The 288,358-nt window shown below is 44.7% G+C and overlaps 1 protein-coding gene and 1 non-coding gene across 2 annotated transcripts; both read right to left on the reverse strand.

The window, feature by feature from the left end:
* Positions 1-39,794: 39,794 nt before the first annotated feature.
* Positions 39,795-173,812, reverse strand: FAM171A1 (family with sequence similarity 171 member A1). The gene is given in 10 exon segments (XM_030322201.1): positions 39,795-41,774; positions 42,397-42,511; positions 45,734-45,850; positions 72,222-72,398; positions 76,908-77,066; positions 92,687-92,779; positions 102,048-102,216; positions 102,218-102,238; positions 102,240-102,277; positions 173,700-173,812. Coding segments are annotated over 10 exon segments (2,688 nt in total). The 5' UTR covers positions 173,797-173,812; the 3' UTR covers positions 39,795-40,072.
* On the reverse strand, positions 147,414-147,520 carry LOC115519523. The gene has a single exon (XR_003970533.1). It is a non-coding gene; the product is annotated as a U6 spliceosomal RNA (small nuclear RNA).
* Positions 173,813-288,358: the final 114,546 nt, after the last annotated feature.

Genomic DNA, 288,358 nt, shown 5'->3' on the forward strand with positions numbered 1-288,358 from the left:
GCAAGAGAGTACCACAGAGTAGCTACTAGTGTTAGAGGCCCTGGAGAATTTCCTATCCTGCTAACTCATCTCCTATTATAGATGCAAGACCATAGCTGTATAATTGGTCTTGTTTTATTTAAACGATTATAACTTTTTGGTTTTTAAAAAATTGGGATCAGATACACATAATAAAAAATATACCATCTTAGCCATTTCTAAGTGTGTAGTTTGGTAGTATTATGTATAATCATGTTGTGCGACCAATCCCTGGAGCTCTTTCATCCTGAGAAACTGAAGCTGTGCCACTAAACAACTCCCCATTTCCTCTCTGACAGCCAGCATTCTGCCCTCTGTCCCTATGAATGTCGCTACTCTCGCTACCTCCTGTACACGGAATCATGGGGGATTTGTCTGCTGGGGGTGGCTTCACTTAACATGATATCCTCAGGGTTCATCTGTGTTGGAGCCTGGGTCAGAATTTCCTTCTTTCTAAAGCTTTCGAATACCCATTGTATGGATATAAACGTTTGTTTCTCCAGGTCTCCTTTCATAGACATTTGGGGTCTTTCTGCTTCTTGCTCTTGTGACTAATGGTGCAATAAAAGCGGATGAGAAACATCATTTTGAATCCCTGCTTTCAGGTTTTTTTGGCTATATATCCAAAAGGGGAATTACTGAATCATCTGGTAATTCCATTTTTCGTGTTTTTTGAGGAACTGACACAGTGTATTCCATAGTGGCTGCAACCATTTTATGTTCCTACCAACAGTGAACATGGGTTGTGATTCTCTACATCCTCACCAACACTTGTTATTTTCTATTTTTTGTAATGCTAGTAATCCTATGGGTGTGAGGTGATATAACCAGAGATTTATATAGAACCCTTGTTTTTGCTTGTAAAGTGCATTTTTTTAGACCAAAACAATAATAAAAAAAAATTGTAAAGCCACATCTACTACAAGGATAAAACGAACATAGTTACTGTGGTCCGTTAAATAATACGAGATGACTAACTTAGTAATTTTTAATTACAATGAAAAAATTCTTACATAAGTCAGTCTATCATTAGAAGGAGATTACACATTAGCTGTAAAGTAATACCACATAATACTTAACCTCAAGGTATATTTGAATATTGTCTCTTATTTTCATCTCTGGATACTATAATGTAGTATACTATAGGATACTGTAGGATACCTACAGTATCCTGTAGGATACTATAATAAGATTATGGAAAGAGGCAATTAAGAGAATTTGACAACAGGACTAAAGGAAAAGCCCAAGAAGTTCATGTTATTTGCGCTCGAAATCTAAAGGTTCATTTTGGAAGGGTAGTAAGTGGAGGACCCAACCTACCCCATTTTTTCAGAGGAGAGGAAACTATTGATATAGTTGAAAAGAGATTTAATGAATCAGAAGATAGACCTGAGAAATAACCCAGAATGCAGTTCAGAGAAATACAAAGATGGAAAATTTAAAGTTAAGAAACGAACTTGATAGAACAAAAAGATTTAGCATTCATTTCACAAAAGTTCCAGAAGGAAAGAATGAGTTCCAGAGGGAGAAGATAGTGGAGAAAAAAGGAGTTCCAGAAGCAAAGAATGGGGGAAGATAGTACACTAAAACCTTGGATTGTGAGTAACTTGTTCGGCAAGTGTTCCACAAGATGAGCAAACATTTCTAACAAACTTTAACTTAAAAAAATTTTTTTTAATGTTTACTTATTTTTGACAGAGAGACAGAGCATGAGTGGGCGAGAGAGAGAGAAGGAGACAGAATCTGAACCACGCTCCAGGCTCTGAGCTGTCAGCACAGAGCCCGATGCAGGCTCAAACTCATGGACCCTGAGATCATGACCTGAGCCGAAGTCGACTGCTCAACCGACTGAGCCACCCAGGCGCCCCTAAAAACTTTTAACTTGATAAACGAACGATGTCTTGCAATATGAGTAGTATGTGATGCCAAACATCACATGATCACAACTGAGCCAATGGTTTTTCTGTCTCTCTCTATGGGATTGTGGGTGATCATCTCCCAGGCTCCAAGGCTCTGTCTCAGGCCACGGTGTTTAGCAGAATTCAGTGATTTTTCAGAGTGTTGGAAGGTGCCCAGAACTGGCACTAGTGTATTTTTTGTCACTTTAAAGTGGACAGTCCTTTGCTTCTCCATACAAGAGTAAACTTAGGAATGCTTGGCTTCATTCTAGGTCATTGAATAGCTTCCTTGTTAAAGTTGCACAAAAAGAAAAAGATTCCATCGAGCCAATAGATAGCAGTGATTCTGTTAGTGATTGTGACATAACCTTCTCTCGTCTCCCTCATACCAGCCACAAAGGTTTTCAAGGGTAAGTGCAGGTTAATTTGTTTATTTTTCTCTATATTTTGTATTTTCTTTATTATTTTGTATTAAATTACAGTATTATAATGATTTTTATATGGATGTTTTTGGGTTGTGGAACTGATCATCTGAGTTTCCATTATTTCTTATGGGGAAATTTGCTTTGATATACAAGTGCTTTGGATCATAAGCATGTTTCTGGAACGAATTATGCTCACAAACCAAGGTTCTACTGTATTTGAGGAAGTAATGGAAGTGTATTTTCCATTGATTAAAAAAAAACCAAAAAACCATGAACCTTTGGATTTATGTATTATCAAGTTACCAGCAAGATTTTTTTCTTTTTTTTTTAATGTTTTTTTTATTTATTGGGTGGGGGGCGGCGGGCAGATAGAGAAGGAGAGAGAGAATCCCAAGCAGACTTCGGATGTTAGCTCAGGTCCTGATGTGGGGCTCAATCCCACAAACTGTGAGATCATGACCTGAGCTGAAATCAAGAGTCAGACACTTAACCGACTGAGCCCCCCAGGCGCCCTAGAAATGAACCCAATTCTTAACCTCTCCCTGTATTTATACCCTTTGCAGTATGACTTTGGCTCTCTTTCCAGGAAAAGCCCTTGAATTTGGGCTGGCTTTTTAACCTGCTTCGGCCATCTGAATGTGACGGAAATGATGGTGTGCCAGATCCAAGATTAGGCTCAAGAGGCCTTGTGTGATTCCTCAATCCCTCTCACAATCTTTCTCCCAAAATCCTGCCGCTGCAACAAAGACAAGCCTAGATAGCCTCCCAGAAGGATAAGAGACTCCATGGATAGGGATCTTCCAGATAAGACCATCCTAGCATGAACCAACCATTAGCTCACCTGCCCTCTGTAGATACACTCATGATCTCAGCAAAGATCAGCTGAGCTCAGCCTAGATGAGCAGAATCGTCCAGCAGACCTGTAGATTTGTGAGAAATAAGTGGTGTTTTCTCAAGACACTAAATTTTATGGTGTTTTGTTACGTGACAATTGGTAACTGACACAGAAATTGGGATGTATGGGATGCCTGGGTGGCTCAGTCAGGTAAGCATCCAACTCTTGACTTCAGCTCAAGTCGTGGGATCAAGCCCTTCATCAAGCTCTGTGCTGGGTGTGGAGCCTGCTTAAGATTCTCTCTCTCCTTCTGCCCCTCCCCCCCAAGCCCCCCCTCTCTCTCTCTCAAAAAAAAAAAAATTGTAAACATAGGATGTTGCCACACTAAATGTGTGCTATTGGCTTTACAATTAAGAAGGAAGCAAAGATTGGAAAAGTGGTAAGGAAACCATAAAAGGCTAAAAACAATACGGTGTCCCATGTTGTGTATTTTCAAAACATTTGGGTAAAATTCTTGTGTTTAGTAACTTACAAGATAGAAAATATGTCTAATATACGTTAGACTCAAGAAAGATCATTTCGAGGCCGAATATTCAAAGTGTCAGTTGGTTACCCTTAACTGCATGTGACAGGGTTCAGCAAGAAAGAGATGAGCTAAGGAAAGAAGCCGCCAGTTTGCAAGCAGCATTGGAAGGAATCTAGAAGGACCAGAACTTGCAGTCTTAAAGACAGACTCAGTCCTGCTTCCCAGCTGTGATTGCTGTCTGTATAACAGGGGATGTTTGGAAAATGCTGCCAGATCCCTAGTTCGCGCTTTCCGGTCGATGCCCCCCAAGCCCTGCCCATTTCCTGAGAGCTGCTCCCTTCAGGCTCCTGTTTCACTTCTTTTTTTTTTTTAAGTGACTCCCTTTCTAATTGTTAAGTAACTTATGACTACATGCATTTGAGAAGCACTTTTGATGAGCACTCAGTGTAATTTTCACCTCTGACTGCTCAGCGTTCTGCTGAAAAGTTTTCATACTTGCTCAAACCAGTAGGGTGGGACCACAGTGAACCCAGCAGACCAGCTGCATTATGCAACTTCACGCCTTTCCTCCCGGAGGACAAGGTGGGACTTGAGGGCGATGTGAATGAAGGTGCCAGGGGATGCAGAGATGATGCCATGCCATGAACTACAGGGTGCCCTTACCTCTGTAAACAAGAACGTCTTTGAAACCACACTGTTTGCCCAATCCCTTGAATATATCCAAGCTTTTGTCCACCGGGGCATCACCAGATAGTGTATTGCCAAAGTTCCTCTTTCGTTTATCAATAAAGATGATACATTTTTGTGTTCATATTTTAGCAATCATATGTCAATATAAACAATGCCTGTCTCAGGAAACATAACGTAGTGAATGAGAGCATGAGTCTGCAGTTGATTCTGGCCCGCAGTTGCCACCCTCTAACACGCTGACTCTGGACTTGGTGATTATCACACTTTAGTATTGTCCTGTGTTTGCATTTCTCCTGGACACTGAGCTCCTTCAGAATGAGATCCGTTGTCGGTCATCTTTTCAGTGTCTTAGAGGGGGCCTGGCATATAGCAGGCACATAATGACATTTTGTTGAGTCAAATTTAATTTTAGCCTCCTTCCATCACTGTGGTCTTCCCCAGGAATCACAGGCACAATTTTCTGAGAGCTATGTGCAAGGGCTGGTGAGCAGAATTTTCCAAGGCTGGAGCACGGGCTCTGTGGCTCAGCACACACAGTTTTATTTCCACTTGGTAAGAGCGAAATGCGGTAGTATGTGTCAAGAACTGCAAGCGGTCCGAGATGTTACCTGGCTCACAAGCTAACAAGTGGGCTTGTTACGGTGTTATTGCTGCTAGAAGACACGAGCTTCCTAGTTCGGAGACAAAGGACTTTGTCTCACGGCACAGTAAGATGCAGGAGTCGAGTGTATTTGTGTCAGTTCTTCTTGTCCCCAAGTCCCACAGGGGCGATGCAAGTGAATGGCTGCACTCTCAGGAGTATAATTTTTAGGAGAAGAAGCTTGACCTTAGGGAAACAATTGTTTTTTTTTCTTGTTATTATTTAACAAAATATTTTATTATTTTTTTTATTAAAAAATTGTAGGGCACCTGGGTGGCTCAGCATTAAGCATCTGACTTTAGCTCAGGTCATGATCTCACGGTTCTTGAGTTCGAGTCCCACATCAGACGAGCCCAAGCCCTGCATCGGGTGAGCCCCGCTTCTCTCTCTCTCTCTCTCTCTCTCTCTCTCTCTCTCTCTCTCTGCCATCATTCACTTGCACCCTATTCACTCTCTCTCTCTCAAAAAATAAAAAATAAAATAAAAAATTGTAATCGTGGTAAAATGTATGTAATGTAAAATTTGCCCCTGAACATTTGTGCCCTTTTTTGGAAAAAGGGTCTTTGCAGATAAAATTAACTTAGGGAGCTCAAGACGAGATCATCCTGGATTACCCAGGTGGGTCCTAAATCCCGTGACACGTCCTTCTAAGCGTGAAGCAGAGGGAGATTAGACAGAAGAGGAAGACACGGGCAACCAGGAGAGAAGGCCATGTGAAGACGGGGGCAGAGATGGGGATTATACAGTCCCATGCCTAAGAATGCTATGCCATGGGAATACCAGAAGCTGGAAGAGGCTAGGAAGGATTCTCCCCCAGAGCCTTCAGAAGGAGTTTGGCTCTGGTGACACATGAAGTTTGGACTTCTGCCCTCTAGAACCAGGAGAGAATAAACTTGTGTTGTTTTAGGCCACCAAATAAGTTTGTAGTAATTTGTTATGGCATCCCCGGGAAACAAATACAACATCACACTTAGCAGGTATGAGTTTCCTGGAGGAGATGGGCTTTGAGATGAATTTTGAATAAAAGGAAGAATTCTTGAATCTCGGGTAGACAGCAGGAGCCTCTGATGACATATTGAAGGGGAAAGACGGAAACCACATGCCTTGTGCATAATTGGCAGGGAAAGGATCTGGGAAGTGATATAATTAGGATAATTTGATAAAGAGTCTTGAAATCAAATGTGAATAAATTGAATCCACCGCAGAAGCACCCACCGATTATGTTGTCAAAGATACAGGTGGGGGAAATGGATGTAACTACAATGTCTTGAACTTCTTATGAGGAACAGCATCTGGAGGCGAAACTGCCAGTTACTCTGACTTGTTTCAGATAAGAAACGACCCCAGTCTGTCCCAGAGACTCTGCAATAGATGAAAAAACAAAAACAAAACAAAACATAAAAACCAAACACACACTTTTAAATAAACAACAACAAAAATCCCCCAACATTTCAATTTCAGCGATGAGCCGGTGGCAGGAACGAATTCAAGATTGTTCCGAGGTGCCGTGCCTGAGGGAGAGTGACAATGGACAATCAGATGATCCAGGGGAAAATGTGTTGGATGCTTAAATGTAGTTACCCAGCTTTCTTATAAATACAGTGAGGCACAATTGCATTTTATTTTTTTTTTAATATTTTTTTTCAACGTTTATTTATTTTTGGGACAGAGAGAGACAGAGCATGAACGGGGGAGGTGCAGAGACAGAGAGAGACACAGAATCGGAAACAAGCTCCAGGCTCTGAGCCATCAGCCTAGAGCCCGATGCGGGGCTCGAACCCACGGACCGCGAGATCGTGACCTGGCTGAAGTCGGATGCTTAACCGACTGCGCCACCCAGGCGCCCCCACAATTGCATTTTAAATTAATTCCTAGCATGCCAGCCTTTGCATTTTTTAATGTTTACTTTTACTTGGCACGTCAAATTGATTTTTTCACAACAAATATCCCAAAACTTTCGAGGATAAAATCCCAGGTAAGCAGTGTTTTCTGTGGTTAACGAGTATTTATGGAGTTATTTCCTCCGTGGGTGACGGGGAGGGTGAAACAAATGTGTGTTTGCTGGACGCCAGGGCTAGAGGCAGAGACTTTCTTAGATATTATTTCACATTATCTCTATAACAGCTCTGTCATGTAGGGATGATTCCTATTTTCCATTTAGGAATCTGAGCCTCACAGAGGTTATGTAACTTATCCAAAATAGCGTCTTAGCAAATTCTTCTAGCATTCACAGCACTGGTGCGGTTGTCTGCTAGTGAGAGCAGATACTTGCGTCCACAATGCACCACCCTCTACCTGTCATCAGCATCCACTTGCTCCTGTGACACTGTAAATGGCAACTACTCACCCTTGCCAGAAGCGGCACTATGACAACTTTTATCAGTGAGACATCAAGATGCCCCCTGCGGGCCCAGGGGACACCTGAACGAGTGACATATTCATGGAGCTGATTCAACTACCGTGAAGCCACTTGACAGAGGGGAAGGATGGGAAGAGCTTGGTCTTCGTGGGGTCACAGACCCTCTGAGCTCCAGGACCTCCACCTGCCAGCCTCTTGTCAGGGAAGAAAAAGAATCTCTTAGGGTTTCAGTTTCCTTGTATTGGGATATCCTGTTACTTGCAGCTGAAAGCATTCCATCCCATATGGGCAGGCCAGGCTTGTCCCCGGATGCCTGTGATGGGGTTTTGGAGGGATGGGGGTTCAGAGCTGATGGCCAAGAAAGAATTCTTGAAGACGTCTTTGGTGCAAAAAGTGTGATTTTTATTCCAGCATCGGGACAGGACCCGGAGGCAGGAAAGGGTGTACTGGGGGTGCAAGAGTGACTGGTTATATACTAATGGAGTTGGGGGAGAGAGAGGCAAAAGACAGGCCTCCAGAAGGACGTTGATATGCTAAAGAGGACTCTTAAGATACCTGAGGCCTTGCTATTGTCAAGCTAAGGTTGTTCTTCCACTAGTAAGGCATTAACATCAGGACAGTAGGGGGTTCCTGGAGAAATGTTCTCTGAACTTCCCTCAAGTATTTGTCAGTGGGCTGCTGGTTATAAGGAAATTTAATTTTACCTGCTTTTTCCTTCTTGCCTCTGTTCTCACATCACTATGGAGGGGAAGGTGATATTAGGGGCTCCAGGAAACAGTCTTCTAGGTTTCTGGAGATTAGGCTATTGATAAGATTGCCTTTTTCTTTTCTTCTTCTTTTTCTTTTTAAATATTTATTTATTTGGGGGAGAATGCAAGCAGGGGAGGGGTAGAGAGAGAGGGAGACGGAGAATCCCAAGCAGGCTCCGCGCCGACCACAGTGAGTCTGATGCGGGGCTTGAGCTCACAAACTGTGAGATCATGCAGGACCTGGGCTGAGGTCAGACGCTCAACCGACTGAGCCACCCAGGGGCCCCAGACTGGCTTTTTCTTGTAATTGGCTAAGATGTCTGTAAACTGTTGGAGACTCCTGGACTGCACCACTGTGATCCCTATCAGTTAACCACTGGTTTTTTCTTTCCTTTGTTTTTGGGCAGCCAGGCGTGCCTGAGGACTGTCACGCCTATCCCACCAGTGGGGGGAGGTGCTAGCTTGTGCCCGGTCCTCAGCCAGGTTCATGGTCCCTCATCACCTGGATGCTCACCACCCACTGGGAGGGAGAGGGCCCCGCCCACAGCTCACTGCCAGGGAGACCAGGGCAGCTGCCTCCGGAGGGCAGGACCGTCAAGACACCTGCACGAACACATCCTTCAAAAGGGGGGTTGAAAATCAAATTAGATTCTCTTTTGGGAATTTGAACTGGAGATTTAGGAAGATTTTTTTTTTCTTCATTTAGCACAGGGTGGAAAAAAAAAAAAAAAAAAAAAAAAAAAAGAAAGAAAGAAAGAAAAGAAAAAAAACCCCGGAGCCTAAGAGAAAAGCTGAGTCATGTCAAGGTGGACTCCAGTGAATACCCACCCATCCGTAAATTTCCAACCCCTCTTGGAGGGTAGGATAAGCGGAGGTGAGAGGTGGTGGGGGGCCAGTTGTCCTAGGTTACTACGTGCTCTATAGAATAAGCTTGAGGCCTCAGCCCTGCCTCCACTGAAGGTATAATGATCCCCTGTTTTCAATTTCATTTATAGTTTCTGGGGAGAATTGGTGGAGGGGAGAGGAGGCTAAGCAAGCCCATGCTGAGAGTACTGTTTAAGGTAGGTTAGCGCTGCTGTTTGCTCCCTAAGCTTGAAAGGCTTAGGAAAGCAGACCTTGGATTCTTGAAAAACACCTGAGCTTTACTTGATGCTGAGGTTCGTGCGACCCCAGGCCAGGGACTCGGGGAACTCAGAGCAGCCTCAGCCTTCCCCTCCACTGACACGACCACGCCCTCTCCTTGCCCCACTCTCAGGACCTCATTTCACCCGGATCGCCTCCTCCGAGTCCCCATCTCCATATACAGCCATATGGGACGTTGAGGCTTCAATATATGAATATTGGCTTCACCATAGGAATGTATGGTGGCTATGGGGGGAGACACATCTCAGTCCTGAGGGCCTAGAAAGTGGTAGCTACGTCTGACTCAACTTCTAATCCCCCCCAGGAGAACACAGTGCTGACATAGCACAGTGTCAATAATTGCCAGTTCAGAGAAGTCATAAATGAGATGACAGAGCTAGGATTTTAACTCGGGCCTTCTAAGCACCAAAGCTGGGCTTCGCAGCTGGACACCATGGGGAGTTGGAGGAAGAATAAGACTTCGCTGGCCCTCTGGGAGCTTCATCTTATCATGGTAGCAAGCCATCCAACTGAAATAGACTATGCCATAAAGCATCATGCCATGGTGGGTGGGCTGGCTGGGAGGTACGGAAGAGGTTCCAGAAAGGGAGGAACATGAGTTGTCCTAAGAGGCTGGCTTGCTTCAGGACTTTGGGCAGTAGAGGGCAGGGAAAGGAAGGGCTCTCCAGTCAGAAAATCTTGGTATCTGAGACCTGAGATCAAGGTCTGAGAGTCCGCATGATGGTCCAGGAGGCAGTGAGGTGACCAGTTGGCCTAGAAGAGAAGTGTAGGAGGGAGAGGACAGCAGGATGAAACCTGAAGAGCTCTGGAGGATTCTGAATGAGAGGGTGACTTCTCAAAGTCTACTGTAACCTCTCAGGTCACCTGGTTGGCTCAGTCGGTAGCCCATGTAACTCTTGATCTCGGGGTTGTGAGCTCAAGCCCCACATTGGACATGAAGCTTACCTAAAATAAATAAATAAACAAACAAATAAATAAAATCAAATAAACTCTCCACTCAGGACATTGGGTCTGACATTTTAACCAACCATATAAAAGTTACTAGAAAGGGTGCCTGGCTGGCTCAGTTGGTGGAGCATGTAACTCTTGATCTTGGAGTTGTGAGTTCAAGCCCCATGTTAGGTAAAGAGATTACTTAAAAATAAAATCTTTTTTTTTTTTTTTAAAGAAAGTTACTAGCAAATGTAATCCTTTCCTCAGTAACAGAAATTATTTCATGGCTATAATAATTAATGGTGAAGAGTTTAGGAAATACATTTTTTTTCATGGATTATTGATGTTTGCAGAAGATGCTACCATTAAAATTTTTTTTAATGTTTATTTTTGAGAGAGAGAGAGAGAATGAGTGGGGGAGGGACAGAGAGAGGGGCAGACACAGAATCCGAAGCAGGCTCCAGGCTCTGAGCTGTCAGCACAGAGCCCGACACTGGGCTCAAACCCATGCACTGTGAGATCATGACCTGAGCCGAAGTCAGATGCTTAACTGACTGAGCCACCCAGGTGCCCCAAGATGCTACCATTTTAAAGTCAGAAGTGCATCCAATATTCATGATGAAATTTTAAGTGAATTCTTTATATGACTAGGTATATCTTTTCATATATTTTCCAACCAGTGTATCAGATTGTATAACACTTGCAGTCATGCTTCATGCTTTAATTTGTACTTCATTTTTCTAAAATTATTTATTGTCTGGTACAAGGAAACTCAAGGAAATCTTTTAGAGATCAAACCCAACACCAAAACTTTTGTATATTTACTTTTCAGAGCTTTGGGGAGAAAACTCTAAAAATACTATATTTTTCAAAACAGAATAACATGGCAGGTCGCACGTAGTTGAACATAGCAACTGAAAACCACATCAACTCTTGGGAAAATATTCAGATGGCGTGATAACAAGAACTATTCTCTAAATGTTAAGAAATTCAAAGCTTGAAGGCCATTATGCTCCCACCCTCCACTATCTCCAATGGGTCATCATATCTGTCCCCAGACACCACTCCTTGGGTCAGCCTATGCAGACAGTGATGTTTGAAAATTATTGCAGAAACATTTAGAGTCTTTAATACAAATTTAAGTAAGCCAGAAGCTCTTGGGAAGTGTGGCCATTTGAGAAAGCTCCTTCTTATATGGTTATGTGTATGTCTGTGACTCCTTTTAGTGGTGAAACATGAAGAGAAGTCAGCTTTTTAATTTTACATTGCTTTCAGATCATCCTTTTGGATGACGTCACACAACTTTCCACGTTTAGTGAATTGGTTGGTACATTTGTTGTATTTAGTCTTTCAATCTTTGTATGCATACCATCACCCCAACTGTGTCTGAGCATATTTGGGGCTTAGGAGAATAATTATTGAGACCATAAGAGTCAAGCTACATTTCCTTCAATGTGAAGTTTAACAGTGGATTTTGGACCGAATGTTCTACATCCCACTATTTTACATCAAGCCTTTTCTTGCTGTCATTCTTCAAGTCACCATATAGTTGCCCTGCCAGCCTCTGCCCTTAGCTTCTTCCTTGGATAATGTACAAAGAAATGACGACAGGTGTCACTTTTTAGAGATTTTTCAGGGACCAGATCTCCCTGGAGGGCAAATACAGTGTGAAAAGTAAGGGAAATATTTCATTTTCAGAAACACCAAATAAAAGCTGTGCTGTCTAGTTAACAAAAGGTTTACAACCTATTGGAAATATGTAGGAACCCCTCCCTCACCAAATGGAGTCCCAAACCCTTAGACACTTTACTTCCTGGCTCTTCCCCTCTCCATTTTGCCAGCTTACTTTTCACGGGCTTTGCAATGAGCACGTGCCAAAGAACTGAAAGTCTGCATCACCTCAGGGAATGCACATTTGTTCCAATCAGGCTTACACGGCCTTACATGGGCATAGGCGACTTCCTGGTAAGGCCGGAACCTCTGTACTGCGCAGCCAATGAGGAATCAGAGGAGGGACTTCACGCTAGGAGATTAATTGCCTGCTGTAACCGCTCTGAATGTGTCTGTCCACCAGACACCCCCTCTTGCAAGAACATTCATTAAAGCCTCTCTTCACTGTGCTCAGAGTCTCTGCGTCCCTCCTTTGATGGGTCAAGTGGGTTTATTTCTCACATATAGTATAACAGAAAGTAAAGAAAGGTGAAATTGACTGTGGAGGGGCGCCTGGGTTACTCAGTTGGTTGAATGCCTGGCTCTCGATTTCAGCTCAGGTCATGATCCCAGGGTCATGGGATGGAGCCCTGCATCAAGCTCCTTGCTGGGTGTCGAGCCTGCTTGAGGATCTCCTTCTCCCTCTCCTCCTGCCCCTCCCCACTGCTCATGCCCACTCTCTCTCTATCAAAAAAAATAATAATAATGAATAAAATAAATTAAAAAAATTTTTATAATTAAAAAAAAAAAAAGATGTTGACCATGGTGAAGCTCAGGTTTTGTTTGGCTCTCCTGTGGGTTCTTCCACTGTGGCCTAGAGCCTTTGATTGTTCAGGCTTTTAGCAGAGGAGGAACAGGCTGGTACTTCCAGATTCCTGCTTTTGCTTTCAGCACAGACGAGCCTGACCGAAGGGATGAAGGAAAGCTGAATTTCTAGTTCCCTTTCAACTTCTGGCTAAGCCATCCTTCATTCTTGGGTAAGGGTAAGGATCCTGAGTGGATGAGTGGAGACGAAAGTGTGGGCTCCGTTTACTGCCTGCCTCCTGCCTGAGCATTCATGCTTCCTCACCAGGGCCTGCCTCTGACTTGACACCTTGATCTGGACTGTGGAGTCAGGTTCATTTAATTCCTGGCTCTGAACTCCTGGCTTCTTGGTGTATCCTCGTCTGGCATCTTGCATCTGGCTTCAATCCTGGGTTTCGGAACCTGACGCCGCGTCCTTGCTTCTGCTCTTCTAGCCTAGATGCATCCCCCCTGCTGTTCTGCATTCTCCAGCTTGCTTTCTGACAGGACAGGCCGGGGAACATCGCTGGGTCCTCAGCTGGCCGTGCAACTGGCTACTGGACATGTCCCAGCAAATACAGTTCTCTCTTAGGTGCAGGCTCCTCAGGTCCTCCCTGTGAGTCACCGTGCAAGTGACTGTACTTGGTCACGGGCTGTATGTACAAGGTCTCAAATGAGCCCTTGGTGGGGATTTATTACTTAAAAAAAAATTTTTTTTTTTGACATTTACAAAATTTCATTAAATTGTTTGTTAATGTTTATTTATTTTTGAGAGAGAGAACAGAACCTGAGCAGGGGGGGAGCAGAGAGAGAGGGAGACACAGAATCCGAAGCAGGCTCCAGGCCCTGAGCCGTCAGCACAGAGCCCGACGTGGGGCTCGAACCCACGAGCCATGAGATCATGACCTGAGCCGAAGTCAGTTGCTTAACCAACTGAGCCACCCAGGTGTCCCTGCGGCCCATCTCTGAGGGGATTTAAAGGCCCGGCATTATCGGCAGAAGCCTGGGCAGAGAGCAGGTGTCCAGGAAGTGGTAGAACGCCTGCAGCTCGCCTGGTGGCAACACCTGTGAAGGCCGTGTTCTGTTTCCAGGTCGGCATGAAGCGTTATAAACGACGGCTCTCCTTGTTTGCGCCCCCTGGTCTATGTTGATGTGAAGAAGGGACCCCCTTGAGCCTGCCTTGGCCCCTTCCCACCCCTGGCATCCTAGATTTCCATCTTTGGATTCCATCAGAGACAGTATACCACTCGCCCCAACCCCCAAATCTCAAGGGTCCCCGAAGATGTTTATTTCCACTCAGATTTACAAAATAATGCCCTCCACCTGCCTAGGGTCCCCATGCTCCCTCTCCACCCCATGTGACGCGACAAGCAGGACAAGATCTAACCTGTCCTGATCTCTAAGTCTTTCTATGTGACTCACCGTAGCTGGGAATCTCAGGGCCTGACTTGCCTGCCCCACCCCATCATGCCCGAGGGGCGGCGTTCAAACAGGGAGCTGGGGAATGTTTCAATACCTCTTGGAAGTTGGTTACTTTAAAATGCACCTCTCTGCTCCCACGGGTGCCCTGAGGGAATTCTGTTCCCTGCTGCTGCTGACAGGATGGGTCTACACACGGGGTTGTCTCCGTCAACCCCTCCCCTGGAATGTCAGCCTGCCCCCAGAAGAAGTTCTGCCACCTCATGGACAGAAGTGCTCCTTCCTTGATTTCCCCCTCCTGACCCAAAGCGGTAGCCTACCCACTGTGGTCTTGTTTCTCTCAATCCTCACGGTCATTTTATTTCAGAGATCTTACAGACCTTTATTACCTTTATTCCTATGTGTTGTTGTTGCTGCTGCTGTTTTCACAGCTAACAGACCCATCTGCCGGGTCTGTTTAAATACCACAGAGAAGGGATTGGGGTGTGAGTTTTCTCATATGGCCTTAGCACCTGATGTAGATGGGACCATTCCCCAGAAAGGCAATTTTGCCAAGCCGAAGATACAGGGTCCTACTAGACCTTTCTCTTAAGTCAGTGGATGCTGCTTGTCTTACATTGATTCAACTGAAGTGATCCTTCTAAGAACTGAGAGCATCTAACTGGGTCTCTAACTTTAATCGTTGCAAGTAAGTAGGATATCTAAGGGGCAGTTTCTGCATCTACAAACCTTTGGCTCTAATGCCTTTCCTTCTGCTGATTACCAGGAAAGGACTGTCAGTGTCATCTTTTGTGTCCACGAGCTCTGTGTTCCTACATCTTATTTTCAGTTCCTCTTTCTTTTACAAGCTAGTGGGTGATCTTCATGTCTGCCTATGAACATAAACCCTTGGCGCAGTGCATAGAGAGGCTGGAAGAAGGTTTACTTATGTCAGAATTTTCTGAATTACCTGTTGTACTGATAGCCTAAATCACAGCCCATTTTCTTTTGCAGTAGCTGTGACAGTGTGACCCGTCACCCAGCACATTCTGCACTCCCCTACTGTGGCGTCTCTCAGACTTGCGACGCATCGGGGTGACTTCTGGGGGGGCTCCCGTGAATAATTTACAGGCCTCCAATCACTTGTCCCTCATACACCAACCGACTGAATCAAACGAAGCGTTCTTCAGCACCAGGCTTTAGAAAAAGAAAAAGCCTATTTAAGCGTATATGAACAAAAAGAAAAGATACAAATTGCAAATGAAAACATAGGCACTTTTCATTTCATAACCCTTGGTCCCACAGTAGGATGTCCTCAAAGGCTGGACATTTTCCCTCAGGAGGGATTTGGTGAGAAAAATGCTACAGAAATACCAATGACTGTCTTAAGCCAGGACTTGGCTGACCCTGAGCCTCCACTCAGTGGTGTTTTTGGTTCTTACAGAAGGTCAAAATTTCATCTGAATAAGCCAGACATCGCTGCAGGCAGCCCTGCATGGGCTCAGCCCTCCTACAGAACTCTTCTCACGTCCTAGGTCCTCCAGCCCATCTTTTTGGTCCTTCATCCCCAAGGCTATTACAGCAGACAGGAATGGCCTGTCTTTTATTGCCCCATATCATTTTTACATAGGAGCGCAATGCCGGTGGATACCAGACCTCGGTCCATTTCTCTGTTCATGTTGGGCTGACTGGTTTGCTCTATGGAATGCCTTAAAACGTCTGTCTCTGAGCTCTGTGCCTCAGCACGGCTGTAACAACGTACAACAGGGAAAGCCCCAACCCACAGGAAAACTGCTTCACCTTTCATGGTCCTAACAAGGTGAAAGGATCACCAACATAACTGCAAGTTATGCTTTGACACTATGACTGCTGGTGTCAGGGAGCGTTGTGGACAGAAACCTGTTGTGATTATTCTGTTACCACAGGCCTTTCTTCGCTGCCGGCTGAGAGATGACGCTAAAGATTGAATGATATCACATGAACTAAAACGTGATACACAATTATTAGAGGGTCTCTCCTCCGGTACTTCAGCCCCTAAGGATGTAGACATATGTGAGAGGAATCATTAGAAAATCTGGAAAGTTAAAGATGGGCTACATCGAACTCTTATTCAACAGCAAAATATTGCTTAACGGAACTCACCCGCCTTCTCCAATAAAGAAGCGGACGGAGACTAGTTAATGCAAATTCACTTTAAAAATAGCAACATATAATTTATGCATAGATATTTTCAGCCATCACTCCCCCAAATATCTTTGCTGCTGAATGCTACCGCTAGGTTGTGCCAGGGAATCCATATGTCGGGCAAAGAGCAGGGGAAGAAATTCACCAGGTAGATCAAGTTCCTGATGTGTTATCTCTGAAGGCCCCCAAATGATTCTATCTTTAAAGGACAGCCGTTTGTAGAGGGTTGGCCGGCCATCACCGCCTGTTACAGCTGCAGACCGCCTCTACGCGGACAGCGAAACCTCCCTCAGTCCAGTCTTTCATTAAGTCTGCCAGTGAGGAGACTGAACCACGTGACCTCCGAGGGGCTTCTGCTCCTTGTTCTGTGATGACAGTAAACCATCCGATGAGCTCTAGAAATGGCGACCCTCTCTCTCTGCATGTTTTTCTCCCGTTCCTGAGTTACAGCGTTCAGGTCCTCGCGAGGTCAATTTTTTAAATCCCTTAAATGGCTCAGTATTAGCACCTCCTGTTCTCCCTGATCCTTACCTCGAGAGCCAACGTACACGTCTTGCTGCTACCCCAAAAGACACAGAGTCCAGGCGGGCTACTTCTGTTCTGGGTATGAGCCCCTCTCTGCATACAGGGCCACACCCTCCTCTGGTTTCGTTTTTGTTAAAATTTTTTTTTTCTATATTTACTTATTTTTGAGAAAGAGAACGTGAGTTGATGGGGGGCAGAGAGAGAAGCAGACACAGAATCAGAAGCAGGCTCCAGGCTCTGAGCTGTCAGCACAGAGCCCGATGCAGGGCTTGAACCCACCAACTGTGAGATCATGACCTGGGCCAAAGTCAAACACCTAACCCACTGAGCCACCCCGGCGTCCCCGTTTTTTTTTTTTTTTTTTAATGTTTATTTATTTTTGAGAGATAGTGTGACTGGGGGAGGGGCAGAGAGAGAGGGGTACAGAGGATCCAAAGCAGGCTCTGTGCTGACAGCAGAGAGCCCGATGCGAGGCTTTAACTCACAAACCACGAGATCATGACCTGAGCCAAAGTAGAACGCTCAACCGACTAAGTCACCCAGGTGCCCCCACCCTCCTCTGTTTTGATGCCCCCGCTTCCTCCTTCTACCCAGTTCTCTCCTTCTGGTACTATTAGTATTATTATTTTTCATTTTCATTTTTATTTTTAACTATAACAACACAACTACTAGCTAAGAACAGATCCTTGTGGCCAGTGCCTAGGACAACAGTTTTCAAACATTATTACTGGTTTTTAAAAGGGAAATCATTTTAGACAAAGTAATTACATGAGTCCCATAATACATAAATCAGCAAAGATCAGAAGATCCTATCTTGGCTTCCTACCTCACAGAACCCCAGAACACTTTAGAATTATCTAAAAACCAATTGCTTAGGACACTGAAGACACAGAAATTATGGGAAAAAGTAAGCATCAGCAAAAACATTCTACCTGCTTCCTTAGCTGTTACAAATGTACGACAACAGGAAATAAGACCAAATTAGGCACTTTTGAGACAGCTATTTTTTGGGGTACCTGGGTGGTTCCGTTGGTTGAGCATCTAACTCTAAAGAAAAATTTCTTTAATGTTTATTTATTTTAGAGACAGAGCACGAGTGGGAGAGGGGCAGAGAGAGCCAGAGACAGAATCTTAAGCAGGCTGTCAGCACAGAGCCTGACACGGGACTCGAACCCATGAACCATGAGATCATGACTTGAGCTGAATTCGAACACTTAACCAACTGAGCCACCTGGGTACCCTGAGCATCTAACTCTTGATTTCAGCTCAGGTCATGATCCCACAGTTGTGAGCTTGAGCTCCGAATTGGACTCCAGGCTTAGCATGGAGCCTGCTTAAGATATTCTCTCTCTCTCTCTCTCTCTCTCTTCCCGCCCCTCCCCTCTCCTCCCCGCTCCCCTGCTTGTGCTTGTGTGCACTCTCTTTTTCTCTTAATAAAATAAAATAAAATAAAATAAAATAAAATAGGGGCGCCTGAATGGCTTAGATGGTTGAGCGACCAACTCTTGATCTCGGCTCAGGTCATGATCTCAGAGTTTGTGGGTTCGAAACCTGCATTTGTGCTGATGGCACAGAAGCTGGTTGGGATTCTGTTTCTCCTTCTCTCTGACCCTCATCTGCTTGTGCTTTCTCTCTCTCTCTCAAAATAAATAAACTTTAAAAATAAAATAAAATAAAATAAAATAAAATAAAATAAAATAAAATAAAAATAAAAAGAGAGCTTTGTTAGGGGGATCTTTCATTTTCCCATTCATATGAGGAGGCATTATGACCCAGGCCAACCAAATAAAGAAAAAACATACTGAGAGCAGGAAGCCAAAGACTGTGAGTCAAACAAAACTATCTCTTTACCAGAACTAGATCCAGTTAAAAGAAAGATGAACAGGAGATGTTCAACATCATAGCACGAGGTGGCAGTTACAGAAATTCTACTTAAAGTATAACAAGAATATAGTCAATGTCATGGGCTTATACCCAAAGCCCGATAGCCTTCAGATAGGGAACTGTCTTTCTTCTAGTTCCACTTCACCCATTCTTAGCCTTTGGTTAATGACCATGCTTCTGCCTAGGCTTCTGCCCCCAGGAAAATTCAGAATAATGAGTTAGGATGGGGAGGGACAGCTACTCTGTTCCCTGATGTTATGCTGCAACCATCCATGCAAGGAGAGTCATTGTCTATGTTTGGCAGACAGAATCATGCCTCCCTAAACCCTGCTTGTCTCTCCTGCAAGATTTTCCTCAGCTGACCTGAAGTAAAGAGTTTGGCTTTTTCAACCATATCAGACTCCGTATTTTGAAACCCGCCGATCTCTTGAATTTCAGGCTCTATTAAGACATTTACTAATATTATATTTTAGCAAAATAATATTTTCTTTCTCTAAAGCCTAAGCACATCTCTTTCTTGTGGAATCTTACGGAAGGCTACAATAAGCAATCAAGACACTCCAACATGTTGAATTTTTCTACCAAATCTCGTGTTAAGATCTTGGTAAGCACATCTTCTGAACTCTAATTTATGATTGCCATTACATAAAATAGCATTGTTCTCACTGTTTTCCACTCAACTTACTTCACTTAGTCAAGATCACATTTTAGGGTCTGTTACTTATAATTCCCCTCTTCATGGAACCAAATTTTACAGATCAGGATACAGCACAAAACACAATTCAAACAGACTTAAATAATGAAGTGAACTTATTAAACCACATTTCAAAAGTCCGATGGCATTGGAAGGCTTTGGGGTTGGTTTGATCCAGACTCCCATTCAGTTTCTCTGTGATGCTTTTGGCTTGCCCTCCGTCTTTCTGTCAGGTGCATTCCCTGCCTTTCTTCCTGATAGCAAAAGGACCCTAGCAGTTTCAGCCTTCACTGTACAGAAAGAGAATATTTATTTTTCCTCCAATGGGTGCACAAAAGCCTTTAATTTCACTTTAATTAGAACAACTTAGACCATGTGCTCATTCCTCAACCACTCACTGGGCAAGGAGGATGTGTTTATGCTCACTATCTTGGCCAGTCAGGGCCCACTTCTGCAGTCAGTCCTACCCAAGCTGCTCAGCTGCTACATCATAGTGTCAGGGACGGATGGAGGCTAAAAGGCCACCTGGACCACGGGCACCATACCCTTTGGAGAACCTGTGGATTAATCAACTGCAGGGATAGTGTGGTGTTCTGAAAACATGTCTGCCAGTAGCCCACTTCTGCAGCCTATGGATTGGGTGGAATGAGAGGGCTGTTTCTAGAAAGGGGGTCCTGGCAGACAAACCCAGGGCTGTCTACTACACCAAGAAAAAACCCCACAATTGTCTCACTTTTCTTAAAGAACACCTTAAATTGCCTTGTCTGCCAACTACTTAGGTACAGTAAAGCCTTGGATTGCAAGTAACTTGTTCTATGAGTGTTCTGCAAGACGAGCAAATATTTCTAATAAATTTTAACTTGATAAACGAGTGATATCTTGTAACACGAGGCGTACCTGATGCTGAATGTCACATGATCACAACTGAGCCAATGGTTCTTCTCTCTCTCTCACTGCGGGATTGTGGGTGATCATCTCCCAGGCTTGGATGCTCGGTCTCAGGTCTTGATGTTTGGCAGAAATCAGTGATTTTTCAGAATGTTAGAAGGTGCCCAGCATGAGCGTGTTTTTTTTTTTTTTTTTTTTTTGTCACTTCAAAGCACCTATGCACAGTCCTTTGCTTTTCCATACAAGATGAAACTTAGGAATGCTTTGCTTCATTCTAGGCAGTCTGCCTGTGGATATAGACCCTTCCCTCTGCTGCCTTATTGCCAGTTACATTAAATACAGTATATGACCAGAGTTTATTAATACTGTAATGTAGTCAACATCCGTGCAAGTGTATACAATGGCCCCCATGCAGAAAAAGGTTGAAAAGAAAGGTGCTAAGAAGAAGGAGATGATTATGGTGGAAGTTAAGGAAATCATTGAGAAGTACAAGTGAGGGATGCGAGTGGCCGAAATAGCAGGATTTTATAAGTCTATGTCTGCATCTCATCTGTAGAGCAGGAAGAGAAAAAGGCAAAGGAATCCCTCACTTCAAATGAGATTAGGGAGATGTGTAAAATGTGGGAAACAGTGCAAAATTTTGTAGAAAACACCACCACCGAATGAGGTGGTAGCAATGGGAGCAACGAATCTGTTTAAGGACAATAAGATGTCACATTTCTGCGAAATCCTCAAAAGGAGACAAAAGCAAGTGTCATTGGATAGGTTCCTTGTTACGAAAAGAAAAAGATTCCATTGAACCAATAGATAGCAGTGATTCTGTTAGTGATAGTGAAAATTGTCCTACACAATAACCCTCCTCTCATCTCCCTCACACCAGCCACGAAGGTTTTCAAAGGTAAGTGCAGGTTCATTTGTTTATTTCTCTTTATACTTTGTATTTTGTTCATGATTTTGTATTATATTACTGTATTGTAATCATTTTTATATGAATACTTTTGGGCTGTGGAAGGAAACATCCGAGTTTCTATTATTTCTTATGGAGAAATTCACTTTGATATCCAAGCACTTTGAATTACAAGCATGTTTCTGTAACAAATTACGCTCGCAAACCAAGGTTTTACTGTACTTATTATGACCATAGAAAAATACTTCCTGGGAAGAAAACAATCTGTTAAATAGCACAAAAAAACCCTTAAATCTTGGAATTTGAAAACTCATAAATTGGTGAAAATGTCAGTCTGTTGCCTGCTGGCTGATTATTTCTTTGGTTGCCCATCACATCTTAGTGCCAAATATTTCCTTGCTATTGTGATGGGTGTGGATCTCAGGCTACAAACTTACAGAAGGCACATCCAAATGGATTTCATTATTTTTGAGATGTGAGTCTGAGAACCCAGGCACCTGGATTAGCAGGCTATTCACTCTTAGGCATTATTGGACCATCTCCCCACCATGGGTCTTAATTGGCACCGGTGCACTTGGTAGTGTCTTTCCTCGAAGCTTGTGCTGGACAATTGTGATCCAGGTCTATATGGCTCCTCTCTGTCCAGTGGCTCTACAGTCCCCGAGTCTTGCTAGGGTAGGGGTATCTTGGGTGAGACTGGCCACTTGTTGCCCAGGGCCCAGCATCCTTCCACATACACGAGCCATCTCTGTCTCACTAAGCATTTTCGGTCTTCTTCGGCCCTTCTGTTTATTGTCAATCTTTTTGTCCCTAAAAACATAATTCTTCCTCCCTACAACTGCCAAGAGCACTCTTAATACAAACTCTTTAAATTATCAGATGTTTTTACACAGGATGGGAACCCCGGTGTTCCAAAGAAATGGAATAGATTCTACTACGTGCTTGGAGGAGAATGAAGGAGAAACTATGGGAGGGAACCAGGTTTAAGTTACTAAACTTGTTGCATAATCAGACGCAACTTAAACCTGGTTTTCTCTCCCGCTGTCCTTTGTTGGGGGCAGGGGGAAGTTCCCTCTGTCCATCCGTCAAAAACTGTCCAGTTGGTGACATTTCTGGTCACTCTCAAGGAGCAACAGTCAACAGTCTTGACAAGATGCATTTCAATTCATCAGTCAGAATGCTCAGCCCTGTAAATGAGCAAAACTTCTAGTTTTAGCCTTCAGTCTTTTCTCTTCTTCTCGATGGGGCTGGCCATAATGCAGAACATGTGGCCAGAGACAGGGGAGGGTTGTGGTCAGTGCCCCTCCTCTGTGACTCCAGCCTCTCTGCCCACAGTGGCCTTGGCCCTCACCCCAGGGTCTGGCCCTGTGCGTGGAGTTCACAGCACTGTTTTGTCCAAAGAAATCTTCCCAAATGCTCCCGCTGTCTCTCATGACCCTTTTGTAAGTGGGCTAAGTGTTGTGGGACCAGTTCCTGGACATTTCCTTTTTAAGTTTCTGCCCATGATGCTCTGTTACCCCAGCATCAGCTTCTGGGGACGTCCTTTCACTGATTCACCCGACGCATTCTTTACAAGACAACTCATTCTCAAGAGACCGAAGGCTGAACTTTGGGGAGTAGTAGCCCCTGCCCTCCCTGAAGCCTCGAACTCTGTCATGTGTGGCTGCAACACTGTTTAGCAAAAGGGGTCCCTGCCCTGTGCTATGTGGTCACTTCCACAGAGAGGCAGCCGATGTGCCACTTTAAATAAGCCCACAGTCTCATTTTCTCTAACAGTCAGAATTTGTCCTTCGAAGATGCTTGCTCTGATCACAACTTTAAGATCCCTGGTGGTTTTAAAGGAGAGGCATGTGACTGCACCTAGGAACGCATCAACTCTTCCCACAGTCTTCTGGGAAGGGCCTCAGACCTGCATGGAACCTATACTCTTTCCCTTTCATTTTTCTGGGGGGACTCAGCCTGACAGCCATTCTCCAGGTGGGAGAGTTGCATATATAGACGTCAAAGGCTGACATCCTTTCTTTCTACTTGCACCGTTAATTTCTCAAGTATGTGTATTTGTTTCCCCAGCAAAATTGTAAGTTTATCTGGAGACTCAAGGCTGAGAGCCCTCCATCCCATGGGGAAGGAACGGGCTCTTTCTGGATCACAGCGATGTTACAGATAGAGTGGTTGGAGGGCCTGCCATAGAAGCAAATGCTGTGGCTCAGGATGGGGGGTGGGGGCTATTGTCCCTGGACTGGTCAGGAGTTCCACAACCTGCAGTAAAAAATGTGAATTTCTCATTCATACTCCTTTTAAACAATTTAAAAACGTTCCTATTGGGGCTGCTTTCGCTTGGAAGGACTGAGTCATGTGGGACCACCACCCTGTCATTATCTCAGTGATCAGCACAGGAGGGTGTGAGTGGATGACAGACGTGTAATGGCTTCATCAGTAGATTCACACGTGGAAACAATTGGAGTGACTTTCTCAAAGGAAACAGATAAGGGGTAATCACACTTGTGAGCAATCTCAACGACAATGCGCTGACTTAATCCACCAAGGGTTTCTGGAATCCAGGATTCCTAGGGCAGGTCAGTGTTACAGGCCTCAGAGGACGGAGGGAGAAAAAACATTGAGTCATACAAAGGCATTTCTCTAATTATTGCAAAGGTTATTCTCAAATGGAAAAAAAAAAAAAAAAAAAGAACATTGTTACTATGGTATTCCTGAAAATTGAGAGCTTCTGACTCACAACTGATGTCATCATCTGACAGCTAATGTCCCGGAGGCTAGAGTTAAATAGAAACATTTTCGTGAAAGGATTCCTACCATTTACTTAATTAACACATCCACCACCTTACATATTCATCTTTTTGTGCATGTATGAGAACATTTAAGTTCTGCTCCGTTAGCCAATTGCAATTATGTAGCACACTATTATCCACTATAGTCAACCTGCGTTCCAGAAGATCCTCAGACCTTATGCGTCCTATAGCTAAAGTTTGTACCCTTTTCCAACCCTCTCACCTTTCCCCCCTCCCCAGTCCCAATCACTTTCTTCTTTTTTTTAATGTCTACTTATTTTTGAGAGGGAGAGACAGAGTGCAAGCGGAGGAAGGGCAGAGAGAGAGAGGGAAACACAGAATCCGAAGCAGGCTCCAGGCTCTGAGCTGTCAGCGCAGAGCCCCGATGCATGGCTCAAAGTCATGAACCGTGAGATCATTAACCTGAGCTGAAGTCAGATGCTTAACTGACCCAGGCGCTCCTACTCTCTGTTTGTATTAATCTGACTTTTTAAAACCAGATTCCACATATAAGTGATGCCAGCAGCATTTGCCTTTGTCTGGGTACTTCAGTTAGCATAATGCCCTCAAGGTCCATCTATATTGCTGCAAAGGGCAGGATTGAAGTTTTTTTTTTTTTTTTCATTCAAGCAAAATAAATAATTAAGCTATAGTTGAAAAATTCAAGATGTTATGGGGTAGTCAGTTTACCTCCACATCTAGTTGATGAGGGATTGTGGGGCAGGCTGAGGGCAAAGTACAAGCTGCACCCGCCCCGCCCCGTTCACCCCCCCCCCCCCCACTTCAGACATGTGTGATATTCCTCGGACACTCCAGGCTACCCCAAAACAGGAAAGGACAAAAGACTCTCCACCAGTTTACCAGAAAAAGGCAAATCCCATCAATGGACCAAGGGCCAGGAACTCCCTACTATCTTAATGCTTTGGTGAAGGCAGAACCACCTTAGCTTGACAATAGCTAGGCTTCCAGGAAGTCTTTAGCACGTGAGAGCCTCTTTGGAAACTCCCACTTGACTTTATCTCCCCCCCCCCCACCCCACTCCATCAAATGGTCACCCCCCACATCTGCAGCGCAGCTCGTCCTGCCCATGGGTCCTGTCCCCGAGCTTTAATATAACCTTTTTGCACCAAAGACGTCTTCAAGAATTCTTTCTTGCCCATCAGCTCCGAACCCCACGAACACCACCATCACCCTGAAACTTCATCATTGTGGGTACATCTGTTTGGAGTCTTGGTCACAGAGAATAAACACATAGAGAAACATAATTTGGGAGCTGGATAGCTGAGTCCTGGCAAATAAGCTGACCTCATCCTAACCTTGGCCTCTCTTCTCTGGTCTGGAAAAACTCTTTCACTTGACTTTCTAAACTGAGTGCAAGCCTCACCTCCTCCTTGGACCTTCCCAGGCCAACTCTTCAGGCTCTCTGTATCATCTCAACCCTGACCTATTTTACCTTTGAATTTTGGTTGTTATTCTGGGCTTGTCTCGGCCGAAGAGGCATCTATTTCTTTAATGTTTATTCATTTTTGAGAGAGAGAGAGAGAGAGAGACAGAGAGAGAGACAGAGTGAGAGTGGGGAAAGGACAGAGAGAGAGGGAGACACAGAATCTGAAGCAGGCTCCAGGCTCCGAGTTGTCAGCACAGAGCCTGACGAGGGGCTCGAACCCACGAACCATGAGATCAGGGCCTGAGCCGAAGTCAGACGCTTAACCGACTGAGCCACCCAGGCGCCCCAAGAGGCATTTATTTCTAAATTGACATTTGGTATAGGAGGGTCAGTCAGGTGAGTTGGTTGTCGGTTTATTTTATGTGCTCTGGGCTTACAGTATGGGTGCATGTTAAGGCAACGTGCAGTCGTAAAGTCACAAATGGATTTGTCCCTGAGCCTGCCAAGGTCTTAGAAGGTTTGATGTAGGGACTAAAAGTAAGATGCTGAGTTAGTGAGGAAATAAAAAAAGGAGGTGGGGAAGATTTTTTAAATGAATTAAAAAGTTATGTCAATGCAAAAACATGGGATATAAAAGACAAGTAAATTCATTTAAAACTCTATTCTGTCAGACAGTTCTGATCTCAGCTCTGATGACAAACTTGGCTCCCACCCCCTCCTTAAGATCAAAGGCAGAGATTGTGTCACCAGGATGATTTTGATTACCATTGACACAATTCATGATTCTTACATATTTTCCTATCTCCAATGGGAAAATGCTATAATACAGAGGCAGGGGGAGCTAGGAATGCTCTAGTTCTCATTTAAAGAATGAGCATCTAAAACGCAATAGAATGAGGAGTGCTTGGGTGGCTCATGATCTCACAGTCTTGGGTTTGAGTCCCACATCGGGCTCTGTGCCGACAGCTTGGAGCCTGGAGCCTGCTTCGGATTCTGCATCTCCCTCTCTCTGTCCCTGCTCCGCTCATGCTCTGTCTTCCTCTCTCAAAAATAAATAAACATTAAAATGCAGCAGAATGAGAATTTGTCTTGTCATGGTGCCTCATGATTGCTATCGTGGTGACTTATGAGTGTAATAATTGGGTAGGATTGTTGGAGAAGTGAATAAAGTAGGCCAAAGATGGCCGATGGGACTAAAACATGCTCTGGTCTCTAGCTTGGAGACCCCTTCTCCGGGTTCTTCTTCCTTTGTTTGCTGGGCATGCGAAAACCCCCACAGATATGGAAGCTGACGACTATAAGTTAGCCTCCCCACTTGCATTCAGGGCTCAGATCTTTGGAGAAAGGGTCTCCTCTGAGCCCGCCGGAGATCCACCAAGATCTCCGAGTGCCGCTTGGTTTTTCCGCCGGCGCTCCAGCCTAGTTCCGTAACAGAGCCACTCAGGTGCCCCTGGAATATTTTAAATAATGGAGGGAAGGGGTGAATAATAAAGTGAAAGGAATGAAAGTGATTCCAGTTGAGCCTTGGAAGCAACTGGAACCGCAGTCCTGAAGGTAGCAGAGCTCTTCTCTCAGCCCTTCTCTCTGCGTGTCAAGTTCACGTGATCTTATTGTGGCCTGGCTACCTTTGGCAAAGTGGGGATGTCACTGGAAAGTTAGTGGGGGGCTCAAGCAGTTAAAGGAATGTGACTATTAACAGCTTCAGCGGTTCATATATGTTGTTCTACCACTGGCCTTACCTTTTCTAGCCCTAGTGAAAAAAAAAAAAAAGGCAGAGGAGGATTCTGATTGGCTGCTACGTTGATCAATCACTGTGAATGTGGACCAATCACTATACTTCCCTAGTAGACACAGGGCGTTGGGTTCCACCCTGTATACTGGGCATCATTTGCAAAGAAGAAAGGGATTATTAACCAGAAAGAGGCAGAGAAAATACCTCTAAACACACAAGAGATGTCATTTTGGTACTACGTCTAAGAATGTAAAGAAAAAAGGATATCGAGAGAACTTAGCAAACAGCTTTTCATCTGCCAAATAATTTGTTTTATAAAGAGAGGAAACACCGAAAGTCACTACATGGTTCAGTAACATTGTTTTCATAATTTTAAAATAAATTCATCTGGTGGCTAGTGTTTCTTATCAGCTCTTATATGCACTGCCTCTCTTCTCCTTTACACACACACACGCACACACACCATTGTGCAAGTCTCTGCCTACAAAATAATTGAAAGATGACGTTTCTGTTTCTAGAAGCAATGACGTTTCCTCTTTGCGCCCTGACGTTCTACTTCAGTGAGCTAAAATTCTACTTGAATAGCCCATATTATTGATGCATCATGCACGTCTCTGTAAGTATACTTGCTTTTTCTAACCATAAGATTTTCCTGAAGGTCCAAGCGTTATTCTGTTGGCCCTGTGAAAAAGTGAAGTTCAGACAGCGCGCTGTATTGTTAACACAGAACAAGGAGTGAGGACAGCTCTCTGTACATTAAAGGACCGCAGAGGCTCGCACAAAACGTTTCACTGCCGTTCATGGAGACACTCTCGGCTGTTCATTTGTCGATACTGTCTCATTCCCATGCTGACTGGAAAGGAGCTAGCATCAGTTATTAGAGAACAGCAACCTTTTTCAAAAACAACCTCTGTAAGTGTCTCTGGCCAAGAATCCTCTCCGCTCTGTGGCACTCCTCTGAAGATGTCCCTCTCGAGCTTTTCTTTCACCCTCCAACCTGGACAAAAGGCAAACTTCCTCTACAATCCTCCGCTCTCACTCAAGAAAAGGAAAATCTGTCTTTCCGGCCTTGTTTAAAAAGGAAAAATGTAACTGATCTTCAGGGCAATTTGAGCTATTCTCTAATTCCAAGTGGTTGTATTATATTTGTCATCCTTTTGCCCCTTTTGTGTGTCTCCTGATAACAAACATGAAATTTTCGGGGCACCTGGGTGGCTCAGTGGTTAAGTGTCCGACTTTGGCTCAGGTCATGATTTCATGGTTTGTGAGTTTGAGGCCCGCTTCGGGTGAGACCCATTTCTCTCTCTCTCTCCCTTTCTCTCTCTCTGTCTCTGTCTCTCTCTCTGCCCCTTGTGGGATTCTCTCTCTCTCTCTCTCTCTCTGCCTCTTGCTCACTTGTGCCTTCTCTAAAAAAAAAAAAAAAAAAAAAACTTAAAAAATAAATTTAAAAAACATGAAAATTTCTACCACTGGGTAGTTGATCTCTCTTAACCAAATTTCCTTCCTTGCCTGGCCTTTAAGGAGCGACTAACACCACAGGACTCCAAAATTTCCCACCTTCGGGAGGAAGGATTGCGTTTTCTTTCTAAGGTGCACACAGGATCATTGAAGACCTCAGTAACCACCCCCACGCTTCTTAAAAGGATGTATATAGTTGTTTTAACTCTTTATCAAATTGCTAGCATGCTGGGAGACATAGTGTTTTGCTTTCCTAAGAAAGTAACACTTTGGGGGCACCTGGGTGGCTCAGTCAGTTAAGCATCTAACTTCGGCCCAGGTCATGACCTCTCAGTTGTGGGTTCGAGCCCCACGTCAGGTTCTGTGCTGACAGCTCAGAGCCTGGAGCCTGCTTTAGATTCTGTGTCTCCCTCCCTCTGCCCCTCACTGCTCACACTCTATCTCTCTCAAAAATAAATAAACATTAAAAAAAATTTTTTTAAAGAAAGTAACACTTTTCCATAAGCACTGCAGAATGGTTACATGAGATGATCCACGGTAAGTGCTTGGAACCTGCTTCTAAGCAGAGGAAGTACTAAGTGTCACCGCTGTTTATCCCTGGAATTAAGCTCTGTGAGGCAGCTGCATGTCATGGGGGGAATACCGCACTTCTGAGTAAAGCATCTGGGTGTCCGTTCAAATCCTGGGTCTTTACCACCGTTTGGGCAACCCACTCAATTTCGGTATCTTTGGATATCAAAGTGGGTTAATATCACCTGCTTTTGTCATGACAGGGGAGTTGTGAGAATCAAAAGAGAATGCATTAGGGACGTCATCTATAAACACGAAACCCTTGTTTTTACACCCTGTGTTCTGTGGTTCGGTTCCCTCGTACAATTCTAAAATTAGTATTATGTTTTCTTAATGTTTATTTTTGAGAGAGAGAGAAACAGCGTGTGAGCGGGGGAGGGGCAGAGAGAAAGAGGGAGAGACAGAACCCGAAGCAGGCTCCAGGCTCCAAGCTGTCAGTGCAGAGCCCGACGCGGGGCTCGAACTCAGGAGCCGTGAGATCATGGCCTGAGCCGAAGTCGGATGCCCGGCCGACTGAGCCCCCCGGGCGCCCCAACCCTTGTACAATTCTGACCCCAATTCTAGTGTGTTTGGGTTTCCAGTACCACAAAGAAATTCTCCACCACCAGCTGGGTGTCCTACAATTTGACTCAGTTCTGACACTATCTACCTGGAGACGGCATCAGGTTCTACAGGTTCAGGGCTCAGTCCCATGTGACTGTCACCCTACCCATCCCCCCCCCCCCCACTTCAGATTGCCAATCACAAGTCCCAAATTGTCCCCTGTGCTTCTGACCCACTGGCTATAGATCAGAGGTTTCCATGACCCCAACCTCACATGCCATTAATTTGCCAGAGAGGTTCAGAGACCTTGGAGAAACATTTTGCTTACTAGTTTAGTATAAAAGGATGTAACTCAGGAAGAACCAGATGTGTAGGACAAGGTATGGGGGCAGGGAAGGCGGTGGAGCTTCTATGCTCTCTGAGCGGACTGCTCTCCCCCAATCTCCACGGGTTTACCAACCCAGACACTCTCCGAATCCCATCCTTTTGGGTTTTTATGGAGGCTTCCTGACATAGATACAGTTGATTAAATCACTGACTGCTGGCAATCAATTCAACCTCCAGCCCCTCCCTCGTCCTCTGAGGCGGGAGGGGGGTTGGGGGGGAGATTGAAGCTCCTACTTTCTAGTCACATGGTTGGGTCTCCGTGCAATTAGCACCCATCCTTAGGAGCAGTCCAAGAGTCACTTCCTGAACAAACTCAGGCTGAAAGGATTTGTTATGAATACCAAGATACCTTAATCGCTCTTACCACTTAAGAAATAACAGGGGTTTTAGGAGCTCTGCCAGGAAGGACAAAGTCCACGTATATATTTCTTACTTTAAATGACAATATCACACCTTGTCATCTGGCTGGCAAATCTCCCTTAGTGATGAAGTCCCTTATTTGTGCTAGTTTGAGTTCGGTTTCTGTCATTTGCAACCCCAAGAACAGGTCTGGGACACACTTGGCATCTGAGAAGTCTTTATACCCGTAGTTATTTTATCCTGATAGCAAAAACAAGGTTTCTGGATCAGAGGCAGGCTATTTACTTTTAAAAATATCTTTACACGCTGCCCTATCTCACCCCTTGGGGCAATGCAGAGGGCAAGTGTCAGATTGCACATATACAGGGGATCCATGCTATAGAAGAGGACCCCCAAATTATAAATTTTGGTGCTTCATAGGATCTACTGCATAGCTGCCTCCTCCCTTTCAGTGAAGAGAAACCTTAACTTTTTTTTTTATTAAAAATATTTTTTTTAATATTTATTTTTGAGAGAGAGCATGTGCATGTGAGCAAGCAGGGTAGGGCAGAGAGAGAGAGGAAGACACAGAATCTGAAGCAGGCTCCAGGCTCCACACTGTCAGCACAGAACGCAACGTGGGGCTCAGACTCACAAACCGTAAGATAATGACCCGACGCTTAACCGACTGAGCCACCCAGGCGCCCCAGAAACCTTAACTTCTTAATGGAAACAAATCTTGGGACAGAAGGGGAAGAAGGTCCCTATGTGTTACAACACAGGTAAATGAACATAAATGAATGGCAAAGAAGTGGCTCGAGGGGAGATACACCCGTAAATCTCTCTGAAGTAATTCACTATCTCTGTCTTCCAAGGAATGGTTACACTCATCCTTAAACCTAGGACACCGGTAAATTTTACTCGGAAAGCCCTGGCCAGCTGGACACGTGAAATATTCATTGTTTTCTGATAGCAGGTGGAATTGATAGGACTTGGTGCCTGAATTTGGGTGGTGAGGTTGACCCTGAGGTTTCTGGCTGGGGAAACTGTACGGTAAAACCATGACAGTGGGGTAGCAGATTTGGAGGAAACTGGGAAAACTGGGCTGTTTTGAGGGGGGTAGGCAGAGAGGCTCACGGGGTGATGCATGGTGACTCCATCTTGGGACAAGTTGAGTCGGAGATGCTTGAGGGTCATCTGGATGGAGATGCCCCGTCAGCAGCCGGGCTGATCAACAGCAGGTTTGGGCTGCAGACACAGTGGTGGTCCAGTGATGGGAGTCCTTGGGTGTGGTAACAAGGGGAATGTGTAGTGTGTGAGCAGGACAGAGGACAGAACCCAGGGTTGGTCGACATCTGGGGTTTCTTTAATGTTTATTTCTGAGAGAGAGAGAGAGAGACAGAGAGAGAGAGAGAGAGAGACAGAGAGAGAGGAAGCAGACCCCAGGCTCTGCATTGTCAGCACAGAGCCCGACGCAGGGCTCAAACCTACGAACTGTAAGATCATGACCTGAACCAAGGTCGGACGCTTAACAGACTGAGCCCCCCGGGCGCCCCAGCATCTGGATTGTCAACAAACGGTGTGAAGAATGCAGAGCAGGGCCCTGGTCGCCATGTATGGGGCACATGCCGCTCAGCGTGGGGACTGTTATTGAACATGTCTGCCCTCCCCCACCGCGAATCTAGGGCAGAGCGGCTGACCTACCCTAGAAATGAAGGGGAGACCCGTCATTCCCTGAAGTACAGAACAGGAGCTGCTCTCACACTGTGAAGTATCTTCAGAATTTCTAAAGCAGTGGTTGGTAAGCCTATGTTATCAGCGTCAGCCGGGGGAAGCGTTTTCAAAGAAACACCAGCGCCAGGTGTTACCTGCAGAGATTCTAGTCCCATTCGGCTGCAGTGGGGCCTGAATATGTCAGTACTTTTTTCTGCTCTCAGCTGATCCCAATGTGCATCTGAATTGGATTTCCACTGTTCGGAAGTTCCAAGCACACGATCTTCCTACAAGAGCAACTTAATGAAGGAATGGAGAGGCTGCTGACATGCATCACAATGGAGTTCATCTTTGTGGCCAGTAGCGAATAAACTATGGTTACGGGGCACCTGTCCCAACCTTATTGCCTTGTAAGCAGTGTGCTCATACGTATTTCTAGACCAGTAGGTAAGGAGGTGGTATCTTCACTGAGCCCCCTGGGTAATGTCAGACACCTGGAAAACCATCCTCCTCGCACAAAAGGGAGAGATCACCCAGCTGAAACTTTCGGAAAGTGGAAAGCATGGCAAAGAAGAGATCGGGCTGTTTTGTCTACCACTGTCCTAAAAAGAGGCTGAGAAGCAGCTGATATAATTAAAAAAATGATCATTGTTCCACGTAGCCACTGGATTAGGGGACTATAAGACTCCCAGAATAATTATTTTACTGCAATTTACAGTTTATAAGGAACTTTAATATTTGTTGGCTCATTTCAATGCAACCCAGAGAGGTAAGCAGGGCAGATAACACTGTCCCCCTTCTACAGCTGTAGAAGTCAGTCGCCTGTCTGATCCCAGGGCCGGGTCTGACCCCCAGGTGCTCTGAGTCCAAGTCAGGATTCTTCCCACAGCCTTAAAGTTTTTTTTCTTTTTGATAATAATAATAATTAAAAAAAATTTATTCATTTTTGAGAGAGACAGAGAGAGAGACAGAGCGCAAGTGGGGAGGAGCAGAGAGAAAGGGAGACAGACCTGAAGCAGGCTCCAGGCTCTGAGCTGTCAGCACAGAGCCCGGCACGGGGCTCAAACTCACGGACCGCGAGACCATGACCCGAGCCGAAGTCGGATGCTCAAACAACTGAGCCACCCAAGTGCCCCCAGCCCTAAAGTTTTAATGATTAGCATGGCTGACAATGCCTTCTACTCTGATGATTAAATATTCATCATACACAGAAGGTGAACAGATGGCAGAGTGCAGAAGAGCTGGCCAGAAAGAGCAGGGGATCGAGAGGGGGCCTGATGAGGGGGGTGCACACAGGGACCAGGAGTCAGGAGATGGCACCCTGTCCCATGCTCTGGCCTGAATGTTTGTGTCCTCCCCCAAATTCACGTGTTGGAATCCTAACGCCCAAGGTAATGGCACCAGGAGGTAGAGCCTTGGGAGGTGGCTGGGTCATGAGAGGACAGCCCTCCCGAATGGGATTGGTGCCCTTATAACAGACCTCACAGAGCTCCCTCAAAGGGCCCTCACGTGACCGTGTTGGGGCCCTGATCTCAGACTTCCGGTTACCAACCTATGTGTTTTTGTCACAGCAACTAAGACGCCCCATGTGGTCACTCACGGTGTGGAGTGGTCATCTCATCACGGTTGGCTCCCATTTCCTCCCACGCGAGGTCATCAAGGCTCTCTCATGTTCCACGTCCTCCCGTGTGCTCCTTCCCGTTCATCCTGCAGGAGGGTAAAAGGTCTTACAGGAATTATTAGCCAGTTCTCAGGTTCCAGAACACCAGCACCAACGGGGTCGCAATCTCTGTTAAGAATGACAAAAACATCTACCAGGGGTTTTAGTGTTTATATCCACAGCTTTGAAAATACGGTTTTCAGGGGGGAAAAGAAGAGGCTGCGATTACTTTACCTAAAGAGCTCTGCTGAATCTCTCCCACATCTGCTACGTCAACCGTTCCTTCTCCTTTTCCATGGATGCTGAAAACCATCAAGTTCCCTTGGACGGGTCTTCCAGGATGTCAAGTGTTGTCATAAAAGTCCCAAAACATCACTGCGACTTGCTTTAATTATAGTGTCAAAATAGCCAACAAGAAATCATGGAAGATGCACAAACGTCCAGTTGAAAATTAAGTCCTGGGGATGTACTACCAGCATGGTGACCACAGTTAATACGGTATAGCATATCTGAAAGTTGCCGAGAGAGTAGATTCTAAAACTTCTCATCACAAGAAAAAGTATCCTGTAACTGTGTGTGGTGATGGATGTGAACTCGATTAATGTTGTGATCATTTCACAATATATACAGATATTGAATCATGCTGTGCAACGGGTATAATGTTCTATGTCAGTTATACCTCAAAAAAAAAACTAAAACAAAAAAATGCAATTTCAAAATAGTTGAAAACTCAATCACAAGTCCTATCTATAGCTATACTCATTTTTAATCCCCATGTCCCCCCAATACAGAGGTCAGCAAGAACAAAATTTATAAAAGGATAAACAGGTGCCTGGGTGGCTCAGTCGGTTAAGTACCCGACTTCAGCTCAGGTCACGATCTCACAGTTTGTGGGTTCAAGCCCCACGTCGGGCTCTGTGCTGACAGCTCGGAGCCTGGAGCCTGCTTCAGACTCTATGTCTCCCTCTCTCTCTCTCTCTCTCCTCCTCCCCCACTTGTGCGTGCTCTCTCTCAAAATAAATAAAGGTTAAAAAAACTTTTTAATAAAATAAACTCCACTAATCCCGGGTGCCTGGTTGGCTCAGTGGGTCAAGTGTGACTCTTGATTTCAGCTCAGGTCACTATCTCTGGTCATGAGATTAAGCCCCGTGTCAGGCTCTTCACTCTCCCTCTCTCTCTGCCCCTCCCCTGCTTGTGCTCTCTTTCTTTCTCTCAAAAACAAATAAACATTTAAAAAATAATAATAATAAAAAATAAAAAAATAAAAGCAAAAGAGGCTAACCGCAAGAAATCTTATACAGTTTATCACACTTGTTCGGCTGGTTACTTTTAGGTTTTATGGTCTATTTCCTTTTTGACTCTGGTCTATTTTCTGGGTGTTCTGCCTCACTGTTCTAGCATTTATCTGTGCTAGCTGACACGAAATAAAGTTCTGAGGCACAGGGTCTGTTACTTACGTGGTGTTGCGTATTCCCTTGCATGGGGTAGGGCATGCTCTTTCATAAATTCCTCCCAAGTTCTGCAGCCAGACCCGCCCCAGAAGGAACGTGGTCCTTTTTCCAGCAAACACTACCCACGTTGCACTAAGTTAGACCAGAGCCTGGAAAGCAATTGCACCTAGATTTTCTTTTGTCCTAAGTAGAGGTTTCCAGATGAACTTCAAAAAGCTAGGGACCAGGTGATGGCATCAGGCAGACCTTTGAGAGGTGCCTCGAAATGTCAGGAGTTTTGCGAGTCAGTTGTTAGAGCCGTTCTTAAAAAGCATATTCAAGTTTACAAATAATTTAATTAAAAAAATAAAATATGTACATAATTTAATTAAAAATAACTTAAAGAAAAAGGTACTAATTACTTAAAGTGCATCGTGTCCTGATTATTTACTGCAGTCCATTCCTGTTATCGGTGGTAGTCATGTTCTGTAAAGTTGCCTTGAACTCAGATTTTGTGAGTCCAGTGTCCTGTGTCAGAACCACTGTAATCAGGGGAAATACAGGGTTACGTTCCTGAAAGCGTCTGGTCACGTTTTCATCAGCCGATCAAAACATCACCTTCATGGGTGCTTCCGGTCAAAGACATCTTCTTTAATACATGTTGTTGACACATTAACATTGAACTCCCAGCCAACAGCCCTCTGACTAATGCCTGAACAACGCTTATCTGATATATGTATTCTCATGCTTCTCATTGCTCTGCGTGTCTGTGAATGACCACAAGAGCATATGAGGATTGATTTCAGGGTTACAAATAAGTTTTAGCAAGTGGGCAGATTTGCAAATATGGAATCCCCAAATGATGAGGATCAACTGTATATGTGACGATGCTCTTAGGGTCATTTCCCTGTATTGTACCTTTTTGGTGGAAATATAACTCTGCTACTGTGTACCCCTTCCCAAGTCCTGAGAGTGGTGATGTCACTCTATTGTTTGAAATTGGCCACATGGGAGCATTTACACCATGGGAACTGGCAAATGTTCCCAAGAGAGGGTTGACTTGCTGACTGTCTAGATTTAAAGAAAGACATGGGGAGGTGTTAATAATGCAGATTAAACTTAAAAAGGTACCATGTCTGGAACCATTACATTGAGAATAGCACAGAAAATTGAGGGAATACCTTCCCGGTAGTCAAACACTATTATGTGCTTCAGCCAAGAAGTCACTCGGTGATCGATGAAGTGATCGAGTGAAGTCCTGACATGTGTCTGACATGTGTCTTCCTCCTTTGTTTCATGTTAATCATTAATGTAAAAAAAAAAAAATCAACAGATGTTCACGTCAGAACTATACCCTTTTGTCAACTGCAACAGGCTGGCTATGACAAAAATCAACAAAAGCGTTCTGTGGCTATCAAGTGTCAAACAGAATTTACAATTACGTATTTTATTACGATGTGCGAGTTGTGTCCCATACATCCTTTATCAGAAACACTTATGACTTTAAATGCATTCATTTCCAGAGGGCTGGTTGTTTAAGCAGCATCCCACTGATTCTAGCTGAGTGGCCTCACTTACTTAACCCCCAAGCCTCAATTTATTTAGAGGTAAAACAAAGAAGGAACATCACTTCCTCCCAAGATTTTGAGAACTGAATGCACGATTGTTTCTGATATGGTTTCTAGCATAGAGACTCAACAAACGTCCGTCCCCATCTCCTCACCTTGTCTGGAGGGCAGAACCAGTGTCCGAACCATTCCTGTGGACACACACCGACGCCACGTTCCCAGAGCTGGCCCTGGACAGCGGTCTGTCTTGTCTCCTCAACAGGCAGATGAAAGCTCACCACTAGGTGGCATAAGCAAGGTGCCTTTGATGGCTTTACTTCTTCAGACAATACAATTGGTTCCTAATAATGAGATGTGTTTTATTACTCTTACCAGGCTAGAAAGAACATAAATGAAATGTTTAAATCCATAGTCACTGTGCTCTGTCTAGACACTTCCAGTCTGGTAATCAGTACGGGTGCCCTGAGCAAAAAACATTATCCTCTGAGCCTCTTTTCAGACAAGGGTAAAACGAGTTAAGAGTCACCTCCGGCAGAACCAGTTTTCTTCTGGCAAACCCACCCACTGCCTTGTCCTCCCAGGCACATAATGTGACCACTGCTGGCCGCTGCACACTTTCCACAACCAGGGCCAACCCAGGGATACCCTGCCTAATAAAGCGGCAGAAAAGCCCCTCTCCCTCCAAACGTGTTACCTACTTTTCACAGGTAATACGCATGGTAAATGAGGCTTTTCTGGAAACTGATGCTTCAAAAAGATGATTGCATTGGCAGCAACCTTCGGCAGGGCTGGAGAGGGCCGAGAGTCTCCCAGTCATCTATGTCTGCCCTGGGGTATTTCTTGGAGAGCCACTTACTTTTCCTTTGGGAGGCAATTGACAACTGGCCTTTATTAGTGAAGTCTGCATGGGCTCACCTGCCACCTACTGGTGAGAATGTTTACCGTCAACGTAACAGTCCCTCATTGTGAAACCACAGACTCCCTTTTATGTATTTATTATTATTTTATTATTACTTAAGTTTATCTATTTAAGAGGCAGAGGGGTGGAGAGAGAATCTCAAGCAGGCACCGCGCTATCAGCCCAGAGCCCGATGTGCGGTGTGATCTCACAAATCCGGAGATCAGGACCTGAGCCGAAATCGACAGTCTGGCGCTTAACCAACTGAGCCACCTAGGTGCCCCAGACTCCCATCCATTTAAATGCCCCAACGCTTCAGGGAATTTCAACTTTTTTTTCCCCTTGAAAAGCAAAATGTATCAGCATTTGAGAATTAAAGTGATAAAAATCAACTTGATTGGTTCTCTGTCCACATGGAATTCACAAATAAGATTTTGTAATGAAGCTGTTACTGAATACATAGCTAGCTTACTGTGTTCTCTGCTCTGCTCTGATGTCTCCAATACTGATTGTGACTAATAGTTTCACACAGCTGGGATGGTTCTAGTCATTTTATTATTTAAAAAAAAATTTTTTTTCAACGTTTATTTATTTTGGGACAGAGAGAGACAGAGCATGAACGGGGGAGGGGCAGAGAGAGAGGGAGACACAGAATCGGAAACAGGCTCCAGGCTCTGAGCCACCAGCCCAGAGCCTGACGCGGGGCTCGAACTCACGGACCGCGAGATCGTGACCTGGCTGAAGTCGGACGCTTAACCGACTGCGCCACCCAGGTTCTAGTCATTTTAATGAAACTTTTTGTAGCGATTCCAAGTGGATCAATGCTGAGCATCAAAGAACACACGAGTTTTTTGTAATGTGCAGACATTTCTCCCTATCTGAAACACAACAAAATGTCACCTTGTGTTCTTGAATAAACTAATAAACACAAGGTGGGATTTAACCTCGGTGTAAATTCCTAGGTGTCTACTCCGGAGTCTTTGAACAGAAGTCCAACAACCAGCATACCAGACTGCCGAGGAACAAAGAGCAAATACGTAATAGCGACTCCGAAACAAATAGTGGCTCAGAGTGAATGAAAAGGACCACAAGATAGTTTGTTTTTTTTTTCTTCAGCATTTATTTTGAATTTTCATTTTTGGATAACCAAGCAGCTCTTTAAGGAGAATGCACAGAAGAGTCATTCTGGCACTTTTGGATAGTACATACGATTTCTGTAATAGTCACATTCACTTGCTCAGTCCATACTCTGTGTCTGGTGAGCAAGGTCAGCCCATAGGATTCCCGAGTTAATACATAACCGTATATACAAACAGCCAATGAAACCATAATGGTGGCTAGTGGCCAAAGGGACGGAGGAGGGCAGGGGATCTCTAAAGTGTCCTCTAGTCTACCTTAGCTCAACAGAATTCACGTCACACATGGGCACTAGAGAGAACACTGCGTTGAAATGAGAATTCGGAGCAGAAACGGGCATTTGGCAGCATGCAGCTTAAAGAAAAGGGGTATCATTTAATAACTTTATAAAATCCAGGCAGTTCAATGAAAGGAGTTAAGGAAAAAAACAAAACAACAACAACAAGAAGAAAAGGTGAGGGGACTGCTGTTGTCACTGTAAAAAAGGCACTTGGAGTTAATGGGACCAGAATTGAAGGGCTCTCAGCTGATAAAAAACTTCAGTACGATTTCATTAAAAGGCTTGTTTAAGAGATGACACTCAGGAGTTCACGAAAAGAGACACCGAAATAAACCGTCGAGAAGCAGAACAGATGAAAACCAACAAATAAAATCTTTCACAACCAAGTTGTGTGTGTGTGTGTGTGTGTGTGTGTGTGTGTGTGTGTTTCCTAAAGCAAACCCGAAACGAAAGCTAACCAAAGCAAAAACACCTAAGCAAACCAAGAGCACGAAGCAGCGGTGCATAGCTTTCCTTTGAGATAACGCATACCTCGAGACACTAAGTGCTACGCTAATTTCCCAATGATAACGTCACAGGAGCATTATCGTGATAAAATGGATTCAAGCAATGTGAAAAGAGTCTCATCTGTTCCTAGAATCTGAGGGAGAACTGAGGTTATCAGCAGAGCTGAGCGACATCACTCGTGGTTTCTCAGTGTCCTGGGATGGGGGTGGGGGTGGGGGTGGGGCGGGGGGGAGGCGCGTCCCAGACGCAGGAGCCACATTCAGACACTCCTGTTCAGCCATCTCCCTGGCGGTGAGGCGTCCACGAACATCATCCGGTAACTTTAATTCCGTTCTAACATGTACACAGTGAAGCGTGATGCAGCTTAAGTCCGCTTCCACGGCTGCCGCTGCTCTACCTCCTCCACGAACGAGTAAACGCTTCCCTAAGGAAAGAATTTTTGGCAATTCTTATTATGTTCCGCCGACGGGTGGCGCTGTGACAGCTCACTTCATGTTAAACGCCATCAGGGGTCTCTCTTCCCGCTTCTGCCAGGGGCTCTTCTTGTCCTCTCCTTGGTCCTCCTCGTCTTCCTCTTCGTCGTCCTCCTGGGCCGATCTCCTCTGCTCCGGGCTGGCTAGCGGCTCCGGGGGGACGTCCGAAGTTCGTTTTGTCGTCTCCTCCTGCAGGCTGGGCAGCTGGCCGCCGCTTCTCCGGCCGGAGCCATCCAACAAGCAGCGCAGGGCACTGTCCTCGGGGGTACAGACGGTGGTGCCGCACTCGCTGCCGCTTTGGTCCATGTCGTCCAGGTACACGAGCTGCGTGTAGGAGGTGCTGTCTGCGGCCCGCGGCTCTTTCTGCGGATGCTCCTGGACGGCCGGGTGGTTCTGTGCGAGGGACAAGGGGTCTCCTCTTCCCTTCCGGGCAGATTTTGGTTCATTCATATCCACGCCAGAATCCAAACTGGCATCATTGCTTCCGTTCCTTCCGGCTCTTTGGAGATCAATGTAGGAATGTCTAACGTGCGCATTGGACCTGCCGTCCAGGGAGACGAACCACGCCCGGGGGTGTGGGAGCGGCTTCCCACCCCCAAGTTCCATCAGAGCCTTCTCGGTCAGGAGCTGGACCTCGCTGTTCATCTGAGCCAAGGCCGCATCGTTCAGGGAGGCCGGGATGGAGAGGGACTCTGACATGGACGCGCCTTGCGGGGTCCACTCCCGGGCGCCTGCATCCTGCAAGTGCTGCTGGGAGATGGCCTGGCAGGACAGGGGCTGCGCTTGGATCTGGGAGGAGGGGTGCGGGAAGATCCCCGCGTGAGGGCTGGAGAGCTCAGCCTGCAGTCTTTCGATCTCCAGCTGCTGGTCGGCTGGAACGACCAGGGGCTGGCCCACATAGGAGTGGTCCCCGGGGAGTTTCATATAGTGCGCGGGGATGACCAAGGCAGGTAATACCTTTCTGTAAACGCTGTCGTTGACCTGGTCAACGGAACTACAGCAGATCAACTGGCCGGGCCGCGGAAAGGACGTGGGTCTCTCCAGGTGGTCCACTGACCGGGACATCATACACTCAGTAGGCCTGCGGTCCAGCAGCTGTTCCTTTTCGGGAGATGAAGGCGTGGGGTACATGTGTTCCTGAATGGTGAGTTTGCTTCCCGTGGAAATATGGTTAGCGGAGGCCTGGCCGTCTCTGTCTTGCTTTTCAAACAGGGGCTGCGAGAGCATGGCATTGTAGCTCCTCCTGTACTCGCTGTTGCCAGGGGACTCACGGCCTTCTCTTTCCACAGATTTCCTGGACTTTAAGGGGAAAATCTCCACGGACTTACGATACTCTTTTCCCAACGTCCCACTTGGTGTCAGGTTATCGAAGGAGATTTGGCTTTTGTCCTCTTCCTTGTGGGAGAGAAGTTCCTCCCGCGAGCTGAACTCTTGCGAGGTGCTGTAGGAAAGCTTTAGCATGGGGGTGTGCATGTCTGCTTCTCCGTTGGAAGACATCATTTCTAAATGGACCCCGCTCATCAGCTCCTTTGGCCCAGGGGCGTCCGGGCGGCCGTGGCCGGTGACAGAGAGCGGGCCGGGGAATTCTGACTCCCGACGTGAAAACAGCAAGTTGATGTGAGACATGGAAGTTGACTGATCTCTTTTGGAGCTCTCGAGGGCCGTCGGAAGTTGGAGTTTTCTGTGGTGCTGACGAGGTTTCAAGCATTTCCGCCTGCGATCAAAGATAAAAATCCAAACCCAACGGTTAAAGATTCTCATAGTGGTAGAAGGTTCCAAGCAAGATCCTAATTCTCAATTTCCACAGGAAGAAACAAAACAACAACTACTCAGCAGCCAGAAGCCTTCTCACCCCACACCCGCAGCCTTATTTTGATTCAGAGCAGCGCAATCTGCAGATTTCACCTTCAGGGTTTTAGACGTACAGCCGAGTTATTCGTTCAAAAGCGGTTACCCAAGAGTCGACAGCAAACATTCTCACAAACCGAAAAGACGAGGCATCAAAATAAAGAATTTTAGTTCTGCTTTGTCCTTGAGAATATCGTCTCTTAATCAGTGTTTAGGAATATTCTGAACGAATCATGACAACCGTCAAACTTAAAAAAAAGGAAGAAATAAGAACTCCCCTTGTGAGCAACCTCATAAACAGCATGCCCCCCACATCCTGTTCATTTGTTTGCAACTTTAAGGACAAATGTTTTAGTTCTTAGAGATTTTTTTCATGAGAAAAAAAGGACCTTGATTCAGAAAAAGAAAAAAAAAAAAGACCTCAATATCAATGCCTGCGCAAGAAATTCCAAATTAAAAAAGATATTGCCAAAAAGGTAAAACTTTACCTGCAATAATATAAAAGGAGACACAGCAGAACCAAAAGTATGAAAGCCATCCCTCCTAAAATGGCCAAAAGAAACACCGTGTGATACGTGGTAATGTCCTGTGTGGCAACGGGACCTAGAAGGTCAGAAAAGGGCATTTTAGATTGCAGAAAACCTTGAAGGGATAAGAGGGATAATTAGCTGAGAGCGTATGTTCTTCCTCTTCCTGGCTGGGGTGCGGAGCAGGGGCCAGAGGCAAACACCCTTTGGATGATGTGCTTACAGATCACTGTAATTTCTCTCAATGACAAGGGATTACCACGACCGTCACCGTCACCGGAACAGCTGTGGCCGGGAGCAGCATGAACACCCAAACACTCCATGTGGTGCTAAGGGTCCCTCCTTAGCCCAGAAGAGAGCTGCACTTGCAGCAGGTTCAGCATTCTAAATACATGATCTTTTAATACAAGAAAATGGATGCATGATAACATAATGAGAGAGACTCTTAGACGAGAGATGGCTTGAATATCTGGGGATTTTATACTGCAGGAGAAAAAAAAAAAACCCACAAGATTTTATTCTCACTTTCCCTGGATAATTATTACTATGTGGAGAGCCCTTTGCTTAAATGAACAGTTAAAATGTATGATATAAAATCGGCTAGGACTTACAAAAAAAAAAAAGTCCACAGCTTATTATGGTCTTTCAAGTGTTTCTAAAACGCCTTCCATTTGTAAAAATAAAGTCTTCCTCTACAATGCCTCTTCAAAATTGCTAACCGTATGTGGCCACAGACCTCCTTCAGAATTTACAAAGTATCAGAGATAAATATATTTTCTTTTTAATTTAAAGAAATTAATATAATTTCTTTAATATTTCAATGTTAAGAATCCCAAGGCAAAGTTTATGTTCAATACTAATAAGAATCTATCTTAATGCACTGACAACAGATCGACAGCAACAACAAAAATCTCCCCTATTTATAACATTTGGGGACATACTGGTGTCCAAGCATCGAAGGAAGGGGTGTGGTTTTATGTTATGTCAGATTAGCATGGTTATAATTACTACATACCACAGGTACCCATTTACTTACTGATTCTCGATATCTTAAGGGACAGATTTCTTCAAAAATCTTTGGAAGCAGACCACTTAAGAGCTAGATAAACCCAAAGAGGTTTACTAATTTTTGAAAATTGTGACATGACTTAAGCTGAAAAAGCTAACACCATTCTCTGCCAAACATAATTCACTTCAGTGGGGGAGTGTGGAGTTAATATGCCCCAAAGTTGGAAAAACAATTGACAACTGTATACTCCATTCATCATTCAGAGAAACCTTTTTTTTTTTTTTTTTTTTTTTTTTTTTTTTTTTACCCAGAGACAACCCCCATGGACCTAGGCAATGCCTTGGCAGGAATCACCAAAAATCCAGGGTACACATAAAAATCATTTCCAAATAATTCAAGTTCTGTCCTTTAAGTACTTAAAATGTTATTATCTCAACTTCTGCCAATGGAACACTCTATAAAATTTACAGCTGTACTCAATTTCCTTCTTAACTGGAGAATGAAAGAAAAAACCCTAACTATTTTCTTGTTGGTTTTGGGCTCATGAAGGCACAGCATCTTTGTAATTTGTTTTAATAAAGGGGATGGCTGTGAGGTTACTAATATATGTGTCTGTACATTAAATGCCATCAGGGCTCTGTCATATACGCTCTTTATAGATTTTTGTCTCTTCCTTCACTGCTCGGAAGGGTTGGCAGACCTATACCAAGCCGTTCTTTCTCCCCTCTTTACAAAGCATCTATTAATCTGTGGCATGATGGGCAAACTGAGAATCACAGTTGTCTGAAAGATATCTAAATTTTTTGTAATGTTTATTAATTTTTGACAGAGACAGAATGCGAGAGGGGGAGGGGCAGAGAGAGAGGGAGACACAGAATCCGAAGCAGGCTCCAGGCTCTGAGCTGTCAGCACAGAACCTGACATGGGGCTTGAGCCCACGAACCGTGAGATCATGACCTGAGCCAAGTCGGTGCTCAACCGACTGAGCCACCCATGTGCCCCCAAAATATATCTAAAATGAGAGTTAACTGTAATGCATGGGCTTTATGGCCTCTACTTGGGTACTTGAGGAATTTCTTTTCTTTCCTTCTTTACTCTTACTCATAGTCTAGATATTTGTGATTTGGAGCCTGGGGCATTTTTGTACCTGGTTCGTGCCTATATTGCTACAAGAACGCTATCACAAAGGGAAACACAGAATTCCCTTTGTGAAATGGGAAATCAACATTTTCTCAGTCTGGGGCCAATTTCTCAGCACCTCCATCAAATCCGCTACTATGGGAATGTGAGTGTCATTCCAGTGACAATTCCACTGCTAAAATATCTTGGACTCCCATTTTGGAACTGCCTTCATGATGAGAGACAGCTTTTAATCATAGCATATTTCTGACCTGGCTCAATTACCTACTTTACTCACCAGACCAGGATGTGCATGACTTTTAGAAGCGTCTAACAAGAATCAAAGGGACCCTCGGAGCATAAAGATTTGCCAGCAATGAAAACGTTTCACTAATGAAGGCAGTCCCAGTGATACAGATTCTAAAGGCATTTTGAGTGACAGAAGCCATGACTGGAAAGAATTCTCTGAAGATGACTATTTTAAGAAACAATTCTAGAATGTTCCTTGGGATAAATTAGGGCATATAGGTTAAAACTTTTTTTTAAGTCATGCTTTAAAAAGTATGAGTTAATTCACGTATCCTAAGTAGAGATGATTATTGTTTTAGACACAAAGCAAACTGGTTTGTTTCTGAACCTTCAGGAAAGGCCAAAACAAGCTTTTTGCCCCAAGAAAGCTCCAGTGGTGACTGTGTTAGCCTGTCTAAGGAGTGCCCTTCCCCACATGTTCTCTTACAACAGCCCACAGCTGTTTCAGGAATTAGGGAGGAGGTCTAAACCGCCCCCATGGGCTTTAGATTAGGAATTCCCTATGGCAGCTGTCTGAACAAAACAGATACAAGACAGGAGTATGTTCTGTGCATTACTGTTATCCTAGACGGGAGAGTCGCAACCAGAACTCCCCCACCCCCACAAAATACCTTAGTTTCATCATTTGGACTTTTAACCATTTTTTTTTTTTTAAGTAATCTCTACACCCAACGTGGGGCTCGAACTCATGGCCCTCAGATCAAGAGTCACATGCTCTACCCATTGAGCTGGCCAGGCGCCCCTTTCTACCATTTTTGAGTAAGATGAGGTCTCGCTGCTGAAGTAATTTTCCAAAGCATACTTAGCCTGAACCCTCAAAGAACTCAACGCCCATCATCGCAGGTGCTGGCTTCGTGTTACCTGGGTTGGGAGGAGACATGGCTGCCACCCAGTACCCCAGCTGAGGGGCAATGTACGTCCACGTCCGCTGGCTACCTTCCTGGTGCACGAGGCCCAGACCACTCTTCAGCCACGTTCCTGTGGGGTGCAGAAAAAACTTGAGCTGGACACACACTACACCCCTATTTAGGGCTTACACATATTGTACCGTAAATGTCATCTTTGTAACACAGTAGGTAGCCAAGACAGTCCAGATGTCATCTAAGGACTGCATACACCTTTCCATAGATTCTTTTCAACTTCTTTCAGGGGTGAGGGAAAGTTTGATTTTTTTCTTGCTTTTCTGATTAATTTATTTTCAACAACTTTCTCAAACATCCCTGCTTCCAAGCTCAGATAATTCTACCCAAAAGCTTTGGAGTTTAGAAGTAGAAGAAAGGTAGCAAGGTAAGCGTTGGGGGGAGTAGAAAGAAGGCGGTGGGGAGAAATCCAGAACCGTTTCTACTCTTCTTTCTCAAGCCAATAAGCAAATTTCCTATCCCAGATTATACACTCGGTTACATCAGAATTACTTAGGAAAGTTTAAAAAAAATATATAGACTTCTTGGTCTTATTTTTGCAAATTCTAGCCTAGTAAACCTGGCTTAGGAGAGTATTTTAAAAAGTTTCCAGTTGCTTCTGATGCTGGGAAACACCAGATATGTCCAGGTCTGAACTTTCTTTCAGTTATTAATTGGTAGTTAACGTTAATGAGCACCTCTTACGTACAGGCTGGTCACAGCAGATGCGTCTTATACACATTATAATTCTCACAGCACCGCCACAGAGTAGGACTCGTTTTCTTTTTGGACAAGGACTGGGGAGACTGGGGAGGTATGGAACTCTTCTAAGGGCCCTCAGGGGTAGCGAGCAGAGCAGGAGCAGACCTATGCCTGTCTCTCTGTCCTCAGGGCAGGATCTGATCTACCCTGTTGCATTCTTCTATAAACTGTCCCAACAGTTCGTGACGTTTTCACTTTTTAAGTTTTCCAGACACAGACCTGTTGCCTGGCCCACCTGCCGAGCACCTTGCTTTGAGGCCCGTGATGGCGGCCGGCAGCAGAAGACAAATGGAGAGTGCTGGCCAGGCCCCCCAGCAGGACAGGCACCCGCCCAGCCCACCAGTGTAGACACCTCAGTCAAATTGCTTCGCAGGGCTCCTCCTGCCTCGAGGCCCACGCGCTCCACCGCTCGGCCTGCTCCCATAATCCCCACTACCTGAAATGGCCTTGTGTGTAACTGTGTCCACTCGAGGCCTAAATGCACCAACCGTGCACCAACCATTCTCCCCTCTGGTTCCCAAACCCTTGCCCTTCCCGTGCACACACGTCACTGAGGTGGCAACAGCGGATTGTTCTCCGTTGAAGAAGGAAACAATATTTGGCGGTGCTTCTACAGCCTACCAGTTGCCATAGCAACACTGAAATGCAGTGGGTGGAAAGGAGCCGGTGGCAAAGCCTCCAATCTTGCTCGCCTCCTCCACTGCTCAGACGTCAAACAAAGGAGGAAGAAGGGAGAGGCTAGGCGTCAGGAGGCGCCTTGCACTGTCTGACCTTCCCAAGCGACAGGCTGCATCACGGCTGGAGATGATTTCCATTCCCATTAGACAAGAGGAATACAAATGGGAAAGTTTCTAAAGTGAGTGTGAGGATAAGGATGCCCAGTTCAGATTCATTTGCTGAAGAACACCCAGCCCAGAGATGATTTAGTTACTTAGAGCATCGCTCCGTTCTACAGAGCGTTACAAACAGAACCAAAGGCCCAAAATGGTGTCACTTAGGGGAAGGCCCCCGGTCGGTACACCGAGACTGGATACCCAAACTAACTGCAGTTTCAATTGCACAGGCACGTAACCTTTAACCAGACAACATGAATTTCCTGGTCAGTACCAGGGAATTTACTAATTGACCCCTTCTGTTCCCCTTCAGAGGGCAACCTTGCCCAAACAATGTATTCCTTGCTAATGAAATCCATTCTTCTTTTATTAATGCCCCTCTCCCTGCTTTTAAAAAAGTTTTTTTTTAATGTTTATTATTTTTGAGAGAGCTAGAGAGAGAGAGACAGAGCATGAGTGGGGTAGGGGCAGAGAGAAAGGGAGACACAGAAACAGAAGCAGGCTCAGCTGTCAGCACAGAGCCTGACGCGGGGCTTGAACCCACAGACTGTGAGATCATGACCTGAGCTGAAGTCGGAGGCTTCACCGACTGAGCCGCCCAGGCGCCCCCGCCCCTCTCCCTGCTTTTAAAAACCTTTCTCTTGTTTAGCTCAGCAGACCTCCCCTCTACTTGCTAGATGGGATGCTGCCTGATTCATGAATCATTTAATAAAGTCAATTAGGTATTCAAATTTACTCTGCTGAATTTTGTTTTTTAACAAGAGCTGCTGAGGAAGTGGAAAACATAGGACATTTGACACATTCAGCTAAAGACTTTCCCTATTTGGTAAGAAAGCTTCTCTGAAGGTAGAGAGCCGGCTGTTGGTGACCGGTTCCGGTTTTCCGCTTGGGGATCCCACGCTGCTGGGCCCCTGCCCTGACTTCCACACCCCACCCCACTCCCCTGGCTGTCCCCACAACACGGCCCCGCCAGGATCTCCGCCTCAGCCAGGAGGTGGCGTGCACTCTTTGGTCTGCGGTTTTCCCCAGGTGGGGTTCTTGAGTCACTGCTGCTCTTCAGATGGAGTGGATACCATGTCAGGCTGAAGGGGACCCACGTGGAAGGACCTGAAGCTCACGGGTCCTGATTGCTGCTCCTTCAAACCGCCTAACTCGACTGCGAAGTTGCTTCTGCCTTCTCCGACACAAGCACATCAACTGCAGAAACGCTTCTAAAATCCCTCCGAGCTATACCCCACCTCTGGTCCAGCCCGGACGGCCCCCGCCTGGCAGCGGTGGTGGTGACGATGGCCACAGCCAGCAAGGCCGGTGACTGGAGAATATGCTTTGGGAGCACAGGGAGGGTAGAGAAGGCTTCCGGATGAGTCAAGTTTCGAAGAATTGGCACCTGGGGGTGGGGGTGAGGAGGGGAGGAGGAGGAGGAGAAAGAGGAGGAGGAGGAGGAGGAGGAGGAGGAGGAGGAGGAAACAGTGTGCAGGAAGGCACACAGGGTAGTGGGCTTGGAAGATGCTTTGGATGGGGTGCAGGTGGGGGTCGGGTTGGCGGGGCATAAGGGATGGGCTGGAAAGGAGTTTGCTGTCTGCCCGGGAAGGGCTGGGAAGGGCTTCTAGGGCCATTAAAAATGGTACGGAGGTTTCTCAAAAAGTTAACAATAGAACTACTCTAAGATCCAGTAATTGCACGACTGGGATATTTACTCCCCAAACAGAAAAACATTATTTCAAATGATACACACACCCCTGTTTATTGCAGCATTATTTACAACAGGCAAGATGTGGAAGCAGCCCAACTGTCCATCAACAGATGAATGGATAAAGAGGAAGTGATATATACACAATGGAATATTACTCAGCCATAAAAAAGACTGAAATCTTGCCATTTGCAACAACGTGGATGGAGCCAGACAGTATCATGCTAAGTGAAATAAGGCAGTCCGAAAAAGACAAATATCATATGATTTCACTCACATGTGGAATTGAAGAACCAAAACAAATGAACAAAGGGAAAAAGAGAGGAAGAGACAAACCACGAAACAGATTCTCTTTTTCTTCCTCATTTTATTTTAGAGAGAGAGAGAGGGAGAGAGCACATGAACAGGGGAGAGGGGCAGAGGGGGAGAGAGAGAGAGACTCTTAAGAGCCTCCACACGGAGCGCAGAGCCAGACAGCAGGCTCAATCTCATGACGCTGGGATCATGACCTGAGCAAAATCAAGAATCAGACGCTCAACAGACTGAGCCACCCAGGCGCCCCAAGAAACAGACTCTTCCATAGAGAATAAACTGCTGGTTACCAGAGGGGAGGTGGGTGGGGGGATGGGTTAAATAGGTAATGGGGATTAAGGAGTGCACTTGTCATGACGGGTGCTGGGTGACCTATGGAAGTGCTGAATCGCCACACTGTACACCAGAAACGAATGTGACACTGTGTGTTAACTAACTGGAATTAACATAAAGAACTTAATAAAGAAGAAGAAAGAAATGGAGGCCACTGGGCCCTGTAAATGGAGGCACGGTGTGGTCAGAACTCTCCTCCCCACCCGCCCCTCCCCCATCCCCACAGCCCCTGAGCTCCTCAAACACCAGCACGCAGTGTGCACTTCACCCAAGTCCGTGGCTTTGCTGGCAACTGCGGCTCTGATCTCACAAGGTCTTTCTTTCTTTCAACACTTATTTATATTTGAGAGGAGGGGGAGGGGCGGTGAGAGGAAGACAGAGGATCCAAGCAGACTCCTCCCTGTAAGCACGGAGCCCGAGGCGGGGCTCGAACTCATGAACCGTGAGATCATGAGCCGAAATCAGGAGTCGGACGCTTAACTGACTGAGCCACCCAGGCGCCCCTCACACGGTTTTTCTCTCTTCCAGAAATCTACCCATCTTTCAAGATTCAAGTCATGTCATGTGCTTATCCCGAGTCCTTCCGGAACTCAAGGATCTTCCTTGTCCTCGTCCTCCTGGGACACGTGTCACTGCATCTGTTTTCCAAATCACATGTTGCCTCAGTCGCCAACGTCTGGCCTCCTCTGTCAGACCGTAGCCTCCGTGAGTTTGGGCCTGGTCCTATATTCCTTTTGTCTTCTCAGCACCAAGAAATCTCCTTGGCGTACCAGCTGAACAGTACTCGAGAACGAGTGAAAAGCCCAGCAGGCAACCCAAAAAGTCGTGTCGGGTGACCTTCTGTGAAAAGCTGGGTGTGGTCATCAGGAAAGGGATCCTTACAGAAGTGTGCTGAAATTCAAACGTAAGGGAACAAAGCCAGCGGGGAAAGAGGCATTTATTTTGGCCTACGTTGCCTGCAAAACGTACATGTCTTCAGCGACTAAAGGGTGACACTATCTCAGGACTCAACAATCATGCTGTTATTGGCAAAAGCCATTTCCAAGCTTTCTGTGTTTGGTGGGAGGAAGTCAGCGGCGGGGAATAGAATTACCGAGCTGTGCACTGGAGCATATGCTTCTCGTTAGGGTGAGATCCTGGTGCTGCGGGATGAGGGCGACCTCCCCACCTGAGGAGCCAACACGCATGGGAAGAGATTCTTGTGCTCGCCGGCCGGGAGCCGGGGATACTGGACGGCAGAGCAGACAGACCTCTGTGAAGTCTCTTCTGTTCCATGAGGCCACGGGAGCTCGGCACCTGCGACCAGGGTGCCAAGGGTGGGGATACCGCCAGTCTGGGCGGGGGGGTCTCAGGCGCTGCTCAGACAGAACCGGGAGGGCCTGGGTTGCTCCTGCGGTGTGGACAGAGGAAAGCTCCAGCTGCCTGATCTCCAGCCTGCCCACCTGCCTCCTGGATGGGGCAGCGTCTGTGGTCCGGACACAGAGAAGCCTCTAATGTCCCAAAAGCAGCCCAGCACGGCTGCTTCCTTAGACCCACTTCACGCCTCTGCTTCTCTTTCTCCTATTCCTTCCAGCCCCTTCCCGCCACTTCCCGTGCAGGCCTTGCTAGACTCAGGGTCCTCTTCACAAGCGGGCAGTCGAGGCAGCCGCTGGGACATGCACCGGGTCAAGGCGGGTCACCTGGTGAAGGTGTGCAGGCGGGCACCTGGGATTTCTCCCGTCCCACCCCACTGGCCCAGCCAGGCGGCCACCTGCTCCACGCACAGCTGCTAATGCACCGAGCAGCTGGCCAGCTGTTAAGTGGGTCTGTTGGGAGCAGGCTGGCGGCTCTGGGCGCCTCTCTGCTGTGACTGAGGTCTGTGGCACGTCGATCACTGGGGACTCTGTGGGTGAAACTTATATAGTAACCCCTCTAGCATCACCAAGGAACGAAATTCTGCATTACTGAAACTTCTAGGTCGGTAGTTTTCAAATAGTTTTCTAAAGTATTTGAACTCTCTCCCTTTGATGAAATCTTATGTAGAAATTTATATATAAAAGATAGAAGATAAGCTTTCTGCATGAAGATGAAGAGAACACCACCTCTCCCCCTTCCCCCCCCCCCCCCCCCCCCCCGCCCGGACACTGCCCATCGTGGCAACCCCAGGACATCTCCTGAACAGGGCCTGGAAGTTCTTCTTCTATACAACTTGGGTTTCATTTCCCAAAATTTGAAATCGAAGTTTTACAAATAGTCTAAAAAAGTACCATTTACATGCCTTATAAAATTGAATATAAGGGGCACGTGGGTGGCTCAGTTGGTTAAGTGTCCGACCCTTAATTTCAGCTCAGGTTGGGATCTCACAGTTTGTGAGATCGAGCCCTGCATTGGGCTCTCGCTGACAATGCGGAGCCTGCCTAGGATTCTCTGTCTCCCCCTTTCTCTGCTCCTCCCCCCCAAATAAATAAATACATTTTAATTGCCAGCTTATACTATAATATGTATTCGTAGCTGAACATTAAATACATCAATCAATAGGCAATTTCAAAAAATAAAATAAAATTGAATACAATTTTGATTTTTCACAATAACTCAGGGCCATGATCACGATCAACTACAATGCTAGCTTCTCAAATATTGATGCCCCATCCGAATTTGGCTCAGGTCATGATCTCATGGTTTGTGAGTTCGAGTCCCGTGTCGGACACTGTGCTGACAGCTCAGAGCCTGGAGCCTGCTTTAGATTCTGTGTCTCCCTCTGCCCCTCCCCTGCTTGCACTCTGTCTCTCTCTCTCAAAAATAAACATTACATTAAAAAAAATATATCATGCCCTTAGGTCCCAGCTGAGGACTGTACTTGTTTGCTCCTACGTTAGATACACCCTCCCATGTTGTCTCTCCCTCCCTCCTGGTTCCTCCTTCCTTTCCTTCTTCCCTCCCTTCCTAAATGCTATCAGTGTTTCTGTTATCAGATCTTCTCCCTCACCATCAAGACCCCCAACATCTATACTGGGGCGGTCTCCTATCCAGAACTACACGACCCACCTTAGTCAAATTGTATCCGAGTAACGTCCACAGGTAGTTTGAGGGACTGGGGAACAGAACCAATTATCCAACATTGGTGTTCTAATCCAAGTTCAGTATTTCTTTCCTTCGACACTACACCCTCAGATCAGTTTTTGTCTGAATTATCATTTTCTAGAATTAAACCTTGCACAATAGAAAAGATTTAGAGATATTTTCAGGAATAAATACTTTGTTGAAAAGTCATTCTAATCTTTTTTTTTTTTTCCCCAACGTTTATTTATTTTTGGGACAGAGAGAGACAGAGCATGAACAGGGGAGGGGCAGAGAGAGAGGGAGACACAGAATCGGAAACAGACTCCAGGCTCCGAGCCATCAGCCCAGAGCCTGACGCGGGGCTCGAACTCACGGACCGCGAGATCGTGACCTGGCTGAAGTCGGACGCTTAACCGACTGCGCCACCCAGGCGCCCCGAAAAGTCATTCTAATCTTTAAAAAATGAGTTCGTTATGTATTCAGCTGGCAAGGTTCACCGCGCGTAAAGCACGGTGAGTTCTTAATTTGGAAGCTATGCTTAACCACAAAGATTATTACACACAGTTATTGACAGGCAGAAAAAGACATGCCTTCCGCTCGTCTGTAAGATCTGATGGGCTCTCTTAGCAATCACCCAGGGTGCCTTCTTGCTATGTTCCCAAGCAGTAATGAAATCAGTCTTTATTTGCAAAATATAAAGAAAAGGGAGTTAAAGGGTGCCTGGGTGGCTCAGTTGGTTGAACGTCTGACTCTTGATTTCGGCTCAGGTCATGATTTCACGAGCCCCCACGTCGCGAGGAGCCTGCTTGGGATTTTCTCCCTCTCTCTCTGCCCCTCCCTTATGCATACGTGTGCCTATGCTCGCTCTCTCTCTCTCAAAATAAATAATTATTAAAAAAAAGGCAAGTGAGTTAAAAAGTGTAACAAATGGCTATCAAAAGGGAAAAGAACCCTGAAACACGAGAAAAGGGCTCAAACCACGTCTTGTTTGAATACAACCCGTAGGGCTCAGACTTCCCTCTCTCCCCTTGCCTGCTATGTGTACTGTCCTCTGCCCGCAAGTCCCTATTCTAGCAGCCATGCCAACTCACCTCAGCGTTTGGAAACAAGCATCAAGGAGCGCTTGTTTTTATTAGGAGCGCTACTGATTTTGCAAAGGAAACTGCAAATGAAAGCCCACAACTTCACTAGTTACGAGTTGAAGCCGGCGCCTTGCGCATTAGGCAGTGCACAGGGACACAAGTCATTGCACTTACGGTGAGGTACTGTCACTGCGTCAGACCTCGGAACCCGGGGCAGAAGAAAAGCCAGGCATATGAAGGGCCAACTGATCACACGGATGGCTTCTCCAGCGTAACATAACCCTGAATGTGAATTCTAGCTCTGCCACCGCGTGAACTTGGGCATCTCGAGGCCGGCACAGCAGTGGGGCCTGAAGGGCGCTGGTGAGACCTTTCAGCCCTGAGAGCGATCCTGGGGCTGTTTCACGTGGCTTTCGTCGTGGAAACGAGAAACGGCTCATCAGTCACGTACTTGTAGTCGGGTGTTCTACTTCGTGCAATTGCACAAATATGTCAATTGACATATTCTAATTGATCTGTGTCTCTTGAAAGAGACCGGAGTGAATTCTATCGGGTCTGTAAGCTGGCACTCGTGAAGAAATCCCACAGTCCCTCCGAAAACCCACCTCAGAGAAGTTCTATTGGTCAAAAGGTGAGTATTGAATACCCACGCTGCCAAATAGCTATTTATACTCTTCCACCTACATTTTCACCATGAGATATCTGGGAACATTTATGGTGAGAGGTGAGACACACGTACGTGTGACACAAGCGTGAATTTCCTGGTAGGAACACATGGCCGTCTTGCCCCTCAGCTGCTGGCCGCGGCCAGTAATCCTCTCACTCGAGCTGTGGTAGCTCTTCCACAGCCTTCAGCATGGTGGGGGCACTGGCTCTTCTCAGAAGAATCTTCTTTTTCTTTCTTCCTTTTTTTTTTTTGAGAACAATTTCTTAAGAAGTAGGTACCTTTCAGATCCCTAGCAAGTGCCGCTGCTTATTGCTAGTTTGTTTGTTTTTTTTTTAATTTTTAGAGAGAGAGAACATGCAAGGGGCGGGGGGAAGAAGGGCAAAGGAAGAGGGAGAGAGAATCTTAAGCAGGCTCCGCATTCAGTGTGGAGCCCGATGTGGGGCTCGATTCCACAACCCTGGGATCATGACCTGAGCCGGAATCAAGAGTCAGATGCTCAACTGACTGAGCCACCCAGGCGCCCCTTTATTGCCAGTTTTGATCACAGGGTCTTTCCTGATCCCCGAATATGCTGGATTTCTCTAGAATCCAAATCCTTTACTTTTCAGGGCTTTAGTTTGCATTATCTAAGGCTATCACCTCTACTATACTTTTCTACATATAGCATAGAAGTATCAAGGTCAAAAATCTACTTTGCTGCATGCTTTTACAAACCTATGACAGGATCACTCACTAAAGTCAGAATGTGTAACTCCATCGGCCCTAAGTCACATTTACCAGTGGAGTAGAAACTTTGATGATATTGTGGAGTAGCCTTCTCATTTTTTCCCAAATTCAAGCCCATGCCTTTGAGTAGCTATGTTTCCTTCTTTGGGATTATTTTTCCATGAAGTTTGTGAGGGGGATACCGTCCTCATTAATTACACAGCAAAGTATTTACCTGGTGTCAATTATCCAACTGTTCTTGTCGAAAGCAATCAAACTGAAGAGCAAAAGTTATGTACAGATGGTTGGATTCTTACGGCTTCAGGCAAGTACATTTCAGGACTGATTTAAATAAGAATAAAATTAAAGGCAACTCACTATAACCAAAGACCTTCTGTTTGAAGCATAAAGACAGAGAGATATGCTGAATTATTAGAAATTAAAACAAGAAATGGGTCTGTATTCAGCTACAGCATGTTCCCTGGGTATTTTTAGGGTAATTTTTGAGAAGTAGATTCTTAAAAATAACTTTAAGCAACTGATTCTTCTTTTTCCCTTTAAGCTTTAGCTGGGCTATCAGAAGACTTACAGAACTGAGTTTTTAGAAAAGAGCAGTAATGGGAAGCCATAAAGATTCTGGCAAAGTTATAGAAAGTTCTATGCCTTAAATAGGTAGCCAGAAGTATTAGGATACATAATAGCATTAATAAAACTTAATGAGAGAATTTTGGATTTATAACAGGTATGTATAAATTCCTAGAAAGTAGCTATTTCTATTCTGATACTCTGTATCAGAGTATAGGCTAATTAGGCCCAGACGGAGAGAAATTTTGTTCATTATCCACTACATCCAACATCCATCTTGCAATTATATGTCAGAAGGGATTTGGTTGGGGGGAGCTGACCGGGACGTAGAAGGCACAGCCACTAATCCCCAGCATTAGAAAAGTCACTCAAAACGAACGAGAGCATAACAGAGAAGTTTACAAACATCTTCACAGATGCAGCAAGGTGTTCCCAAGCAGGGCTTGCTAAAGAGCCTGTTACATCGGAAGCCTTGTTAAAATGCAGGTTCTGACTCAGTGGGTCTGCGGTTCTAACATGCTCCCTGTCTGCAGACCACGCTTGGAGTAGCAAAGCTCTAAATCATGATTCTTTCAAGGAAACCCCCGATGGCGTTTCCCATGATGTTGCCATGGTGCGTCACCTGGGCAGCCCGTGTTTAAAGCCACTTCAGAAATATTTCTACACATTTAAAAAATAATCTAGTCACTTGTCAGACTACCGGCCAGACTGCCAGTTGGCAAATTCAAATGCCTACAGATGCTGTCTTGCCCTTGCCTGAAGAGGCAATGCCACTCACAGAACCGGCTGCTGATGTGGCCAAATTGATTCCGACCTGAAGACCTTTGCGTTTTTTCTGCCCAGAATGTCACCCCCCGCCCCAAGATATTTCCATTAGGCTCCTAGATGTCTACAGAATCTCAGCTCAAATGTCACTGCTCCAAAGGCTCTGACCAGCAATCATCCTCTCTGACATCACCCTACTGAACAGTCTTACGGTACTTAGGTCGTATGAAGCAAACTGGCTCACTGTCTCCATTTAGAACAAAAGCTTCATAACCATACAGACCTTCCCTTGCTTGGTACGTCATTGCCTTATTCCAAGGGCCTGGAGCAGAGTAAGTATGGCACAAAGAAGATGTTCAATAGATATTTGCTAAGATGAATGGACTGCTCGATCTTGAAAAAAAGAGAAGCCAAGGAAACAACTCCATGGGAAATCTTTCAGTTTTAAATGTTGGCAGTAAATTAAAACACAGCCAACAAACAACTGCCCCCAAACCGACCGTACGGGCCAAATCAAACACACCTGGGAACAGGGTGTTTTGCATTCCCAGATTTAGTCCGTTATTCTAGCAAGCCACATCAAGTCTTGGCACGGAAGCAGGATTGCACAAAAAGCTGCTACACTAGAAAAGCAAGGGATCTGAAGTCCGAAGGAAATCATGTTCTGCGTCTCTCCTTCTGCGCTCCCTGGGATGCTGTGCATGGGCTGAGTGTGCTGAGTTTTGGCTTCTTTCTTATTAAGAAAGCTGGTAGCTCCCCACCTCCCGGGCTGCTTTGAGAATAGCGATGCAAAACGTTGCCTCAGGGCAATACCTGCTTTGTTAATGGATACGCTCAGCTAAGAATGAGTGGGAGAAGAAAAGTCTTTCCCCAGATGATCCTATGTTTCTTCGCCTTCAATTGAGGCCCACTTCAAACTGCACACTTGAAATGACTGGGCCTGCCATGTACAACTCCATCTACACGTCGTACCACAGAGCGAGCAAGGTGCTCCTGCAGACACCTCTAATGACGCGCATCCTGTGTAGGCTGGGTTTGTTCTATGCGTGCGTTCTGTGTATGTGTGTGCACGTGTGTAAATACAAACAATTTTAAATATTAAAAAAATTTTTTTGATGTTTATTTATTTTTGAGAGAGTGAAAGAGACACAGCACAAACAGGGGAGGGGCAGAGAGAGAGGGAGACACAGAATCAGAAGCAGGTTCCAGGCTCTGAGCTGTCAGCACAGAGCCCGACATGGGGCTCGAACTCACGAGCTGTGAGATCATGACCTGAGCCACAGTCTGATGCTTAACCGACTGAGCCACTCAGGCGCCCCGATACAAACAATTTTAACAGGGTGATTCAAGATAAGGGACAAAAAGAATCAACATAGTAAGGACATCATCTATGCCTGGTGACGTGCTAGGTGCTTTATGGACATAACCGCTTTTCAGTCTTCTACAACCCTGAAAGGTGGGTATTCTAGAACTTATATCTGAGGCTGCAGACATTAGGCTCAGAGAAGCGAGTGATTTTCCCAAGGACAGGCTCACCCCTAACGTTTGCAGAACTCAAGACAGGAGTATAAATGGATGTCCATTACAACATATCTAAATATTTAAAAGTTACGGAGCAAGTGATTATGTGGTTAAATAAACGTGTCCTACCTCCCCAACTGTAACTTTATAGGACCTAAAGGCTAGGGCTGAAGGTAGAATTCTTCAGTGCTTTAAAGAGTACATGCTGGAACAAAGAGCACGAGGAGAGTTGGTCTGCGGCCTATACCCCTTCCCAACTCACACCCTGCCTCATGACCATGGATGTGGACTCCCAACTCCATGTCCAAGCTCATGCCCCAGCCAGAAGGCACTCCTTGGCCAACCCTCTGGCCTGAGGGTATGCACATGGCACGTGTAGATGGGCGGAGAGGTCTGTCCCTGGGAGAAGGGCATAGAGCAGAGTGCCTGGAAATCAGCTTAGGCTGTGTGGGCAGGGAACCCTGGGATCTAGGCTACCTGGAGGGTGTCCTAGAAAGAGGTCTCAGATTCCAGGTGGCCACATCCTTTTGGGTCAGTAGATACCTTATCCCATGGGGAGAGGGCACAGCTGGATGGGGGCCAGAGTGAGGTCCTCTAAAGTGGGCAGGGGGTTGCTTACAGCAGCCATCCCTCTTGCTCAGTCCAAGGGTGGTACTTCCCAAGGGGCAGAGCCACAAGAAGTAGAATTTTATTCTAAAAGGTAAAATGACCTAGCTAAAAGGTGTTCTCAGGAATGCATATATTTCCAAGATTAAATCTGTGGCATGCTGAGGAAGCTTTGCCTAGATACCAGGCCTGGACTATCTTTCCTTCTGATGACTTCCAGAGCTGACTGAGGTACAAAATTAATGTAGAAGGAGAAAAAAAATTCATATGCAATGTGTTCAACTTGTTTAAAAAGTCATTATGTGTTGGGGGGCACCTGGGTGGGCTCAGTTGGTTATGCATCCAACTCTTGATTTCGGCTCCGGTCATGATCTCACGGTTTGTGAGTTTGAGCCTTGCGTTGAGCTCTGTGCTGGCAGTGTGGAGCTTGCTTGGGATTCTCTCTCTCTCCTCTCTCTCTGGCTCTCACCAGCTTGTGCCTGAGCATGCTCTCTCTCTCTCTCTCTCTCTCTCAATCTCTCTCAAAATAAATAAATAAACTTAAAAAAATTATGTGTTAAACATATCCTAATATAACAGTATAGCTCATATAGAAGTATGAAACCAAAACAAGCTTATAAAACAAATAGAAGCAGGCTGTAAAATTTCAAAATAAAATTAAGATAAAAACAGCAATTTAATGTAGTACCTGATGACCGAAGGGCACTTATCACTTGCAACATGAACATGACAACGTAGGGTGAGGCTTCTTTTGAGCGTTGGTGTGCCTACAATTCGACTCTCCTGCCACCTTTTTCTAGCTGAACTTGCCAAGAAATTTTCTTCTTTCAACATACTTTGAAATTACTTTTCCTTAATATGGTGGGGTCCTTGATGTACGACAGCTGCCCCGGTTCAGTTTTCTCTCCATGATTCTATCCTACCCAACAGTCTATTCATAAGTGTGCATCTAGGCAATGAGAGTATCTGATGGCTTTAAATTCTGTACCGAATCCTGATGACACAGAGTATTTTTCATGTTATGTCGTATAAGATTATCATCAAAACCCAAGCCTCAGATTTTATTTTTTTTATTTTTTATTTTTTTAACGTTTTTATTTATTTTTGAGACAGAGACAGAGCATGAATGGGGGAGGGGCAGAGAGAGAGGGAGACACAGAATCGGAAACAGGCTCCAGGCTCTGAGCCATCAGCCCAGAGCCCGACGCGGGGCTCGAACTCACGGACCGTGAGATCGTGACCTGAGCCGAAGTCGGACGCTTAACCGACTGAGCCACCCAGGCGCCCCCCAAGCCTCAGATTTTAAAATCCTTGTGGACAATTCCCATTCCCTAAGAGAAGCTCTCTGGGCCAACAGGTTCTAGTTTGAAAAACCTGGAATCCTACTCAGGAAAGCCTGGACATTGGGATCTTCGTCCATCCCAAGCCCTCCTCCTCGGCGTCCTCACCTGTGAAGTGGGGACAACACGAGCTGCCGTCAAGACCCAGGGCATGGAGCTGCGAGAAGGAAGAGCAGGGCTGGGCTGAAGTTCAGGCACCAGGCAGCGGGCCGGACTTGCTCCCGGGCAAACACTTGCCCGGCACACCAGGGGACTTATTCTTGCTTTGCTCAAACTAAAGGCATTACCTATTCTGGACTGTAAGAGTTATTTGGAAATAGGAAAACAGCAATGCCCTTCAAAACATGGAACAACTGGTGGAAATGGGAAACGAGGTACCAGCCAATCAGGTTGGATACCTGCGGCCTACCAGCTACACGCTGCCTTGGCTGAGAGTGGATATTGAAGGTGCTAGGACTTCACTGTACCTGTCCTTCTTTCTTCTATCATGCTTCACCCAAGATGCACAAACTAAATATGGGCCCCATGATAGCAGTGATGATTATAATCATAATGGCGAAACTGCACAGAGCTCTTCACTGAGTACCAGTTGCTGTTTCCATTTCATGGGCTGTTAAAGGATTTGCTCAACATCACAGCTAGTAACTTAGTTGGTTACTAGGAGGAACCAGTGTCCAAGTCCAAGCTGTCTCAACTGCTGGGCTTCATGCTGCCTATATCCTGTCGACTCCTGATAGATGCCAGACTACCAGTGTAGTCTTCTATCAAAAATACCTTTCCCTTTGGGGTGCCTCGGTGGCTCAGTCGGTCAAGCATCCGACTCTTGGTTTTGGCTCAGGTCACGATCTCACGGTTCGTGGGACTGAGCCCCACATCAGGCTCTGTGCTGACAGTGTGGAGGCCGCTTCGGATTTGCTCTCTCTGCCCCGCCCCTGCTCATGCACACATTCTCTCAAAATAAATAAACTAAAAAAACACACACACACCTTTTCCTTTAATTATCCATTTCAGTGGAGATAACTGAAAACAGAAGACATTTTAAAATTATTCGGTTTGGGGGCGCCTGGGTGGCTCAGTCGGTTAGGCATCTGAATTCGACTCAGGTCATGATCTTGAGGTTCTCAAGTTCAAGCCCTGCATTGGGCTCTGTACTGACAGCTCAGAGCCTGGAACCTGCTTTGGATTCTCTGTCTCCCTCTCTCTGCCCCTCCCCTGCTTGTACTCTGTCTCTCTCTCAAAAATAAACATTACAATTAATTTTTATTATTATTTGGTTTTGAAGTAAATTATGGCAGCTCCACCTTCCTCTTCTTCACCTAGGCTGATCTTAGAATGAGCATGTTAGATGCCATGCTTAAAACTCAGGCCAAGAGGCAGCAAAGCACGGGGGCTCCGAGGTTTCTAGGTGTTCGGGAAGCCGGCAGGAGGATACAAATTTGCCCCAGATAATCCACAATGTGAATATTCCCTAAGTGGTAATGAGAAGTCGACGGTAAGACACATTTCCTTTCCAGGGGAACATACTGATCTATACCACACTCTAAGACCACAAAGTGGGCAACTGTTATTTGTAAAGCTTGCCAAAAACTGTTTCAGTTAAACGCAAGCATGGAAGGTTCTAGTTCTGTATATAAAATGACACTTTAGGGAGATTAAGTTTGTAAGAATAGTATTTTTTTTTTTATATATATGAAATTTATTGACAAATTGGTTTCCATACAACACCCAGTGCTCATCCCAAAAGGTGCCCTCCTCAATACCCATCACCCACCCTCCCCTGTAAGAATAGTATTTTAAAACAAATATGGTCCCCGAACCACAACTACAATATGGTTAATGTTAACGTGATGGCATTATTTTCTGAAAATTCTCATTTCGGGGCTAGAGGGTGGCGACAAACACAAAAGGCTTAATGATTCCTAGGAATGGACTGATATCACACGAATGTTTTTTTTTTTTTTTTTTAGTTGCTAGGCAACATTGAAAAACAAATGGCCATGTTCTGAGATCACTGTGTATCCGTTCTCCCCACGGGCAACTGTGCGCATGTTCCTCGGCCTGACGGCACTCCCCTCGGACGACAGGACCAGGGCATTGCTCCCATCCCTTCCTATTCCCCCAAAAACCGATGAAGTGGAAAAACATCCAGATCTATATTTTAAATCAAGTCCCGCCTTCAAGGGTGGGCTGGCTGTGACTTACCTAAATGGACTAGTTCAAAGGGCGCAGCATTAGCAGTAACGTTCGCCATCTGAAGCGGAGACAAATCCGCTATAGGCCAGTTGTGAGTGGGATCCTGAGTGCCTGATACATACACACCATACATGATCAGAGGCGGTTCGGTAACTGCCATTTCTATAGCAACCCACACACACTCTGCAGGCCGTGTTTTGGGAAGGCAGTTAAAACTGGATTCTACAACGTAGCTCCGCTTAGAAGATGCTTTTATTTCTGTCGTCTCATTAGAATGAGCGTATTCAAAGCCAGTAACCCAAGTTACCATTAAATAGCAGAAACTCATCACTTACAGGATCCGGAATGTTGATTTCTGTGCCAGTCAATGTCAGTCGGTCACTTGAAATCCAAACCACTGACCTGGTTTGCATGTTCAGAAGTGACCATTCCCCAGGGCAACGAGTCAGATCACGGTCTGACAACCCGGAACATGGGACAGCCATCTGCTGTCCCAGTTATAGGCGAGAGAGTAAATGCCTGCAAAAGCGAGCTGACATAATCATCTCCCATTGCCCAGAAAGCCTCCGCTAAGATGCATTCACCATGACCAATGACACTTCGTTTGCCAGACCGGCGAAGGAAAACTGCTTTCTTCCAAGGACAAAGTGCGCCCCAGCACATATGGATGAGAACGCGTGTCTGTCCACGTTAGCCCGTCCCCCTGACACCGGCATTGTTCTACTTTCCAACAGAAAGTCAGAAGATCATAAGCAAAGGAAATCCGCTAATTCCTCCAAAGAAAGACTTGGGCTCACTACACAGTCCTCCCTTGCAACACAATCAAGTGCATTTTAACACGACATGTTCAGTTGCTGCACGTAAATGCAGCCGAGGTATAATTCTAGCATATCGCAAGTTGCACTTCTAAAAAAGACCGTTTTTACGGAGAGCACATATAACAATGGCCCAGTTCATACTGCTCTGACTGACTAAACAAAATCCAACTTTACTTATGCTCTAAGAGAGTGCTGATCTATTAGGTCACCCTCTGATGAACTGTGTGGGTTGAAGCATGGAGATGCTAATGTTCATGGAAAAATTTTCGCCTGTTCCAAAAGGGAGGGGAAAAAAAAAGGCAATTGCAGCCATTAAAAAAATAAAAAGAAGGCCACAGTGATAAATGGTGGCACCAAACACTGACGGCACTCTAATAATGGTGTTTGAAAGGGAGCACGGATTGGTCTTTGTCCTAAGAGTAAACTAAGTTATCTGGCAGTCCTGGATTGGAGTATTTGAGTTAGTGTCAAAATGCAGATGTATTTTTCAAATAGAAGTCCCATGGGACTAAAAACAACTTCATCTTTCTTTACGGGGTTTGAAGTCTTGCCCTATAACGAGCTGTTACCACTCTGAGCATCCATACGCCCTCCTGGCAAAATGCTGGAGGGCTACCCGGACAGCAGCAAGTACTGTGGCCACACCGGTCACCCCACTTTGGCCCTGCAGAGCGTACAATCTACTTGCATTTTCTAAAAATTTTTTAACGTTTACTTATTTTTGAGAGAGAGAGAGTGAGCATGAACAGGGGAGGGGCAGAGGGAGAAAGGACACACAGAATCTGAAGCAGGCTTCAGGCTCTCAGCTGTCAGCACAGAGCCCGACGTGGGGCTCGAACTCACGAACTGTGAGATCATGACCTGAGCCGAAGTCAGACGCTTAACTGACCTAACCGCCCAGGCGCCCTGAATCTACTTGCATTCTAACACTAAAATGGTAAGAGCTTCCCTGTTAATGCCTTTTAGATCAAGGAATCACAACAGTCTTCTGTGTAAGTCAGACAAGTAAGTATTTTCAAGTTTGTGGGGACATCCAGTCTCTGTCACAACTACTCAACCCCCCAGTGTGATGAGATAGCACTCGTGCAGACCATACAGAAATGGGTATGCTTATTCTCCAGTACCTTAGTCTCTTTGGGCTGCTATAAAAAAATAACAAACTGAGTGGCTTATGAGTTAGAGATATTCATGGCTCACAGCTCTGGAGGCTGGGAAGTCCAAGATCAAGGTGCTGTAAGAATCAATGTCTCCTGAAACCCTGCTTCCTGGTTCAAAGATGGCGTCTTCTTGCTGTGTCCTTACAGGTTGGAAGGGATGAGGGAACTCTCTGGGGTCTCTTTTATAAGCACATTAGTCCCATTCATGAGGGTTCCACCCTCATGATCTAATCACCCCCTTTTAAAGGCTCCACTTCCAAACACACTGCAGTTTAGGATTTTGACATATGAATTTTGGGGAGGGGGAATACAAACATTCTGTCCATAGCATCCAATAAAACTTTATTGAGGGTTGTTTACAATTGAATTTCATGTAATTTTCATGTGTCATGAGATACTTTCCTTCTTTAGATTCTTTCTTCAATCATCTAAAAATGTAAAAACCATTCTTAGCTTTGCAACATGTTGTCTGCCGGCCCTGATTTGGGTGAACAATTCTTTTTTTTTTTTTAATTTTTTTTAATGTTTGTTTATTTTTGAGAGAGAGACAGAGTGCAAGCAAGGGAGGGGCAGAGAGAGAGGGAGACAGAGAATCCGAAGCAGGCTCCAGGCTCTGAGCTGTCAGCACAGAGCCCGACGCGGGCCTCGAACTCACAAACTGTGAGATCATGACCTGAGCTGAAGTCGGACGCTTAACTGACTCAGCCACCCAGGCGCCCCAATTATTTGTAATGGATTCACAGATTGCTGTATGTGGCTGTTTGACTGTTTGGAACTACAGTTACTTTGATTTACTTCAAAAGTAGATAATTTAAAGTGCTAAAATGGTTTGGAGTGATTCTTGTGTTTGAATTAATCATAAGTAGCTGCTAATTAGTAAGTAGTGTTAGATGCTTAAGATGTGTTCCTACTTTTTTCCTGATCTGGTAATACAGTCTTGGAACTTTTTATTTAACCAAGATAACTTAATTTCTTAAAAAAAATTTTTTTAACGTTTATTCATTTCTGAGAGACAGAGATAGACCGCTAGAGGGGGAGAGGCAGAGAGAGAGGGAGATACAGAACTCAAAGCAGGCTCCAGGCTCTGAGCTGTCAGCACAGAGCCCGATGTGGGGCTCGAACTCATAAGCCGTGAGATTGTGACCTGAGCCGAAGTTGGGTGCTTAACTGACTGAGCTACCCAGGCGTCCAGAGATAACTTAGTTTCTACTTAAAGAATGATATTATTGACTAAATATAACAAAATAAAAACCTTAATAGTAAAGGAAAAAACAGTAGAAAGAACAACCTTATGAAATATGTAGCTTCTCCTGAGTTGAGGAAGTTGAAGAAAACATGGTTTCTTTGAAATGTCCATCCAATCTTAAGGTTTTCAGAAAACGTATTTTAATTCATTTGATTATTTTTGAATGACTATCCAAACGTTGGCTTTTCTGTGTACACATACAATCTGTTATAACCAGGAATTTGGCAGTTATACTTTTTGCAGTAGATGCTGGTTAAAAAGATCATTTAGACATGAATAGACACTTCTCCAAGGAAGACATCCAGATGGCCAACCGACGCATGAAAAAATGCTCCACATCACTCATCATCGGGGAAATACAAATCAAAACCACGATGAGATACCACCTCACACCTGTCAGAATGGCTCACATTAACAACTCCGTCAACAACAGAGGTTGGCGAGGATGCGGAGAAGAGGAGCTCTTTTGCACTGCTGGTGGGAATGCAAGCTGGTGCAGCCACTCTGGAAAACAGTATGGAGGTTCCTCAAAAAACTAAAAATAGAACTACCTTATGACCCAGCAATTGCACTACTAGGCATTTATCCATGGGATACAGGTGTGCTGTTTCGAAGGGACACATGCACCCCCTTGTTTATAGCAGCACTATCAACAATAGCCAAAGTATGGAAAGAGCCCAAATGCCCATTGATGGATGAATGGATAAAGAAAATATGGTATATATATGTGTATATATATATATATATATATATGTATACATATATATACGTATATACATATATATACACACACACACACACACCCACACCCACACACACAATGGAGTATTACTCGGCAATCAAAAAGAATGAAATCTTGCCATTTGCAACTACGTGGATGGAACTGGAGGGTATTATGCTAAGTGAAATTAGTCAGAGAAAGACAAAAATCATATGACTTCACTCATAGGAGGACTTTAAGAGACAAAACAGATGAACATAAGGGAAGGGAAACAAAAGTAACATAAAATAGGGAGGGGGACAAAACAGAAGAGACTTATAAATATGGAGAACAAACTAAGGGTTGCGGGAGGGGGGATGGGCTAAATGGGTAAGGGGCATTAAGGAATCTACTCCTGAAATCATTGTTTCACTATATGCTAACTAATTTGGATGTAAATTTTAAAAAATAAAAAATAAAATTAAAAAAAAAAAAAAAAAAAGGAAACAGATCAATTACCCAACAAGAATTCCCAATGGCAGAAGGCTCAATGCTGTGGGGATTATTCCCAGAAACCGGATATCTTACATCTCAGAGGCTGCATAACAATGCGCATTTCTTCATTTTCATGGACTCCTGTAATCGTATTAATTTCCTGTTGCTCCTGTAATAAATGACCACAGCCTTGGGGGCTTAAAACAACACAACTGTATTCTCTTACAATTCTGAAAGTCAAGTCTGAAGTCAGTTTCACTGAGCTGAAGGTAAGGTGTCAGAAGGGTGGGCTCCATCTGGGGGCTCTGAGGGGAAAAACCTGTTTCCTTGGCTTATGGCCCCTTCCTCCGTATTCAAAGTACGTTGCTCTAATCTCTGCTTCCACTATCATGTTTCCACGTCCTCTAGTTCTGATTCCTCCTGGCTCCCTCAGAAGGACCAGTGATCACAGTGTCTCTCTCTCTATGTATGTATACCATTGTTGGCTATGTATATAGCCATCTCTCTCTCTCTTTTTAAACAAGTTATTCTACCTCTCTTTTTTTTAAGTTTATTTATTTTGTGCGAGAGAGAAAGTGCAAGTGGGGGAGGGGCGGAGAGACAGAGGGACGGAGAAAGAATCCCAAGCAGGCTCTGCACTGTCAGCACAGAGCCCGAAGCCAGGCTTGAATTCATGAACTGTGAGATCATGACCTGAGCCGAAGTTGGACGCTTAACCGACTGAGTCACCCAGGCGCCCCAGTCATCTTTTTTTTTTTTTTTAAGAAGTTATCCTACCTCTTTTTCTTAAGTTTATTTATTTTGAGAGACAGAGAGAGGGAAAAAGTGCAGGTGGGGTAGGGGCGGAGAGAGAGGGGGAGAGAGAGAATTCCAAGCAGGCTCCGCACTGTCAGCACAGAGCCCGACGTGGGGTTCGAACTCATAAGATTGTGACCTGAGCCGAAGTGGGATGCTTAATCGACTGAGGCCCCCAGGTGCCCCTGTATGTAGTCATCTCAAGTACAAATGTTGTATCAGAATCTACTAAACTGCCCTGATAACCAAGAAACTACAAGGCCCCATCCCCATGCATTTCTAGTGTCATTGCAATATGCACACTGTAACTGAGAGGGGGCTACGTTACTGTTTAGGGGACGGACAGAGGGACTGCAAAACTGAGATCCTGCTCATGGGATGTGAGAAGTTACACCATCACAGCGAGGCACAGCCGGGGGGAGGGTGAACAGTCCGGCGCGGGAGCAACGGTGGGCGTGTAGAAGACGGCGCTGGAAGTGAGGCCGAGTGACCGGCAGGGCTGGCTCTGATGACACCGTTGAGCCGCTGTGCCGGGAGGAGGGCGGACTGCTTCACCGTGAGTAGCTGAGAGACCACCTCACGAGGGGAAGTGATCCGTGCTTTCAAAGTTTCTTCTAATGTTTATTTTTGAGGGAACACAAGTGGGGGCGGGGCAGGGTGAGAGGGGGACAGAGGATCCAAAGCAGGCCCTGTGCTGACAGGCTGACAGCAGCGAGCCCGATGTGGGGCTCGAGTTCACGAACCGCAAGATCATGGCTTGAGCCGAAGTCGGGATGCTCAACCGAATGGGCCCCCCAGGCGCCCCTAAAAGATAACCTAAGCAGTGATACACAAGAGCTAGTGGAGGGAAGCAGAGGCGGAAGGCAGGCAGACTCTTGCTGGAATAGGTCAAAGAAGTGGGAAGAGTCTGAACCAAGGCGGAAGTGACACAGAGAAGGAGGGGAGAGGGGAAGGTTGAGAAACGCTGATGTGACAGCAACAGGACTTTGGAAGGGACCACACACGGCTGCAGGCGGAGAGGTGAAGCAAAAGAATAAAGTGGGGATAACTCCGAGGTTTCTACTTCGATGGTCTGGTGCGTGATACCCTTAATCAAGAGAGGAAACCCAGGAACGAAGAGGTTTAAACGCTGGAGTGAGGGCAGTGGATGTGCTCAATTTGAGGCATGTTGGACCTGAGTGTCCTAAGGCACATCCATCAGCCAATGTCTAATGGAAGGTCGGGAACAGAGAGCAGAGAACAGGACTTGGGTGCACAGGGGGCCGTGGGAGTGTGCGGACTGATTAGATGCCCCAGCAAGTGATACCAGGTAAGCTGGGAGCTGGGTGTAGGGCGTAGGCCAGCGGCCAGCAGACGAGGACGACCCAGGGGGACACTGAGTCAGACAGCCAACAGAGGAGAGCCCTTCACAGAGGAACAGAAGCCACCAAACGCTGCAGAGACACTGAAGGAAGTCACCTGCCTTGTCACGCAGCTGCTGGTGACCTCAGTGACATTTGTTTCCAGAGAGTGGGCAGCAGAAGCGGGACTGCGGCGGGTTGAGGAAGCCGCATGTGGAGAACGATCCCTTGAGAGATCTGGGCTAAGGGGAAATCTGGGAAAGCGGTTTGGGAGGCACGGCTCGTGAAAGCCTAAGAACGGGAAGCCTTCTGCTGACTTTATAAACCCTTAGGGAGTCCTTGCTATGTCCCAGGCACTGTACTACACTTCTCACAGACATTAACTCATTTAGTCCTTGGAGTGGTTCATTTTTTGTGTCAGCTCAGCTAGGCCATGGTCTCAAGATACTCGGCCAAACACGTATGGAAGTTGCCGTGAAGGCATTTTTAAAATGAGATTAACATAAAAAAATAAAATGCGATTAACATATAAATCAGGAGGCTGAGTGAAGCAGATTACTCTTCACAAAGTGGGTGGGCCTCATCTAGTAAGTTGAAGGCACTAAGAAAAAGACTGAGCTCCCTTAAGGAAGAGATTCTGCCAGCAGACTACCTTCGGGCTCAAACTGCAACATCAACTCTTCTCTGGGTCTCCAGCCTGCTGGCCCACCCTGCAGATTTTGGACTTGTCCGCCTCCACAAATCTATTAGCCCCTGCCTTGAAATAAATCCGTCTCGTTCCCTTTTTTGGGGTACACACACATATCCTATTGGTTCTGTTTCTCTGGAGAACTCTTGACTGATACGCTCTTTGTAACAACATGAGGTACTATTATTACCAACCCCATGCCACAGTTGAGGCAACTATGGCCCAGAGAGGTGAAGTAACTCGCCCCAGGGGCACACAGCCAGTGGGTAGCTGAGCTGGAATCCCTATCCAGGGTGTCCCCAGAGCCCTGGCTCTTAAGCACATGCTATGCTGCTGCTCCCAGGCACATTTGGGGCCAACCGGGAGGTCCAGGGAGAGAAGCAGAATATAAAAGGAAATAGGAGCCCCGACAAAAGCAAGTCTTGCACAAATGAGAAAACAGGCACGGTGATTCGCTCCAGGCGGGACCTACAGCTTTACAAGGAGCAGAACCAGGTTTTCAGGAGACGGAATACAAGCTGTCTCCCTTCCGCTTGCTACTTTCTCCTGTGTTCTTCTGAGATTCTCTCAGTCACACCCCTCCCGATCTGTCTTCTCCTGGGAGGCACAGGGCTCCTTACGACCTGACCTTCATCACAGAGCCTCAAAAAGTCACTACACTGTGGAGAACACACATCAGCGGTTAGCACGTCTGTCCCAGTGCAGGATATGTTACTGCAGTGGTACCACCCATTCCTCAACATCAAGTTTAGTACGTCTGGGAAAATCAGTGAATTCCACACAAATAATTATGGCGCCTGTTAGTAGTTATTTGGAAAGCAAATCAAAACGAAACAAAACCCCACCAAACCCTGAATACCCAACGGGCGTTTATTTTCAAATATAAATTCCCAGAACTCTAATTTGACTACTCAAGGAAAGAGGTTATCTTTGAAAACACATTTGATATCAACCATCGACCCCTGCTAAGAACCGAAGGGGTACAGGAATGCAGGTGGTGTGAAAATCTAAGCACACGAGCGCGTGTGCCCATCATGTCGTGATGATCGTCAAATGTGAAACTTCCCAGAGAAAAATGTGAAAACATGTATTAAAAGCTTTAGAATTTTGTACTTATTTACTTATTTATTGAATTTGAGAAGCGGGGGGAGAGGGACAGAGGGAAAGAGAGAGAATTCCAAGCAGGCTACACCCTCGGCACAGAGCCTGACGTGGGGCTCGATTCCATGACCCTGGGATCATGACCTGAGCTAAAACCAAGAGTCAGATGCTCAACTGACCAAACCAGCCAGGGACCCCTGGCACTCCTAGAATTTTATACACGTTAAAAAAAATTTTTTTAAGTACGTTCCGTGTCCAACATGGAGCTTGAACTCACCACCCTGAGATCAAGAGTTGTATGCTCCACCCGACTGAGCCACCCAGGTGCCCTGTCCCCATGTATGTTTTTAATCCAACAGCTCCACCTCCTCTAAAATAATTATCCTGTGGGAATAATCATGGCCGTGCCTAAAGATTTAGCTACAGAGATATTTATCACAGCACTGGTAAGAATAGTAATGTTTTCTCCAATTACAGGGTAGGGAGCAACCAAAGTATGACACATCCATATAATGAAATGCTATGCAATCATCAATTTTGACATTGCAGAGTAACAGCTGATGCCACGGAAAGATGTTTATGATATACAAGCGATTCTTAAAAGCAAGTTATAGAGGAGTACCTAGCATATAATCTCGTTTCTGTTAAAAATCTATTTTGTGGAAGCCAGCCTTTCTGAGAGGACCCCAGTGATCCCCACCTCGCGGTGTCTACACGCCTGTGCCGTCTGCCCCACACAGTACCAGCACCGGGCTCCGTGACCAACGGTGCACGGAAAGAAGCGATGGTTTGTCATTTTCACATGAGGCTATAGAAGACTGTTGACTTCTGCTTTGCCCACTTGTGTTTCTGTATTTTTATTTTATTTTGTTTTTCCTCTGGATCATTGGCTCCAGTGAAAGCAAGTGCCCATGTTGTGGGCCGCCCTATGGAGAGACCCACATGGCAAGGAACTGAGGGCTCTGGCCAGCAGCTAGTGAGGAGCTAAGGCCTGCAAAACACCCGTGAGTGAGACTGGACGTGCAGTCACTAGCAACGCATCCCCCCTCCCCCCGCCCTCCAGACGGCTACCTTGTTGGAGAACCTGACCCAGAACCACCCAGCTAGTTGTGTCTGGATTCCTGACCCTCTCGACATGTGACGCAGGAGATGTGCACGGTTGTTGAAAGCTGCTACGTTTTAGGGCAATTTGTTAAGCAGCAATAGATACCGAACACGTGTGTGCATGGCGAAATGACCAGAAGGATATAATCCCAAATGCTATTCGTGGTTTTTCTCTAGGTGGTGGCATTGTGGGTAATTTTTATTTTCTCTTCTGGTGTGTTGTTGGCAGTGTTTTTCCTTTTTCATGAAACAGAAAACCACATGACCACGAGGGATCAGAGAACCAAGAGCATAAAATGATAAAGATCAGGGGAGCCAATTTTAGCTCTAATATCCTTTAAAGATTCAAGTAAACTGACTTAAATGTACACACAGAAACAAAAACAAAAAACCCTCCCAAGAGGTGCCTGCCTGGCACACTGGAGTAAGCTTCACCTACCAGAAACCATGCGATACACTGTGGGCAGCAGAATTCAGTAACTTCAAGGAAAGGAGACTTGCACAGATATCTTAAAAGGAAAAATCAAACAGGAATGAAGTCACCTGCTAGCCAACCACTGGAGTCTTGCTTACCCAGCTTCTGGTCAAATCGCCACGCCGCGACATAGGCATTGTGCCTCAGACTGCTCTGGGTGGCCAGGGGCACGGTGACGTAAATGGGGCCGTCCACCAGCACTGGCGTTCCATCACTGCTGAGCAAGTGGACACTGACGGCCGTGACTGGGGTCAGGTCATACCTGGTGCCGTTTCCTGGAAGCAAGAGGGAGTATCCATCACGTGCACAGAAGGGCCCTATGTGGGGCTGCTGCAAACGTTTGCGAGAAAATAGCAACAGCTAACCATTCACTGAGTACCTCCTATGTGCCAGGGACTAGACGGAGCACTTTACGTGTATAAAATCCTCACCACTTTACATGTACAGATACCTCACCACGGCTCCATAAGGTAAGTAAAACCCACATTTTACACACAAAGAAACCGGCCCAGAGAGGGGAGAAATGGGAACTGGCCCCAAGGGCATGGTGGGATCTGGGATCGAAGCTCTCAGGTTTGCTGCCTCTAACTACTGAGCTTTGCTTTCAGAAAGGGCCTCGAAAGGAAGAGACTCCTCTGTGGTGTCAGAGGAGGGTAAGTGTAGAAATCCCTGAAATCAACCCCTGCACAAAGTGAGACCCACACACGTTAATGACTCGGCAGATCGCCATAATGAAACCAAATGTTTTACATTAGAGGCTGCTATCAAAAAGAAGGGGGGGGGGGGCGGTTTTTTCAAGGAGTGCCTCAAAATATTAACTTCCTTGTACTCAAAGCACCCTACTGAAAGCTCGGCCTTGAAGGATTTAGGAGTTAATTTTAGGTGCCACTGTTATTTTGATCTGTTTAAAAGGAATTTAACATGCCAATTATTCTACATCAGGGGCCTTTTCTCCAAGCCAAGCCTTTAACGACTGCCTACTTTATACATAAATTAGGGACTGCTGAGGACAGCGATATTATATTTATATACTTAAGCGATCCATCGTAGAGCAATTTTTCTGCAGTGAAATATAATATCACACAAAATGTTTACGTCGTAATTTTAAATCTTGAGCACAATGACAAACGCACAGTGATAAAAAAATTTAAGCTCCATTAGAATATAATCTATAGGATTTCTTATTAAGCTGCTTACATAGGTTATCTACCCATCAACTACCTGAGCTAATGCAAACCACCACTTAGGACTAGATGTAAACGTTTAGAGCAACACAAGTGATGAATTTTAGAGTTTTCAACACAAGTGATGGCCAAACCCTTCGTAGAGCAAATTATATATAGGTCACAACAGCACTACCTTCTACGATTTATGGCCATCTGTTTGTCATTGAAGGGACGGGCACGGTAATAGGAATTTCGTCAAAAGGTCCATGTTGGAATCACAGGCTCAAGTTCTGAAATCTTTTAGTCTGGCCTTTTCTCTTTAGGGCACAGAGAGCCAAAACCCAGAATTTACCATATTTCTGGTCAAAATATCTGCTGGGATGAGACCTAAAGCAGTGCCAAGTGTCCAAAGGGGACGTGGAGGCAAAGCCGGGTCTACAGTGTAGCTCCCCAGGTTCTGTTAGACCCTCTGGATGGGACAGAACTGCAAGCAAAGAGAAATTAAGTAACTTACTAGACTCTGTATAAACAACTTATCGATAACGGTTTCAAACCCGGAAGTGCTGCTTTCAGCAAACCCGAGGCAGGAGAGGGAAGCAGCAGGGAGGGCAGGAACGCCTTCCAGACTCATCATCCAGCCTTTCCTCCCACTTAACTCTGTCTCCTGATCCCCGTTCATCACCTTTCAATCCTCCCTTCCTATGTTCTTGCACATTCCCGGCCCAGGGAGCGGGGGTTCCAGTCCCAGAGGCACCACTAGCTGTCTCTGTGGCCTCAGGCAGGCTACTTTGCTCCTCTGGGATTTGTTTTCCTTATCTGCGTTATCTGGACTAGATGCTTTACCTAGGAGTCGAGGGAAATAAACAGGCTCAGCTCTAAATATTCAGAAGTAATCACAGCATCGCACAAAAGGGCTTATTAATTTAAAGTTACATACGTTAGGTTCTGGAGATTTAATGTTCTTTGAAAAGTTCTCTGTTCGAAGACCCAGCAGGCAGCTGTACCTGCTTTCTCAGTGCTCCGCTCAATGCCCACTCCTATCCCACGCCTTCCAAAATACCCTCCCTTGTATCCTCCCACTTTCTTTATTCTGGAACGATCCATACTTTGAAGGATTCCATTGTTTCTGTTCCAGCCCTTGTTATAAGACTGCAACTCTACAGGAAACACTGAGTTCTGTATACAGTGAGGACTTTCCTTCTTGTTCCCTCTTGATGTTACCAGGCTCCTGTCACGTCTGAATAAAGACAGGTGTCAGGCAAAGGCAGCAGGGGGAGGGGGCAGCACCACTGGACCAAGCTTAGGAGGCCCCGGACTCATCCCTTCTAATACGAGGGGTTTCGCTCAAATAGCATCTCGGGTTCTGCCTGGCTTTGCATCCTGCTACCAACTTCGCTGGGTGTTAGTCATTCTACTGACACCTCCCTGTCTTCCTAGAGTTACTAGCGGAAGTCGTTTCTTGAGAACCGCTTGGGAATGTCAGAACCCTTGTGTGCAAGAAATCTCTTAGCAACCAGAGTGGGGACTGTGATTCTCTGAAGGTGCAGTGTCTGTGGCCTGTGCAAGGAGGCTGCCCCATGTGACGCCAGGACACTATGGAGCAGGTGGACATGGCTGGACAATGGGGAAGTGGCCCAAATCTCCCCGTGGCCGGGTTTCTCTATTGACGACTCTGGAAACCCCTTTTGAACCGGACAGCGTCCTCTGAACGAGGACACTCCGGGGAGACCAGCCTGCAGAACATTCTCCAATCCCGTCTGTGGGCTCCACGCACTTTTGCTGGACGCTCGTGACGACCTGCCACCTTACCCTGGCGTGCGTGGGCCAGGCCCTCACGCAAAGCCGTAATCTCTTAGATGCATTTTATCAAACAGGAGGGAGGCAGGCAAGCAACCGTGGGGAAGAAGAGAGGCTGTGCACGATGTGAAACTGGACACAGGCACCTGGCTGATGAGATGTCAGGGTGCTAAGCGGACCCCACGTGCCCACGCCCTCCTGGGCTGTGAGCCAGCACACCGCCTTTCCCGGCGGGGCTCAGGCAAGGTCTGATTCTTCCCACGTCAAGTATCAGTTATTTCAGTGGGAAAGAGGGTGCACGTAACCTTCTAAAGACCTTCTTTCTTCCCCCCCTTGAAATAACAGTCATTTTAAAATAAAACAAACTCCTCTAAAATCAATAGTCCTATGTCTCTGTGTTCTTCTCCCTTGCCCATCGTCTCGGATTTCATAATTTATTCAAGAACTCTTGGAAACGGGGCACAGAAAAATTAGTGAGCTCTGAGGAATGAGGTCACCCCTCCAAGTTAGGGTTTTATGCTTGTGCATCATTTATTGGGGGGAATGGGTACAGGTCTCAAATCGTACATTTTCCTGTTCCCTGAAATACTACTTTCTCCTAGGCCTGTAAGTCAACATTCTCTCCCAGTAATACTTACTCAGAGTGGCTACCACACATTTTTATCTGATGGCCAATTACAGATGCATTAATTGCACCTTCATACAAAAATTAAAGTATGAAGAAACATTTCTGAAGGCAGGTTCCACAGACGGACAGGTGCCACAAAAGCGAGTAACAAATCACCAGGTCATCTTGATCGGTCCCCAGAAATCTGTCAGCATTCTACAGAACGGATCAGATGCTGCAGGTGTAAAAAGCTTTTTCAGAAGGACCCAAGATCCGCTTATGCAAAGCCCTGGACAGTTTAGTGAAATTCAATAGAAGCGTTTCTGGGAAATCCAGTCACCTCCTCACCTAGCAGGATTTAACCCAGAACAGCCTCTGGCTTTCACGTCAGAAGTGTGGGGAAAACAAGAGGGGATACAAGAAATGATTCAGGACTTCAGAGTCTGCTGCTTTCCATTCACTAGGACTAGGGGCCATGTTAGTGCCCAGTGCACTGTTGGCTGAGAACCAGTCTTTTACTGACAAGGAATTATTACATATTTTCCAGCTGGTGGTTTTTGGTGTCTCCGATTTTTTTTTTAGCTCTGTGTGTCATGCGGGCATAGGCTGACATTGACGGAGCTCACGCAGAGGTCTGTCAGGAGAGGATTCAAGTCAACTTCAAAGCCTGGCCACTATTTGTCAAGTCCAGGCAGAGGGAACAGCACGGAGGATGGGCAGAGGTGAGAACACGCTGGATGTGTACAGACGGAGGCGAGCAGAGGCTCTCATTCCAAAATGCTCCCGATCCTAGAAATGGCAGCCCCCTGGTCCCCACTCTCGGCACCAGACCAGTGCCACCTCCCCTCCCCACTGTGACACGTGGGTGGGCGGGCTGCATCCTGCAGGCTCCAGGGGCCAGTGGGGACGAGGGGCAGGGAGCCCCTCACTCGGACCTTGCCCTTGGAAAAACACGAACACAGCAATTTCAGTGGAAAGCACGTCTCTGAAGTCTCCCAGAGGGGAGCTCAGAAGGTACAGGAGGCAGAATGACTGAAGGAGACAAAGTCATTAAAATACACCGCAGCGGTGTAGACCGGATTCCTTAACTAACACAGTTTCAGCACACTTGAACTTCCCGGCTTCGGTTCTTTCATTTGGTACGAATCCTCCCCGCCCCACGGAAAAATCCAAGCACGGAAGCCCCAGCTGAGCAGGGGAGAGACTCAGATTACCTGTTCCGTTCCCGTCTAGTCCTCGCAAGTAGGGAAAGCTGTCCACCTCGGACGGGGAGCTGGCGGCAGTGAGGAAAGCCGTCAGGTCACTGTAGCTGGTGTTCTCAGGCAACCGCAGAGCTCTCCTCTGGAAGTGAACGCGAGGCTGTGGCCGGGCACCTGCAGAAATGGACTTCTGAGTTACCTCCCGAAGGGGCAGTAAATCTAAGGAAACCAGGAAGTGCTTCTCCACGTTTTGGCACGCCTCCTCCCCCCCCCCCAGGCTCCTCCCCTCCCCCATTCACGGCAGGGCGCAAAGATGTGACAACATGCTATTATGGGGACAGGAATAATAGCCCATTGTCACATTTGTTTTGACACAGGATGTTATTTGGGTTTTTAACAAAAAGCTTTCCTAAGTCCCATTTGTGAGCAAGCTTTTCACTGCCCAGCGTGTGCCTATGGATGGGGGTAACGTTTTGGGAAAGGAAGTCCACATGAGGGAAAGGAGTAGACGACAATTCATCTCTTTACATAAACAAAGCAAGAGATACCCTTTGATCCCGTTATGCACGCCTCCTTCATCTGGCAAAATCTGGCTTAACTCCACACACCACACAGCAGCAGAGCAAAGGGAATTAAGTGTGCAGCCTGGACAAGAATTACTGACAAGAGCCCAACAGTACTGAACCCCCTTCGGTGGAAGCTGCCACGTGCTATCCGGGCTCTGCCTGCAGGGTGCACAGCTTATGTCGAGAATTTTGGGATGAGACACCCTTGAGTGGAGTGGAGGTGCTGTGCCTCCGTCACACCCAGCTCCTGGGTGCAGAAGGACGGGGTGGCCCCACTCAGAAGGCTACCCTGTGACAGCATCTGCAGTTCGACTGTGCTCCACATGCTGTTTTGATCGCAAAGCCTGAACCCGTGTTCACCTAATGGCTCTGGTGACAGTCGCAAGATGTCAAGGTGCTAAGTCGTCCTTAAGGTGCAAAAACATCCTTAAGACAAAAAATAACCGAAGTGGGAATGATGGCACCTTACCAATGAAAGTGCACACTCGTGCGGATTGAAAGAGTGATTCCTCAAAAGCAGTGATCCGCCCTGGTGCTCGGGTCACTGCATAGCCTGCCCAGGGCTTGAGGTTTCCCCCACGGTCGGCTGGGGGCTCTCCCCCCCACAGTCCATAGCTGTCAGGCACCACAGCCCTGCCCTGAGTGGGCAGTCTTTATGCCGACTCCAGGGTTCCTTTTAACCCTGGATCAGAAACTTTCCAGTGGGGAATAAGCTTATCCGAAAGGGTTTTAGCATAAGGGAGTTTTAGAGCTCAAAGGATCAACTAGTCCACATCTCTCTTCTACACGTGAGGCCACAGAAGCCCAACGGACGTGAAGTCTCGGGGAGGCTGGCTGGAGTGTGCACAACCAAGGTGGCCGAGAGCCAGATGCTCTCCATACCTCCTGAACATCGCTGGTTACAGGTCTCGGGTGACTGGTGTGCACTCCATGAAACACAAGCCCCGCTCTAGGGCCCACGGGAGCCAGAGGCCCAAAGTCATGACTCCTCTGTCTTCGGTCACCTCCGCTGAAGGTAACTGGACCCACATGCAGTGCTGTTTCAACCACCATTGCCTCTCTGTACCCCTACAACCTGTGGCGAGGCACCAGCATCCAAGTACCTGTCTCTGTTCACTCCCAGCTCTGCTCAGTCTGGTCTCTTCCTTTGATTTCACAGAAGACTGATGTCTTCCGCCTGTCACCTCCTTGGTCTGCACAGAGTGCTGACACCTCGCGTCCCCCAGGAGCACCCCACGCCCAGCAAGGAGCACTCTGCTTCCCTGATCTCCCCCCCCCCCCCCCCCGCTGCACTCAGAGATGGAAAGTCAAAGGCAACGCTTCTTTTCCGTCTCTTCACCCCCAACTACAGAACATCATTCGCTGCTCCTATAGTGTGGTTTTCAATGGGAGTGAACTCTCTGAGACCTTTACTTCCCTTTCTCCACTGTCCTTCATCTAAACAATGCTGCCGGCTGCCTGCCTGGGTTTCACGCAGTGGGGGAAACAAAGAACTTGCAAATACGCAGAGAAGGGTGTCTCAAGTGTGACAGGGCAAAGAGAGACTTGTCTTCATGAGGGCTGAGGAAGAGCAGGGTGAGATCCACATGCAGCTTTCCAGGCCTCGGGAAGAGCCGCTGTAAGATGGGAAGGCTGAGATTTTTGCAAAGGCTCCTCCGGCTGGAAGGAAGAGAAATCTCCTCAAGCTAGACCAAGGGAAGAGGGAGGCTGCTAAAAGGTGAAGGGGGAATCAGACTGATGCCCTCATGGGGACTGGCTGGACCTTGGGAGACTCCAGACCCCAGTGCACCCCAGCTCTCAGGGGCCACTGGCTGTCTCTCCTGCCCGCCCTTCCCGTCTCCCTTCCTCTCTCCCTCACCCCTCCCTCTAACAGGCACGCAGCCTTCTCATGTTCTCTGGCGTATCTTGCCTTTCAGTGGGAGATGCGTCTCAGTCCCCTCCCCACCTCTCCTCCCCACCCTCCCCTTCCTTTTTTGTGCCAGAGAACTTGGTCACTGGCCAGACATCTGGGGTCTATCGTCTGTGGCTGCCAGGTGGGGGGCACAGACGGGTGATGCCTGGGGAAGGTTTACTAGAAGGGGGTGTGGCCTGTCCAGCCGATTGGACACACGCTGTGACCAGCATGACACAGACACCTGTCTGCTGAGGGACCGAACACACTTCCCGACACAGAGCAAAGGCCAGACCTCTGCCTGCTGACATGACCAAAGAAATAAGGGAGGAGGGAGTTATGTTAAGGGTCGAAGTTACTCTAAGCCTCGGTGTAAATGAAATACAAAGTGTCTGCGTGGGGTCGGGGGAGCGGTCATGACCTCAGGCCCATCTTCCTGTATTTGCGCTGCTAGATTTCTGTAATTCCAGGACGCGGTGTGATGGGCTGGGGACGGGGGAGGGACAGAAGGGGACAGGACTGGCTAGGTCTTCTCCGGATGCCTCTCCCACATTCTCTACAATAGTGGTTTTTCAAACTTTCTCTGTTCTTCTCAAACTCTGTGTGATATTCCTTGGACGCTCCCGGCTACCCAAGAACAAAGGAAAGGGGCTTAAGTGCCTGCCACCGTAATACGGGAAACTAAGGCAAATGGAAAATTAAATTCCCTTACTGCCTACAGCCCATTGACAAGTCCTTGAGACCGGCAGAGTGACCTCCCTCTAGGAGCTCAGCTGCCTCGAGGATGACACTTTGCTGGGGGCAAAAGAGAACCTTAGTTTAACATCATCCCAACCTCCAGGATGCTATAAATCAACTTCCTTTATCTCAACTCCCCCAAGATATATGCTGGCAATCATGCCCCAAGCTTATGGGCCCCTGATAAACATCTGTAGGGTATCATGACTGAGGTTTTATAAATGGTAATAAATGATATTTCCCTAGCAACAGCTGGCCCCTCAAGGTCCTGGAAACCTTGCTTCCAAAATTCCTCAGAGACTTACTCTATCCCTGACCCCCTCCCAACCTGAAGGTATATAATCAGTTACCTGTCACAACCCCAGTGCAGCTCTTCCTGCCCACGGGTCCTGTTCTGTGCTTTAATAAAATCACCTTTTTCGCACCAAAGACGTCTTCAAGAATTCTTTCTTGGTGGCCGGCTCCGGACCACCCCACTGTCACCCTAAAACTTCATCATGTGTTACCAAAACTGCTGGGGCCACCCCTCCTGTCTTCCCTCTTCTCTTGTCCCTTCTGTCCCCCGTCTCCTCCACAGTCAGCCCAAGCCTCTAGCCTACCTTCTGCGTGTCATACAGCAAGACTTGCACAGCCAACTAATCTTGCCTCCGTCCATCATCTTTCTCTACAGGCTTTTCCTCCACAACCAACAAATACACCCGTCTCTTTCTCATCTAGAAAAATAACACCGAAACATGACCTTAATGCCGTTACCCCCAAAAGCGAAGGCCTCCTCTCCCTCCACCCAACGCCCAGCGATCTGGCTTTTACTTACAACACACACTGCGCTCGTTAATGTCAATGGACAACTGTATAATCTGCGAACCCGTGACCACTTCTCAGCCTTCCTCCTCGCTGACCTCTTCACAATGGTCAACACTGTTCGTCGCCCCCGCCCAGGAACCCCTCCTGCTTGGCATTCGTGCTCCTGGGCTCTGGTCTCTCCAGAGTCAGCCGGCTTTTTCCTCTGCAAGTGCGTTTTTTTTTTTTTTTTTTTTTTTTTTTTTATCTCCTCCCACCTCCGGATGAAACAGTTCCTAAGGGGCTGCCTTCAGCTGCCTCCTTAGTAGTTTCTGGGCTCTCTCCTCACTGACTCCCCTCCACGGTGGCCTTCCTGTCCGCCCCACGTCTGCATTTCCTCTGCCTTCCAGACACCTCCACCTGGATGCCCCACAGGCGCATCAACACCATCACTTACTTCCTCTTCCATCTATAACACCCCCTACCCCATTCTGCCCAACACCCAGCTTTGCTTCCAGGACGCCATCATTTTCCCTTTCTATTATTCTGTGCATTCATTCCCTGCCAGGACTGGCCAGTCTCCTTCCCAACATTTCCAGCATCGTCGTCTCCTCCTTCTCTGCCCCCACCCTGCATTACCCTGCCTTACCCCTTGCCTTAACTGTGCTCCAGCCTGACCACCTTTTTCCCACTTCGTTTACAGATACAACCCTTCTCAGCCCAGAGACCTTCAACGGATCTCCACCACTTGGTAAATTAATGATGGCAGCGACAATTACAGACCAATGCAGACCCCAATTACTATGCTTCTCGTCCTGTGACAGGTAGAGTTCAGTGCTTTAGAATGTACACAGTTCTTCTATACACATTATTTCACTTACTGTTTACAACAGTCCTGTGAAGGAAGAACCCTCTCTGCTTTCCGAGTGAGGCTAAGTGACTTGTCCACAGGCATCCCGTTAGTAAGAGACAGAAAGGAATTCTTGCAGTCCTGGCTTCTGTTCCCCTCCTAGTTCACCACGCCTACCTCGGAAGAGATGCTGGACTTCCCGACAACTGGCTCTCACCTTCTGGCCACGTGGGACTGCCTGGCTCTGGGCTTCCACACGTGCTCATGTCTCTTCTCCACAGTCTCTACCTGCATGTCCCACGCGTCATCCAAGATGTGCCCTACAGGCCACCTCTTCTGTGGAGACGTTCTTGATCACACCCCCACCTCTAAACGCTACGTGTATCTTTCTCCAGCACTGATCTCACTGTGCCCTGGATTAGGTTTTTTTTTTTAATGTTTTTTATTTTTGAAGGAGAGAGAGAGACAGAGCGTGAGCGGCGGAGGGGCAGAGAGAGAGGGACACAGAATCCGAAGCAGGCTCCAGGCTCTGCCATCAGCACAGAGCCCGACGCGGGGCTCGAACCCACAAACTGTGAGATCATGACGTGGGCCGAAGTCTGACGCTTAACCGACTGAGCCACCCAGGCGCCCCTAATTAGGTTTATGCGTGAAGGTGTACATCTCCCTAAGCAGAGCCACCATGACAACAGAACATGGAGCAGTGGAGTCACTCAATCGACACTTCAGTCTTTCTTCTACCACCTTCTAGTTGAGTGACCTTGGGCTTCAGGTTGTTTAACTTTCAAATGGGTATGAATGACGCCCATCTCATAATATGGTTGCTGTGATGCCTAGATCACAACACACACATATATGATGCCCAGTGGTGCCTCTGGGTACGTAACAGGTGCGGGATGAACATTAATTTCCCACCTCCCCTCCCCTGCAGACCTGTCCTGTTCGGAGGAGGATGCAGATGCGGGTAGAAGCTGAAGGAGGAAGGTGGGTTATTAAGGGCTTCTCTAAAGTCTGGGGTTTAGGGAGCTGAGGGAGAGTGGGAGGAGAACTACAGAGGGAGGGAGGGAGGCGTGAAGAGGAGATAAGAGGTGGGACCCTGTGCTCGAGGAGGGGCTCCTGGTGGGGGAGGGACCACAGCAGGCACATCAGGAGGGTCAGAGAAAAGTCACCACACCATCCTCCCCTGGTGGCTTCTCTTCTCGGAGCAAGGTCATTGCTAGGAGGAGGGGTAGGGAGGTGGGCGGGGCATGGACGAGGTGGGCGGGGCTTCCAGCAGTGCCCTAGGAACCAGGAGGGAGCCGGTGCTGAGAGTGCGGCCATGAGCAGCGGCGCATCTTCATGACACCTTCTTATAGACGTCCTCACATACAGAGTCGACGAGATGCCCCACTTGTGAGACAGCATGAAGGTCTGCTGGACGCTGTGGGAGCCAGAGCCGCAGGCCAACTGCCGGTCTTGTCCCCAGATTCCAACACCACCATCATTACCGTCCACGCCTGATCATTAATCATCTTGAGATTTAAACGTTAGAAACATCACCGATCCCCTCCCCACAGGCTTCTGTGTGAATGTGCTCCTCGGAAAAGTACACGACACACTCAAAGGAAATAATTCTTTAAAAAAATTTTTTAATGTTTATTTTTGAGAGAGACACGGCACAAGTGGGGGAGGGGCAGAGAGAGAGGGAGACACAGAATCCGAAGCAGGCTCCAGGCTCGAGCTGTCAGCACAGAGCCCGATGTGGGGCTCGAACCCACCAACCATCATGACCTGAGCGGAAGTCAGATGCTTAATGGACTGAGCCCGTCAAAGAAAATAATTCTTATAAAATAATCTGTAAGTGTTCTCTCTTGTCATTCACTTCCCATCTCATTGCAAAGTCTGAATGCAATTTGCAAGCATTTCTGTGACAAGGAGCACATTTTCAGACAGTCTATGGTGCAGAAAACTCTAGAGTTAACCAATTACTAAGTTGGCCCTTCCCCTTCACCACATTGTTATCATGAGACTGCTCCAGGCTTTCTTTATAAAACAATGTCACCAATAAAACACAATCACTTGCCTTACTTTTTAAATGAAAGTCACTGCTAAGGACTGTTCCATTGAAATGTGCATGTATTATGCACTTCCTGTGTCTGAAGCTAGTCTGATGACAGAATAGTGTTTGGGTGTGTATGGTCAGAATTTAAAGACCATACCTACAGAGAAGAAAACAAGTGGGCGGTCTTTTTATTTTTCTAGGAAACCTCTCATTTCCCATGAGTTTATTCTACTTTACTTGGGTGCAAACAAAACAACAAAACAAAACAAAACGTCAACTGAAGCATGAAGCATCCAACTAATGAGAACAGCGGGGCTCCTTCCCTCCTCTCCTGTTTTCATCTCCACCTAGTGACCTTCATTCTTCCAAAGCTTTTACTTTAGTGTCACATAAAGCCAAACAATGGGCATCATCACCCAGGGCTATGCACGTAACATGTTTGAACTGTCATCATGCTACCCGCCTTTTCTCAGGAGCGTTTGCCACATTATAACATCCGAGCGATACGCTAAAATCCAAAGGCTTCTAGTACTTACATTTCTGATCAAGTAAGAATTGATTTCTTTTTCTTCTCTGAATCCACCAAAGAATAAATGAATAAACACACCTACACTAGACCAGTCTGAGAAAAATTTAATGTAGCTTTTGTAAATTCAGTTTTATATTAATTTTATAGAACAGAACTGCAAAAACCAAAAATTATCTACATATGGCTTTCCTTCCAAGTGGTAAGAAAACATGAACCAACATCATGCAGTATTATTGTCCTGTCTCAACTCTGCCATGGCAAGGAAAAATACAAGGAAGAATGATTAAACTCATGAACCAGGAAAAGTTAAAAAAAAAAATTAACAAAATTGCTGTCCTTTTAAAAAGCTGGAATGCAAAAAAGATTTTAGAAAGGGAGAGATGGTTCCCAGTTTTTGGTTATACACAGGAGGGAATGAGAGTGAATACATTAAATGTAACAAAAACTACCTGAATGATTAATACCTTTATGGTAGGACCATGCTTCTTACTCCTTAGAGAAAGAGCTCTTCAAGTTCTCTTACTGCGTGTGTGCATATATATGTGTGTGTGTGTGTGTGTGTGTGTGTGTGTGTGTGTGTGTGTGTGTTTATGTGTCTGTGTGTCTGTGTGAGCTGCAATTTTCTTAGAAGCCACAACAAAGGAAATAATTGATCAGGGCGCAGACAACCTACGTAGGAAGTGCAAAAAGCACTGGTTATTTAGACTTGAAAAAATTTTATTTATTCAATCGTTTAGTGACTTGTTCATTGAATACATCATACGGCAAGTGTAGGGCCAGTGCCTGGGCGGGTTTTAAGGTGAAGATGACAAACTTCTTGCCTTCATGTTTCAAATTTTTAGTTGGGGAGATAAGGTATACTACCAAATACGGTAGAAAGGGAGGTATCATAATAAGATACACACACCCCAGCTGGAGGGTTTTAATCCACCCGCTGGTTACTGATAAGGACCTGAGGGGCCATAAGGGATACAGGGATGTGTCAGAATACAAGGATGGGAGCCAGAGGGCATGGAAGCTGCAGGAGAACATGGTTCTGGGCTCAGGGCAGCTCTGGGCAAAACGGCAAGAGTCTGTAGATTTCACGTGAATGCAGTGCCACTGACCATGCCTCTACTAATCCCCAGTCGGCTTCTCTCTTACTCACCACCTGGCTCCCTTCTCTTACTCACACTTTCTCTTTTCTTCTTCTTCTTCTTTTTTAAGCTTATTTAGTTTTGAGAGAGAGCAAGTGAGCATGAGCAGGGGAGAGGCAGAGAGAGAGGGAGAGAGAAAATCCCAAGTAGGCTCCCTGCTGTCAGCACAGAGCCTGATGCAGGGCTCAAACTCACAATCCATGAGATCATGACCTGAGCTGAAATCAAGAGATGGACGCTTAACTGACTGAGCCATCCAGGAACCCGACCTTCTCTTCTCTTCTCTTCTCTTCTGCCCTGGGCCCGTAGGTGGCCTGGAATGGTCACAGACCCACTGCGCCTCATAACTACTCAGCTGAGATTCTCACCTCTTCTGGTTCTTAGCTGGATCTCAGTAAAAGGAAGAGAACGAAGAACTGATGGCTCCAGATTTTCTCTTCTAGCTGGATCCCAGCCCCTGGCCACACTGTGGACTGGTTACCCCTGAGTCAGGGGTCACATGATATAAGCTCCTTGGCAGCCAAGGTTGGAGGGCAAGGCACCTGCATGAACCACATCTCCAGGGAAGATGCAGAAAAGACCCAAAGGAGGTGGCCCTGAAGCTGCTCTTGATGGCCAAGAAGGGCTCGAAGACAGATTCGGAGACGGAGTGGGACACCCCAGATGGAAAACACAAAAGGAAATTCAGGCTAGAAAACGATCCCTGAAGGAGAAGTACGTGTGGAAGGGAGGTTGAGGCCGGGTCACAAGGTCGGTATGTGTTGTGTTAAGGAGACTGGGTTTTATTCTAGGGCAAAAGTGGGGGTGGGGTGGAAATTGAGGGGTGTGAAATAACTGGAGCTCTGCCCCCAGAAGAGTCCCCCGGCAGTTCAGGGCAAGGTGTACTAGGAGGGAGACACAAGATGGAGGAAGTCTGGTTAATCGCAGGTCCAGCTCCAATCTCAACTCCAAGACTAGAGACAAGAACACCAGCTGGGGGCTACTGCCTGGTCCAAGAGAGACTGACCAGGGCCTGGATCAGTGCAGCGACTATGGCAACACGTGTGGGCAGCAGAGATGATGTGAGTGTGTGTAAGCACAGAACACTCTGAAATCACTCAGGGTACGAGGCCCCGGCGTGTTGTAACCCTGTTTGACTCACGGAGCGTAAGAAGGGGAGATGAAGGTCACACACAAGGGGAGAAGGTGACTCCTTACAGACAGCGTGTGACACAGATGCTGAGACCCTTCCAGAGCCCCCTCACAGTCACCAGAAGAGACAATCAGGTCTCGGGGCTGGCGGGGCATAGTGAGGAGCGGAGCAGGCAGTGACAGGTGGTCTGACAGCCACGGTGGGGTAAAGTGTGGCCACGGCAACAGACCCTGTGGGTTTCAGAGTGAGCCCTTATCACAAACACCTTGCTGAGGGTAGAGTGGCTCCCAGGGAGAGAGAGGCCGAGAAGGGGTCACACGTGTGGTGCAATGGGTGTCAAAGGTGCCTGGGCAGGACAAGAGAAGTCCACAATGAGAACTGTAGGGTCTAAGAAGTATGCATGGGGGGGTCGGGGTGCAGAGAGCCTGCTCACGGGAACATGTATCCAGATACTACAATCTTGACCCCTTCTTACCAATACTCCCCTTCCAGGTAACTGCATAGCCACCGAGGCTCAGGGCCAGGGGACTGTCCAGCCCTGAGGCTAAGCATTTGGGAGTTTATTCCAAGTACACAGGGAAAACCACTGAAGAGTGGAAGCAAGGTGACCTGGTCGCTTTAGCAGTGCAAAGACCGGATTATGGGTCGGCAAGGGCGGAAGGAGACAGCCAATTAAAAACCTACCGCAGCTCTCCAGGGGGAAACGGAGTCTTGGATTCATGTGGTGGTGACCAGATGGAGAGAACACCCTGTGCCAGAGAACCAGGCTGTGAGGACAGAGGAGTCAGGGATAGTTCCTACGGTCTGGCTTGACCACGTTTGTACCATGTACGGAGACGGAAAGTTGGACACACCCATTAAGTCTGAGATGCCTTAGTGGACATCCAAGCGGAGATGTCAAATAAGCAGCCAGCTCTGGGTCTCCCTCTCGGCGAGTCTGGGCGGGAGGTGAGAGACTGGGCGTTATCTGTGTCTACACAGCATTAAAGCATGGGCCCATGAGACCTTGTGGGGAGGGTACTGGGAAGGAGAAATGTAGGCCCAGACAGTCACTGGAGTGTCCACAAGTGACCAAGAGGAGAAAGAAAATCAAGGCATGGTGTTATGGAAGATAGGAGAGTCTCCAGAAAGAGCGACCAGAGTCATCCCTGTTGGGTGCCGTGGAGAGTCCAGGGGAAGGCGCAGAGAAATGTCCTCAGGCCGGGCCACGCGGGGCTTGTAAGAGACTCTGACAAAGCAGTCTGAATGGAGCAACGAGGCAGGAGAGCCACTTGCAGGGTGCTGAACGGGGAAAGAAAGGCGAGGAAGCAGGAAGGAAGGGCGTGCAGACGTCCTTCGGAAGACAGCAGAGACCAGGGCGGTGCTAGAGACAGACACGGTTGTGGAAGCATTAGAGATGCGCTACTTTAACATCTGTCCGCTACCGATGAGGAGAAAATGGTGAGGAAAAACTTCTGGAATCCCTAAGGAAGAGAGGAGATGAGATGCTGAGCGCAAACAGAAGGACTCACAGGTAAGGGAAGAGGGACACTCCTTCCAGTGCAACGAGGGACAGTGAGCGGGTCTGTGGGTTTGCTGGGGGCCGGTGGGGGGGCGGTGAGGGTTCTCAGCTTCTCAGTGAAGCAGGCAGAGATGTGAGGAGAGGAGACAGAGAATGGGAGTGTGAGTGAACACACAGGAAGCCAGCAGGTAGGGAAGAGGGTGTGAAAATCATCTTGGAGACTCACGAAACAAACGACTAAGTGGCCCCAGGACCGATGCCCATTTGAGGTCCGTGGTCGTGAAACGGACGTGCAACCAGTCGGGGCAACCACTGGTGAGGTTTCCTCCAGCCACGTGCAGCTGCCCTGGGGTGGCCACAAGCGGCTCAGGTCAACCGGAGTCAGGAGTTATTCGGTCAAAGATGGCAGAAGGGGAGGGGAGTGGCTCTGCGGGGAGTGTCTGCAAGGAGACGATTCCAACGAAGGGCCATGGTTCGTAGGCTGGGCAGGGAGGCAATCCGTGGGTAAGGACACGGTGAGTCAGGGCTCTGGAGCCCTCAGTGGTGTGCGAACCACTGCCACAGGGTGAGAGGAGGGAGTGCAGGGTGTGAGCTCGGAGGTGGTGCATTTGATTTGCTGGAATGATGAGGCCTAAGGCAGGACTGCAGAAGTGGGTGACCGATGTGGGACAGAAAAGACCCTGGGAGTGCAAGAGCAGCTGGGCCACCAGGGGCCATCCTCTAGAGGGAGGCGGGGTAGAGGGGGCACCCCTGGGGTGGACGAGCAGCTGGGACCGGGGGGCATCCTCCATATGGAGGCTCACATTCCCAAGAAACGATTCTAGGAGCATCGTGAACCTGGGAACTAGGAGCTCGTATCATCAGTCCAGGAGGAAAAGCTGACCCAGACACTGGTGATGAGTGGTCCAGCTGGCCTCCAAGGATCCTCAAGGAAGGAAGGAAGGAGAAAGGAGACAAGTAATGTGAGCACAGCCCCCACCTGAGAAGGCTGCAGGGAAGGCTGTGTCTCAGGGACATTTCAGACCAGGAAGGGGGGCAGTGCTCGGAGAAGAGGTGGAAGGCTGTTCTCTGCAGCCATACTGGTGCCCAGAGGACACGGGGTGAGGGCTGGGGAAGGCGGTGGGGAGTTGGGCTCTATTGGACAAGGTCCCTTTCTGGTCTGTACCCCGCAGCCTGGCTCTTCTCCAATATTTATTTACCATTTACTTTTATTTTATTTACTATTTTGAGAGTGAGGGAGTGCAAGCAGGGAGGGGCAGAGAGAGAGAGAGAGAGAGAGAGAGAGAGATGAGAGAGAGAGAGAGAGAGAAGAGAGAGAGAGAATCACAAGCAGGCTCAGCGCTGTCAGCACAGAGCCCGATGCAGGGCTCAAATTCACAAACTGTGAGATCCTGACCTGACCTGAAATCAAAAGTCGGACGCTTAACCGACTGAGCCACCCAGGTGCCCCTCCTCTCCATCTCTCAAGGCCCACTGGCAGGTCCACACCGCAGAAGCCCAGCAGCCTGGCTACTTGAGAACTTTCTAGCAAAGGGTGTGTTGGTGGATCACATCTCAGGAAAGGATGAGCAATTCACCGGAAAGCAGAAGAAAAGTGGAACAAAGAATGAGTACAGCTAGTAAGAGAGGAAATGAAGACTAACTCTGAGGAAAAGGTAGGGGAGGGGCCAGTTAAGAGAAAGAGCAGGTGATGAAAATTATGGTGGCTGTGGCCTTTAGAACAACGTGTAAAATATGACATGGGTCAGTTGTGTTTTTTTCTTAGAGTGCAGAGTGTCCAAATATATTTCCTTGAGGAACACCATAATCAATTAGCTACTACCAAAGATCCCTATAAGTTAAACTTTTTTTTTTTAAGTGTATTTATTTTGAGAGAGAGCATGAGAGCAGGGGGAGGGGCAGAGAGAGGGAGAGAGAATCTCAGGCAGGCTCTGCACTGTTAGAGCAGAGCCTGACACGGGCCTTAAATTCACCAACAGTGAGATCATGACCTGAGCTGAAATCAAGGGTCCGACACTTAACCAACTGAGCCACCCAGGTGCCCCGGTGGTCAGTTTTTTAAATTAAAAAATCAAAACATGCAAGGCTGCGAAAGATAACAATGGGTCTTTTTTAGATTTATTTAAATCCAAGTGAGTTCTATAGCATAATACTGGTTGTAGGAATACAATTTAGTGATTCACCCTCTTCACTTACCCAATGCTCATCCCAACAAGTGTCCTCAATGTCCATCACCCATTTAGCCCATCTCCCCACCAACCTCCCCTCCAGCAACCCTCAGTTTGTTCTCTATATTCAAGAGTCTCTTGGGGCGCCTGGGGGCTCAGCTGGTTAAGCATCCGACTTCGGCTCAGGTCATGATCTCACGTTCGTGAGTTTGAGCCCCGTGTCGGGCTCTGTGCTGACAGCTCAGAGCCTGGAGCCTGCTTCGGATTCCATCTCTCTCTCTCTCTGCCCCTCCCCGGCTCGTGCTCTGTCTCTCTCTCTCTTTCTCAAAAATCAATAAAAATGAAAAAGCTCTCTTATGGTTTGTCTCCCTCTCTGTGAAAAAATGGGTCTTAAGGCATATCTAAAAAGAAATAATACCGGCTGCTGTGACAGCATTTAATTGCTCTGTGCCAGTCCCCTGCCACATGGGCACACGGCACAGCAACAACAGCCCCGAATTAGAAGAAGCAGCGTCCCAACCAGGCTGGGTCTGAGGAAATGCAAAGTGTGTGCCCGTCCTCCGGAAATGCAGAGTGGGTACCAAACTCCAAGGCTTCAGGACGTCTGGTTCAGGTGCTTTGTAGTTTCCATTTGATATTTGAAGAGCTGAAGTCAGCTCTAAATTATACTCAGAACATCAATACCCAGGACATTAATTACAAGCTTTCACCTCTTGCTATCATCTTCCACTGGGCTGAATTCTGATAAAGACCAAAATGTGATAAAGATCATTTCGGTCTTATCAGAACGTAGTCCAGTCGAAATGAGAGCAGGACACTAACGATTCCTCTCTTAGTGAAGAACATGAGAAGAAAGCATAATCATTCCCTCATTTCGAGAAACCCCCGGTCACTCCCCCCCACCCCCCCATGTTCACTGCAGCATCATTTACAAGAGCCAAGGTGTGGAAGCAACCTAAGTGACCATCAATGGATAAATGGATGCAGAAAAGTGATCTACAGTGGAATATTATTCAGTCAGAAAAAAGAAGGAAATTCTGCCATTTGTGACAACATGGTTGAACCTGGAGGGCATTATGCGAAGTGACACAAGCCAGACACAGAAGCACAGACACTGCATGGTCTCCCTTCTACGTGGAATCTAAAAAAGCCGAACTCATAGAAACAGAACAGATCAGTGGCTGCCGGAGGTGGGATGTTGGGGGAAAATGGGTGAAGGGTCTCAAAAGGTACAAATTTCCAGTTATAAGATAAATAAGTCCTGGGGATGTCATGTACCACATGGTCACTATAGTTAATAACACTGTAGTGTATATTTGAAAGTTGCTGAGAGGGTAGATCTTAAAAGTTCTCGTCACAAGAAAAAAGATTTGTAGCTACACGTGGTGACGGGTGTTAACTAGGCTTTACAGTGTCGATCATTTTGCAATATACACATAATTTGAATATTATGCTGTATGCCTAAAAGGAATACAGTGTTATATGTTACTTATAACGGCTGCATGCTCACTTCTGCAGGGTCTCCCACAGCCACTCACAAAAGGAATAAATGGGGTCACCTCATTTGCAAATGGCACCGGATAATGTGGTGAGGTACGAGAATGATTTGTGTCAAATGGTATTAAAATGAAGTAAGCAAAAAAATTAATAATCGACTCGAACGTTGAGAGCCAGGAAAATAGCGTCTCTAGCCCATGCTTTAGATAAAGAAACTGACTTTGGCACAAATACGTTTGAACATCAGCGTTTCTTCCCAGTTCTAACCCCACCACCAAATCAGGGAAATCCCTCTCAAGTCTTCCCTACTGGTTTCTCTGCAAGAGAAGTTAGAAGGTATAAGGGCACATTCTGATGCACAACCACATACCAGAGGGGTTAAGACAATGAGGGACAAGACAGAGAAAAAGGACACTCTTGAAGGCTATGAACACTTCTTCCTTTGTTTTTTAAGGGGGGGGGCGGATGTTTTGTTTTATTGTGTTAAAAAGCACATTACTATTTAATTTACCTCTTATCCATTTTTTAAGTTTGGGAGCGGTGAAGTACATATTGTGCAACAAATCTTCCAGATCCTTTTCACTGCGCAAGACTGAAACTCTACCTCTTGAATATTTATGAACCTTTGCTCCAGTGACGCTCAGACGGGGGTCCTGGGCTCTGAATCATGAGGTGAATATTCTCAGCTTTGGAGAAGAAAGAAGAGATGTGGTATGGACAGAGTGGTTGAAGCCCTTTCTTTTCTCTCACCCAGTTAAAGGCTGGCCTTAAAACAAACAAGATCCCAGCCAGGGGAGAGTTTAACCAAAATTCAAGTGTGTTTGTACACTCATAGGACAACATGCATAGTATCCAGCTCTGGGTAAATTTACTGCCATCACCATCTGAAAAGAAGCTGTCTTATAACAGGATTTTCGTGGCTGGCCCAAAAGTTAGTCACTTTTCTTTTTCAATATTCAACATACCTTGGAACCCTGAGACTATTTGGACAACATCTTCATACACCATTAGAGTCGCAGATCGTTCTGGAAGCAGGCCCAGGCTCAGTGAAGAAAATACTGCAGAAATAAAACGGACATATAGGAATTCTGACATTTAAATCAAAATGCCCACTCCAATTTTTGGGGACTCTGCATTCTTGCTATTCTGATTTCAAATCAGTCAACAATACGGATTTTTAGTATTGTGACATAATAAAAATACATACTTGATTTCTGCTCCTGGTTCCTGACACAGAGCTCCTAAATCCCCTTATAATTTCCTGGGTGGTAGGAGCATCTTTTGCTCTAATGACGCAAGTCTGGGTGGGCTCCTGGATGGGAGTTGGTCACCAGAAAGACCCAAGCTGTAATTAGAAACTTGGAACTTTCAGCCCCACCTCTCCATCCTCTAGGGAGAGGAGAGGGGCTTAGATATTAAGTTCATAACAATCATGCCTACATGATGAAACCTCCGTTGAAAATTCCAAAAGTACAGGGTTTGGGGAGTTTCCAGATCAGTGTATGCATCTACGTGCCAGGAGGGTGGCACGGCTCAACTCCACGGGGACAGAAGCTGTCAGCCATGCTCAGGACCCTTCCAGACCTCATCTGTACACCTCTTCATCTGGCAGTTCCTCTGTATCCCTTATGATATCCCTTAGGATAAACTGGCCAATGTAAATAAATGTTTCCCTGAGTTCTGTGAGCCATTTATAGCGAATTACTGAACCCGAGAAGGGACTGTAGACACCCCTGATCCATAGCCAGTTGCCAGAAGCACAGGCGACACCATGGGAGTTGTGTCTGAAGCTGGGGGACTGGTGGGGGACAGTCTTTTGGGTCTGAGACCTTAACCTTTAGGGTCTGCACTAGCTCTGGGTAGTTAAGGTTAGAACTGAACTGAATTGTAGGACACCCAGGTGGCGTCCAGAGTCGGAGAACTGGTTGGTTTGAGAAAAAGCCCCATTCATTTGGTGTCAGAGTGTCGTGAGTGGAGAGAAAGGAACTTTTTTTTTTTTCATTTAAGTCTGATTAGCAAGAGGCTTTCCAATTGCCACGGGAATACTGCAATATCCCATATAAAAACTGCTTACGCTACGATGGTCAACTAGTTTTATTCACCCGAATTTTTTAGTAAAGATTCTGAATCTCTTCACATATCCATTAAAGTTTATTTATTTATTTTGAGAGGTGGGGAGGGGCAGAGAGAGAGAGAAGGAGAGAGAGAATCCCAAGCAGGTTTGGTGCTGTTAGTGCAGAGCCCGACACGGGGCTTGAACCCACGAACCGCGAGATCATGACCTGAGCTGAATTCGGACGCTAACCGACCGAGCCACCCAGGCGCCCCTTCACATTAGGAGTATATAAATTACACATTTATGAATGGAAAAATATATAAAGTTAGGTATTAACTTTAAAAAAGACTTTAAAAATATGTGCTTAGGTTAACATATGCCATGTGGTGGGGAGAACACTACTCCCTATTCTGGTAAGTAATAAGATGAGAGAACTTGTGCCATTTTAAAAATTCTTGCTTAAGGACCTGGACTTCTAACTACAAAATTCACAAAGCCTGTAAGTTTCTGGATAGAATATGAATCCAAGAGAAAAAAATAAATGTATTATGGAATAATAATACTCATTAAGGTCACTGAACCCTTAGTAACATGTCAGACATTATTCTAAAGGCTTTAATTTTGGTAATTTATTTAAATCTCAACCCTGTAAAATAGATATTATTTTTCTTAAAAAATTTTTTTATTTAGTGTTTGTTTATTTTTGAGAGAGACACAGCACAAGCGGGGGAGGGGCAGAGAAAGAGCGAGACACAGAATCCGAAGCAGGCTCCAGATTCCAAGCTGTCAGCATAGAGCCTGACGTGGGGCTCAAACTCACGAACTGCCAGATCATGACTTGAGCTGAAGTCAGATGCTTAACCAACTGAGCCACCCAGGCACCCCTATGAGATAGATATTAACTCGTCCATTTGACAGGTAAGGAAACAGGTTTATAGATAAGGAATTAACTTGTGCAAGATCCCACAGCTGGTAAATACTGAGCGCAGGACTGGAACTCTGGAGTCTGTCCTCCACTGCTATGCGACACAGACTCAAATTCAGAGACCCCTGCCCTGGACTTTATCCAGTCCAAGTTTAAAGATGAGGAAAGCAAGGTCTAGAGAGGTAAAGTGAGTTTCTGGGAAATTATCAGGGACCAGAAACATCAAGTGCTAAGAATATCCATTATTTAGCACCGCTGGCTCTTAATAGTGCCAGGGGGGACCAGTGAGCTGACCCTGGACATGATCTCTCTTTTTATATACCCTCTACAGTCAACTTATCTAGCTGTCATTTTATATGAGGTCCAGGGCTGGACACGGACATCAGATCAATGCTGGAGGTAGTCCCTACCTGCAAGGTTCTACATTTGAAGAGAACTGGGACACAGAAGCATCTGCACAATGAGTGGAAGCTGGCCGGTGCCATAAGCAACAATAAGGATGCACCTGGGAGGGGGGTGCCTGGGGGGGCGCCTGGGTGGCTCAGTCGGTTGGGCAACTGACTTCAGCTCAGGTCATGATCTCGAGCATGGTGAGTTCAAGTCCCATGTTGGGCTCTGTGCTGACCGCTTCAGATCCTCTGTCCCCCTCTCTCTCTGCCCCTCCCCTGCTGATGCTCTCTCTCAAGAATAAATAAAACATTAAAAAAAAAGAACGCATCTTGGTGCTGGGGAAACAATCTGGTGGTTTCTCAAAATATCACACACAGAGTTACCATATGACCCAGCAATTCCACTCGTAGGTATAGACCCAAGAGAACTGAGAATATATGTTCGCATAAGAACATACACACGAACGTTCATGGCAGCATGAGTGATAACAGCCAACAAGTGGAAACACCCCCAAATCCGCCAACCGATGAACAGGATAAATAAATGTGGTCCATCCATATAATGGAACATTATTCATCCATGAAAAGGAAAAATGTACTGATTCACGCTACAACACGGATGGACCATAAAAACATTACGTGAAGTGAAAGATCCCAGACGGGGGGCGCCTGGGTGGCTCAGCTGGTTGAGCGTCCCGACTGTTGATTGTGGCTCAGGTCATGTGCTCACGGTTCAGGGCACCAAGCTCTGCGTGGCACTTTGTGCTGATAGTGCGGAGCCTGATGGGATTCTCTCTCTCCCTCTCTCCACCCCTCCCTTACTCATGCGTGCGCTCTCTCTCTCAAATAAATAACGTTTAAAAGAAATAAAGATGCCAGACACAAAAGGCTACATATTGTAGAGATACATTTATCTTCCACGTTCAGAATAGGCCAACCATAGAGACAGAGAGGTCAGTGGTTGCCAGGGCCTGGGCGGAGTGGGTAACAGTGAGTCACCTGTAATGGGTCTGGGCTTTTTTTTCAGGGGGTACAGAAAATATTCTGGGATTAGTCAGTGGTGTTGGTTGTATCATCTTGTGAACTGCACACTTCAAATGGTGAATTTCATGGTATATGAATTATGACTTAAATTCAAAATCAAAAAAAAAGTCAGAAATTTAAAGAATTCATCTTAGGGGTTCAAAGTTGGTGAGAAAAATCCGCACCAGGTTGGGGGAAGGGAGACCAGGGAACACGTGTGAGCCAGGACTAAAGTGGGGAGTCCTAATTTGGGTAAATCCCTCTGCAACCACTTCAAAGGTACACTGACCTTCTTTAACAATGACGCCTTCGGCCAAGGGCACCGGGTACCTAATGGCCAGAAGAAAGGGTCATTGCCGTGATGCTGCCTGCATGGGCCGCCCTGTCCCATTTGGCCAGTTCACGTACATCCTGAGGGGTATGTCCTGGGCCCTGTGGTCTCTCAAGATGTGAGTGACCATTGTGGGGTGTTCTGTAAACACTTCTAACCTGAAACATTTGGTACTTCCATACATAAGGCATCTGCTCCAGCAACCTTTCTCAAACCTTATTTTCTGGAGGACAGAAAAACGGTCCCTTGTAGCTGAGTGTGCTGCATGGCAAGAGGGACACCACAGGGGCCTCCTGGAGCAGGAAGGAAGGGACTGCCCACCTCAAATCGACCGAGTGCCCCGGAGGGTAGGAGTGGCAGAACTACTCTTGGACCCCCGTCATAGAAGAGATGCTGAGTGATGTTCTGGGGGTTCTTATCATACCAGGTAGATGTTTGGTTTTTGATAAGTAGAGAGAGAGGAATATCTAACTCTACCTGGGAGAGTCAGGAAGACTTCATGGAGCAGAAAACAGCCAGGAAGACATAAGATGAGGTTGCCAAGAAAACATCAGTAAAGGAATAACAGTGTGGACAAACACAGAGTGGGCAAAATGTCAGATTCAAAAGGAGTCACAAGGAGAGTTGACAAACTGCCTAGGTGTCTAGACCATGAGATGTGTAAGGGAGACGCAGCTGGGGGAGGAGGGTCTAAGCTTTATCCTGAGGACAGCAAATTGACACAATTCTATATATGCATGTATGTAAATATATATATGTAATGTATACATATATATGTATATATACACACACATATACATATCTGCATGTACAAATTTTTAAGACACGAATGCTCGGTAACATAGAGGGTCATTTGAGGGGGCAAATGAACTGGGTCTGAGGTCTGGTGAAGCAACGGCTATGGAGATGGAAATAATTCAGATGTGGGCTTACAGTCTTTAGTTGATGGACTCATTTTATACAGGTGAATTTGTTTCACCTGCTTGCCAAGGTAAAGGGTGCTCTCCTTATGCTGGGCTTCCCCCTCCAATCTACACCTCCTTCCTTGAAAGCGCAAAACCAACACATTCTCCAGGAACCATTGTCAAGGATGAAAAAAGAAATCCATTCCAAAATCTCTCAAGGGTGCACATGCAAAGAAAACCAGGAGGCTTCCTACTTTTCTCTATTCCTTGTCCAGTTATCTGCAATATCGACAGTGTTATCTTTTTACATTAAAAAAACATTTACTTACTTACTATTTTAGAGAGAGAGAGAGCACACACACACAGGGGAGAAGGGCAGAAGGGGAGAGAGAGAGAACCTCAAGCAGGCTCCATGCTCAGTGCAGAGCCTGATGCGGGCCTTGATCCCACAGCCCTGGGATCATGACCTAAGCCGAAATCAAGAGTCGGATACTCAACGGACTGAGCCACCCAGGTACCCTCAACAGTGCTCTCTTTACCTCCAAAAGCATGCATGACAACAAAAGTTACTCTGCTCTCACAATGGACAAGTCCAAGGTTTGGTCAGCTTTTCTGTCAGATTCTAGTTAGAGTATCTGTATTATGTTAATGAGGCAAACAGAGAAAATAATCAAAGACATGGTGGGTCCTTGAAAATTATTTAGTCTAATTAATATAGTTTTAGAAATAAGGAACGTGGGCTCAGAAAGCCATTGACGGGCCCCCAAAGCCATGATGGGCTCCCATATGTGAGGCAGCTGGGGGTGGGTGGGGCAGGAACCCAGGTGTCATGCCTAGTTCCCATCTCTTCCAATTAAACCTCATTATTCCCATTATTTCACTCATGTAAGAATATGGAGATTATGGAAATCGTTGCTTTTTCTCCAAGAATCATATTAACAAAGTCAAAACAAATGCAATTAAAGTCTGATCATGTTAACAAAGTCAAAACAAATGTAATTAACGTACATTGAATGTTCATTATTTGTGGATTTGGGGTTTGTGAATGGCCTACTTGATAAAATTCATTTGTGACCCCCCAAATCAATGCTCATGATGCTTTCTTTTTAATTTTTTTAAACTTTTTTATGTTTGTTTATTTTTGAGAGAGAAAGAGAGAGAACTTGAGCAGGGGAGAGGCAGAGAGAGAGGGGGACAGAGGATTCCAAGCGACTCTGTGCTGACAGCAGACAGCCCGACGCGGGGCTCGAACTCACAAAACCAAGAGATCACGACCTGAGCCAAAGTCGGAGGCTTAACTGACTGAGCCACCCAGGCGCCCTCATGATGCTTTCTCTGTGCAAGTACAGAGGGGTCAAAAATTTGAGTCTTGGATGCACACATTCTCAGCTGAGGTCGGACAAGGCAACGCTCCGCTTTTTCCTTTCAGCTCTCATACTGTAAGCGTCCTCTAGTGATCTATTTAGTGCCAAGTTTTTCACATTCCTGTGCTTCTTTTCAGGATTTTGCTGTTTAAAACGGCCCCCAGGCACAGCGCTGACGTGCTGTCTAGTGTTCCTAACTGTAGGGAGGCTGGGAGGTGCTCATGGGAAAAATATATGTAGATAAGCTTTGTTCAAGCATGAGTTATGGAGCTGTTGGCCAGGAGTTCCATGTTTATGAACCAACAGTACATATTAAATAACGTGTCTTTAAACACCCCCGAACGCACATAAACCAAGGTGATATATTGCTCGGCTGATGAAAATGTTATGACAGGAGGCTCACAGGACCCTAACCCTGAATTTTCCCAGAGGCAATGGCTCAGTATCGACTAACCCAGTGCCCGTGTGACTTTACAGAACAAACTGCTGTTACTCTGTGCAGCTGCTCTTCCAGCAAAGGTTGAGCTGTGGTGTCTGGATACCATTTAACCTTCCCTTGTTTCCAGTGATTTCTCAGTGTGAAAAATGGAGGTGGTCAATCACTTTCTTCATATATTATCCAGTAAAGACCATCTTCCTATTTTGGGGGCTTTCTCTGGGTTCTGTCCCAGGCCTGCTCCCCATGCTTCGGTGAGGTCACGGTTCCGACCTCCATGATGCTAGTGACCCCCAAACCACACCTCTACCTCCAACCCCTTGAGCGCCCCCAAATCATTTCAAACTAAAGGCTGAATGCCCTTGTGTCCAATAGGCAGCCCAAATCCAATCTCCCCCTGCACTGAACTCATCAACTATGACCCGACATTCATTCCTTCCCTCCCATCTCCCCCACCCCCACCATCACCTGCATCTACCTCTGCCTGAGCCCCAAGCCAGGGGAGAGCCCCAAGCACAGGGGAGTGGGGAAGAAGAAGGGAGCTTCTTTGAACTTACTACATCAATTGAGTCAACTTTAAGGAAGCACGGAGTGGTGGGTTTCTCAACCCCATTGCCCATCTGTTCTATCTGTTCCGTCACCAGCTAGAAACGCGAGATCCAACTTACAATTCTGTTTGTCCTTTCCCTTAACTCTCTCCCATCTGTTCTCGGAGGCTTTCTGCATTTTGCCTGCTAAATATTTCTTTAAAGGTTTATCCCCCTTTCTCTAAGATTTTTCCAAATGATCTATCTCCTCAGTTGTATCTATATCAAATCTGCTTTCCGTAGCTCACAAAGAAGTGGTCTCCGACTTTAGTGAACACTCTTATCTGTAAGTATCTGGGGGTGGGGAGTTACTTGTTAAAATGCAGACTTTTGGATCAATGTCCCCAGACTGAATGGGTAAGTCCTGGAACCTGTGTGTTTTTTACAGCACCTTCTGATATTAATATCTCTTCACCCTCCAGACTCAGCTTCCCTCCCGCCCCCTCCAGGAAGTCTTCATTCCCTCACCTAGGATGACCAGTCCTCCCCCAGGATGCCCTACACACATATACACACAAACATCTCCTTAGATGGGAATGGCTTCTGTGGCTGACTACCTAACTCTCAAATTAAGTTATAAACTCCGTAGGGGCAAGTTCTGTGTCTTTAGATCTATATCTTCAGTGGCCAGGGGAGTTCCATGGCACATAGTAGGTACTTAATAAATGTAAACTCAACTACAGAGAACTTTGTGTATGAGGGCAGATGCCAGGGCTGTATGAGACGTGTCCCCAGAGGCAATGGGGACCCTGATGGAGTGTGCGTCCAGTGGTGTGGTGGCACAGAGATGAGCACTGACATCGGTATTTTGCCAGTCACTGTGCTATTTATTGAGCCTCTACTGTGTTTTAAGCACTGTAAGGTAGTTTACATATGTTAGCTGCTTTTTAAAAAAATGTTTATTTTTGAGATAGAGAGCGCCGGTGGGGGTGGGGCAGAGAGAGAGGGAGACAGAGGATCTGAAGCATCCGCGATGGCAGCAGCGAGCCCGAAGCAGGGCTCGAACTCATGAACCGTGAGATCATGACCTGAGCCGAAGCTGGACGCTCAGCTGACTGAGCCACCCAGGTGCCCCCTGTTTTGTGCAACTCCTTGAAGCTCCCCTCTACTTGCTGGATGAATGCTGCCTGACTGATGAATCACTTAATAAAGCCAAACAGACCTTCAAGTTTACTTGGCTGACTTTTGTTTTTTAACAACTGTTTTCCCTGAGTTCTGTGAGCCACTCCAGCCAATCAGTCAAACCCGAGGAGGGGCTGGGGAACCTCTGATCTACAGGTCAGAAGCACAGGTGACATCTTGGGACTTATGACTGGCATCTGAAGTGGGACAGTCACGTGGGACTGAGCCCTTAACCTGTGGGATCTGATGCTGTCTCCAGGTAGACAGAGTCAGAACTGAGCTCAACCGTAGGACGCCCAGTGGGCATCTGAGAATCTGAGAACTGCTTGATGTATGGAAAATCCGCCACACAGCTGGTGATCAGAAGCGCTGGACGTGAGCGAGAGCAGTGAGGAAACACAGAGGAGTGTGTTTTCCCTTAGCAGGTGAGGAGGAGGAAAAGAGAAAGATCACTCCCTGCCTCTTTGGCCAGCGTGGCTCTTGCGTCCCTTGAAGCTCCCTTCCAGAACACTGCCCCAATCTCATCCTGTCAGTTATCATCAACAAGGTACACAACAGGACGCTGGGGAAATGCGGAGAAACTCTACGGTTTTTGATTCCATTGTGTGTGTAAATTGAGCGAGAGCTCCCACCTCCTTCATAGGACCCTACTTTTCCTTCCCATCAGAGGACCAAAAAGTAAAGCAGAGACTAAACCCCTATTTTCTTTCTTTCTTTTTTTTATTTTTGGCAGTAGAGGGCAATCATTTTCTTTTTCTTTCTTTCTTTCTTTCTTTCTTTCTTTCCTTCCTTCCTTCCTTCCTTCCTTCCTTCCTTCCTTCCTTCCTTCCTTCTTTTTCTTTCTTTCTTTCTTTCTTTCTTTCTTTCTTTCTTTCTTTCTTTCTTTCTAATATAATTTATTGTCAAGTTGGCTAATATACAGTGCATAAAGTGTGCTCTTGGTTTTTGGGGTAGATTCCCGTGGTTTATCGCTTACGTACAACACCCAGTGCTCATCCCAACAAGTGCCTCCTCAGTGCCCATCACCCATTTTCCCCTCTCCCCCACTCCTCCATCAACCCTCAGTTTGTTCTCTGTATTTAAGAGTCTCTGACGTCAACCCCTATTTTCAAAATGGCTTGTGTGCCTGACTCCTGCATGAATCCGTACCACAAGTTCCGCTTCGCAGAAAGGCCGGGACAACCTTACCAGGTAATCGGATTGGCTTCCACGGGGCAGAGTTTGGCACATAGGCATGCTTCGTGGCGGTGACGATCAGCTGACTGCCCAGCTTATACTGGAACTTGATGAAAGCGACGCCATCCGTGCCCGAGGTGCCAGAGGCAATGGAGACCTGGTTGGTGAAAATCTCGATGAGCGGCATCTGGGACGGGCTGGTGGGGTGCTGGCATCACTGACGTGGACTTTCAGTGTAACCTCTGGAATAAGGAAAAGGCCAACAAAGAACAACTGCTATTTACCTGGGCCACCTCGACAACGATCCTGCCCTCGCTGGGGAGCGTGGAAGGTGGGCTGCGCTCGGAAAATCTAGATCGACATCCACAATATGAGTCCTTGTAACCAGGGAACACTTTCTTGGTAGAGATCCTTTGTTACTTTCCACGATTTCCTCCCTCCCTGCCCCGCCAATGCAAGTCACAGACTGCCTTCCTCTTTGCTCCTCCCTGCTCACACCAACAAATCACTGAGAGAAAAATCCTATCCCTTTAAGACATTGCGTGAAAACACAATACTCTTTCTATCCTTCCCAGTGTTGCTGGCAAACAGGGCTCAAACAGGGCTGGGGCTGCTACAGAAGGACCCTGCGGTCTGAAGAGCTGCACCCAGAGTCTTCAACAATCCTGCTGAACGTGGACGGGAGCCACCCAGGATCGCTGTGCTGGCGGGCAAGAAGACTAGACGGAAAAGCGCTCCAAAGGGTCTTAAACAGGAGGGCCTGAAGAATGGGAAAGGAGAAACTTACAAGCAGAAAAAAATAAGAAGTGAACATTTGAAAAGATAGAGGAACTTGAGTTAGCAATACTGGCAAGATGGGGGTATCTAGATCCAGACTCCCGTTAAAAACCTAAAACGGAATGATTTTCATTCATTCATGCAAGAGAGGTTTGTTGAGCCGCGACTCTGTGCCTAGCACTGTGAGTAATTGTGCAAGTCACAGTGGTGAAGAGAAGTGAGTAGACAGGCAAGTGCTACGATGTGTGGTGCAGGCAACGAAGGGGGGCACTGCTGGAACAGCATGTGCAAAGGCTCAGAGGCAAGATAAAAACCATGCTTTCTGGAGAAACACGAATAGGTTCTGCAAGATGACAGACAGCGGTGAGGGGCATGAGGCCCGTAAGAGATAAGTTTGGAGAGGCGAGTAGGGGCCAGACCACTCAGGGCTTCAGAAGGGACGTAAAAGGCTCACTCTTGACCCCAAGGGCAATGAGAAGTTACAAAGGCTTTTAAACAGGGGAGTGGGAATTAAATTTGGTTTAGAAACATCAGGCTCTAGGTAAACGATGCCACTGGGAAGAGGCAGGACTGGAGACGGAGCGTGCAGTTAAGGGGCCTCTGTAATAACCCAGGAGGAGATGAGGTGGGCTGCATCGATTACGAGACACCAACACAGTACTCCAGAACGATCAGAGGTGAATCCTGCTCCGGGGAACCCTTTATGCCTGGGTGTGTAATGAGTGGCTGGTGCTCGGTGACATAAGTCCACTGACACACACACAGCCCCTCCCTGCCACACATTTGAGCTGCCTCAGACCTGAAAGCCCTATGGAAGCCTTGGGATAAAGAGGTGGGGGCAAGGACGAGCAAGGACTCTCCGGGTGTGCAGGGAGGCTCATGTGTGCAGGACCACGGCAGTCGGGCTCAGTGGCCTGCCGGACGCCGAGGGGGAGGGAGTCGCTTCTGAGCTGGCCCTGTGTGGGAACTGCCCCCGGGGCATACACTCCAGAGCTCCACTGCAATTTCCCGTGCCAGGTTAGAATCTCAGCTCCACCCGGTTCTGGCCATGAGACCCTGGGCAAGGTACTTATCCTCACCAGGTCTGTTTCTTCCTCTGTAAAGCGGAGGTGACAGCAACACATATGTCAACACAGAGGTGGAAGCATTCAGCGTGACACCGGACGGAGCAAGTGTAAACACAGCAGTTACCATTACGTTATTCCCATCACTGTGCTTGAAGCACTCGGTCACAGTGTCCAGTGGGGGCCGGGCCGGGGCACAGAGAAGGGAGCTGGAGGGGAGAAAGGGATAAAACAAAGTGCAGGGCTGAGGCATCCTTCTCAGGGGGTGGTAACTTTACACCCAAAGCCCTACCTCCGCTGTGGCAACCAAACTGAGAAGAACGTCTTTTGGTTCAAGGACCTCTGCCTTGGTAGTTTGCCAAACAATCTTATGATACCAAAGGGACCTTCTGAATTCAGTTAATCACCATTTTTTTTCATGGAATAACTTAACATATTTCTTGACTAGATGACCACAAAGAACAGCTAGAGAATACTGAGCCTACGTATTAGAGATCTCTCAAGGGGTGCCTGGGTGGCTCAGTCAGCTAAGCGTCCACCTTCAGCTCAGTCACGATCTCACGGTTCCTGAGATCAAGCCCCGAATCGGGCTCTGTGCTGATAGCTCAGAGCCTGGAGCCTGCTTCAGATTCTGTCTCTTTCTCTTCCTCTCTGCTCCTCCTCCGTTCGTGTTCTGTCTCTCCCTCAAACATAAACATTAAAAAAAGTAATCTCTCGAAACCTAGTAGACAGGAAAAGATAAATGCTACAGAAACTGAACTTGGCTACTTGATCTAGGGAGAGAACTAATGTCCAAAGAGGGATAAAATCAACATCATGGAAAACCAGGATAGGACATCGCAAAATATGCTGAGTTAATCCCCTCCAATCTTACCAGTTATCTGAATGCAGGATGTTCGGGATGTATGACACACATGTGTTTCTTATTTAACTCAACTCCTTAGGGTCCCCAGGTGGCATGCGAAGTTATAATGTAATTAACTCTGCTTCATTAATACTCACAGAGCAGAAATCCCCCGGAACAGGGCGAGTGGAAGGGTGGCTTTGTAGGGCGGCAGTGACGATTTCTGGAACTTTATGGTCATGAAACATTTACTAACAATTGGGATTACAAGGTTTCTGCTCTCTCTTCACTGTTGGCTGCTTCGCAAGAGCAGATAAGAGTTGGACAAAGCTAACCAAGTCTTGAATCAACAGAGGAGGGAGTTTTACTATAATCGACGTCTTCGATTCTATGATTGGAATTTCTTCCAATTTAGAGAAGCCTACTTTATGTTCTGCAATTATCTACTTTGAAAGAGATCATTTAGTTGCTTCTTTTGGTGTGACAGGATCGGGGGAAATGTCAGTATGGTTGGGTGATTATTACAGACTACTGGGGTATCATTTTTCTAGAGTAACATCTGGAATTAGGTTATCCATTCAACAGCAAACAAAATTGTTCCCACAACGGAGAGATCTTAGGACTAGGTGAGGCACTATTTACTGAAACTAGTAAATTTTGCAAATTAAAAGAAGACACTATAAAGGGCCCAAACCTAACTATGTATTAAGATGAACTCTGTTATTTCCGTTGGCCAGTGGGAGCTTATGGATCCTGCCGAGCTACCCGATTACTGAACTGGAAGGCCTTTTAGGAGGGGTTGTATAAGATCAGGTGGGAAGGACACACAGGAAGCACCCAGGGAAAGGTGCAGGCAGGGGAGCAAATGCCCTGAGGTGAGAACGGCCTGGCTGCTGGAACCGAATAAAAACCAGCGTGGAGGGAAATGCTGGCGTGCAGCCAGCCACCTCCTAACACTGCACTGTCCGAGGCAGGGCCACCAGCCACATGTGGGCATCTAAATTCAAGTTTCAACGCACCCAAATAAAACTCACCCGAAATTGAGCTGCTGGGTCAACACCAGGCACATTTCAAGTACTCTCCGGCCCCAGGTGGGCAGGGGGAATGCCACACTGGCTGGCACAGACAGAGCATTTCCAGCATCACAGATGGTTCTACTGGACGGTACTGATCATGCAGTATAGTCTCAATCTGAGCAAAGACCTGAAGGCACCTGAATGGTTCGACGAAGAAAAATATCTGAGCGTGACTCTGGAGCAGCCCCTTGAATGCTCTTGGGTTTGACCTGCACTTGAAGTCCTACAGTGACTTAAAAGGCTCTGTGTTCTCTATCCTGCCCCCCAAGATCTCCCAGCCCTCATTTCCTACGTGGCCCCCCATTCAAGGAACAACAAGGAGGCTAGGGTTCTGGGAGCATGCTTTGTGCTGAATGTTTCTATGCTTGGTACACTCTTCCCCAACACCCTTCCGTGCATCTGGCTCCCTCACGTCCTCGTCAGCTTAGTCTGCTTACGTGTCACCTCTTGAACGAGGCCTTTACCGACCACCACTTATTTTTTCTAACTTTTAATATGGAAATTTTAGAACAGTATAGAGAACAGTATAGAAAAATATAACAGTATTGAGGAAACCCTCTGCACTGATAAAGTTTCGAACACCAACTTTCTACCATTCTTGTTTTATCTATTCTCCCAACTCAGTTTTTTCCTTTCTTTTCTTTTTCTGCTCAAACATTCTGAAGCAGGGGTGTCTGGGTGGCTCAGTTGGTTAAGCGTCCGACTTCGGCTCAGGTCATGATCTCGCGGTCCGTGAGTTCGAGCCCCGTGTTGGGCTCTGCACTGACAGCTCAGAGCCTGGAGCCTGCCTGGGATTTCTGTGCCTTCCTCTCTCTCTGCCCTCCCCTGCTCAGCCTCTCAAAAATAATAATAAAAAAAACATTAAAAGCAAAAAACCAACATTCTGAAGCAAATCCCAGTTGCATTAGGTCACATTATTTCCCCGTAAATATTTCAGTTTACCACAGATAAGGGCTTTAAAAGTAACCAAAATGCCATTATCATACCCAATTCATATAACAACCTCTTTGTATCACCTTATACTCAGCAAATATTCAGGTTTCTCTGCTTGCCTCAAGCAATTTTTTTAACAATTCCTACCTTTGTATCTAAATTTTTTTTCTTAACATTTATTTATTGCTGAGAGACAGAGACAGAGCATGAGCAGGGGAGGGGCAGAGAAGGAGGGAGACACAGAATCTGAAGCAGGCTCCAGGCTCTGAGCTGTCAACACAGAGCTCGACTCAGGGCTCAGTCCCATGAGCCATGAGATCATGATCTGAGCCGAAGTTGGACGCTGAACCAACTGAGCCACCCAAGCGCCCCATGACTGTATTTTTTAAAAAATATATCATCCATCCTCTGTATTTTTTTTTTTTTTACATTTGTTTATTTTTGAGAGACAGAGAGAGACAGAGCATGAGCAGGGGAGGGGCAGACAGAGAGGGAGACACAGAACCTGAAGCAGGCTCCAGGCTCTGAGCTGTCAGCACAGAGCCTGACGCTGGGCTCGAACCCACGAACCTGGAGATCATGACCTGAGCCGAAGTTGGACGCTTCACCGACTGAGCCACCCAGGTGCCCCTCCTACCGTTCTATCTAAAACCCCGATCCCAACCCCACCCTGTGCTTCTGATACTGTCCTGCTTTGCTTTTTCTTTTATGCATGACACTCAGCAATTCTATCACGTTTCTATAGCTTCTGTGCTTATTAACTGCCTGACTCTTCCAGAATGCCAGCTTTGAGAGAGCTGTGTTGTCTGTTTCTTCTCTTCTTGTCCAATCATGTGTTCCGTGTCTGGCACACAGTAGGCAACCAGTATGTATGCTGAATGAGTCACTAACACTGACAGGCATTTCCAGATATCATCTGGTACACGGACTAAATATCCCTGGTTTTTTGTTGTTGTTGTTGTTGGCTGTTATTCCATTTACTTCCTAGTCACTACTGCTTTAAACAGTCACTACCGACATTCATTTGAAAAACATTAATTCAGGGGCGCCTGGGTGGCGCAGTCGGTTAAGCGTCCGACTTCAGCCAGGTCATGATCTCGCGGTCCGTGAGTTCGAGCCCCGCGTCGGGCTCTGGGCTGATGGCTCAGAGCCTGGAGCCTGTTTCCGATTCTGTGTCTCCCTCTCTCTGCCCCTCCCCCGTTCATGCTCTGTCTCTCTCTGTCCCAAAAATAAATAAACGTTGAAAAAAAAAAATTTAAAAAAAAAAAAAGAAAAACATTAATTCAGAGAGCTAACGCGCTGCAATAATCAGAAAGTATTTACTGATCAGCAACTGTATGTGTAGCAGGTATTAGGCACTGTCAGAGATTAAAAATAGAAGAAAAAAGAGACGGCTTCTGTTTTTAAGAAGTTGAGAGTTTTGGGGGCTGTGGGGGAGGTCAGGCCACCCCACGTGCCAGAGAGCAAAAAGGACGAAGCTGGGTAAGGCAGGGGAAAAAATATAGCAAAGAAGAGACCAATAAGGTCTGGAGTTGACAAACAAAAACAGCGAGGACAGACCCAAAAGCTCTGTGGAGGCAGAGGTGACGTAGGGGTGACAGGAGAGGACTTACGAGGGGGTGCCTGTGAGCGTTCTGTTAACCGGATCAGAGAACGCTGGCTGTGCAAAGTCCTGCACGAATACTGGCCCTGATGATTACGGTTTATCGAGTTCAATGAGGGATGCTTCTGGAAGAGACGAGAAGCGAAGGGAGGCTGGCGGGATGCGTAGTGTGGGAAGACAAAGGCATCTTCTGAACAGCCTTCTCTACTTGACTATGTTCCCACATCACACATTCAGCCGAAGGCAGACGCCAGAAACTTGGTTTCCCAGCCTCCCTGGTGCTAAGGAGAGACACTTGGGCTCTGCTAATCTGATGTCCTCATGCTGGGTTCTGATTTAGAAGACAGCAACGTAAAAACGCAGGTGCTTTTTCTGGCCAGAGGAGGGTGCCTGTGGGTTGGGGCCAGCAGTGGAAGCCGCCCTGTCTCCGTGCCGGAGGGGGACAGGGCGTCCTGGGCTCAGTCTTGCCATCTGGCTTAGGCTCTGTTCTGGCTGCCCAGCCTGGTCCTCCCAGAACTTCTGTGAGTTACCTACATGCTTTAATGATGTCTTGTCTAGTTAAACCAGCTAGAGTGGGTCGTGGTGCTTGCACTCCTCAAGTTCTGCACTATCCTAGCAGGACGCTGTACAGCTGAGGGCTATCTCCTTGGGACGCACCCGCTGGGGTCTCCTCCCACCCTCTGGCCCAACTTCTCAGTATCTGTGATGGTTAATTTTATGTGTCTACCTCACTGGGCCATGGGGTGCCCAGGTATTTGGTCAGTAATATTCTGGGTGTTTCTGGGTGAGATTAACAATTAAATCAGACTGTGTAAAACAGATTTGCTTTCCTTAACGTGAGTGGGCCTCACCCAATCAGTCGAAGGCCTGAACAGAACAAAAAGGCTGACCCTCTCCCAACTTCCTCCTCCCTTTGGACTGGGACACTGGCTTTTCCTGCTTTCTGACTTGAACTGAAATACAGGTTTTTTTTTTTTTTCTTTTTTTTTTTTTCCTGCGCCTAGAGTCTGCCAGGCTTTGGACTGAAACCACCCCTTGGCTCTTCTGGGTCTCCAGCTTGCTGAATCATGCTGCAGATCCCGGGACTTGTCAGCCTCCACGAGTCAGTTCTGTTATAATAAATCTCGTTCTACATAAACATTCATCCTATTGATGCTGTCTCTCTGGAGAACCTGACCAACATAATACCCGTCCCGTGTTCCAATTCTGTCTGCTCGCGGTGGGCGGACCCCCGGAATGTGTGCTCAGGACTCTCCTCGCTACACATTCTTACTCAGCAATTTATTTCAGGATCAGGAATTTAGTCACCGCCTCTGGAGCATTCTTCTCAAAATTTCATCAGTCAGTGAAAGAATCAAGAAGGAAGCAACAAGCACTCGGGCATTCTCCCTCCGCCATGATTCAGAGCTCCCTTGCTCTTGGCAAATGTGCAGTTTGGCTCTGTGGGCACAAGCCAGTCCGTTTGAAGTAGAACAGAGAGCATCTGCTTTGTGGGTAGAAAATGAAACATTATCTTTTAGTCATTTCCTTTCTTCTGCCACAGATTTAGAACTAAATGCAACAAGCCTGTTTCAAATTGTTGGCCTCAGAGAAGCCACCAGTTAAGTGGCAAGTTCAGAGCAAATGTATCTGAACGGAGGCAGAGGAAGGGAACGTATCTGGAGGCAGAGGAAGGGAAGACGGTCACACTTTGCAGAGGGACAGAGGGAACCCCCATCAGTTTTATTACCATGCTGCCCACAAACACCGAGGGGCCTTGTTTTTCTCTCTCCTCCTTCTTCAAATACTTTATACCCCGAGTTATTTCCCTACAAACGACAGAACACATTATTTTATAATCTCTCACCCAAACTCCAAAGCCAACATCTCAACATCTCTCTTACGGTCATGTGCTGACGCGGACTGCTCCAGATTGCAAAGTCCTTTGCGGTTTTCGCTGGGGACGGGGCTGGGAGGCTGCTTTTTCACCTGCTCTCTGGACGGCCTCTGCGATGTAACCCAACAAACTCTGGCTTCATCTCGGACGGGAAAGTGGGGTGCGGGGACACCGTCTTTTGTTTTGTTTTTGTTTCTGTGAAGTTTTTGGCTCCCTCTGGCTGTTCTTCATTCCCTTTCATATCCCCTCAAATTAGTCTTTATTCTGGGATTTTAATTTTTTCTTTCCTTTTGGGTTTTAGAGCTGTTGGTTTCCACGGCAACCCCCAGCCGGCTGGGAACACAGCGTTTGCCAGGCTGGCCTTGGGGCCCTGCAGACAGGAGTCCTTTTCCACTGGCAGACCAAGCAAGGGTTTCCCTCCCAAGTTGCCTGGAGCTCCTGTGGCTGCTTCACGCCGGGCCAAGCGGTGGGAGAATCCTCTCATTCGCCTCCGGCACTATGATTAGATTTAACCCAAATTCAGGGGGAGTTCGTGGTTTTTCATGTCTCACGTAAAACAGTAAGACATGACTCAATCATTTGAAAACAATTTCCAAATGGGATGCTAGTTTTAAAATGTTACCGGACCTCTGCTCTAAGAGATTCTGCCCCATGTTACTTGCACTGACATTTTTACGGTATCGGTAGAGTCGCAGAGTTTCCCTGCCTTTATGCAGCTATTTACAGGCATGTCCTAAGACGCTGCGCATGCTGAGAGGCAATTATCTACTTTATTTCTTTTATAATTACGAAAGGTGTATTTTACTTTGTAATCAGGCAAAATTAGAATGCGCTTTGTGCGAGCGTTACACTAGAGTTTTCTTGTGTTTTCTCCAGGTTCACATAGTGCATATGCACCTTATCATTCAGTTTTATTTGCTCTCAAAATTTAATTAATCATGTCCTTCAAGCAAATTATATATGTATGTTTTAGAGATCTATATGTTATACTATATATTGTATAACATATCCTATATAACCTATACATTAACATATACTATATTAGTTATACATAATTATATGTTAACATATGCATTGCGTTATATGTAAATAACATGTTATACATTACTTATATAGGTCAATAAACATCTGCTACAACTGTTCAATTTTAGCTGCACTTCAAACATTTGGTAAATCTCATGTGTGCTTAGTTACAAAAGTGATGTTCAGTTTGCTGTTCTTCTGCAAAGACCAACATTACTGTCTTCAGGAGGAGAAAGGACAATGTGGGTATACTCGAGAGGGACAAATCCGCTGGGCCCTAGTCCCTCCTGGTCCACCTGTCAGCAGCCATTCTGTACTTAAGACACCTGTGGCTCTGGTCAATGCCATCGGGAGTGCCCTGAAACCTCTCTATTAATCTGTGGTCACAATATCTGACAGCCACCCCCACTTTGGGAGGTTTTCCTTGTAAATGTGTCCCTTGATTTTCAGTGGAGGATTACAATCTCTGTATTTCCATTTGAATCTCTATTCACTTGAAAAAGCGTATGAGAGGTAAGTTTGCTGCTGCAGACCCTGGGAAGTCAGCATCCCATTTTGGGCCTTTTTCTGTCTTATGATCTCTGGATCGTAACTGGCTCGTCTCTGAACTTCGTGAAAGGACAGCTACATGGTAGACTGAACAGTTACAGCTTCCCTTTGGAATAGAGAGAGATCTCCGCAGGCATCCAATGGGTACTGTTTACATGAGCGGCTGCCTACCTCTGCAGGCATGTGCTTTGAGTTTATTTCCCATCACAGTCTTGACAGCATACAGCACGTTCTCTCACCTCCCCCCAACACTTGTCTGTCCCTCTCACTTATGTTACTTCTGTCTTGGCAAAGCTGTCAAGGGCCATAAATCAGTGGATTCCTCCCCACCCCAAAAGAAATATGCATGAGGGCCAAACCTACGATCATCCCATTAACAACACCTTCTACCCAACATCACCAAGTTGCTGAGAATGTTGACATACACAATAAACATTCACAAAGAAGCTATGATATAGAGAATACTGATGTATACATGCATGACATTGACTTTCTGCCCCACCTGAAACACTCTGTAATGGAAGTAGAAAATGTAATCCTCAAATACCAACAACCTACTGCAACATACTGGATAAAGATCCTGTTACGTCTATCCATTTAGTGATAAGTTAAATGGCAGAAGTAATTCTCTGTTATTGCACCTGGGACAAAATGAAGCTTTCTGGGGCTGGTTCCATATGTGGATTATGCTATGAAAGCAACCATAAAGTGACTACGTTCTTGCAACTAATCAAAAGGTTATTTGGGTAAACATCCCAGGATAATCCGGAAACTATTGCTGGATTGACCTGATTCAACTGAACAACTTACATCACAACCAAGTATTCTCAAGCAAAATCATTTCAGAATTTTCCTATGATCCCGCCTAAGCAAGTTACCTGACAATAGCCTAAGCTGACACAGTCCCAGTCCTCATACGTGGTAACAGGAGTCACTGAGATGTAGCTTTAAAGTACTATGGGAAGGCAGGATTAGTTATCTTGGGGGAGAATTCTCCAAAAAAATTCACACCAGTTTAAAATGAAAGATGCTTTGACTGTTCAGAAGAAATATGGATTGAAGCAGTTACTGAACATCAAAATGGCGTTAAATATAGCTTTAAAAAACGCTGTGGGTCCAACTCTAGAGATCTTTTCCATAGACATCAGTGCACATGTAAAAACCTAACAATAGCCTCATTTTAGTTAGATACGGGAAAGCATGTGATGACTCTCACATGGAAATGTAAATATGGTAAATGCACGTATAAGGGCACAAAGCATCCTTCCGAACTGAACGAGAGAATTACGACGATGTGACACGGTGGTTAACAGGAGGACCCACCAAGTGTTTGTAAAGAAATCACTGCAAGAAACCACTGTAAGAGGCTTCCGTTCTGTTAGTGTTTTAAAAATTTCACAAAGGCACAAAGTCCCCTCGGGAGTTTGGAAGAATCTGCGAACTGTGAAATTAATGAGCAATATTAAGCATGTCTATAAAATTAACATACACACCTTAGCCAAGCTTTAAAGATCTGCTGGAAGATGCTAGTGGATGGTTGCCAAGGGAACCTGGTGGAGGAAAAACTGTGTGTGTGTGTGTGTGTGTGTGTGTGTGTGTGTGTGTGTGTTTCCAGATCTTCTTTTATTTATGGGTACACATTTTTCATACTTTTTGTCAAGGGCTAGGTCACGGGCAATAGGACATGACATCTATTTTGAATAAAGAAGCCTACAGATGTTTATTGTTAAAAAAAAATTTCTTTTAGCAAGTCATTTCTTTCTCTAGGCAAAGAACAGCCAGAAAATGCTAAGTGGGAGCTAGTAGTGAGGAAGCAGAGTCATTAATTACTTAAAAAATTTTTTTTAAATGTTTATTTATTTTTGAGAGAGAGACAGAGCATGAGTGAGGGAGGGGCAGAGAGAGAGAGACACACACAGAATGTGAAGCAGGTTCCAGGCTCTGAGCTGTCAGCGCAGAGCCTGATGCAGGGCTCACGCCCACAAACCATGAGATCATGACCTGAGCTGAAGCCGGATGCTTAACCGACTGAGCCACCCAGGCGCCCCTAATTATTTTTAGAACTGAAAAAAATAAAGGGCAAAATATGGAAGCTGAAGTGGCTTCTGGAAGGCTGTGAATAGCCCAAGTGTGTGAGGCTCTCTGGCACTTGAACTTTTATGAAAGGAAGATAAAGGTCCTTGAAGCAGCTGAGTTTAGTCAATGTAGTGATTAAATTACACATGTGTGCTTATCTTTCCGAGGAAATGGAGATAGTTAACAAGCTACAGTGAACCTATTATTAAAATGTTCTTTTCTGTTTCAGAACGAAGCTTAAATATCTTAGGGCACTTGAAGGTCCTGGATACGAAAGTCCCCAGAACTAGTACGGAATGTGTACACAATGCAGGTCTCATGGCCCCGGCGACCAGGGCTGCCTTCAGCCTCCTTGACCTCCATCTCTTCATTCATAAAGCAGGGATGCCAAATGCCTCGAAGACTTGTGGGATTCCCCGAAGGACCAGCGGTGATGTCCGTGAGGCGGCTGCAAGCACGAGGTTATTCTTTGCTTTCCTGTCCAATTCCTCTAAGTTTATCTGGTGAAACAAAATCTCAATGCCTCTCCAGCCTCCACCTCTAAAAGTCTCTCAGGGAAAGAGAAATGAAAAAGGGAAGATAGCGTGCTCTTCAGAGCACAGGGCCGAGGACTCTGATGACCTGGAAGATTCTCATCTCCCTACTTATTCCTTAATGCTCTTAATTAGTTTTCTCATCTGTAATAAAGGAGGTTACACTGCCCCCCCTACCATGATCAGCTCATGGAGCCATAGTGAGGAAGTAAAGGGCTTAGTATTTAACACAGCACGCAGTGTGGGGTTTAATAACTGTTTGCTACTTTGGTGATTGTTTCCCAACATCTAACTCTTTTTTTTTTTTTTTTTAAGTTTTATTTATTTATTTTGAGAGAGACAGAGATAGCACACAAGCAGGGGAAGGGCAGAGAGAGAGGGAGAGAGGGAATTCCAAGCAGGCTCTGCACTGTCAGTGTGGATCCCGATGCAAGGCTGGAATTCATGAACCATGAGATCATGACCTGAGCTGAAAACAAGAGTTGGGTGCTTCACCAACTGAGCCACTCCGGGGCCCCCAACACCTAACTCTTAAATGAGGATCATCAACATCTTTAGACAGTTGACAAAAGACTTCCTGAGAAGGTTCATGGAAGATTCTTCCTCCTCTTTCACAACCATCCCTGACAAGTCCCAAGGACACAAGGAACTGTCACTGATAGGAGAGAGCTCTACATGGGTCTCTTGTATTTGTGAACATCTTATAAGACACAAAATATTCTACTCTTTGTCCTGAACTATCTCCTCAAGGATGCTTAGTGAACAGCCATGCAAGACGGATGTGTCTCCCTCTAAGCAAATGCAAGCAGGCTCTTTAGGTTCCCTAAGCTTCTGTAATGCAACCCACTGCGTGTGGTATCATCTGGTCCTCTCTGCACTGCCCTATGGGAGACAGGGCTCGGGAAACTTGGGCAAGAACACTGATCCTCTGGCTGTCGCGGCCGCTGTGAGTAATAAATAGTCCTTCATCTCTGACCCACAAGTATTGTGTCTTCTACCTGGAACTATCAAGCCACGGGAGGCTGCCTTATTAGCTTACAAGTAGGGCAGAATACAGACCCTTTGCAGTTCTGGACAGCCTCTCAGGAGCCCAAGGAAGTCCGGGATTTGGGAAGGCACTGAGGCAGGAAAGAAATGCGTGAGGGCCCCAGGAGAATCAGAGGAAAAAACAAGAGACAAGACAGTCCCAAGTTTTGGGTAATGCCTTTTGGCTTATGAAGGTTCTTTAACATGTGAAAATGTACATTTGCTTAGTGAAATACTATTTCTGCTTATCACGTGTTTGAATAAATTCTGTACTAATGAGACAGCACCATGCGCTGTGTTCACTCCTACATATTACAGAAACTTATCATGTTCATGTTCTGATGAACACCAATATTTATGAAATCCAATTTACAGGGGTTGTCTAAGAAATTTTAAACTTTTCACAGCCAACTTAAATTTCCTGCTTCATCTGACAGTGGGAGGGGGGTTGGGGGGTGGGGTGGCACGGGACTGTTCAGAACAACAAAGTACTGGTCCTTGTGACTTTTTTCCACAGTAAGAACCAACATTTTCCACCCAGTTTAAGTTTATAGAATCATTCTTAGTTTGTGCCAAGTGGATTAACATTTCACTTTCTAGCCTTCATAGCTCATATACTGGCATCAATGTCAATAAAGGGATTTTATTTCCCACTCTTGCCTCGAAAAAGTAGGAGTTCCACACTCTTCTTCATTGCCAGCTCAACTACGAATTCTGCAATATAAAATGGAGATTTATTTTTTCCAAGCGTCAGTACAGAAGGTCTGCCATATTTTGTCTTATACTTGGAAGTCGATGCCGTTATTAGTTCTCCTTCACAAAGGCAATATTAAATGTCACCTGTCAAATGGGTCACACACGTATACTCACTGAATAATCACTTGGCTCAGATCAAGAATTCAGAAGTTACTGGAGTGGCAGGGCCGATGATTATATCTCCCCAAGAGAGCCCATTGGCCAAAGGAGTCAGGAATACAGGCAGGAAAGGCCACGTATGAAGCAGGTTAGAGCTTCAGGGGGGCCCACTGCCGGCCGGCCTTCCCTGCCCGTTAGCCAGGGACGGAGTTCTGGCTAGTGCACCTCCCCATCGGGAATCTGGACTGAAAGATCTTGGGGATGGGGAAGAAGCAGCAGGAAGTGTCAGAGGCTTCATTCCCACAAAGAAGAAAGGGAGGGCTCTCGGCTGTGCTGTGATCTTTAACGCTCCACTTTCCAGAGGAGAATTGAGGTTCTCATGCAAGGTTCCATGGCTAGCGTGTAACTGAGATGGGGCTGTAAGGATGAGTAGGTATATTAACCTTTGACATTTTTTTAAAGTTTATTTATTTTGAGAGAGATAGAGACAGCGTGAGTGGGGGGCGGGGGCGCAGAGAGAGAGGGAGAGAGAGAGAATCCCAAGCAGGCTCCCGGCTGCCAGCGCAGAGCCCGACGGCGGGACTTGAACTCATGAAACCATGAGATCATGACCTGAGCCTATACCAAGAGTCAGATGCTTAATGGACTGAGCCACCCAGGTGCCCCAGGCTTTGACATTTTAATTAAGGTTTTGCTGGTCCAGCAGGGCCTACCTGTCCCAGGGCTAGCTAATTCCTAGAGAGAGAAAACTACTGCCTGTGAGCACTGGCTCATTAGCACGCCTTCATATGTAAATGAACCCATCCAGAGCTCACATCCCCAGCCACCTCCTTTATGGGGCTCTCACATTTCAGGTCACTGTCCACCTGCCTTAGTGACCTCATGGCCAGATACCAAACGACTAGAGAGAGCCAATCTCCCCTGAGCCCACTGATGTTACTTAAACTACCCTATCCTGGCCCTGCCCTTTCTGCTTCCTCTGCCTTATCCATTCTTTTCCAAGAAAACCACAAAAAGGCTCTTGTCCACATTTCCCCTCACTCTCTCTGAGTGCTGACCCCCTGTGAACCCCAACAATGCCAAGCCATGCCCCTTCCTCCTGGGGATGTGAAGATAACACAAATTCTCTTTTCTTTTAGAGAGAGAGAGTGAGTGCACAAGCAGGGGAGAGGGGGAGAGAGAGAGAGAGAGAGAGAGAGAGAGAGAGAGAGAGAGAGAATCTAAAGCAGGCTCCAGGCTGTCAGCACAGAACCTGACGGGCTCGAACTTGTGAGTCGTGAGATCATGACCTGAGCCGAAGTCGGACACTCAACTGACTGAGCCACCAAGATGCCCCTGTTTTTCTGGCTACAGACAAGCCATGAACAGAGTGGTAGTATAGAACTAGTTATGCTAGAACAAGTTACACTTGCCAGGAGGAAGAACTTTGTAGAAGTCTCGGCTGCGTGAAGAAACAGTATGTTCCTGATCACAGTACAAATTTAAGTGGCAAGAGGAGACACTGACTTGTCAGGAAGGCGGGACACAGGACTCCGTATTGGTCCGGATGAAGCTCTACATTACCTCCCAGACCCCGACAGGTGTCACCTGAATCAGGGCCATGAGTGAGAAATTACAGACTTTCAACAGCAGAAGATTGCTGGGGACTTCAGTAGAAGAGTGACTCTTACAATGATACACAAGATGGACTGCCACAAAGGGAGACCAGGGGTGCAAGGGATAATGAGGAGATTCCAGCTGAAGGCCAGTCCCCAAGACCACAGAGAGAGGCTTGCTGGTGTGTACATGCATGTGTGCAGAGACAGGAAGATGGGTAAACTTGAATAAGAATCGACTTCCTCTCAACACCGGGGAGGAGACCCCTGGGCAGAGGTTCTTAGTGGAAAGGGTACCAAAGTACCCCGCAGGAAGGGTCTGACAGCATGGCCATTAACCTGCAGAAAAATCCCTGGGAAGGTCACAGTCCCACAGAAAGGAGACAGCTGCATGATGGGGCATCACTTTCGTGTGCAATGTGACGTATCTTGCTGGGACTGGTCCCTATCTCCACACACCGATGCAAATCATTTGATTCAAAATGATTTTAAGTTATGGATTTCAGTTTAGGTGTTCCACAGAGCCTCCAACAGGTAAGGTATTTTTGGTTCTCCTTTGAAAAAGGTCACCCTAGGGGCGCCTGGGTGGCGCAGTCGGTTAAGCGTCCGACTTCAGCCAGGTCACGATCTCGAGGTCCGTGAGTTCGAGCCCCGCATCAGGCTCTGGGCTGATGGCTCGGAGCCTGGAGCCTGTTTCCGATTCTGTGTCTCCCTCTCTCTCTGCCCCTCCCCCGTTCATGCTCTGTCTCTCTCTGTCCCAAAAATAAATAAATGTTGAAAAAAAAAATTAAAAAAAAAAAAAAAAGAAAAAGGTCACCCTAAAATAATGAAATCATCCAGAGGACAAATGTTTAAATCATCCTGTCAGCAAGATGAGTAAATTCAGAGTATTTAAGTTAGCTGTTTTAGAACGAGATGTTCTTTTGAAGTTGACTCTGAAGACGGTCCGATTTGGGGTAAAGACTCCCAAGGGGTACCCCCACATGGAAATGAGGGCAGTGGGAGAAACTGCATCCCAAACACAACAATCTGCACACACACAGAACCAGCAATTACTTTGGATTCCATTCCTTTGCTCAATTAGGTCATAGCCACTTTCTCGCTGGATCTAAATTCAGCAAACATCCATCATGGCCAACACTTCTGCCAAGACAAGCTTCCCAGAACAAGGCTTTTCATCATGCCACAGTAGTTTTGGAGTGAATTTTGGGATCCTTTCAGGGCTTTGGGTTGTGACAGTTTGAGGGTGCAGACTTGAACTTGGATGCAGGGCACTGTGGACACAGTCTCTGTTGAGTGACCTCATTTCCTGCTTCCAAGTGCTGACCTCGCAGCATAAGGATGACACCACCCACATATCCTCAACAGGGCAAATACTTTGGCCTATTTTTCAGGAAGCTGCGAAGTAACACAAATCCAATAACTTTCCACTCAACTTGCGCTGTGTGATCGGATGCCATATACATGGGCCACGAGGGCTGAACCCACCCCCTGGGTAAAGCACACACCGTATCCTAAAAAGCTTGAGCCAAGAGGCCATACCCAGGATTATAGGGTTAGGATTTCATTGTAAAGTAGACAGTGAGTTGAGGAAGACCCCCAAACAATAACATTCATCACCACAAAAACAGGAATATATTCTTCCAATTCTGTGACTCTTCTTTTCCAAAGCCACCCAGTGAGTATTAAGAGCTTATTTGGGAGCATGGAGGCAATGTGGGGAAATGAAAAGTTTTAATTAGAAAAGATTAAACATTTGTGTCTCTCTCATGCTGTCCATATTCAGGCATTAATCTTTCAAAATCACTGGTTGTTCTACAGACACCCCAAACACCATACACTGTCCTCCGTGTCCAAGTATACAATCCGGGTACGCAGGATTTACTCAGGAAGGGTATGTACTGCAATCAGCCAGAGAGGAAAATTGTCACCTCACTGTGAAAGTTCATAAAGGCTCCGGGAAGGTTCTAAAGAGACAGTCTTGTAAACACACATCTGCTAACATTTAGTTTTTAAAAGTGGAAAGTTAGTTTTTAAAGATAGGGAACAGCTTAGCAAGACACTTATCTTGATACAGTCCATCTTGATCACTATTTCCATAAAGAACTCCTCCAGGTTTTCAACTTAAAAACGAACGTAATCTTAACACGAGCAACTCCTCCTTGTTGCAAAGCTGGTCCTATTTCAAACTTTCGATATCCCATCTTCTGGCTCATCTCTTGTTATGATGTAATTTATAAATGAGAAATTAATGAACGTAGATAACTTAACCACGAATGCAATACAAATTAGGGGTGAGCAGAAAGCCAGTGTATCTCATTTTCTAACACACCTATTTGCTGAAATAACCGATATGCAAGTAAACCGGACGTGTGCTCACAGCTCACAATTTAAAAGCCATCTGAAGCAAACTACTGTATCCACAGTCTTGTCTGCCAACTGCCCATGTTTACAATGAGATACTCAAGAGCATGTAATTTAAATCCTCAAAGGAAACAAAATATTTGGAGGTGACGAATCTCGCTTCTAAAGACTTGCTCTAGGACTTGAAAGAAATCTGCAAATTTTCCAAGCCTTTATTAATTAAAACCACAGCAAAACGCTAGTATTTTAAGGTAACAAACTTTTGATGATCAGTAAATTATTTCTGCTTTAATGACACAGTAGACCTTCAATGAGGAGGAAAGAATGTTAAAGGTGTGTTTCATTTCTAAACTCTGATCTCTCACTTTGGCAGGTCTCTGGGACTTGTTATTAAGCAACAGACAGAAGTTATTATTTTGGGTCTAGGAACCCCCCAGCCTGACAATAAGACAGTGGAGCTTCACTAGCCAATTGTACTTGATGTTGAATTTTCTTTCTGACCTAGAATCCCCGAATGTATGAAAGAATAATCAGTTTCCAACTTCTGACACCTTGCCTGCATGGGGGGCAGGTGTAGATTGAGGCAAAGAGTTTGGTGAGGGAAGAATTTAGTGGGAAAGAGTAATACTAAATTGATTAAAACAAACAAACAAACAAACAAACAAACAAACAAACAAACATTGTATAGGGGCACCTGGGTGGTTCAGTCGGTTAAGTGTCCGACTTCGGCTCAGGTCATGATCTCATGGCTTGTGAGTTTGAGCCCTGCATAGGGCTCTCTTCTGTGAGCACAGAGCCTGCATTGGATTCTCTGTCCCCCTCTTTCTCATGCTCTCCCTTGCTCACTCTCTCTCTCTCTCAAAAATAAATAAACACTGCAAAAAAAACCCCTTCTATATGTACAGGATATTAGTTTCCAAAAAACTATCAAATAGGTTCTATTATTTGATCTTAGAAGTAATCCCATGATATAGAACAGGCAATGTCCACGATTTATAGTAAAGGGAAGCATGACCTAAAATGTTTAAAAATGGCAGTTGAGAGGCAAAAGGGTCTGGTCTTTGGACAGCAGTGCAGTGTGCTGTGACCCGCTCCAGCTAGCTCTGCAGAGAAGCAGACTCTGTCAGCCACAGCCCTATACTGAAAACTGTCCCCAACTGGCCTGTTTCCAAAACAAAACTTTCTTCTTGTAGAAGATCTGTAGGGTCTAAGCATCGATCCTCCGGATATTTACTCCCTCCCTCTCCACCTCCCTGTGCCTGGAAAGCAGGATGGACCTTTACCATCGGGACAAGGGTGGGTAGACAAGTCCCAAAGGAGCAGTAGAGCCCGGAAGCACTGGGCACAGGAGGCCCAAGGGTTGCAGGAAGGGAGGGCTGGAGGGAGGGCCCCCCCGACATACTTCTGTTGGAAGCCTTTTCTCTGCTTTTCATGCAGTTACAGCTCACTTGGTTCTCCCCATTCCTCCCAACAATACATGTTTCCAACTGTTGCCTTCCTTTCCAAAAATGGGCCACTCTGTGGAAGCATTTCTGTAGAAGTCTGAGCACGTTTTTGCATTTTTACAAGCACAATATGGGATATGTGCAGGCTTTCTGCAGCACAGGTATAACCTCAATGCATCGTTTCAAAATTTTCCATTTGCATTTAACATGTCGACGCATTGGAATGGAGGGAGAAGGGAGAAAGAAAATTGAACCCATATTCCCTTTTAATTATTTTGGACCCATGGCTGCACAAGCAGGTAACGGCATATAAAGTCTCCAGTCTGCATGAAGTAGCCTTCGCCTTCTCTGTGCAAAGGCTTTTGTTGCCTCCTTTAAATAGATGTGATCTCCCTCTAACCATTAAAAATGAGTTGGGGCGCCTGGGTGGCTCAGTCGGTTGAGCATCCGACTTCGGCTCAGGTCACGATCTCGCGGTCTGTGGGTTCGAGCCCCGCGTCGGGCTCTGGGCTGATGGCTCAGAGCCTGGAGCCTGCTTCCGATTCTGTGTCTCCCTCTCTCTCTGCCCCTCCCCCGTTCATGCTCTGTCTCTCTCTGTCTCAAAAATAAATAAATGTTAAAAAAAAAATTAAAAAATGAGTAGTAAATATGGCTTAATCTCCACTCATTCTGGGACTTCCCTTAACTAAGTTCTAAAACTGTTGTGGCAGGGCACAGACTGAAATCTAGGCTCACATCTGCTAAGTCTGGTGCACTTTCTGTCACACCAAACGCCTGCCATTCAAGCCCCAGACACCGCCTTTCAGATCTGACCACATCAGAAGGTCACCAATAAAAGGAGAGCCCCCTGCTTATAAAAGCGTCCTTGAAAGAAAACCGGGAAAGAAAGCTTGCTCCAAGTTTCAAAGCAGCAGGCAAAAAATGCAGGTGATGCTCTTACGGACGCGTCACCCTCACCCCAAAGCTCTCACTGCCACCTTGCTTGCTGAGCTACAAAACTAGTCCGCTCTTATGTAGGGGAGGTATTGAATCTTTTTTGGTCCGAGAACCCCTTCTTTGAAACACTCTGCTGAAGCAATGAACACACGGGTTCCGCTCTGGTTGGAGCCAGCGGGGCGAGGCTGGGGAGAGTGACCGACCCGGAGCTCTACCTTCCCAGAGGCGCCCCCTGGCCCTCCACGCCTGGATGCTGAGCCACGCAGGCAGAGGTCCGCACAAGTGCCCGCTGCAAGTTGAAATGGTACTTAAAAAAAAAAAGGCACCAGAATGTATATCAACTACTGTTCTGAGTTCAGCACTTTTCCATTTTCGAGGGAGAGGTTCTTGACGAAGGCGCAGAGCACCGATTTCACTCTGGCGTGGGCTCTGGAGCTCCCCACATGCCAGGGACAGAGTGCGGGTCCAGGGAATTGGCCCCAGGGAGTCCTGGAGTCTAACGGCACTTGATTAGAATGTGTCTCTTCCTCTGTGGACACGCATTTGGTGTTCCTGCCAGGAACAGCAGGAAGAGCTCCCCCTCACTGCTTTGCAGCACCACTTTCTCTTCTTCCCAGGTCTCGGCAGCTAGAGAACGGGGGGCCAGGAGATGCCCGCAGCATCAGGAGCGAGAGCTCCAGCACCCGTGGCTGAAATGCGCCTAGCGTGTCCCTGCCTGGGCAGCGGCCCATTCCATGACTGCACAGCCCTGGAGAGGAGAAAATTCTCCCTCGTCCTGACCTAAGATTTTCCTCTCTGTAACTTCTCTCTCCTCACCACCCTACTGAGGACCTCGGGAGTCAAAGATTAACACTCAGCCTCTCTCCTGAGGACCCAGCCTAGCAAGAATCTGGAGATGACAACAACATCCACACCGTAGACTGCCCCTAAACCAATCAGATACACTTTCACAAATGTCTATTATAATAAAGGAACTGACCATTTTAATTTTTTAAATGTGTATTTGTTTTTGAGGGGGAGAGTGAGCGAGCAGGGGAGGGGCAGAAAGAGGGAGACAGAATCCTAACCAGGCCCCGTGCTGTCAGCACAGAGCCTGACTTGAGGCTTGATCCCCACAAACAGTGAGATCATGACCTGAGCCGAAATCAGGAGCCAGACGCTTAACTGCCTGAGCCCCCCCAGGTGTCCCAGAAACTGACCATCTTTAAAACACCGGAGACCTGGGCACTCGTCGATTTAACTTTTGTGCTTTTGCCTATTTCCAAAGTCCTTTAAAAATAAAGCACATCTACACCAAAAGAAAAATTAAGGTGCATAAATAAACACTTCAAGGGTATAGAAACATATAGCCCTTCTGGGCGGAGAACTCCATTCACTATTCACATTGTTATCCTGAATTTGGAAAAAGATGAAATTGTTATGTATTATGGAAGCCACCTCAGATCTGCAGGTGTATGTGATCTGAGAAAAGCAAGTCCCCACGTTCCTCAAAGAGGGCGACTCATGTCCTGCCAGAACAGAGCAGAACTTCATTGAGTCCACACTCCGAGCAAACAGGAACCGCTCCTGTCCCATATCCTTGATCCACGGGCTGAACGCAACCAACGCGGCGGTGGGGAGGGGCAGGGGGATGGGACTCCTCCTCCATTAGCTTTCCCGACATCTTCCCTGTCATGCTGGCAGATATTTCCTGTTGACAATGTGCTTCCCTGATCAGACCCAGAGAAGCCAGCTTCCAGGGCCAAAACCGATGATGTGGAGGGGTGGGATGCCAAGAGTCTGATCATACGGTATATGGTAGGGCAAACCGCCACCCTATGATTGGAAAGGATTTCAAAACAGGAGGCCACATACAATGGTATAAAAACATAGGCCTGAATGCCTGCCATCACCTTTACTCAGATCTTGACATTATCAGTGAAAAAAACCAAAGAGAAGAGAAATTCACTTGGCCTGGTTTACAATTCTTTAATTTAGGGGCGCCTGTGTGGCTCAGTTGGCTGGGCATCAGACTTCAGCTCAGGTCATAATGTCACAGTTCGTGGGTTCGCGCCCTACGTCGGGCTCTGTGCTGACAGCTCAGAGCCTGGAGCCTGCTTCCAATTCTGTGTCTCCCCCTCTCTCTGTCTCTCTGGTACTCATGCTCTCTCTCTCTCTCTCTCTCAAAAATAAATATTAAAAAAATAATAAAAAAAAGAATTCTTTAATTTAGCTGATTACCTGAATGTTCAGTTTTTAAAACACACAGACCTGGGCACTTGCAGATTTTAACGTTTGTAGGTTTGCCTATTTGCAAATCCTTTTAAGGCCGGCAATGTGGGGAAAACCGTAATTCATCTGGGGTGTCGGCCCATCTGGCCGACTACCCAACACCACAGGCTTAACGTAGCAGGGAGTTCTCCGTGTGTTGAGTGAGTTCTTCTGGGGGAAGAGCTCAAGGAACTCTGGCATTCCTCCTGGTCCCTGGGGCAGATCGAGGCCGTTTCATCCCAACCCCACAGAGAGGGAGCAAGGCCCCCAATGGCCCACCTTCCCACGAGCTTGGGGGAAGGGAAGGAAGCACCTGGTCCCATGCTCTCTCCTCCCTAAGGATCCCAGGTGACACGGGACAGAAGCAACCTGCCACGACCGCCCCGCCCCCAGGCCCACATGGCCGCAGCAGCGGGAAAGAGGCTGAAGCAGCTCCATCTGGGACCGTGGATTGGCCTCGCCTTTCCTCATATCATAATGGTACGTTCTTAGACTTTAGTTCAGAATGAGAGAAAGAGGTCACGCTTAAGCCTTTTTCTTTTAGAAACTGACTTGATGGGGGCACCTGGGTGGCTCCATTGGTTAAGCCTTTGACTTCAGCTCAGCTCATGATCTCACACTGTGAGTTCGAGCCCCATGTTGGGCTCTGTGCTGACAGCTCAGAGCCTGGAGACTGCTTCGGATTCTGTGTCTCTCTCTGCCCTTCCTCCACTTATGCTCTGTCTCTCAAAAGTAAATAAAACGTTAAAAAAATGAATAAAAATTGACTTGACAGAGGTATAATTTAGATGCAAAAAGGCCATTCGTCTTAAGTGTGCAGCTGGTTGAATTCTCACAAATGTACCCATGGAGCCACCACCACTGTGCCTGTAGATATAGAACGTTTCCATTACCTGCCCAAGTTCCCTCGTCTTCCGGCCCGTTCTGATCACTGGATCCATCTAACAAAGAGGGGCAGAAAGGGCTTCTACTCTGCAGCTACTAGCTGTGTGTCTGGGCGAGTTATCTAATCTCTCTCTGTCTCACTTTCTCCATCTGCAAAATGGGACGACAGCAGTACCTAAGACAGTGTACTTGGTGTGTGAAGCATACGGTGGGGTAAGTGCAGAGCACGGAGATTCGGGTCTGGCACCCGGCTAGCCTTCCACACGTCAGCTGGTAGTCTGTCATCATCATCATCATCATTATAAGAAATGGCTGAGCTGCCTTCCCGGTGACTGAATTTCTCTACCACCCAGAGGGTGCATGCGACGGAGCCATGGGGAAATCTCCCGTGAAGACCACATTATCCCATGATTCTAACAGACCTGGTACATCTGTAAACACGGATTTATTCACAAAGGTCTCAGGAAACACTCCTCTCCACTGAAAGGTTCTAACTAATCAGGATTGCTGAGCCCTTGAGCCCACTGGCAACCCATCCCTATCTCCCTGGGACAAATCTGGTGTCTTCCTTATTCCCAAGGCCTTAAGGAGGGCTGATGTCCTTTTTTGTGGCGACAAGTAGGGGCTGGAGAGGGCTGAGGTTTAGTGTAAGGTAGGAAATTAATATAGAAAAAAAATAAAGAAGCGCACACACACACACACACACACACACACACACAAAACAACCAAACTCCCTCTCCCAGAGGCAACAAGGTCTGACATTCCGGCATACCTCCTCTCAGGTTTCTGTGTTGGTTTGGATTTTCTGCCACTTTTTCCTTACATAGCAAGATGGTTATATTACATGAGCATTTTTTACATTTTTTACTTAAATTTAGCATACAGACATCTTCTCCCTTGTCCCTAAAAACGTATGTTAAAGATTACATATCACTCCCCTGTAGTGATATGTCGTACAATTATCCCCTATTTTGGACCTGTCGGTTGCTTCCGGTTTTTCATGACTGTAAATAATGCTACGAGGACTCTGGTGCATCATCTACTAGCATTCCTTGGTTTATTGAGAAGCTGTACTTTCTGTTTAGGCTGTCTGGGCTGTGTCTGGACCACAGGCATCCTCCTGGAGGGTGGCTTCCTTTCTCGTTCTCCGTGTGCTGGAAGGACACGCTTTGGTGTCCTTCCGACCGCGAAGTTACTTCACGTTAAGCGAAGGGTTTCTAGTGGCCCTGCTCTTACAAGAGAGCATCTCTGTCGTGGTGCACTGCGTTTGGCTCCCCTAATTCCGAGAAGCCATCCCAGCTTTTAGGACCAGCCTTCCAGAAGCTGACTTAGTGACTGATACAGGAGGGAAACTCCACCCACACGGGCCCTTTTTACTCTTAAGACACAGTAACTTGCTTTTCCAATCCTCAACAAGGGCGAAGGTTTAAGCAGAATCACGGAAAGAGCTACATCTGTCTGGTACCGCTTTTTTTTACTGATCTGACTGGCAAAAATGGCAAAGTTTGATGACACGCTGTGTTGGCGTAACTGTGTCGAAATGGCCACTGAACACTCATTCCTGATGGAAACGTGGATTAGCACAACCCCTCCGAGGGCAGTCTGCCAACATGCATCCAAGTCACAAGTGCATGTACTTTTCGACAGGCAATTCTACTTTTTATTTCATAGACACACTCGTGTATTCTCTGACACGACGTAAAAGAAATGAGGGTCTGCCCATCCGGGTCCTGAAGCAGGTTTGGGTGACACAAACATCCAACCAACGTCTGAAATCCTTGGGGTCTAGCGGGAGTGTTGTCTAAACAGATACCTGCTGGGGGAGCTGGCGAAGAATCAGAAGGTGTCGACAGTTGTGTAGGGCAGAAAAACAGGCCCTTAAGGTTCAAGGACGCGGACAGAGGACAAAATGCAGCGTGTGGACAAAGAAAGGTGTGGAGATGGGGCCTGACAGGCAGGGCCCGGAAGGCCTGAGCGGGGGCCGCATGGACTATCTGGAGACAGACGGCAAAGCGAAACCGTGTGGCCAGGGAGGTGGCCGCAGTCAGCAACAGAGGATCCTAATGCCATCGACAAGGTCTGGTTCTCCTGTAAGCCAATGGTCACTAAAGGGAAACATGAAAACCACTTCCATACATTTCAATCTAAAAAAAAAGAAACCCGGTCGTAGTAACGGTTTATACAGAGACATACGACATCATTTATAAGTAAATACACACAGGTCAGGGGCACATGCTCCATTACTGCCAGGGGTATACAATCAAAGAGGTGCGCAAGCCAATGATATCAGTGGTGGGGCACTGGAACTTTCCAGGAAGTGACATGATTATACTGGTTGTTAGGGAGGATGCTGGGAGCTGGGGACTCCTCCCTGGGAATCCCCAGAGCAAATGAGTCTGGAAGAGGAAAAGGATCAGGAGGAGCTGGGGCTCAGCTTGGCCCTCCTGGGACGAGAGCAGCTACTCATATCGGTGACCAAGTCCCACAGCCACATGGAGAAGGGTCAAGAAACTGAGTGCCTATCTCTGGGTAGCAGGATGAAACAGAGAGAAGGCAGTTAACTCCAGCCTCTTGCAGAGAAATCCATTCACCTTCTTCCATGCAGCCTGTGTCACCCAAGATGCTCCCCCTTGGGCCCTAGGGGATGGGAATTTCTGGCCAAGTGTCCTGTCAAGTGCTGAAACTGGTTTCTCCCAGGGGCTGCAGAATGTCAACTTGGTCAGTTATGCTTAGCAGTTTTGAGGCCTATGCAGTCTTACTGTTCCTGTGGAAGAGTGTGCTTAACATCTTAATCCTTTTCCCATCCCTTTGACACTCTCCGGGGATCTGCACGTGGCTGATGTGGGAGCACAGCACCCTGGACCATACCAGGGGTGCAGAAACCCTAACTATTTGGGGATCACGCCTGTACTGTCTCTATTGCTCAAGCTGAAGCAGTCCCAAACCATACCTGGGAATGGCGTGACATCTGATTTTGTCAGCCACAAGAGGGAAATTCAGAAGCCTCTCAGTGGTTCATGAAGGGTAAAGGCTTCAGAGGAAAGAAAGGGAGAGAAACACAAATCACGCCGTCTTCGGCGAGACATCTGCTCCTCCCTGCGCTTTGCTGTCACAAAGACCATCAAGGTGTTCAGAGAACAACCAGGAGGGGTGACGTGTGGCATCATGTCTGGGCTCAGGAGGACAGTGAAGAGGCATCCGGAAGTACAGCACAAGTGCTCATTTCCACATCCAAGCCTGTGGATGGCATATACATAGAGCGGAGTCACAGAATCTCTGTCTCTCTTTCCTCTCACCTGTTCATTCCAACAGGAAGCCCGTGGTCACTGCCAGAGTAAAGAGACACGTCCCTCCTCCCTCATGAAAAATTAAGACACGGCCAGGGATTTTGGCCACACATGGGGAAGAAATCTTTTTTAAAAAAGTAGAGTGGGAGTGGAGAAAACCAACGAAAGCAAAAACAATCCCTTAATCCACGCGCTCAAGGCAGGCCCAGGACAGGTACAACAATTTTTAATAACACTCTTCACCATCTGTAGCCTTTTAATTAAAGATATGAAAACAGCAGGTGAAAATACTTCACTTTTTATATTAGACCATTTTAGACCATACAGCAATTACTCCCATAAGAAATCGTCATCTGCTAGTCCCAGCTAAGTAGTTAGAATACGATGATACACGTGGGACGTACTGAAAATGATCACTGAAAGTTATGAAGTGTGCAGGCAATTCAGCCAATGTCTAATGAACTTGTCTAAATCAAACAGTTTCTAGATAATGTATGTGAAAAGTGAGTTTAACGGTGGTGGTGTGTGAGCAGAGTTTTTTTTTTTTTTTAAATGTTTATTTATTTTTGAGACAGAGAGAGACAGAGCATGAACGAGGGAGGGTCAGAGAGAGAGGGAGACACAGAATCTGAAGCAGGCTCCAGGCTCTGAGCTGTCAGCACAGAGCCCAACGCGGGGCTCGAACTCACGGAGTGTGAGATCATGACCTGAGCCGAAGTCGGCCGCTCAACCGACTGAGCCACCCAGGCGCCCCTGTGAGCAGAGTTTTGTGTTGATGTTGGCATATCAAAGCCACATCACTGTCGGCATCGCGATGATTTATTTTACATCTAATAATTTTGTGGCCACCATACAAAAGAATCTCCTTACATGTTCAAGTTTGCTATTTTGCAAAGGTAATCCAGATAATATATACCCTTTTTAAATACTCAAAATATAATACTAAATGCTTTCAATAAATGATAAGGTAACTCATACAATTTTCCTGTATGACAGTTTCTGCTTAGGAAAAGGAGGGTGATCTGGAACTCCGGAGGAACCCCGGCTGTGATTTTTAATGAAAATAAACCCTCACTTGTGTCCAGACATCTTAAGACACAAACTCTTCACTCACGTTCCTAAAAGGGCACTTCTCCGTGTCACCTTAACTAACACTGCACACTGAGAAAGCCACGGTTTCAGCCTCGAGCCTTTAGAAGCTAGGTTTGTTTTAAAATTTTTCCCCACTAAAACTATAACCCAGTTTCACAGTCAAATAGTTGTATAATTTTATACAACTTTCACTTAAAATACTTTTCTGGGGCAACCATGAAACCACAAAGGGAAACCCAAACACAAACATTTTGCATTTCTCTAAGTCTAAAATCTCAATATAGTCAAATACCAGCATTCCCAGCCAGAAACCTACTTTAACGAAAACCGAGAGAGAGAGAGAGAAAAAAGTTGATGCTTCAAAATCTGAACGGTTTGTACTTCAAGTCAAAAAGAAAGATCATGTTGACTGTATTTTGTATCATTATGAGCTCATAAAACTACACAGACTCAGTCTCACTGTAAGATGAAATGTTTAGAACAGAAGTTGACCAGATAGTTGTTTCCAGCTCCATAGTTATGCAAGGAATACACAGAACTCTGATTTTTATCTTACATTATTTATCATATAGTGGAGAAACAAATAGTAGATATTGTTGTTGACCCCGAGCCAACACAGCTATATATGTTTATGTGCCATGGTGCAAAATTTTGCAGGAACTAAAAACTCTAGTGGTTATAATTCCTTTCCCATGAACACTAACTGCTTCTCTTTATGCTCCAGTGGTAACCTCAGGCCTGATACAAGCATGGGTTGTTAGATCTTTTAAAACCTTCGCAGAGATTAGAAGGCTGCAGAAAAATACCACTGGGGGTTAAAGAGAGCTTTCTGAAATTGTTCTAAATGGACAAATAATGCTTTGCTTTCTTTGACAGCTGTTCAATAACTGAATACATCTGGAGAGAGGGAGTCAGCTGCCAAGAGATTTCTATTTGGTTCGCTACCAGGTTTTCTTTTCCAGAATGCTTTCCAACACTCAGACTAGTCTTATTTAAGAGCATTAAAGAAAAAAGATGATTCTTCTTTTAATTTTTTTTTTTTTTGCATCACGTTCCACCCCTGTTAGATAACATAAACTGTGGATTTAAAGGAGATAGCTTTGAGGTGAAAGCTATTCCACGCACCTGACTTTTCCCTGGTGGAGATATGGCTGATTCCCTTTAAGTTACCGCCAATAGGAGGCAGCACTCATTCAAATGCGCTGATCCTTAGTTGACACTGTTAATCCCTGTTACCCAAACTGTTTAATAGAAACTATTAATGTTTCAAATGAGAAGCATGAGGGTGACAGAGCTCTTCCAGGAGTAGCAAATAAGCTGCCCAGTAAGCAGTCTCATGGACTGGGGTCATCCTGGGAAATGCGTGTCAGTGTCCAGGTCTGGTCTACAGCCCTGGCGGAGACCCCGAGCCCAGATGGACTCACCTTTACCAGGCTGACAGACTGAAGTATGGAAACAAAATGCCAAAGTCTTCCTTTGCAGTAGGAAGTACTACTACCTCTCTATAAGATGGCAATACTCTCATTGGATAAGTGGTACCTTCTCTCCCCTGAAAGCTAGGCCAGCCCAAGAAACCAACTTAGTTTGTTTTAAGTTTATGTATTCATTTTGAGAGACACAGAGACAGCACAAGTGGTGGAGGGGCAGAGAGAGAGAGAGAGAGAGAGAGGGAAAGACAGAGAATACCAGGAAGGTCCTCACTCCCAGTGAAGAGCCTGATTATGGGGCTTGAACCCACGGAGCTGTGAGATCGTGACCTGAGCTGAAACCAAGAGTTGGACGCTCAACCAATTGAGCCACCCAGGTGCCCAAGAAGCCAACTTATAATCATAAATTTATTTGGTGGGCCATAGAGAATTAGAAAAAAGAGAGCAAACCATAGGATTCAGATGCATAACAGTATCAGGCTAAAATAACCCAAAGCATATACCTCCACAATCAATATAATCTTGTGAAAGGAACCACAGTATCTTCTACCCTACATGTTGTGATTTTACTTAAAGTAAGTGGGGGATAATACAGTTGGGAGAAAAGAACACGGTATTAGGATTCCAGTGTGATTCAGCATCTTGTCTAGTTTCAACAATTATAAAAATCTTTAAACACAGTGCAAACTCTTCCTTCCTTCCTTCCTTCCTTCCTTCCTTCCTTCCTTCCTTCCTTCCTTCTTCTCTTCCCTCCTTCCTTCCTTCCTTCCTTTCCTCCCCCCCTCCTTCCTTCCTTTCTCTCTTCTTCTTTTCCTCCCTTCCTTACTTTCTTCCTTTCTGTAGGCTCACGCCCAATGTGGGGCCTGAACTCATGACCCTGGGATCAAGAGTCCTATGCTTGGGGCACCTGAGTGGCTCGTTGGTTAAGCCTTCCACTCTTGGTTTTGGCTTAGGTCATGATCTGACAGTTCATGAGTTCGAGCCCTGCATCAGGCTCTGTGCTGACATTGCGGGGCCTGCTTGGGATTCTCTCTCTCCTCTCTCTCTGTCCTTACTCCACTTGCGCTGTCTCTCTCCCAAAATAAATACTTAAAAAAAGAAAAAAAAAGAGTCCTATGCTCTACTGACTGAGCTAGCCAGGCACCTCCAGTGCAAACACTTTAAAACCAGTATCTATCTACTTGCCAGGAAAAGCTTCTACATTCAGTACCACTAAAAATACACCATGGTGAAAAAATCCACAGAGAGCGGAAACCAATTCAAAGTGGGGCATCAAAAACGAGAGGGCTGGTGGTTAATCAGTTTTCCAAGAGTGCCACCACATAACTTTCAGTTAGAATTCTTGAAACTCATAAATAGGTGGCCAGTGAAATGAGTGACTGCAAGATAAACCTGAGTCCTAATCTCCACCCCAAAATGTGCAATATTCGAAATGGAAACTGGCATGCATCATGTCTGATTTGATTAACAGGGAGTTTAACGCCCAGGCAGCGACTTGGCTCATGCCCAACTGAGACCCCACTCCTTCTCTTCTCCATCTCTTCTTCAGGGAAGATGAAGTTATTTAAGTAGAGAGGCAGTCCACGTAAGCAGGCACGGGAGACCATCCCAACGCAGCCCAGATCCTCCCCCAGTCCTCCAAGGATACATTAAAAAAACTTTTTTCTAATGTTTTTTTTTAAATTTTTTTAAATGTTTATTTATTTTTGAGAGAGACAGAGACAGAATGAGAGTGGGTTAGGGGCAGAGAGAGAGGGAGACACAGAATCGGAAACAGGCTCCAGGCTCCGAGCTGTCAGCACAGAGCCCGACGCGGGGCTCGAACCCACCAGCCCTGAGATCATGACCTGAGCCGAAGTTGGACGCTCAACCGACTGAGCCACCCAAGCGCCCCAAATGTTTGTTTATTTTTGAGAGAGAGACAGAGACAGAGACAGAGAATGAGTGGGGGAGGGAAGAGAGGGGAAGACACAGAATTCGAAGCAGGCTCCAGGCTCTGAGCGCTCAGCACAGAGCCCGATGCGGGACTCGAACTCACGAACCACAAGATTGTGACCTGAGCTGAAGGTGGACCCTTAACCGACTGAACCACCCAGGCGCCCATCTGAGGATACATTTTTTTAAGAGGTTCACCCTCTTATCCTCCTTGGGGGAAACATTCTTTATATATTGTCATCAAATGTATTTTATTCCCAGGGCATAACATAATGCTAATATTCCACATTTAATCGTATCTCTGGCAATCACCATCTCTGCCGGGCGCTGAAACATTTCGGGCGGCCTCGTGCACTATCCGTCTATCACGCACGCCCGGCTCAGACTCACTGCCTGTTTCCAGTGGTGGTTTGACTCGCTCACACACATGTACCCTCGGAACGGCGAAGAGGTCTCCTAGCGACGATCTGAACATCTACTTAACCGCCGGTGTCTCTTCAAGCCTCAGATGCAAGGCTGAGGGAAAAGAGCCCACGAAAAAAAACACACACACAAAAAAAACGAACCAGCCCATCCGGATCCTTGCTGTCATGATAGGAAGCACGATTTCGTCACGGGTTTAATAACAAATCGCAGGCAGAGCAACCCGGGCTAAGTAGAGGCCCTCCCGCTTGTAGTCACTCTCTGAGCAGAAGCATCTGTACTGATGCCTCCCCCCCCCCCGCCCCCGGCACCTGTTCCCTGTATCCGAGGACCCAGAACAAAATGCAAGAGCCACGAAAGCGCTAAGACCGGAGACACGGCAGCGGCACAGCACACACAGGGGCTGATGACCCGTAAGTGGCAGGAGCAAGCCGGGTACATCCGAGTAACAGGCGCTCTCCTCCCCTGTCCTTCTCTGACGCAGCCCCGCGGCACCTTTCTTGCAAAGGCTATACACGGAGGGCACGGTCGGTGATTTCCGGTTTCATTTTAACCGCAGAGAGAAGCTGAAGAGTTCACACCTGAAAAGCAACCCGCCGCCGAATCCTTCCGGCCCCTGACCACCTTCCACTCTTATGGCTGTTATTCCATCCACACCTTTCTTCAGTGGCTGGCCTTAGCCGAATCTTTCCAGAGCTTCAGGCTCACAGAAAGGGAACTTTCCTTCTGCGCTTCTGTGGCTAATGGAATCTTTAACTAAAATCAGCTACCGGCCAGCAAGAAGTGGCGATGCCAATGGGAGAGAGGACGTCTCCAAACAAGCCCTCGGCATCCAGGGCAGGGCTGGGTGGCAGGCTCGGGGGGTCCGTCGGCCGTGCATCTGCTAACCGTGCACCCGCTGGCCCTGCACCCACCAGCCGTGCACAGCACCAAGCCCGCGTTCCACGTGTGGGCGCCGGTGACCCGGCCGGCCTGGAGTGCTCACGACACCCAGCTCTGCCTCCAGGTAAGCGGAGGACAACCACCTGCCTCCTAAGGTAAATGCCTCTTTCTTTCAAGAGGTCTTACCAGCTCGCCTCTCTGCTCCAGACTTGTCCGTGGGGGCAGCAGTTAACTGGGCTTGTGCATCTCAGCTGCATCTGGTGGCTCACAGACCCAGCCAGCCTCATCCCGGCTCCTCTCCTGTACCCCATCCTTCCAACTCCACTTCAGACCCCTGACTGTCCCCGGCATGTGGCTGTGCCTTCGCCCCAGCCCTTCTCCCGGCCTCTCCTCTCAGCTCTGTCCACCCAAACCCCACCACCCGTCCAGGCCTGGCTCAGTTCCATCTTCTCTGCCCCCTGCCTCCAGGCCCTTCTGCCCCTGACACTGTGCACCTCAGGCACTTCTGATCTATGCGCGGGTTCTACCCACTTGACTCCTGGTAGTTACGGATCATTAGACAGATGTGTTACATGCTATGCCTCTAACTCTCCTCCAGTCTGCTTCTGTTCTGCTGGGACTCTGGGTTTCTTAAAACTTGCTGTGTTCTCTGGCAGAATTAAGCTTTTTTAGTTTTATTTTTTTTAAGGTTTGAGAGAGAGAGAGAGAGAGAGAGACAGAGTGTGAGAGGGGGAGGGGCAGAGAGAGAGGGTGGCACAGAATCCGAAGCGGGCTCCAGGCTTCGAGCCATCAGCACAGAGCCCGATGTGGGGCTCAAACTCACAAACCGTGAGATCATGACCTGAGCCGAAGTCAGACGCTTAACCAACTGAGCCACCCAGGTGCCCAAGCTTTTTTTTTTTTTTTTTTTTTTTTTTGATGTTTATTTATCTTTGAGAGAGAGAGAGAGAGAGAGAGAGAGAGAGAGAGGCAGAGTGTGAGCAGGGGAGGGGCAGAGAGAGAGAGGGAGACACAGAATCTGAAGCAGGTTCCAGGCTCCGAGCTATTTAGCACAGAGCCCGATTGGGGCTCCAACCCATGAACTGCAAGATCATGACCTGAGCTGAAATCAAGTCGGATGCTTAACTGACTGAGCCACCCAGGCAGCCCCAGAATTAGGCTTTAAGACTTGCGAAACCTCAGAACTCAGAACCTATTTCTTTGTCTCCAAACCACATGCTCACCTTCCCTCCTGACTGGGCCCAAATGCCACCTCTGGGGGAACGGCAGGGGCGGATGCGGCATGTTGACGACCGAGGGTAAGTGCTGTTTTACTCTGACCCACTTGAAGATGAGTCCTAAAAGGTAAACAGAAATTGCTTGGACAATCCCATCATTCTCTCTTCTCATATTCCGTTTTAAACCATTATTACCTCAGACTCCTACTTATAAACTATGTTTCTGTCTTCAACCTCATGCAGATGAAGCACATCCGGGTCACATCCTCCCTGTAAGCACTCTGAGGACACCCGGGATGAGGAAATCTACGATGAGCTGTTCAGTAAAAGAAAGAATCGCCTTCCACTCTAAGTGTCCTCTGATTTATCAGCTGCAAACGTTTAGATTCTTCTAGTTCATGTTCTGTGAATAACCTTGTATGTATCGACTGGAGTCCTGTGTCTTCCCCCCTGCCTCTCCTGTAACCCACTAATGTGTTCACAGTTGGTTTGTTGAAATAGGCTCAGTGAGTAATTAAAAATAAGTCTCACATGGCTACCTCTGGTGGGAGTGACAGCTTCTAGCTCTTCTTGGTTTTTTGGGGCAGGAGGACACAGCCACACCTGGTGGTTTTTCACCACGAAGATGTGGCAACAATGTATTCGAAATGATTAACTATCTCGCTCTTCCCTCGAGTACCCATCAAAAATCGATACGAGCTCTAAATTTCGGATGAAGCGTTCCCCTGAAACACAAAATTAACGGAGATATAATCACTAGGAAGTGGTGTAGAATGCTGGTCAAAAACTCTGGAGCCAGAAGAGATGGGTTTAGTTCCCAGCTTTGCTCCTTGCTAGCTAAGTAGCCTGGAGGCCGCTACCTATCTGTCCCAGACCACTTACCTCACAGGTGTTAGGGGAATATCAAGTCCATGCACACACAATGCTTAGAACAGAGCCTGCCATGTGCTGAGTGCTTCCCAGCTCTTAGCTACTATTATTATTTCTACGAGGATAGCAAAGATTACTTAATTGGACATTGTATCTTTCTCAGTAGGGAAACTTGTCTCGTTGCTTAAATCTATCAGTACTTTCATAACCTCTAAGAAAAAATCTTTTTAAAAATAAATTTTACGTTACAGTAAAACCTTTGATGGGGATTAACTTGTTCTGCGAGTGTTCCACAAGACAAGCAGACATTTCTAATAAATTTTAACTTGATAAACGAGCGATGTCTTGCAATACAAGTAGTTGGTGATGACAAATGTCACATGATCGCAATGAGCCAATGGTTCTCTCTCTCTCACTGCAGGATTGTGGGTGATTGTCTCCCATGCTTGGATGTTCCGTCTCAGGCCGCAGTGTCTGGCAGAAATCAGTGATTTTTCAGAATGCTGGAAGGTGCCCACAACTGGCAGTAGTGTGTTTTTTTGTCACTCCAAAGCACCGATGGACAGTCCTTTGCTTTTCTACACAAGAGGAGGCTTAGGAATGCTTTGCTTCATTCTAGGTCAGGCTGCCTGCAGATACACACCCTTTCCTGTGCTGCCTTATTGCCAGTTACATTACATACGGTATATGACAAGTTTATTAGTACTGTAGTCAACATCCGTGTGAGCATTTACAATGGCCCCCATGCAGAAAAAGGTTGAAAAGAAAGGCGCTAAGAAGAGGGAGATGATTATGGTGGAAGTTAAGAAGGAAATCATTGAGAAGCACGATCGAGGGATGCGAGTGGACGAAATTTCAAGGTTTTATAAGAAGTCTACATCTGTATCTCGTCTGCAGAGGAGGAGGACAAAAGATGGAGGAATCCCTCGCTTCAAATGAGATTAGGGAGAGGTGTAAAATGTGGGAAACGGTGCAAATTTTGTAGAAAAGCATCACCCGAATGAGGTTCTAGCAGCACAAACGATGAATCTGTTTAATGACAACGCAATGTCACGTTTCCACGAAATCCTCAAAAGGAGGCAAAAGCAAGTGTCATTGGACGGGTTCCTTGTTAAAGTTTCGCGAAAAGAAAAAGATTCCATTGAGCTAGTAAGATAGCAGTGATTCTGTTAGTGATAGTGAAAGTTGTCCTACACAATAACCCTCTGCTCTCTTGTCTCCCTCACAATAGCCATGAAGGTTTTCAAAGGTAAGTGCAGGTTGTTGATTTTTCTTTATATTTTGTATTTTCTTTATTATTTTGTATTATAGTACAGTACTGTAATCACTTTTATATGAATGTTTTTGGGTTGTGGAATGAATCATCTGAGCTTCTATTACTTTTTACGGGGAAAATCGCTTTGATATATGAGTGCTTTGGATTACAAACCTGTTTCCGGAACGAATTATGCTCGCAAACCAAGGTTTTACCGTATTGGTTTTCATCAGAAACTGGGATATTCTGAACAGGAGTGGGCAGGTGCCCTGAAGTGTAACGCTCTAAGTATGGGAACAGCGATACCCCGTGAGAACGGCTGGAGCTGCCCCTCTTCACACCCCACCCGCTCCTGGATCAGAATTAGCCTGAGCTCCGGTCTTCTTGGGCTGTGGCAGGATAGGAGTCTGGCTGCCTCTGCTGGGTCGAGGTGACCACTCTTCCTTCATCGGCTGCCTTGATTTCCTCACCGATTTTTGTCTCCAATCCCTACCCAGCCCCGGGGATTTGGCAACCTGTTGTTCAAACAGCTCAGGCCTTGGCAAGAGTCTCCGTATGCGGTTCTAGCATCTAGCGAAGCTGACATCCCCAGGGCAGAAGTGCACTTGGCCTCTGACTTATCAGGGTGGAGATCAGAAACCACATGTCCTTGCAGCTCAGAAAATATTCAAAACAACCTTGTAAAGAGGACAAAATTCACAAAGAACCTGTGGCTCAGAGGTTAAGTAATCCGCCCTTGGTCACACAATAAATAGGGAGCCCTGGCAAAGCCACGGCAGCAGCAAGTCCCCATGGTTGTGGCCGTGGCCCAGATTCTGCTACAACCGCAGGTGAAAGGAAACCCTTAAGCATGACGTGGGCAGAAAGGCTGAGAATCTGGTTGGAGGGCACAGAGCAATGTAAAAAACCAAGTGCAGTGTGTGTGTGTGTGTGTGTGTGTGTGAGCGCACACGTGTATTTTTTACAGACACTCATTTCTGAGTTTAAAATACATATACTAACTTGAACTAATAATGAAGAGTTCATCAACAGGAATCCTGACCAACTATCCGTAATGAATAGGTAAGCAATGCAGGGACACCTCTGTTGACTGGGAGTCCCCAACATCCTGTGGAGATTCTATTTGGCTCCAGGGCTGAGACCCATGATCCAGATTATGGCAACTGGCAGAGCCCATTTCCCTTCTCCTCCCCCACGATTCCTGTCCTGGGCACATGACCTGAGCAGAAGCAGTAAGCACGAATGACAGAGCTTCTTCTGGAGATGCTGGGGACAGTGGTGCAGAGGGTGCTAGGACCCAGCAGAAGCCATATGCGGGATCCCAAGGGGAGATCCTTAGAATCAGGTTGACACCAAGAAAAGCAAAGCAGGTGGAGAAAAGAAACCAGGACGTTCAGCGGCATTGCGAAGCCAGATCAGTATCTGCCGGCCGCAGCACTGAGCCTTTTGGTTTTCTAGTTTCAGAAACTGATCCTCCGTTTATTGCTGAAGCCAGCCTTAAGTTGTGCTTCTTTCTTTTTAATGTTTATTTATTTTTGAGAGAGGGAGGAATGGAGGGAGGGAAGGAGGGAGAGAGAAAGAGAGAGAACAAGCAGAGGAGGGGCAGAGAGAGAGGGGGACAGAGGATCCAAAGCGGGCTCCATGCTGACAGCACAACGCCCCATGCGGGGCTTGAACTCGCGAACCCGGAGATCATGACCTAAGCCAAAGTTGAACGCTTAATCGACTGAGCCACCCAGGCGCCCTTGAGTTGTGTTTCTTTTTACTTGCAACCTGAAGAAGTCCTGTTGCAGCAGGCATTTAAGAAAAGCATTTTCTTTACTGCACAGGACAGCACCGCAAGTGGCTGAACACTGACGAGTGGTTTAATTTGCTTGGTGAATATTTTCCTCCTCCGAGACAGCTGATATCAACAATAAGCTTCAGTCTATTCCGGACTGAATTATTTCACTATATTCTCAAGATCACGATTCCCTAATACTTTTACAGTTATGCAAAACCATCTTCAAGAGCGACGGAAGGGCAAAAGGGAATGAAAGAGGAAAAAGGAGAAAGGCGTCTATGTATATAGTGAAGGGGAGAGACATGACAGATATTCAGATTCCACAGATTAGCACGAAGACTTCTTTCAGCCATTATTAATCAGATCACCCTAAACAGTAAACAAAAGCAGGCTACCAATCAAAAGCTTTTTAGTAAATTCCTTCTGGCACGCATGTGAATGCCACCCACAGGCAGTCTTATGAACCTTCTCCACCACTGTCCCAGAAGCACTCATTAAGAAGAACCGCGTTGGCATGCGAAGCCTCTATAGCATGCTCGCACACGCACGATCTCAATGGAACGTGGCACCATCCCTGGCGCCCGGGAGGTGTGGTCAGCCCTGTGCTGCAAGTGAGGGAACGGAGGTCTGCAAAAGTTGAGCACGTTCCTCAAGTTCACAGGAATAAAGAGCCAGGAGATGGAAGATTCTGGTCTTCTAACTCAAATCCAAAGGACTTTGCACCATGGCTATCACCCTGTCCTTCCCAGTTCTACAAGGATCTTCTGCCTATCACAGTGGGCAGGCAGACACCAGAGAAATCTTTGTACACTGTATAAAAGGACAATCTAAGAATGGAATGACCAACATCTTAATATATTTTTTTAATTAAAAATTTTTTTCTTAATGTTTATTTTGTTTATTTCGAGCATGCTCGGGTGGGGGACAGGCAGAGAGGGTGACAGAGGATCTGAAGTGGGCTCAGAGCTGACAGCATAGAGCCGTATGTAGGGCTTGAACTCATGAGCTGCAAAATCATGACCTGAGCCAAAGTCCGAGTCTTAACCAACTGAGCCACCCAGGCGCCCCTAAATATTTTAAGTTAGCTCTAGAGACACACTCCACCACACTCCCAGCTTCTACAGCCATTTCTTACCCACTTCGGGCACAAAGCTTTGGTTGGAAATTACTGGGAATATCCCATGCGCAAAAACCAAATATATGCTTTTATGTGCTGAAAACAGCACTGATTTTATATTTTTAAAAAACACAATTAAGACTTAAGAACTCAAGTGTAATTATCCAGAAAACTTAAAAACTAGTACTAGCATTTAGAGGCATTTATATTAAAAAAAATTTTTTTTAACGTTTATTTATTTTTGAGACAGAGAGAGACAGAGCATGAATGGGGGAGGGGCAGAGAGAGAGGCAGACACAGAATCGGAAACAGGCTCCAGGCTCTGAGCCATCAATCCAGAGCCTGACGCGGGGCTCGAACTCACGGACCGCGAGATCGTGACCTGAGCTGAAGTCGGATGCCCAACCGACTGAGCCACCCAGGCGCCCCGAGGCATTTGTATTTTAAATTCAACATCTTAGAGACATAACCAAGCATCGATCTGGTATTTTCCTTTCTAGGGCATGAGAAATAATATTTAATTTACCTGGAATTTCCTCAAAGTCAGTGATGTCCAGCAGTTCCTCTTTTACTCCTCCTCTCTTTTAAGCCAGAGAGTTTTTATACTTCCCAATGCCAGTTTGCCTCCAGCAGAGATAGGGCCACATTCTTCCACAGAAGGGCAGATTCTGATATGAGGGCTGCTTGTGCCAGACTCTTTTTTGCATGATATGTACATAAATGGTTTTCCAATCTTACTGCGTGGAAGTGGTGATTCAAGTATAACGTCTTCATGAGCTAGACGGGACTTACCAACCTGAAATGACTAGTGTCATTAACAAACTCATCAATGTAGGCTTTTGAACACAAATCAAGTCCCAGGGACTCAGGGCCCAGGCTTGCAGAAGGTCCAGAGCATTCCAGCTGCTCTATTCACTTATCCTCTACGATCTGACACTGTCTGTTCCCTCCTCCTGATCTCCTTCACAAGTCTCCTCAAAGTTCATCTGAGGAACAGATCAGCTTGGAGCAATGAATTTCAGCTAATTTGCCTGGGTCTGGGTCTAGGTAGGAAGGAACAGTTTGGAATCACTTTGCGATCTTGGGGCGCTTACAGTAAGAAAAAGTGAACAGGATCTATTAAGGGGTGTTCTAACAAGCTGATCAACAACCCCCCCCCACCTTGCTCAACACCCCCAGCACAGAGCTGAGCACAGAGCTCATGCACATATAGCAGCTTTCACTTTATCGTCACTGACGCCATGAGATAGGCTGCGTGTCACCATCTAACGTTGCTCCCAGCAGCCCCCAGCTGCTCTTTTTACCACCCCTAACCCCACACTCGGGTCCTGGGGACATCTGTCCATTCACAGTGTCACTCTGGGGCCCTCTGCTCCTGGGGTCTGGGATCAGGGGCCACTCATGCTTTCAAAACTCGCTCCCCTATAGCTTCTCAACCTCCTGGTCACTGTTTCCCTGCTCCCTGGGGATCCATTTCAACATTCAAGGTGCCAACATCAGCCTTCCTACCGGAATCACTAGCCCAGTTTTCAGATGTGCCTCTGGAGCATCCAAAGACCTTGTCCCACAGAATTCCTCCTCCCAGACCCACAGCTCCTGGTTTTCCTTTGTGTTCCCAATCCTGAACGTGACACTACAGACGAACTCACCCAGATGTTACAACTCTGTTATTCCGGCTTCAGCGAAACTAAGGTTTCTCTTTACAGAACCTTTTTGAGGAGCGGTTTAACAGCAATAAGGTTCTTCGGCAGCCCCTCCTCTTTTCAATGAGAAATAGAGCTCTAGGAAATTGGAAAATGTCCTCTGACCTTGGATTTTAGAAGTTGGTCCTGTGGTCAAAGAGGAGACACGATCACCTCCTGGCTCGCCACTTACTGGCTGATAAATACTCCTGGCATCAAGGCTGCTCTAGGAATCATAAGATTGGGGCTGGCATCTCTTAAACCTTAAATAACTGATTTACAAAAAGTTCAATCTATGAAACATTTGGTGGTTGACTACCACAGCAAGTAACCTTACTTTCATTTATACTCTGTTGGAACAGCTCACTAAATTTAACAAAATGCCGCAGTGCATTTATACAACATTCAAGACACACACACGTGAGCACATATACACACAGGAGAATATTACTCAGCCATGAAAAAGAATGAAATCTTGCCATCTGCAACATGGATGGACCTTGAGACTATAATGCTAAATGAAATAAGTCAGACAGAGAAAGACAAATACCACATGATCTCTTTTATACATGGAATCTAAAATATAAACAAACAGGGGCACCTGGGTGGCTCAGTCAGCTGAGCGTCCCATTTTGGCTCAGGTCATGATCTTGCGGTTCGTGGGTTCGAGCCCTGCATTGGGCTCTGTGCTGACAGCTCGGAGCCTGGAGCCTGCTTCGGATTCTGTGTCTCCCTCTCTCTCTGCCCCTCCCCTGTTCACCCTCTGTTTCTGTCTCTCTCAAGAAAACTAAACATTAAAAATTAAAAAAATAAAAACGAAAACAAAAAGCCCAAACAAAACAAGCTCATACATACTGAGAAGAGATTGGTAACTTCAGGAGGCAGCAGGGGTGGGATGGGAGAAATGGGTGAAGGGGCTCAAAAGGGAAAAAGAAAAAAATTTTAAGAGAATAAACTTACATTAAAAAATGCTGCAGTAAGAAATCTATTTGCTTAATGGAAAGGGTTTTTTGTTTTTGGTTGCCAAAAAACCAAAAATCATGATCTTAAAGTACCTCATCAGGGTTTTCAAACAGAAGGAAAACAAAACTTGGGCCAAAGGAGATAATTAAATTTTAAAAGCCATTTAACATTTACAAGATGTATATATACCTATAGAGCACTAATGTTGAGATTTGAAACATAAAATGCTAGGGGCGCCTGGGTGGCGCAGTCGGTTAAGCGTCCAACTTCAGCCAGGTCACAATCTCGCGGTCCGTGAGTTCGAGCCCCACGTCGGGCTCTGGGCTGATGGCTGGGAGCCTGGAGCCTGTTTCCGATTCTGTGTCTCCCTCTCTCTCTGCCCCTCCCCCGTTCATGCTCTGTCTCTCTCTGTCCCAAAAATAAATAAACGTTGGAAAAAAAAAAGAAACATAAAATGCTAAACTTCTTTGAATCACAACTTGCAAGTACAATACTTTTATCTTTGTTTCCATCAAGGTGGCGTAAAAAGCATGTACATGGAGATGTATGGCTTTCTTTCCCTCTGATACAGACTAAAAAGTGAATGAGAAAGTGGGAATAAATTCCTAAGATTGGTAATCAAGGTTAGGTTCATTTTTATCTTCTACTAGACTCAAGTTTCTGACTCATTTAACCTTCTACTATTTACCTTGACTTGTAATACAGAGAAATTCTTTCCTTCTCTGCCAGTGTCCTTAGATTCTTACTCAACAACTGGGGACTTAATACAGCATCTGGTGTCAGAGGTCCTTCTGAGTGACCACTGTGAAATCTGTCATTTGTACCTGAGTCCACAATGCAGTATCCTCAGGGAGGAGGGAGCAGTAATGAAAAGGATGTTATTCAGAGCACAGTACCCTCAAAAACGGAGCTGAGAGAGAGGGAAGCCTACAGGGTTCAAGGCCACCATCTGTCACCCAGGTTGACTGGGGTCACTGGTTTTTCTCTATATCCCTCCTGAGGCAAGGCTGGGCTGAGCAATACCCAGAAGGACAGACACACACACACACACACACACACACACACACACACACACACACAAATAAGAAAGGAAAAGGAGCACCAAATAGGGCAGTTTTATCCATGAAATAGATCTGCCTTCCACATGCAAGAGGGAAAAGCTTTTGACCTGATAGTTGAAAATCAGCAGTGGCCAGTGTCGGGATTGTGGGGCAGGTAATACGTGGAGTTCTCAAGAGTGCACAGCTATGTGCAGAGACATTCTCTGTGGACCGAAAAAACTTGCGCCCAATGTATTCTTTGATTTTAAGGTGTAGCTTTACTGCTCCACTTAATATTTCGTAAACGGGGATGTGTTTTATAATCAGTGTGGGCCTATGATATGGTAGTGTCTGGGCAGAATCAAGGAAATCCTGTATGTTCCCTGCTGTTATTTTCAGCCCTATAGAAAAAGGGTTTCAGGTACTAAAATGGGATTAAATGTGAATGGTTAGGACACTCACATGACCAACATATTTTCTCTACCGAATGATACTGTGTAATGCTTGGGTGTGTGTGTGGGGGGGGGGGGAGGGCTATAAACCATTTTGATAGGAAACAGGCTCTCAGATTCAAGGATTTAGGGGTCACTGTCCGGTACTAAATTTTCTAAACATGGTGGAGACTGACCGGACCGCATCTACTTTCCCACTCTGACAATGCACTTGAGCTCTGGTCGTGGCTCTGTCTGAATGGCCCATGTTGTCTTCCTCAGGGACAAGCTGAGACCGACTGCTCTAAAGGTCTATGCCCAACACCCATGGGCCAGGTGGGAAATTAATGCTGGAAATAAAAGCCCCCCAATTCCGACTTTTCTTTAAGAAGATAACGCTTTCAAACCCTCAGCTAGCTACCCTGAGCTCTGAAATCCTGGGGTTCTCAAATCAGTGCTGAACAATCTGAGGAGGGGCGCTCCACAGGTCTAGGTCTGGGTGCCAGGACCACAGCTGGGTTTCAAAGTGTTAGATTCAGAGACAACCTGCCAGCAGTGGGCTTGGCGAGACTTCTCGAAGCTTTGGTTTCTCCAAAGAGAGAAACCGTATGGCTGTGTGCTATAGACTGATCTGTGTCATCCTCACCTTCTTATGTTGAAGCCCTAACCTCCAACGTGACTGTATTTTTGAGTTAGGGACTTTAAAAGGTGACTAAGGTTCAATGAGGTCCTAAGGGTGGGGTCCTATTCCAATAGGATTGGTGGTTTTATAAGAAAAGGAAGGCAGTAGGGGAGCCTGAGTGGCTCAGTTGCTTAAGCCTCCGACTTCGGCTCAGGTCATGATCTCACGGTTCCTGGGTTCGAGCCCTGCGGGCTCTGTGCTGACAGCTCGAGCCTGTAGCCTGCTTCAGATTCTGTCTCCCTCAATCTCTGCCTCTCCCCCACTCTCACTGTGTGTATGTGTCTCTCTCTCTCAAAAATAAACAAACATTTAAAAAATTAGAAAAGAAAAGGGAGGCAGACACAAACACTTTGGAAACAGCTTCATTTATGATCAGGTTTGCTCCAGGTAGACCTATCTCTGAGAAAGTTTCAAAGCCCTGTCTTGGAGGAAAGACACCCATTCACGGTTAAGTCCAAGGGTTTGGGGGGCGGATCTGTGTTCGAGACCCAGTTCTGCCACTTGGAGTCATGCAATCCCAAGAAAGGGATTCCCACCTGGGGAAGTCTTCCCTTTTTCACATGTAGAGCTGGGATAAGACAGCAGCATCAGTTAAGGAGGCTTTTGGCTGTGAACACTGGAACACTAGGCTAGCAGTGGCTTAAACAAGCAGGGGTTTATATTTCCCAAAGAACAGGAAGTCTGGAGGCAGCAGGGGCCGGCCGGGCTTAGCTGCTCGGCAGTGTTGTCCAAAACTGGGGTTCCTTCCAGAGGTTCAACCCTCAGCAGGTTGGCTTTTTGTCACTTCCTAGTCAAAAGTGTCATCACTGGAGCACGGGCTGTCACAACAGTGTCCAAGTAGAAAAGAAGGAAATGGGCCACAGGGTTCCCTCTCCCCCCTGTGCCTTCCACTTATCAGGAAGCAAAAGCAGACAGGGACATGCTGTCACACCCCAGAACAGGGTCCTGCACTAGGGTGACCCCAGCCCTGAGGATGAGTCCACGTACTCTGACACCTGAACAAAACCAGGGTTCTGCCAGCAAAAAGAGGGGCAGTGTAGACTTTTATTAGTGTTTAGAGAGAAAAGTTACATGAAGTATGCTTAACACAGTGAAGTGTGGGCTATTAACAAATTATCAATTAACACTGATTTATTAATAAACTAATACATTGTCACCTTTCACTAGAACCCAGAGTTACCTGATAAACTCTATTTCCCTCAGGGAGACTACTTGATGAAATCTCTATACAGAAACATTCAGGTCTGTGTGTCAAGGAGCCACAGCAGAAATTCTTGGAAGATGAATTCTTAGGGGAAAAAATGTAAGCAAATGATATTTTACCTGTAGCCTCATACTAAACCTGAAACTTGTCTGATGTTCTTTTTCTTTTCTTTTTTTTTTTAGTGTTTATTTTTGAAGGAGAGAGAGACAGAGAGAGAGAGTGGGAGAGTGGCAGAGACAGAGAGGGAGACACAGAATTCAAAACAGGCTCCAGGCTGTGAGCTGTCAGCACAGAACCCGACTCGGGGCTCGAACTCACAAACCGTGAGATCATGGCCTGAGCTGAAATCAGATGCTCAGCCAAGCCACCCAGGCGCCCCAAAATATGGAACACTTCACAAATTTGTGTATCATCCTGGTGCAGGGGCCATGCTAATCTTCTCTGTATCGTTCCAATTTTAGTATATGTGCTCCTGAAGTGAGTACAAAGTGTTCTTAAACTATAGTTCATACCACTGAATCCTCTGGGATCTGAACAAGGTATTCACGGAGTATCTTTATTGTAAATACACTGAAGGCCTTTGGAAAAGAGGGGAAGAAAAACCCTCTTTCAAGATTGTTATGGCTCACTTATCATGGTTTTAAATAAACTTCTACTTAAAAGACAACATGCTTTTTTTTTAGCAGGCAGACTATATAAAAAGTCCAATTAAACGTCTTCATGGAAACACTCATTTTGCAATTAACTCTGAGGTCTGATTCAGATGCCTGTGACCTGATTGTGAAAGCTTAGGAGCTATAGAGGGGCCCCTGGCTGGCTCAGTCGGTTGAGCGTCTGACTTTGGCTCAGGTCATGATCTCATGGCTCGTGAGTTCGAGCCCTGCATAGCTCAGAGCCTGAAGTCTGCTTCGGATTCTGTGTCCCTCTCTCTCTCTCTGCCCCTCCCCTTGCTCATGCTCTGTTTCTCTCTCTCCCAAGAATAAGTAAAACATTAAAAAAAAATAAAAAAATAAAGAGCTATAGGAACTAAGTGCTCATGCCTGGATCTCCCATATGCAAAAAATAGATTTTGTACAGGGGGAAATGCTAATAGTTCTGTAATCCTAAAACTGGTAGGTACCCTTCCCACCACCAGCCAAATGTCATCTTGTTCCCATTCAGACCTGGAACTGCTGGAGAGAACAGTCACTATTTTGCATGCTCTTTCCCAATACGTATAAAAATAAACAATACTTCTGATACAATGTCAGACTGAAAAATGAATGCCAACTAATAAAGGAAATAGCAATTAGCAAAGTCATTCATTATGGTTCTGCTTTTGCCTCTGTTGCTTGTTTATGCCCATAAAACAATAAATTCACGATAGTAACCTAATATTTTATATACATTTTCCCTGAAATCAAAGTAGAAGAGATCGAGGACATCTGTGACGAATATATTCTGCTAGTATTAAGAGTCCCTAAATTCGATTATGGTATATGGCATATATTTTCTCCCATAAAACTTGTATTTTCAGCTAATAGGCATCACCTTCTAAAACCACCTTACTTCTATCTTCAGCACCAACAGTTACCTTCCTCCTTGGGGATTATTTTATTTTTTTAAGACATATGTGATTTTAGAACAGTTTTAGATTTACGGAAAAATTGCAAAGACAGTAGAGATAGTTCCCATATAGCTTTTACCCAGCATCTTGTAGCAAAATCTGGTACATTTGTTATAATTAATGAACCAATGCTGACACATTGTCATTAACCGAAGCTCCTCCTTTATTCAGATTCCTTAGTTGCCCCCTAATGTCCCTTTCCTGATCCAGGCCCCCATCCAGGGAGTCACATCACATCTAGTTGTCAAATTTCCTTAGGCTCCTCTTGGCTGTGACAGTGTCTCAGACATTCCTAGTTCTTGATGACCTGGGCACAGTTTTGAGGGTACTGCTGGGTATTTTGTAGAATGTCCCCCAGTTTGGGTTTGTGAAGTGTTTTCTCACGGTTAGACTGGGATTAAGGGTGTAAGGAGGAAGACCCCAGAAGGAAAGTGTCATTCTTGTCACATCAAGGGTACTATCAACACAGCTATTGATGTTGACCTTTGTCACCTGCCTGTTTGTTCAGTTCCTCCTAACGAAACAAGTAATCGTAGAATTACTTTCTCCTTTCCACAACCCATACGTGAGGGGCTGGAGGTTTTGTGACCTTGACAGCAGAAGACTGACCTCACTTATTTCAGTTCGTCTGTATAAGGGATGTGTCTCCTCCACTCCCTTGCTCGCTCACTCACTCATTCAATCGTTCATTCATTTGTTCCTAGCTGTATGGACTCCTGGATACTCAAGAGTTAATTTTTAGGAAGAGGCAGGAGGGCGTCTGGGTGGCTCAGTCAGTTGAACCTCAGACTTTGGCTCATGTCAGGATCTCACAGTTCATGAGTTTAAGCCCCACATCGGGCTCTGTGCTGACAGCTCGGAGCCTGAAGCCTGCTTCAGATTCTGTGTCTCCCTCTATCTCTGTTCTTCCCCCACTCACACACTCTCTCTCTCTTTCTCTCAAAAATAAATAAACATTAAAAAATAAAAATAAAAGGAAGAGGCAGGAAGGGATTTTGTTGTATTTGAGCACGTGCAAAGGCCGGGGAGGACGGGCCGCTGTGCGCACAGAGCTGCTGGCCTCCCTCACGCCGACCAGACTCCCGTCACACACCAGACTGATGGCCCACACCAGTGAACTTTCTGCCACAGTAACATTACAGAGTCCTACATGCTGCAGAACTCTGGTCTCTGTCTGAGCAACCAAACTGCAAACGCTGAACCCACCATATGCCAGAAGCCCTGCTGCCCATGTCAGTGCCCATCCTGGCCCTCGTCCTCAGCTCCCACAGTCAAGCAACTGGCACAGTCCAGGCACGATGCTCGTAAACACCCTGAGTCGGCATCCTATCAGGAGAATGGCTGCGACCCACAGCCCACCCTACAGCCTCTTGCACAGACTTGTGTGCACGGTGGGGTACACGGTACATGGGCTTTCACTCAAGACCGTGAATTTAGGAGAAACAATCCTGCAGGTCTTGATAGTGAGTATATATAGATAGTGGGAACTGAGCAGCGAGGGGCACATTATGTATGAAACACAGCAGGTGATGTCATGGAGGTTGCACAAAGTGCTAAGGGACCCTTCAGAGAAGTCATACAAGGAGATGACAGCTGATATGGGGCCAGAAAAACAAGCAAGAGTCTGAGATGGGGAAGGGGGGAGGGTGGATCTAATTTGTAATCATTTATCAGTATTTTCTTTCTTTTTTTTTTTTATAAATTTTTTAATGTTTGTTTATTTTTGAGGGGCGGGGGGAGAGGGAGAGAGGGAGCAGGGGAGAGGCAGAGAGAGAGGGAGACACAGAATCTGAAACAGGCTCCAGGCTCCATGCTTTCAGCACAGAGCCCAACATGGGGCTCGAACTCACGAACCGTGAGATCACGGCCTGAGCCGAAGAGGGATGCTCAACTGACTGAGCCACCCAGGTGCCCCGAGTCTAATGCTTTTAAATTTGCTTATGCCAGTGGGTGACGAACTCCGCAGGGCGCAGAACATCTAGGTGTGGGAGTGGAATCTGCACAGAGTCGTAGGTACATCAAACCTGAAGTAGGTTTATAATTCGGGGTAAGGGAGGACTCATCTTATCAAAGGTTCTCTCACTGAGATAAACAGCATGGACTAGAAACATTTTCAACTATAATATTTTCTAGTGCAACCTGGAAAAAGCCCCAAATGTTCCATTTTGGGTATTAAAACACCTCTGCTTGGCTCACAGAAAGTCCTACTTGAGAACCACCGGTCCAGGTGACTGATGAGTGTAACACATTCTGTTTTCAGCAGACCGAAGGCTACACTTAGAAGCCATTCTCCAAATCAGTACAAAACCCACATTAGCAAAAAGAGGCTTCACAAGGCACATTTTGAAAACTTTATTTAATAGTTTCCTTCGTTTTTCCCCAATTGCTGGTAACACCCACTATCCTATTTTTAGCTCCACTGGACATTAATGAAGATCTATGATAAGATACATGTAATTACTTGTGAGTTAAATGGGAAGACTCTGCTCATAGTAAAAAAAAAAAAAAAAAAGTCGACCTGCCTTCAAAGCAACAGGAAGAAAGAATCAAGGGGGGAAAGTGATACCATGGCAACACAGCTTTCAGAAAGACAAGCTCTGCACACCTTGTCAGCTACTCCACAGAGCTGGAGACAACCCGGGATATACCTGTGCTTCTGAGGATGCCCATGAGATCCTCAGGCACATCACAGAGGCAAAGGGACCCTTATGCACAAAGAGTCAGACGCCGCTGCCCCCCCAAACAGGGGGAGGTCCACATAAACAGTAACAGTAACGACAACAACAATAACATAACGGACGGCTTCTATCTCCGTCTGACTTCTGAGTCTGCCACGCTCAAAATACTGCTCGGATTAACCCCGTGATGTCAGCATCGGGACCACAGGGACTATGTCCGGGATTTGTAGGCCCGCCCCCAGAGGTCCTGATCTGTGAGGCAGGGCCCAGGATTTGCATATTTAACTAGCATCCCGGGATTCAGATGCAGGAGGTCCTCAAGGACACTCGGAGACACAGTGATGCGGGGTGCAAGCCACAGGCGGTCTGCTGACCAAACCAGCCCACTTTACCCCGGGAGTCACCCCTCAAGACTTTTATCATCAATCCTTCGTTCTGTGCAGTGTGTCGATGTAACTGTAGTGGCACTAACCTGGGACGGTTAAAGTGATGAATGGAAAGTCGAGTATAATTAAATGCCAGCACTGACTGTTGTGAGCTTGTCGCACGCAGAATGGCAGAGCCAGGCTGCCGATTTAGACTCTTTGCCAGTCAGGGTGCCTCCTAATTAGTTCTGCAACCGTATCCCGTTGCTAAAAGTCTTGAGGGGTGATGACAAATGGCAATAAACATGACTACAGCTCCCAGAAAATTTTAACCCTGATTTGAGGGACTCCAGGATGCCAAGTCTGACCCTCTCCAGTCCTATTTATATATGATTTTTAAAATGCATTCGGGGGGGCACCTGGGTGGCTTGGTCGGTTAAGCGTCCGACTTCGGCTCAGGTCATGATCTCACAGTTTGTGAGTTCGAGCCCCACGTCGGGCTCTGTGCTGACCGCTCAGAGCCTGGAGCCTGTTTCAGATTCTGTGTCTCCCTCTCTCTCTGCCCCTCCCCTGTTCGTGCTCTGTCAATCTCTGTCTCAAAAATAAATAAACGTTAAAAAAAAAATTAAAATGTATTCGGCACACACATGACTTTCTGACCATTTGGGCCATTACGTGAACAGCTTAGAAACCCAACCTTAGAGTCATGGCCCAGCATTAAATCTGCCTTGTGTTTACTCCGTAAGCAGAGGTTCTGTCCCTTATCTGCACGTTGAGACTCGGGGAATATTTCAAGACAAGCGCAAAGATGAAAGTCAGCATGTCTCAACTCTGGCTGACACAGAATCAGAGGAGGGGGCTTTGGAAAAACTACCCATATTCAGGCCCCCCTAGACTTCGAACTTAGAGTCTCTGGGGTGAATCCTGCTGATGCCCCTGGGTAATTATAACGTCCACCCAGGGTTGAGCCTCACTGGGAATGCTTGTTCCTCTCAAGACCATGAGCATCCTGGAGGAGGACACAGTTTCTCCCTCTCTGCCTTTCAAACCAATACGTAATAAATTATCGCTGAGCTAAACTGAATATATTTGCATATTGGACTGTTTCCACGTCTGTAGCGGGCAAGCAGCCTCAAGGACCGAAGACTGGGTTCACATCTGTGACCTCACCTTCCCAACCAAACAACATTGGCACAGCTGGTCCCACACCTCCAGGCTGAAAGAGGTGCCTGTCACTGTTCCTCCCGCTTAATGAGGGCTGAGAAGTGCTTCAGAGGTGGGGCTGCGATTACAGTCGGCAAAGGCAGGAGCCTTCACCAAATATGAGGACGTCCCTCGGAAAGTCACCATGACTGAAAGGAGAGCTAAAAGACGGTTAATCCCAACAAGTGCCTTCTGCTGGCAGTAAGGGTTGCCAGATTTAGTGACCTCAAATGTAGGATGTCCCGTTACGCTTGAGTTTCAGATGATCAACAAATAATTTTTAGTGTAATTATGTTCCATGCACGATTTGGGCACACTTATACTAAAAATTTATTCACTGTGTGTCTGAAATGCCACTCAACTGGGTGTCCTTAGTTTAATCTGCAGCTCCAGTGCTAATGGTCCCAAAGTCAATTTGTGTGAGTTTGTTTTGGGAAAAAGGAATGGCGGTATTACAAGATAAAAACATCTGAAAACGCTGTGTTTTGTTTCCCAACAAATGCTTTGGTAGTCCCCGGCATAGGGGCTGTCTAGAATAAGATATAAGCAGAACATCCCTCTCAGTGACTTTTCAAAGAACGGGGTTCTTCAGCTCCGAACAAAGGACACAGCAGAAGAGAAACTTTCGCTGTGGGCTGCAGCTGAGCAAATTTATCAAACAAAGGAAGCATTCAACTCACACTCTGTACCGTGCTCACACACGAAAATTCAACAAACTGGATGCAGAAACCAGAAACAGTGATGCAATTTTATCTGGCTCATCTTGTGATTATGAAGTTCTCTTTCCTGTTTTCGCTCCTGAGAGAGGTGGAGGAAAGGCACAGTGGAAAGAGGAGAAAACTGGCCTTACCAGATTCGCTCTTTCAGCAAAGACACTGAGGACCAGATGGGAGGCAGTTCCGGCCTCAAGGAGAGATGGACGGACTGCCCATGTGTACACACAGCTGCTCAGTACCAGGCGGGGAGGGTTTTCTGCTGTGCCCTCAGCACCTAGAACAGTGCCAGGAATACGGAGCCATTCAATAAATATTTGTTGAATGAACAGCAAAGGTATGCACACAGACTCGGGAAGGGAAAGGGGGAGCCAGAGATGGCCCCCGAAGGGGAGGATGCCTGAGGCTTTAGGAAGAGCAAAGATGAGTCAGTACAAAGCACTCGGGCAAGGGGGGGTGGGGGCGGGTGGGTCCGAAGGCGCAGCACAGCGAGCATGTTGGACAACCACGAATGAAGACCCCTGGCCAGTAAAGCCCAGGTGGTGCTCGGGGGGGGGAAGGGGGGAGGACTGCCCTGGGGGCAGCCGGGAGAGATCTGGGGGTCCATCAGCTGACAGCTGGAAACGGGCCCCAGTGTAGAGCAGATGCTCTGAGGGGTTCAGGGCTGGAGCCCGAGGTCACAGCTTTCTCTGAAGAGGAAGAGGAGGAAAGGGGAGACCCGATGGGGACTGAGGAAGGGCAGCCCAGGCAGGAGACCAGCCAGGAGACGCCTCTGCCGTGGAAGCTGGGGCCGCATGTCATGGAGACGAAAGTACTGGTGTCAGAGGAGAGCGGGTCGGGGAATGAGCGCTGGCTGTGGCAAAAGGGGTCCCTGAGGAGTGGTGAGGATGGGGGATGGGCAGCAGAGGGTTACAGGGTGAATGTGGGGGTGAGCAAGTGGGGACACTGAGCGTAGACCACAGCATTCCTGGCAGCGGAATGGAAGAAATCGTACGCGGGGGCTCTGGGGTCCGGGGGGGGGGGCTGTTTCACAGGTATGTCCCTCCTTGTGGGGGGAAAGGCCTCCAGATCTGCTGAAGATGAGAGACAGAGCCACAGGCTGGGACGTGCTGACTGCACAGCTCCGGGCTCAAAGCTGGAATGCGATGGGCCAGGCCTCGGGGGTTTTCTCAACCTCTTCCCCCTCCAACTCCCTCCAGGAACCTGGTTTGCGGCCCACAAGCCCGGCCCAGTCGAGCCCAGAGCTCACTCCTAAGCACCCAGGCTCTCATCTGGACATGTGGTACTTCTTCTGGAGGCAAGGAGATGAACGTTTCAAGAGGAAAAGGACGGGGGCACCCAACTCTACCTCCTACTTTTAAAAGCACAGAACAGAAATACATACAACCCTCGTGAGGTGGAATGTCAAATGCTCACACGGATCATCATTTTACCGGCCCCATGAAGGTCTTCTGGGACTCTGCAGGCAGCCAAGAATCTCCAGGGAGATAAATTACAAAAAGGCCACTTAGGAATTTCGTTGCCTCAGCAGGGCCTCACCTACCTTCCACACAGGGACGGAGAAGAAAACACGGCTGGGGCGGCAGGCACAGCCTGCTGCTGGTATCTGAGTGTGGTGCAAAAGCCATGTCTTTCGAATAAAGTGACTCAGAAGTCTAGTCATTAGTTAGCCCTTAAAAAAAAAACAAAGCACTATGGGTGAGGGGCGCCTGGGTGGCTCAGTCGGTTGAGCATCCAACTTCGGCTCAAGTCACGATCTCACTGTCTGTGAGTTCGAGCCCCACGTCGGGCTCTGTACTGACAGCTCATAGCCTGGAACCTGCTTCGGATTCTGTCTCTCCCTCTCTCAAAAATAAGCATTAAAAAAAATATATGGGGAAAAAAGGGACTCTATATCTGAGTAACAATGGTCAGCTATTCTTTATTTAAACAAGCCCAAACAGCAGGCAATAAGTGACTTATTCCAGATGCAATCCACACAAAACTAAAGATCATATACTAACATAAAACCGATAAAAATGTGCAAGCTTTACTGTTTATAACAGCCGTACTCCATTTAAAAAGAAGGTACAGGTACAGAAGCCTGGGTGGCTCAGTTGGTTAAGCATCCAACTTTTGGTTTCGGCTCAGGTCATGATCTCTCATGGTTCGTGGGTTTGAGCCTTGCACCAGGCTCTGTGCTGACAGGGCAGAGCCTGCTTGGGATCCGGTCTCCCTCTCTCTGTCTGCCCCTTCCCCACTTGTGCTCTCTAGCTCAGAGTAAGTAAATAAATTTAAAAAATTATTAAACAGAAGGTATAAAAAGATAGTTCAGTGTCAAGTATAAACAAGAAACGGAATGGTATCAGTGTTTCTATTGCCCTGAAATAGTTTTTACTGGCTTAAAACTATATGCAGCACGGCTGGAGACGGGCCGCAGGCAAATTAAAGATAATCAAACCAAAAGTCACTCAGAACCACGCAGGGTTTTCATTACACAGTTACTACATGATGAATGAATATTTTAATTGTATGAATGAAGCAACCGAGTGGGAATTCTTACTTAAAAAAAGGCCCGCAATTCCTTCTAAGTCACAAGTGATGTGGGTTCCGCCCCAACACCTGAACATATTAAACCAGCTACCTCTCTTGAAGGTAGGCTTTGAATAAGGTGAGAATACATTTCCTAGGTAGCTTTCTTAAACCGCAAGGCTAAAAATCTGAGGAAAAAGTAGCCAGATTCAATCGATGGCTTCCTGGGTCTGCTTCTGCCTGTCCCTAAATATTAGGACAGGATGGGCAGTGAACAACCTCACCAATTCAAGTGTGGTCCAGCGACCAGCAGCAAGGTAAGAGTTACAGCATCTTAGGGGCCACACTAGACCCACTGACCTGGAATCTGACAAGACCACCAAGTGATTCGTATCTGTTTTCAAATTTGGGAAGTAGTGGTGAGAACTGGCTTTCTGTTTTGGCTCCCCATCCCAAAGGTTCCACGGAGCCCGGGCAAGTAGCCTCAGAAAGTTATCAAGTACTACTTTCATTATATTGCGTTTCACTTTATAACTTCTTTCAGTTTTATTTCACCTTTGCTCTGAGCCATAAAGCTGTCTGCCTTTTCTTTATCCATTAGCCTTAATTCTTCAAAGTAATTTGGCTTCATGCTAGCACCTAAAACAGTGTCAATTTTAAATTATGTACAGTAATAGGCTAGGAGGAAATGGAAAATATTTCCCAAGTTCAATTTTAGATAGGATTATATAATTTTTTTGTTTTCTCTTTCCTCTTTCCCTCTCTTTGTGTGCGTGTGTGTGTGACAATTGCAATGGGCTTATTAGCAAACCTGTTGGGTTTCACAGCAAGCTAGGAAGTCACTTAGAGCACTACCTAGAAAAATGACATGTAATTAGAAACAGAAGGAGCCGGGGCTGGTGCGGTACACAGCACAGAACAAGGCCATATGCACACAGCTCACACTAAAGACAGTGTTCTACAACAAGCCTAGGTATGCGTTTCCATCTGAAACAGCAGTCCCACTCACTGAAGAGTTAACTGCATCCACGAAATTGTAAACTGGAGCAGTGGGGATCGTGAGTCTATTTTATACTGTCTGACAAGTAACAGGACAGGATTAATAAATATCCATGAATGAGAGAGCGAATAGCACTTAAACTGTACGTTCTCCCTACCACACTCTGCCCCTTCCCTTTCAATTCCTGCGAAAGCAAAGAGAATCCAACGAACCTTCCAGCCATTCCTGAAGCCATTCAAGAAGCCACTCCCCACATGGAGACGCCTCTACCATGGCTTCCATGAGGACCGCTGGAGGAGCCTTCTCTGGGCACCAGGTCCCTCGCACCCCATCCCAACAAGAATCAGCATCAGCTTCCTTATCTCAAACGTTTTTAGTACCTGAAAAGAGACGCAGTGCAATGTTCAATAACCCCATGTAAACTAACTAAGATCTGGGTGTAAGCGGTGATGTTCAACAATTTTCAAAGTCTCTTCCGCTGCTAAAGTTGCCATTAAAGAGTTTGAACTTTCCATACCCTTTTGGCTGCTGTGGTGGGGCACTTTCCCTTAACTCCACTGGAAGAGCAGAACAAGAGTGAAGAAAAGAAAGTAGGGGCACCTGGGTGGCTTAGTCAGTTAAGTGTCCAACTCTTGATTTCAGCTCAACACGAACTGTGAGATCAAGATCCACGGTGACAGCCCAGAGCCTGCTTGGAATTCTCTCTCTCTGCGCCCGCCCCTCTCTGAAAAATAAATGAATAAACTTAAAGAAAAAAAAAAGAAAGTAGGAGCACTTGGGTGGCTCGGTCTGTTGAGCATCTGACTTTGGCTCAGGTCATGATCTCATGGTTTGTGGGTTTGAGCCCCACGTCGGGCTCCATGCTGACAGCACGGAGCCTGCTTGGGACCCTCTCTCTCCCTCTTTCTCTGCCCCTCCCCTGCTCGTGCTCTCTCTCTCTTTCTCAAAAATAAACAAACTTAAAAAAAGACAGTAAAGGAGCTCAGTAACAAAGGTGACTGTGTCCTCAATAAATTCCATGAGATTAGCAGGGGCTAGAGTTGAGACGAGTGATACTGAGAAAACCAGTCCCTTTGATGTTGGGATATCTGGCTGAAGACTGACCAACCATGCAGAATCAACGAGAAAAGGGGATGTGTAATAATTCGGGTGAGGAAGATAGATGAGACAAGGCGCCCGGCTCACAGACCTAGAAGAATACCCACTACTCATTATGCCCCTGCAGGAAGTAGGAGACAGGAGTTTACCAGCAGCTCAGCAACTCCACTGTCATTTTGACAAAAAAAAAAAAAAAAAGTCTTTTTCAAATGCTTTATAAACTACAAAAAAGCTACAATTCATATGGATGGTGGCGTGGCCCTGGGAGTGCCTTCCTCCCCTTCTCTGTGTGGTTCCTAGCCTTCAAACCCCACCTCACAAGCCACTTTCCTGGGAAGCCTCCCTGACTGCCCAGTTAGTTATTTCCTCCTCCACATCCCTCTATGCTTTGCTCCTCCCTATAGTGGTTTGTTTATCTGTGCTTCTCCCATAGGAGCTCGAGTTCCTGAAAAGTGGGGGCTTAATTATCTTTGGATCCCCAGAGCATGGAACCATAAGAAGTGACTGATAATGCCCACTTTCATTATTAAATATGTGAGCTCTACTTGGTAGGGAGCATGACGGCTGCCCAGAAACTGGGTGGCTCAGACTGGAGAATCCCTGAGCAGAAATCATGACTGAAACAGTGAGTGTGAGTGCCTAAAGCAACCGAGAGAGACACTCTAAGAGAACAGAGGAGGAGCATGTATGTGGGATTATCATCTCCATGCTGTACCAGTGCATGACTTCAAGCCATGCTCCCCCACCCACATGCACAGAAAGGAATAATCTCTTTCCTGATACCTCTCAGGATTATGAGGAGTAAAAAGATAACGGACTTGAAAGCACTTGAAAATCTGCCATTTAAGAAATTAGTATTATCAACCTTCCGGTGGTGAAAGGTAAGGACAGCAGAGACTCTTTGCTGGGTACATGGATGGGTGGATGGGTGGATGGATAAAGAGTGGTTCATCTGCCATGAAGCAGCTAAGAGGAAAAGAAGTTTAAGAAGTATCTAACTTGCCAGGCCTTTCTCTCATGTAAACGTCTCCTTAAGGATTCTGAATTTAGAAATGGGTAGATATGGGGGCGCCTAGGTGGCTCAGTTGGTTAAGCATCTGACTTCGGCTCAGGTCATGATCTCACAGTTCATGGGTTCGAGCCCCCTGTCAGGCTCTGTGCTGACAGCTCAGAGCCTGGAGCCTGCTTCAGATTCTGTGTCTCCCTCTCTCTCTGCCCCTCCCCTGCTCATGCTCTTTGTCTCAAAAACAAATAAACATTAAAAACAAAACAAACAAATGGGAAGATATAAGCAGGGAATAGTTCCACCTTAATTAACATGTTATCTAATTAGTGCACATAAAAAAAATCCTAGTCTGAAAGCCATTAACTCCTTTCTCTTGTTTACTTAGCATTTATGTATTACTTTTACGTGTACTGATTTAGAATGTCTCAGTTTAATATTTAATGCAACATCTAATAGGTTTCCATTAAGACACTGAAATCTTTATAGGCAATGATTTTATTTTTAAATTTGAAAAGGCAAATGAGGTTCAAGATGGTAAGAAAAAAAAAACAAAACAAACCTGTTTCAAACAGTAGTGGGGAAAGAACACAATGGGAGACTTCTATCAATGTTACCTCTAACTCAAAATCTACGTTGAGGCACAAGAATCAAAACACAAAGTGGCGTTAAAAGTCATTTTAACGGTTTGTGCTGCCAAGAGGTGAGCGAGCTGAATTAAAGGATCACTTTCTAAGGTTAATTTCACTAGGCAGTCTTTAAGTTTACAGTAAAGGAAAAAACGTACCCATGAAACTGTGCACTGAGTATATGCCCCATGTGCCAAGTGAAATAGTTTGGGAAGGAGAGACCTAATTTCGCCACAGCCGTCCTGGTGACATTTGGACAAGCGGTGGACCGAGGGGGCTCTGCACAGACAGCCTGGAGAGCAAAGCTACGTTTTAAAAGGGCTCCCTGTGCTCGCAGATGGGCTGTAAACTTGACCAGACTGCAGACACTGTCCTCCACCCTCACCAGTTGAATGCATTAACTTTTCTATTCCTTTCCCATATGCTTTATCGCACATTCAAAAACATGGACAGCAGATGGTAGGTAACAAAGAAAGAGATCAATCACCCAAGCAAAAATTGAAAAACCTTGTTCTAAAAGAGACATCTAAAAGCCACTTACCTCCAACCTCCCATTAGATGGGAGTATTTTAATCGAGTGACATCAAACGCAAGTAACTTCTTTTAGGTCATCCTTGAGCAGATACCGCCTTTTCGTACTGCGATATTTGCAATAATGGACTTGCATTTATCTAACGCTATTGTGCTTTCCTAACTTGGAATAACCACAGACTTCCTTAATATCAAAAACATAATAGAAGGGGCCAGCAGCTCCCAGAGAACAACTTTCTATCACAGTAAACACTGAATAAACGCAGGGCTCTGAGATTCCATACTCAGGAATCAGAGGAAACAAATGTATCTCATGAGTATGGAAACAAGAAAACGTTCTAAGTTTGGAAAAAACTTCTCTTTTTATGAAATCTCTATTTTAATTTAAACAGAGGGGCTATTTATGCCACTAATTCTATCTGTCTGTGCAGAAGTTCACAGAAACCAGACAAAGGGCTTGAGGAGAAAAGCTTTACTAACAAGGCAACAGTATATACAGCAGGGAAACCGGACACAGGTCTCACTGTTCTTTGCACGGATATAGTTTCTAAAAGGCAGGCGGCTCAGAAACAGACTAAAAGTTAGAAGAGGCCACATGAGGGAAGAAACAGAAATGAAAAATAGAGGAAGGACCTGACTCAAACACCCACTTTTTCCCTAATCCCAGACGTGGATCTCTGGAATAGCCCAGCCCCACAAAATCTGCAGGTAGACATGCACATTCCCTTGAAGTGTCAAACGTATATTTGTATAGGTTAATGGCATAAGCAAAGGATAGAAGGAAACGATGCTATCTTGTCTAAATTTCCAAAGGATATACCCAGTCATTAGGGGAGCTTCTTCAATCTCAAGGAATTTCATTTTCTCCCATAGCTCTCTTGTTATGTTCAACTCTGATTCAAAGTTTTTCTGGCTTTTGTGAATGAATACATTTGGAACTGTACTATCTTAACTGATTAAAAGAGGCTATTAGAATATTCAAAGTATTCTAATGTTGAGGAGCTGACTCAATACACTACTGACTCAAAAGGGTTATTAACAAAGTATCCCAAGAAACTTCCTAGAAGCTGCCTGGTCATGAAGAGATCCTGGCACTTCTTTGAGTGTACGGATTCTTACACGTAAATGGCATATACATTTGGTTTCCTTTAAAGAGAATAAGTATCAAAACAGTCCTGTATAATCTCTAGTCCTATATTAACCTATCTAACCTGAGCAGTATGTAAATGTTAGACTCTGGAAGGGTTACTTTTCTTTTTCTCTCTCATTCCTTCTCTATCCTGACACACACACACACACACACACACACACACACACATCCTCACGTACACAGATGCACACGCATGTACCACGGCTTACTTGGTAGGTATGCGATAAGGTGGTTCTACACGATCAGATGGAATATTCAGTGAGGAGGTAATGTGGTCATGTGATAGACTTTAATTATCAAAGAAAAATTAAAGCCTGAATAAATAAAACATTGTTGAGAATAAAAATAAACAAAATGGCGAAACAATTCTGATTTCTAAAAGTGCTCTAACACTCCTCAAAAACTAAAGCCTGGAAAACTGTAGCTGGAAAATGAAATGTATGCACTGCATTGTTAATGTATCGATCTAGCCACCTAATGTATATTTTAGCCCACCAAAATGGCTAAAACTAAAGAAACCAACACCACCAAATGATGGTGAGAATGTGGTGCAACAGTAATTCTCACACATTTTTGGTGGGAGTATAGAAAAATATGATGGAAAAACATCTCGCAGTTTCTTGAGAAACTAAACATTCACCTACCTATAACCCAGAAATGTTGGTTTCTTCCCAAGAACAATGAAAACATGCCCAAAGAATGAACAAATGTATAAAAATGTTCACAGCAACAATATAACAACCAAAAACCAGAAAGGACTTGTGTGTCTATCCAGAGGAGAATGGATAAACTGTAAGATATTCACCCAGTGGAATACTATTTTTCAAATAATGAAGCCAGAGTATGGAATGTATGATTCCATTCATGTGAAAGTTCTACAACAGGCAAAAAAGTAACCTATGGTGGAAAAAATCTGAAAGGCGCTTGCCCCCAAGCAGCAGAGGCAGGGATTTACTGGAGGGGGTACTGGGGAAACTTTCTGGAATGATGGTAATATTCTGTATCAAGATGGGACTTGGGTTCGCACAGATATACACATGTCATCACTTAAGACTGGTGTATTTCCTTGTATGTAAATTTTCCTCTGGGAAAAAATGGAATACTGAATCCTAATTAATGATATGCCTGCCGTTGTACTTGGAGGAAAGTGCGTATATTTGACACGTACTTTAAAATACATCAGTAAAGGGGCTCCTGGGTGGCTCCATTGGTTAAATGTCTGACTTCGGCTCAAGTCATGAGCTCATCATTCCTGAGTTCAAGCCCAGCACTGGGCTCTACACAGATAGCTTGGAGCCTGGAGCCTGCTTTGGATTCTGTGTCTCCCTCTCTCTCTGCCCCTTCCCGCTCAAACTCTGTGTCTGTCTCAAAAATAAACAAACATTAAAAAAAAATTTTTTTAAAAAGAAAGAAAATGCATCAAAAAATAAGACAGATTAATGGATAGGAAGATGAACTGATAGGGAATAAAGCAAGAATAGTAAAATGGTAACTGCAGAATCTAAGTGGTGAGTATGGGTATTCACTGTAAAATTCTTTCCATTTTTTTTTTTTTGTATGGCCAAACATGCTCATGAAATAAGTTGGGAAAAAAATCTATTACAGTGCCATAATTAGCATCATTTAAAACTTTATTTTCAGGATCATTGTATAAGCCAAGAGGAATGAATAAAGTCGTTTCAAAGAGTGAAAAGGATTAAAATTCTGCAAGTAAATTCAAATACCAAATAAACACCGGTATTTCACACTTACTTCAGAGTTAGTAAAGCCCTCACTTGGTGCCATAAGGGGAGCAAGGGCATCCCATCATACTTTACGGATCCAAACAAACCTGCAGGACTATTTTACAAACAACCACATCCTTCCCTACCTCCAGTTCTCCAATTGTTGGGTCCTAACGAGTTTCTCTTGTTATATAAACAGTCTTGCCAAAAACTAATGGGCTCTGAACACAAGCCAGGAGATTCCCCCAAGCCCAGCTGGGTGTTACCCCAAATCCCACCCTGCTCGACTGGACCTCCCTCAAGAGCTCAGGAGAGGTACTCGTGGGAGCTTCCTATCGCTTCTACACATCTGGACCCCACACAACACGAAGCACAGAGCTCGGCTCTTAGGAGCCGCTCAGAAAATGACCGTTCGAGGTTGCTTTCCATGGTTCAAAGGCTAACAGGGACCACACAAGGGAGGTGATTTGTCTTTTCAGCATACAAACGACCAGGCCTATTAAGAGTCCCTTATTTATGCTGGTAAAATGCCACAGGATCAAAATTATGAGAAATTATAATTTAATCCTCCAAATCTTATGATAGCACAGTCTGAGGGCAGGGGGCAGGCTGCCTACGGTCACACAGTGGCCTCTGCCAGTTACTGTATATTTACGTCTCACGGGAACGATATGAAGATTAAAGAAGATAATCCACCCAGGTACTTAGCATCATGTCTGGCAGGTGGTAAGCACCCAGTGCACGTTAGCTAATTGCCATTATTATTCTTCACGTTTCTGTGAAGGAAGCAGAGAGTGTCTGCCACTATTTCACAGATTTAACATTAAATATAAGAGATCCCATAAATATTTACCATTCAGTGAACTCAGTAAATCACAGTTATTGAAACAAACTTCACTTTCAAGTTCTCAGAGACAAAATAGGAAAACTCAGGACGACTTTAAACATGGCATTTGGGATCCCACAAGCTGTCTTAGGACTTCCTTGTGTACGAGTCCATGTCAGAGTTGTAAGGTCCTGGCGCAGGAAAGGACAGAAGAGACACTCGTCCAGAGCTATCCTCAGGACTCGCCAAGGGAAGGCGCTCCACTGTCCTCCCTCCCGTGCTCACTGACCTCGACGGCAGGGAAATCTGCCTCCCCATCCTCTCTGCCCGGTGACCCCTCATCTACATTCTGGCTACAGCAGGCAGGAGCCCCCAAAAGGCATCTGTACCCTCACCCCTGGAACCTGCGGATACGTTACGTCAAGTGGCAAAAGAGACTACAGGGGTGATCAAGGTTATGGACTTTCCCGGATTATCCGGTGGGCTCAACTAATCGCATGGGCCCCTTTCAAAGGCAGAGAGGTCAATCTGGCTGTGGTCCGAGAGATGCAGCAGCAGGAGAAATCGGAGAGAGATCTGAGGTGTGAAAAGCTGCCCAGGTGCTGTCGCTGCGGCTGAGCAACGGAAGGGGCAAGGGGACAAGGACTGCAGGCAGCCTCAAGGGGCAAGGAAAGAGGAACCTCGCCTGGTATCCACCCGCAAGGGGCTGCGTTCTGACTACCACCTGAATTCGTGTGCAAGCAAATTCCTCCCTGGAGCCTCCACAGTGGACCGTGGTGCAAAGGACGCAGAGCACAACCCCACTCGGGCACTACAGGGGCGAAGAGGGGGAGCGGGCACCTCATCCACTGAGGCAGAGCTCCCGGTGACGGCTTGGATAGCGTGGCTCACCTTAGGGACTGAGTTCGGCTCTGTCAAAATTACACTAAAAATCACATTAGAGGGGCGCCCAGGTGGCTCTGTCGGTTGAGTGTCCGACTTCGGCTCAGGTCACGATCTCACGGTCCGTGAGTTCGAGCCCCGCGTCGGGCTCTGGGCTGATGGCTCAGAGCCTGGAGCCTGCTTCCGATTCTGTGTCTCCCTCTCTCTCTGCCCCTCCCCTGCTCACTCTCTGCCTCTCTCTCTCTCTCAAAAATAAACATTAAAAAATGTTTTAAAAATTACATTAGAAACCTTTCCTTCAGTACAAATTCAGGAAGTTTTCCATTCAAATCCTGTGCTCAAAAAAGTCAGTCTAAGCAAATGAAATGCTCGTCTGATTTGGAAATAATTAACTTTCCTCCTCAAGCTCACATTTCTCTGTCCCTGTGCAGTATAGCTTAAGACAAAACAAAACAAAACAAAACAAAAGGAAAAACCCACCTTTTATAAACTCAGTGCTTACTTCAAAGGTGTCTTCTTCTAAAAGCCAGCTTTTCCTGTTCTGCCTGCTACTCCCCCCCAAACCCAAAAGATCTTGTCAGTTTTCATATCTGAGTATGTGTTTAAATGTTACATAAAATTAAGGATTCGAAATAGTGGATGAACATATCAGGTCTATATTTGACCACCTTATCTCTCCACTTAAGTAAATATGAGTTTTAACCTAATTGTCCTGTAACCATTATTTCAGAGCTTCATCCGACAAGAGTACCAACATTTCCAATCAATGCTGCCACTGCGTAAATATTTGATTCCCAGTAGGACATCTCTTAACCTAATTTATAACCATTAAGAGCACGGAGAGATGTCCACATGCTTATACTGTCTAAAATAAAACCTCCTGTGTCCCATTGTGGATAAATCCTTGAAACATCTAGAAATATACATCACAGCTTATAGCTGGACGTTTAGTCAGACAACTGTTACTAGCTTTCACCTTTACTCAAGAGACTCTTGCCTAATTACATAAAAAAAAAGTCCCTTGGTGATGTCCTTCTTAATTTATTTTTCCATTTGTCCTCCAGCTGGACTATAAAATATCAGAGGCCGAGGATTTCTAAATAATCAAGCTTACCCAAAAATATGCTGTCCCCCCCAGCCTCTTCTGTCTAGTAGGTATTTTGCATACTTACATAAGTCTTCACAGGGCGCATGCTCTGTATGGAGGGTTGTAAGAGCATAGAGTGGAGCAGGAGGTGAAGGGAAGTGAGGACGCACAGTGGTCATCCAGGGGTGATGAGCAGAATGGGGAGAAGGGGATTTAAGCTGGTGAAGCAGGGGGCGCAAAGGTTGGAGCAGGTGCATGAGGAAAGGCAGCAAAGTCGTCAAGGCCAGACTTAGTAATTTAGACTTTACATGCTGGGCAACAGGAAAGGATTAAATGTTTTTCTGCAGGAGAGAAACAAGAATACGATGGCGTTTGAAGAGGGACACGTGGAAAGAGCCTGGGTTGAAAGAAGAGACTACAACACAGAGAGAGAGAGAGAGAGAGAGAGAAGACAGGATGCTTTCAACAGGTGCCTTATGAGGGTGAGGATACACGACCGTGAGTGAGGAGTGAGTGAGGGAGCGTTTATGAGACACAACGGGAAGGAAGTGTGACGCCTTCACGTGAGGCGAGGTCTTAAAATGACTGAGTGGTTCTCTCCCTTTCTCCGTTCCTTATTTACCTTTAGACCAAGGCCCTGAACTCGACAAGAGCCAAGCTCCTCTCTGTTCTTGAGTTCAGTTCCCTGGGAGAAGCCTCCAACCGGGACGCTTCACCCTCCTCCTCCCAGCCCCTGAGGTTTGAATCCCCGCCTCTGTACCAGAGGCCCCATCAGCTGGTCCCCCGGGACCTGTCCAGCTGTCATATAGCTCCCCCTCTCTAGGCTACACTGGACTGAACGTTGCTCCCGGTGAGCTAGAAACTGCAGAGCAAGCAGTTTTGCTCCTCCTGTGCTGCTCAACAGGTGCAGTGCCCAGGTGCTCCACACCACACCGCCCTCGCACTGGGGCCCATTCGCCGACGAGAGGCACAGGTATCAGAGGCGGGGCGCCCAGCCCGAGACAACACGCAACACGCGGGAGGCCATTCCAGGGGGAGTGGTCCCCTATCCTTTCATTATACAAAGTCACTGGTGGCGCCTTTCGATCACAGCGGCCTTTCACCCATTTAGTGACCAAGAGACAGGTTTCAACAAAAATTAGAGCCAAGTTTAAAAGCAAGCAAGACTTCTAAAACTAGCTTTTGGCAGGGGGCTTGGGGGGGCGGTTCTGTATTCTCCCTGCAGATATGAATAAAACCCACTCTAGAAGGAACGCAGAGGATTTCATGCACTTTGCTTACAAATAAAAGTCACAGCCCACAGAGTGCATCTGGGAAAAAAAGTTGTTTGGTGATAGTGGGGCGGGGGAGGTCCGTGAGGTACTCCCCAAGGATCCTCACCATGGCTCCAGTTTGGCAGACTTTTGTTAAGAAGATGAAAAAACTCCACGCGCTCCTCCAAATGTTACCTTCAGTAGCTGCGGTCCCCCCAAATGGCCCATTACCACGGTGCCCTTATGCTGGCTGTATGGGTGCCAGGCTGTCTTCACAGTTCTTGGGGGTCGGTATCTGTATCAGTTTCCTATTGCTGCCATTAACAAATTACCACCACTCAGGGGCTCAAAACAACATAATTTTACGGCTTACAGTTCTGCAGGACAGAAGCCCCAAGTCAGTATCAACTGGGCTACGGTGAAGATGTCAGTGAGACAGCATTCCTTCTGGAGGCTCTGGGGGAGAATCCATTTCCTTGTCTTTTCCAGCTTCCAAAGGCTGCCTGCATTCCTTGGCACACGGCCCTTCCTTCATCCTCACAGCCAGCAGTGAAGCAGCTCCACTGTCTCTCTGTTCCCCTGGTCACATCTCCTCTCCCTCTGATCTCCCCACCTCGCTCCGGTTAAGAATCCTTGGATTACATTGGCCTATCTGGATAATACAGGTTGATCTTCCCATCTGAAGACCCTTGACTTAATTAGCTCTGCAAACTCCCTCTTTCAGCGGTTATAGGTTATATATTCAAAGGTCCAGGGATCCGGACATCGACATCTCTAGGGGCCATTATTCTATCTACTTTCCACAGGATGTGAGTGGGGAGAAAGCACCGTGACCGCAGATCACCTTAGTTTTCTCGGCCTGAGTTTCCTCATCTCCAGAACAAGGAGGATAAACTTGACCTCAAGGTTCCTTCTGTACTACACAATTGCGTCTATCTTGATCTAAAGACATCTCCATAAACGTGCTACATAAAAGCACCCGTAAGACTACTGACTGTATAGACTACAAGGTAGACAAACGGTCTAAGGAGACGTCCAGATTTTAAGCCTAGTTAACAGAGAATTTAGGCTGTGCTGGGCTGGGGGAGGTTGAAAGATGAGGAGTTGGAGGCAGACTCAGTGTCCTGAAGGGGGGACATCCAGTAGCTTGTCAGATAAGAAGAAAAAGAGCCAAGACATTATGTCAAAGCCAGAGGGAGAAAAATTGGAGTCATCCACATAAAAGGATTTAATTACTGGAATCCATGTGGATTAAATTCTGTAAGGGGTAAGTGAAAGAAAAAAAAAGAGCAAATGTTTGCAGACGGGCTGGAAAATGGCGAAGTCATTCCAAAGAGCTTGATCAGAGGAAGGTGGAATCACCTTAAACATGCTGACTGAACTGTTTTGTGTTTAGGGAGCTTATTATGAAGCCTTTCTAGAGTGGTTAATTGCCTCATGTTTTGCCTATTTACAAGCTGCATTTTACAAAAACAATGGTTTACTTAAAGTAGGACACACATTGGGGTCACACTGTACAATTCTTTAAAAAATTATTTCAGGGGCACCTGGGTGGCTCAGTCAGTTAAGCATCTGACTCTTGGTTTTGGCTCAGGTCATGATCTCACAGTTTGTGAGTTTGAGCCCCACACTGGGCTCTGTGCTAACAGAGCCTGCTTGGAATTCTCTCTCTCTCTCCCTCTCTGTCCCTGCCCTCCTCTCTGTCACTCTCTCTCAAAATAAATAAACTCAAAAAATTGTTTTAAAAAGAAGAAAAAAACACTATGATTTCATACAATTAACTGGTCTATTTAGAGTGCTGAAGCTTAATTAAAAAAAATACATCTAGGGGCACCTGGCTGGCTCAGTCGGAGGAGCATATGACTCTTGATCTTGGGGTTGCAGGTTCAAGCCCACACTGGGTGTAGAGATTACTAAGAAAACTAAACTTAAAAAAATACACTTAAAATACATTCAGTTCCATGTTTGGTGGAACTGAGCATTTAGCCAGTACTGAGGTCTTTAAAAATCCTTAAGTTATATTCAGTAAAATCAAATGAAAATGACTTGTTTCCAATTACTTCTTTGTAATTGATCAAACTATAATAGTATTATTGAAATATGTGATGATTTCCATTAGGCATGTTTCACACAAAGCACGGGAGGTGGGTGCCATCACAGGACAAATTTTTCCATCTAGATTTCTGAAAATTTTGTATACAATGTTTCCTTCAGTAATATACACGTCTGTGGTCTGACTTATTTGCGTGTGCCTTTTTCGTGTGGAGTATTTACTAAAATAACTAAATTAGTATTCCCCAACAAGAATACAAATGTACGGTCTGACTTACAGAGATATTAGAAATGTCTTTAGAACAAAGAACTGACTGAAGCTTAGAAAGTACTTTCATTTGCAACCTACTACTTGAGAAATCTACCTAATTTCCCCCCTTTTTTGGTCGGAATGTTAAGCATGAAAGCTGTATGTTACAAAGTGTTACAGGAAAAGTACAAACAGGACACAAATATAAACCCATAAAGTCATCTCAAAGCCTCTGCCAGAAATTACCTAGATGCTGCTGTTGTTTTTCCAACAGAGTTCCCACACCTGGTGTGCAACAAAGTCCAGTGGCCTCTGCAAATCCAAGCTCTACACTTTCCCAGGATGTGAGCCCAGGAGTTTTATTTAGATGTTATGTTCTCATTATACCATCAGCATAAGTCATGCCTGTTGGACGATCCTCCTGATATTTTCCATCGCTCCGTGGGTTTTCAACTGATCACGGTGTTCTAATAACCGAAATTTGAATTTGGCAAAGAACAGGCCTCTCGGAGAGAAGAAAGACAGCCAACCATTCACCTCCAATGTTATGACAGATTGTAGCTTTTCTGAGATGAACATAAAGTTAGCACATCATTGCAAAATACATCACTATTAGATAATGAGCAGCAAAATAAAGATCATACAATATAAGTCTGAGCATGAAGTCCTTAACCTAGCTCTGACCTTTCTCTTGGCATGTAAAAACAGTGCTGGGCTTCAAAAATATCTCTATGGAGTACATCTGCACAGCTTGTTGCGCTCCAAGGAGAGCCCCCTCTATTAAGCCAGCCTCAATACACAGCTGTCTAAGAGGTTAAGAAAGTAAAAATTAGTCAGTACTATTGAATAACAGTTTCTGTAAAATTCCCAGAAAAAAAAAATAGACACTATAAACACTTTAGAGAAACTTCGATGAGAACAATGAAAACACGCAATCATATTCTAGAGCTAGTTCAAATTCATGATTCGCAAAGCAAAACTTCACGCTGACAACCGCTGTCTATGAAAGCCCTTTGCTGGGTCAAAGTAGCTACAGTCGAAAAAATCTGGAGCCAAATCTTAAATTTTATCTTGAGTACGATTTATTCAATTATCTTGAATACATTTATTTAAATATCTTGAGCAAAGCAATGCCAAGGAATTTTGTAGATGTTAATTGCCTTAGATGAAGCAACACTCATTTAATACAGAAGGTGTCACTTAGTCCCAGGAACGTAACTGTAACACCACTGTAAACCATACACATTTGTGTGTTCCAGTTCTCTGAGGAGTTTTTCCTGAGTCATTTCTCAACCCTGTTGGTGCAGAAGGTATGTGTGCAATGCACGTTCAAAGTATGATTCAAGTAACCGTTTGTATAATAAAAGCAAAACTCTTACAAATTAGGTTTCCGAGAAGGTAAACACTGAAGATTTCCTCTAAAACTTCACCACAGTGTGCTATAGTGTATGCTATTAACTGTCTTCAATCCTTCGCTCATTCAGCGCTACCTGAGCACCAACTAAGTTCAAAACAATCTACAACCTGTGGTGGGACTGCACAGTGAAATCAGATGTAGCATTTTTCTTCACTGTGCATGAGATCCAGGAGATAGAGAAGAGGTGAATTTAAAAACTATGCTACAGGGGCGCCTGAGTGCCTCAGTCAGTTGGCAGTCCAACTCCGGCTCAGGTTGTGATCTTGGGGTTCGTGAGTTTGATCTCACTGTTTGTCAGTTTGAGCCCTGCGTCAGGCTCTGTGCTGACAGCTCAGAGCCTGGAGCCTGCTTCAGATTCTGTGTCTTCCTCTTTCTCTGCCTACCCCCTCATTCGTGCTCTCTCTTCCTAAACAATAAACGTTAAAAAAAATAATAACTATGTTACAAGCCGAGTGACAAGACTGGGTTCAAAGAAATCAGTGGGGGTAAGGTTACTTTCCAATGTCAAAGGAGCAACCATCCACTCTCCTAAAAAACGGTCCTAGCTCAAAATCTAGGTGATAGTGAGGCCCTGACTTCTGGTAGAGCTCCTGGGCTCAACACTTTAAAAAGCCATTCTACTTAATGGCACTAATTGCGGTGCAGGGGGGCAGGGGGATGGGGGGCATTCCAAGGCACTTAATCCTCCATTCAAACCATCCCATAGACTAAGACACTTCAAACCATGGTATCGATATCTTCATTGGTTGATCATTCTTCACCCACTTCATAGAATATTCCATTTCTGGGAGTTTGGTTACCCAATCTCTGTCTAGTGTGGTCCTCACCCAATTGCAGCAGTAGGTTTTGTTCATGACTTTTTTTTTTTTTTCAACCGAGGCCCTGTCTTCCCCTATTTTATAAGCACATGAACTTAATATTTCCATATATTCCTATTTCAAATGCAAAAACACTCAACCCATTCTTTGGAATTAATGGCCTCGTTGAAACACAAATATCATATTCATTAAAATAGCTGATTCAAAGAAGCAGTAGAATATTAATGAAAGAGACTACAATTCTACACCGATGATCTAATGTTCTAAACATTCATTTCCTACTGAAGAGACATATGGGTCTTTTTGTACCTTGTCAATGTCCCCTTTTCCACAATATACATTACTAAATTTACACACAGTTCATAACGGTTCTATTATATCATAGCTACAGAAAAAAGCAAAGCAGGAAAGAGATGCCAACAAATGATACAGCAAGAGCCCGATGCGAAAACCTTTGGTACAACATGAAGGTAACAAACTAAACCCAGACCACTACGGTAGAACCTTCCTTGCCTGTCATAACATCACGGGCGGAAGCCCACCCACGGCTCTCCGCTCCCAGGCAATCCAAGCTCTGAGTATTTGTTACAAGGGAAGGAGGTTATTAGCATGAGGAAGAGGGAGGAAGGCACGGTCTGTGCTAGAGGACGGTGTGCGCGGGGATGAGGCGCTCCTCGTTCATTGCATCCACTGGGCAGACCTTACAGGACACACACCTTTCTGCCAGGAGAGGACAGGGGCATGGAGTCGGTGGGCGGAGGGTGGGGGTGGGGTGGGGGCCTACACCGCTGCAGGGAAACCCTCTCGGCAGCCCAGAGAGGCCCGGGGGGAGGCCGGGCACTGGATCCGGTGTGGGTGCTGATGCTCATTTGCGGCGGCCTCACTCACCCTTGTGAAAAGGCAGGCAGCAGAGAAGCACTCAATTTTGTCCCCTCACACGCGTGCAAAGGAAGCTTCGGGATCCCCTCCAAATAAAGTCTTATTTTAAAAACAAAAGACAGGCTTGTGGCCATTCTCAGAGGCGGCCACATTACTCCCAGGTCTGGAAAGCAGATTTGCAGAGGCCAAAGATGAGACAAAAGGCACGAGCTGGCGACATACAGACCTAGAAATGATTTTTTTTTTTTTTTAATGATTAAGGCCTCCCAGTTCTGTCTCCCCTTTTGGGGATGATTCTTGGGCCGCTGAGCAAATCCCTTAAGGCCTGGAAAAGACGTCGGACGGGGAGGAGAAGGAGACCCCCAAAGTTTCCCAAACTGTGGCAGGCTGGTGGCGGCCAGCGGCCACGGACCTCGGGTCCCAGGGCGCCGGGGGCACCCGAGAGGCAGCGGCCACCCCCCCACCCCCCACAACACGCCACAACAAAAGGGCCGAGGTCAGCCTTCGCGTTCCGGCTTCCAGGACCCGAGCCCCGAGAGGGCAGGGGGGGGGGCCGGGAGAGGGGGAGAGCGGGCGGCGGCGACCCCGGGGCGGCCGCTCTGGCCGGGGCGAAGGGGAGGATGGAGCCTCGTGTCCGCGCCACGGCATAAAGGGAAGGACCCTCGGAGGCATGCAGACGAGCCCCCCGAAGCAGCAACAGCTGGTGCCGCCCGCACCGCCTCCGGCCTCGGCCGCGGACCCCGCAAGGAGCCTCTGCCGGGGGCGCCTCGGCGGCCCCGGGCGGCGCCGCCCCCTCGGGAGCGGGGCGGGGGGGGGTGCGCCGCAGGCCCGGCGGCCGAAGCTGCGGCCGGGGCTCCGGCGGCCGCCGACACAATGCGGCCCGAGAGCCTCCCCGCCCGCCGCCGCCGCTGCGGCAGGCCCGCGGCCGACACAAAAGCCCACCGGCCGCCGGCCCTCGCGCCTCCCGGGCCCCGCCGCCGCGCACCGACCTTGGGCTCCGGCGCCGGGCTCCCGCAGCGTCTTGGTCCCCGCCTTCCAGACGTTGCAGCCCAGCAGGCAGAAGAGGAGCGCCGCGGACCTGCTCATCTCCGCGCCGCGGGGCCCCGGGCGGCTCGGGCTCGCCGACCACCGGGACGGAGCGGCGCGTCAGGGGCGGCCGGGCGCCGCGCCTCCCTCCATGTCGCCTGGCTCCGCGCGCGCCGGGCCCGCCGCCCGATTGGCCGCGCCCCCGCCCGGCGCGGCGCCGGGCTCCGCAGCCCACGGCCGCTCCCTCCTCCGCGCGCCCCGGTGGGTTTCCCCGAAGAGCCGCGGCGGCGGCTCCGCCAACTCTTTAACCCCTTCGTGCCCTGCCCCGCGCCCCGCCCGCGGGGCGGCGCCCGGGCCCCGCCGTGGTGCCACCTGGCGGCCGCGGCGCCGCGCGGGGAGGGGGCCGCGCGCCCACGAGCCCCGCTCCCGCCGGCGCCGCGACGCCCCCCTGCCTCCGCCCACGCGCCCTCGAGCCTCCCCGAGGGCCGCGAGCGAAACCTTTGGCCCCGGGACAGCCCCCGCACCCCACGTTCCCCGCTGCTTTGAAGAAGAAGAAGAAAAAAAAAAAAAACACCTGTTTTTCGAAGCTGAGGCCTTCGCACCTGTTAACGGACGGTCCGAGGGTGGCATCTGGGTCTCGGGGCGTGGCCTGCCTCCGTTTCCTCGGTATAACGCCACCTGCAGCTACTCAGGTCCCGGTCCACGTATGTTCCCCAAGGTGGACTTGACGCCCAGCGTTAAAAGTCAGCGGAGACAGAATCTCGACGCCTGCATGAACTGAAGTAGGCCCTCTGTGCCGCAGTGTTGACGGACGAAGGGCTCCAGGTAGAATGGTGCTGGGCTAGTTTTAGAAGGTTAGGGTCGGGAGGGAATTTACATTTCCGTGTACTGAGGGCGTGGGTAGTTTTGTTACTTTTGTTTTGTCTTCGGGATACGTGATCTAAGGGGTAGTGTTATCCCCATTTACAGATGAGAAAATAGAGGCTAAGGAGGGTTAAGGAATTTGTCCAAAGTGCACAGCTGGTCAGTGGCAGAGCTAAGGCTGAGAGTGTGGCCCGAAAAATAGTCCGGCCCGAAGGCTAAAAGCTCTTCACAAAATCCTCAGGCTTCCTTTAATCCTAGTTACACCCCTCCACCCCCACCCCAATTTCCCTTCTTCCGTCTATATGCCTTCCTCCACACACCCCACATGTGCCCCCTGACTGCCCCATCTCCCAACCAGCACTGCAGTGACCCTGGGACCTCTGTGTGGCACCCAGGCTCTAAGGAAATCCATAGCAGTCTCACTGTCTGCCCAGTGCTGCCTCCAGAACACCAGGCCAGAGGAGGGTTATTTCTGTGATTTTATTAATTGGGCATTAAAGCATGGCAGGCAGTGTACCAAAAAGAGAATGAAGGATGGCATTTACCCAGTTGGCTTATGATAGACAAATCACTGTGAGACACAATAAAAATCAGGAGGTGGAGGAGCCCATATGGGTTTTATTGTCACCCTCAGGACCAATGCTACAATTAGTGCAAATTGTGCACCTGCACAGGGTGGCAGGTAGTCAGGGAGGCAGAAGGAAAACCTACAATTAAGGACTGCCTGATCCCTCCGCCTTCTGACTTCCAGCGTCAAAGCCTTAGGGTTGTTCCAGGGTCCTAACCCTCAGAGCCAGAGGAGAGAAGCGAATGCAATGACAGTTCAGCTCAGCCCTCGATTCCAGCTTAGTCACCAGCCTACGGGAGCACAGGGTCCAGACTAGCTAGGCGACTGGATGGAGGATGGCTTCATGAAGCATGGCAGTCTTGAAGTTTGTTAAGTCGCTTTCTTGGGTAGGGGGCTGCTTCTAAGCAGTAAGCCCCATCTTAGAGTTGAAACTTCCCAGTTCAGATATCTTAAGGATATACCTTGGTCAGGGATGTTGGGGATGTTGGCTCTAAGAGACAGGACCAGCCTGAGCAAAAAAGAAACAAACAAAGCACATTAACCAGGCTGATTGTTAGACCACCTGGGACTCCAAAAAAAATTCTCGGAAGCTGAAGTCTCATGAAAGAATAAAGGAAGCTATTATTTTGGGGGGTTCCTAATATATCCCACTCTCACTCGTAACAACTTACTTGGATAGCATTAGGATTCCCAAATTATAGATGAACAAACTGAAACTCAGTGACAAGTAATTTGCCCAAAGTATCCAGCTCTAAATGACAGCAAACTCAAATTCCCTATAAGAATGTTACCTCCAAGAGTAAGTTTCATGCAAACGATTCAAGTTGCCTCTTCTCTTGCTGTGTCCAAAACCTAGGTCCAAAACCCTAGTCTAATCCCAGTTATTTCTGCACCTGGTTAATAACACCCAGTGAATAATATGATGCCACTGTCAGTCTCCTGGTTGGGTAATGTACTTTAGTTACACGTTACAATAGGGTTGCTGGGGGGAGTTGGGTGCAGGTTGTAACTGGACCTCTCTGTAGTATTTTTATATTTTCTTGTGAGTTATAATTATCCCCAAATAAAAAGTTAAAAAAAAAAACCCTGTTCTGTACCATTTAATTTTTAAGCTTTATTGTTCCCTTAAAACACTGGTGATCCTAGTATAGAGTAGAACCTTTAAGAGTGGGAGAAGTCTTAGTGAACACTAAATGGTTAGTCAGATCAAATTTGGGTCACGTTCACCAATGTAGATGCCCGGGGTATAATGGTTGTTATTATTGTGTAACAAAATTTCTGTGGATGACATAGCACTTTAGAGGAAGTTTATGTACCTTTATAGCAATGCTGAGGCTTGCATAAATAGTTTTAGAAATACCACCCCCGATCCATTTTGTGAAACACAAAGAAGTCAAATATTTTTGCACGGTGCACCCTGCAAGCCTGTCTCAAACCCAAGAAGAGACCTGGGCCCCCCAAGAACATTCCCCTATTAGGTGGATGTTTTCGGTTACTGGGGTAGGAGGCTAAGAAGCACAAATTCTGCTAAGTCACCGAAATAAGCATGCTTACATAGCCTCTGCCCAGAATTATGTAAGAGTTAAATAATCATGCTTTTTCTCTACTGGAATAGAAGAATATGGTTCACCTTTTCTCATTTTCCAATAATCAGATTCCCATTTCATAACTGTGGGGGGAAAATCACTGCTTGAGAGGGAGTGTTTATAGGACAATGGAAATTAGAAGTGCTCTTTCCTTCTAGAACTTTTCCTGTTGCTCTTATTAAAATCGCACATTGTTTGACTGAAGATGAATTATGACTGTACTTATTTGAAATTGCTTCGAAGTTGCCTGACTGCAGCATTTGATTTCAATTTTCCAGTCCTCTGCCAAAAGCAGTGATGCTATATACAGAACTTTTCCTGTCTGAATTTTCCAGAGACCTTGATTTCAGAGGCTCTGTGTCAAGGTTTCTCAGCCCAGGATGATTTGTTCTATTGAAATTTTTCCTGATGTTGGTGCCCATGCGGTGGAATTTGAATTGTCTGAGTTTGCTTCACCCTACCTTCTCTTTCTCCCCTGGGCCCCATACATCCGCCCGGAGGAAGAAGCCGCATACGAACCACACGCTGATCATGCGGTGTGTGCAGACCAGGAAGGGTGCCATGGACATTCCTACTCCTGTTTGCTGATGCTTGTATTAAAGTTAGATACAATGTAGCCGTTGGTGGAAGCTGCAAGCACTTGGCATTTTTTTCAGAGCCCGTTGGCCATTCATTTGAAAAAGAAAAAGGCGAAAAAGTTACTGAGAAGGAATTGATAGGTTCCGCTTAACCCCAGCACTCCTACTTCACCCTCTTATTTATTTATTTACTTATCTATCTATCTATCTATCTATCTATCTACCTATCTATTTATTTAATTTTATTTCTTTATTTATTTTGAGATCGAGAGAGTGTGCAAACAGGGAAGGGGCAGAGAGAGAGGGAGGGAGACAGAGAATCCTAAGCAGGCTCCAAAACATCAGCACAGAGCCCGATGGGGGAGGGGGGGGCTCAAACCCACAAACTGTGAGATCATGATGTGAACCAAAACCGAGTCTGACAGACGCTTAACTGACTGAGCCACTCAGGTGCCCCCAAAATCTAGTTCTTTTTTGTTAAGTTTATTATCTTGAGTGGGGGGGGGGGGGAGAGAGAGGGAGAGCTCCAGTGAGGGAGGAGCAGAGAGAGGGAGGGAGAGAGAGAGAATCCCAAGAAGGCTCTGCACTTTCAGTGAGAAGCTTGAACTCAGGAAACTTGAAGTCATGAGCTGAGCCACCGTTGGATGCTTAACTGACTGAGCCACCCAGGTGCCCCCTACTTTGCCCTTTTTGGGGGGCTTAGCACCCATATATTAATCCATGTGACTTTCCAACAAGATCTTCTTTCTTTCAGACATCCTTTCTTTCCCCTTACAATCTCCTTCCTCTCAGCCAGGCTCTCAGCCAGCAGAGGTATCTTATTAAAGGACTAATCCAGCGAGTGCATGTCTGGTGAGAAGTTTGCAAAAGTACGTTAGCCTACGCGAGCGAATCCCTGGGAGTGTTCATTCCAGAGCCCCTGTAGCACTGTTCCACTTTGCATGCCCCATTGTGATAAAAGGAGTCCAGGTCATATCAATAGGTCTCGGCTGTTGGAAGGAATATTCAGAGGCTTTTGCTAGAGGAATATTTATTTCCAAGAGTAAAGGAGCAGACAGAGAGAAGTTCTCAACGCAGGCAGATGTAGTTCTCCGCGTGATGATTAATTTTCCACGTCAGCTTGACTGGGCTGAGGGATGCGCAGATAGTATGAGCTAGACTGATGCCATCTGGGACAAATCTGCCACGAGGACCGTCCTGTGACCCGAAACTTTCTTGAGCCACAATTCTCAATTTTGTTTGAGCACACAGTGATGTCCTTGCTCTGCCCTGGAGATACGACAATGAGACATACCTATTCTTTTTTTTTAAATTTTTTTTTCAACGTTTATTTGTTTTTGGGACAGAGAGAGACAGAGCATGAACGGGGGAGGGGCAGAGAGAGAGGGAGACACAGAATCGGAAACAGGCTCCAGGCTCTGAGCCGTCAGCCCAGAGCCTGACGCGGGGCTCGAACTCACGGACCGCGAGATCGTGACCTGGCTGAAGTCGGACGCTTAACCGACTGCGCCACCCAGGCGCCCCTATTTTAATTTTTTTTAACATTTATTTATTTTTTGAGAGACAGAGAGACAGAGCGTGAGCGGGGGAGGGGCAGAGACAGAGAAGGAGACACAATATGAAACAGGCTCCAGGCTCCGAGCCATCAGCCCAGAGCCCGACGCGGGGCTCGAACTCACGGACCGCGAGATCGTGACCTGGCTGAAGTCGGACGCTTAACCGACTGCGCCACCCAGGCGCCCCCATACCTATTCTTTAAAAAAAAAAATTTTTTTTTTTTTTTTTTTCATTTTAGAGAGAGAGAGACCACGAGCAGAGGGCAGAGGGAGAAAGAGAGAGAATCTCAAGCAGGCTCCAGGCGCAGCACGGAGCTCGATGCGGGGCTTGATCCCATGAACCGCAAGATCGCGACCTGAGCTGAGATCAGGACAGGCGCCCCAAGACATGTCTGTTCCGAAAAATTCTCTTAGGCGGTTTCCCAGGAGGCCCCCCGGCCTTTAGGGCTATGAAAGCAGATCTTACCAGGCAGGTGGTGTTGCCAAGATCTACTCGCTTGTAGCTGCCGGAGACACGCTTGTCTGTAAGTTCCCCTGATAAGCCATTTCTTGTTAAGCTGGACTTTTTGGCCTTTTTCTTTGGTCCTGTGGCTCCTTCAGGGTTTGGAGGTCCTTCTCCATCTAGTTCCTTTTCAGGGAACACTGAGAAACATCTGTGGGTGCGTCTGTGAAGGCGTCTCCTAAGAGATTAGCACCATTGAACTGGTGAACGGGATAAAGCAGATGACCTTTCCCAATGTGGGCAGGCATCACCAGATCCTCTGATGACTGGAATAGAACAAAATAGTAGAGGAAGGGTGAATTTGCTCTCTCTGAGCTGGAACATCCATCTTCTTCTGACCTCAGACATCAGTGCTCCCAATTCCTGGGCCTTTAGGTTTGGGCCTCACCAGCTTTCCTGGGTAATCAGCTCGTAGACGGCAGATCATGGAAACTTCCCATCCATAACTGTGTGAGCCGGTCCCTCATAAGGAATCTCTCTATATCCACACTTACCCTGTTGGTTCTATTTCTTGGAGAACACTAATACGCTTGGGAACTATGGGTCTTCTACTGATTTGGAAATAAGAAATAAATTTAAAATTTTCATAACCATTCTCCTTTTGTTTTTTCTGAACATAGGTTAGAGGCTCCATTAGTAAGGGCTCAAGTGTAGAAAAAGAAATCTCTGTTTTACAAATAAGAGTAGAAATTTATAGCAGGATGAGGGGCTAGGCTGGGTAAGACTGGCTATCTTTGCAGCGGTGAGGAAGGTCCAAGGGAAGTTGCCTCCAGTCCTAGCATTGAGGGTTTGATTGGACAGAACCTCACAGAGGACGAGTGGCACCCAGTGGACTCTTATGTGTAGAAAAAATTCTATGTTTGATGTTCCTTCAGAGCACCAGCTTGGTCATGTTACCTCCTCAAAGATCCGTCTGACCACATCATCCAAAGTATCCCTCTTCCCTCAATTTATTGCCTACCATTTTATTGTCTCCCTAATGCCTATCACTATTTAACATGATTTTTTTAATTGTTTATTTATTTTTGAGAGAGACAGAGACAGAATACGAGTGGCTTAGAGGGAAACCTAGACAGAATACTAGTGGGTTAGAGAGAAAGAGGGAGACACAGAATCCGAAGCAGGCTCCAGGCTCTGAGCTGTCAGCACAGAGCCTGATGCGGGGCTTGAACTCATGAGCTGTGAGATCATGACCTAAGCCGAAGTCGGACGCTCAACCAACTGAGCCACCCAGGCGCCCCCCCCCCCTTTTTTTTTTAACGTGATCTTTATATTAATGTAGTTATTCAGCTATCCGACTGTTACCGTCCTCTTACTAAAATATAAGCTCCATGAGAACAGGGCTATTATCTAGCTTCCTGCCATATTCCCGGCATCTAGGAAAAATGTTTGGCACAAAGTAGATTCATTGGATTGATTAATGAATTAGCAAGTATTTGTTGAATCTTTGCCACGAGCCAAAAGTTTAAGAAGGCAACTCAAGGCCCTCTCCAGTCTTACCCCCTCTCACTTTCCTGAACGTCCCTCTCATGACTATTCTTTAGAGATCCCACTTCATAGTTCAGACCCTAAGCTGAACTTGAGCCTTCCTGTTGCGGGACATTTGCCCATCCTGTTCACACCTCTTGAGTGCTCTCTGGCAAGTAAGTTTCACTCCAATCATTAGCTACTTTGTGGAGTTATTGTAATTACATGTTACCAGATGTGGGAAACAACGGCCTTATACATACAAGTTACAGCATGTATAATAAAGCGAGCTGGGTCTGCGTTGCCCAAAATGCATGCAGTCTGTCTACAACAGCCGAAACTGTACCATCTGGCAGGGCTATCTGGGAATATTTGTGGAAACTTTTGACCTCTGAGAGTACGTTATTCTTGAGTTGTGACACCAGCATTTAGGATAAAGTTTTATGCGTGCAATAATTCTCCAGAATCTCCTCCTCAAAAGAGGGCATCCTCAGTCACTTAGACTCAAAACAGAACACCTCAAAATCTGTGATATATTTTCCACAGCAATATCTTTTCTTCCCAAGGTACCAGTTCTTTGAAGGAACCTCCTTGTCTACATCTTACTGGCTCCCTCAAGATCCCAACATTGCCTTGCTGTTGACTTTCAACAATGCCATTGACCCACCTACTGAAAGGTGTACATAGATTTGATTGAGGGGAAATAATTCAGAGGATGTAAGTTGTTACGTGGAATACTACATTTGGGTGCACATATGATTCAAAAATTATTCTTTCACCTACTTCTAAAGAAAGGTGTTATACAACAGTGACATTTTTGTCTAAATAAAAGTATTTTCTTTTCAAATACATATTTTTTGAGTCATCGCCTTGCAAGACTTAGGCATTGTCCCCCACCCCCTGTGTATTCCCCTGAGAAGAATGGTGCGTCCTGGCAAGGGATGATGGAAAGCGGGAGCCTAGAGAGATTTAATCAGGAGGCAGGAGTCCTTGAAAGCAGAAAGGGATGGGGAACAAGTCATACAGGAGAGGCCCAGACCCTCACTCTGGACACACTGACATTTGACTCCTGGGAACCCCGGGGGGAAAGCATCCGACAGCAGCATAAAGATTCCCAAGCTTACAAAAGCATCAAACAGAGAAAAAAAAAAAAAATCCACAACCTAGAGTCTTTCCCTTCGATGGCTCTGAAATCCATGCCTCACTAAACATTTGCTTCACCAGCCGCAAGCCCTGTCGGGGAGCACTTCGGTATCTTCCCCTGCATAATAACACCTCTACAAGTCCAAATTGTGGAAAGAGCCTAAATGTCCATCAGCTGATGAATGGATAAAGAAGTTGTGGTTTATATATACAATGGAATACTATTTGGCAATGCGAAATAATGAAATCTGGCCTTTTGTAGCCAGGTGGATGGAACTGGAGAGTGTTATGCAAAGTGAAATAAGTCATACGGAGAAAGACAGATACCATATATTTTCACTCTTATGTGGATCCTGAGAAACTTAACAGAAGACCATGGGGGAGGGGAAGGGGAAAAAAAAAAAGAGGTTAGAGTGGGAGAGAGAGCCAAAGCATAAGAGACTCTTAAAAACTGAGAAGAAACTGAAGGTTGATGGGGGGGGGGGGGTGGGAGGGAGGGGAAAGGGGGTGATGGGCAATGAGGAGGGCACCTGTTGGGATGAGCACTGGGTGTTATATGGAACCAATTTGACAATAAATTTCATATTTTTTAAAAAAAGCCTCTACAAGCGCCTGCAGTTAGTATAGTGGGGAAGTGTCTGAGTGCTGACTCCAGGCTCATGGGGCTTGGGCCCCCAGGTGCGTGGCCCTTGGTGAGTGAGCTCGTCATCCCTTGCCTTAGTTTGCTTGTCTGTAAAATGGGGGTGAAAATAGCCCCACCTCTCCTAGGCTGTGGATCCAAGGAGATATGGGACAGAGACAGAGCCTGGCTCGCATTAGCAGCTGTCTGGACGTGTGGTGGCCTTTACTCCACTGCAGAAGCAGGCTGATTCTGAAGATCACAAGGTTCTTGGCCAGAGCTGGCTGGCTTCCCCTCACACCCACCCTGTGAGGTGCTGTTGGGTCTCTCTCGGCTGCTACGGGCTCTGACTCTTCAGATGAAATGGAGACAGTTTTAACTGCTGTGCCTCCCATGACAGTCACGCAGGTGCCCCAGCATCTTGTTTGCAACCCCTTCTGCTGGACTGAGGACGCTGTAAGACTCATGGATGCCAGGAACAAAGGGAGCTGAGGCCTCGTCCACCGAGACCAAGGTCTCCTTGAGGAAGGTGGAAATCGGAAATCCCTGGGCCTGTCTTATATCGGGAGAGTCCCAGGTAAGGATAAGGGACAGTAGCAAGGGGGCTGAACACCTGCCGAGAAAGTCAGGACGGAGACAGACACTCGCCCCACAATCTAGAGTCTTTAATGTTAACTTACGTACCAGTTCACAGTTTTAAAAATAACTAAGTTGTCAAAATATGATGATTAGCTCCTTCTTAACAAGGCCACAAAGCGTGGAACATAATTTAGAACTGGTTCTTTTATAAATATCATTGCACAATGTGTTTTGCAAATTAACACTAGGATCCAAGGGAGAGAATAGAGCATTTGTTGCATTTTCTCAGTGTCCTGGAAACTAGATGAAGTCCAGGCAAGTACTCAGAGCTGACAGAATCTTGAATGTGATGCCTACAGTGTATCTAACTGGGAACTTCAAAGTCATTTCTATCAATTTTTGTCTCCAAACACTCACACCCACACACCACATAAAATGACAGTCCAGCTTTTTAAAAGCCTTCAAAAGATTTGAAAGCCTGGGAGAGGTGGTGATCCTGGACCCAAGAAGGGTTAAACAGGTTTTTGACTCAGCAGAGATATAAGATATATCTCTGAATATATAAGATATGTAAGATATATAAGATATATCTCTGAATGAGAGATATAAGTTGTCAGGAGAATGCCGGATTTGGGTGCACAAGGACCAGAAATAATACCGGCAGGTGAGAAGTTATGTATGAGTTGCAAACGAAAACCTGGGTGTGCCCACCCAGCGGAGTGGGTGGGAGATACATTAACTGGGTGAATTGAATTTCAAATCTGTCTCAGAACTTCTAGAACACAGCTGCATGTGGTGGAGCCAACTATTCGACTTCTGTCTCACAGAGGCGGCTGCACATGTGACTTGGGCATAGCGCATGTTCATGGTTTTGCCTGTGTGAGGCATCTGGTCTCCCTTCATTTGGTAACGGATGGAGCCAATGCTTTCCTAAAGGACCCGCCCTTCCTCTCCTTTCAGTCCAGGTGAGTCAGGGCTGGCCTCAAGGGTGGGCATGTGATCCAGGCCTGGCCAGTCAGCATGGAAGCTTCCTTTGCCAGCCACACTTCAGAGCTGGGAGCGTGACCCCGTCAGTCTAAGACCCAATTCCAGAATTTTTAAAATATTTGAAACTCGAGAGAGAGAGGGAGAGAGAGAGAGAGAGGTGGGCTTTTCCAACTGGAATTAATGAGCAGAAGGGATAAAAGCAAGCAACCTCGGGCAGCCATCTTGCCACCATGAGGTAAGGACCCAAGAATGGATCCAAAACAGCAAAGCAGAACTAAGACATGGAGACAGCGAGATGCACTCCCGAATCCAGCCAGGATGTGAAGCTAGCCTCCCTGGGACCTTCATTTGCTAAGTGAATAAACTTTTCTTTTTCCTTTAGCCATCTTGAATTGGGCTTTCTGTACTTATAATCAAAAGAATTTGGCCGATGCAGATGGAGATCAGAGATAGCGGGTGCCCACAGTTTGCTGGTTCCAAATGCTGCCTGCAGGATAAAGTGGCATTTACCTAACCTCCCAACGCCCACTGACTGTGGTTGTTTTCACAGTGAAGAAAAGCTTCCCGGAAGACTAGATTCTTTCAGGAAGATACTTCGGGGGTATTTCCTAGGTGGATAAACGTAGGGGAGACATAAAGCAGCGAGACCAGAAACTCTGGACATGCCGGCCAATCGCTTCCTTCAGTCTTACTTCATACCAAGCAAAGACGGTCCCCAAAAGCACGATAGTCCTTCATGCATTATTAGATCCTAAATTCTTAAAAAAAAAAATTAGAAAAAAAATTTTTTTTTTACATTTATTTACTTTTGAGAGACAGAGAGAGACAGCGTGAGCAGGGGAAGGACAGAGAGAGAGGGAGACACAGAATCAGAAGCAGGCTCCAGGCTCTGAGCTGCCAGCACAGAGCCCGACGAGGGGCTCGAACCCATGAACCGTGAGATCATGACCTGAGTCGAAGTCGGACGCTTAACCGACTGAGCCACCCGGGCGCCCCTAGATCCTAAATTCTTACTGTTTTGAAACTTAACCTGCCTGCTATCATTTGCTCTTTTTGTCACACCTGCATATGCATCACAGACACGGACAGTGACAGATCTGTCTTTTCACTTCCATAGGGGGAACTGAAATGTCTTTCACGCCCAAGTGTTCATAATCCACCACACCCGTGAGTGCCTTCTGGGTAACTGAAAGGTAGTAGTAGTCTTTTTTTGTGAGTGAGTCACGAGAGCCAGATCTTATTTGGTAAATAGAGTTCAGCCATTGTCAAAAACAAAGTTTTCAAATATGAATGGTCTCCTGGCCAATAAAAACAGAAATCACCATAGAGGAGTTAATTAAACGTAATAAACAGTTCAGGCGGAACAGGAAGCTGCTGTTTTTCCTGTCTCCAAAGCTTCTATTGCAGGGGAAGGAAGAGCTAATCAGGAACATGAGAAAAATGGGAGACTCATGGCGAGGACTGCGTGTTTGGCATCGGAGAAAAGCAAAGTCACGAATGTAATCCCCGGTGGGGCTCCAGCCCATGCATGGGGGGAGGGGCAGGGGATTCGAAACTGTGCTCATCAGTTATGCACAGAGTTGATCACGTACATTGGTGAAGTTTATGGTTAGCTGGGATTTGTAGGTAGGGGCACCAAAACACTTTTTGGGGACAATACATGCCAGAAAGCTTTGAAGACTAAAAAAAAGTGGAGAAGGAGGTCATGAGGAGGGAGTAAGGGCTGAGCAGAGGGAGAGAAGGAGAAGGTGGAGGGAGAACTAGGAAGAAAGGTCTTCCTCCTCCTGAATGGGAATTGAAGATAACTCATTAAGAAACCAAAAAGAAAATGGATGCCACTCCAAAGACTTTAACAGTACTTTTTAATTTTTTTTAAATGTTTATTTATTTTTGAGAGAGAGAGAGAGCGAGTGCAAGCGGGGGAGGGGTAGAGAGAGGGAGACAGAATCCGAAGTTGAGCTGTCAGCACAGAGCCTGATATGGGGCTTGAACTCAAGAACTGTGAGATCATGACCTGATCCAAAGTCGGACACAAAAGACTGAGCCACCCAGACACCCCAACACTACTTTTAAGTACCTTAAAAAAACTTGGTATGAAGTGGAGGGTTTCTGCATGATTTTACAAAGACCCAAGGTCCTTCTCCCCAATAGAGACTCTCCCAAAGTTAATGATGGATGAGACAAGCATGAAGGAGGGAACCGCCCTTGCCACGGCTCTCTAGAATTCCACGCATCACAGAATGTTTGAAATGTGGCTCAATACTCCATGCGAGGAGGCTGAGATTTGAAAATGGATGGTTTTCGGCTTTCCTGGAGCACAGGCCTGGGCCTCTCCCCCACAACCTGAAGATAGCTGCTCACATCTGCTCGGTTCCTCCCCCACTGAGCGCACCATCTGTCCCTGGGAAAGACAAGGGAGTCCTCGTGGCTGAGTTTCTGTCGCAGACAGAGCCCCACAACACACTCCAGGGTCCAGCTTAGGACGAGTCAACCCTAGAAAAACTCCTCATGCTCCATTGATCAATGTTAAAAGTAGGATTAAGTTCAGGATGAGGGCCAAAAACAAAATTTTTCCTATAATTTTGTCGTCTCTAAAGTAACCTTTTGTGCTGAGGTCCTGCAAGCTGAAGGGGTGTGGGGGGGCAATTATAAAGAGAAAGGGGCTGGAGGAAAATCTGCAAAGGAAAAAAGGACAGAATGAGATTTTAATTTCATTTCATACACTTTAATCCATGATACATTTTTTTTTTTTTATTGCTGTGCCACATATGCAGAAAGATGCAGGTCAGCTGGAGAGGATCTATAGGAACTGGGACCATTTAAGAGGAAAAAAGAACATCCAGTTTTCTATGGCTGGATAACAAGGAGCTAAATTTAGGCACAGGAATAAAGATGATACACACTGAGTTATGTTAACATAATGAAAACAATGTAGGAAGGAGAATGTTTAGGCACGTTTTCAAGATTGCAGTAATTCAAATAATCAAGTAAATAAAATCGAGACAAGAAATGTAAGTTTACACTTCCCCTAACCAGGACACCCGGGTGGCTCAGTCGGTTAAGCATCTGACTTTGGCTCAGGTCATGATCTCATGGTTTGTGGGTTCGAGCCCCCTGTCAGGCTCTGTGCTGACAGCTCAGAAGCTGGAGCCTGTTTTGGATTCTGTGTCTCCTTCTCTCTCCGTTCCTCCCCCACTCATGCTCTGTCTCTGCCTCTCAAAAATAAATAAACATTAAAAAAAAAATTAAAACTCCCCTAACCAAATCAAAATAGTAACCAAAGCTCAACCAGTTAGCACATTGGGGATTATTTTCCAAAAAGGTAATCACAACAGTTAGGATTTTCTACAACTGCAAGAATTTCTCCCTTCTTGGGAGAACTGGAGACAGAGACTGCATGACTTTTACATGACTTTTGCCAAGTTACTTTCTCTTTCAGACTCCATTTTCTCGTTTCTGAAAAATGGGATGCTAATAACTACTTAACAGGATTGTTGAAGTGCTGATGTGTGATTGTATGAAAACAAAGCACTTTGCAACCCGAAAGCTCTAAACACACGCTATTATTGACAGTAAACTCCTCAATGTTTCGAATTTCCTTCGACTTCCACGGAGCCTGTGACTTTTTGAGTGGATTCAGGTGCTCATTTAGATGACTCTAAACTCGGGCCACTGAGGATTAGAAACACCAGTCCCCTGAAGTAGACATCCAGAAAACTCTAGAACCAGGTAAATCAGCACCTTCTGTCTTTAGGTGACTGACCTTCACAGGGAGACCACCATGTCTGATCCCGACTAAGAATATCCGTATCTAAGAATCTCTTATGGTTTGCCTCCCTGTTTTAATCTTTTTCCTTCCCTTCCCCTATGTTCATCTGTTGTGTTCCTCAAATCCCACATACGAGTGAAATCCTATGATAGCTATCTTTCTCTGACTTACTTATTTCACTTAGCATAATACCCTCTAATGCCATCCGCGTTGTTGCAAATGGCAAGATTTCATTCTTTTTCATTGCTGAGTAGTGTTCCACTGTATATAGATACCACTCTTTATCCTTTCATCAGTTGTTGGACATTTGGGCTCTTTCCAAAATTTGGCTATGCTGTATGTTAATGAATTTGAATTTAAATAATAATAAAAAAAGAGAATGAATACCTGAGGGGCGCCTGGGTGGCTCAGTCAGTTAAGTGTCCTACTTTTGATTTCAGCTCACGTCATGATTTCACATTCGTGTGATGGAGCCCTGCATCGGGCTTAAAAAAAAAAGAGATTTCGAGAAGATGAGAGACGACTTTAGGCTGGTGACTCGGAAAAGCACAGATGTTTCCGAGTACTGGGTTGTTTTCCTCCCCCACGTGATTCCTCCAACATAGCTTCTGTGACGGATCCTCAATACCAAGACCACCCACTCCTACCTCTGGTCCAGGGCTCACAGCCTCAGGTTAGCTCTGTGTGAGAAGCAGGAAATAGAGGGAAAGGAGATTTAGAAATCTACAAAAAAAAAAAAAAATCTAGCTAAAAAACAAACCACCTAGCATTAGTTTCCACAACAGAAACAGGTGACTAGCTGCAGTTTTCCATGCCTTTCTGGATAACGGGAAGACTGCTAAGATTTTATAAAGACTCTGGAGGCTCATTTGTTAGGTATCCTGCCCCTGATGACTTCACTGTTAAACAGAAGCAGAAATAAGCAAGTGAGTGCTCTGGGCGCAGGATTAAGGACCGCAGCCAGAAATAATTTCCCAAATCCTGTGTCAATAGGCAATGTATAATGCAAGAGTGTCATCCTGGCAGGTCCAAAGCTAAAAACGAAAACAAAATAAACCAAAGTTAACAGCAGACCAGGAAGCCCGTGTGAAAATTTCCCCATACTTTATCTTTCAAAAGCTGCTTTTTAGAGACAAGCTCTTCTAAACTGTAGGGAGGGACCTCAGGCACTGACAGGGGAAGAAATCTGTGCCTTTCCTTATGATCTGCAGGAAAGCAGTACACGAAGGATGTGGGGTCCTTCAGGTACATCCAGAAGGTGATCCTGTGAGACATACAGTCACAAGCCCTGAGGCCAGAAATGCTGTGATTCACAACTGGTTAATTGCCTTCAAAGGGACGATAAAATTGGAACAGCATTTCAAAGACATTAAAAAGTTGTGTGTTTGTGTGTGTTTTTTTTAATTGTTTACTCTTGGTCCAATAATTTCTCTCAGGGATTCTGCCTGCGAAAATAATTAGGCAAGTCCAGGATGTTTTTACAGCATCGCAAAGAAACCGCCTGTCTCTTAAATATCGTATTGATTTAAAAAATGAAGATATTCCTATGCAATGGAATACTATGAGGGCGTCAGTATGATGGTGGAAATGTACTTATTGATGTGAACATAAAGCTTGGCAACATATCTCATTGCTTCAGAGAAAGTGTATAGACGATTCCTCTCTCAGGAATTGATCTTCAAACCATAATAAAACAAGTCCAGGATGTTCAGCACAGCAATGTTTACTGTCCTGGCTCTGTGCTGACGGCTCGGAGCCCGGAGCCTGCTTCGGATTCTGTGTCTCCTTCTCTCTCTGCCCCTCCCCTGCTCATGCTCTGTCTCTCTAACTCTCTCAAGAATAAATAACAAACATTAGAAAAAATAAGAAATAAAAAAAATTATGCTCTCCATTTATCTTTGCCGCATAGAGAGCCAACTGCAATATTATGAGGAAAAAACATGCACAAAATAGTACGTATTGTGCAATTTCATCTTAGTAGAAGTAAAAATATCTATAGGAAAGAAGTGTGTGTGCCTGTCCACACGTGCACACGTCCACCCACACGCAGCCCTAAACGTGCAATAGTAGTTATTTCCGGGTGGTAGGATGTGTAGCAAGCTTTCATCTTTTTTTATGTTCATTTTTACAGCGGGAATGTATTATTTTTGTAGTAGGGAAATGCAACAATGCTATTTCCATGATTTTTAAAAAACCCACACACAAGGGCAGTATTTAAGAAGTCCTGCTAAGGCAGTGTTTCTCCACCCTTTTTGCATTACCACTCCCTAAAGAGCCTTTTCAGACACTTTTTTCCTCATCACCCCGAAACCCAATACCACGTGAAATTTTAATGCCACGATATATCATGATCTGTTCGCGTACTTTACATACATCTGCCTTCTGCATAAAAGGAATAAGGTTTTCTGATGCTCAAGAACCAATCCCATTCCCGTTGAAAATTATGTTCTAAAGGACAACAGGAGTCAGTGTGCGGAAACTTGCTGCCTCATCCTAAACTTACCTAACTCTTCTATGGCACTTCTCCCTTTGGCATGATTTGTTTTAATGTTTCGCATACACTCACCAGCCAGCACCTACTACTACTATCCTCTCCTACTGTCCACACTCTCTTCACTGACCGACTTTGCAGAGAGGCGGAGCCCTACCGCCCGGCCTGGTGGACTCACGCATTCCACTCACTGTTGCTCCCTGTCCTTCTTAACAGGCGTTATGTCCATCAGCACCCCTCACAATTTCTGCAGTCCTGTTTTTTTGTTTTTGTTTTTTGAGAGAGAGAGAGAGAGAGAGAGAGAGAGAGAGAGAGAGCGCACATGAGCTTGAGTAGGGAAGGGCAGAGAGGGAGAGAGAGAGAGAATCTCAACGAGGTTCTGCCCTTCGTGCCCGGGGAGGGGCTCCTTGTGGGGCTCTGTCCCAGGACCGTGAGATCCTGACCTGAACCAAAATCAAGAGTCAGAGGCTTAACCGATGGAGCCACCCAGGCGCCCCTTTGCATTCTTATCTCCACCGGAGTCTGCTTTCCAGGGAGATCTGAAATCCATAGGGCAGGCCAGCAGAAAGAGCAGGCTGGGGGCGCCTGGGTGGCGCAGTCGGTTAAGCGTCCGACTTCAGCCAGGTCACGATCTTGCGGTCCGTGAGTTCGAGCCCCGCGTCGGGCTCTGGGCTGATGGCTCAGAGCCTGGAGCCTGTTTCCGATTCTGTGTCTCCCTCTCTCTCTGCCCCTCCCCCATTCATGCTCTGTCTCTCTGTCCCAAAAATAAATAAACGTTGAAAAAAAAAAAATTAAAAAAAAAAAAAAAAAAAAGAAAGAGCAGGCTGGAACTCTCAGCGTGACCTGAACCTCTATCCCTGGGCAGACTTTGTTCTTCCTCAGAGAAGCCTCAACTCTGTTCTTAGCACTTTTCAGCTGAGCCAATCAGACACATCTAAATGATCAAGCCTAAACCTCCTTCCTTAAAGTCACTCATCATGGACTGTAATTACATCCACAAAATACCTTCACAGAAATATCTAGATTAATGTTCAAATAACTGGGATGGTAGCCTAGCCAAGCCAACACACAAAATTGACCCTTACAGTCTGTCCTTTGTCAACCTGGCATTCGTGCACATCTCCTTAATCTCTCCTTAATCTCCAAATAAAGACAACAACAGGGTCACACATGTTTCCTCCTCTGCTTTGATCCTCTCTAACTTACTGTGGTATATAAAGTTTATTATTATTATGTCTTGTTTTAGCTGATAAAGGGAAAAGAGAAGAAGAAAGAAAAATATCTGGTAATATATACACAAACACACTCGTATCAAAATAAGGAAGAAGTTCAACAATGACCGTCATCGTTTCTATGACTGGTCATGTGATCACAGCTGGTATTTCTAACTCCCTTCTTCTACTGTCCATTCCATATTTTGTTGACCGTCAGCAAGCACCTTAGCCGGTCACGGTCTGGTGGGGTGACCTGACGCTCACTCCTAAAGCTCTGGACCGTTAGCAGTCCTCCCCAAATTGGGTTGCTGTAATTTTCTCTTTTGCATTTAAAAACAATTTTTTAAAATTTTAAATTGAAGTGTAGTTGACATAACATTAAATTAGTTTCGGACATGTAACAGAGTGATTCAACAATTATATGCATTATGTTTTAAAATTTTTAAATAGAGAGAGAAACAGAGGGTGAGCGGAGGAGGGGCAGAGGGAGAGGGAGACACAGCATCCGAAGCAGGCTCTAGACTCTGAGTTGTCAGCATGGAGCCTGATGCGAGGCTCGAACCCACGAATCTCGAAATCACTACCTGACCGAAGTCCGATGCCTAACCGACTCAGCCACCCAGGAGTCCTTATAATTATACACATTATTAAATTCTCACCATGGTAACTGTATTACAACATTACTGATTATACTGTCTAGACTGTACTTTTCATGCCCGTGACCTATTTTATAGCTGCAAGTTTATACCTTTTAATCCACTTCACCCATTTTGCCCATCCCTCTGTCCCTTCCCCTTAGGCAAATACCAGTTTGTTCCCTATACTTACGTGTTTCTCTCTTGTTTGTTCATTTGTTATGTTTTTCAGATTCCACATGTAGGTGGAACCGTATGTTATTGGCCTTTCTCTATCTGACTTACTTCCCTTAGTGTAATACTCTCTAGGTCCTTCCCTGTTTTTTTTTTTTTATTTTTTTTATGGCTGAGCAATATTTCAATGTGTGTGTGTGTACCATACATGTATGTCTATGTATGTATATATGGATATATAAAACCACGTCTTCTTTATCCATTCATCTATTGATAGACAGTTCGGTTGCTTCCATATCTTGGCTATTGTAAATAATGCTGCAGTAATCATAAGGGTGCATATCTTTCTGAATTAGCATTTCTATTTTCTTCATGTAAGTACTCAGAAGTGGAATTACTGGATTGTATGGACTTCTATTTGTAATTTTTTAAAAATTGAATTAGAGTATTTTACATGTATTTTTTTAACTAAGTTTTTATTTTTAATTCCAGTATAGTTAACATAGTGTTATATTAGTTTCAGGTGTGTAATATAGTGGTTCAACACTTCCATACGGCATCCACTGGTTGATGACATCGTGATAAGTGCCCTCCTTAATCCCCATCCCCCATTTCACCCACTCATATCCCCTCTGGTAACCATCAGTTTGTTCTTAATAGTTAAGGGTCTGTTTCTTGGTTTCTCTCTTTCTCTTTTTTCTTACTTTGCTCATTTGTTTTGTTTCTTAAATTCCACATGTGAGTGAAATCATATGGTATTTTCTTTCTCTGACTTATTTTGCTTAGCATTATACTCCCTAATTCCATTCATGCTGTTGCAAATGGAAGATTTCATTCTTTTTATGGCTGAATAATATTTCATTGTATATACATCACATCTCCTTTATCCATTCACCTATTGATAGACACTTGGACTGCTCCCATGATTTGGCTATTGCAAATAACGCTGCTCTAAACATAGGGATGCATGTATTCCTTCGAATTAATGTTTTTGTATTTGTAGTGCAATTACTGGATAGTAGGGTAGTTTCATTTTTACCTTTTTGAGGAAACCCCATACTGTTTCCAACAGAGGCTGTACCAATTTGCATTCAATTTGCATTCCCACCAACAGTGCACAAGGGTTCCTTTTTCTCCACATCCTTGCCAACACCTGTTGTTTCTTGTGTTGTTGATGTTAGCCATTCTGACAGGTGGGAGGTGATAACTTGTTTTGATTTGCATTTCCCTGATGATGAGTGATGTTGAGCATTTTTCATGTTTATCTTGGCCACTGGATGTCTTCTTTGGAAAAAGGTCTGTTCTTGTCTTCTGCCTATTTTTTAATTGGATTATTTGGTTTTTGGGTGTTAAGTTTTATCCGTTCCCTACATACGCTTTATTGGATATGTCATTTGCAAATATCTTCTCTCATTTAGTAGGTTGCCCGTTAGTTTTGTTGATTGTTTCCTTTTCTGTGCAGAAGGTTTTATTTTATGTACTCCCAATAGTTTATTTTTGCTTTTATTTCCCTTGCCTTAAGAGACATATCTAGAAAAATGTTGCTATGGCCAATGTCACAGAAATTACTACTTGTGCTCTCTTCTAGAATTTTTATGGTTTCAGGTCTCACATTTAGATCTTTAATCCATTTTAAATTTTTTGTGTGTGTGGTGTAAGAAAGGGGTCCAGTTTTGGCATGTAGCTGTCTAGTTTTCCCAGCACCATTTGTTGAAAAGACTTTTTGCATGTTTTTGCCTCCTTTGTCACAGATTATTTAATCATATAATCATGGGTTTATTTCTGGGCTCTCTATTCTGTTCCATTGTTCTATGTGTCTGTTTTTGTGCCAGTCCCATACTGTTTTGATTACAAAAACTTTGTAATAACTTAAAATCTGGAATTGCTATACCTCCAGTTTTGTTTTTCTTTCTCAAGATTTCTTTGGCTATTTGGGGTCTTTTGTGGTTCCATACAAATTTTAGCATTGTTTGGTTCAGTTCTGTGAAAAATGCTGTTGGTATTTTGATAGGAATTGCATTAAATTTGTAGATTGCTTTACGTACTAGGGACATTTTAACAATATTTGTTCTTCCAATCCACGAGCATGGAATGTCTTCCCATTTCTTTGCGTCATCTTCAATTTCTTTTATCAGTATTTTATAGTTTTCAGAGTATAGATATTTCACCTCTTTAAGTATGTTTCTAGGTACTTTATTACTTTTGGCACAGTTGTAAGTGGGATTGTTATCTTAATTTCCCTTTCTGCTGCTTCATTATTAGTGTGCAGAAATACAACAGATACCTGTATGTTGATTTTGTATCTTGCAACCTTACTGAACTCATTTCTCAGTTCTGGTAGTTCTTTGGTGTAGTCTTTAGAGTTTTCTATATAGATTATCATGTTATGTGAAAATAGTGGAAGTTTGACTTCTTCCTTTATTGTTTGGATGCCTTTTATTTCTTTTTGTTGTCTGATTGCTATGACTAGGACTTCTAGTACTATGCTGAGTAAAGGTGGTAGAGTAGACATCATGTCTTGTTCCTGACCTTAGGGAAAAAGCTCTCAGCATTCTCCATTGAGGATGATGTTAGCTGTGTTTTTTTTTTTTTAATATATGGCCTTTATTAATTAAGGTATGTTTCCTGTAAACCTACTTCATTTAGCGTTTTTATCATAAATGGATGTTGTATTTTGTCAAATGCTTTTTCTGCCTCTATGGAAATCATACGGTTTTTCTTTCTCTTTTTGATGTGATGTATCACATTGATTGATTCGTGAATATTGAACCACCCTTTAATCCCAGGAATAAATCCCACTTGTTTGTGGTAAATGATTTTTTCTAATGTATTGTTGGATTCAGTTTACTAGTATTTTGTTGAGGATTTTGGCATCTATGCTCATGAGAGATACTAACTTGTAGTTCTCCTTTTTTTGTACTATCTTTATCTGGTTTTGGTATCAGGATAATGCTGGTCTCATAGGATGAATTTGGAAGGTTCCCATCCTCTTCTATTTTTTGCAATGGTTTGAGAAGAATAGGTATTAACTAACTCTCCTTTAAATGTTTGGAAGAACTTGCCTGTGAAGCCATCTGGTCCTGGACTTCTGTTTGTTGACAGTTTTGTTTTGTTTTGTTTTGTTTTTTTTATTACAGATTCGATTTCTTTGCTGGTTATTAGTCTGTTCAAATTTTCTATTGCTTCCTGCTTTAGTTTTGGTAATTTATATGTTTCTAGGAGTTTATCCATTTCTTCCAGGTTGTTGAACTTGGCTTATAATTTTTCATAATATTCTTTTATAACTTTGCGTTTCTGTGGTGTTGGTTGTTACTTCTCCTCTCTCATTTGTGATTTTATTTGAGTCCTTTCTCTTATTTTCTTCATGAATCTGGCTAGAGGTTTATCAAATTTGTTAAATTTTTAAAAGAACCAGCTCCTGATTTCATCCATCTCTTCTATTGTTGTTTTGTTTTTTTAGTTTCTATAATAATTTATTTCTGCTCTAATTTTTATCATTTCCTTTCTTCTGCTAGTTTTTGGTTTTGTTTGTTGTTCTTCTTCTAGATCCTTTAGGTGCCAGGTTTTTCTTGCTTCTTGAGATAGTCTTGTATTGCTATAAACTTCCCTCTTAGAACTGCTTTTGCTGCATCCCAAAGATTTTGGACCATTGTGCTTTCATTTTCATTTGTTTCCATGTAATTTTAAATTTCTTCTTTGATTTCTCAGTTGACCCACTCATTCTTTAGCAGCATGTTATTTAACTATCCTGTATTTGTGCTCTTTCCAGATTTTTCTTGCGGTTTCTTTCTAGTTTTACAGCTTTATGGTCAGAAAACATGCACGCTATGACTTTGATCTTTTTGAATTTAAGACTTGAATTGTAGCCAGTATGTCATCTCTTCTAGAGAACGTTCCATATACACTTGAAAAGAATGTGTATTCTGCTGTTTTAGGATGGCACATTCGTAATATATCCTTTAAATCCATCTGGTCCAGTGTGTCATTTAAAGTCACTGTTTCCTTGTTGGTTTTCTGTTTGGATGATCTGTCCATTGATGTAAGGGTGACTGGCTGGCTCATTTGGTGGAGCATGTGACTCTTGATCTTGGGGTTGTGAGTTCAAGCCCCACATTGGGTGTTGAGCCTACTTAATTAAAAAAAATAAAGTTTTTCTTTATCACTTTTTTTTTTTTTTACCACTTTAATTACTACATGTCTTGGTGTGGACCTCCTTTGGTTGATTTTTTTGGGGGGGGGAAATCTCTGTGCCTTCTGTTTCTGGATATGTATCCTTCTCTAGATTAGGTAAGTTTTGAGCTATTATTTCTTCAAATTAATTTTATCCCCCTTTTCTCTCTCTTCTCCTGGGATTATTGTGATGCAAATGTTATCACACTTGATGGAGTCACTGAGTTCCCTAAGACTCAATTTGCGTAATTTTTTTCCTTTCATTTGCTCAGTTTGGTTACTTTCCATTACTCTGTATTACAGGTTATTAATTCATTCTTCTGTTTCATCTACCTTGTTATTTTTCCACCAAGTGTATTTTTTTATTTTTATTTTTTTAAATGTTTATTTTTGAGAGACAGAGACACAGAGTGTGTGTAGTGGAGGGGCAGAGAGACAGGGAGACACAGAATCCAAAGAATTCTCCAGTTTTCGAGCTGTTGGCACAGAGCCTGATGCTGGGCTCAAACTCACAGATTGTGAGATCATGACCTGAGCTGATATCGGATGCTTAACTGATTGAGCCATCCAGGTACCCACCAAGTGTATTTTTAAAAAAATGTTTATTTTGAGAGAGAGAGAGAGAGCACGTGCAAGCAGGGGTGGGGCAGAAAGAGAGGGAGAAAGAGAGGGAGAGCTCAACTTGGGGCTTGATCCCAAGAACAATGAGATCAAGACCTCAGCCAAAATCAAGAGTCAGAGGCTTAACTAACTGAACCACCATCAAGCGTACTTTTAACTTTATTTATTGTGTTCTTCATCTCTGCTTGGTTCTTTTTTTATCTGTTTGTTAAGGGTCTCACTGATGTCCTCCATTCTTTGCTCAAGTCCAGTGGGTATCTTTATGATCTTTAAATTCTCTCTCAGGCATATTTCTTATATGTTTCACTTAGATCTCTTGCTGTAGTTTGGTCCTGTTGTTTCATTTGGGACAGATTTCTCTTCCTTCTCATTTTGTCTAACTCTCTGAGTCTGTTTCTGTTGTGTTAAGGAAGTCAGCTATGTCTCCTGCTTTTGAAGGCAATAGCTTTATGATGAGGTCCTGAGGGGCATCTGGGTGGTTCAGTCAGTTAAGCATCAGTTAAACTCTTGATTTCAGCTCAGGTCTTGATCTCCGGGTCATGAGTTCAAGCCCTGCATTAGGCTCCATGCTGGGCATGAAGCCTACTTAAAAAAAAAGGTCCTGAAATGTCCTGTAGTGCAGTGTTCCCTGTTCTCCAGGACCTGGTGCTTCAGGGAGTGACTCGTGTGTGTGTTGTGTGTGTCCTGTTGTGCTCTTGCTGGTCTCCCCTTCAGTCTAGTTGTCTACAGTGGCTTTCTGTCTGTTTTGGGCCATGTTTGGTCCTTGGTGGGGGTGGGGTGCCTTTTAACAAGATACATGCTGGTCTGCTTGCTAAATGAGACCTGGAGCCACTGCTGCCAGGATTGAGCCAGCCTAAGCGGATCTGCAATGTGTTTGGGGCAGGGTGTGAACTTTTTAAAGGTGCACCTCAGCCTTCTGCAGTGCCCACCCACTACCCTAGCCACTAGGATGGAGGGCCTGCAAAAGGCACAAGTAGGAAAAAGTCGTGCTGGCAACGTTTGGGCTGATCTTCTTGAGAAGGGGCCCCACAGTGCTGGGACTAAAGCAAGCAGGACTGGGAGGGCAGATCCCCCCAAATGCCAGGAAAGTGGGGCTTGGTGCAAGCAAGCTAAGCTGTGCTGCTTCCCACAGGTAGTCGTGTGTTCCTGGTAGAGGGAGAAAAATGACACCCACCACTCCTTTGTTCCTGGAGGGGTGTCTCTGAGATCCCTCTCTCTCTGGGACATGCTCCATGATGGGCAAATCACTCTCCCTCCTATGTGTCCCAGGCATTCTCCAAACTGCCAATTCCATGCTGTATCTGCTGAGGCTGTTAGGCATCTTTAAGGGTGACAACTCAGCTTCCTGATGCCCTCAGGACTCTCCTGGAGCAGAGCCCCCTGAAATCTAGATTCCAGGCCATATTTTCCACTGGTAGTAAGAACTCACGAAATTCAGCCTCTTTTGCTTGCAAAGCCAAATGTTATGGAGTTTTGTCTTCCCCATGCGGGGGCCCTGGTGCAATCATCTGTCTCTCACCCTTCTCCAGGCTCCTGGCTCCCTCTGGTCCGCAGACCACCACGGTCTGTTTAGGTTTCAAATGGTGTCTCTGCTTTTCTTATCTTCTTCAATGTGGCCTCTTCTCTACTTTTGGGTGTGGAGTTCATTCTGCCAGTCATTGGGTTGTTTTCTGGGTTATTTGCACTGATGCGAGTGTCATCCTGTGGAAGGAAGTGAGCTTAGGGTCCTCCTACTCTGCCGTCTTCCCCTCCTTCTGTAACTCTCTTTTTCTTTTTTAATTATCATTATACTTCTTTCCCCCAGCTTTATTAAGATTTAATTGACATGTAACATAGTATAAGTTTTAAGGTGCACAACACGTTGACTGAAAACACTTGTAATACTGCAATATGATTACCACCTTAGCTCACACCTTTATTTTTTTACTTTTTTTTCCACATAAAAGTCAGATATAGACAGACAAATACTGTTGTAATTTTCTTTTTTTAAAGTTTATCTATTTTGAGAGTGGGGGAAGGGCAAAGAGAGAGGGAGAGAGAGAGGATCCCAAGCAGGCTCTTCATTGACAGCATAGAGCCCACCACGCAGCTCGAACTCACGAACCAGGAGATTATGACCTGAGCTGAAACCAAGAGTTGGACGCGCAACTGACTGAGCCACCCAGGAGCCCGATACTGTTGTAATGTTCAACTGGATTTTATCACTCAACATGGTAGTATTAAGAGACACCTTAAGGGACCTCCTCTTTCTAGACACACTCTTCCTTATCTCCATTGCATAGGAGCAACTCAGTTCCCCTTGGGAATCAGGATCAATCACCTCAGCTGGACAATAACCCACTTCTTCACCTGTTGATTCAGAGGCATAAGGAACCCAAAGTCACCTGGTGGCAGTCTCAACTTCTACTTTAGTGGAATCATTGCTGTGTCACCCGGTGGAAGAATGGGACAGGACCCTGACATATAGAATGGGAACGTCTGTGTTGATGCTCCTGCAAACGTTGAATTCTCATCTTTCTCTGAATGCTCTGATCTTAGAGAAGTGACCCACTCCTCCCTATTATGGTCTCCATGGAAACTCCACTAGAGAAACCAGTTGTACAGGAGATTCTGAAGGGCATCCCATTCAACAAAGTGGAAAGGAATTTACTGTCCAGAGCAGCCCCAGCATCTCTGTGACGCTCAGTGGTTGGCCATCTTCTTTAGGCACAGGCCAAAGGGAGAAGGTGCTCCTAGAGAACTGAGCTCTCTGACATGATGAGGATGATGAGAGGCTGATGTTAGAGAGGCCAGGTGGACACACGCAGCCATCAGGAGCCAGGTGAAAACAATGATTAGAGCAGCAAGATCAGAGTAAGATCAGTTAAGTTTCAGCCAGGATGGCCTGCTCCCTGCTTGGTCTGCAATGGAAAACCAAGACCCAGAGTCTGGTGTGTGTCTTCCACTGTGGTCCAAGCCTGTGACCAGTCTCAAGCTCTGAGTATGTCACCCATGATATCAGAATTAGAGGCCTGCTTGCCACCAGTTTGTCTCCAATATTAGAAACAAAGTCATACTTAATTTTTTTTAAGTTTCTTTATTTTTGAGAGAGAGAGAGACAGAGACAGAGCATGAACAGGGGAGGGGCAGAGAGAGGAGACACAGAACTCGAAGTGGGTTCCAGGCTCCAAGCTGTCAGCACAGAGCCCGATGCGATGCTCAAACTTACAAACTGTGAGATCATGACCTAAGCCAAAGTCAGACACTCAACCAACTGAGCCACCCAGGCACCCCAGTCATATTTAAACTTTTGCCTTCTTGTTTATCGTCTTCCTTTAATCATAATATTGACAACAATAAACATAACAACTGCTGTATCTTGATTAGGAGATAAAATATAATGATTTTGAGAACTAAAACACCTTTGCAGCACATCAGCAATGACCAGAAAAGTTGGGTTGAATTTCATTTCTTAACTTGTAATATATAAACACATTTTAAAAACTGACATTGTTCTTCTTTCCACATCTCCCAGGGAGAAATGATCACAAGCAGAACTTTGAGAAATTCTCTATGCATCTGGGGGAGGAGGAAAAAAGCGAGGGAAGATGGGGGGAAGGGACTGAATTATCACGAAGCAGTTTCTTTTGGCCCAGCCTGGGAAAGCCACAAGAATTCGTCCGAGGACAGTCTTCCTGAGGGACTAACTCACTGCTCTCCTCCCTCATGCTCTGCCTCTTCCTCCATTCATGGTACAAACATTCTGTTCACATTCCGTTCAGATGCTCTCTGCCATTTGCAGTTGCTAGCTATTTCTGTGAGTAGGGTTGAAGAACCCAGTTAATGATGTCACTCCTCTGGGCTCTGAAATTAAGAATATACACATGAGAAGGGTGGGGATCAATGCATGAGCTTTATTGCTGTGCTTGGACCCCTGGCCACGCGGGCTTTCTGCTGTTCCTTCCCTAAACTCATGGGATCCTGGGAAGAGGGTGGGATGATGCAGGCTTCCCACAGGGGTGGGTACACGCAGCGGTGCATTTTGACTGGACAAGGCAGGACCAATAGGCAGGTAAATGCAGCTTGCAGAGGAAGCTACCCATGAAGAAGCTAAAGAGATGTATGTGCCTTTCCTGAGTGACTCCTTTCACAGAGTTCACTGGTCCTGGACAGAATGTGGAACAAGACCTCAGCCTTCCACTGCCTCACCAGCCATAGCGAAGAGCCAGCCAGAGTGAACAGCAAGAGGCAACTTTCTCTCCGCTTCCCTGGAAAGTTGAGGTAGGGTGGGAGCTTCGAAGAACTGCCTATTTTATGGACCAGCAGGGATTTTGGAAAAGGAAGAAAATGATTTCTCCTGTGGCATACAATTTTATCCACTCATTCATTCAACATTTATTGAAGTTTTACTATGTGCCAACCGTTGTGCTAAGTGCAAATGGTCCAAACATAGATAAGATAAAACAGCACATCTCTTCACCATTACGTAGGGTACTATCTCACTTCACCCCACCACTAACACCCAATTGTCCACAACCCCGAAGGCTAAGCCTAGGGGTCTTTGAAAAGGTTGGAGGAAACAGCTGTCTGAAAGTGTGCACATTCCCCTGTTATAAAGAAATTAAAAACTCATTTGTAAGAAACAAAGTGATAGATTTTGCACACAGAGCACCCTGGGAATGTTCACTTCCAGAGAGAATCCATCCATGCTGAAGGAACGTGAAGGAGACCTGCTAACAATGGGGGGGGGGGCGGTGTTTGAAGTTGATGGGATAGTGGGAGAAAGAGAAGTAAAGTAAAAGTAAAATCAGTAAAAACCTCCTACTAACTAGCAGCAGCAGTCTGGACTCTGGCTGGAGGTGACTGACTCCCACTGTCTCCAAGCTTTCTGTATGAACCCCTCTTTCAGCATAGTAAAACCACCTATCTATATGTTTATTTATATGTATGTATATTACGTGTGTGTGTGTGTGTGTGTGTGTGTGTGTGTGTGTGTAATGCACGTATAGTGATGATCCTTAGGACCAAGAAAGGCTAATTTATTTAGAGTGTTTCTGTTTATTAAGGGAGCATATGATGTTTTAAAAAGTTTTCTAGGAAAACTACTTGAAAAATAGAAATGACTTTCAGTTTTGTGTAATATATGCTCACCTAAAGAATTTACTTCCCGACTGGGCTGAAAAATTAACTGTTACTGAACATTGTACACCATGGAGTTGATTTTCTGAAGTTCCCATTGTCTTACAGAAAGTAGGGAAGGCTAAATAAAAAATAAACCAGAGAAACACTAGGGCAAAAAATAGTTGAGTTTTTATAATTTAGGGAGGGCAAGGGTGATAGGCTGAAGGAAATGGGTTTTCCTCAGACACAGCACTCTGAAATCATTTTAAAAAGCTTAAATTTTATTATATAAATATTACTTCTATGTGGCTAAAATTCCAGACAGAACTGGTTCCTATGCCCTTACCAACACCAAGTCCTGAACATTTCAACTCTGCAAAAATACTCAGAAAAGAATAAAAGGAAATGTAAAAATAAGATCACGTGGGGGCACCTGCATGGCTCAGTCAGTTAAGTATGCAACTCTCGATCTCAGCTGAGGTCATGATCTTACAGTTTGTGAGTTTGAACCCTACATTGGGCTCTGCACTGAAGTGTGGAGCCTGCTTGGGATTCTCTCTCTCTCTCTCTCTCTCTCTCTCTCTCTCTCTCTCTCTCTCTCTCTCCCTCTCTCTCTGCTCCTCTCTACCTTGTACTTGTTTCAGTTTGAGGCTAAAGGCAGTCTGCTGGAGAATTCCCTCTTGCTAGAGGGAAGGTCAGGCTTTTTGTTCTTTTCAGACTCTCAGGTGATTGGATATGGCCCACCCACATAAGGGAAGGCAATCTGCTTTACTCTAACTCCACCACTGTAAATATTAATTTCACCCAAAAACACTCTCATAGAAACACCCCAGAATAACGTCTGACCAAGTATCTGGGCACTCTGTGTCCCAGACAAATTGACACACAAAATTAATCATCACAATGTGTGTATGTATATGTATATGTATACATATGTGTAATGTATAACACACATATACATATATTACTACATTATTAAAAATAATAAATATAAGCAGGCTGTGCTAGACCAATGATGAGCATCTATATCAGGAACCCAGTCTGTGCACCTTAGGCCATAAACATTTTCTCTGAATTTTCCAAATGTTCTACAGTGAGCATGAATCTCTTTGGTAGCCAGACAAAACCCTAAGATGCTGCTTTAAAAAAATCCTGTGATATACAGGAATGTTTATTGGCTAAATATCTAAAATTTTGTATTTGAAATTCTGCCTTTTGTTCTACAGTTCATATAAATTTCGTCAAACACGGGAGCTTTGGGACCCCCACTTGTAATGTGTTCATGGAACAGGCCACTGGACTAGGTCCTTCCTGCTCTTTCGTTGCACTTTACTGATTCAACGCCCTTCTCCCCACCCCCAGCATCCACAAGGGTGTATCTGAACTTATCATTACCACCAACTCACGTGGGACCCCAGAGCCTCTCACAGGCTTGCCTGACAGGGCCCTTGGAAAAACAGATTCTACTGAATCCCGAATCACTACCCTTGATCTGCTTATAATACTGTATGGAGGATACATCTACTCTTTAGGAGTGAAAGGGAAAAATAAAAAATAAAAACTCACTAGCATAACATGACAAAATCAAAACCATGTAGCGAAAACTACAATTTCTCTCCCAATCCAGATATCCAGGAAAAACAGAAAGGAAATAGGAAAAAGGCATGCTCCCTGTTTTCCTTGGCTCCCTTCTCTTTAGCAGAGGTTAATCAATCTCTCTTTCAGAGGGGTACGCATTTAAAACAAAAGACATATTAATGATATAACTTAATTTTTACAATGCTGATTGTAAATGGAGCTGCATGTTAGATGTAAGAGAATCACAGAGCCCTCAGGAGACAGCAACTTACATGCAAAATTCCTAGAAATCATGGAAATAAGAAATCTATTCCAGCTTGGGGTTCAGTTGCTTCTATGTTTTTCTAGGACGTCTAGGGTGGTCAGCCATGGTTCAGGCCATATTGGAAGACATAATCTATTCGAGTGAGTTAAACTGCTTTTAAAATAAAATCTCAGATTGTGACCTCTTGGGTGTCAGAATGGGTTGAAGATCCAGCTCCCCAGAGAGGAATTACACTTGCTTCTGCTGGTGCCTTTTAAGAAGGAAATTCCTGGCTTGTGGTTTCCCAGACTGCAAGTAGAGTGAATTTATGTTCCAGACCTTTGTGCAGGGCTTCCCGTGGATACAATGGTCGGGAGAGCCACCTCCCTCCTTATACTCGGTCATGTTTCCTCTCTATTGCCCCAGCCAGGACAATGCCTTTTCTCACTGATGCTTTCTCTGAGGCTACGACACTGCCTAATCTTTGAACAGAGACAGGGGAGGTTGTGCTCTGACTTCCTGCCCTGCCTGAGCTCCTAACTTGTTACTCGTCTGCTGTGCTCTGACTCACTTGTTATCAGTAGGTGCTCTACTGTGACAGATGGCTTCAGTGTCCACTTACCCTAAATAGACTTGTGTTTCTGCTTTGTTCTTGGTCTTAGAATTTACCTCACTATCTTTTAAGTTCAGTTATGCATGTAAAAGAGTGATTCTTACATATTTGACCTATATTTAGCGTGAAGGCTTTAGGCTATCTTGTCCACACCGTATTTGCAGAAGCTGAAGTTCTCCTCCTTGGATATATTCTTTTTAAAATCCTGATGGTTGCATGATTATAGGCACCATGGATTTTCCAACATGCTAACCTAGGAAGTGAGGAAATACCCAAGGAGGGCAGTTGGATCAAAAATGGCCAAGTACAGGGCAATGCCCTTTTTAAGATTCTAAAACTAAATGTTAATAGCATTTTTGTCCCCAAAGTGCATTAACTCAAGTCTGAATAGACTAATCCATTATTATTCATTTAACAGATATTTACAGAGCTTGATTACATGCCTTGCTCCATTCTAGATGCTGGGGATACACAGCAAGCAAGACTTCATGGACCCTACTTTCCAGCAAAAGAACACAGTATTTGCAGGCTATATTGAATTGCTTAGCAATTATTAAATGAGGTCCTGCCTCTCTGTCCTCCTTAGCTAGAATAAAAGATTTTTAAAATTTGGGGTCATGGTTTATACTCCTGACTCTCAGGTTGCCTGTACTATGGTGATAAGTCAGTATCCATAAAAATCAGGAAGAAAAAATTACATAAATTCTTTTTTTTTTTTTTTGAAAGAGAGAGAGAGCGAGCAGGGGAAGGGCAGAGAGAAAGGGAGACACAGAATCTGAAGCAGGCTCCAGGCTCTGAGCTGTCAGCGCAGAGCCCAACATGGGGCTTGAACTCACAAACCATGAGATCCTACCTAACCTGAGCTGAAGTTGGACACTTAACTGAGTCACCCAGGTGCCCCCTATATTATTTAATTTTTAGTGCATAACATTTTGATGAAGGGTAATTGTCAGTATCCTCTTTCTTTAGCTTTAGTAACGAGGCAAAGACAAGCAAGAATTCAGTATCAGAAGACAGACCAATCTCTTGTCTCTTAGGGCACTATTATTTTTTGTAAGATTAACCACACTGAGCTTGGGATGTCAACAAGCAACCTAGGCTACAGGGAAATTTAGGATGGTGATTAAGACCATGGGCTTTAACTATGGAAAATAGTACAGAGGTTTCTTAAAAAACTAAGAATACAACTACCATCTGATCCAGCAATCCCACTTCTCAGTATGTATCCAAAGGAAAACAGAGTATCAAAGAGATATCTATACCCCGTTCGTTGAAGTATTACTCATAATAGGCAAGATCCAAAAACAACCTAAAAGTCTGCCAAGGGATGAGTGGATAAAAAAATGTGATATATACGCATATATATTGGCATATTACTCAGCCATGAGAAAGAAGGAGACTGCCATTTTCAACAACATGGATAGATCTTGGAGGCATAATACTAAATGAAATAAGTCAGACAGAAAAAGACAAATAGTGCATGCTATCACTTATATGAGGAATATTTAAAAAGCTGAACTCAAAAACAGAATAGAATGGTACCATTCTACAGAGTCCCAGGAGTTTGGGAGTGGAGGAATTCGGGACACGTTGTTGAGGGTACTTACTTGCAACCAGTAGCTACTAAGTCCTAGAGAACTAATGCACAGCATAGTGATTATAGTCAATAGTACTATATCATAAACTTCAAAGTTGCTAGGAGACTGGAACTTAAATGTTCCCACTACAAAAAAGAGATGGTAATTATGTGCCATGATAGAGGTGTTAGCAAACACTACAGTGGTAATCATACTGCAATATATACATATGAATAAATGAACAGACTCTACACCTTAAACTCACACAATGTTATATGTAATTATATCTCAGTTAAAAAAAAAAAAGAGCATAGGCTTTGGAGTCAGACAGACCTGGGTTCAAGTTACTTAATTCCTGAACATCAATGTGTTCATCTGTAAAACTGAAATAATGATATCACCCTCTTAGGGTACTGGGAGGATTCACACTGGTTGCCAAATTGCTAATAACTTTTACAGAGGATTTATTATTATCTTTCCCAAGTTGATGGAAATTTAGGAGTCAATGGTGAAAATGAGAGGTACTGAGGGTAGGGTGGTGGCTATTATCACCACTTTGATTAGAAGTCCCTTTTATTATTGCTTATCTTGACACTTGCTTTGCACTGAGAATTTAAACAGCTTTTTCTGAACAGATTTATGCCTTCTCCTAAGACTACAATGGATGGAGTTCGGACCCTATGTTGATGCACATACTTTGTTGCCTATTGATACTATTATGTTGGTCCTTTGCAATTTTGTTGATCCCAGAATATCTGTTTTAGATTTTAAATTTGTCCTGGATGGAGATAAGATATGTATGCTTACTTTATTTTGTATATTTATTGTTATCCCATCCTGTGTTGGGTTGTATTTTTCAGTGTTCCTCTGGCACAATTTCTTTAACCAGATTTTTTGTAGGAGTACAGAATTGTAACTTTTAATAAGATAGATTTTTTAAAAATTTTTATTTAATTTTAAAAAAATTTATGGGGCGCCTGGGTGGCTCAGTCGGTTGAGCCTCCGACTTCGGCTCAGGTCATGATCTCACAGTTTGTGAGTTCAAGCCCCGCGTCGGGCTCTGTGCTGACAGCTCAGAGCCTGGAGCCTGCTTCGGATTCTGTGTCTCCCTGTCTCTCTGACGACCCCCCCCCCCCGCCCAGTTCATGCTCTGTCTGTCTCTGTCTCAAAAATAAATAAACATTAAAAAAAAATTAAAAAAAAATTTACATCCAAGTTAGTTAGCATACAGTGCAACAATGATTTCAGGAGTAGATTCCTTAATGTCCCTTACCCATTTACCCCAAGCCCCCTCCCTGTTTTTATAACAGGGTTATACAGGGTTTTTACAACCCCTCCAGTATCCCTCTGTTTGTTCTCCATATTTAAGAGTCTCTTATGTTTTTCCTCCTCCCTGTTTTTATATTATTTTTGCTTCCCTTCCCTTGTGTTCATCTATTCTGTGTCTCAAAGTCCTCATATGAGTGAAGTCATATGATTTTTGTCTTTCTCTCACTAATTTCACTTAGCATAATACCCTCTAGTTCCATCCACATATTTGTGAATGGCAAGATTCCATTCTTTTTGATTGCCAAGTAATACTCCATTGTATATATATAAATACCACATCTTCTTTATCCACTCATCCATCGATGGACATTTGGGCTCTTTCCATACTTTGGCTATTGTTGATAGTGCTGCTATAAACATCGGGGTGCATGTGCCCCTTCGAAACAGCATCCTTGTATCCCTTGGATAAATACCTAGTAGTGCAATTGCTGGGTTGTAGGGGAGTTCTATTTTTAATATTTTGAGGAACCTCCATACTGTTTTCCAGAGTGGTTGCACCAGAAAGATCCTCTTTCTCTACATCCTCTCCAACATCTGTTATTGCCTGGGGTGTTAATGTTAGCCATTCTGACAGGTGTGAGGTGATATCTCATCGTGGTTTTGATTTGTATTTCCCTGATGATGAGTGATGTGGACCATTTTTTTATGTGTCGGTTGGCCATCTGGATGTTTTCTTTGGAGAAGTGTCTATGCATGTCTTTTGCCCATTTCTTCACTGGTTTACTTGTTTTTTGGGTGTTGAGTTTGGTAAGTTCTTTATACATTTTGGATACTAACCTTTATCTGATATGTCATTTGCAAATATCTTCTAACATTTCGTCTATTGCCTTTTAGTTTTGCTGATTGTTTCCTTTGCTGTGCATAAGCTTTTTATTTTGATGAGGTCCCCATAGCTCATTTTTGCTTTTGTTTCCCTTGCCTCCCGAGATGTGTTGAGTAAGAAATTGCTGTGGCCAAGATCAAAGAGGTTTTTGTCTGCTTTCTCCTTGAGGAATTTGATGGCGTCCTGTCTTACGTTGAGGTCTTTCATCCATTTTCAGTTTATTTTTGTGTATGGTGTAAGAAAGTGGTCCAGTTTTCACAGCACCACTTGCTGAAGAGACTGTCTTTATTTCATTGGATATTCTTTCCTACTTTGTCAAAACTTAGTTGGCCATACGTTTGTGGGTCCACTTCTGGCTTCTCTATTTTGTCCCATTGCTCTGAATGTCTCTTTTTATGCCAGTACCATACTGTCTTGATGATTACAGCTTTGTAATACAGCTTGAAGTCTGTCTAACGAGATATAATTTAAAGAATCATTAATTTATTCGTTCATTCATTTAAAAAGTAGTCATCTGTGGTACCTGGGGGGCTCAGTTGGTTGAGCGTCCGATTTCATCTTAGGTCATGATCTCACGGTTCTTGAGTACAAGCCCCACACAGGGCTCTATGCTGACAGCTCAGAGCCTGGAGCCTGCTTTGGATTCTGTATCTCCCTCTCTCTGTGCTGCTCCCCTGCTCACACTCTTGTCTCTCAAAAATAAATAAAGAATTAAAAAAATAATATAAAATAAAAAGTAGTCATTGGACTCTTACTATGCTGGACTAACAGTAAGAACACAGATAAGACAGCTTCCTTTTCCTTAAGGTGCTTGGTGTCAAGCAGAGAGAAGGAATAAAGGGATATGCCAAAGAAGGTTCTCCATTTGGTCAAATAAAAACTATAGGAAAATTGTCATTATTAATTTCTGTCCTTTTCTAAATAATATCTTAACTTTGATAAGTAACTATTTGGTTTAATGTATTTTATTTTATTTATTTAATTTGAGAGAGAGAGAGACAGAGAGAGACAGAGAACACACAAGCAGGGGAGAGGGGCAGAGGGAGAGAGAGAGAATCTGTATTTATTTTTTATTGTTTATTAAAAAAATTTTTTTTAACATTTATTTTTTATAGAGAGACAGAGAGAGACAGAGCATGAGCATGGGAGCGGCAGAGAGAGGAGGAGACACAGAATCCGAAGCAGGCTCCAGGCTCTGAGCTGTCAGCACAGAGCCCGACACGGGGCTCGAACCCACAAACTGTGAGATCATGACCTGAGTCGAAGTAGGACGCTTAACCGACTGAGCCACCCAGGCACCCCGAGAGAGAGAGAGAGAAATCTTAAGCAGGCTTCAAACTCAGTGTGAAGCCTGATGCAGGGCTGGACATCACGACACTGGCATCATGACCTGAGTCTAAATCAAGAGTTGGAAGCTCAAGGGACTGAGCCACCAGGCATCCCGGTTTAATATACTTTAATTGAAATACATCTTGAAGGCCTAGTACTGTGAGTCCCTGGGGATGAATAAGACAAGGTCCTGGTCCTCAATGAGTCTGCTAGGCTGGCAATGTGGATTCAGATTTCCCTGGATATCCACTCAGATCCCTGCCCCATTGTTAACTGACAGGGTTCTTAAGCAAACAAAATTTAAGGAATTTAGGATGGCACACACAGGATCGTTTAACTCTCCAGGTTTTATTTAGTCTTTTCCAGGTGCATAAACTTCCTTTTTCTATTATCCCCCAAATTATTCCTGGGATGGTTTAAAACATTTAATTGAACTGCCAGGGCTAGTGATTATGGGTCTCTTGTCTAGGTTTGTTAGTGGAAATTCCCTTGTGCTATCCTCTCTAAAACAGAATATTGAACAGTTGCTGGCTTCGTGTCTTGATGAACAATCACTGAGAGAAGATGTATTTTCCTGAAGTAGAAAGTACTGTTAACACTTCCTGCTGGAATTGGCTCAGAGTTTCGGTAGCTGCTCAGAAATTCTTGCTGATTTCTCTTGAGTGGATGCTTTTGTTTTGATGGCTTTCCTTATGTAAACCATCTTTATTTCCTTTGGAGAATCCATTATAAGCAAAATTACTTGTTAATATTAGAATAATTTCTCATTCCAGTTGGAAGGGAACTAAACGCTGATCCCCCTCTCTGGCATTGATGTGTTACGAAAGATTACTGGGCCTGCCACAGAATTGTAGACTTCCATCTTTGCAAACCCATAAAACATTAAATGTTTCCATTGACTCATGGGAGTTCAGTATACTCCTCAAAACACTGTTTTTATTTCAGGGAATTTCCTGTTATTTCCTACATTAAAGCATGGGTTTGTCTCTTAAAACAATAACTTATTCAAGTTTTTTCATTGAATAATTTAACTACAAAATGTAGCATTGCCTTAGTTTTGTTGGATGATTCAATATTTACATTAAGTTCTGTCTACATACAGTCAAAATAACCTATTTTGATTTACTCACGAAACTGGTAATTTGTGAACAAAAGAAAGCAAATTAGGAAACACAAAACAAAAAAACACAAGATGGTTGTTTTGGCAGTTTATGCTGCCATCCCCGAAACCTTGCTTATTGAAATTTTCCCTTCTTTTTTCTTTTCTTTTTTTTTTTTTTTAAATTTTTTTTTCAACATTTATTTATTTTTGGGACAGAGAGAGACAGAGCATGAACGGGGGAGGGGCAGAGAGAGAGGGAGACACAGAATCGGAAACAGGCTCCAGGCTCTGAGCCATCAGCCCAGAGCCTGACGCGGGGCTCGAACTCACGGACCGCGAGATCGTGACCTGGCTGAAGTCGGACGCTTAACCGACTGCGCCACCCAGGCGCCCCTCTTTTTTCTTTTTTTAATGTTTTATTTATCTTTGAGAGACAGAGCGTGAGTAGGGGAGGGGTTGAGAGAGAGGTGGACAGAGGATCCAGCGGGCTCTGTGCTGACAGCAGTGAGCCCGATGTGGGGCTCGAACTCATGAACCATCAGGTTCTGAACTGGGCTGAAATCAGATGCTCAACCGACTGAGCCACCCAGGTGCCCTGAAATTTTCACTTTCTAAACAATATTGAATTTTCCTAAATGGTACGTGAAGGAAATTCTGTACCCAATTCTGATGTAGGAGTTTCTCCCCTCCACAACCACCAAACAGTTCTCAGACACCAACTGGATGTCCTGCAATTCAACTGAATTACGATACTGTCTACCTGGAGATAGCGTCAGATCCCGTGGGTTAATGGCTCCATCCCACAAGACTGCCCCCTCCACCCCCTTCAGACACCGGTCACAAGTCCAGGGTGTCACCTGTGCTTCTGACCATCCGCTATAGATTGCAAATCCCAATGACGCCCTCCTTGGGTGCGATTCATTTGCTAGAGTGGCTCACAGATTTCAGAGAAACATTTTACTTTCTAGATCACTGGTTTATAAAAGGATAGAACTCAGGAACAGCCAAGTAGAAGAGGTGCATAGGGTGAAGTGTGTGGGAAGGGGTGCAGAACTTCCATGCCCTCTCCAGGTGTGCCACTCTTCTGGAATCTCTAAGGGTTCACCAAGCTGGAGGCTCTCCAGACACCTCTTTTGGGGTTTTTACGGAGGCTGCGTTACACAGGCATGGCTGATTAAATCATTGGCTGCTGGTGACTGAATCAACCTCCAGCCCCTCTGCCCGCCTGGAAATCAGAGGGTGGACTGAGAAATTCCAAGCCTGTATTCATGGTTGGTTCCCCTGGCAACCAGCCCCCATCGTAGGGGCTTTGCAAAAATCATTACATTAACATAAACTCCAGTGTGGTTTGTTTTTTTTTTATAAATAGTGAAAGAGACGTTAAAGATACTAATTTCTACCTGCTAGAAATTCTCCATCCTTTCCTGGTGTTTAAGGAGAAAATATTTAAGGATTGCTAGCATTCACTAATGGGCTTTTATTATGCTCATGGAAGGACAGGTGTAGAGGATTGGAAAAAGTCTACACAAGTTTAAATTTAGATACATAAGAAAACGCAGAGAGTTTCATGGAGGATAAAATATCTTAGAAGAAGGGGTGCTTGGCTGGCTCAGGTGGTGGAACATGGGGCCCTTGATCTTGGGGCTGTGAGTTCAAGTCCCACGTTGGGTGTAGAAATTGCTTAAATAAATTAAAAAAAATTTTTTAATCTTAGAAGATTTTTTTTTTTTATTTTGAGAGAGGGAGAGAAAGAAGAGATGTAAGCACAAGATGTGGGACTTCAAGAAGAGAAATGAATTAATAGAAATTTTAAGAAAGTTTTTGTGTGTGTTGTACAATGTAATCCTCTTCTGTCTTCTTATGAGTCATTCAGGAAAGACTTATCCTACTTTCCTAAGTTTTCTGGAGTTGATATATTCCTTTTCACTGTGTTATCCTACTAAGACTGGTATCAAGGTGGTCTGGTTTAATAAAGTTTTTAAAAAAATATTTATTTATTTTTGAGAGAGAGAGAGAGAGAAAGAGAAAGAGAGGCAGAGAGAGGGAGACACAGAATCTGAAGCAGGTTCCAGGCTCTGAGTCTGACACGGGGTTCGAACTCATGAACTGTGAGATCACCACCGGAACCGAAGTTGGACACTTAACTGACTGAGCCACCCAGGCGCCCCTAATGAAGTTTTAGTAAGGGTCCTCCTCTGAGTCAGTCTGGTCAGGCTGCCATAACAAAACATTACAGACTGGGTGGTTTAGACAAAAGAAATTCATTTTCTCACCGTTCTAGAGGCTAGAAATCTGAGATCATGGTAATAGTAGAGTTGGATTCCCTTTTTGCTTTGCAAATGGCCACCCTCATGCTGCACAAGCTCCTGGTGTCTTGCTATAAATTTTAATCTCCTATTCTTATGAAGACACCAATCAGATTGGATTAGGGGCCATCCTAACAGCCTATTAATTTTAATTTAAGTACCTCTTTTAATGCCCCATATTCAAATACAGTCACATTCAGAGTTACTGGTAGTTAGGGCTTTCAACATATCAATTTTGGGGAGATATAATTCAGCCCATAACATCACCCATGGAAGGAGTATGTAGTTCATAGAAATCTAGGGTGTACTATGATCTATTAATCAATTCAGGAACATGGACTGTTAGAGCTAGAAATCTTAGAGACTATTTAATCTATTCTCACTGTACTGATAGTAAGTATAAAGCAATAAAAAAATATGAATTGCCCAAATTCACCTTGTTACCCCACTGTTTCCACCACTGGGGGTTTGAATGTTTATTTTATTCTTCACAATTCAGCTCATTCTGACTTTCCATGATACCTTTTTCTGACTCAACTCGCATAGTCTGTCACTTTCTGCTATCTCCCCAACCATGAGTTTTTTTTTAATTGAAACTTGAAAATATTTATACTACATTTGAGTGTTTCACAGGCTGAAGGATTTTGAATCAGGTCTCTAGGAATTTCCAGACAATCAAAGGCATACACTAAAAAATTCACTAAACTTTTGGATTGGGAACCAGACCAAAAAAAAAAAAAAAAGAAATAAGAAAAAAAAAAAAACAACCCTTAGTGTCATATCATTTACTTTAAGGAAAATGTTTATCTCAGGCTGTTTGTTCCCATGGAATGGGGGGAGTTTTAACTTGATCCCTTAGGAGTGAAAATATGGAACTAGTACCTGCCCCTTCACCTAAGGGGTACGTGACTTAGCTAACTGATGAGACTGGAAAGAGAAATTTTAGCTTATTTGCCCAGAGAGAGTTAATTAGTTTCCAGCTCAGTTTTCCATGGGGTAAGTACACAAGACTTCCCTTCTAGTTTAAGGATCCCTCTTCCCTCACTATTATGTTCCTGTAAGTGGTGGGCAGTAATTCAGAGGGAAGGGGCCTTGTCTCCAAATGAAGTCTCCCTTGGGAAAGTTGCCCTGAAATCTAGACTTCAGGAGGAATATTAGAAATCTGCTTGTAATCTGAGATTAGTTCTTTTTCTTCAATGGCAGATTTACTAGGGATAAAGTTAATATTTTAATCTCTATGTCTCTAATTACTGTGTACATTCTGGATTTTTTCATAAACTTACAGATGGAAAAATGTTCAATTAATTATCACCCTTAAAGCCAGAATTATTTAAAAGAAAGCAAAACAAATTTCTATGTTTCTATTGAAAAAAGACATCAGGCTCAAGAGGCATTATGATTCCCAGTCAGGGTAAATATAGAGGAAACCACACGTAGGCACAGCATAGTAAACTGCTGAAGAAATAAAGCCAAAGGGAAATTCGAAAACACAGCTGGAGGATAAAACATAATGCCCTCAAACAAGCAATAGAGTGACAGCTGACCTCAAAGCAGAAACAATGAAGCTGTAATTCAATGGAATGACATCTTAGTGATGAAAGAAAATAACTGGAAACCCAGAACACCACCTTCAGTAAAAATATCCCACTCAAATTGTTATGAAAAAAGAAACTTTCTTAGAAAATTACCAGCAGACCTTAACTAAAAAAAAAGACTAATAAAATGTATTAATCTGTGGCAAGACAGATCAAGAAAAATCAAAATGGGAGAGACAGAAGGATAAGGCACAATCAATATCAGATATAAAAAGAGAACATGACTATGCATCTTATCAATAATAAAAAGATGCTAAGAGAACATTACGAACAACTTTATACAATTTATACATTTCAACAAGTAAAATAAGACAACTTAAAAAAAAAAAACACTGCTTACCTAAAGTGGTAGAATAAGCAATAGAAAAACTCAATAGTATTATGTATGTTAAGTAGTTGGAATCTATCATTTAAAACCTCCCAACGAAGAAAAATCCAAGCCATATGGTTTTACTAGTGACTTATTCTCAACATTCAAAGAAGAGATAATGCCAATGTTACACAAACTCTACTGGAGAATAGAAAAAGAGGGAATGATTTTTGCCTTTTTTTATGAGGCTAGTACAACTTTGATGCAAAATATGACAAGGGTATTAGAAGACAATTACATGCTAATTCCCTTCATGAACATAGAAGCAAAAAATCTCAATTGAATCCAATTATATAAAGAAGAAGAATAAATCCTGACAAAGTGAGATTTATTCCTGGATACAAAATTAGCAGAAAATTAAAAAAAATCAAAGTATGTAATTCACCAAAATAACAGAATTAAATACAAAAACTACATGATTATCTTAATATGTACAAAAAAAGCACTTAATACCATTTATGATTTAAAAACTCTCAGTAAAATAAGAGTAGAAAGAGACTTTCTTAATCTGGTAAAAGGTATCTATCTACCAAACCCTACAGGTTAACCTTGTACTTCACAGTGAAATACTGAGTGCCTTTCTCCTGTGGTGACCTACCCACTAACACCATTCGTATGTGACATTGTACTGGAAGTCATGGTCAACATAACAAGGTGTATATAAAGTTTAATGAAGGAACACAGGTATAAAGATTATAAAGTAAGAAGTAAATTGCTTTTATTCACATATTATGTAATAATGTACATTAAAAAATCTAAAACTATAAACAAAACATTGGTCTTATGTGACTTTAACAAGGTTGTTGGATACAAATTCAAAATATAAACATCAATTGCATTTTTATATGCTAGCAATTAACAATTAGAAAATGAAATTAAAAAACAGAATCTATAATAGCACAAAGACTGTAAAATATATAGGAATAATTGAAAAAGATGTTGAAGATGTCTGCACTAAAAACTACAAAGTATTGTTGAGGGAAATTAAAGAGGACCTAAATAAACACAGGAATATGCCACATTCCTGGTTTGAACATTCAATATTGTTGTCAGTTCATCCCAAATTGATCCGTTGATGGATGCACTGCAACCCAATCAAAATCTGAGCAGAGTTTGTTTGGTTTGGGAGAAAACGAACAAGCTAATTTTAACATTTATATGGAAACGTGAAGAACCTAGAATCACCAAGCCAGTCTTTAAAAAGAAGTACCTGTAGAGGCCCCTGGGTGGCTCCGTTGGTTAAGCATCCGACTCTTGATTTCAGCTCAGGTCTTGATCTCAGGGTCGTGAGTTCAATCCCCATGTTGAGCTCCACACTGAGTATGGAGCCTACGTAAAAAAAATAAATAAATAAAATGAAGTACCTATACGAAAACTCATACCATCAGAAATGGAACTATTACCAGGTTACAGTACTGAGACAGGAGGCCCTATTGGCATTGGAAAAGTCCAGCAGATTAGGGCAGAATAGAGTCCAGAAACAGACCTCAACATATAGTCATCTGATTTACAACAGAATCTCCCACTGAAACTCAGTAGGCAAAGGACTTTTTTTTTTTGTAAAAATGATACTCTATCACGTAGGTATCAGTGTGGAAAAAAATAAAGCATTATCCCTATTTCTTACTATAACCCAAAATCAATTCCAGTAGGATTATATACCTAAATACGACAGGTGAACAAAAAAACTTTAAGACAATAACATAGTATAATATCTTCATGACCTTTAAAATAAATAAAGATTACTTAAATAGGAAATTGGATTATATTAAAATTAAGAACTTAGATCTGGCAAAAGAAACCATTTGGAGGCCAAAAAGGCAATTTAAGAGTAGCATAGATGTTGGCAACACATGTAACTAATTAGTGGCTTATCAAACATATTAAGAACTACTACAAATCAATATGAAAAATGAACACACACACACACACACACAGAACCCAAAAGACAAATGGGCTTGAGCAGGCACCTCAAAAAAAAAAAAAGTATGTTCAAATAGTCAATAAACATGTGTTCCATCTCATTATCAACCAGGTAAAATAAAAGTAAACCCAAATGTAGCTCCACTGTATATATACCAGAATGGTCAAAATTTAAAAGACAAATGGTCTGAAATGTTGGTGGGGAAGTGGATAATTACATCTCTCATCTTTCGTATGCTGTTGGTAGGGATGTAAATTCCAATAATCCCTTTGGGAAATTGCTGGTATCTTATAAAATAGAACATGGTCATTCTCTATGACGAGGTGACCATGTCCTGACTCTTTCTGAACAGTTTTGGCTTATGCATATTTTCTCAGAATGCTTTTAGTTTAGCATTTGTCTTAAACGTTTTCACTTTTAAACAAAAATTTGTCACTAACAGTTACACTAAAATAAGGCAGGAAACATTTTGTGGACGTCTTCTTTATTCATCCAGCATTTTTCAGGGGTGTGTCCAGTAGTGTGGGACATATATGCAGTAAATAGAGTGAGTTCATATTGTAACATACTGTTACATCTTAAAGGCAACCAGAGATAATGCACGTTATTTTCCCCAATGATCTCCTGATGCCACCTATCTAACATTTCCTTATGATGGAGAGCATGCAGAGTGTTCACTGATTTAAAAATAAATACTCAGGGGTGCCTGGGTGGCTCAGTCGGTTGAGCTTCCAACTTCGGCTCAGGTCATGATCTTACCATCTGTGAGTTCGAGCCCCGCGTCGGGCTCTGTGCTGACAGCTCAGAGCCTGGAGCCTGTTTCAGATTCTGTGTCTCCCTCTCTCTCTGACCCTCCCCCGTTCATGCTCTGTCTCTCTCTGTCTCAAAAATAAGTAAACGTTAAAAAAAATTTAAAAATAAATATTCAGGAACACAAAAGACAGCTATCCAGATAGCTATCCAGATGTGGAACTGTGGTGAAAATAAGTTCCTGACACTGCTGCCCCTGCTGGCCATTTGGTGCAATACCAACTAATTTTGCCTCGGCCACCCTGTGGGGCCTGCATGAAGCACAAAGCCAGTAAGCGGCCGGCTGGTGTGGTTAACGGTAAAGTTGAAGAATTACAGGGTTAGATGTATTTGAAATATGTGCAGAAAACAAAGCCGAGCTGTCCTGATAGAAAGTGGACTGAGATTAGTCCAAATGCTCTTACAAAGACAGTTTTGTTATGTATTACACGGTGTAAATCTACAATAGTTCATTTATTTATGTCATTATTTGGCAATTTTTTTTTATTTCACAATAAATTCTCTTGGACGTAATGAGCTCAAATGAGTGGACGTACTTATATAATAAAAAAATTAAGTACTGCTTGATTTTCTTAAGGAAGGTGATGGCAAATGTATTATTTTTATTATTGTTTATTATTTTATGTTATTTATTTTTTAAGTAGGTTCCACGTCCAGCATGGATTCCAACATGGGGCTTGAACTCTCAACACTGAGATCAAGCCCTGAGCTGAGATCAACAGTTGGGCACTTAACCAACTGGGCCAGCCAGGCGCCCCTAAATATATTATTTTTACAAAATACTTCTTGGCATTAACTATTATTCATCACGGAGCAGTGTTACCACTAACCACCTGAAAACCAGAAGACACAAATGAAGAAACATCCACAAATACATTAAGGTAATAGCAACTTTAGGAAGGGTGTAAACGACCACAAAAGATAGACTTACATATCACTCCATGAAGCATGCCTTTTAATTAAGATCAAATGACCAGTGAAAATTAATTTTGCTCATTTTAAATTTCAAATTTTCTTGTGCAAACACAAAAAATGAAATGATAGTTGTCAGTGTGTTCACTCCATTAGCAGAACAAGAACTTTTCAAACAGCCAAATTATTATGGTTTTTATGGCAGTGTCACTGATGCCTCAAATAGAAAATCACCTTAATAATGGTTGAATTTTTACCTGTAATCCATGGAGTGAAAGTAAAGCTTTTAAAATTCATCCTGTCAAAGGGAAGATGTATGATATGATGGTGAACGCTACTATAGATCCATTCAAAACATTTGACACTAGGGGCGCCTGGTAGTTCAGTTGGTTGAGCACAGGACTCTTGATTTCTCTCAGGTCATGATCCTAGGGACACGGGATTGAGCCCTGTGTCTGACTCCGTGCTGAACATGGGCCTGCTTAGAACATGGGGTCTGCTTAGGACTCTCTCCCTCTTTCTCTCCCCTCCCTTTGCCCGGCCCCTGCTCATGTGCATGCACTCTCTCTCTAAAATAAAAAACAAATAAACAACAACATTCAACACTAAAGATAATATTTTTTATTTTATTAAAATTTTTTTTAATGTTTATTTTTTTTTTTAATTTTTTTTTTCAACGTTTATTTATTTTTGGGACAGAGAGAGACAGAGCATGAACGGGGGAGGGGCAGAGAGACAGGGAGACACAGAATCGGAAACAGGCTCCAGGCTCTGAGCCATCAGCCCAGAGCCTGACGCGGGGCTCGAACTCACGGACCGCGAGATCGTGACCTGGCTGAAGTCGGACGCTTAACCGACTGCGCCACCCAGGCGCCCCAATGTTTATTTTTGATTGAGAGGGAGACACTGTGAGCAGGGGAGGGGCAGACACACACACACACACACACACACACACACACACACACACACAATCCGAAGCAGACTCTAAGCTCTGAGCTGTCAGCATGGAGCCTGACATGGGGCTCAAACCCATGAACCGTGAGATCATGACCTGAGCTGAAGCTGGACGTTTAACTGACTGAGCCACCCAGACGCCCCTAAGATAATATTTTTATGGCTATGATACAAACACAAATTTTGGTAGAGTATTACATTGAAGTAAGAACAATATTCTTTTAAAATTAAGAAACCTGTGGAGGTGAGGCGCCTCAGTGGCTCAGGCAATTAAGCACCCTACTCTTGATTTTGGCTCAGGTTGTGAGATCAAGTCCTGTGACAGGCTCTGTGCTGACAGCATTGAGCCTGCTTGGGATTCCCTCTCTCTTCTCTCTCCCTCTGTTCCCCCCCCCCCATCTCTCTCTTCCTCAAAATAAATAAACATTAAAAAAGAAACCTGGAGAGGAGAAATGTAGTTAGGATTGATTATGGTACACACACAATTTGCTGGTATGTCAAAAATGTGCTACTCTTTCATGCATCAAAGGACACAATCAAAAGAATGAAAAACAACCCATAGAATGGGAGAAAACATTTGCTAATCATATACCTGATAAGAGATTAATATCGGGAATATATAAAGAACTCTTAAATGTAACAAACAGAGAAACAAATAACCCAATTCAGAAATGGGTAAAATGGGACTTACAGAGATAGTTCTCCAAAGAAGGTATATAAATAAATGGCCAATAAGAATATAACAAGATACTCAACACTACTGGTCATAAGAAAAATGCAAATCAAAACCACAATGAGATCCACTTCAAATCCACTAGGACGGCTACTACCAGAGGAGGGGGGAGGAGGGGGGAGGAGGAGGAGGAGGGAGAGGAAGAGGAGAAGAAGAAGAAGAAGAAAATAATAAGTTTTGGCCAGGACATGGAGAAGTTGGAGTCCTTGTACAGTGTAAAATGGCACAGTCCCTGTGGAAAACCATAGGTAGTTCCTCAAAGAATTAAGTACAGAATTACCATATGATCCAACAGTTTCACTCCTAGGTATATACCCAAAAGAACTGAAAGCAAAGACTCAGGATACTTGTACACTTGTTCACAGCAGCAGTACTCATAATAGTCAAATGGCGGAAACAACCCGAATGTTCATCAGTGGATGAATGGATGAACAAAGTGTGAAATCTCTATATCTGTAGCTATCGGTATCTCACTCTCTATAGATCTATCTATAAATCTAATGGAGTATTACTCAGCTTTAAAATGTTTTTGAATGAAGTTCTGATACATGCTACCACACGGATAAACTCTGAAAACATTAGTTTACCATTAAATAAGTAAACCAAGCACAAAAGAGCAAATTTTGCATGAGTCCATTTATATGAGGTATCTCTAGTAGGCAAAGTTACACAGACAGAAATGAAAATGGTGGTTACCAGGCACAGTAGGGAGAGAAATTATTGTTTAATGGGTACAGAATTTCTGTTTGAGATGATGAAAAAGTTCTGAAAATAGTGGTGATGTTTGCACAACATTATGGAAGTACTTAATGCCATTGAACTTTAGTTAAAATAGTAAATTTCATTTTATGTGTATTTTGCCACAGTAAAAAATGTGCTATTTTACCAACCTAAGTAGAAGTTATTCTTGTCTAAATTATATATACGTGTGTATATGTATCTTTTTTTTTTTTTGAGAGAGAGAGAGCGAGCATGAGTAGGGGAGAGGAGCAGAGAGAGAGGGAGAGAGAGAGAATCCCAAGCAGGCTCTACGTTCAGTGTGGAGCCCCACGTGGGGCTTGATCTCACGTGAGATCATGACCTGAGCCAAAAACAAGAGTCAGATGCTCAACCGACTGAGCCACCCAGGCATCCCTATATATATCTTTTTTTATTTGCTATCCATTAATAATCAGGTTTTAGAAGTACTTAAGCATTTAAATATTATTTTGTTAATATGCCTAATACCCTGCAATGGTATTGGAAAATAATCCTCTATATTTTGGTCGAATTTTTCCAGAATCTATTGAAAATCTTAATCAAAATGTTAAAAAATTGGGCACAAAAAACGCAGCTTTTCAAACTTTCACCAATTTGAATTATTGAACACCAAGCTTGTGATCAGTAAGGTACTGAAAGATAACCCTATGAAAGCAACTGGGGATGGGGGACTGTTGAACAAATTAAATGATAAGAACTCAAATATTGTACGAGATTTAATTTTAAACTTTTACTTTGAAACATGTTGCCATGTTTGATAGCGTTCTTTTAATTAGATGTATTTACATTCTAACCAGAAATGAATGGAATTGAGAAGGCCTATAGTTTTGCTGCAAATACGTGTGGCAAAATGCCTGAAAGTGTTTTAGACCACTTACTTTATAAGTTTTGCTCATAAAAATATTTGCTGAAGAAGATGATTCTGAACAAAGACAAAAAGACAGCATCTGTGGGAAATATTGGGCATAAATATTTACACAGTTCAATATGACAAAAACTAGATTTGAGATTATCATTCATTTAGCAGACTTTGCTCTGATCTTACAAGGTACTTCAGAAGGTTCAGAGAGATCATTTGCATCACGAATACATTCTGTGGAGAAGAGTCGGTTGACGGTCTCACTCTTCTTAGTTATTTTAACATTAAATGCAACTTTGAGGACATTTTGCAGGCAGTTTTACAAAACGTATTAAGACCATATTAAAATACATGTTCTGGGGTGCCTGGCTGGCTCACTTGGAAGAGCATGTGACTCTTGATCTCAGGGCTGTAAGTCTGACCCCACATTGGGTGTAGATAAAAAATTAAAAAAATAAATGTTCTTCAAAAAAAAAATACTAGATGTGGCTAAGACCAATTCATATATGTGAGTATGTGTCAAGCATAGTTATTCTATTTAAAAATGCATATGCAGATTATCAATATGAACATTTTAAAGAATTTTTTTAAGTTTTTTAATTTATTTTGAGAGAGTGAGACAGAGCGCACGACTGGGGGAGAGGCAGAGAGAGAGAGAGAGAGAGAGAGAGAGAGAGAGAGAGAGAATGAATTCCAAGCAGGCTCTGTGCTGTCAGCACGGAGCCCAACATGGGGCTCGATCCCACCAACTGCGAGATCGTGAACTGAGCCAAAATCATGACTTGGACGCTTAACCTGCTAAGCCACCCAGGAAACCCCTCCCCCCTTTTTTTTAGAATTTTAATGTGCCTAGTTATACTTACTTTAACATTTTGGAGGGGGGTTGTTTTGAAAATCAGTTTTGAATCAAAATCGTTATAGGTCTACCCATTTATTAAACCAATTTGATGATCAAGAAGTAAATTTTAATTATTTTAAATATCACCTGTCCTTTCAAAAGTGTCCCAGTTTGGATGACCAAAATATGTGGTCCTTCTATCTGTGACCCAGAAATTCTACTCCTAGGCATAGGCCCACGCAAAGTGTGTACATACGAGCAACATAAGACATATGCAAGGATGTTCATAGAAGATTATTTGTAACGACCCCAAACTGGAAACAACCAAATAATCAAAAACTGAATGGCTAAGTAAATTATGGTCTCACCAATGGCTGCACACAGTAGGATCACCACATTTCCGAGGAGTCTTTTTTAAGTCTTTAAGACCCACTATTGACAGCTGCCATTGGATGGTTTGAGAACCCTGAGGTCCAGGCTTTCTTCTAGACTCTTCCTCCTACTCAAGACTGTTATGCGGCACCAGCCATGAAGCTGAGGGTGAACACAGTTCTCTGAGCTGTGGTTTCCTTTCTCCGCGCAGGTCCTTTTCTGATTCTGCTATTGGAGAGATTCAGGTCAGGCCACCATCCACCTCAGTCCTTTGAGAGCTGGGGCTTGTGCTCTTGGCATTTTGATGTCCCTATTGATTAGCTCAGTAAATAAAAAGATCAGGTCAGTCTTCCAAGGGACAACTTAAACTTGCCTCCCCATATGAGTCCTATTCCCTTTCCCGACTGGGGCCAGGACTCTTTCCCTCCCACTTGCTAGGAACAACACCAGCAGCCGCCTCTGTTCCTGTCCTGCGCAGAGACAAGGCGGAGCTGTGGGGAAGTGCCGCGACTTCTTCCGGGGCAGCTTCGCCACATGCTGCCGCTGCTCCCCCAGGCTTCACATACTGAGCACAAGTGTTCCTTTCTTAGAATTCTCGTCTGCAAGCCAGAAAAGTCCTTGTGAGGACTCGCCATCCTTTTCAGAGGTGGAGGATTTACTGTTTAGAGAGGTGACGTGACTTGGGCTTTGGGGACCCACTCTGGCACGATCAGGACCGAAACCGACCTCGAGGTTCTTGACAATATGGGTAGAAACAGACATGAGGCCGAGGGTGGTGCGGATGGCGTTTATGGCCAGCTCGCCCCCAGGCAGGAGGGAGATAGCCCCGGCGAGAGGGACACCGGGCTGCTTCCCAACAACGCGCGGGAAAGGTTTTTAAGGCGCGGAGGTGGGAGCGCCGTGACGTCTAGGCACGTAGGGGCGGGGAAAGGCAGAGGGTGCGCAGGCGCAGTGGACAGAACACGCTGCTTCCTATGTCCCACGTTCCTCTCGCTCGGTAGCTCTCCATCCTTAGGCGTGAGTCCTCGCGTTACAATGGAGGGAAAAGTCAGTGGCAGAGCAGGGACGGGGTCTGCGGGGGGGGGGGGGGGGGGGGCGGTGCTTACAGGTCTAGTCTGGTCTAGTCTGGTCTTTGCGGGAGCAAACCGGTTGTAAGGTACACCCGGCGCATGCCTCCAGCTCGTGGAGTCTCTGCGTGCAGCCCCTGTGAGCTAGGTTAGAGAGATGGGTGATTGTGGTTGGGATGGGAGGGGGCCGAGGTGCCCTGCAGGTTCCTAAAAATTAAAAAGAAATGCTCTGCAAAAGAAATGCCTCAGGCAAGGGGACTACGCCTGGGCTGATATTGAAGCGCTTTCATTTTGAAGCGGGCCGAAGTTATAAGGAGATTAGGGCCTGGGGCAACTGTACCCCAACATATGCTTTTCTACGCAGGGGCCTCAGAATCCCTATCTGTCTCGGACGGAGTGGTGTGCTGGAGCCTGAGCTCCCGCAGCAGCTTCCAGAACCATCGAGCACCACGCTGGGCAGTGTCGTACTCACATGGGCGGTGGCTACCTGAGCCACGGAGACGGGCCAGCCCTGCAAGCCAGGGCTCTTCCGCTTCGACAAGGTGGGTCCCTGAGACTTTTCCAGCACCTCCCCCCCCTCCGCCTGACACTCCAAATCCCACTCTATAGCACACAGTTCTTAAGTAAAGGGTATTTGAAGGCTGCCGTTTCATGAGTAATGGTGTAGTTGAGTAGTGGTGTGTAAAATAAAACGAAACCTCATGTTTTGAAATGCAGCCTGCACAGCAGTGCTATGTTACATGTACTTTAATACTGAAATCAGTGTTAAGGAGTTAAATAAATACGTTGATTTAAAAAGTTCTTCTGAGGCGGGGGCCTGTGTGGCTCAGTCGGTTAAGCATGGGATTCCTGGTTTCGGATCGGGTCATGATCTCACGGTCTGTGAGTTTGAGCCCTGCGGTTGGGCTCTGTGCTGACAATGTGGAGCCTGCTTGGGATTTTTTCTCTCTCCCTCTCTCTCTGGCCCTCCCCTGCTCTCTCTCGCTCTCAAAATAAATAAAAACTTCAAAAAAAGTTCTGAGGCAAAAAAAAAAAAAAAAAAAAAAAAGGGGGCGCCTGGGTGGCGCAGTCGGTTAAGCGTCCGACTTCAGCCAGGTCACGATCTCGCGGTCCGTGGGTTCGAGCCCCGCGTCGGGCTCTGGGCTGATGGCTCGGAGCCTGGAGCCTGTTTCCGATTCTGTGTCTCTCTCTCTCTCTCTCTGCCCCTCCCCCGTTCATGCTCTGTCTCTCTCTGTCCCAAAATTAAAAAATAAACGTTGAAAAAAAAATTAAAAAAAAAAAAGTTCTGAGGCTTTGCACTTCTATTTCATGTTTGGTTTAAAAGCCCACGTTTTCTTAGGACATTTCCCAAGTTTTTGTGTGAAATTCTCTAGGGTTCAGTAGATGGCGCTGCGATACTGTCTTTTTGGTCGGATTTCAGAATTGTTGCTTTCTGGGACACTAATCAGAAACTTGTAATATGCATAGAACAGGTTTGAACAGAACCCTGACCTGTTCAGCGAGTTCTAGATAGGTACCAACTAAGATTTAAAGTCTCATTTTTTCAAACCTTTTAAAATTCTGTGCTTTGAGTAAGTAAGGTAAATTGTGAGTAAATTGTAAAAACATCCATTCGTTGGGCATTTGTCTTTAATGCCCTTCATCTGAGATTCTCAAGGTAGTCTGCTGGGGTTTTCTCTCCAGGTCTTATAATTCAGATGGGTGGATGAACATAGACAAAGCCTTTACTATTCTTTTCACACGTAGAACAACAGAGTCCTGAAAATCATGTTACTCTGCAAATTAGATTTTTACTCGCAGAAAACTGCTTTTCGATTTTTAAAAAGTCCCCGACACTGTAAGAAATAAGATGAACTCTCTGTAATGAGTTAAGAATGTGTGACCGGCTGGCTGCTGCCCCTTTCCTGTCGCCCCAGGCCTATCCCTGGAGCTGGCTAATAGGCGTCATCTTGTTCAATGTATTCTTCATTAAATATTTCAGGGATGCAAAATAGGATAGATAAGAATATAACAAACATACATGAACCTACACTCAGCTTACGAACCAGAATGTCACGAGTATGCTCACACGCTCTGTATTATTCCCAGTTGCATTGACGGCCCTGCTCCCTCGTATTTAGAGTTCGCTTTTTCCATTCGTGTCTTTGTCATCTGTCATGCTGACTTTGTCTGCTTGCAACTTGCTTTTTTTTCCATTCAACATTATGTTTTGGAAAACTATCGAGGTTGATATGTAGTTTATTCATTTTTACATTTGCATGTGGAGTGAATTCTCCACACTTTGTTTAAACCATTTATCTATTGATGCATATTCACATTGCTTCCATTTTCCAGTATTACAGACAGCACACGTTCTTGTGTATGTGTGAGATAGTCCTTTAAACCTGTACGTTTTACGCACCTTAACTATGTCATAACAACAACAAGACATAAAAAATACCTATAGATATTGCAGCCAGTTGAACTTTACATACCCTCATCCAATGTAGTTTGTGTGATTTAAAAAAAATTTTTTTTCAAATGTTTATTTATTTTGGACAGAGGGAGAAAGACAAAACATGAGCGGGGGAGGGGCAGAGAGGGAGGGAGACACAGAATCCGAAGCAGGCTCCAGGCTCTGAGCTGTCAGCACAGAGCCCTATGTGGGACTCGAACCCACAGACGATGAGATCGTGACCTGAGCTGAAGTCCGACGCTCAACTGACTGAGCCACCCAGGTGCCCCTAATTTGTGTGATTTTTAAAAATTTATTTATTTTGACAGAGAGAGAGTAGGGGAGGCGCAGAGAGAGGGAGAGAGAGAATCCTAAGAGGGTCCACGCTGCCACCGCAGAGCCTGACACGGGGCTTGATTTCATGAACTGTGAGATCATGATCTGGGATGAAATAAAGAGTCAAATGCTTTACCAACTGAGGCACTCAGGTGCCCCTGTGTGATTTCGGATAGGAGTCCATGATTTAAAAATATTAGAAAGCAATGGATGAGGGGTTAAAAAGCCACTTAGAGGGCAATTCAGCCTGAGTTCGTTTTCTAAATACCTAGGAGTGAGATGGTAGGTCATAGAGGTACACACAGCACTTTACTTCAGAATGCCAAATAGCTCTGCAAGGTCATGGCAACAGTTCTCACTCCTGTGTTTGGGAACAGCAGCTGCTTTTCATCCTCCCCAATACTGTCAAACTCATTGTTGGTTTTCTTTTTCTTTTTCTTTTTCCTTTTTCTTATTGAAAATTTCAAAAATCTACACAGAATAATGGACTTTCAAGTTCCTGTCATTCAATTTCAACAATTACTAAGTCATGGTTTTTCTTGAATTCTGTAGCCTCATCCACCCACACCCTCCTCCCCGATTATTGGAAGCAAATCTTAATCATTCCAGGATATTACTGTAAAACGCAAGGACTCGAGCATAACATTGATACCATGATCACACTTAAAAAAAAAAATTAACAGCCATTCCTTAAGCACATCAATAACCCGTCAGGGTTCAAGTTTTCACGATTGGATTATCACCGTTTGACTCGAGATCCAAAATAAGAGGCATAAAGTGTGATTGTTGATAATGTCTTACAAATGTCTTTTTTTTTTTTTTAATTGTTTTTAATGTTTATTTTTTTAGAGAGAGACAGAGACAGGGCACAAGCGGGGGAGGGGCAGAGAGAGAGAGGAAGACACAGAATCCGAAGCAAGCTCCAGGCTTCGAGCTGTGAGCACAGAGCCTGACGTGGGGCTCAGACTCACGAGAGATCATGACCTGAGCCAAAGTTGGACTCTTAACTGACTGAGTCACCCAGGTGCCCCAAATGTCTTTTAACCTATGAATTCTTTCCTCCATGCCTTTATTTCTCCTTTTGATATTTTTTTCTTAAAAACCTGGATTGCTCATCCTAGAGAGTTTCCCATAGTCTGGATTTTGCTGATTGTGTCCCCCCTGGATTTACTTGCTCCTTCGTCTCCATATTTTCTGAAAACCGATGTCACATCACGCTCAGGGTTTTGTTAGAATGTTTTGGATCATAGGTTGCAAAGTGCTCCCGGACATCCTTTTGAGATCTCTTTCTATTCAAGGAATCGAGCTGCCCCGCATGGCTTAGGGTCATAGTTCACGTGATGAGAGGCAGCAGTGTTCGGGCTTAGTTTACGTGATTTTTCACCTCTCCCTTTAGGTAAATTCGATGACAGTCTTCGAGGGGAGTCATTCACCTGAAATATTCAGTGCATCAAAACAGTAACTTCTAAGCCCAAACAACTTCCCATGTACTTTGGATCCTGGAGGTCCCTGGTCCTTTTCTAATTGGTAAACTACTTTTAGTTTTTATCCAGCCAGTACCTGCAGGATTGGAGTTCAGAAAACTTAAAAAGTCTTCTTTCTTGTTCTTTTTAATTACTAAAAAGTAAACTAGATATTTTTACATATTTCTAGGCTAGTTGGCTGAATCGGGAGAAGGCAAAATAAGTAGCCTGGAAGCCCGCAGAACAAAGTAAATGATACGACATTTTTTCATACCACCCTTGGTCTTTAAAATTCACAGTCTTGGGCCGCCTGGATGGCTCAGTCGGTTAAGCAGCTGACTTTGGCTCAGGTCATGATCTCACAGTTCCTGGCATTGGGCTCTGCGCTGATGGCTCAGAGCCTGGAGCCTGCTTCAGATTCTTTGTATCCCTCTCTCTCCATCTCTCTCTTCCCCTCCACCACTCACACTCTGTCTCTGTCTCTCTCTCAAAAATAAATAAACATTAAAAAAATAAAATGCACGGTCTTGGTGAACAATGTGTTACATAAAAAAGAAAGAGGATTGAAATTTAATTTCTGACCTATCTTCCTTTCCCTTTAAATTCTGGATTGAGGAACTGAACCTGAGAAACTGAATGAAACAAAAAAGAGAAAAGAGGAGGCTTGGGGTTTAATCGGATACGAAGTCATAAACCTTGAGGGGAATCTGGCATTTTTATGCTTAGTCTAAGTATCTAAGGGATTTCAAATGATCACTGCAAACATAAATAGAATAGCAAAAGCTCTCTATTCTGTTTGTCAGCCTTGGGTTGGTGTTGGGGGGGTGAAAACTCACGTGTAGCACAAATGCCCTTCATAAAGCCAGGTGTGGTTGAGCAGGGCCGGTGCGTGTTAGTCCCAGCAACCTTCTTGCCTTTTACCCCTGATGGCAAGTTTTCCTATATGTAAATACAACTTTAAGGTCTGGGGAGAATTATTTGAGGCATTGTTTGCTTTAGTCTTTAAAAAAATAATAATTTTGATTATCTTTATTATTCTTGTTTAAATTCAGTTGAGTGAATATCTTTTTTTTGAGTGACATATTCTTTAAAAACAAAATTTGAATATTGATCAGTAAATTAGTAGATGGTTGATTGATTAAGATAAATTTTTTTACTTTGAAACCGGTAAGAGTATGTGTGGTCACACAAAGAATATTTTGCGCGATGGAGATGATTAACCTTTTTGTGACTAAATGATGGACTTTGTAAAGCCATAATTGCTAAGCTGTTGAAGGGTTTCACAGATAGTAGATATGAACCATATTTGAACACAACGGGCTCACTAGCAGGTAGGCAATCTGTATTACACACAACTGATAGATGTGGAGAAATCAGGAGATAAAGGGCACATTTATTGAATGGGCCCATTTCCATCAGGTGAAGGAGAAGAAAGACAAATTGGATGTGCAAGCTGACACATGACAAGTTAGAGCTCAGGGGGGCCCTAGAATCATTTCCTCATTGGGAAAACCAGGGTGTAAGGGGATAACTGGTTTAATATCCCATACCTCATTAGAGGCAGAGCCAAGAAATCCTGATTGAGGGCCCCCCCCCCTTTTTTTTTAACATTTATTTTTGAGAGAGAGAGAGAGAGAGAGAGAGAGAGACAGGAAGGTGGAGTGTGAGTGGGGGAGGGTCAGAGAGGGAGACACAGAGTCCAAAGCAGGCTCAGGCTCCGGGCTCTGAGCCACCAGCACAGAGCCCCACGCAAGCCTCGAGCTCATGAACCGCGAGATCATGTCCTGAGCTGAAGTTGGTCACTTTAACCAACTGAGCCACCCACATGCCCCATTGAAACCCTTTTCAATACATTCTGATAACCTGTTAACTATGAAAAGGACAGCAGATAAAACAGCTTGTCACAACTAGATGATGGTTGTTCTAAATGAATGCTATAGTGTTTTTATGGCCACGGATCAGAACACAGACTTCAGATGTAAGGCTGCATTAAAATAACATTTTTTTTCATGCTTTTTCAATTACACGTGTGAACATTAATGGTACCTTAAGCAGAATCATCGTTTAGAATAGTTAACAACAAACTGACACACACAGTCCAGTATGAATTCTTCCATTTTGAGGGTTGGCCACCAGAGGGTGACAATCACTCTCTTTCTCTCCATACAGGATGGACATTATCTGATAAGTTATTGAGATAACTCCGTTGGAGGACGGGCCTCTTGCTGCCTGTTCCCACTGCCCTCGTCTGCTGTGGTGTGACTGTGTCAGGTCATTCCTTCTGGTCTCCTGGTTTCTGGTCTTCCATGATCCTGCCAGACAGGTATTTATAACTACATAGCTCTTCCGTTTAAAATCCCTCAAGGACATAGTCTCTTCAGGGATTCTGTGGCATTTTGTATCCCTCTATTTTAGCCATTTATCACACAGAACAGCAATGATTTATTGATGTGCCTACCTTCCACACGAGCATATGAACTTCTCTAGGGTGGGACGTTGCCTCAAAAAATATTTTTTTTTCTGTAGCCTTGACTCCTAGCCTGATGCATAGCATATTGTCGGCTGGTTAAATGAATAACATCTCATAGTTGAGGAGCCCCATCTGTCATCCTTATTCTGTTTTGATACACACACATGTGGTCACCGGCTCTCTTGGCCTTGCCTCTGATTCACACATCATGAGGCCGAGGAGTGGCCTGATTTGCTGCCTCAACTGAGGCACCCCTCTGGAATGAACTGTTGCTTGAAATTACACGTTTTAAAAATTGAACACCTTCGTAGGGATTAGTTGACAGCTGAGAACAAGAAGGAGATCTGGGTTGGAGATGAAGGAGTTTGGGGAGGTGAGATGCCTGGGAGGACAGGAGGGTATGAACAAGGTGTCACAAGGGGGGGTTTCCAGTGTCATAATTAGACCTCACAACCTAGGCCATGCTGGCCTTTGTTCCACTTATAGCATCCTCTCGTGGACCATTTTTGACATGGGCTCTGTTTTGCTAACCCGTGAACACAATAATTAAGATACATTTTGGACGGAAAACGTTCTCATTCTTTTTCACCTGGAAACACATGCACGTGATAACAAGAAACTCAAATAGCACAGAAGGATTAAAAAAACTTATTTCACGCACACCAAGCAACAATCTCTTCTCTTGTCTATTTTAGCTTCCTTAGTTTTTCCTTTTCCTCATTTAAAATACCCCCTTCCCGGGGCGCCTGGGTGGCGCCGGTTAAGCGTCCGACTTCAGCCAGGTCACGATCTCGCAGTCTGTGAGTTCGAGCCCCGCGTCGGGCTCTGGGCTGATGGCTCAGAGCCTGGAGCCTGTTTCCTATTCTGTGTCTCCTTCTCTCTCTGCCCCTCCCCCGTTCATGCTCTGTCTCTCTCTGTCCCAAAAATAAAATAAAAAAAAATAAAATAAAATACCCCCTTCCCCTGAAAGTCAAAATGATTACATTTCTAAAAGAATTGGTCTACAATCACCATCGCCTTAAAAACTTTACTGATCAGAGTTTTAAAGAGGTCATATCTAAAACGTGGTTAAGCGGTCATTCGTGTGTCTCTGTATCCTTCTCATCCCTGGGGATACAGAGCCCATCAGCACTCTCGCCAAAAGCGGCACTGAGCAGCTGGTGTAGGACGTGTGCCAGAAATGAGTGCGGGAGGTGAATCAGACGTCCGATATTTGCACCAGTTAGTTGCAAAATGAGAGATAGATGGAAACTGTCAGAATGGCTTGTCTGAGTTTGCAACCTACTCCTTTTCACCTCTCGCTGGCAAATGATTTCAGGGGGAAACGAATCTAAGATTGGACAACATGATGATTCTGTTGTGTCTAGACATGGAAGCGAGGTGTAGGCTGCTATGAGTTTAGAAGAAAAGGGGAAAGTTATTGCTATATCTAAATAAGTCCCAGTTGTACAAGGTCCCTAGACACAAATATTTTCATGAAATGTTGACATTTCAGAGATGTAATATGAGGGAACTTTCATTTTTTATATTCATGTATTTTGGATTTGAATGAGTGTGATTGCTTGATATTCACCCCACTTGGAAGATACGTGTTTTGAAAGGGCGTTGACAATTTCAGTATTTCTTAATATGGTCCCTCTTGTGTTATTTAGAAAAGCTTCGGAAATGGAGAAAGGGTTCCAATCCAGAGACATGTTGAAGCTTTGGGGAAAATCCAGTGTTTCAAAGGCATGTGATGTAAAATAAATAAAAATAAAGCATTCTGAGACACGAACCAAGAGAACCCAATGCATAAGGGGACTTACTTGGCAACTAGAGGCTTCGTGGTACATTGGCCTAAACAGTTGTCATCTGAGATGATAGCGTTTAGCAGGCTGCTCTGCACAGAGAGGTACTCAGTAGATGTTGTTGGTGACAAAAGTTTATTATGGAGAAAAAAAGAGTTTTGTGAATGAAGAAAAATTGTGAGGCAACATACCCAAATGTCTTTAATGCTTCAGAACATTTTTTGACATATCAGTGATAGGATAAAATATTTTCCTGAAGTATGCAATAAGAATCTGAAGTGATGCTCAGAGAAAATAATTTGGTTAATTCTGGCCTAAAACATTTGAGACAGAAATAAAGCTTTATCTTAATTAACACTGTATTTACATAAAATGTGCCATGATTCAGATCAACCTGGTAAAAGCATATGTTAGAGATGTGGTACTGAATATTTCAGATTCCGATTTGGTACTGAATATTTACTATGATTTCTGAATGCTCACATGTTGAATATTCTTTTTTTTTAATGCTTATTTTTGAGAGAGACAGAGAGAGAGAGAGAGTGTGAGTGAATGGGGGGGGGGGTGTGGGGGCTGGGGAGCAGAGAGTGAGGGAAACACAGAATCCAAAGCAGGCTCCAGGCTCTGAGTTATCAGCACAGAGCCTGACGAGGGGCTCAAACCCATGAACCGTGAGATTATGACCTGAGCAGAAGTCAGACACTTAACCTACTGAGCCACCCAGGTGCCCCACCTGTTGAATCTTTTTTTTTTTTTTTGAATTTTGTCCAAATTCTTTGTTTAAAAATGTAATAAGATAACATATAAACATATGTTGTTCTAGAATTTGCATAGCAATTTACATTTCTAACAATATTACACAGAAAGAATTATTTAATACATTATTATTGATGTAGTTATTTTCATTCTTTTAAAAATTTTACTAATAGAATTTCTTGAATATTGCATCATAATGCTTTGTTTTTTCTTTAATTACTGGTAAGGTTGATAATATTTGAATACTGGCTATTGTTTCAAATATGATTTTTTCATAACTTTTATCTCTTTTTTTAATACTTTCCTTTTTCCTGTATGTATATATTTTTAATTTTATTTTTTATTTTTTAAAATTCACATCCAAATTAGTTAGCATATAGTGCAACAATGATTTCAGGAGGAGATTTCTTAGTGCCCCTTACCTATTTATCCCATCCCCCCTCTCACAACCCCTCCTGTAACCCTTAGTTTGTTCTCCATATTAATGAGTCTCTTCTATTTTGTCCCTGTCCCTGTTTTTATATTATTTTTATTTCCCTTCCCTTATGTTCATCTGTTTTGTCTCTTAAAGTCCTCATATGAGTGAAGTCATATGATATTTGTATTTCTCTGACTAATTTCACTTAGCATAATACCCTCCAGTTCTACCCACGTAGTTGCAAATGGCAAGATTTCATTCTTTTTGATTGCCAAGTAATACTCCGTTGTATATAAATACCACATCTTCTTTATCCATTCATCCATCAATGGACATTTGGGCTCTTTCCATACTTTGGCTATTGTTGATTGTGCTGTTATAAACATGGGGGTGCATGCATCCCTTCGAAACAGCACACCTGTATCCCTTGGATAAATGCCTAGTAGTGCAATTGCTGGGTCGTAGGATAGTTCTATTTTTAATTTTTTGAGGAACCTCCATACTGTTTTCCAGACTGGCTGCACCAGCTTGCATTTCCAACCTGCCGAATATTCTTGAAGAAATACCTTTAAGTTGGATTCTTCCCCTGGGATTCTATTCTTTTGTTCCAATATTTACATGAAGATAACTCCCTCTTGTTTTTCCATTTTGAGTGAGCAAAATTTGTTGTAGGAGAGTCCAGAATGAGAAAAACAATGACAATTTGAAAAACATACCTCCCTCCCTTTAGAACTTTGCACTAGAATTCCTTTTATGGACGAAGTCCAGCTGATCAACCTTTGTGGCCCTGTTTTGTCTCCTGCCATTCTGCTTGGGCTAAAGGAATTGAGAAGACAGTGGACAGAGTGGGAGTTGAGGTGGGTGGCAGGGTGAAGCAGGAGACCCCTTCCTGCCCAGGGAAGTTGTCTTCTGTTCACCACAGGACCTGGAGCCCATGGAGGCCAGATCCCACTGAGGTTTGTTTTCACAGATAGCTGAAGAATTGTTTTCCCTTGGGTTTGCACTCATTTATTTGTGTCCTCCCCAAATCTCTTGACTCAGTGTTAGACAAACTCCCAACAATGAGCTGGACAGAATTCCAAATGACAGAGTTCATTGCCTCACATCATAGAGTGGGAATCACAGAACTCACTTCTGTGAGGGAGGGAAGTCTGCCAAGTGTCGGGTGTCGGTTCCACCGAGATATGCAGGGTATCACAGGGCCAGTGCTGCCAAAGTAGACATGCTGTCCTCCCCTGACATGGGAAGAAGTGTGCCCTGGGAAACCAGCACAGACTCATAGAGATGCAGGGTGAGGAGGAACATTACATAGGAGGAAGTAAAAAAAAACAAAAAACAAAACAGAACCCCCCCAAACTTGTGTTTTTTTCTTTTTTCCACAGTAGAGCTTATAGATGTGGAAATAAAGGAAAAGAGGTGAGAAGGGGTGAGGTGAAAGGGGCTCCATGGTGAGGTGAGGCTGCAAAGCTGGTCAATATTAATTTTACTTGCCTTTCATTTACTTCAGTACTTAAAAACATTTTTTGAGTGGCCCCCTTTTGTTGCCAGACAGTGTTCTAGGAGCTAGGACTATAGTAGTGAAAGACCAGGTCTCCGCCATCATGGAATTTACATTTATGTTTGCACGCATGTTATTATTTATATAACATAATAATTTATATAGATACGCACATGTCATTTATGTATGAATGTATTTATGCATATGTGTAAATATATGTTCTATGTTATGCATAATCTACAAATTTTATATGTTTTATATATATTTGTAATATTCTAGTAAGAGAGAATGACAATAACCAAGTAACCAATGAAACAAATAAATGGATCATGTAAATGCTATTATGGAATTTACATTTATATATACACATATGTTAGGGCACCTGGGTGGCTCAGCTGGTTAAGCGTCTGACTTCATCTCAGGTCATGATTTCACGGTTCGTGGGTTCAAGCCCTGCATCGGGCTCTGTGCTGACAGCTCAGAGCCTGGAGCCTGCTTCCGATTCTGTGTCTCCCTCTTTCTGTCCCTCCCCTGCTCATGCTCTGTTTCTCTCTCTATCTCTCAAAAAAATAAATAAATGTTAAAAAATTTATGTATATACATGTGATTTTTTATATAACATAATAGTTTATGTAGATAAATATATGTTATTTATGTATATATGTGTTTATACATATGTATAAATATATATTATTTATATATAATCTACAAATTATGTAGATTAAACAAGTAACCAATTAAACAAATACATTCAGCTAGCAATAGGTGCTGTGAAATAAAGCAGAGCCAGGGAATAAAGAGTAAGAGTGTGTGTGTGTGTGTGTGTGTTAAATAGAATTTATTTTTTTTGAGAGAGAGAGAGAGAGCACGTGCACAAGTGGAGGAGGGGCAGAGAGAGAGAAAGAGACAGACAGACAGACAGACAGACAGAGAATCCCAAGCAGGCTCCACACTCAGCTCGGAAGCCCAACATGGGGCTTGATCTCATGACCTTGAGATCATGACCTGAGCCAAAATCAAGAGTCAGATTGAGTCACCCAGGTGCTCCATTATGTATTTCAGACAAGCGGCCAGGAAAGGCTTCTAGGAGGAAGTGATACTTGAACAGAAAACCTAGAATGAGGGGTGAACAATTCAGATGAGTAATTTATCGTAAAACTGGGGAGCGATTTTCCTTTCCTCCAGCTCAGGATGCTGGATATCCCTGGGGCTGGGACCACAGCCCCATTTATGGAATCACAGAGACACCAGAAATTAGAGATCCTCTACTTCAGACACATTGGCGGTGGACGATGAATGGGAGAGCTATGGCTTGGCCAGGAAGGCTGGGTCCGAGACGGGGCGAAGGGAAAGCAAAGCCTCCAGTTCCCATGGACTGTGGGTAGAAGAGGCACAGTTAGTTGGCTCTGGAAGTGTAGCCTTGACTCCCAGCACTGCTGCTCATCAGCTGGGTGACCGGGGCAAGTTATTCAACCTCTCTGTGCATTAGTTTCTTCATCTAGAGAATGGGGTTAATAGGGTCCCTCTGTCACAGGGCTGTTGTTAGGATTAGCTGAGGTCATAAACATGCAGAGTCCTTAGGACAGTGCCTGGCATGTAATAAGTTCCATGGGAGTGTTGGCTGTCATATACCTATCTCCCTCCTCAGGGACCCTCCATTTTCCCGCACGCTTACTCAAAAGGTTGATTAGGGACCACCTACAATAAGGTCATTATTCCACCCTGTTGAAGCCAGTGCCCTCAGAGCCTAGTTCACCCTTGCAACCTTCCTTACTGAACCTAAACACAAAAGAGCTGATTGTTTTTGCCTCACAGACAATATGGCGCCTTTCCTGGCTCCAGGAGGGGATTTCTCCCGTAGGGATGGATGCAACTTTCTACCCAGAGGTGAGGGAAAAAGTTAACAAATTTAATCTTCCTTGGGAAATCTCAGTACCTGAAGCACCTGTATCATCAATTCCATATGCAGAAAACTCTTTTCAGTAGCTTGTAGGAAAATGCAGAAGAAATGAAGAACCCGGCGATTGTTCAAAAATGCCCATTTGGTCATGTCGCTCTTCTGCTTAAGACATTTTAATACTTAATATCTAGTAATATTTAATAGTTAATATCCAGTGGCCCATTGCTGACTGGGTAGAGTACAGACTCTGGTTTGAGGGTGTTCATGTTCTTCCCCTACTTACCTTTCTGCCCTCACCTGTCCACACTCCACAGGCCTCCCCTGGTAATTCCAGCCTCATAGAACTTCTTTCAGTTTTCGCAGCCAGCCAAGCTCTGTCTGACCTCCATATTGCATATGTTTTAGCCAGAGCATTGCCCCCTGCCCCTGGCCCCTCCTGTCCTTCACCTGACCTCAGGTGATGCACTCGAGAAGGCTCTCTTCATTCATTCCTGGTTCTGGGAGGCCCTCCCGGGTCTTCCAGGTCTGCGTGAGGGGCTCTCTTACGTGCTGCCTTAGCAACTGCCACTTTCTCCATCCCTGACGGAGTCAATTACTCGGAGTACGTCATCGCATGCCCGTTATCCCCATGTCCCCTCTGCTGCGATCAGAGTAGTAACTCATGAGTTTCCTTCCCCAAGGCTTGTTCTCTGCTTTCTGGGAGTTCACAGTCTGTCTGATGGAAGGGCTGCACATCACATACAAAGCCAGCAGTCCAGCCAGTGTCTCCAGCAAGTAGACTTCTGGCAGATTGGCCCAAACGTAACTAGAGCACCAGGACGTGGCAGGGAGTGTTCGGAGGTCTGCCTGGGGCAGGGGCGGGGGGTGGGGGGGGAGGGCACAGGGGTCCAATCACGCAGGCCTTTGTCAATGAGATGAGAGGTCACTGTCATCGGAGCATAATAGGTGACAAAGAGGAGTTTTAAGCAAGGGGAATGGGCTGTCTTTCAAGTTCATCATGACAGAACAATCCCACTCATCTGATCCGCTGAGTCCGAGCCTTACCGGCTTCTTGCCTATAGGCTGTCTCGAGACCCCCCGCCGATTTGTCACCTCCCAGCTCTACATGACCCTTTTCAGCTGCATGACCTGGTGCAAGTTGTTCAGTCCTCCTCCTCCGGCATCACTGTCGTCAAATGAATGATAGGAGTAATAGAACTTACAGGGATTTGTGAGGATTTAAAGAGGTAATGTCAGTGCAGTGCCTACGACTGTGACTGGAGCGGAATGTAAGAGTAAATGACAAAGACCGTAGTCGGTGGTCATTCAGGCAGTACAAGTAACAGCAGTAACAGCAGCACAGAGGCCAGGGGTGGCTCAGTCTGTTCAACGTCCAACTCTTGATTCTGGCTCAGGTCATGATCTCACGGTTTATGAGATCGAGCCCCGTATCGGGCTCTGTGCTGGCAGCATGGAACCTGCTTGGGGTTCTCCCTCTCTCTCTCTCTCTCTGCCCCTCCCCAGCTCACACTTTTGCACGCACGCTCTCTCTCAAAATACATAAATAAACGTTAAAAAAAAAAACCAATAGCATAGAGGAGCTGCCCACAGGATCGGTACTCCAGCAGGTGCGAGAAGACCTTTTACTGCTCCCACCAGTGAAAAATGTGGGGAGAGGGGAAGCTTGTGGGAAAGAGTGAAAAAAGTATTCTCAGATCTCCCACCTCCCTTTGTAGACTGTGTAATAGGATAGCATGCGCTATAAATTGGATTTTAGAGAGCATTTTATGCGTTTTCCTGTACCCCACTTGAGTGTGAGCATCGGAGCTAGGGCCACCCTTCTCGCCGTTTCTAGCTCTGCAGCACACCAAGGTATGCCGTTATCGCCCCTGCTGTAATCTTTTCGATATGAGTGCAAGGAGTCCTCCACTGAAGCCTCTGGGAGATCTGGATTTCCCTGGGTGATCAAAGTGTAGACGCAAGGTGTGAAAAAGGGAGGTCACCTTGGGGTCAGTCCTCCCTTGGAAACGTGTTTCTGTATTTGAAATCAACCTTATCTAAATAACTTTTAGAGAAGGCAATCATTCTTGTATATTAGGTCACACCCCCTCAAGACTCTACCTTCTGTCAAATCTCTCCCCAAATACTCCCTTACAAAGCCATTAATCTCTTATCTCTGCTGTTCAGATTTGAATCCTTTTTAAAAAAATGTTTTTAAGTGTTTGTTTAGTTTTGAGAGAGAGAGAAAGTGCAGGAGTGCGTGAGCAGGGGGAGGGGCAGAGAGAGAAGGAGACACAGAATCGGAAGCAGGCTCCACACTCTCAACACAAAGCTGGACGTGGGGCTTGAACCCACGAACTGTGAGATCATGACCTGGGGTAAAGTCAGACCCTCAACCAACTGAGCCACCCAGGCACCCCTAGATTTGAATCCTTAAAAAAAAATTGTTTTTAATGTTTATTTTAGGGGGGGGGAGAGAGGGGCGGGGAAAGAGGGAAACAGAATCCAAACCAGGCTCCAGGCTCTGAGTGGTCGGCATAGAGCCCAACGGAGGGCTTGAACTCACGAACCGTGAGATCATGACCTGAGCCGAAGGTGGACGCTCAACCGACTGAGCCACCCAGGCGCCCCTGGAATCCTTTTTTGAAAAGAGATTGGCATAGAGGAAAATTACGAAAACTACGTCAGCCTTCTTCCCCCTAGGAGGAAGAGAATAGCGCCTTAGCTTCTTGCCCACTTCAGCTCCATGTGGCTGCGTGGAGCCCCAACTCAACACCTTTCAAAACCTGCTGCACGTACGGACAGCAAATTCAGGGTCACTCGCAGATGCCAGAGTAGCAACGGCCTCCGCACTCAGCCCTCAGCAACAACTCTCCCTCCTTTCCAAATTCAGGAGCGACATTTCCCAGACTCTCAAGGTGAGCCGTGCACAGGGCAGTAAATTCAGTAGAAACCAGGGCAAGGCATAGGCTGAAAGGTGGTACGTTGAGAAGAGTGAAAAGGAGGGCAGGCCTCACATGAGGGCTTCGCCGGCCTTCCCCCTGGTTTCAGCAGTGTTCGGGGGTACTGGTGTCAAAGTTTTAAAAAATAAAGGAGTTTAAACAAAAAAAATCAAACCAGGAGTGTATATATTTTTGGAAGAAGTGCTAAATTCCATGTGGGTTTGGTATAGCATTCTGTTCCTATTACTCAAATTGATTTAATTTTGATATTTATTTTTTAAAACATTTTTAATATTTTATTTATCTTAGAGACAGAGACAGAGTGTGAGTGGGGGAGGGGCAGAGGGAGGGAGAGACACAGAATCTGAAGCAGGCTCCAGGATCTGAACTGTCAGCACAGAGTCCGACGTGGGGCTCGAACATGTGACCACGAGATCATGACCGGAGCTGAAGTCGGACACTTAATCGACTGAGCCACCCAGGTGCCTCTTCAATATTGATTTTAAAGGCTGAAGGGTTTGTATGTTTGGATGATTCAGTGATTCAAGCTTTTATTGAGGATCCAGTGATTGCTCTGAAAAATGCAGATGGACCTCAGAGGGCTGTCCTAGCCAGAGCTGACTTTCCTGTGATAGCCCCTGGAGACACTTGATGCCTAAAAGACAGAGAAAATTAAGCTCCAGTTAAAGCGTTTGCAGAAAGAGCATTGAAAGTGCGGAGGCAACCTAGATACGCAGCAATCGGACTATCCTGGAATAAGATGACTTCCAGTTTAATATCTGCTTGGTAAACGATGGAATACACAGAAGCAATGAATTCTGGGACTTTTCTATATAGGACTTCACATGTTGTAGCAGCATTTGAACCAGTGACTCATGGTATCATTAAAGAATTAATTTCCAGGGTGCCTGGGTGGCTGAGTCCCACTCTTAATTCTGGCTCGGGTTATGATTCCCCAGGCCGGGGGATCGAGCCTTGAGTTGGGCTCCAAGCTGAGCAGGGATCTGCTTAAGATTCTCTTCCTTCCCCCCGCCCGTCCCCCTCTCTCAGGCCACCTGGATGGCTCAGTTGGTTAAGTGTCCAACTTCAGCTCAAATCATGATCTCACAGTTTGTGAGTTTAAACCCCACGTTGGGCTCTTGTGCTGACAGCTTGAAGCCTGGAGCCTGCTTTGGATTCTGTGTCTCCATCTCTCTCTGCCTCTCTCTCTCTTTCTCTCTCAAAAAACAAATATTAAAAAAAAAAAGATTCTCTCTCTCTCTCTGTCTCCTTCTTCCTCTACCCCCCTTCCCTGTCTCGAGCTCTGTCTCTCTCTCTCTTAAAAAAAAAAAAGAATAAAGAATGGTTAACTGCTAACACACCTCAACTAAATAAATGCACCCCACGGTGCCAGAGACTACTAGTTATGTCCTAATACTGATTTTCCTCATCTTTCATACTGATGAATTACTGCCTGGGCTCAAGACCTTATACTATAGCTAGATGTGGCCGTGTGACAGTATAGGCTGGTGGTTTACTAATGGAAGTGAGGTGTGCCATTCCCCTCTTTATACCTCTTGGGTTTTCCCTTAAACGGAAGGGCATGATGTTCTCTTGCCCTTTTCTCCATAAGCTAAAGTGCAGACATGATAGAGCAACCAACTTGAACCATGAGATGCAAACCATTTGGAGGATTCAGAGCACAAGAAACAGTGACTCAGACCCTTGATGATTGCGTGGCCTCCATCCGGGCCTGGACTGCCTTGCCTGACTATGTGAGAGACAAATAACCTACTAGCTTTTAAAGCCGTATTTGTTTTGGATTTCTTTGTTACAGCAGTCAAACCTGTGTCCCAACCCAAATATTTATGTCTTGGGTTCAGAACGGATGCATACTGGAGTTATTCTTCGGTTTCGAGATGTATCCTCTCTTGCTTTTATTTACAACACATATTCCATGCATTTGCCCATGGTTATTTCTACACAAATAGATTTTAATGTCATATTTTTTCAGTGTCCATTGATATCTGTAGGACCTAGGCAGCCAGTCACCAGTAGTAAGTGATATTTCTCTTCCTCTCTGATGAATTAGGTGCCCCTGTGGACTCATCTTCAGGTTTTGACAAGTCCTTGTAAACTAGACTGACTCTTGGCTTGAGTGGGCACAGCAAACGGTGCATCGCAGGCAAAGGAGGTGCTGTTTTGTGCTGGCCACTACTTACTTTGGTCTAAAGGGAATTTCCAGGGGGGGGAAATGTAGGTTGAGTCTTAAGCAAGATGCAAAAATCTCTTTCCAGGTTTCTCAAATTTTGATTTTATAGCTCAGTTTACCATAGTATAGGTAAGTAAGGAAAATAGTCCTCTACCAGAAGTGTGTTCCATTCAGAATTTCAGCTTTTTTTGGACTAGTAGAAAAATAGCTAAGATGTCTTGAGAATTCACGTGCCCGGGGTGATGCAGGGGTTTTACGTGCGTTAAGGTGTCGAGTCGTCTCAGCACAAGGTAGGTGGAACCACTCGCTTTTGTCTCCATTTTGTAGGTGAGGAAATTAACTCTTAGAAGGGCTTAGTGACTTGGCCAAGTACACATCTAGTTGTGGTAGTGTCAGGACTGAATCCTAGTCTGACTTCTAGACTCCAAATGCTTAACCCAACCACACTGCATGCTTAAAACCAGCGGGTTTTTCGTGGTTTTTCTAATAGCTTCTTTCTCTGGTTCAGCTGTTGTTACACGATTTGTACCTGGCACTTACAAGTTACTTGTTAATGTAAAGACATTTACAAGCGAGAAGCTGGGAAAAATTCCAACGGTACAATGGTTTCACCAGTATTTTCAATATACTTCTCCTTTGGTTTGTTTCTGATGCGGGGTGGGGGGGGGAGCGGGGGGGGGGAATGGGGACAATTGGTAGCAGTGAGAAATAGGTACATATTTGTAAAGTTCAGTTAATATACAGTGTTATATTAGTTTCGGGTATATGATATAGTGATTTTAATAGCAATTAGCCTCTTAATATGGCCTGATGTCATAATATAACAATGAGTTAATACTTTTTAAACAAATATATTTAAAAACTGTGTCTTTGACCTTTTAAAAAAACAAAATTCAGCTGAATAAATTTGAAGATCTGATTGGCATTATTCAGAGATTCATGAACAGGACAGCTTCTTATCTAGCAAGTAGAAAGGAGCTACCAGATGCTGTACAAAATAGAAGGCTTTTATAAGCAGAAGGGACAAGGAAGTCATAACAAACAAAAAAGGGATTATTTCAGGCAGTCACCTTCCTTTGGGTAAAGGGCTGGGGTCTGTCATTCAGACCACCTCACTATAGTATTGATCAGAAAATTCCAGACTGATTGGTTTAAATATATTTTTTTAAAAATATTTTTTAACGTTTATTTATTTTTGAGAGACGGAGCACAAACAGGGGAGGGGCAGAGAGAGAGGGAGACACAGAATCCGAAGCAGGCTCCCGGCTCTGAGCTGTCAGCACAGAGCCTGACCCGGGGGGCTGGAACCCACGAACCGTGAGATCATGACCTGAGCTGAAGTCAGACCCTCAACCAACTGAGCTGCCCAGGCGCCCCGGACTGATTGGTTTAAAATTCCACTTCTGGGAGAAGCTGAAGCTGCAGTTAGGTTATGTGTTAAGTCTCGGTTTGCTGCCATGGAGCTTAGCACAGGTGACCGCAGTTTGGGCCGGCTTCTTTTTAAACCATTCCTGTGCTCGTATTGTTGAGAACACCTTTAGAACTCATTTAAAAACAGCACTCAACAACCATGCTGACTGAGTGTTCTTCATGGGTCAAATACTGGCCTGTCACAGGTTCCACTAGTCGGACAGTGTTCCTCAGAAACACCTGGTAACTGGAGTGAGTGTATATGATGAAGAATTCTTTGTCCTGAAATGAAATACAGGTGTAAAGTAACGAGCCTCATTTTCCTTTTTTTTTTTTTTTTAAATGTTTTTGCTTATTTTTGAGACAGAGAGAGACAGAGAATGAACGGGGGGAGGGGCAGAGAGAGAGGGAGACACAGAATCCAAAGCAGATTCCAGGCTCTGAGCTGTCAGCACAAAGCCCGATGTGGGGCTCGAACTCATGGACTGTGAGATCATGACCCTAGCCGAAGTCAGACGTTCAACCGACTGAGCCACCCAGGTGCCCCTGAGCCTCATTTTCTTACGAGCAGGTGGCTCTGAGGGCCCCCAGCTCCAAAAATGTTTTAAGTAGGACAGCAACGCTGGAATGATTGTAGTTTTCTGATACCCGCTTTAAAGAACTCATTGCGACACAGTGGACCTCTGGGATGCTTATTTTTAAGAAGTCACAAAAATGCAAAAACAAGGGTCCATTGACGGTGTCACTGGAGCGATTGACAGCCTCCCCTCTGGCTTCCGCTTCCAGCAACCAAATGATTTACCTCCCTGTGCCCTAAGTGGTTGGTGAATAACCAGTGGATTCCTGCCCTTTCGGTACCTCTCTATTTTAGACTGAAGAGAAAGAAAACTCCCACATTCCTCATTGAAGGCTCTGTGAGTCCTAAAGAGTTCGTGGTCTTCCTGTTTAATTCTCCTGCGTTCTGGGAAATATGTGCGATGTAAAACTTAGTGATAAAGAGACGTGACAGACTTCTGAAGAGGTGACAAGCTCAGCCTCCAAAAGGCGGTCTGCAGGATTTTTGTGACCCTCATTCCACGTGGGTGACTACGGTGCTCTGCCCACGTTAACATCCAAGACCAACAAACGACAGCCGAAGAGAATGGTCTCCGATAAGAGTGACGTTCTCTGTCTGGAGCCATCTGCAGGCTGAAGTATGTTGATAAGCACGCCATAAATTGTAACCTTAACAACCCATCCTCCAGTTTTAGAGGGAAGCCAGTGTAGCCCACTGCATAGATAAGAGCTCATTCTCAAGTCCAGAGAGGAAAGGTTACGAACAGCTCTCTCTTTTCTCCCTGAGCTAGCTGCTGCACAAAGGAAACTGGCGAGGCAGTGACAATGGCCACCAAAATTGCTTCCATTTTCTGCAAATCACTCTCCCCAAGAGTGGAGACCCTTTCCAAGTCACATAACCGTGTCAAGTTTGGGTCATTAATCACTGTCCCCGGCACTGGAGTATCCTTTGGTTAATGGCGTTGCTTCCTGAGCCAGGCTTCTCACTATCTATGGGTAGGATTTATGCCTCATTATTCTCTTGGCTAAAGAGTTCCTCAAATTTCCTGAGGCTTTCCTCTCCCCACAGGATGAGGAGGAAGAGGACAACTCCCATTCTGGGTCGTGCTTTGTTTTTCCCTTTGAATTGTGAGTGATCTATGCTTCTTCTCCTTCTTAGCCATCACTATAACTGATGGGCCTCTAGATTTATTGGTTCAATTAGGGCTCTATCTACATGACAGCAACTGGTGGGTTTGCTCTAGTTCCCGACAAAAGTTGTGAATTGGGTAGTGAAAAGTATTGATCCATTTGCTGATCAGTTGAATGCAGTCTGTCAGAGTAACCTCTGAACGGTGAGTAATCCAGGGATCATGACAGTACAACAGTGTTACGGAAAGGAAACTTTTCAAAATATTGTCTTCTCCACCACATAGTGCTGTAGTTTGGCAATTCTGATCTTGTTTCTGCCAAGTCGATATAGCAAAATGTATATTATTTTCTGTTAACCAGCTATCAGGCTAAGTAAAATGTGAATTTTGAGAGTTCATTCCTAACAACTCCTTTTAATGAACACCTGGTCAACCAAGTTACTCAGATCTGATGTCATAGACCGCACAACCTCAGGGAACCATTTAGATTATTTGACTGGAAAAGTAATTGATTTAAAACCAACACAAATGCCAAAGTAGTAGATGTAGGTAGTCTCTCTGTTTATCATTTCCTTGGCCTCCCTCATTAACTCAACCCCATTATGTTGAGGTATTTGGGGACGATGTGCTTCACGGGTCCTCCCCTGTCCCAGGAGTGAATGTTGACAAGGCACATCCACTGCTCTTGCCCACCCCTGGAATGGGTATGGTCTTGTGACATAACTGGTCAATGAGTCACGAGAGGGAATCTGCTGGGACGATTTTGAGAAAGTTCTTCCACCCTAATAAACATTGATAAGAAGAATAACTGACCTTTTCTGGTTCTGGACAAGCTCTGTAAAAAGGTGGAAGCTGCTGAAGCCATCGGGGCGTCATTGGTGGGGGGAGAAGGGTGAGTTGAAGGCCCCAACAAGCTGAGGATGGCAGAGCAGAGCAGAAAGTTAAAAGAAACTCCTGCACTGCCGTGCTGAGCTGTCCTGAAACCACCTTGCCCTTGGATTGTTTTGTTATATGGGATAAGAAACCCCTTCTTGTTCAGTGCACCAATAGTTGGGTTCTCTGCCACATGCGACCGAAAAGCATTTTAACAGATCTCAGCACAGATGTAAGTGTAATAGTGTTGATGGAAGCCTGAAGACCTGTGCTCTGAAACCTTGAGCAAAATCATTCCCGGCTCTGGTGTGAGTTGGAAACCTGTCAAAAATTTTTCTAAGTTCTGGATCAAATACTCAGGAATCAGGGGCAAGACTCTAATTCAGAGAGGAAATCAAGTCTAGAATTTCAGTGTGAAGGCAGAAATGATGTCGACTGTCAGGACTGAAAAGTGCACACTGTGCTCTTATGCCAGACGCAAAAGGCCGCATAGGGTATGATTCCATTTACATGAAATGTCCAGAGTAAGCAAGTCCACAGAGACAGAAAGCAGATTAGTGTTTGCCAGGGTCTGAGGGATGAGGGGAAACGGGGAGTGAGTAATGGGAACGGGCTTTCTTTTTGAGGTAGTGAAAATATTCTGGAACTAGATAGTGGTGATGGTTGCCGAACACCAAACGTACCAAATGTCACTGAATTGTACACTTAAAATGGATAAATAGTGAATTTTATGTTATGTGTCTTTTCCCACAACAAAATAAAATTTTCAAAAACATGAAATAAGCCTAGTGCGGCAGTGACACTATAAGGAGAAACATTCCTGTTCGTGAAATAAATTCATCATAAAGTCTTTGAAAAATTTTTAACTTCATAATTGTTTTTCCCCACGTTTTATGATGAATGAAATGGTAGCTGTTTATAAACATGTTTTCAGTTAACAGATCATTTTTAATTAAAACTCTTTTTTTTTTTTTACTGAAAGTAAATTTTTTTTACAGTAACACTGTTTTTTTTACAGTAACACCTGTTTTTGACTGTTGTGTAACTATTAGGTCCTAAGGGCTACCAGTCAGTTATGAAACATTTATTGGGTCCCTATATACACAAAGACTGGCCTAGGTTCTGAGATTAAGGTTCTGAGAAGAACCTTGTCTGAAAATAAAAATTTTGACTCTGTAGAATAAGCCTATATTCTGGACAAAGGCCATTCCTATGCAAACAGGAAAGGCTACTAGCTCATGATGGAACAGGGTAATGTACTTAGCTCTAATTGGAAGTAAATATGAAATTTTCAAGATCAAAAGAATATAGGGATCAGTGTCGCCATTGTTTATCTCGTCTATTAGTGTAAAGCTATATATCCAATTCCAACTGTGTATGTTTGTTCAGCATAGGAATAGCCTGAGATACTTAGCTGAGAATAAGCTATCTTTTCACATATGTGTGACAGCAACAGCAACATTACCAAATATCCCCGATATGCTGAGTACTGCAGCTGTTAATTAAAGAAAAGACCAAGATGTCATTATTTAGCTGACACAAAATACCTATGGAAGCAATCACTTATTTTCCAATGAGGGCTAATACTTTTATTTCCCAATGACATTTCTTTGGGAACACACTTGACAATTGACCAAAGTAAGTCAGTAAGAGACAGGAAGATGGTTCGGAGAAGGTGCTCTTCCAAATTGAGCTGGAAGCACGTGTTGCTTTTATTTCATGCCCTCAAATGTGTACTTGGTTTTAACAACTCTCTGCAGAGGGCATGTGCCATGGCTTCCTAAATGTGGGTCAGTTTTGAATAGGCACGGATCATCTTTGTTCAGTTTTTTTTGGTATTGATTCGTCTCCAGTATTTCTCTTTCCCTTCTTCCCTCCCTTATTCTCTCTTTCCCTCCTTCAAGATTCTCAAACTGAAGAAGGCCAGGGGGAAATAAATGCTTTGCCTTAGACATAGGCAGGGAGAACTATTCTCTTGCCACAATGCCTCTAACGGACATGGTCTCCCAGCTCCTAAAATTAAAGCGCATGTGATCTAGAAGAGATCTCCGGGTAAGGTCCTTTTACAGAAAGTGGAACTCCTACAAATAAGAAAAATTTTTCTAGTAGTGTAACCATGGGATTGGGAATCTCCGTGGCTTTGGGAAAGGCTATTTTGGAGTGGCTTCCTTGTTTCTTGTTTTGCTACAGAGGTATAACGAGGGGATCCTGTGTGATTGAATTTCTGAATTTTGTTTGTTTCTTTATAAAAAGGAAATCAATCTCTGAGGGGGAGAGTTACACCCACCGATTTAGTAATTTTCCAGCAGGCCATGCTAGACTCTGATCATAAATCTCAATAGAAAATAGCTTCCTTCCCTCTCTTGGTGGCCAGACTCATTTACTCAGACCGTGAAGAGGTGGGAGACATCCCTAAATCCTCACTGCCCCCTTCTTCTGAATCACATGGTTTGGTAGATCAGGAGAGAGTACAGCTAGCTGACCAGTCTATGTTTTTTCTCTTGCGTAGGAGCAACCTCCCTTTGATCTCAACCCTTGACTTTATGGCAGCCAGCCATATCCTGGAAGGAAGGAGAAGGACAGATTTAGGACAAGTCGTATTTATCTTAGAGGAATCAGAAGGGACAGGGAGAACATTCAGACATGAGCAGGTATGCCATTGGAGCCAAAATCTGGAAAATGTGAGGAAAAAAAAGACACTCCTGAAAAATTTGAAAATCCCCAAGTGTCATTTTTCACAGGGACCAGAAACACTATCGGGAAGGATGCACAGCCCAGGATGAGTTACTTTTATGAGATTTTTGAGACAGCTAGGGGAAGGGTGGACAGAAATCAAAGGATTGGCCTTTCTCGTTGGCGTGGTTTCCAGTCCCTGATTCTCTGCTTGTTATGATAACTGCACTGGGTTCGTGTTTTATTCTTTGCAATGCCAATACCAACACTGTGCATCAGTGATGCTCTTCAGACAAGGCTTTCTCCCAAACAGCTGCCTCATGTCTTGTTTTGGGAGTATAACCTTATATAAACAGCAGAAAAACCTCCGTGGCCATCTGCTGGAGTGAAGGGTAGCCCTGTGACCTGCTGCTCATGAGGTAGAACTGAAGTCATCTGCAGGTGCACCAAGGGGCCCTGCTCCTGGCCTTCAGTGAGCCATCTGTTCATTAGTGAATGGGACCCTCTCTCTGGGGGACACAGATGGGTGGACCCTTTGCTTTTAGACCAGGTTAGGTCTGTTGGTTTGTTCTCTCTGTGATAGCAGTCAAGCTACAAATACGTGATTCTAGTTCAAGATGTCTTTATTTGGAAAATACTTGTGAACACAGGAAAGTGTTGGGAAGGCTTTCTGCATCCCATCACTCACCTCTGATTTCAAGGGTAGAGACGTTTTGGGGAGCCTGGGTGGCTCAGTTGGTTGAGCGTCCGACTTCGGCCTTGGTTATGTTATCTCCGTTCCCGAGTTGGAGCCCTGCATTGAGCTCTGTGCTGACAGCTTGGAGCCTGGACCCTGTTTCAGATTCTGTGTCTCCCTCTCTCTCTCTCTGTGCACCTCCCCCACTTGTGCTCTGTCTCTCAAAAATAAATAAACATTAAACAAGTTTTAAATGTAGAGACCTTTCAACAATCTTTGAAAATATATGTTGTTCCCTTCCTGATCAAATTTGGTTGGGTGATCTTTTGCTGTGTGCGGACAGGCTGACATTGCAAATACAGCGAAGTGAATTTTTCCGTGTGGTTCTCTGTCTTAAACAAAGAAGATACAAGTCACTGAACACAGAGTAAGTTGCTTTGAGTTGGAATTGAAGGGATCCTTTAATTATAAAGTGAATGATTCCTGTAAGTAAAATTAATTCAAGAGTTCAGGAGGATTATTGACGAAATTATGTCATTTAGTGAGTTTTAAATATTCCCTGTTGCTGAAATCATCCTAACATTGCGTTTTAATTTGAATAACATACAGAAATATACCTCTATAAGTGTATCTTACATCTGATATTTAGTTTGATAAAATGAATAACATTTGGGTGAAACATTTAGGTGTCCCTCTTCCTTAATCCTTGGTAACTATAAAGAAAAAGTATTGCAAACTGCACTCACTGCATTTTCACTTGTAGACAATCTCTCTGTTTTAAGTAAAAGTATCAGGATATGAAGCCACAGTCTAAACTCACTGCACACAAGCACTAGAGTTTGTAATGTTCCACACAAAACGATTGTTATCTTTAAAAATGTGTTGACGGTGGGGTTCAATTAAACAGCAAAAGCCCACGATGCTATTTGCTTTTTAGAGTATTAATTATACACATTTATTATAATAGCATGTACCTATGAAGGGCATTCAAAAAATTCTGAAAATAACTGAAAAAAATAAATACCACCAGCAATCCCCGCTTACAGAGATAAGCACTACAAAATTTTGGTATACTCCCTTCAGTCTTTTTATTTATACATATGTCACTACAAAACTTAGGCTCTGCTTTATATGTAACTGTTTGTCATATTGTTTCCATAACCTTGTAGTGCTTTTAGATTTTTATTTAATTTTCAAGCAACCTTTTGGGAGTGATCTGTTGTCTGAAGTCCTACGGTAGAATACCTGTAATATTTGAGTAGGTTGCTCAACATTCATTTCCTCCACTTTATTCCACATTATTTGAAGTTGAATTGTGTTTTCCCATCAAGCGTTCGCACATACGTGTCAACATTTCTTCTACCACCTCTCCTCCTTTACTAATCTTCGGTTTCCTGTTTCTTGACCCTTTGAGAATCAGGAGGCTTATATAAACTGTTGTCCCATCCTTAGTAATCTCTAGTAAATCTAGTAAGTGTTTCAAAAGCTCTTTCATTACGCACTTTCTTCCACTCCTATGAGTAACATGCTGTGTAGTTCTGGGCTTAGTCTGTTTAAATGCAGTGGAATATTTAGTGGCTGTATCTGTTATCAGAACTGTCACCTCTCTAGAGTGTCCCCCAGCTGGCAGAAATCATCTGTGTCTCCTTTCCTCTAAAAAGAGAGCAGAAAACGAAGCATTTGAGCAAGCTGTTCTATACAGTAAACATTTTTCATTATACATACATCTTCTGGAATTTTCTTTGAGGAAATTGCCTTTTTATGTGGGTTTATTTTACATGAAGTTAAAGTATCTGAACGAAAAAGAAAAATTCACTTTAGCACGCAGATTTGAAGATTAGAAAGAAACTTTCCAGAAATTTCAAGATATTTGTGGAATTCATCTGAATAATTGCATGAAGTAAAGCAGTTGAATTTTTCACACTTTCTCCCATTGCGTTGTCACTGTTTATATAATTGTTTTCTTTTCTTTCTTTCTTTTTTTTTCCATTTTTAAAATGTTTATTTATTTATTTAAAACATTTTTTTTTAACGTTTATTCACTTTTGAGAGACAGAGAAAGACAGTGAAGGCAGAGGTGGGTCAGAGAGAGAAGGAGACGTAGAATTCGAAGCAGACTCCAGGCTCTGAGCTGTCAGCACAGAGCTGGATGTGGGGCTTGAACTCACCAACAATGAGATCATGACCTGAGCTGAAGTCGGATGCTTAACCGACTGAGCCACCCAGGAGCCCCTTTTGCCTATTTTTTTTTTTTTTGAAGATGTTTTATTGTTGTGGCATTTTTGTAGTTACGAAACAGGGATGCCCAGAGTGCAATTTCCCAATTTCCCTGTGTCAGAAGCAGCTGAGTTCTCTTCCTCTGGCTGGACCACGCCAAGGCCTTTTGACTCTAGGTTGTACGGTCCATGGGGTGTGGTAAGGGAATTTGATCTCAGACAGACTGAGGCAGTAATTCTGTCATCTGTGGTGTGGTCAGCTTGTGCCCTGTGAGTCCAGGCAAGCCTGCTTTGTTGGCCAGCCAGTCTGGGAGCGACCAGACCACACGGGTTACGGAGGTCGCTCATCCCGGGAAATGTGATCTAGCCAGAGGTGGGAGCCCTGCCAGAAGCACCAGCCTAGGAGTTAGAAGACTTGACTTACAGCCATGGCTCTGCCATTTAGCCGTGTGTCGTTTGACCTCACACTTTAATTTTGCTAAGACTGAGTTTTCTCATCTGTCAAATGGGAATATTGATTCCAGCCTTGCCGCCTCACAGAATCAAGGCAAGAGCTCACGAGCGGATGGGTGTAAAGGCACACTATAAAGCCTAAAGCTATACAATTCTGCGGTGTAAATTGTTATCTCAAGTGTGATAGGGTTAAAGTGGCCATGAGAACATACATACTACGTTGTGAGCAAATTAGACTTATACTGTGTAATTTACAGTTTATATTCTGTTAATTATATTTATGAGAATATATGTTTTTCAATTGCCTAGATCGATGGTAGTTGGTCATAGAGTAGATTGGGGTATATTGACGTATGGGCCAGAAAGACTAACTCATTTGCAAAGGATCCTTTGAGAAGAAAACCAGCTAATAGTAGAATAAATTTCCAAAGATGGAGAGTGTTATTAGTGACGAATCTTAATATAATCACTGTCATGTGTTTGGCCTTAATTTATGGGGTTTTTTTGTTTGTTTCTGGCCTGTAGGCATTGTATTTTACTCCACCTAGTTTCTCTTTCCTTTTGTTCCCTCATAGCATTAAGAAAAATTAATTCATTAAAAGTGCACAATTCAGTTTTTGCACTCCTCATCACTCTGTCCCTTTAAAGCATTTTCACCATCGCCCGAAAGGGACCCTATTACTGTCAGCAGTCATTCCCCAGCTCACCCTCCTCTATTCCCTTGCAGCCACAACTTTGCTTTCTGTCTCTACCGATTTGTCTCTTCTGGATACTTCATATACGTGGAAAAAAAAAAAATGAGGTGTTTTGTGTCTGGCGTATTTCATTTAGTGTTCTGTTTTTAAGATTAATCCATATGGTAGCCGAAATCAGTATTTCATCTCTGTTATGGCTGAATAATATTTCATTATATGGATGTATTACATTTTGTTTATCCATTCATCAGTTGATGGATATTTGGATTGTTTCCACTTTTTGGCTGTTATAAATAATGCTAGGGTAAACATTCGTGTATAAGTTTGTGTGTAGACATACGTTTCCAATTCTCTTGGTGTACTCTTAGGAGTAGAATTACTGGGTTGTATGGTAACTCTGTGTTTAACTGTTTGAAGAACTGCCCAGCTGTTTGCATTATGGCTGTACCATTTCACATCCCCTCCAGCAATGTCTGAGGGTTCAACTTCTCCACATCCTTGTCAACACTTGTTACTGTCTGTCTTTTGTGTGTAGCTATCCCAGTGGTTGTAAAGTCATATCTCCTTGTGGTTTTGATTTGCATTTCCTTGATGATGTTAAGTATCTTTCCATGTGCTCCTTGGCTATTTGTCTATATTCTTTGAAAAAATGTTTAAGTCCTTTGCTCCTTGAAAAATTTGTGTTATCTTTTTTATTACTAAGTTTTTTTTATTAAAAAAATTTTTTTTAATGTTTATTTATTTTTGAGACCGAGAGAGAGCGTGAGTGGGGGAGGGGCAGGGAGAGAGGGAGACACAGAATCTGAAACAGGCCCCAGGCTCTGAGCTGTCAGCACAGAGCCTGATGCAGGGCTCGGACCCATGAGCCATGAGATCATGACCTGAGCCGACGTTGGACGCTTAACCAACTGAGCCACCCAGGCGCCCCTTTTATTACTAAGTTTGAATCATTCTTTACATGTTATAAATTTTACGCCCTTATCAGACACGTGATTTGCAAATATTTTATCACATTCTGTGGGCTGTCTTTTCACTCTCTTAATAGTGTCCTTTGAGGCAAAAAAGGCTTAAAATTTTGATAAAGTCCAGTTTATCTACTGTTTTCTTTGGTTGCTTGTATGTTTGGTGTTATATTTAAGAAGCCATTGCCGGGGCGCCTGGGTGGCTCAGTCGGTTAAGCGTCCGACTTCAGCTCAGGTCACGATCTCACGGTCCGTGGGTTCGAGCCCCGCGTCGGGCTCTGGGCTGACGGCTCAGAGCCTGGAGCCTGTTTCCGATTCTGTGTCTCCCTCTCTCTCTGCCCCTCCCCCGTTCATGCTCTGCCTCTCTCTGTCCCAAAAATAAATAAAAAACGTTGAAAAAGCCTAGTTTAAAAAAAAAAAAAAAAAAAAAAAAAAAGAAGCCATTGCCTGGGGCGCCTGGGTGGCTTGGTCGGCTGAGCGTCGGACTTCGGCTCAGGTCATGATATCATGGTCCGTGAGTTCGAGCCCCGCGTCGGGCTCTGTGCTGACAGCTCAGAGCCTGGAGCCTGTTTCAGATTCTGTGTCTCCCTCTCTCTGACCCTCCCCTGTTCATGCTCTGTCTCTCAGTGTCTCAAAAATAAATAAACGTTAAAAAAATAATTAAAAAAAAAAAGAAGCCATTGCCAGATGGCAAATGTTGCAGAACTAGATAGTGTTGCATAACATTATGAATGTACTAAATGCCACTGAATTGTACCCCTTCATATAGTTAAAATGGTAAATTTTATGCTGTGTCTATTTTACCACAATAAAGAAGGAAGTGGTTGCCTTATCCATGGTCAGAAAGATTTACATCTGTTTTTCTCTTTGAGTTTTACATCTTTGATTCATTTTGAGTTAATTTTTGTGTTTGATGTGACATGGGAGTCCTACTTCATCCTTTTGCATGTGGGTATTCAACTGTCCTAGAGCCATTTATTGAAAATCTGACAGCATTTTGCCCATAATGTTTACTACATCTGTTATGTCTTTTATCAGTTGGCCTTGTATCCAAGTTATTTGTGTATGTCTCTGTCTTCCCAATAGATTATGGACTTCTTCTCTCTGTATAAACCTCTCTTCTTCACTGCACACAGCTCTTTTTTGCACTCAGGATGCTGCATGCAATCGATGGCCAATGAGTTGTTGACCTAAATTGGCTCTTCAAACACACAAAGGTACCCTTGGTGAGCTTTTACTATGAAGACTTTTAGGGCCCTGTCTCTGTAAGAGCTGCTTTCCTTCTCAACAGCTGTCAATTAATGTTTGTACAATTAATGTTTCTACTATCTGTGTATTGAGACTTTAAGGAGTCAAGAATTAGTACTTCTCTCTTCCCTGATTTTAGAAGCAATTGGATAGACCCAGTAGTCAGGGAGGTGTATATAAAATAATTCTCCCTTTGTTGTTGGGAGAAGGTGGCCTGGGCCTGTAGTCAGATGGCATCACTAAGGCTTCACTAAGGCTTCACCTGGAATGAGGTGTGCTTTTTTACAGCTCCACAATGAGACCTCTCACACAGGGTAGACCGTTTCCCTTTATTGGAAAGCAGATCAGAACATAAGTCTCTAGACAGGACATGAAGGTGTTGGGGTGGGGTGCTTAGATCCCGCTTCCAAATTCACTGTTCAGATACTGCAACCAGGGAAGTGAGTGAAGAAAAAAAAGAGAGGGAATCCTCTGCTTATAGTCTTATAGTAGATGAACTCCTCTCAGGAAATGGGGACCAATGTCTGTCACATAAGGATGCACCCTTTCCTGCAAAGAAGACTGAAAAAGGATGAGGCATGAGACCAGCAGTGTCTCTCTGATGGGAGTCTCTCTCCATATGGAAACATGTAGAGTGGAAGAGAAGAGTTCCATTTAACAGGGACTCAGTTGGTGCTTCATACCAACTGAATATCTTGGGGTTATAATCCCGGGCTCAGCATCCAGTTACTGGAAAACCACCTACTGTTAGGGCTGGAAAGACATTTTGAGATTTGCCGTGAATCTTTCCTGAGCTACTTTTTTTTTTTTAATGTTTATTTATTTTGAGATTGGAAGAGAGAGAGAAAGCAAGCCGAGGGACAGTGAGAGAGAGAGAGATGGAGGGAGAGAATCCCAAGCAGGACCCATGCTGTCAGCACAGAGCCTGACATGGGGCTCAAACTCACAAACTGTGAGATCATGACCTGAGCCGAAATCAAGAGTCAGACGCTCAACTGACTGAGCCACCCAGGCGCCCCGAGCTACTTTTTACTCATGGTAGATTGCATCGTAAAGTTTGTGACTGACCTCAGGAGGGAAAACATTCCCTATATTTATTTAGCTAGGAATAATTTTCTTGATGATTTCTTAGCATGTATCTTTTTATGTCACTTTCTATCTTAGCATTTAACATTCCTTAATTTTGTGAGGGATCCTAACATCAACTGAGTCATGGGAGATCAGATGATAGATTATGTCTGGAGTCTATGAGGCCACTCAATTTATATTTGTTTAAGGAAGTTTACATAATTCTGTGTTTTATGTAATTTCCTTAATCAAACAATAGTTATATGGAGATCCAGTGCCTTTCCTGTGATTTTATGATATTTTTCCCTAAATGCTACTTAACATAACCTTTAAACTTGAATTTTTTAAGAGAGACACTCACTGGAGTCATAGGGCATTGTTTCAATTGTGAAAAATGTATTATTCAAAATTAGGTCTATGAAATAATGAATTGATGTCTGAAGGTTGCATACAATGGCCTGGTCGAAATGCTGCCATCCCAGCTGCCTCCTGGTTGAGGGAAGACCTGTCTACAAAGATTCCAGGAACGCTCTGTGAGGGAAGGCCCAAGTCTCGTATTTGGCACCTCAGATGGAATGTGCACAGAATGACTGAATGGCTCATTTGCTCTAGGGAAGTTAGAGGAATCCTTGGCCCTGCAGAAAGGGAAGAGAGGAGGAAATGAGCAGAGAATCAAATTGTATAGAATCATAATTTTGTTTAAAAAGAAACCATTATTATATGCAAAAAATATTCCTGGATGATAGAGTAAGTATTTCTACTTTTTAAAATATTTTTCAGTTTTCTAGAGAAACTAGACAGGAAGAAATCGGGGCAGTTTGGAAACCTGTTTGCATGTACTTGAACACTCCTGCCATTGAGGAGCCAAGACACTGCCTGTCTACAGCTCAGGCATTTTCTACGTCTTGCTCTGTCCTTTTTACTTAGTCTCTGATGTTTGCTCTTCATTTTCTTTGTAGAATTAGCCAGACTCATCTTTCTAAAGCACACCTACTACTCTCTGGCTCAAAAACATTGACTGTCCCCCGGGTTTATGGACCCAGCGTGGGTGTCCCTTGTTAGTCTGACTCTCTGGGATCCCAGTGCTCCCACCCCAACAGCCAAGGTCATTTCATGTCAGCTCCATCCATCCTTGTCTCCAGCTTTTGCTCATGTTCCACTTCAGACTGTGGGGGTCGTCCTCTCTCCCACTTCTTTTCCTGCTGAAGTCATAGGTATCTTTCAACTTCCAATGAGATTCCCCCCAGAGCAGTTTCTGACTCCTTCCAAAATCCCCTTTCCTTTTATTTTGAGCCCTATAACATTGTTTAAAAATATGTCATTTATGATGGTATCATATGCTAACTTGCACTTGATTTTGTGTACTTATTTTCACCTTCCTCTGAGAGGACCTACATGTGAGGTCTTTGAGGGGCCCTCTGTTTCCATGCTAGGAAGATTCTGGTAGAATGCCCAACAGAAGGCTATTCTTTAAATGCAAATTCTCCCTTTCTCTTTTGATACTTTTTGAAAATGCCAGTAACCTTGGAGAGCTTTTCTTCCTTTCTTTCATGACTTTTTAAAAATGATTTCCACAGAGTATGTTGTTTAATTTAAAAAATAATTTTAACTTAGAATTCAGCTTATTGTTAATAGATGTAACGTATGCATAGTTTGAAAGCTAGAATAGTGTTAAAAGGCTTGTAACAAAACAGTGGTCCTGTGCCTCTTCCTCTGTTTTTATTCCTCTTCAAATGACTTCACAGAAGCAAATACTTGCAAATTTTAGCTCTTTCGTATGTTTTTTAACAAGAAGTACTGTTGGACTCCAGTCCCTTTGACACAGTTGTATGTATGTTGTATGATGATATACAATCCTAAAACACTGTACCCTTAAGGAATGACTTAGAAAGATAAAAAGTCTGATATTAAAAATATTTTAAAAGTCTAAAATATTGAAAAATGTAATGAAAGTAGAAATAGTTATTCTATTATCCAGCAATATATTTTTTTGCATGTAACTATTATTTCTTTTTAAACAGGATTATGGTTATTTACTATTTGAAGTTTATACAGTTTGGATTGTGCTGTCAAAAATTATTTTTAAAACCATCTTTTTGCCAGCTGATCTTTGACAAAGCAGGAAAGATTAGCCAAATGAAAAAAGGATAGTCTCTTTAACAAATGGTGCTGGGAGAACTGGGCAGCCACATGCAGAAGGATGAACTAGACCACTTTCTTACACCATTCACAAAAATAAACTCAAAATGGAAGAAGGACCTGAATGTGAGACAGGAAACCATCAAAACCCTAGAGGAGCAAGCAGGAAAAAAACCTCTGTGACCTCAGCCGCAGCAATTTCTTACTTGACACATCTCCAAAGGCAAAAGAGTTAAAAGCAAAAATGAACTATGGGGACCTCATGAAGATAAAAAGCTTCTGCACCGCAAAGGAAGCAATCAACAAAACTAAAAGGCAACCGACGGAATGGGAAAAGATATTTGCAAATGACATATCGGACAAAGGACTAGTATCCAAAATCTATAAAGAGCTCACCAAACTCCACACCCGAAAAACAAATAATCCAGTGAACAAATGGGCAGAAGACATGAATAGACACTTCTCTAAAGAAGACATCCAGATGGCCAACAGGCACATGAAAAGATGCTCAACGTCGCTCCTCATCAGGGAAATACAAATCAAAACCACACTCAGATATCACCTCACGCCAGTCAGAGTGGCCAAAATGAACAAATCAGGAGACTATAGATGCTGGCAAGGATGTGGAGAAACGGGAACCCTCTTGTACTGTTGGTGGGAATGCAAACTGGTGCAGCCGCTCTGGAAAACAGTGTGGAGGTTCCTCAAAAAATTAAAAATAGATCTACCCTATGACCCAGGAATAGCACTGCTAGGAATTTACCCAAGGGATACAGGAGTGCTGATGCATAGGAGCACTTGTACCCCAATGTTGATAGCAGCACTTTCAACAATAGCCAAATTATGGAAAGAGCCTAAATGTCCATCAACTGATGAATGGATAAAGAAGTTGTGGTTTATATATACAATGGAATACTACTTGGCAATGAGAAAGAATGAAATACGGCCTTTTGTAGCAATGTGGATGGAACTGGAAAGTGTTATGCTAAGTGAAATAAGTCATGCAGAGAAAGACAGATTCCATATGTTTTCACTCTTACGTGGGTCCTGAGAAACTTAACAGAAGACCATGGGGGAGGGGAAGGAAAAAAAAAGTTAGAGAGGGAGGGAGGCAAACCATAAGAGACTCTTAAAAACTGAGAATAAACTGAGGGTTGATGGGGGGTGTGAGGGAGGGGAGGGTGGGTGATGGGCACTGAGGAGGGCACCTGTTGGGATGAGCACTGGGTGTTGTATGGAAACCAGTTTGACAGTAAATTTCATATTAAAAGAAAAAATAAAACCATCTTTTTAAGTGATTGACAGTATTTCCTTATTTAATCATACACGCAAACATTTAGGTTGTTTTCAGTTTTCTCTTTCAAGAAGAATACAATCATAAACATCACTCTTTCAAGAAGAATGCAATCATAAACATCACTTCAGAGGCCAAAAGTCTCCCTTGGGACAAGCTGGAGCCCTAAAAAGGTAGACTCAAGTGAATGTCTTTGTGTCCTGACTTGAGAACAAGGATAGTTTGCAACAGACTTTTGCTATGTATTTCCAGATTGCTTTCCAGATAACTTACAGCAAATTACGCCAAAGAAACGATTCTGATGGTGGAAATGTGTGGCTTCTCAGTAGAATGATGACATTGAAGTATGCATTAGGAATGATTCATAATTCTCAAAAATCCTGAGATGACAGCCACTGAGCTTTATGTCAACTCTGGGTAAGATTTTAGAGTGGATTGTTTAAAAAGATGAGTTGTGAGTTCTCAAAGAAGCGGTGCTCAACAGTGTTCCATAAGAACAATGCAATCATATTACAAAATCCAAAAAGTTCATTGAGCTAACGTCTTTCAATGGTAGGGTTGTTGGGCTTCTAGTTCAGGGAATGACACAGTGTTCTAGATTTTTTTTTCCGGTTTGTTTATTTATTTTGAGAGAGAGGGAGCACAAGCTGGAGAGGGGCAGAGAGAGGGAGAGAGAGAATCCCAAGCAAATTCCACACTGCCAGTGCACAGCCTGATGCGGGGCTTGAACTCAGGAACCGTGAGATCAAGACCTGAGCTGAAATCAAGAGTGAGACATTTAACTGACTGAGCCACCCAGGAACACCCAGTGTTTTATATTTTAACAGAGTATTTGACAAGATTATTCATTATATTCATGTGGATGAAATGGAGGAGCGTGGTGAAATACAACCCTAATTAGACAGAAATGTTTTCTTCACTGCAGAACTTAATGTTGAGTGAAAGTCATTGGGAAATCCGTTTCAGCTTAATATTAAGGCTCTTTAAACAGAAGTAACAGGCTCAAGAGGAAAAAGACTGTAACCTTGGAGATATCTGAATGCAAGTTGAATGGATCCTTGCCAGGGAAGGTGTAGAGGGGACTTGAGTACTGGATACATGTTGGTATTCAGTGTCCTTTAAGGTTTTGTTAATCTCTGTCTGTGATTGTTGCTACAGCTAAAGCCACAGTTGGATGAGATATGCCGTCGGTTCCCAAAAATAGCTTGAGCCACATAATCCAGGTAGATTCTCATGGGCAGGTCACCATGGGTATTAAAAGAGAGTGCCAGTGGATAAGGGCAAAATAGCCTCAACCACAGGAAAAACCTAGTGAAACACTTGTCCTAGTGACAGTGACTTGACATCTCATTATACTAAGCCAGGATAGCTTATCTGTGTCAAAGGCATTTTCCTGGGTGTGGCACCAGGCTGGTCAGCAGGGGGCGATATAGCACAGTTCATGGAGGCTATCACGGTCAGCTAACATCATAGACTGGTCAAGGTGGTCTTACCTGAGGGCTGAAGAGACTGTGTAAGGTTCCTGTCTGCCTACTGATGTGAAGACACAGTGACTCAGTGACCCAGAAGAAAGGATGTCCTGTTAAGCTAAGACTCAGAGCCAAAGCTGACCACCCACTGTCATCAAGCTCCCCTGGGAGAAGAGCAACATTCTCTGCCTCCTGATCCTTGAAGCAGCAGCCCTGGCCTCTTGGCCTCAGAGCTTCTGCTGGCTGCTCTCAGAATGCTCCAGGAGGAAACAGTTCCCCTGAACTTTGAATGTGGCTAATAGTATTCTCATGACTTTCTCACTCGAGGCCTGCCCCATCACCCCTTCTGATTAGGACTGGAAGTTTGGAGTCTGGATGACTGGCTTCCTGTAGACGAGGCTGGGAGGCTGAGCTACAGCCAGCAATTCGTGGAGGTCACTAGGTCGGTGTTCTCCTCTCTGTTTTCCTGTCCCCTGAAGCAGCATTTGGAATAGACAGCTCTTTCCTCTCACAAGCGAAGACACGAAAAATACTTCTGTGGTTCCACTCGCTGCTTTACAGGTTCTGTTTTCTGCACCCTTTTCTTACATTCCCTCTGATTTCTGTCCCTGTGGGGTGTTTCGTCATGACTAATAGGAGTGGGGCAAATAGGCCAACATTAATACTATTCCATTTTGGGAATGGTCTTAGTTACGGGAATCTCCTCTATGTTTGGAAAGATTCTGTGTTTTTTTTAAAGGTCTTTTTCTTGCAGCAATTAAGTTTTCAAAAATTCCACAAAGAAATATTTCCATTCCCGGTCATGCTTGGTATCATGCATCACTTAGATGAACGTATTTAAAACAAGCAGGAGACTCATATACACGTAGAAATATCGAGACTTCCTGCATGCCAGTACAGGAATATAAAGTCAGCATCTGTCATTAGCTGCCACTGTTCTGTTTCCCCAGCTTTATGGATTCCATCAATAGTTATATACATCCACACAACCAACAGGCACGCACGTATTACTCAAACATGCAACTGGTAACTACAGACAGACCCCCAGATTTTTGATGATGATGGTTTCTTTAGGACAAACAAACATAAAATGCTTACAGGAAAAAAATGCTCTTAAAATGTAAATAAAAATTTGAATATCACCACTCTGGTTGCCACATGATTAGCAATTATTGTTTTCTTGTTTACTCTAAGTTCATGACTTAGAAACCCCTGAACCTGGAAATCAGAATAAGCCATTTATTCCTTATAGCCTTCTATTTGGGACTCATCTATGTGACTCTTTAGTTTTTACTATACGTGTGTGTCCAGAGATGGGAAAACTTGGTATTTTTCATTCTCTGGTCTTCTGGTTCATTTATCTGAACTAAATGAGAATGAGTGCACTATTGTTAGGTACATAAACATCAATAATTATTATATCTTCCTGATGAATTGACCCTTTTATTATCCATGAAACTCCTTTGTCTGTTAATATTTTGTCTGTTATTGATATAGCCATCCATTTCTTTTATGTTCCCTTTTTTGCATGGTATATCTTTTTTTTCTATCCTTTTATGTGAATGTCTTTATGTCAGTGAACATAAGTGTGTCTCCCACAGACAGCACATAGTTCAGTCTTGTTCTTTTACCCAACTTGTCAATCTCTGCTTTTTGAATGAAGCACCTTGTCCATTTACATTTAATATAATTATTGATATGAGTGGATTTCTGAATGCCATTTTGATGTTTTTCTTTTCTCTGTGTATCATATTTTTTGTTCTACTTTTTCCTTTAATTTTTTATGTAAGTATTTTTAGCATATTATTTCAAATCATTTATTGATTTTTTTTAACACATAGTTTTTAGTTATTTTCTTAGTGGTTGCCCCTGAGATTATAATATGAATCTGCAATATCACAGTTTATTTCAGAATAATACTTAATTCCAGTAACGTTTAGAAATGTTATTTCAATACAATTTCATCCCTTCCTCTTTTGTGCCACTATTATCATCTATATTCATTTATATTTTTGTTGTAAGTACAACAGAGTGTCATAATTATTTCTTTATATAGTCTTATGCCTTTAAAAGGAGTTAATAGATGTAATGAAGAACCATATATATCATTTAAAATTTTAATTCAAGTATTGTTAACATACAGTGTTATATTAGTTTCAGACGTACAATATAGTGATTCAACAATTCTAGGAGCGCCTGGGTGGCTCAATCGGTTGAACATCTGACTCTTGATTTTGGCTGTGGTCATGTTCCTAGGGTTTTGGGATCCAGCCCATGTCAGGCTCTACACTGAGCATGTAGCCTGGTTAGGATCCTTTCTCTCTCTCTCAATCTCTCTCTCTCTTTGTGTCTCTGCCCCTATCCCCCATTTGCTCTTTCCCTCAAATAAAATTAAAAACAAAAAGCCAAAAACCCTACAATTCTGTATAGCATCACTCTGTGCTCATCATGATAAGTGTATTCCTAATCCCTTTCATCTATTTTGCCTATCCCCCAGTCCATCCCCCCACCTCTGATACACTTTATTTTAAATGAGTACCCTCAGTTAAAGTTGTTATTTTTTTCAACAAGAACATTTTTTTACTTGGAGCATACTTCAGAATACATGGTTCTAAAAGATATACATAAAATATTCCATCCAAGGAAAAGAATACACATTTCCTCAAGTACACAGAAGAATTCCCCAGTTAAATCACATAAAAAGAGACATAACAAATATTACCAATTGGAGAATACTGAAATCATACCAAATGTGTTTTCCAACCACAGTGGTACAAAACTAAAGATCAACAATAAAACAAAGCTGAAAAATCTACAATGTAAATATTAAACATTTAATATGTAAATATTAAAAATTTAATATGTAAATATTAATCAACACACTACTGCACAAGCAGTGGGCCAAATAAGAAATCAAATCGTGACTCAAAATGTCTCAAAAGAAAAAGAAAACACAATATTCTTTTTTTTTTTCATGTTTATTTGTTTTTGAGACAGAGAGAGGCAGAGCATGAGCAGGGGAGGGATAGAGAGAGAGGGAGACACAGAATCTGAAACAGGCTCCAGGCTCTGAGCTGTCAGCACAGAGCCCGACGCGGGGCTCGAACTCACGAACTGTGAGATCATGACCTGAGCCGAAGTCGGATGCTTAACTGACTGAGCCACCCAGGCGCCCCTGAAAACACAATATTCTGAAACATACAGGATGCAGCAAAAGCAGATGTTAGAGTGAAATTTATGTTATAAATGCTTGTGTTAAGAAAAAAAGTTCAAGTAAACAACTTAACATTATACCACAGGGAACTAGAAAAGAAGAAACTGAGCTGAAATTTAGTAGAAGAAGGAAATAACAAAGAAAAATCAGAAATAAATAAGATGGAGATCAGAATAAACAATAAACATAACATTGAAAGTAATGACCAGTTTTTTTTTTAAAAAAAGGAAACAAAACTGGCAAAACTTAAACTACATTAACTAAGAAAAATGAGAGAAGACTCAAAAACCAAAATGAGAAATGGAAGAGAAAGCAATGCAATAGATAACCACTGAAATACATACTGTGATAACAGGTTGCTTTGGACAATTACATACTAACAAATTAGGTAACCGTATTTAAAAAACCCAGATAATGCCTAACCATGCACAAGTCACCTCAATTGAATCCTTAATCCAAGAAATAGGAAATCTTCCTAGACCATTAAGAAGAACAAATGTTGAATTAGGAATTAAAAATCTGCAGGGCTGGTTTAGTGGTCATGAACTCCTTTAGTTTTTGTTTATCTGGGAAACACTTTATCTCTTCTATTCTGAATGATAACATGCTGGATAGCGTATACTTGGCTGCAGATTTTTACTGCTCAGAACTTTGAATATATCATGCTACTCCCACCTGGGTTGTGAAGTTTCTGTTGAGAAATGTCCAGCTAGCTCTGTTGGTTTTTCCCTGTAAGTTAAGGACTCCTTTTGTCTTGCTACTTTTAAGATTTTTCCTTTGTCATTCTATTTTGCAAATTTAATAACAATATGACTTGGTGTTGGACTGCTTTTGTTGATTTTGATGGGAGTTCTCTGTGCCTCCTGGATCTGGATGTCTATTTCCTTCCCCAGATTAGGGAAGTTTTCTGCTATTATTTCTTGAAATAAATTTTCTGCCCCGTTTTCTCTCTCTTCTTCTTTCAGGACTCTTATGATATAGATGTTATTATATTTGATGGAGTCACTGAGTTCCCTAAGTTTATTCCTGTGTTGCATAATTCTTCTTTCTCCCTTTTGTTGAGCTTCATTATTTTCCATTATTTTGTCTTCTAGGTCACTAATTCATCCCTCTGCTTCTTCCAGCCTGCTGTTCATTGCATCAAGCCTGTTTCCAATCTTGCTTAGTACATTCTTCATTTCTGATTGATTCTTTTTTAACTCTTTCATCTCTGTAGTAAGGGTCTCACTGATGTCTTCTGTTGTTTTCTCAAGCCCAGTAAATATTCTTTGGATTGTTGCTTTAATTCTCTCTCAGGCATGTTACTAATATCTATTTCACTTAGATCTCTGGCTGTGGCCTTAACTTGTTCTTTTATTTGGGATAAATTCCTCCATCTTGGCATTTTGTCTGAATCTCTTCCTTCTTATCTGTGTTAGAAAAGGCAGTGATGTCTCTTGCTCCTGAAAGCAATGGCCTTATGTAAGAAGAGGTCATGTAGTTCCCGGGGCTGGTGCTTCAGAGAGTGTCTCTAGTATGTGCTGTGTGCTCTCTGCTGTTATATTTTGGCTGCTCTATCCTTGCTGCCAGTCATCTGCAGAGGCTCTTCTCACCTGCTGTGGGCAGTATTTGGTTCCTGGCCTGCATGTGGTGAGTTTCAACTAGGTGTGCTCTGGTCTGTTTGTGAAATAAGACCTGAAATCAACTCCACCAGAACTGAGGCCCTGTAGAATTCTGTGGTCAGACGTTGTGTGGACAGGGGTTTGTGCTGGTCTTCTGGGGGAGGAGCCCACCACCCTGGACTGATGCGTGCTTGACTACAGGGCAGCCCTGCCAGAGTGCAGGGGGAGGGGCGGGGCTTGGTTTAAGCAAGTTAGGCAGTCAGTATTGGAGCTGTGCTGCTTCCCTTGGGTGGCTCTGTGTTTATGCTGATGGGCAGGGTAGGGAAATGGTGCCAGCCAGCTCCTTTGTTCCCAGAGAGGAAGGCTGCCTCTGAGGCAGCCTCAGGGAAGCATTCCTAGAATAGCAAATAATCAACCCCTATGTGCCCCAGGTGTTTTTCAGATCACTGTTTTCTTGCTGTCTGCCCTGGGTTGTGTTTGCCTACCTTCTGTCCAGGAGTAGTGCAGTGCCCTCCCGACTCTATCCCAGGCAAGCCTGCTGACTTTAAACTCCAGGTTTTGAATACGTGGTGTGGGCAGGGGCCTGCACTGGTCTTCTGGGGGAAGGGGCTCACCACATTGGGACTGAGGCAAGCTTGACTGAGAAGGGCAGTCCTGTCAGAGTGCAGGGGTGTGGGGCTTGGCATAAACAAGTTAGTTAGCCAGCGTCAGCGCTGCAGTGCTTCCCGAGGTGGCTCTGTGTTCATGCTGAGGGGTTGGGGAGGGAAGATGTCGCCAGCCAGCTCCCCTGTTTTCAGAGAGGCATCTCTGTGAACATTGCCTCCCTAGGATGCTCTCAGAGGGGATTGGTAAATCTCCCCACTGTGTGCCCCAGACATTCTTCAGATCACTACTTGCATGCTGTCTGCTCCTGGGTTGTCTGCCTGCCTTTTCTGTAGGAGCACAGTAGTGCCCTCCAGGCTCAATCCCAGCCAAGCCCACTGACCTCTAAAACTCCAGCCTTTAAGCCCTGGTTGCAAGAACTCATGAAATTCAGCCCCTCTCATTTTTCAAGCCCGTGGTTATGGGGAAATGTTCTCCTTGTGCGTTCCCCTGGGTGCTCTCCTCTCTCTCTTTCCCCCTTTTCTGTGACCACGGATCCCTCCTCTCTGCAGTACCTGCCATCCTTTTCTCCCTTAAACCATGTCTCTGCACTTCCTACCTTCTTTGATGTGGCCTCTCCTCTCCCGTTAGTTGTGGAGTTTGTTCTGTCAGTCTTCAGAGCAATTTCTGGGGTATTTAGGATGATTTGATACTTATCTGGTTGTGTTCATGGGACGAGATGAGTCTAGGGTCCTCCTACTCTGCCTCCACCTTTGATCTCCAGTACAGAGTCTTAGAGTTACTCATGTATCATTCTTTGCAGCATACTTCATTTCTTCTTGTGGATTCAGCTTATCATCTGGTGCCTTTTTTTTTTTTTTTTTTTGCCTGAAGTATTTCCTTTAATATTTCTTGCAAGGCATAACTGCTAACAACAAATTCTCTCAGTCTTTTGTTCATCTGAGATTTTCTTGGTTCACCTCTATTTTTGAATAGAAGATTTGCTAGATTCAGAATTTTTGGTTGACAGTTCTTTTATTTCAACAATTAGGTATATTTCATTGTTTTCTGGCTATCAAAAGGCAGTGCTTCATAGATATTTCATGTTTCTGCATGGTTAATGCTTTCTGAATAAGTAGCACTGGAATTTAACTTAACAGATAATTGATGGCAACAAACTTTGGAAGTTCAAGGTCCAAGCCTCCGGAGAGACTTGGAAACATCTCCCCTGGGGACAATTATTGTTTATATTCCAAAGGGTAATATAAACTTCTTATCCCCTCAGAGATTTGTTTGTATTCCGAAGTAGAGGCGTTCTCCCTTTCTCCTTTTCTCCCTCCCTCCCTCTCTCTCTTTCTCAAAGGTGCAGGTGTGGCACGGTTTGCTCTGAGTTTCATAGTTTGGGGGATTCCTGTCCTGAGGTAGAAATCTTATTGCAAGTGCAGGTAATATCTGGTGTTCGTTGCATTGTCCTATGGGGAACTGGGAAATCGATGTAAGCTGCTCTGTAAATAAAAGGCCTTTACCTGGATCCAGAAGTCTCTTGTTATTCTCTGTATATATGTATATTGAAAAATCAGCCATTCATAGCTATTGTTTCCCTGTATATAAGTTGTTTTTCCCTTGCTCTCTTTTTTGGTCTTTGAACACTTAAAACATTTTTTTTTTTAGGTTTATTTATTTATTTTGAGAAAGAGAGAGCAAGCGAACAAAGGAGGGGCAGATAGAGAGGGAGAGAGACAATCCCAGGCAGGCTCCACCCTCAGTGCCGCAACGGATGCAGGGTTCGAACTCATGAACCATGAGATCATGACCTGAACTGAAACCAAGAATCAGATGCTTAACTGACTGAGCCACCCAGGGGCCCCTATCTTGGAACAATTTGATTATGAAAGGTGTAGGGGTGGATCTCTTTGTGCTTAGACTACTTGGATTTTTTGAGCTTCTTGGATCTGTAATGTTTTTCTTCACATTTGTGAAGTTTTCAGCCATTTTTTCTTCAAATATATATATGTATATATATTAATATATATATTTTTCTTCAAGTATAAATATATATATATATATATATATATATATTTTTTTTTTTTCTCTCTCTGTACCTTTCTTTCTCTTTTCTCCTTCTGGAACTCCCATTACATGTGTGCTGATACACTTGATGTTCCACAAGTGTCTGGGCCTCTGTGTATGTTTCTTCACTCTTTTTTCTCTCTGCCCTTCTGATGAGATAACTTCTATCACTCAATTTGTAAGTTGTTCATTGATGTTTTCTGCCATCCAAAACGTACTGCCGAGACCCTTTAGTGATTTTTTTTTCATTTCAGTAATTCTGCTTTTTCACGTTCACAATTTCCATTTGATTCTTTCTTAGAATTTCTGTATCTTTATTGAGATTGCCAGTGCACTGAGTCATTGTCCTATTTTCCCTTAATTCTTTAAACATTACTTTCTTTAGTTCTTTGAACATATTTATAACAACTCATTTGAACTATTTCCCTGCTAAATATAATATCGAGGAACATTCCAAGACAGTTTCTTTTGACTGAGTATGGGTCAGGCTTTCTTGTTTCTTTGTATGTATCATATTTTTTTGTTGAATTTTTTTTTTTTTAATTTTTTTTTCAACGTTTATTTATTTTTTTTGGGACAGAGAGAGATAGAGCATGAACGGGGGAGGGGCAGAGAGAGAGGGAGACACAGAATCGGAAACAGGCTCCAGGCTCTGAGCCATCAGCCCAGAGCCTGACGCGGGGCTCGAACTCACGGACCGGGAGATCGTGACCTGGCTGAAGTCAGACGCTTAACCGACTGCGCCACCCAGGCGCCCCATTTTGTTGAATACTTTATTGTAGCAGGTAGGATTCTGTCTTTTTCTTCCTTCTGAAGATCATTTTTATTTTTTCTTTAGTGACTTTCCCTGGCTGAATCTATGAATTTTGTCTCTCTTGCAATGCGCAGACACTATTTTTTTTCTTGATTTATTTCTAAGTCTGATTTCTGAGCAGTTCTTCTTGTGTTTGTGTAGCTTATTGTTCAGCTAAAGACATGTCAGTGCTATGCTCCAACACTTCAAGCCTGTAAGGCTTTCACTCTATACTGATGTGGGGAATGAGGAGCAAATTCAAAATTCAGGCCACGTTCAAGTCTGCCTGGGCTTCCTGCCACCCTGTCCTTTAAGCTCTTTAGGTCTCCTGTGTGCTTGTGCACAGGATCGGTTGGCCAGGAATATATGTGTGGCATGGGATTGCTTTGGTCTCTGCCGTACATGAAACCAGTCTCTAGTCAACCTAGGATATATGACAAATTTACCAAGCCCTCTGGAGCTTTGTCTCCTTTTAGAACTCCCTCTTAAATTTCCAGCTAGTGTGCCAATCTGTTGCTTTTCCCAAGCAGGACGTCAGCCTCCATCTACTCCAGTGGCTGGCTCTTCCTTTCACTTACCCCTGAGATGACCACTTTACCTGGCAATGTTTCAGGTCAGGAAAGCCTTTTTGAAGGCAACAGCAAAGCCGCGGGTCTCCATGGCCTATCCCGCCCTGCTTGCACCTGTAGAGTTTGGGGGGGTGGGGAGTGAGCGGAGATGGGAGCAGCCTCAGCTGAGGACTCCACTGTTCTTCTCCAACGTTTAATAATTTTCACAAATAAATGCTTCTCAATTTGTTGTATGCCATTAGTTATATTTCAGAATGCTTGAATTAGTTGTTTTTGACAGTTTTATCCATTCTAATAGTTGCTTTTTGGGCAAGGATTTGTGGGCTTGCTCACTCTGTCGTTCTCGAAGTCAGAAGCGCCTCTGTGGTATCGCTCTTCCCTTTGTTCACACTGCTCTGGCCTTCTTGTTCTTTGTTGAACACACTAAGTGTGTTTCTCCTGCATAGCCTTCGCATTTTATTATTCTGGGAATGGTTTTTACCCACATCTTAGTCGACTGTTTCCTTCACCTTCTCATTCTTCAGATCTCTGCGCAAATGTCACCTTTTCAGAAAAGACTCCTTCACCATCTTGTCAAAGATAGCTTTCCCCCCTCTGTTCAGACTCTTTCTCTTCATAGTGCTTTATTTCCTTTATAGAAATCATCAACGTCATGTTATTAATGATTTCAAAATGGTCTTTTCCCTCAGGTTTCATAAAGGCAGGGATTTCGTCATGTTTACTGTTTTACCTCCAGCACACAGAATGATTCCCAGCGCATAGACATCTCAGCAAGCATTTATTGAATGGATGCGTTGCCAAGGAAGTTTAACTTTGTCCTCTACATATATGTCTCTTCTCTCTGCATGCCTGAAACTCGTTTCTCTTTTTCTTGCTCTAAAATGTTTGCTTCATGTTTCATCTTAAAATGGAAGCTCTTTCAGGGGGATCACAGATGTCTTTACAGATAACGGGAGGCTTTTTCTCAAACAATAGCAGCTGCACCAAGGGACAGAGAACTTACACGGCACTAATGATTGGAGATAAGGTGCAGGAGATCATTGATCCATTTGAGCATTTTTAGGTATAACATTTGTTGCTGAAATGGTAGGGAACTATCTCTGAGCTGATTGCCCTTTTCCTTGTACCTCTTCTTGCCCTTCTTCGTTCCCAAGTTCTGGCATATAAACGAATCCACATTCACCAGTCTGTGTTGTAATGGAGGTTTGCTGTAAAGACAGATACCATGATGTAAGACACTAATAGAATGGTTATTAGAACAATCAAAGAGATGAAAGAGAAGTTAAAAGGGCACGTTTAAGAGGTAGAGCATTTAGATGCAATGTTCCTTGCAGGAAGTAGGACTTTATCTATTTTCTGAATGAGGGAGACAAGGGCAGAGTGGGAAAGACCCAGGACCAAGTGCTGTCGTTCGAGTGAACAGAAAGTTCTCTGATGAATCACAGGAGGGAGGCCCTATGTGTTCTTTTTGGTACAAGGAGAGTTGACTGGAAGCAAGAAAAGTATTTCCAAGGAAGTCAAGCCTGATGTGATTTCTGGAAGATAAGCAGGGGTTTACAGGACTTGGTGGGGAGTAAGGGGAAGGACATTCTAGGCAGAAGGAGCAGAGAAGTTTAGCAAGGGGCAAACAATCCACTGTAAAATTGCTTTTCAACATTGGTCTTCATGATTATGTTTGTTTAGTTCAGTCTGGTAATTGTGTTATCTTTAAACACATAGCAACTGAGCATGAGGGAAAGAGACCCCCAGACAGAATATCTAGTGAGGTGAGGCAGCCTTAGGTTAAAATGTCCGCAGATATTACTTGAAAACAACAGTTTACAGGGATAATTGAATGATGCTTGCACTGACATTTTACTGCAAAATCTCTCTTAAGTACAAATTTGCAAAGATTATTTCTCTACTATTTCCTACATCAGTGTCATTTATATTGTTTTTGTTTCATTTGGTTTGCCCTAACAAATTGTTATATGTTTAGTCTATTCATTTTAGATGAGATTTTACTGACACAATTGACTATTAAAATAAGTAATAAAAATGAGCATAGGGAAGTATGTTCAGAGCAGTCTAGTGAACTCTGATTCAGTGAAGAATTATACCCCAAGAGACCTCAGAGTCATTGCCAAACCTGTCTAACCTTGAGCAGGGACTGAGAGGGGGAATCTGCGCTGCCTTTGCCTTCCAATAATTGCTTCTTCGCTGTCTCTATTAGCCATCCGACTGCAGTTAAAATAACATTTATGACTTTCTGCTTAATGTTCTGGAACAGGCAATCGGGAAGCCATGAAGTAGAGACAATGGGTAATCTTAAAATCAGTGAGATGTCCTAGCCAGCCTTGCCTCTTGCCTTGCAGGAATCGGTTACAGCAGAGGAGACAGAGCATTAAGCTACTCCATCTTTGCCCCGAATAAGTGAGTGGGGCTGAAGCAGGAGATAAAAAGTTAGACCTCACGGAGGTGCTTCCATATGGAAAGGCTCGGGAGTGGGATAGACAGACTGTTGAGGGGGCTGCCACTGTAAATCCCAGGGCCTGAGGCTCTGGTGAATTTGGGTGCTGGGGCTGGAACGGGGAAAGGTAGGAACAGCATGGTATGAGCCATCCGTCCTCCATGTGTGGTATTTTTTTTTCCTTGAGGAAGGAACCCTATCACCCATTTGTCTTTTTTTTTCTTTCTTTAAATGAAGTTTGAATTGTAATTCCAGTGTAGTTAACATACCATGTATCTTAGTTTCAGGTGTACAATATAGTGATTCAACACTTCCACACAACACCCGGCTCATCATGACAAGCGCCCTCCTTAATCCCCATCACCTGTTTCCCCATCCCCCCACCCTCCTCCCCTCTGGTCACCATCGGTTTGTTCTCTGTAGTTAAGAGTCTATTTCTTGGTTTATCTCTCTCTTTTTTCCTTTGTTTGTTTGTTTCTTAAATTCGACATGTGAGTGAAATCATATGGTATTTGTCTTTCTCTGACTGACTTCACTTAGCATCGTACTGTCTAGCTCCATCCATATCATAGCCAGTGGCAAGATTTCATTCTTTTTATGGCTAATATTCCATTGTGTGTGTGTGTATATACACACACACACACACACACACACACCCCACATCATCTTCATCCATTCATCAGTTGGTGGACACTTGGGACGCTTCCATAGTTTGGCTATTGTTGATAGTGCTGCTATAAACATTGGGGTGCATGTGTCCCCTTGAATTAGTGTTTTTTGTATTTTTTGATCACCCATTTGTCTCACTACTTTCTCGTTAGGGTCTAGCAGTGTTGCTGACGGGGACATTCGGCGGCTTGTGGCTCACCTAACAGCTACATTGCCTCACATTCCATCTTCTTCTCAATGTTTTCTTCTTTGCAACACATACTGTGGTCTTCATTCCCAATATTCAGACGCTGCCTTTGAGTCAACAGAGTACAGATTCTTCTCTATACCCACTCCCAGCAAGGAGGGGAGGAATTTGGGGGGAATGAGTTACACGTGGTGTGCTGCTCAGATAGTGCCTCCTGGTGGCGACCAGTCTGGGGCTGCCCCCTGAGAGGTCTGGGTCAGGAGGTTAGCCACCAAGTCCTCAGGACTGTGCCTTTGAAATGCCTCTCACATCTTTTGTTGGGGATGCTTCTCTTCTCTTCCCCTGTCTCTGTTGCTGTAATCACCACTTTTTACTTATTACAAATGCTTGGATTTCAGCATGAGTCTTATCAGCCAGCCCTGCTTGGAAACAAAGTGGCTCCTTTTTTTCTTATTATGGAGTGAGCGCGCACACCCTGCCTTTCTCTGACACTCTTCCTCATCTGACCCCACACTCGCCCTCCGAGAATGTGTCAAGCAGAGTTTCTCATCACAGCTCTTTGGAGCAGATGGGACCCATGTCCTTGCTGCCTCCTCAAGCTGTGTTTGCTGTCTTGTCATTTCTTTTCTTTTCTTTCATTTCATTTCACTTCATTTCATTTCATCTTATTTTATTTTACCTTATTTTATAGAATGTTCTTTTTCTGCTTTGCTGCCTATTCACATCTGACTTAGCCTCCAGAACCATATTTTCTGGGAAGCCTCCATGGATGCTCTGACTCTCACTCCTATGAATTTCTCTTGGGCTGCATGACTAACCCGATAACTCAATATAATTTTGGACTGACTTCTATTACCCACCAATTGTTTTCAAATCATGGTTTTTCAAATTAGAAAAAAATGGTTTTAATGATAATTCTGTTACATACTTCTTCAACGTGTTTAAAGTATCCCCAACAGTCTTAAGTCCGTCACAATTCTCAATAAACACTGTTAGCTTGCCCAGTTCTGCATTTTCCAGCCCTGAAGAAGAATCGAGTCAGTCCTGTGAAGGTAGCTCTGGTTCCTACCTTCACAGTTGCTTTAGGATATTCCTAGCATCTTTGGGGGGCTGTCTGTTTTGGCACTGGAGGGACAGGATAAAGTGGTTTAAGCTCTTCAGCTGGAAATCTTTTCTCATAACGCAGTCATTCTTGGGAGCACGGTTCTTCTGTTCCCTCTAAATGTCAGTGAAATGTCCCCCTCCTCTTAACTCCTGCCTTCTCTCATATGCTAGCATTTCCTCCTGACTTACAGTGCCTTTCCCACCCCCTTTCCCCCACTGCCATTTCAGACAGAACATGCACACACCAAGTTTTTAAATATTTTTCTTAGGTCATGGTCATTACGCAGGGACTCAAGTAACCGTGTAGATGTACTAACACTGTGAACTCAAAACTGTACCAACAGTATTGTGGTATTATAGGCATTACCATCCCTAAAGCAAGTGAGAGCCTTGGTCCCAATTCCTGTTGTACTAAATACAGCCTAAACTACTATTTCCCTCAGGTCATTGGAATTTGGTTATTCGGCTTTACAGAACTGGAGATGACAATTAACCAATTTGTAGGGAGTAGGAAATCGTCTTTTCTTAGGAAGAGCAGTATCATTAGTCCCCACAGAGTGCAGGTCTTTGGTTTCTCTATTACACACTGTGAATTCAGGCACGTGTTCCCCACACCCTTCTCTGGTTTCTTCACTCTGTTCCAGCCCCACTCATACTTCTAGAAGTCTGCATTTTGGGTAATTTTCTGCTGGAAGTAGACTTTTTCTTGGGTTAAAACTTCATACTTCTAATTCCATTTTGCTTCTCTCTGGGGTTTCCTTCAAATCCTCTTTATTTTTTTTCACTCTTTTTTTATTTAAAGTAATCTGTACACCCAATGTGGGGCTCGAATTCATGACCCAGAGAACCAGAGTTGCACGCTCTACCAACTGACACAGCCACTTGGCAACTTTCAAGTCATTAACCAAAATGCCCGTGCTCAGCTGTAACACCATCCTCAAATGAGTTTACTGTTAATGTGTCACCAACCCAATTTCTTAAGAAAATTGCAGGATGCGTTTTCTTACTCACTTTGCAATTACCTTCAGTTAAGATTTTTAAAAAGCAGTTGAGCTATTGACACAGTAGCTTCACACTAACTTATTCCCCAGCATCACTGTGTATCCCTGGTTAAAGAATTTAGATTCTCAGTGATGGGGATGACTTGTAGTTCAGCTGTAAGGCTTCAAATTATTTTTGAAGTGTTCTGTGGAGTTCTACACAAGCGAGGTAAATGTATTTAAAGAGTATTCTTTTGGAGGGATCATCCATAATAGAGAATGAATCTCAAATCTCCAAACGTGGTTAAGAGTGTCTTCTTTCTCATTCTTTTGCTAAATTCATGACATTTTCATAGTTCCAAAAGCCTTGGTCTGTTTTGTTATGCTTTTAGCTACTGCCACTAGGATGTCCCCTCCCCCTGACACCCACCACTTCATTTCTTCCATTTTAGGAAATTTGCCATCACGTTTAGATATAGAAAGAATACTTTTGGAAGGAAGAGAATTGCACCCATACAGATGGGGATAGGATTCTTTATTTCTTAGGGAGGCTATTTGTAACCTGGGATTAAACTTGATTAACAACAAGTCTTACAGTTTCAGCCTAAGTGCACTAAGAAAATCCCAAATCTTGTCTAGGTGGTGTGTGAGGAATGTGGGTATTAGCAAGAGATTTACGTACAGAAATTGGAGTTTGTTGCAAAGTGCTCTCCCCTTAGCAGGGAGGAGAGGGGGAGTAGCGTGTATTGTTGAAGCACTCACGGGTGACTGGAGAAACCCAACAGAGTTCAACAGGCTGAAGCGATGGGGTCCTCTGTTCCCCAGGCAGGAGTCCTGCCTGCTGCCTAAAACCAATAATGTGTCCCTAAGCCTCTTTGTCCAAGACTGTGTTTCAGTTGTCTAGTTGTTTGTTTTGGAAATGTCACAATAAATAACCTAAGAGAGGGTATTAGAGAAAGGTTACCAATTCTTTGGGGACAGAAAGCCTCATGCATGTGGTCTCTAAGAAGAGGAAATCGCTATAGATAATGTTTGCTTTTTCTGCATTCCCCGAGGACAGTAAAATAGAAACAGGAACAAGAGGTAGAAGAAAAGTCTGGTTATTTGTTCACTGAGTAAAGCCTTCCGTTTAGTCATTTTTGTCAAACAAGGGATGCTGATTCACTGCCCTGGCACCCAGGAGTCAGATGGTTTCCTGGGTGGGATGACACCCACTCCCACATCTGCAAGGCTGGACCAGGTCTCCGCTGGGAATCTTGGCAGTGCCGTCCTGTGTCGACCAGGTCTCTAGTCCTTCTCATCTGCTGCGTCCTGAGGATTTCTGGTGTAGAGCGAGTTTGGAGACAGTGTTGTAATCTTGGCTGAGGGAGAGAAAGGGTTAAGATCAGAGCACTTTTCATCACAATGCATCATCTCGTCTGTGCGCAGGGAGGGGGCTTTCTCCACCCTAATCTCTTTGAGCATCACTCTGGGAGGGTTTTGGCACAGGCACAACAGCTGCCACAAGAATCCGTGAATCTGAGCCAAATCTTACGTCACCAAGAAGATGAAACACTCGCTGTGCAAGGCCCACAGGCACAGAAGCCATTGCTGGGGGACAGAAGAGGGCACTGGCTGCATCCTAGGTGGTGACCCTCCCCAGGCCCCACTGCCCTTCACCCAGAGGAGGAAATGTCTCCCATGGAGTCCCTTGATGACTCGGAGCTCACCAAAGAAAGGACTCTACTTCCCTGGCGAGTGGCTTATTTGTCCTCCTAATTACCAAAGCAAAAGCATAAGTGTCTTTTATGAAATGTTGATTTGGAATTCTGAATTTAAAATTGGGAGGCTGCCTCATTTAGCTTGCAAATGAGATTCTAAACAGCCCAGCAGGAAGACCTTTGGATTCCACTACCCTCAACCTGGAAGAAGTGGACGGCACAGTCAGGGAGTGCTGAATTACTGACATTTTCAAAGGAGTCACTAAGATGGACAAAGACCGACAAATAACCATGGAAGGTGGAGGCTGCTGTATTAGGAATAGAGAACTTTAGCAAGAAAGGGTCCCTTAGCCATCTGAAGGGGGTCACCCTGGGACGCCGCCGGTTACCCAATGCAGCATTCATAATGGCAGTACAGTCTTCCATGGAATTGGAGGGGACGCTGGAAGTCATTGTTCTAACCCTCTCATTTTGCACATGAAGAGACTTGGGCATGTGGGGCTTGTGCCTTCATTATCAGACAGCCAGGGGTGATGGAGCTGATTTCCCCCTTTAGAACATTTGGGTCTCCTGAATCTAGTGCTCTTTCTACTGAGCCAATGACACAGTCAATCTAAGTTGTGGGCTAGGTCACAATCCTTAAAAAAGAAAGTTTATATTTTTGATGATAATTATACATGTTGTAAAAAATTGGGGGGAAAAGAGAAATAACAAGAAGAAGTAATATAAGTCATAACGTGTGCAACCAAACTCCCAAATTCTTAACCTTTTCGGAAGAGGATAAACTAGCTGTGATTGACAGCATAGGCTTTGGAATCGTGCAGATTTGAGTGTAGCCCTCAGCTTGGTTCTGGTCACCCAACTGCAGATAAGTTCGTTAATCTCTGTGAGCTGCAATTTAATGATCTATGAAGTGGGAGTAATAACATGTATCTCAGTTGGCTTATGTAAAGATCACAAGGATGTAACGCAAGGAAGGTATTTCACGCTCATCTTGTATACAGTTGAGTACTAAATAAAGTCGCCATTATTGTTTCAGGCTTTCATTTGTTAATGTTTTCTTTATTACTAATTTGTCATTTTATTTTTTAAAATGTTTGTACTTATTAAATTTGAGAGAGAGAGAGAAAGAGGGAACAAGAGGGGAGGGGCAAAAGAGAGAGGGACAGAAGATCTGAAGCAGGCTCTGTGCTGACACCAGCGAGTCCCGTGTGGGGCTCGAACTCACAAACTTCAAGATCATGACCTGAACCGAAGCGGGAGGCTCAACTGATTGAGCCACCCAGGTGCCCCTTATTACTAATTTATTAATCTGTTATTAACCAGAATTTTACCAAAATGACATATCTTGTTCATGTAGCAAACCCAGACACTTCCTTTCCTTGTAAATGACAGTGACAAAGTAGCTTCGGCAACACATATCTCTACTTGATGTGCTCATTATCAGTTCACTGGATATGGACTGTTACCATAAGTACACAGAAATCTTAGAGTGAAACACTGAGTATTCATTCTATGACTTAAAATACTTGTAACTAGGGGCGCCTCGGTGGCTCAGTCGGTTGAGCGTCCGACTTCAGCTCAGGTCACGATCTCGTGGTCCGTGAGTTCGAGCCCTGCGTTGGGCTCTGGGCTGATGGCTCAGAGCCTGGAGCCTACTTCTGGTTCTGTGTCTCCCTCTCTCTCTGCCCCTCCCCCACTTGTGCTCTGTATCTCTGTCTCAAAAATAAACGTAAAAAAAAAAAAATTAAAAAAAATAAAATACTTGTAACTAGTAATTGTGATTAATCTCTTCTGTAACCAGGGAGCATTTGTTTCTAGTTTTGTGTATAAAGTAGTATGCCTCAATCTCAGAGTTGGGTTCCAAGCTCCCAGTACAGATAATAGCAGAAAGTACAGTTTAATCCAACTCAGGGCCCCAATTCACTTCCTTTCACGTGCGTAGGAGTCTGACGGGTTGGCCAGATTCCGGTGATAGCATAAACCGTCCTCTCCCATCCACTCCCACCTTGGAGCTGGGAGGGCGCGGCTGCCCTTGGCCTCTGCCACAAAAGCACAGTAGCTAGAGCGAAGCGGCCAGCATGGCTGTGGTGAGGCGGGGGTCAGTGTCACCGATCATCCAGCGCGAAGCACCTCCGTTCCCACTGGCAGAGCTCTCGTGGCTGTGCTCTTCTGTGGCTCCATTCAAGATTGCCACGTGGCACGATGTTGGCAGTGCCTGCCTCTCTGTTTGGTTAGCTGGACTGTGTCCTGTGGATGGCATTTTAAATAAAGTCTCATGCAGGTCTGAGGACATCTTCCAGTTGCAAAGAGTATGTTTGTGTCGGTTGAATACACGCTTCTCGGGTCACAGCCTTTCCTCCACTCAGAGCCTGGTGGACTGTGCTTCTTTGTCTTCTGGGAGCTAATGTTGCAGAGCCACTGAAGACCACACTAGTTTTTATTCCAGAGTCAATACGTGTCTGTCCTGCCCGGGTGCTTGCAGAATTTTTTCTTAATCCACTGGGCTGGACGTTTCAATAATTTCCTCCAATTCCATAACCCCTTCCTAGCGAACTCGCTCCATCCTTAGCCCAGATGGGGCAGCTCTAATTGAAGTATGACCCTGCCTTTTTGGCTAAAGCTAATTGGGCCATGGGTGGACAGCTCTCCAGAGCTGGACCATCAGTCATCTTATCCAGAAACTTGTCAGTGGAGAGCAGGACTGGGTTTTGTTTTTTGTTTTTGTTTTTTAATTTTTAAAGTTTATTTCTTTTGAGAGAGAGAGAGAGAGAGAGAGAGAGCATGAGCAGGGGAGGGGCAGAGAGAGAGGGAGGGAGAGAGAATCCCAAGCAGACTCTGCACTGGCAGCATGGACCCTGACGCGGGGCTCACACCCACAAACTATGAGATCGATCATGACCTGAGCCAAAACCAAGAGTCAGATGCTTAACCGACTGAGCCACCCAGGCACCCTGAGACTGAGTTTTTCACCTATAGGAATTTAAGCTCGAAGGTCATGCAGACTCAAGTGCTGATGTTTCATTTGGAAGCAGGCGTTATGAGGCCTGCATAAGCAAATAAGCAGGGAAGTCAGTTCATAAAGAAATGTGGATAGATGAAGCAGTTGTGAAGTTGAGTTGTGGTGGGTGGGGGTAGAGGGAAAAACTCCTGATAATAGTTATTTTTACCAGGAAGCCCAGCTATCCTGCCATCAGTTGACCTCTGTGAGGTTCTCCTGTACTGTCTCCACAGATGCGCGGTTAACCTACTTACAGAAGTTATTGTTCCTCTTGTTCCTCAGTCAACACATTGACTGAGGCATTCTTATACTCCACCTTTTTTTTTTTTTTTTCCAGAAGGATATCTAATTGTGGATTTGTATTAACTGACTTGGTTTGGATGTTTCTTTTGATCTACACACTTGATTCCTTGTCTTAGCTCAGGGATATTTGTTTAAGTCATTGCTTCTATCTCAAATATTCTGGTTTCTTTCTCAGAAACTACTGTAATCCTTAGGTAAAAACACTGCTGTGTCTTTTGTCTCCCTCTCCTTCTTTTCAACTTTTCTCTGCATCCTGGGAGGTTTTTTTGAATTTTTCTTCTGTTTACCATTATTAAATTATTTTCTGAGAGGTTTCCTTTCTGAAACAATTCCCTTTCTCCCGTCCTGCTGACTTTGGAGGCTATTTTCTTTTCCTTGTTTTCTATTCTGGGACAGTAGCTAGGGAGAGTGAAGGTTGCCCTTGGCTGCATTCACCGTCCACTTGACGGGTGGTGCTTCCTAAGATGTATCGCCGTAGGACCCCCTAATGTGTATAATTCCTAGCTGATTTTCCAGTGTCAAGGAGGAACTTTCTTATTGTTCGTTTACATATATTTTTGTTGAGGTAAAATTCACACAGCATCCCATTCAAACGTGTGCTTCAGGAATTCGCATGTCGCTTTGCGCGGGGCCTTGTTAAATCTTCTCTGTGTTGTCGCGATTTTGAAGCGAGCGTGGCGCGTACTTAGCGTGATTCTGACGAGCTGAGGTGAGGTGATACTCTACTTTATCCACTGCCTCCTTCTCTGGAAAACGAAATCAGATAAGACCATGCATCGTCAGACCTTCCTTGTATTCTATTCTCTCTAGTCTGTCCGAGGGATCATTCCCTTCACACTGAGGCTGATCGGCAGACACCAGAGAACAATGTCTACCTGTCACCACGTTGTTTCCTGGAGCGAGTTAATAAAACGGCACCGTGGGAGGCAGCTCTACTGCTGCCTAGCGAGGAGCAGAAGGTCAGCTGGAGTTTCTAACTGAGCCTGAGAAACACCCGGTGGAAGATTTTGGCCATTGTTAGTAGACGGCCCACCTCCACAGAAATATGCCATAAGCTCTTCATAGAGTGTTCGGATAATTGCAAGCAGAGTTAAGAAGGCAAATGGTGAGGTTTGGAGGATGCCTCCAATTGCTGTGGAGCGCTAAGAATGTTAATGGCAGCCGTCTGCATGGTTATCAAACTTAGAAGAATTACCTCACAGACTGTGAAGAATGCCAAAGTCTTGATAATTACTATTTATCTCAAACGACTGGCAAATTTCTAACTGAGAGAAGACCGAAAAGCCATTCGGTGTTGAGAAATTCAATCGGAGTTAAAAATTAAGCCCACTTTCTGTTGACAGTTAGAGGAGTTGCCAAAGGCTCTCGGCAGCCATGGAAATTGTCTCCAAAATGTATTTGCTGTCGAGAGCACTGCTTTACGGTCACTGCCAATTAGGCTACTGTCCAAGTGATTCATGAACAACCTAAGTTAGCTAGACAGAGCTTCGGTTTCTTGTTAAGTCAAGAGGCTATGATGTCGTTCTTCTTGCTTTCATAAAACGGGAAGAGGATCAATGGATTCGTGTCAAAGTTACGCCAATAACTTGCATCAGTGTTGCAATAGTGTTGATTTTTCTCCCCAAAGAGTAGGATGAAATAGCTCCTACTGGAGTAGTAGTTTTCATTACTGAAGACTAAAATTTGAATAAAGCGCTTCTGAAAAGTAAGATCAGATCTGAGGAAAGCAAAATATCCTGAGCTGTTGAAATCATCATCATTACCCTCGTTACCTCTTTGGGTTCGTGAAGTGTGGGCGGTAAAGCAAATGAAATGCTAAAAGTGTTTAGTACAAAATGGGAGGGGATGTTGTAAGGCACTGCGTGACCTCAGGTGCGCATGTTCATTTAGTTAAAAAATACACCGTGCACCGATTATGTGCCATACACAGCGCTTGTGTTCAGCACTGTAGGGGGGATATAATAGGGGAACAAATGGAAGTTTCTGCCCTCCTGAAACTTACATGTAATGATGCTAACAAAGGACTCCTGTAATATTAAATCTCATCAAGGCCAGTATGGGCTAGTGGAGGCAGCCTTGGGTGGTAAAGAAAGAAGCCTATGCTTTACACATAAGTGTGCCTCCACAATAGCTTTGTGTCCTCAGAAAGTCACGGATACTTTCCTTACTAATGCTCTATAACCTTCTGAAGGGCAGCACTGGCATCTGATTGTCTGAGTCTCTTAAATTGTCTGGTTCCTCTAATAGATGTTCCATAAATGTTTTTGAATGAACAGACCTCATATTGTCTTAATTTCCTAGCATTCTGTTTAATGATTATGGTATTACAGATTACTCTTGTCACTGAGAGTCAAGCCTTGTGCCTTGCATTTTGCCAGTTTGTAAACAAACCCTATAAAAACGGAATGCAGGAGAGATGTCCCTCCTTCCACCCCTACCCCCCGCGCCCCCTCAACAAATCAAATGCTAGCCAAAGACTCGTTCACCATGGCACAGACACCCCTTGACCTGGCATTCCCCTGGCTCTTCTATTTATGTCTCCATCCAAGATGATCTTGAGTGGTCATCCAGCGTCTTTTCTTACTGGCCCACTGACTAGGGTCATCCAGCATCCATCCATCTGCTTGGGACTCTGATCCCAGAAGTCCAGGTTATCTCCCTGAGACACAGCACCCTCTAAATGATGAGTGAGTCCACTGCAAATTTAAAATCCCATTTTATAAGTAAAAAGAAGAATTCTTCAGGACTGCCAGTAAGATGAAAGATGTAGGCGATACATAGGTCCTGAGCCAAGGAAAGGATTCCCATCCCATGGTGGCCATTTCTCCTCACTTCTGACTTGTCTTCTATTGGCTGAGCGGACCCCCAGAATACAGGGATAGATCTCTGCATGTCTGACGAGCAGCCTATTTGCTGAATAAATGAATGCATGTACTCAGGCTTTTGTCTTTGTCAGTTTGGGCTGCTATAAGAAATTACCACAGAATGGGTGGCTTAAACAGCACACTTTCATTTCTCATGGTTTTGGAGGCTGGGGATCCAAAGTGAAGGTGCTGGTAGATCTGGTGTCTGTCTGTCAAAGGCCCACTTCCTGGCTTATAGTCTGCTGATTTCTTGCTGTATCCTCACACGATGGAGAGAGAGAGAGAGAAAGAGGAAGCAACCTCTCTCATTTTTCTCCTTATAAAGGTACATATGATGAGGGCTCCACCTTCATGATCTAATTATTTCCCAAGGTTTCGCTCCCTTGTGCCATCACACGGTGGGTGAGGATTTCAACATAAGAGTTTTGGGGAGACACAAACATTTAATTGATAGCAGGCTCAATCTCTTATTTTGGGGTCCCTACTTCTTTTCTAACATTTGTCCACAAATAGCTTATTATAGCCATTGGGTTTGTGATCATCATCATCTTAGATTTTGGTATAATTTCATTGCCTGCATCTATGTCTGAATTTAGAACCACATGGAACATAAATCTCTACCCAGCCAAGACAAGGGTGTTACAATTATCACCTAAATAAATAAATAAAGGAAACCTTTGAAACTTGAATATGGACTAGAAATTATTAGATATCAGAAAATTAATAATTTTGTTAGGAGTGATAATAACACTGTGATTCTGTAGGAAAAAATAGATTTTTAGGAGCTGTATGATTATATATTTAAGGTTAAAGTGACATGACATTATTTATTTTCTGATGATTTGCAATATCTAATTATTATCTATCCATCTACCTAGATAAAACAAATATGGCCAAAATTTAACGTTATAGATTCTAGGTGGTGGGTCTGTGTGTGATCATCGCTCTGTTCTTCCATATGTTTGAGGATTTTTATTAAAAGCATTGGAAAAAGCAATAAAGCAGATGTTTATGATCTTGGGAATACATGTGACCCCCAAAGGGTCATCTGTTTTGGGCTTGTTTCCCTCCAGGATTGCACATGAACCATACGTGCTGGGGAATAATCTTTCCTTCAAGAAAGCCTCCCTGTGTCTTCTTTGGCAGCCTATTCTATATTTCCATAATCTTTGCTGTCAGGAAGGTCTCTCTTGTGTCTCTTCCAAATGGTAAGTGAAATCATTGAGGCTCTTGGCTATTTTGATTTCTTCTGACTTCGAAACTTAGTTGGAGGTTTGGAGCAGGTACTAGGTTTTTTACTTTTGCTCAGAATTCAGATTCCCAGAGGCATTCTGGAATGGCTGATAAGACAAGCTTCTCTCCGGTGTGGTCTGATACATACCGGAAGCTCTGAAGGGAGACAGAACGCAGCTATGACACTGAGCTGGCTGTGAGTATGTCCTGCTCCCTCTGCTCGGAAGGGAGGCTTTCCTGCCCTGACCCTCCTATCTGAATAGCAGCACCCCATTACTCTCTCCCGGTTTCCTTGATTTACTTAAAAAAAAAACCAAAAAAAAAACCCCAAGCAGTTAAAAATGAAAATGGTTGCTTCACATTATTTCACACGTTTGCTATTTATTTACTGCCCATCTTCTGCAGGAGGGGGTGTGCTCTGTGAGAGGGAGGTCTTCGTCTGCCCCCGCAGAGTATCCCAACTTCAGTATGCCTCAGCATCTCCTGGGAGGTTTGCTAAAAAATCAGATTGCTGGCCGCCTCCTTTCCCTGCCCAGAGTTTGTGTTTCAATAGGTCTGAGGTGGAGCCCAAGAATGTGCATTTCTTTTTTTCTTTTTTCTTTTTTAAATGTTTACTTATTTATTTTCAAGAGAGAGTGTGTGCGCATGAGTGGGGGAGGGGCAGAGAGGGAGGAAGAGATGGAATCCCAAACAGGCTCCGCGCTCTTAGCACACGGCCCGACGTAGGGCTCGATTTCACAAACCGTGAGATCGTGACCTGAGCAGAACACAAGAGTCAGATGCTTAACTGATTGAGCCACCCAGGCGCCTCAAGAATTTGTATTTCTGGGGCGCCTGGGTGGCTCAGTCGGATGAGCATCTGACTTCGGCTCAGGTCATGATCTCACAGTTTGTGAGTTCAAGCCCCGCATCAGGCCCTGTGCTGACAGCTCAGAGCGTGGAGCCTGCTTCGGATTCTGTGTGTCCTTCTCTCTCTGCCCCTCCCCCGCTCAATGCTCTGTCTCGCTCTGTCTCAAAAATAAATACAAACATTAAAAAAAATTAAAAAAAAAAAAAAAGAATTTGCATTTCTCCCATCCAAGTACTAACCAGGCCCGACCCTGCTTAGCTTCCGAGATCAGAGGAGATCGGGAGCGTTCACGGTTGTATGGCCGTAGACAGAATTTGCATTTCTAATAAGTTTCCAGCTGATGTTGATGCTCCTGGTTCCAGCACCAGAGTCTGAGGGCCACAGTTTTATTATTCATCAGTGTATCCCAGCACGTGGAATAGTAAATGCTCCATAAGTACTTGCTGAATATGGATGAATGAGTGCGTAAGTGAGGCTGGCTTGCTGATATGATCACTGGGCTCTGGAAATGGGAGAACTTTGAAAACCACGTAACAAGAAGCTGAGAAAGCCAATGTGGTCCCTACACCGGAGGCCTTTGACGTGGAGCCCATGTCTAGGCATGCTTTACTAACAAGAGCTTGAGCACCCCAGATCGCTTTCTTTAATGTTTATTCATTTTTGATAGAGAGACAGAGTGCACGTGGGGGAGGGGCAGAGAGAGAGGGAGACACAGAATCCGAAGCAGGCTCCAGGCTCTGAGCTGTCCACACAGAGCCCGGTGTGGGGCTTGAACCCACAAACTGTGAGATCATGACCTGAGCCAAAGTCAGACGCTTAACCGCTTAACCGACTGAGCCACCCAGGTGCCCCACGCCAGATCATTTTTTTGTTATTCTTACCAGCACTTGACAGGGAATCTAGGGATGTTTAGGGACATTTTAAACTTCTGAGGATGATGTCATAGAGGATGAATTCTGTTTAATTCCCTTTAATGCCCTAATTGGCAAGAGAATGTGGAAGTAGATGAGCCAGTGGTCTGAATTTGTAGGACTTTTCTTCTGTTTTTGGCTTTGGTATCTTCCTAGGATGCTTTTCCTTTGTGAGGGATATTTCCTTCTAGTCAGTTCCTTTCTAAAGGAAGTACCATTGTTAGGCTCCTTCATTTGGGGTTACATGCTTACTTGGGTGGTCACCAAAAGGCCATTCTCCACTTGTATCTGATCTCTAGAATCTCACAGAAATGGAATAGCTTTAGCTAAGTGCCTCAAATACTTTTCCTCAAGCTACATGTGATCATTTTCTACTGATATAAATAAAACATGCTGTTGGCTGTGTGGAGGACTGGGCTAGCGAACTCACAACTCAGCGCTGGAGAAAAAGAACAGAACAATCTTAGGTGTTATGATTAGCAACATGTTATGTTTGAGTAAGACAATAGTTTCCAAATGACACAAATGATCTCATCTTCCTTGGAATTATTCTGTAATGGACAGTCTGGTGTTTCAGGAGCTTAGCTGAGCAATTCATGTTAGAAGATGCACACTTGTTGGTCAAAACTGTGTACACATGGTCTATGGTGAAGGTAAGTTCAAGTCTGAAAATGCACATGTGTGCATATGTACACAGACATGCGCGCGCGCGCACACACACACACACACACACACAGTTGCTAACTAAATATATGGGTCCCCGTCCTGGAATCCAAGCTGAAAGAAGCAGCAGGGCTCTGGGTGTGCTCAGTCGTTTGGGGGAGTGGGGGTCTGGTATGTTTTCAAAGTTCTGTTTTGGTGTCAGATTGAGTAGAGATAGAGCATCCATTAATTTAGCAGAGCATCTGGGATCTTTAAAGCCAGAAAGAACCCTACAATTTATCAATCTTAATTTGCTCACCCTGCAGTTAGAGATGATCTCTAGGAAACTCTGACAAGACACAGATGTTCCCCATTCAGCTGCTATCACACACACCAGCAAAGCTGCCCGGCCCCACCCCGACTTCCTCAGCCCCCTGTAAGCCTGGTGCCTTGCATTTTTGTCTGCCGTGCTACTGCCTACACAGTACTGAGGAGCAGACACACACAAAGTCTTTGAGGTATCCTGTGGGCAACCCTCCTTGCACCCAGAAGCCACCCTATTTTAAGCTGTTGGCACTTGGAGCCAGGGTGGAATTTTCAATCTAATAAATGTTTGTATTCTTTATTTTTTTTTAAGTTTATTTATTTTGAGAGAGAGAGTAAGAGAGCAAGCTTGTGTGAGTGGGGGAGGAGCAGAAAGAGGGAGAGAGAGAATTCCAAGCAGGTTCTGCGCTGTCAGTGCAGAGCCCAACACGGGGCTTGATCCCACAGAGCATGAGATCATGACCTGAGCAGAAATCAGGAGTTGGACGCTCAATCAACTGAGCCACCCAGGCACCCTGTTTGTGTTCTTACTAGCAGATGGAGAAGGTGTTCAGGACTCTCTTAGTTCTTAGAATGTCTCTTCTTCATCAGCCATGTTGCAAGTTCCTTGAAGGCAGGAATTGGATCTTCTAAATCTTTTATTTTCATGTCGTTTCTTCTATAATGCCTTGTATGACAATGCTCAAATAGTATGTATGGCTAAATGGGATCGTTGGACTCTTACCTATGTAGTCATTTTCATATATTTGTCTTCTTTTAAATTTCTTCTTGGAAATGGGATTGTCAGTCCCATGGGATTAAAAACCAGCTACCCAACCAACAAA

This window comes from Lynx canadensis, chromosome B4, assembly GCF_007474595.2.
Source record: "Lynx canadensis isolate LIC74 chromosome B4, mLynCan4.pri.v2, whole genome shotgun sequence".
NCBI lineage: Eukaryota > Metazoa > Chordata > Mammalia > Carnivora > Felidae > Lynx > Lynx canadensis.